This window comes from Phocoena sinus, chromosome 15 (genome assembly GCF_008692025.1).
Source record: "Phocoena sinus isolate mPhoSin1 chromosome 15, mPhoSin1.pri, whole genome shotgun sequence".
In the NCBI taxonomy this organism is placed as follows: Eukaryota; Metazoa; Chordata; class Mammalia; order Artiodactyla; family Phocoenidae; genus Phocoena; species Phocoena sinus.
This window is the reverse complement of record NC_045777.1, coordinates 64,727,822-64,935,461: the sequence shown is the minus strand read 5'-3', so window position 1 is coordinate 64,935,461 and position 207,640 is coordinate 64,727,822. Positions and strand designations below refer to the sequence as shown.

The 207,640-nt window shown below is 44.5% G+C and overlaps 5 protein-coding genes and 1 pseudogene across 13 annotated transcripts; 4 read left to right on the top strand and 2 right to left on the bottom strand.

Annotated features, from left to right (window-relative positions):
* Nucleotides 1–1,182: 1,182 nt before the first annotated feature.
* GDE1 (glycerophosphodiester phosphodiesterase 1) lies at nucleotides 1,183–23,603 on the top strand. Of its 4 annotated transcripts, XM_032605914.1 has the most exons (7): nucleotides 1,183–1,595; nucleotides 4,186–4,294; nucleotides 8,346–8,517; nucleotides 10,338–10,443; nucleotides 12,705–12,797; nucleotides 21,178–21,389; nucleotides 22,976–23,603. In XM_032605914.1, the coding sequence occupies exons 1-7, from the start codon at nucleotides 1,335–1,337 to the stop codon at nucleotides 23,121–23,123; spliced, it is 1,101 nt and encodes a 366-aa protein (XP_032461805.1). In that variant the 5' UTR covers nucleotides 1,183–1,334; the 3' UTR covers nucleotides 23,124–23,603. The 4 variants fall into 4 exon arrangements, with proteins under 4 accessions (XP_032461805.1, XP_032461807.1, XP_032461806.1 ...); XM_032605915.1 differs by lacking the exon at nucleotides 4,186–4,294 and having other exon boundaries at nucleotides 1,185–1,595; nucleotides 8,342–8,517; XM_032605917.1 differs by lacking the exon at nucleotides 4,186–4,294 and having other exon boundaries at nucleotides 1,502–1,595.
* Nucleotides 23,604–26,876: 3,273 nt separating this feature from the next.
* TMC5 (transmembrane channel like 5) lies at nucleotides 26,877–79,313 on the bottom strand. 2 transcript variants are annotated; one of them, XR_004345875.1, is made up of 22 exons: nucleotides 79,179–79,313; nucleotides 68,568–69,414; nucleotides 66,423–66,595; nucleotides 62,786–62,875; nucleotides 58,328–58,427; nucleotides 56,103–56,190; nucleotides 55,408–55,656; nucleotides 53,083–53,234; nucleotides 51,028–51,172; nucleotides 49,981–50,136; nucleotides 47,318–47,469; nucleotides 43,063–43,141; nucleotides 41,997–42,094; nucleotides 40,273–40,368; nucleotides 36,470–36,545; nucleotides 36,159–36,292; nucleotides 33,420–33,593; nucleotides 32,937–33,015; nucleotides 31,641–31,745; nucleotides 29,971–30,013; nucleotides 29,107–29,246; nucleotides 26,877–28,707 (listed from the first exon to the last, which is right to left on the bottom strand). XR_004345875.1 is itself a non-coding variant. In XM_032605913.1 (21 exons), the coding sequence occupies exons 2-21, from the start codon at nucleotides 69,350–69,352 to the stop codon at nucleotides 29,200–29,202; spliced, it is 3,021 nt and encodes a 1,006-aa protein (XP_032461804.1). In that variant the 5' UTR covers nucleotides 69,353–69,414; nucleotides 79,179–79,313; the 3' UTR covers nucleotides 28,771–29,199. The 2 variants fall into 2 exon arrangements, 1 of the variants encoding a protein (XP_032461804.1); XM_032605913.1 differs by lacking the exon at nucleotides 26,877–28,707 and having other exon boundaries at nucleotides 28,771–29,246.
* Nucleotides 79,314–97,123: 17,810 nt separating this feature from the next.
* TMC7 (transmembrane channel like 7) lies at nucleotides 97,124–148,100 on the top strand. 2 transcript variants are annotated; one of them, XM_032606335.1, is made up of 16 exons: nucleotides 97,124–97,289; nucleotides 112,596–112,839; nucleotides 113,693–113,841; nucleotides 117,477–117,644; nucleotides 121,210–121,292; nucleotides 124,843–124,988; nucleotides 128,537–128,684; nucleotides 129,710–129,883; nucleotides 131,125–131,282; nucleotides 135,116–135,233; nucleotides 135,538–135,635; nucleotides 137,294–137,480; nucleotides 139,416–139,546; nucleotides 142,398–142,553; nucleotides 145,084–145,162; nucleotides 146,022–148,100. In XM_032606335.1, the coding sequence occupies exons 1-16, from the start codon at nucleotides 97,223–97,225 to the stop codon at nucleotides 146,094–146,096; spliced, it is 2,181 nt and encodes a 726-aa protein (XP_032462226.1). In that variant the 5' UTR covers nucleotides 97,124–97,222; the 3' UTR covers nucleotides 146,097–148,100. The 2 variants fall into 2 exon arrangements, with proteins under 2 accessions (XP_032462226.1, XP_032462227.1); XM_032606336.1 differs by lacking the exon at nucleotides 139,416–139,546.
* On the bottom strand, nucleotides 132,643–133,335 carry LOC116740599 (annotated as a pseudogene).
* A 5,381-nt stretch (nucleotides 148,101–153,481) lies between the features above and the next one.
* Nucleotides 153,482–169,041, top strand: COQ7 (coenzyme Q7, hydroxylase). Of its 4 annotated transcripts, XR_004345917.1 has the most exons (8): nucleotides 153,482–153,629; nucleotides 159,316–159,494; nucleotides 160,648–160,762; nucleotides 161,632–161,771; nucleotides 162,412–162,480; nucleotides 162,913–162,991; nucleotides 167,976–168,079; nucleotides 168,514–169,041. XR_004345917.1 is itself a non-coding variant. In XM_032606339.1 (7 exons), the coding sequence occupies exons 1-6, from the start codon at nucleotides 153,557–153,559 to the stop codon at nucleotides 162,988–162,990; spliced, it is 654 nt and encodes a 217-aa protein (XP_032462230.1). In that variant the 5' UTR covers nucleotides 153,482–153,556; the 3' UTR covers nucleotide 162,991; nucleotides 168,514–169,039. The 4 variants fall into 4 exon arrangements, 3 of the variants coding, with proteins under 3 accessions (XP_032462230.1, XP_032462231.1, XP_032462228.1); XM_032606339.1 differs by lacking the exon at nucleotides 167,976–168,079 and having other exon boundaries at nucleotides 168,514–169,039; XM_032606340.1 differs by lacking the exon at nucleotides 168,514–169,041 and having other exon boundaries at nucleotides 167,976–168,149.
* Nucleotides 169,042–189,682: 20,641 nt separating this feature from the next.
* On the top strand, nucleotides 189,683–196,115 carry ITPRIPL2 (ITPRIP like 2). The gene has a single exon (XM_032603800.1). The coding sequence runs from the start codon at nucleotides 189,869–189,871 to the stop codon at nucleotides 191,465–191,467; it is 1,599 nt and encodes a 532-aa protein (XP_032459691.1). The 5' UTR covers nucleotides 189,683–189,868; the 3' UTR covers nucleotides 191,468–196,115.
* The last annotated feature ends 11,525 nt before the right edge of the window (nucleotides 196,116–207,640 follow it).

The window sequence follows — 207,640 nt, the reverse complement described above, 5'->3', positions numbered from 1 at the left end:
ACAGGAGCAGATGTCACTGTTAACGATTTTAGTGCTTTCCTAGATATGAGGAGATGCAAGAATTGGGCTCATAAAATCTTCCGAGAATATCTAACTATCTCCCTGAACTCCTTGCAGGGTGTGTTGAAGGTCAGTGACTGCAGTGGCTAGTAACTTAATCCTTGTAGAGGCAGATGGCAACTGCCAATTTTTTGTGGGCATTTCCAAAATATGATTTAGCAGCTAGCCACTTCCCACTTCCTAAATTGGCTTTACTTTCTGCCTCTCTTACTGACCCTCTTTCCCGTGCCTATTTTTTCATATGTAAAATAAAATTTTCAAAAGTGCCTATCACAAGGTCGGTTGCGAGGAACAACTGAGATAATTCTTGCAGTGCCTAGTACAGAAGCCCCATCATTAGCCCTGAGTAGGAGGAGAAGGTTAGAAGGAGTTAGCAGTGGAAAATTCATGGCATAAAACTGGGGTGTCATGATGTCAGCCCTGAGTCTGCCATTTCATTGACTCCGCTCAAGTCCTTTGACTTCTCCTGGCCTCAGTTTATTACCTATAAAATGAGGGCATTATTAAAATCCCTTTCAACTTTATAATCCGATTATGCCTCCTTTGCTATGTTCTTTCATTCCCTCAGAATCTGAAAAAATCCTTCTAAAGTCGACTGAATTCAGTTTCCTGAGGTAATACCCAACCGAGCCTGTTGTGAGAATAACACACAAAGCAGTTGCAGCCATGGAACCTGGAACGTGGTTATGTGCTCTATAAATGTTAACTGTACTTTCTAACACTATTATTTTGCCCCACGAGAATGTAAGCCCCATGAGAGCAGGGATCCTGTCGGTCCTGTTCACTTGCTATTGTCCTGAGCATCCGGACTGCTGCTCGCATACCTTCAATTGAATTAATAAATAGTGTAAGCGTCCTGCCCCTTCAAAGTTTCCTTGACGACAAAATGGAGTCATTAAGATCCTTTCCAGTCTTACGACCTTAAGACTGCTGTCATATCCCTCGCCTTGCTTCTAGAGTTTGAAAGCCCCGGAGGAAATCCGGACCACAGAATAACGCAAGACGTACTTTGGAACTCCAGCCGGGAGCTCGGACCAGCCTCCCCGTTGCCTTGGCAGCTGCTACGCCCCGAGCTCTGGAGATCCTCGGCCCTGATTGGCTGGACCTCGGGCTCCTTCTACGGAAGTAGTCGCTGCCGCCATTGTGCGGCGCTCATCCACTCGAAGGGTGTCAGCTGCGGCCCGCGCTTCGGGCTGTCGTCGTAGTTTCTTGGTTTCCTGTCCGCGGAGCCCGGCGGGACCGGGACTCCCGTCCGTGCCGGTGCGGGCGCCGGCATGTGGCTATGGGAGGAACAGGGGGGCCTCATGGGCCCGTTCTCCTTCCTGATGATGGTGCTGCTGCTGGTGACGCGCAGTCCCTTCAATGCCTGCCTCTTCACCGGCAGCCTCTACCTCCTGCTGCGCCTCTTCAGCTTTGAGCCGGTGCCCTCCCGCAGGGCCATGCAGGTGCTCAAGCCCCGGGACCGCGTCTCCGCCATCGCCCACCGCGGCGGCGGCCACGACGCGCCCGAGAACACGCTGGCGGCCATTCGGCAGGTGAGTCCTACACTCCTCCTGCCCTTGCGCGCCTCCTGGAAGCTTGGACTTGTGCCTGTCCTTCCGAAGGTTCCCCAGCTTTTTCATGATAGCCTTACCACTTCCCCATTTGTCCACAAGGAATACATTCAGGTGGCCCTGGATCCCTCTGAATTACGGAAAATCTCCAGACTTCAAGTGTTAATAGAACACTGCAAATACTTAACGTATTTGCTATGTGCCAGGTACTGAGGATGGTCATGAACAAGACAGAAACGGTACCTGCTTTCACAGAGCTTGCATTGGAGTAGGGGAGACAGGTCTTAAGTAAATAAATACATACATAAGGTACTTTAAGAAAGCGATGAGTGCAATGAAGAAATAGGGTTACCGAATAAGGAATGTCGGGAGGGTCATTTTAGACAGAAATCCTGTCTAAGTCCGAAGAAGTGACCTTTGAACTGAGACCGGGATTATGAGGAGCCCGCCATGGATCTGGGGGAAAAGTGCTCCAGGAAAAGGGAACAGCAAGTGCAAAGGTCCTGAGGTGGGAATGATGTTGGAATCCTCATGTAACAGAATAGACAGTATATGGCCTGACTTCAAGGGACAAAACAAAGGCTGGTGTGTGAATGAAGTAGGAAATGTGGCCAGGTTAAGTAGAGCCTTGGTCAGTCGTTAGCTAACATACTCTAAACGGATCACCTTCACAGCGGCTGTCTTTACTTGTCCTCCAAATTATCCAAATCATCTCCTTATCACCTTTCCCCGTGGTAAGACAACACTAGCAAGGGGACTCCTGATAATTTCTGCCTCCCCTTTCCACAGGGAGCTCTCGGCAGTCTCCGGACTTCATCATAATAACAGCTTGCATAGTAAGAGAGCTTTGCAGTTGTCTAGGCACTTTTGCATATGTGGAAATATATCTGATCCTCTCATTTCTCTGAAACGTTATTTTAACATTAAGTGGGTAGGAAAACTGGCTCAAACACACACAGCTCCTTTTCGAATTCAGCCTTCTGATTCCAAGTCCCAGTGCCCTTTGTCATAGATTAGAATATGTTCCAGGATGTAAAATTTGAACTGAATGTCCTTTCTTTGTCCAGCTAGGGACAGACAGTATTGTGTAATGAACAAGTTACTTAAGCGCTCTGTGTCCCAGTCAGAGTCACGGGTAGGATGTAGCAAGCAAGGCACCCTAGGGTACCGCTCCTCACTCTAGTCCCAGCTCTGACCTTAAGTTTCCTCATCTGTAAAATGGGAATGATGTTAATATCCACCTAATCGGTTGTGATTCAATGAAATAGGCTACCTCACATTAAATGAGAAAGTATGTATGCAAAATACACATATACATATAATGTGTCATATCCTGTTGTGTTGCAAGGGAATTATAGCTGAACTCCATTCATGTCTTGTATGTTTAGGTTGAACATGTCTTTTTTTTTTTTTTTTTTGCGGTACGCGGGCCTCTCACTGTTGTGGCCTCTCCCGTTGCAGAGCACAGGCTCCGGACGCGCAGGCTCAGCGGCCATGGCTTACGGGCCCAGTCGCTCCACGGCATGTGGGATCTTCCCGGACCGGGGCATGAACCCGTGTCCCCTGCATCGGCAGGCAGACTCTCAACCACTGCGCCACTAGGGAAGCCCTGAACATGTCTTTAATATATGTAATTATGATAAATAACATTGCGCCAAGCTGATTCCTGGTTTTAAGAGGAAATGAGATGTAATTTAGCTTGTTCAAATACAAGGTCATTACCAATGAACGTTTTAGCCGTGACAGAATTTAGCTGCAGAAGACAAGGTCACGTCCTCCCTCTTGACTTCAAAAGAAATATGTAGTTTACTTCCTTCAAAGTTTGTTTTTTGTCCTGTTCTTTTTCACTTTGCTTGTTTGCAGCTCATAATTTATATTCTTAAACATTCTATTATGTAAAAAGTCAGGGAAGACATTCTGACAGTGGTAGAATTTCTGGTAGATTATGGAATAGATAGAGAAGGAAAAACTTGAGAGCGGTGAAATGAATGCATTCCAAAAACAGAGTCACGATTATAAACAGTGACAGAAGCATGAAATCAAACCCACAGTCCACTCCACAGAGGGGCCACAGTGCAGCCTTAAAAGTATAATTCAGATTATATCATGCCCATATTTAAAACCCTCCAGTGTTTTTTCTATTGCAGTTAGGTAAAATCAAAACACCTTTCCATTTTGGACCTTTCTCAAAGCCCCAACTCCCTCTGTTTAAACCACCTTGGGTGTTTGTTAATGATGCTTTTGCCTTCATGTAATAGAGAATCTAACTTAAAATATTTCAAACAATAAGGGGACTATCTCACATAGCAAGAGGTGTGTGTGGGAGAGGTGACTTCCAGGATGGTTTATTCCGCTGTTCAATTTGTGATTGTGGAGGACACCGTTTCTGCTGATCTATCTGCTCTGCCACCTGCAGCATATTTACTAGCCCTCATTGTAGTTGCCAGGTGGCCATTGCAGCCCCAGGACTCACATTCTTACATATCAGCATCCAGCCTCAAGAAAAGGCTCTACTCCCTCTTCCATAAGTCTTTCCCAGAAGTCAGTCAATCTCTCCCACTCTCTCTGACAGACGCACACGGAGGGGTTGGGAATAGTCCACTTACAGCAGAGGAGAAAGCTGAACACTGGAGAAAGAACAGCTCTCTACCAGCAGGGAAGAAGAAAGGAAATAGATCTGGGTAGGCTATCAGTACTTTGTGGCTCCTTCCTACCTTGTGGCCTTTGTATTATATTTGCCATTTCTTCTACTTAGAAAACTCTTCCCCTGGATCTTTGTACTGTTGACTCCCTTTTATCACTAAGGTCTCAGCTCAAATGTCATATTCTTAAAGAGGCCTTCCCTGATTGCCTTGTTTAGTGACCCCCCACCTGACTTAACTTTCACATTACCCTCTATTTTCTTTTTCAAACATTTATCACTATCATAATACATGTAACATGTGTATAGTCTGTTTCTCCCCAGTAAAGTGTAAGATCCATGTTCCTTTTCTTTCTTGCTCACCACTCTCTCCTCACTGCTTAGAACAGTGCCTGATACATAGTAGACACTCAATAAATATTTGTTGGAAGAATTGTGATGTACAAATAAGCAATAAACCCATCAGAAAAGATATTCAACATTATCAGCCATCAGAAAAATGCAGTTCAAAACCACAGTGAAAGACCACTTAATACCCACTAGGACAGCTGTAATCAAAAAGACAGACAGAAGTATTGGTGAGATTATGCAGCAGTTGGAACCTTCATGCACTGATGATGGGAAACTAGTCTGTCAGTTCCTCAAAAGGTTAAATATAGGACTTCCCTGGTAGTGCAGTGGTTAAGAATCCACCTGCCAATGCAGGAGACACGGGTTCAAGCCCTGGTCCGGGAAGATTGCGGAGCAACTAAGCCCATGCGCCACAACTACTGAGCCTGTGCTGTAGAGCCCGTGAGCCACAACTACTGAAGCCCACCCGTCTAGAGCCAGTGTTCCACAACAAGAGAAGCCACTGCAATGAGAAGCCCGTGCACCGCAACTAGAGAAAGCCCACATGCAGCAATGAGGACCCAACACAGCCAATAATTAATTAATTAATTAATTTTTTAGAAAACAGTTAAAGATAGAATTACCATCTGAAGCAGCAATTTCACTCCTAGGTATATACTCAAAAGAATTGAAAACATGCATCATGCAAAAACTTGAACAGGATTGTTCATAGCATTATTCATAATAGCCAAAAAGTGGAAACAACAGAAATGTCCATCAGCTGTTGAAAGGATAAATAAAATGTGATATAGCCACACAATGGAATATTATTTAGCAAGAAAAATGAATGAAGTCCCCATACATGTTATAACATGAATGAACCTTGAAAACAGTATGCTAAGTAAAAGAAGCTAGTCACAGAAGACTGCATATTATATAATTCTATTAAATAAAATGTCTCGAATAGGCAAAGCCATAGAGAAAGAAGTAGATTAGTAGTTGCCAGGGACTGGGAGGGTTGGAGAGAGAAGTGGGGACTGACTGCTAATGGGTATGGGGTTTCTTTTTGGGGTGATGAAGATGTTCAGAAAGCGATTGTAGTGATGGTTGCACAACTGCAAATATGCTGAAAACCATTGAATTGTACACTTTAAATGGATGAATTTTATGGTATGTGAATAGTATGTCAAAAGCCATATAAGTATAATGACTTTATTAAAGCAGATACTTTTTAAATCAACTTTGTCAAAGTATAATTTACATACAATAAAAGATACATTTTCAGTATACAGTTTGATGAGTTTTGATAAATATTTACACCTGGGTAGCCACCACCTCAATCCATTTCCATCACCCTAGAATGTTCCTTTGTGTTCTCTTTGGAGTCAACCCCTACTCCTGCCTCTGCCCCAAGGCAATCATTGATCTGATTTCTCTAACTATACTACCCTATACTATTCTATTACTAAACTATTAGTATAGTTTCAAACTAACATCTTAAGTAAAATTTTAATAAATTACAGTATTTATGTAGACTAGTTTATGTGAAGTGTGTATGTTTAGAAGAAAAATACTATTATAAGAAACTTCTTGAAATAAGAGTATGAAGTATATACTAATATGTGAATCAGATTCAGGGGTTTATCTTTTTGCCTCTACGTAAAAGTATTGGGAAAGAAAGTTGAATGCAGTCATTAGAAGATCTGGTCTAAGAAGCTCTAGTATGGTGATTCTTTTATAGAACTTTTGTTTTTGGCCTTAATAAACTACACAGAAAAGACAAATAAATGAACTCATTACCTTTAGTATTCTTGCTAAAATACAGTGTCTCACCATTGTTATTTTTTGTTTTGTAGCCAAGTAACAATGGCCCTAATGGATAAAAGTATAATTGAACTGAATTACTAGCATCAAGGAATAAGGTTAACATTTGTATTACAGTGAGAGAGATGCACTGTGAATACTGGAAATGTGATCTTGTTTTATGTTATACAATATATAACCCATGTTGACTTATCAGTGCATTATTAAACTTAGAAAAGATATACCTTTTAATCTTATAAAAAGATGTACCTTTTAATCAGTGTAGATGTAAGCATTACATCTTATGTAATGACTTTTTCACAGAGGCATAAGTGTTTTTCTAGTCATAATAGCTTATATTGAGTGCCACCTCTGAGCCAGGCACCAAGCTTGGTGATTTACACACATTATTTCTAAATCCTCACAACTCTTAAGATCATTAAAGAAGTATCATCATAAAAATGATGAAATGGAGGCAAGAGTAATATTTGTAATTAGATGACATAGCCAGTTAGTGATGGAATTGGAATTTTTAGAGGGGGAAATCTTGGTCATATACGTGAAAATCAAACTTTGAAGCCTAGAAGAAAACAGTTGTTTATAAGTGGAGGTAAGAAAGGATTTAAATAAGATAGACAAATCTCCACCTATGAAGGACATAATTAATAAATTTGACTATTTTACAGTTAAAAACGTGTTAACAAAGCACAATAACAATGGCTAATGTTTATCGAATGCTTACTATGCCCTAGTACAGTGCCGTATGTTGTTTATGGGTACTTAAGTGTGTAGTAAATATATAAAGACCTGTAAGGGAATGATATAGAAATTATGCACGTCCACTTGGCAGTTGCCTCTGGAGAAGAAGGGGGGAGGATTTTAGCTATATCTGTAGTGTGATAGTAAAGTCATGTGGTTAAGAGTGTAGCCTCTACCACGTCCTAGTTTGTGTAACCCAGAGCAAGTTTCTTAATCTCTCTCAGTTTCCTCATCTGAAAATGAGAATGTTAATAGTACTTCCTGAAGGGTTGTGAGGATCAAATGAGTTAATACATTTACAGCAGTTAGAATAGTGCCTGACAGATACAAAAGGCTCAATAAATAATAGAGCTATTGTTTTAGGGCAGCAAGAGATTGAAGCAAATATGGCAAAATGTTAACATCCGTTAAGTCTTTTTTTTTTGCTGTATACTACTATGTATGTTTGCAATGTATGTTTGCATAATTTAAAAAAAAATTAAAGTCTTTAAAGTCTTGATCATAATGAGTGTTTCACGTCTTCATTGTGACAAAGAAGCCAAGGAAGCAAATGTTGGATAGTGTGTCTCAGAGGAGCATGGCCCCTCAAACTTTATGTTCATGTTCTCTTTTTAGATAAATTCTTGTGCGCCTTATCAGGCTTACCAACTTGTTGGCCAACAGCCAGTGCTGCTCACATAAACAAAATCTAGCGTCCTCTAGAAGCAGTCTTGGTTTTTCTGCTCTAGAGAATGGAATTAAACCAGCAAAAACCTGACTCATCCTGTCTATGCCAAGGTAGTGCAATATCCAACTAATCAACAAACACAGGGGAATCATCAGAGATACTGCACCAAAGAGAGTGTAGGTAAACAGTGAAATGTGACTAAATATTTGTAATTGTAAGCCATTAATGGTCTGTATAGTTAAAGCAACCAGAGAAAACAAATTCCAGAAGTCTCCCCATCTGCCACTCTGAGAGTGAGAAAAGTGGGGAAATTGAAGTTTTTAAGGAATCCATAAGTGTGGACACTGAAGTAAGGTTAACATCCATGAAAAAGAGAAATAGGTTGGGTTGCTCTTTGGTATAGGAAGGGAATAGAATCAGTAAGAGAAACTGTCTACTTAGCCAGACCTGTTGGTCATCTTTAGTGTTTAGATTGCAAAATGATATCTGTGGCCACTTGACATTAATATCGTTGGTGTTTTTGTTAAGGCAGCTAAGAATGGAGCAACAGGCGTGGAGTTGGACCTTGAGTTTACTTCTGATGGGATTCCTGTCTTAATGCATGATAGCACAGTAGATAGGACAACTGATGGCACCGGTCGGTTGTGTGATTTGACATTTGAACAAATTAGGAAGCTTAATCCTGCAGCAAATCACAGATTAAGGTAAGTGGTGTATTGTCACCTAAACATATCTTTCAACTTGTGTTGGAGATCACAGAAAGACACTGGCACCTTCTAATTACATCTTCTGCTCCAGAAGAGTTGTTTTGTTGTGTTTTGTTTTCAGCTGTATACAGGTTTCCCAAGTAATGGGCAGGTGCCAGGAACAACAGAAAGATGGCATGAATGCTTTTCAGCTTTTCCCACTGAGGCCAAATTTGGCTTCAGAATTATTCTCAAGACGATACTCTAACGTGACAATTACTTTGTACTGTCATATAAATTTATATATGTATATGTGGTGTGTGTGTGTATGTTATATCAGAGCTAATCGTATAAGATGTTCCAGAAGAAAAGGGTTCTATGATCAAATAAGATCCAACACTATACTTTAGATATTCCCCTTGGGGATAAACAGTTCACGTCAATCAATTCTTGCCTTTAACTTAGTGTTTCTAAAATGTATATGACCACAGAACCCATGCCCTTCCCACCATTAACAACTATAAACACCTTGGAATTGGTATCTGGGTAATATACTTTGGAATGTGGTTATTTAAATCCCTCTCCTCTTGTCTTTGTAATACCGAAAAATGTGTTCTTACTGTAATTCATGTCGTATCAATTCTCTGGTCAATTTATTTGACCCAGTGATTAAACTGTAGTCCTCCCTAAAAGATGATTCAGACTTTATTTTCCTAGGACCTGAAAGAAATTAAAAGTCAGCCAAAGGAAGTCATACTTTAGAAAGAATATTGATAACGCTTGAAAGTTCTGAGTCCAAGCTGCTGGAATTGCTCTCTGCTGTTACAGACATTTCATTGCTCAGCTGTAGGCAAGGGGAAGGCTGGTTTTAATATTACAGTGACACTGTAGCTAATACGATTTCAATTTCAAAGTCAACACTTAATGCAAACAAGCTTAGGGTCAGCGTCACCCTTAAAATACTCTAAGAAGGCATGGTATTGGAGCCAATATACCATCTTAATGTCTTTAACCCAAGCAGTCTTTGTTCCATAGTTGAAAGGTTGCATTTTCTTTGCTTAAATACCAAATGATTGGCTTGTGTTTAGAGACTATGTTGTTGGAAAAGAAGGGAAAATTTCTGTCAGTGGGGTAAAATGCTCATCCTGAGAGGGGAGCATGGCAACTAAGACTAGCCGGAGGAATAGCAAATTCATGTCTCTGATTCCCGGGGAATAGTTACTGAATAGAGTGGCTGGCAGAATTTGCTGTACTATTTATCTTTATCTTTTTTAAAACCAATATCTTACAGTTGAATTAATACCGTTGAATTAGCATAAGTTAAATCATGTAGAGTGAAATTTTGTTATTTGAGAAAAGCTGATTTCTTATGTGTCAGGCACTTAACTTTCCTTTTCTTTTTCAGAAACTTATGTATTAGAAAATTATTTATTTTAACCAGTTTCACTTAAATGCACAACCGTACAGTTAACAGATGTATATACAGCTAGGAATTTCTCCTGCATAAGGTTCTATTAGGGAAAGTACAATCCTGAGTCTCTGAGTTCTCCAAAGATGGCATATCCTCTGCCCTTTAGTGAGTAGAGTTACTAATTATATTATAAAGCCAGTGACTGCCTAAAAAATAAATGATTTTTGTTGTTGCTGTTCTGTGGCCAAGAATATCTTTAATTTGGTTTAAAAACATATTATCCTTGGACTTTGGTATGGTTGGAGAAAGGAAGTTGGGGAAACACTCTTTTCCTTTGGTTGGGAGACATTTTTCAAATGTCTGTTTTACTAAACTTTTATCTTTTCCTTGTTCCTACAATGTACTATTCCTTTTCCCTCTCTTATAGGAATGATTTCCCTGATGAAAAGATTCCTACCCTGAGAGAAGCTGTTGCAGAGTGCCTAAACCGTAACCTCACAATCTTCTTTGATGTCAAAGGCCATGCAAATATGGTACAGTTTATACCATAGACTGCACTTTGGAAAAGACAGCTTTATTTAAGTGCTAGTTTGTTCCAAAATTAGCTATATATTTTATTTTTTATATTCTTAAATTATTTTTACATATTACATTTGCTTAATGGAAGTTTACAGTGCAAAAATCCACATCTTCAAGGAAACAGTAAATTATGGAACCTTTTTAAACCTTTTAACCTTGGATGGAACCATTTAACAATCCCCAATATTCGACAACTAGCACAAAATAGAAGAGTCAGGTTTCTTTTATTTGCATGAAGCATTTACAAAAGATATTAAATGAACAGTAAAGAGGCACTTCTTTTTTTTTTTTTTTTTTTCCAGTACGCGGGCCTCTCACTGTTGTGACCTCTCCCGTTGTGGAGCACAGGCGCCGGACGCGCAGGCTTAGCGGCCATGGCTCACGGGCCCAGCCGCTCCGCAGCACATGGGATCTTCCCAGACCGGGGCACGAACCCGTGTCCCCTGCGTCGGCAGGCAGACTGTCAACCACTGCGCCACCAGGGAAACCCAAGGAACAAGATTTTTAATGAGCACCTCGGGTTTTATTGATGATAACGGCCCATGTTTGGGAACCCTGATAGGTCCTACATTTCACCCATGGTGTACTGACCTTCATGATTATTTTCTTAGAATAAAGAGGGGTGAGGGAGGAGAAGAAATTTTTTTTTTTTTCCAGCTATTTGAGCTTTCTGGTTGGGTGCTTACAGATGGTTTGGGCAGCATTGGGCAGAACATAGTGATCTAATTCACCAAAATGGGAGCATAGGGACTTCACTGGTGGCACAGTGGTTAGGAATCCACCTATCAATGCAGGGGACACGGGTTCGAGCTCTAGTCTAAGAAGATCCCACATGCCACGGGACAACTAAGCCCATGTGCCACAACTACTGAGCCTGCGCTCTAGAGCCCGTGAGCCACAACTACTGAGCCTGCATGCCACAACTACTGAAGCCCGCACGCCTAGAGCCCATGCTCTGCAACAAAGAGAAGCCACCGCAATGAGAATCCCATGCACTGCAATGAAGAGTAGCTCCCACTTGCCGCAACTAGAGAAAGCCCGCACACAGCAACGAAAACCCAACGCAGCCCCAAAAATTAACTAATTAATTAATTTAAAAAATGGGAGTATAAAGGAACAAGTGTTGGCATTAAATTGGAGACGGTAGATAACAGGAGCCAAGATCCCGGGCTTTGGAGATTGTGATTAAACTCTCACCTACTACAGTGTAACCTTAACCTTGATAAGCTTCTGTTTCCTTATGGGCAAAATGGGAACAATGTAAGAAATGACCACATAGGGTTGTTATGAGAATCAGATAAAGAATGTAGGTGAAGCATCACACATGGTGCATGTTAGTTCACAACAAGAAAACGACTTCGGCTCTATAGCTCATACTCTGTGATATTAGTGAAGGGAAGCATGAGATGAATAATTTCTATGTTCTTTTTTATTTTGGGGACTGCATTTAGTTGCTTATATTTGGTTATAGGTTATGTGTGACTTTCCAAAAATTAGGGGTATTTCAAGAATTATGATGTAGCAACATGACATTCCACCTAGCGTCTGGTCATCTCTGTTGTTGGCTGCTACTGTTGCTCAGTGGCCAAATCTGTGAATTCACTAGAGGTTACAAACTATCAGTATTTTAATTCTACCACTTCTTCATTTGGTAGCGGGTCTGCTGCAAAAAGAAACTTCCGCTTTTCTTGGGAAGAGTTGGGAGACTCTTCCCAGTTTCTCCCTTGTCCCATTGCTTCTCCCTCCCTGTTGATGATGGATGACGTTTCCTCTTAGTCGCCTAGACTGAGAAAATCTACCCTCTCTAGTTTGTAGACTGGTTGACTCCCACTTCAGCTAGGAAAGGCAGAGAGATAGAGTTGTGGGTATAAAAGGACCTATCGTAGTGGCTAAACTAGAGTATAAGGAAAAGATTTAAAAATTTTGCTTCCAACCTCCACTGGCCTGTAGTCTGCCATACTTTTCCAAAGTATGACAAAAGGAGGTGAGCCTCTCAACAAAATAGGAAAGCAGCAGTACCCCAGCTTCTTCCTTATCTGCTGATTTGAGTTTAAAATGCATCCTAGTGGATAAAGCAACCTACCAAAACTCCTTTTCACATCCCCATATATTAGTAAACTTCTGATTTACTTAATAGAGTTGTACTTATATATATAGTAGTTACTGGTTGGGACTACATTTTAATAGATTTTAAATACATGAATCTCTTTTACAGGCTACTGATGCTCTAAAGAAAGTATATATGGAGTTTCCTCAACTATACAATAATAGTATTGTCTGCTCTTTCTTGCCAGAAGTTATCTATAAGGTAAAATTCTGGATTTTTGTTGTATATAATATTATGTTAGTTGGTGGTAATAATAGCAGTGGGCTAAATAAGCATAAGATAGATGCCCGTTAAACTGAACTGAATTAAGAAACTTCTCTTTTTTTTTGAATTTTATTATTATTTTTTATACAGCTGGTTCTTATTAGTTATCTATTTTATACATATTAGTGTATAGACGTCAATCCCAGTCTCCCAATTCATCCCACCACCCCCACCCCCCACCCCACCCCCTTTCCCCCCTTGGTGTCCATACGTTCTCTACATCTGTGAAGAGACTCCTCTTTTAAATTAACAAAAATGCAGGAAGGGGAAAGTACTCGTACGCCGTTTTAAAATACCATGATTCCTTTTTAGCCCTTTCTTTCATGTTGTTTATGGGCTCATTCAGATTACTTTGGAAACATTCTCAGAACAGAATGAATTATATATTTCTGTGTCTCACTAAGTAACAGCAGAATATACCTTTTTTAAAAAATAAGTCTTATAGAGAATTTAAAATATGCATAATTTGAAATATGCAAATACATAGATACTACACAGCAAGCCCTCCTTTAACCATAATCCAGCTTGTTTCATCCATAACCCCATTTATCCCCAGAGTTATTTTTTTTAATAGATCTTTATTGGAATATAATTGCTTCACAATACTGTGTTAGTTTCTGTTGCACAACAAAGCGAATCAGCCATATGCACACATATGTCCACATATCCCCTCCCTTTTGAGCCTCCCTCCATCCTCCCTATCCCACCCCTCTAGGTCATCTCAAAACAACAAGGCAATCTCCCTGTGCTATGCTGCTGCTTCCCACCACCCAACTATTTTACATTCAGTAGTGTATATATGTCAATGCTACTCTCACTTCACCCCAGCTTTGCCCTCCCACCGCATGTCCTCAAGTCCATTCTCTACGTCTACCTCTTTATTTCTGCCCTGCAACTAGGTTAATCAGTACCTTTTTTTTTTAACTCCATTTATGTGCATTGGCATACAGTATTTGTTTTTCTCTTTCTGATTTATTCACTCTGTACGACAGACTCTAGGTCCATCCACCTCACTACAAATAACTCAATTTCGTTTCTTTTTTATGGCTGAGTAATATTCCATTGTATATATGTGCCACATCTTCTTTATCCATTCATCTGTCGATGGACATTTAGGTTGGTTACATGTCCTGGCTATTGTAAACAGTGCTGCAATGAACATTGTGGTACATGTCTCTTTTTGAATTATGGTTTTCTCAGGGTATATGCCCAGTAGTGGGATTGCTGGGTCATATGGTAGTTCTATTTTTAGTTTTTTAAGGAACCTCCATACTGTTTTCCATGGTGGTTGTATCAATTTACATTCCCACCAACAGTGCAGGAGGGTTCCCTTTTCACCACACCCTTTCCAGCATTTTTTGTTTCTAGATTTTTTGATGATGGCCATTCTGACCAGCATGAGGTGATACCTCATTGTAGCTGTGATTTGCATTTCTCTAATAATTAGTGATGTTGAGCATCTTTTCATGTGCCTCTTGGCCATCTGTATGTCTTCCTTGGTGAAATGTCTATTTAGGTCTTCCGCCCATTTTTTAACTGGATTGTTTGCTATTTTGATATTGAGCTCCATAAACTGTTTGTATATTTTGGAGATTAATCCTTTGTCTATTGTTTCATTTGCAAATATTTCCTCCCATTCTGAGGGTTGTCTTTTGTCTTGTTTATGGTTTCCTTTGCTGTGCAAAAGCTTTTAAGTTTAATTAAGTCCCATTTGTTTATTTTTGTTTTTATTTCTGTTTAGGAGGTGGATCAAAAAAGATCTTGCTGTGGTTTATGTCAAAGAGTGTTTTTCGTATGTTTTCCTCTAAGAGTTTTATAGTGTCTGGTCTTACATTTAAGTCTTTAATCCATTTTGAGTTTACTTTTGTGTATGGTGTTAGGGAATGTTCTAACTTCATTCTTTTCCATGTAGCTGTCCAGTTTTCCCAGCACCACATATTGAAGAGGCTGTCTTTTCTCCATTGTATATTCTTGCCTCCTTTGTCATAAATTAGGTGCCCATGTGTGCGTGGGTTTATCTCTGGGCATTCTGTCTTGTACCATTGATCTATATTTCTGTTTTTGAGCCAGTACCGTACTGTCTTGATTACTGTAGGTTTGTGGTATAGTTTGAAGTCGGGGAACCTGATTCCTCCAACTCCGTTTTTCTTTCTCAAGATTGCTTTGGCTATTAGGCTATTCCTTTGGCTATTTGTCTTTTGTGTTTCCATACGAATTGTAAAATTTTTTGTTCTAATTCGTGAAGAATGCCATTGGTAGTTTGATGGGGATTGCATTGAATCTGTAGATTGCTTTGGATAGTATAGTCATTTTCACAATATTGATTCTTCCAATCCAAGAACATGGTATATTTTTCCATCTGATTATGTCATCTTTGATTTCTTTCATTAGTGTTTTATAATTTTCTGAGTACAAGTCTTGCCTCCTTAGGCAGGTTTATTCCTAGGTATTTTATTCTTTTTGTTGCAATGGTAAATAGAAATGTCTACTTAATTTCTCTTTCTGATTTTTCATTGTTGGTGTATAGAAATGCCAGAGATTTCTGTGCATTAATTTTGTATCCTGAAACCTTACCAAATTCATTGATTAGTTCTAGTAGTTTTTTGGTGGCATCTTTAGGATTTTCTATGTACAGTATCATGTCATTGGCACACAGTGACAGTTTTACTTCTTCTTTTCCAATTTGTATTCCTTTTATTTCTTTTTCTTCTCTGATTGCTGTGGCTAGGACTTCCAAAACTATGTTGAATAAGCGTGGCAAGAGTGGACATCCTTGTCTTGTTCCTGATCTCAGTGATAATGCTTTCAGTTTTTCACCATTGAGTGTGATGCTTGCTGTGGGTTTGTCATATATGGCCTTTATTATGTTGAGGTAGGTTCCCTCTGCCCATTTTCTGGAGAGTTTTTATCATAAATGGGTGTTGAATTTTGTCAAAAGCTTTTTCTGCATCTATTGAGATGATCATATGGTTTTTGTTCCTTATTTGTTAATGTGGTGTACCACATTGATTGATTTGCATATACTGAAGAATCCTTGCATCCCTGGGATAAGTCCCACTCCATCATGGTGTATGATCCTTTTAATGTGTTGTTGGATTCTGTTTGCTAGTACTTTGTTCATGATATTTGCATCTATGTTCATCAGTGATATTGGGCTATAATAATCTTTTTGTGTGATGTCTTTTTCTGGTTTTGGTATCAGGGTGATGGTGGCTTCGTTGAATGAATTTGGGAGTGTTTCTCCCTCTGCAATTTTTTGGAAGTGTTTGAGAAGGATTGGTGTTAGCTCTTCTCTAAATGTTTTATAGAATTCACTTGTGAAGCCATCTGGTCCTGGACTTTTGTTTGTTGGAAGATTTTTAATTATGGTTTCAATTTCATTACTTGTGATAGTTCTGTTTATATTTTCTAATTCCTCCTGGTTCAGTCTTGGAAGGTTATACCTTTCCAAGAATTTGTCCATTTCTTCGTGGATGTCCATTTTGTTGGTGTATAGTTGTTTGTAGTAGTCTCTTATAATCCTTTGTATTTCTGCAGTGTCAGTTGTGATTTCTCCTTTTCCATTTCTAATTTTATTGATTTGCGTCCTCTCCCTTTTTTTCTTGATGAGTCTGGCTAAGGGTTTATCAATTTTGTTTATCTTCTCAAAGAACCAGCTCTTAGTTTTATTGATCTTTGCTATTGTTTTCTTCATTTCTATTTCATTTATTTCTGCTCTGATCTTTATGATTTCTTTCCTTCTACCGACTTTGGGTTTTCTTTGTTCTTCTTTCTCTAGTTGTTTTAAGTGTAGGGTTAGATTGTTTATTTGAGATTTTTCTTTTTTCTTGAGGTGAGATTGAATTGCTATAAACTACCGTCTTAGAACTGCTTTTGCTGCATCCCGTAGGTTTTGGGTTGTCATGTTTTCATTGTCATTTGTTTCTATGTATCTTTTTATTTCTTCTTTGATTTCTTCAGTGATCTCTTGGTTATTTAGTAGTGCACTGTTTAACCTCTATGTATTTGTGTTTTTTACAGTTTTTTTCCTGTAATTGATTTCCAATCTCATAACGTTGTGGTCAGAAAAGATACTTGATACGATTTCAATTTTCTTAAATTTTCCAAGGCTTGATTTATGATCCAAGATGTGATCTGTCCTGGAGAATGTTCCATGTGCACTTGAGAAGAAAGTGTATTCTGCCACTTTTGGGTGGAATGTTCTATAAATATCAATTAGATCTATCTGGTCTATTGTTTCATTTAAAGTTTGTGTTTCCTTATTTATTTTCCGTTTGGATGATCGGTCCATTGGTGTAAGTGGGGTGTTAAAGACCCCCACTATTATTGTGTTACTTTCTATTTCTCCTTTCATGGTTGTTAGCATTTGCCTTATATATTGAGGTGCTCCTATGCATAAACATTTATAATTGTTATATCTTCTTGGATCGATCCCTTGATCATTATGTGGTGTCCCTCCTTATCTCTTGTAACAGTCTTTATATCTTAAAGTCTGTTTTATCTGATACGAGAATTGCTACTCCAGCTTTCTTTTGATTTCCATCTGCATGGGATATCTTTTTCCATACCTTCACTTTCAGTCTGTATGTGTCCCTAGGTCTGAAGTGGGTCTCTTGTAGACAGGATATATATGGATCTTGTTTTTGTATCCGTTCAGCCAGTCTGTGTCTTTTGGTTGGGGTATTTAATCCATTTACATTCAAGGTTGTTATCGATATGTATGTTCCTATTACCATTTTCTTAATTATTTTGGGTTTGTTTTTGTGGTCTTCTTCTGTTGTGTTTCCTGCCTAGAGAAGTTACTTTAGCATTTGTTGTAAAGCTGGTTTGGTGGTGCTGAATTCTCTTAGCTTTTGCTTGTCTGAAAAGCTTTTGACTTCTCCATCGAATCTGAATGAGATCCTTGCTAGGTAGAGTAACCTTGGTTGTAGGTTTTTCTCTGTCATCACTTTAAGTATATCCTGCCACTCCCTTCTGGCCTGCAGAGTTTCTGTTGAAAAATCAGCTGATAACCTTAAGGGGATTCCTTTGTATGTTATTCTTTGTTTTTCCCTTGCTGCTTTTTATATTTTTTCTTTGAGTTTAATTTTTGTTAGTTTGATTAATGTCTTGGTGTGCTTTTCCTAGGGTTTATCCTGTATGGGACTCTGTGCTTCCTGGACTTGGGTGACTATTTCCTTTCCCATATTAGGGAAGTTTTCGACTATAATCTGTTCAAATATTTTCTCAGACCATTTCTTTTTCTCTTCTTCTTCTGGGACCCCTGTAATTCAAATTTGGTGCGTTTAGTGTTGTCCCAGAGGTCTCTGAGATTGTCTTCGATTCTTTTCATTCTTTTTTTTTTATTCTGCTCCTTGGCAGTTATTTCCACCATTTTGTCTTCCAGCTCACTTATTCGTTCTTCTGCCTCAGTTATTCTGTTATTGATTCCTTCTAGTGTATTTTTCATTTCTGTTATTATGTTGTTCATCTCTGTTTGTTTGTTCTTTAGTTCTTCTAGATCTTTGTTAAACATTTCTTGTATTTTCTCAATCTGTGCCTTCATTCTGAGATTCTGGATCATCTTTACTATCATTGAAATTACTCTGAATTCTTTTTCTGGTAGATTGCCTATTTTCTCTTCATTTATTTGGTCTCATAGGTTTTTACCTTGCTCCTTCATGACACATTTTTTTGACATCTCTCTTTTTTTTTTTTAATGAGTGGGATTGTGTTCCTGTCTTACTGGTTGTTTGGCCTGAGGCTTCCAGCACTGGAGTTTGTAGGCTATTGGGTAGAGTTGGGTGTTGGTGCTGGGATGAGGAACTCTGTTAGACCTCACTCTGATGAATATTCCCTGGAGTCTGAGGTTCTCTGTTAGTCCGGTGGTTCGGACTCGGAGCTCCCACTGCAGGAGCTTCAGCCCAACCCCGGGCTCGTGAACCAAGATCCCGTGAGCCGCGTGGGGTGGCAAAAAAGAGAGAGAGAACAGTAACAAAGTAAAAAATAAAATTAGACTAGGAAACTACCAGATATGTTAGAAAGAATATAAAAATTAAAATATAGATGAATCAACAACTGGAAGGTACATCAGTACCACAATACTAAAAAAGAGGAGGAGGGAAAATTTTAAAAAGGGGGCTGGGGGGAAGGCCTTGGCTGTGGGGGGCAGGGCCTAAGCAAGGGCGAGGTTTGGGCGGTGGGCAGGGCCTGTGCTCAGGACCCACAGGGCTGGAAAAGGCCGTGGGGGGTGGGGCTTAGGCTCAAGGAACAGAAGGGGCCCAGGCGAGTCCCCTACCCCTGGTCTCAGAGGGCGGGGGATCTCACCTGGAAACCCAGCAGGCTTCCTGGGCTCGAGTGGGTGGGGCCCTCCTCTCCTCTCCTGCTCCTCTGGTCTGGGAGGGCCCCTCCCACCTGTCTCTCCTGATCTCCCTGACCTCCCTCCTATGCCCCCAAGGACCCATGCGGTCTGGAGGGGGCTTTGGAGGGCAGGGGATCAGCGTGGGAGCCCAGCAGGCTCCTCAGGCCCGAGTGGGCCGGTCAGTCACCCTCCAGTCCTCTCCCCTCCTCCTGGAGGACCCCTCCTGCCTACCTCTCCTGATCTCCCCAGCCTCAGGGGCGCAGATCCTGTCTGTCCTCCACTTCTCCTCCCCTCTCAGTCCCCGTACATCCTACTGGTTCACTGTGGGGTTCCTTCCGTCTCCTTGGGCGTCAGAGTTCCCCACCAGCAGCCGGCAGGCACCCTCGTTGTGGGGAGAAGCTAACTCCGCATCTTCCCACACTGCTGTCTTGACTCCGCCTCCTCCCCAGGGTTATTTTGAAGCAGATTCCAGATATCATATCATCTTATCCATGAAAATTACATTAAGTATCTTTAAAAAGTGATTCCTTTTTTTTTTTTTAACATAACCACAATACCATTATCCCATCTAAAACCACTAACAAGAAGTCCTTAAGATCATCAAATATCCAGTGTATAAATCCCCCTTGCATGTATTTATTGAAGAAATTAGGTTGTTTTGTTGTCTGGATTTTGCTAATTATGCCATGGTACAATTTAACACATTCATCTCCTCTGTATATTTCCTATGAATTGGTAGAGCTGAAGGCTTTATCAGGTTAGGTTCAGTTATTCGTGGCAAGGTAATTCCTTAGGCAAGGGTCTTCTTCCATCAGGGGGCGCATAATGCTGGGTTGTCTCGTCACGTTGTCAGCAGCTGTTACTGATGCCAGTGGCCGGCTCTGGCAGTTTACTAGGGGTTTTATTTTTATTTTTAATATTTATTTATTTATTTATCCATTTATTTATTTCGCTGCGCCGGGTCTTAGTTGCAGCACACCGGATCTTTAGTTACAGCATGTGGGATTGAGTTTCCTGACCAGGGATCGAACCCGGGCCCCCTGCATTGGGAATGTGGAGTCTTAGCCACTGGACCACCAGGGAAGTCCCTCCTAGGGGTTTCAAAGTGTCAATATTTTAAGTCTGTCATTTCTTGTTCATGTATTACCTAGAGGGAATACTTCTATAAAGAGGATCTCATATACTGTTTAGCTATCCAATAGGCAAATAAATGCTTAATCCTGTCCTTTATTTACCAGTTTCCAAAATAATGAGTTGGTTCTTCAACAGTGACCAACACAGCATGTATTTAAAATTTTGCAGTAAGGGTGGAGCCTACTGGGATATAAACTGTCATTGAGATGAATAGTGTCCTGGGGCTTCTAGACGTTTGGATCAGTGTTTCCCAAACTTCCTTGACCAGAGGCCTTTAAAATGTGTGATCCCTTTTCCAGAGGACCATAGAGCACAGACTAAGAGAATTCCATCCATATCGCGCATTTGTCCGTTGCTCTGTCCTTGTCCCTGCCCCCACTTCTCTCCCTTCTCACCCCATTTCCCCGCCCCCCACAACTTTTTTCAGCCATCTTCTCTAAAAAGGATCAAAAACTAACCAGCCCATCTTGAAATGATCATGGTTCCATCTTCACTGTGTTCTAATTATCTCTGGCCATAATTTAAATCAATATCCAATTGAAAGTTACTCTTTGTGACATTATTAAAATTTGACCCTGACGTTACAGTGTTCTCATTTTAAAGATAGTATTGCAGTTCTTTTAGGATTGTGGAGGAAGTGTTCTCATTTATACTATATATTAAATGCTTTACATTCAACACATTATTTTCTCAAAGGGTTTATGATGGAGTATTTATTTAGTAGACATGGGGGGCAGCATACCTCCTTGTACAGACTGAGTACATTGGCTAAATCTAACGAACAAATGAGAAGTATTGGCCTTAAGATATGATAATTGCTTTATTTTCCAAAATTCCTTTCAGATGAGACAAGCAGATCAGAATGTAGTAACAGCTTTAATTCACAGACCTTGGAGCCTTAGCCATACAGGAGATGGGAAACCACGCTTCGCTACTTTCTGGAAACAGTCCATGTTTGTGGCATTGGACATTTTGCTCGATTGGAGTATGCATAATATCTTGTGGTACTTGTGTGGAATTTCAGCTTTCCTCATACAAAAGGATTTTGTATCTCCGTAAGTTGGAAGATTTTTTTTATCTTCTGATACATTTCCTGAATGTTCTTCTTGAAAAGGGAGGATTAACAGTGGACACCTGGATTGGTTCCCACCCACGAAGCCCACCATGCCTTTATTAAGTTGAAATGCCACTAGCTTCTTAGGTGGGAAGAGTTTAGGCATATTTCACTGTTTCCAAAACAAGTTGATCAAATATTCTTAGGTTTTAGTGCATTTTAAAGAAAAAATAAACGTGCCAAACTATGACGTCAGAGACAGAGAGATTGTATTTCCTTGTGATTGGCTCCCTTTAAAAACCAACATAGGGGGCTTCCCTGGTGGCGCAGTGGTTGAGAATCTGCCTGCCAATGCAGGGGACACGGGTTCGAGCCCTGGTCTGGGAAGATCCCACATGCCACGGAGCGACTGGGCCCGTGAGCCACAACTACTGAGCCTGTGTGTCTGGAGCCTGTGCTCCGCAACAAGAGAGGCCACGACAGTGAGAGGCCCGTGCACGGCGATGAAGAGTGGCCCCCGCTCGCCGCAACTAGAGAAAGCCCTCGCACAGAAACGAAGACCCTACACAGCCAAAAATATAAATAAATAAATTAATTAATTTAAAAAAAAAAAAAAAACCAACATAGGATCTAGGGCAGAACCACAATGAAGAGGTCTTGGGGGCACCTACCTCATCCATCCCAACTTCCCTTCTGCTCCCCTATATATTACAGGCTCTACTCCATTGCTCCCAGGAAACTTCCATTCCCTAACCTGCTAGCAATCTCTGAATCTTTATTTTGGCAATTTTATAGCTGTGTATTTCAGGTGGTTACAGTTGTAAGTTTCATATTATTTCAGGCATGTGTGCATTCAGTTCAATAAATATTGGTTGTATGCCTGCAGTATTGCAAGGTACTGTATTAAGAAGCTGAAGATGCTGTGGTAAAGAAAGAAAGCCACAGTCTGCCCTCATGGAGTTTATAGTCAAGTGGAAGAGATAAATGCTAATCAAGTTAAGATCCAATAAACATAAAATTAGAGCTAAGATAAATGCTGTGTAAGAGAGAACAGTGCACATATGCTGTTTAATTTGTCCTAGTCAAGGGAGTCAGGGAAAACATCCCCAAGGAAGTAACAGCTGAGCTAAGATCTGAAGGGTGCGTAGGAAATGAAGGGATTGGGGCTGGAGGTCCAAGTCAGAGGGGACACACGTGCAAAAGTGCTGTGGCAGGAAGGAGCCTGGTTCTTTCAAGGAACTGCAGGAAAAATCAGTACACACACAGAGTACAGCACAGAAAAGAACGGGGGAGTATGGTGTAAGATGAGGCCAAAGAGACAGGTGGGACTAGGCTAGGTACAGCCTCTGGTAGGGGTTCGGGGTGGGGGGGTCTTCAGCAAGTGGCTGAAGTGTTGAAAGCCGCAGCGGCGTGGTGGAGGTGCTCATGCTGGGTTTGGAACACCCTCTGGCTGCAGTGCAGAGGCCAGTTAAGAGGCTCCTTCTGGGGGCTGTTAGTACTCAGCGAACACCATATTTAGTGACCGTTGTAGATTCCTGAGACTAATTGGCATTATTCTAACAAGGTTGGTTTTTCCTCTTTCTCCAGGGACTACTTGAAGAAGTGGTCAGCTAAAGGCATTCAGGTTGTTGCTTGGACTGTTAATACTTTTGATGAAAAAAGTTACTATGAATCCCATCTTGGTTCCAGCTATATCACCGACAGCATGTTGGAAGACTGCACACCTCACTTCTAGACTTTTCCCCCAGGGAGGAAGCACGGGTAGAGAAACTGCCTGCTGGCCTCATGGAGGAATATCAGCACACCCCAGCCCTTGCGGGATCAGCTGGCTCCCACAAGCAGTAGTCGGTGACTGGGTATTTACCTGAACCAAAGCAAAACCCAGTGTTGCCGCCATGCTCCATGAAATGCCTGAGTTCAAAACCGATGCTCTTGAAAGTCTGGGTCTGCAGAAAGGCACAACACTCTTACCCCAACCTGAGGCACGCACTGAAGCCCGGTGAAGATAAGCACAGATTGAATCGTGCGCTTTGGGGGTGCAGATGCAAATGCACGGGAAATGCATGATCACTCAGAGTTGACGTTTTAAAACTTGACACACTTACATAACTTATTTAAAATATTTGTATCCAGCTATGTTATCAATGTACTGTAGACATCAAACTTGTGACCATACTAATAAAATCATTAAAAGGAGCACTAAGGGAAAACCATGTACCAAGCATCATATCCTAAGACATAAAGAATTTAAGGGAGCTGCTGTTTCCAATCCAGTGGCGAGGGCCCCTGGTGAGACATTGGTGTGAAGCAAAGAAAATGGTAAGGAGGTCTTAATATCAGTCTGAGGAATTGTTTATGGTATCTAGAAATAAGAGCTACAAACCACTAGGGGGCAGAGTTGTACCCTTTCAAGCTGCTCTACAGCAGATGATCACAGACAGAACTAGAAGAAACTTCCGGGAACATCTAGGCTTAGCCTCATTTTACAAATGAGAAAACAAATCTGGAAGGGAAGGGTCTTCCCAGAAATGACAGCTGTGACGTAGAGCCTGATCTCATGATAAAATTTCTTGTTTACTATTTACCAGGAACTTCAGTGGTTTAACATGCGTTATTTTAATTAACCCTCACAAAAATCTTATAGAGATATTAATCTCTTTTTACTGATAAGGAAACCGAGGTACTGCAAGGTTAAAGTCACTTACCCAAGGTCTCAAATTCCTTGGTGTAACTGGTATTCAAGTCCAGGTCAGTCGGTTCAGAGAACCACTCACCTTGTCTGCCTTTATAACGTAGAGCCCTTGATTCCCAGCTCTGCTCTTTCCCATGTGAGCTTCCAGGGGTCTTATTGTGAACTTAAGTGGCATCATTTAAAATGAAGTTGAGTCTTCAGAAAATTGCAAAGCTTGCTGTCTCCTCTAGCTGCCCCACACCCCCACCATTCAGCCCTATCTGGCCTTGATCACAGGCCCACAGCTTAGTCATGACTTCCCTCCTGAATCCTCATGGGTCACTGAGCTCGGCCACCAGCCCACACAGCTGGATGGTGGTGAGAAGCAGACTGAATTTTGCTATAGTTGGTGTTGGCAGGAGGACAATAAATGAGGCTTGGGATGTTTACAAATGAATTTTCTTGAATTTTAAAATTAACAGCAGAACAGAGATTCAGTGAATGGAACAGGTATCTAAACTGCATGACTTCCATGCCACGTTATGACTAGAGTGACAAGAGGAAGAGAAAGGGACCAAAGAAAACATCTGAATTCCCCCTTTGGTTTACGTGCAGAGGCTACACAGCAACTGACAGGGAAGAAATTCTCTTGGGGGTAGCACAGAGTTCACAACATCCCTTCTGTGGTGTGAAGACCTTTTGAGAGCCAGAAGTTCTCTGTCTCTTGACCTTTGTCCCAAATCTGTATTGCACTTGACTCAGCCAGGCCCAATTAAGGATTGAGATCCTGTGCTAAGGTGGTCGTGGGCCTTGAAGAATGGAGAATTCAGATGAAGAAAGAAGGTGTTAATTACTTACTTGGAAGGTTTAGTAAAGGGGTTAAAAACAGGATTTTATTTTTTTGGCTGCTTTGGGTCTTCTTTGCTGCGCGCGGGCTTTCTCTAGTTGTGGTGAGCTGGGGCTACTCGGCTACTCTTCGTTGCAGTGCATAGGCTTCTCATTGTGGCGGCTTCTCGTTGTGGAGCACGGATTTCAGTAGTTGCAGCACACAGGCTCAGTAGTTGTGGCTCACGGGCTTAGTTGTTGCGCGGCATGTGGGATCTTCCCGGACCAGGGCTTGAACCCATGTCCCCTGCATTGGCAGGAGGATTCTTAACCACTGCGCCGCCAGGGAAGTCCCAACAACAGGATTTGACATCAGAAAAAGTTAAATCTGAATTCCTAATTTCTAGCTCTAAGACCTTGGGCAAGTCATATAGCTAGTGTCTTGAATTCATCTCTAAAATAGGGGCAGTATTAGTACCACGGCAGGGGTAGTTGTGATTAAAGGAAAGAGTACATGTAAAATGCTTGTTAGTAACTAAGATTTATGGACTGCCTACCATGTACTGGACGCTGTTTCAAATGCTTTCTATGTGTTTACTCTGCTACAACACCATGAGGTCAAGGTACCATTATAATTCCATTTTACTGGAAAGTTCCTTGAGGAACCTGCATATAGACCTAGAGTGAGGTAAAGATTGGGGAGTGAAATGATTCAGCAGCATCAGCAAATGAGCCATCCAAAGATAGCGTTCTTTCCAAGAAAGTCAATAGGGATAAAAATCACATCCTCTGCTGTCCATCGGACTGCCCCTGTGTTCTCAGAATGGTGGAGACAGATAACCTGGAAGGGCTACCTGCAAAGGCTTGAGAAACCCACTGCTTACTTCATTAAACGATACTCATTTTCTTATCTGGAGATGAGCGTGCAATCTTGTCCTGACAAGAATTTCACTAAGACATGAATACTCTTTATTAGACAAGAATCTCTAAATGACACCATTTCCTGAAGTGGGACTAATGCTTCAACAGGACAGTCAACCACAGCTTTGAGGACAAGGCAAGGTGGACGTTAATGAAGTGTTCCAGACGTCCACTCAAACCTTAGCATGGAGTGACGGTTACTGTGGGGCAAAGTTACTTGACTTCTTTGATCAAAAATACTGAAGATTAATGACCTGTGTGTTCTTTTATCAAACTTTAAATTACGCTCAAAATCTGACAGCTGGACACCAAGTGTTAAGAAGAGGATGGAGATCAGCTGGGCAGAGGGTTCTCAAAGAATGTTGTCCTTTGAGGCTGAAAGGGGTTCCTGGGCCCAATTCTAGTGTGTCCTGTGTGTGGAGGCTTCCTCACATCAACAACAAGCAATTCTCAGTCGCAGGCAGCATCCTTCAGAATCCAGCTCAGTTCTGACACTATCTACCCAGAGATAGACTCAGATTCCATGGGTAAAGGGCTCAGTCCCAGACGACCATCCTCCAGATGCCAGCTGCAAGCACAGGTTGTTACCCTCAATTGTGACTGACTGGCTATAAATCAGATATTCCCAAAATCCCCTCCTCAGGTTTGATTAATTTGCCAGAACAGCTCACAGAACTCAGGAAAACCCATTCACTCACTAGATCACCGATTTATTATGGGAGGCTATTAAAAGGATACAAATCCGCAGCCTAATGAAGACATACATTGGGCAAGTTCCTACGCGAAGGAGCTGTCCTCCCGGAGCTTGGGGCCAGGCATGGGGGCACACAGAAGTGTCAGAAGTGTTCTGTTTCCCCCACATGGAAGCTCTCCAAAAAGAAGGGCAAAAAGCTGTCCTTTTGTTTTTTGTTCTTTGGGTTTTTTTTTTTTTTGCGGTACGCAGGCCTCTTACTGTTGTGGCCTCTCCCGTTGCGGAGCACAGGCTCCAGACGCGCAGGCTCAGCGGCCATGGCTCACGGGCCCAGCCGCTCCACGGCATGTGGGATCTTCCCGGACCGGGGCACGAACCCGTGTCCCCTGCAACGGCAGGCGGACTCTCAACCACTGTGCCACCAGGGAAGCTTCCCTAGAAATGTTTGATGCAATATTCTTAGCTCACTATTTGCATGTTCAGTAGGTGCCTCAGGTGACTTTTATGGTCAAGCAAGTTCAGAAAGCACTACTCTAGATTCTAGCTCCGTTGTTCTCAGCCCTGGCTTCCCACTGAAACCATCTGAGCTTTCAGGGAAAACTATGGATTCCTGATTTAGTTGGTCTAGAGTGGGCAGGGCCTGGGTCTGGCTGTTCAGACAGCTCCCTGTGTGATCCTGGGTGCAGCGAGCAATGAGAGCCCTGCTGCCTGATGAGAGGTCCTGATGGGACTGGGGGTGAGTTTCCCCTATTACGGGCTGAACTGTGTTGACCCAAAATTCATATGGTGAAGTCCAGACCTCCAGTACCTCAGAATGTAACCATATTTGGAGATAAGTCCTTTAAAGATGTGAGTTAGTTAAAATGAAGCCATTAGGTTGGGTCCTAATCCAATCTGTCTTGGACAGATTTGGAAATTTGGACACAAAGGTACACCAGGATGTGTGCACCAAGGAGAGACCATGTGAGGACACAGCGAGAAGGTGGCCATCTACAGGCCAAGGAGAGAGGCCTCAGAATGAAACCAAAGCTGTGGACACCAACTGTGGACACCTTGATCTTAGACTTCCCACCTCTGGAACTGTGAAAAAATGAATTTGTGTTGTTTAAGCCTCCAGTCTGTGCTATGGGTTATGGCAGCTCTAGCAAACTAATATATCCCCTATATCTCAAGACTAAGGATGTGAGGATGTTACACACATCCAAATGTGTATGTGAGACCTACAGACTAGATCTTTCTACTGTGTCTGCTCCTCCAGGAGAAGCAGGGGCTACACTGAAGTAAAGATAAGAGGTGAATGGAGAAGCAGTCCGGATATAAGCCCTGAGCATATGGGAAGTGAGCAAAAATGATGCTTCCAGAGGGAGTTCACATTTCAGTGCACAAGCACAGATAGCATTAGGATAACACAGAGGGGAAAAAAAATCCCTTCAAATATCAATTCCACAGACTGCCTTCACTGACCCCACAGACAAGTTAAGTCTCCCATCGTCCCTTGGGCTTCTCCTTCATGGCACCTGCTATAAGTAATTACTGTTTAATTATTAAGTTCCTGCCAAAAGTGATCTGCTAGACAGTATATGAGAGTGGAGGCTGTGTCTTGACTTGTGCACCATCTTGTTCCCCACCACTTGGTACATATTTGTTGAACGAAGGGATGAACGAAGAAGCACTTCTAGCAACCACTAGCAAAGATGGTACCAAAAGAACTGAATTCAGCTGATGAATGAATTAGTGAGCAAATAAGTCAATGAAGAAGTGAACCAATGACTGAGCACTGACTGGATGTTTGTGCTTTAAATTCGTCTTAAATGTTTTCTAAATTCAGTTCCCATTAGATTTCACGATAGTGATTACTCGAGGAGATTTCTCCTCCCGAGTAATTTGGTAATTGCACTTTTCTGCTGGACTCTTCTGTTTTAAGTAGAGTCAGGTGCCTTGTGAATCATTTAGGAAATCTGCAAAAAAATGCTTAATACATGTATGTGTGCATATGTACACACACACACATACACATACATATTCAATATATATATTCCACACATCACCACCAATTTCATGTTCGGCTCGACGTAAGACTCTGATGATCATGTATAAAACCTCACAGGGGTAGAGTCCCAGTCCACACGTGCCCACCCCAGTCCAATCGAAAAGACTCATGTACTCAATGTGCAGTAAAGTTCATAGACGAGCCCTCCGGTTGTTTTTCACCTTTGGGGAAAATGGGGATGTTTTTAGTGCAAAGTCATGAACAAATGCACGTTCCACAATTCAGAGGCTTCACATCCCTGATTGAGGGTCACATTTTTATTCAGACTGGACCACTTGTCTTAGCACCAGTCTCCAAACCTTTGCCAGGTCTGGGAGTTCTGGGAGCGGAGATTTCTAAGGCTCAATCATTCATATGCGTATCTCTTAAACTACAACTCTTCCCAGGTTTTTGTGAACTGGTTCAAATATTACAACAATCTTTACTGGAAAATCTCAAATATTTTGTCTGGAAAAATCAGCAATTCAGGTGTAAAAACAACAGCAGGGAGTGCCCAATTTTACTTCTGTATTTACATTGTAGTCAGTTTCCACTCCTGGCTACAGGCTTGAATTTCCCACCTGGGAATCTCCTAAAGGCCCAGGTGTCATGGAGGAAGCTGCTCCATCTTCATCTTTCCTTATTTGGTTGGTGTCTGGGTACCGCAATGATTATCAGGCCTTTGGATTATCTTCTTGAACTGATCGCCTAAATCGCAGGTCTGGGTTTGATACAGAAGAAGGGAAGTTAGCACAGAGGCACACTGCCCCATATCTCCAAGGGAAAAACCAAATTAGCTTTCAAGATCCCGCAGCTTCTCAGGCCTTCCTTGCCTCCCCCTTTTAAATTTCTTCAATTCTCTCCCTTGAACTCCCATCATTGGATGCTGTCAGTGAATGCTATTCCAAAAAGATGAATGGGTTTATTTGTTTCCTCCCCAACATTCATTCCCCTCCTGGCATCAGCCACAGGTTTTCTTTGGAAAGCCACCCTTCTCCACTCTCTCGGTCCCCGTGGTCTGTATGTTTGTACCACCTGTATCTAGAGATGAGGTCTGCGACTCAGATCTGGCCAATGAAATCATCACAGTCTCTTGGCCACAGCAATTGTTTCAGATCCAATGAAAGACAATAAGAATCTGGATCTCTTTCACACTAGACTTGAATCTGAGAAGATACAAGAAGCTAAGAAAGCTGTCTTGTAATTATCGGGAGATAACATGGAAAAGAACTGAACAGAAAGAAACCAGGTTCTGATGACATACTGTGAGACCCTGCTTCTGGCCACACCTAAAGCAAGAATTATTGTTGAGTTTTGGCTAAAGCCAATTTGGGCCAGTTCTTGCAATTGAACGAGTGACTGATACAGGAGCAGTTCTGACCCTCTGTCTTGGGACCTATCATCTGGATGAATTAGGCCTTACTCAGTGCCAGTCGGGTACTCACCTCGAGAAGCACCATGCTCTCTGACACGCAGAGGACCAGATTGCTAAAAAAGAAGAAAACGAAATCTCATCACCGGAAGAGAGTGTACACCTCAGATCCTGCTGCATCAGTGGTGAGACTCGTGAGCCCTCACCATTTTAATATTAACAGGTGACAGATTAAGACCAAGATTCAGCCATAGAAATATCAAACATGTTTTGTTTCAATTTTTATGGGCAGTGATTCCATTCATTTAATCATTCATTTCACAGATATTTACTGAGCATTTACAATATATACCAGGTAATATATTAGGAGCTGCAAAGGTACACTCATAATCCCTGCCTTCAAAGGATTTAGAGCTGGGCCTCTAGATCCCTTACCTATGTTGTGCTGATGGTATTAATTTGAACAGGCAGTAAACGACATGGCAGTCTCTTCTGACAAGATCATAACTTCTAAAACTAGTAGCATTTGAATTAATGTGGGTTTACTGTTTATCCACATTTTCTAGGACACCAAGGAAGCCAGCACAGGCTTTGGTATTAGAGCAGGATTCCAGGCATCTCTTGTTAAGAATGAAATTGGTAAAAATCTTTTTAAGAGCATGATATGGCAATATCTGTTAACATTATCATGTGCATGCCTATGGCAGATAAAACACTCACATAAAACAATTATAATAAAAAAATGTTTCATTACACATTTTTTTTTGTTTGTTTGTTTGTTTGTTTGTTTTGCGGTACGCGGGCCTCTCACTGTTGTGGCCTCTCCCGTTGCGGAGCACAGGCTCCGGACGCGCAGGCTCAGCGGCCATGGCTCACGGGCCCAGCCGCTCCGCGGCATGTGGGATCTTCCCGTACCGGGGCACGAACCCGTGTCCCCTGCATCGGCAGGCGAACTCTCAACCACTGCGCCACCAGGGAAGCCCACACATCGTTTTTAGTATTAAAAAAAACCAAACTGTAAACAACCCAAATGTCCAAGTAGGTACAGACTGAAACAATGTCTGAGATATAGTATTAAGCGGGGAGAGGGGGAGTTATGTGTAAAATATAACCCCTTTTTTGTAATAAATAAATAAACAAGAATGTTAGTAGATGCATGCTTGTTTGCAGATGCCTGGGGGAAAGATCTGGAAGAATATACACTGAAGCATTAACCTAGTGGGGTGAGATTTCAAGCCATTTTTCATCTCAGTGGGATATATTTCTGTTTGGTTGGGTTATGGAAAAGATGCAGGCAAGCCCCACGAGGGTAGAGCCAAACTGTGGTACCATGATAACCCCAGAACCTAGAATGGGGCCAGGCATAGACATGGTGAATGCATATTATTTATTTATTTTTGTGTGTGTGTGGTACGCGGGCCTCTCACTGTTGTGGCCTCTCCCACTGCGGAGCACAGGCTCCAGACGTGCAGGCTCAGCGGCCATGGCTCATGGGCCCAGCCACTCTGCGGCATGTGGGATCTTCCCGGACCGGGGCACGAACCCGTGTCCCCTGCATCAGCAGGCGGACTCTCAACCACCGCGCCACCAGGGAAGCCTGCGTATTATTTTTTTTAATAAAAAATACAGAAATGTTAAAACACAGAAAGTGAAGTGCCCTGATGTGATTCTAGTTTCCTGATGCACTTTTCCCAGGAGGGCAAATCTGTGTCACAGGGATCCCAAGGCGGCTTCCAGCCTCACCTCCACGTCTCTCCTTTCTGGCGTAGACAAGGTGGGGCTTGCGCTCTTCTCCATATCCTGCAGCTTGATCAACTTTTCTATCAGGAACATTTTGTCTTTGCCCTCCTGCCAATAAGGAAAACAAAAACAAAAACATGGAGGATGAATGATGGTGTGGGGTTGGGAAGTAAATGATAGAAAGGTTGATTTTTAGGCAGGTAGGGTCCTGGACATTGGCTTCACCACCAGGGAAGCCCAGCTTTAATTTTAAAATAGAGGTTAAAGAAATAAATGTGCTCAGGACTTCCGTGGTGGCGCAGTGGTTAAGAATCTGCCTGCCAATGCAGGGACACAGGTTCAAGCCCTGGTCCAGGAAGATTCCACATGCCGCGGAGCCACTAAGCCCGTGCGCCACAACTACTGAAGCCTGCACGCCTACAGCCCTTGCTCCCCAGCAAGAGAAGCCACCACAATGAGAAGCCCGTGCGCAATGAAGAGTAGCCCCCGCTCGCTGCAATTAGAGAAAAACCCACTCGCAGCAATGAAGACCCAACGCAGCCAAAAATAAATAAATTAAATAAATTAAAACTTGCTAAAAAACAAGAAAAAAGAAATAAATGTGCTAAACACCACCGCAGGGTTACAAATCAGATATATCCAGAATGTGGGAATGACTACAAGACAAAAGACCTGGTTTCTCCGACAATAAATGGCAAGAGAAGCAGGAAATGTGAACAGCTACAGATTGAAAGAAACGTAAACGACACATCAACCAAATGCAACATGTGACACTTTTTCAGATTTTGACTTGAGTAATCCTGCTGTAAAAAGGCAATGCGGGCTTCCCTTGGTGGCGCAGTGGTTGAGAGTCCACCTGCCAATGCAGGGGACACGGGTTCGTGCCCCAGTCCGGGAGTACCGCAAAAAAAAAAAAAAAAAAAAAAAAAGACACTTAATGGGACAGTTGGGGAAATTTGACCATTGACTGACTATAAGATGATAGTAAGGAATTATTAAATTTTCTTTTACGTGTGATGATTGGTACTGTGGTTATGTTTTTTAAAAGGGTGTATCAGGCATATAGAAGAGTCTACAGATAAAATGATATAAAGGCTAGGACTTTGCTTGAAAATAATCGAGATTTACAGCAAAGAGATAGTGTAGAGGACATAAGAGTATGCAAAGGTTAATGGTTGTCAGGGCTAGGTGGTGGGAAGGTTCATTGTACTATTCTCTATTTTGGACTGTGCTTGAAAATTTCCATTACAAAATGTTAAAAAGGAGGGGAGAATAACAAAGGGATCCAATGGGACTTACGTTAATGATCTGTTCATGGAGCAGTCCGATCATAATCTTCCTTCCCTCTGTGATCTGCCAGTAAAGGTAAGTGATGATTCTGGAAGAGAAGAAAAGAAAGAATGGCAGGGCTTCTCTGGTGGCGCAGTGGTTGGGAGTCTGCCTGCCGATGCGGGGGACACGGGTTCGTGCCCCGGTCCAGGGGGATCCCGCGTGCCGCGGAGTGGCTGGGCCCGTGAGCCATGGCCACCGGAGCCTGTGCTCCGCAATGGGAGAGGCCACAACAGTGAGAGGCCCGCGTACCTCAAAAAAAAAACAGACCCCCCCCAAAATGATAAGAAGATATTAAATAACTTTTAGAAAAATTCAAGGGCAGAGTCGGGATGACCCAGAACACTGAGCCCCACTGTAGTCTTTGCCTTCCCACCAAACAGCCCTCGGCTGCCCACATGACGTGTAGATGAGGTATTTCCCCCCCCTAGTTTTCCAAGGGCCCCCAATTACAATACAATGAGGGTGAGGATGAAGAAGAAGTGCACGCTGCCGACGAGGTTCTGGTAGATCCAAACAACCCACAGGTAGCTGCGACTTTGACTCAGGGTGTCAATCCACCTGTAGATGGACTCAATGAAGAAGGGCAGACCTCGAAACGGGCCACAGTCAGCTGAAGGTTTCAATCTGATAAAAAAAAAAAGGGACAGAGAAGCATCTCTAGTGCCAGACTCAGGTATAGTTTATTCTAGAATAGCCCAGTCGTTTCTGGGCTCTGAACATGGAACCAGCAATTCTTACCTGCTCCACCCACATCCCCCTGCAAAGGAAACCCTGTCGCTCATAGCCCCAACTGGTGTGTTTTGTTTTCATGACCTGCACTCCAAGGACCAGCTCTTGGACAGGGGTATCACCTGATCCAACCGTAACCAATCCAAAGACCAGGCAGAGGCCTCAGTGGTATCCTGGCACAAAGAAATGAACTGGGACGATCAGACTCTCTTCCTTAGGAACTTGAACTAAGAAATACAAAGATGGGAGGCTGTAATCTAGGGAAGCTGGAGTTGTGGTAATAATGGCCACATGAAGTCAGTTGTTGTGAACAAGCAGAAACTAGAAGGCAACAAGGAACTGGTCAGGAAGACAGAAAAGAGAGTAAACACGGCGAGAGAGTCAAGGACATCACAGAACAGAGGAGCCTGCCCTGAAGCTGCTGAGACCCTCATGGTTCCAGTTCCGCGAGTATCCTAAAAATCAACTCCCTTGTTGTGTGTTCGGTTGCTCATTCATTCTACAAAGGTTTACTGCCCTTGTACTGAGGCAGGAGATAGATGGGCTCCAGGTTAGACATTTACAAGCCAGTTTCCTTTCTGTACTTCCAGATAGAAATAACAACAGGAACAGGGTGAATAGCTGGACTTTGTCTCCAGTGGACACTTTAACAGTAATGGCAGGGGCAGAGAGGAGCTGAGTCCTGCCCAGATAAAGAGAACACGTATTTCTGATTCTTGAGGTCACGGAGACCTCCCTGACTACATATGCACAGAAAGACTCCTTGGGGTTAAAAAGGAGGGGACTCCACCCCATAATAGGTGATGCCAAGCCTCCCACAGGCCTCTGCGCTGGAATCCATCTTGGCTAAAAGTTGTGCAAGAACTGCTCTATATAAATGACCTAACCGCCTCTTTACTGCATTCCTCCTCATTAGGGAGGACACCCACACCCTTTTCTCTCCAGGTGTGTATCTCTGCCTTGCTTTTGTCTTAAATTTAAAAAACTGTTTCCCTGTGTGCTCTCCCACTTGCTGTGCTGTGTCTCTAATAATAAACTTTGTACCTGTTTTTACAGTTTTTGCCTCCTTGAAATATTGTTGCTTTCAAACGGGGCAAGAGCCAGGGGAACTTTGCTTCTAGCCTCTAGCCCTCGCTGGTCTAGCAGCTAGGATTCCTGGTTTTCAGCCAGGCTACCCAGGTTCAAGTCCTGGGCAGGGAACAAAGATCCTGCTTCAAGCCAACGCTCACTGCTGTCTCCTCGAGATCAGTACCAGGCTCTGTGCTAGATACTAAGCCCTGGAGAGTCCGCAGGAAACAAGATAGACATGATACCTGCCCTCCCAGGTTCTAGTGGGAAAGATGGTCAAGCAATGAGTATGCAATTAAACAAAGATTCAGAGGCATTTCTGACACGAACTAGGGAACGAACAAAGGAAACCACCCTGAGAGAGAGAGAGAGGAGGGGGGTGCTGACAGAAGACGAGGATGGTGGTGAAAGTCAGGTCTTCAAGAGGACTTTTGAGATGAGGGTGGAAGGAAGGCCGCCAAGCAAAGGGACTGGGGAGAGCACTTCAAAGATGTAACCCCATCCCATGTGAGGAGAGGCTCCCAGGGTCCCAGGAACAGACTGAGAGCCTTGAGGCTGGAGTAGGATGGAGCCATGGGGGTGAGGTTGGAGAGGTAAGAGGGAGCCTGACCAGACAGGGCCTTTCGGTTCATTAGAGGAAGTTCTGTTCTGCATGTGGAGAGCTGCCTTCTCCCCAGCTGGGAAGCTGCAAAATTTGAAGGAAGTAAGGAAGCTGTGCCGTCAAGACTGGGCACCTGGCGGGTGGTGACCCAACTTGGATATATTGCCTCCCTTGGTTGTAGCATCTGTTGGTTACCAAGGCAACTTGGGTTAAACACTGAATGAAGCATGTCTTTTTATTCTGACCTGTGACATCTGGGGCCTTACTGATCCTGCAGAGACTGCCTTTCCCAGGGCTAGCCTACAAAGCATGCCTTTCATATGCAAACCTGAGCCCCCATCCCACCTCCACCTCCTCCCTGAGCCCCCATCCCACCTCCACCTCCTCTCTCAAGCGCTCACACTCTGGGCCCTGTTCCTCTGCCCCCATCACCCCAGGGTCACATACCAGCCAACTCCAGAGGGTCCCTATACCCCAGAGCCTGCTGAGATTATTCAAACTCACCCCTCCTAAGCATGTTAACCCTGCCTTTCCCTTTCCTCCCCACCGAAACCACAATAAAGACTTTTGACCACGTTGACTGCTCTCTCCCTCTGCCTCTGATGGACCCTGGTGCCTCCCCATGTGACCCAACCATGGTGTGATGTGCCCCCTCCCTTTGGGGTCTGTGAGTATAACAAATTATTTTTTCAGTGGCAGTCGTCTCCTGATCTGCTGGCCTCACCATACCTGAAGAATGATAAAACCTATATGGTAAAATACGCACCCACCCCAAGGTTGCCAACTCCTACCTCCAGATGGTGATGGCCAGGGTGCACAGGACCCCGGTGAAGGACGGGAAAAACAGCAAAAAGATGAAGACAGTCATCATTTGTGAGGCCCGCCAGGCTTTGCTCAGAGGCTGGAAATTCATCATCAGGCTGATCTGAAGAAAGAGAAGCAGTCACCTCCCTTCTGTAGCCGGAGAAGCGGGCCAGAGGGACCCCAACTAGACACCAGCTCCCTGACACCTTTCCCAGCAGCCCCCACACCCAATTCCAGCCACCACCGGGTCACATGGGACTGAGAAAAGCCGAATGGATCCACCTTCAGACTGACTCACATTTTTGACGTAAAACATGATGAAAAGAGTCATCATTTGGATAAAGGGCAGCAGAGGGCAGAAGAAGGTTCCAATCCTATGAGAGAAAGGGGATGAGTGTCAGAGGTCAGGGGAGACACAGGGAATCTGTGCGGAGGGCAGGGAAAGAGGGTGTTATGGGCTGAGTTCTGTCCCTCCGAAACTCATATGTTGAAGTCCTAACCCAGTACCTCAGAATGCTACTGTATTTGGAGATAAGGCCTTTAAGGAGATAATTAAGGTAAAATGAGGCCACTAACCTCATGTGGGCCCTAACAGACTCATACAGAGGGAAGAAGACCAGGTGAGGACACAGGGAGAAGGCACCATCTACAGGCCAAGGACAGAGGCCTCAGACGAAACCAACCCTACCAACACCTTGATCTTGGATTTCGAGCCTCCAGAATTGTGAGAAAATAAATGTGTGTGGTTTAAGCCACCCGGTCTGTGGCACTTTGTTGTAGCCACCCTAGAAAACTCATACAGAGGGAGCCTGATTCCAACACAGCAAAGTAGGCAAGTCCCACCATACACAGTATCCACAGCTCTGGAAAAGAGATTTTGCAGAGAACGCTACCCACACAGCCATCAATTAAACCACCAGAGGCCTTCAGCCAGCCCTAATCCAGGTGTCCCACATGTGGGACATGAATTCCTCCTCCCCCTTTGGCATTCAAGAAGGCCTGAGGTCCTGCAGGGACAGGCATTAAACGGCATCGAGTTACTTAGCTCTCCCCAGTGCTTCTGAGGCCAAAAGAAAAAAAATCTCAGTTTGGTGCTAGAATGTCCTTAAGTCCTAACACTTGCCAACCTCCATTTCTTTAAAAAAAGAAGCAGCCTTTAGACTGAGAGCCTTGACAGACAGCAGCATCTAGCTAGAATTTTTTTTTTTTTTTTGCGGTACGTGGGCCTCTCACTGTCGTGGCCTCTCCCGTTGCGAAGCACAGGCTCCAGACGCGCAGGCTCAGCAGCCATGGCTCACAGGCCCAGCTGCTCCGCGGCCTGTGGGATCTTCCCGGACCGGGGCACGAACCCGTGTCCCCTGTATCGGCAGGTGGACTCTCAACCACTGCGCCACCAGGGAAGCCCTAGCTAGAATTTAATGACTTCTTGTGATGGGATTGATTTTATTTTTCAAATTACTTGCAATTTCTGTCAAATGATATGATTTTCCATTGATGATGATAAAGACTCATTAAAAATATATTTAAATTTTTAAAAGGCAAACAATTTAAAAGATAATATTAAGTCAAAAACAGTACAGGTGATAGATAGATATGCCCCAAAAATAGGCAGGCTGGTGTACAAAAGACTAAAATTTGGGAAACATTTTCCTCACCTCATTTTCTACCATCATCCCTAACATACACTCAATTTCTGTCACTCTATTATCTTCTTTTAAAGCTCATCATCAAAGGCAATATTCTCCTAAAACCCACAGAGATTAAATCTATAATTGCCACGGAGAAAGGAAAAGATATGTGTGTTTCCGATTGTGCTTATTTATGATTTATTAACAAAAACCTTAAAGGCCCAGAATAACGAGCATCTCATTGTAAGCTTTCCCGCCTCGAAGCTAACACTTCCCTTGGGAATCTCTGTCAAATGGTCAATAGTATGAGGGCTCAGCCTCTAGGATTCAAAAACCTGGATACTGAATCAGATGACTTACCCGCATTACTTATTAAACAACAAAAAATTTGAGTGCTCATAAGTACCATACAATCCAGCGATTCCACTTCTGTGTATATATCAAAAAGGATTGAAAACAGGGTCTCAAAGATATATTTGTACACCCATATTCATAGTAGAATTATTCACAATAACTAAAAAGCATAAGTAACCCTGGTGTCCACTGGCAGATGAATGGATTAACAAAATGTGGTACATACACGCAATGGAGTATTAGTCAACCTTCCAAAGGAAGGAAATTCTAACTAACACATGCTGTATGGATGAATCTGGAGGACATTATGCTAAGTGAAATAAACGAGTCACAAAAAGATACATTCTATGTGAGTCCACTTATATGAAGTATCTGGACTAGTCAAACTCAAAGAAACAGAAAGTAGAGTGCTGGTTGCCAGGGGCTGGAGGGGAGAGGGAATGGGGAGTTGTTGTTTAATGGGTACAGAGTTTCAATTTTGCAAGGTGAAAAAGTTCTAGAGATTGGTTACACAGCAATGTGAATGTACTCAACACTACTGAACTGTACACTTACCAGTGGTTAAGACGGTAAATTTTATGTTATGTGTTTTTTACAACAATTTTTTAAAAAGATCCCTTAAGGATAACAACAGCCATGTAATATCCCTACTTATAAACATTTCTGAATCAGTTACTCGCTAAGCACTTAATGCATACATCTTCTCATTTAATCCTTACCAAAACCCCGTGAAGTAGGTACGAGCATCGCCCCCATTTACAGATTAGAAAACCAAGGTTTAGAGAGAGTTTATGTTATTTGCCCAACGGCATCCTGTTCATTGAGATAATGTGAGTAAAAGGCCTTTGTAAACTGCCCAGTTGCCAGTGGGTGACCTGGCAGTGTTGCAAATGCAGCACCTAAACTACACAAAGAAAAAGTCCTCACCACCTCCAAAAATAAATTCACTGACATTAGTGAGTTATTTGCAGATAGCCAAATCACCCGGGGCAACTTTAAAGAGCTGGAAAATAAAGCACTTTACAGTTGTATGGCACATTGGAGATTGCAAAGCAGTTTTCTTGTATCATCTGATTTAATCCTCAACACAATTCAAAGGTAGCTATTATTATGTGCATTTGACAGAGGAGGAGACTGAGGCTCAGAGAAGCTCAGTGACCTCAATGAGTAGAAGAGCCAGCCCCAGAGTCCAAGTTTGTTCAACTCCAAATCCCCTACTTTCAGATTAGCAACCCCCCAAAAGATGGAACCTGGCAACGTAATATGTCATGCAGAATTCTGGCATTAGCTACATCATGTTAAAATAAATAAATAAAAATAGTCACTGGCTATTGGTTTGAGTTTCTAGGTGAGCTTGTCAAAAATTTGATGCAACTAGCTGGCTATCCTCAAAACACACATGCATGCTCACACACACACGCGCACACACACATGCACACGCACGCATGCACAATTGCCGAAATTGAGGTGGCAAACCCCAAAGGCTCCAGAGGTCCCACCAGGCCCCCACCACCAGGGAGTGAAGCAGATCAAGTGTAAGGCAACTTTCTCTGCCTTTATTTTCCCAGTTCTGTTGAGATATCAATACAAAGTAAAGTTTTCTACCATAAAAAAACTGACAGCATAAGGGCAACAAGAAATGGCAAATCAATACTGGGGAGACAATAGTTCAAGGTGGGTCTGCAGCAAACTGGAACCACTCACCCCAGCTCAAGGCCCAGCCAATTGTTACCATAATGGGAGATGATCTAGATCTTTCCTTTTTTGGCGAGAAGTCAAAAATTTTAAATTTTATGTGAAATCCCCTGATTCTTAAATACTAGTGGTTAATTCAAATTTTTAGAAAAAGCACTGCATCGGACAAGAAAAACACACTTGCAGGCTGGATACGGCCCAGAGCCCTCCAGGTTAGGAATCCCTGCTCTATGTCGATTCTTGGCTGAAGTCCTCATAAAGGAAAAGAACAGTCTGGGACATGAATTCATGGTTCTCAGACTGGCTGGATTTGGTATCACCTATGCAGCTTTGAAAAACCACAGATTCTGGGCATTGCCACCAAAACACCTAGTCCACAGTCGGGCTGGAACCACTGGGCAAGCCAAAGATTGTCAAAACTTACCACACCAGAGTTTGTGAGTAGATCAGTTCTAGGACATTCCTGGCAATGTCAAACTCCTGTAGGCCAAGACTTGTGATAAGCCGCATCCCAATGATTCTGTGAAAATGTAATGAGTTTAGTACCCAAACCATCAACTCCCTCTTTCAAAAGATTCCTCACAATCGAAAAAGGAGGACAAATCCTCACCAGTTTGGAATAAAGTCATAAGTTCCCTTGCAAATTTCTGAAAATTCCAAGTATGAGCATGTTTTTGAAGAAATAATTGAGGGAAAATGGAATTAACACAATGCATTCGAATGGAGGTACTGCTAAAGTGGTTCAAAAAAAATTCTAGAGGGGCTTCCCTGGTGGTGCAGTGGTTGAGAGTCCGCCTGCTGATGCACGGGACACGGGTTCGTGCCCCGGTCCGGGAAGATCCCACATGCCACGGAGCGGCTGGGCCCGTGAGCCATGGCCGCTGAGGCTGCGTGTCCGGAGCCTCTGCTCCGCAAGGGGAGAGGCCACAACAGTGAGAGGCCTGCGTACCGCAAAAAAAAAAAAAAAAAAAAAATTCTAGAGAACATTATTCAAATTATCCCAACTACTGTTTAAATAGATAATTAATTATGAATTTAAATAGGCATTATTTAAATAAGATAATTATTTAAATTATCCCAACTATTATCTCGTTTATACCACCTTTTGCTTGTTAAACTTTTTTTTTCAGGGACCAAACTCAGCACTCTCAACCCAAATAAACAAAAATTTTCAGCTTTCAGTTACTGCTATTGAGTTAATGGTGTTTCCCTGTTTTCTAAGTCCACAAGGAGGAACCTACGTCCCCATTTATTCTGAAAAAACGTGAGACCACCTTGATTTTTTTTTCTTACGGAGGAATTGCCAGTAAAAAACTGTTGTAAAAAATAAACAAAACAACAACAACAACAAAAAAACTTCTCACCTTTATGTCCAGACCCTGGACAGAGGCTGAACTAAAAGTGAGTTTGGGCAAACTGAGTGAGGAAATTTGGCTTTCAACCTACCCCCTGAGGAAGGAATCAGTATTGTGCCATGCCATCTTATCACTAGGGCAACTTGCAAAAATAAGTAAATGTCTATTAGGAATGAGATGCTCATAATATTATTATAAAATAAATGAATAAATAAGAGGACCACACATGGGCCAATGATGACATTGCCCTAATCCTGCACACCTGGAGTCTAAAATAAAAATTCGTGCATTAATTAAATTCAATGAAAGCAATGAGATAAATCTATAGGTACAGGCATGGAAAGATGACAAGGCATACTGACAGAATTAGTAAGAGCAAACTCCATGGCGATTTTGCAGTGTGACCCCATTTTTGTCTTTGAAAATTATATAGTATACACACACACAAAGCAGTGCATAGACAAATCTGGAGGAATATACATAGACTAGAATATTAAAATGGTCTATTGTGGATAAGATTTCAAATGACTCTCTGTTTCTGTGTTTAATTTCTAGAACTTTCTCAGGAGATTGCATAGGGCCAATTGAACTAAATGAACTTTGACAACAGGACTGTCAGGTCAAGATGAAATTTCAGTTAATTCAGAAGAAAACAATATTTCAAAGGACAATAGGCAGACTTAGAACAACATACACTTAGAGTACAGATGGGACCCACACTTCATGCTCAGCCAGGACTATGGCTCTGGTTACAATGTCAGATATAATTACTCGGAGACAAACAAATATTTACCTCCTCAGGAACTCCCCCAGTAAGGAATCAGTTAAAGAGAACACAAAATCCATGAGAAGGAGCCGGTAGATTTCTTGGCCAATGAGGGTTTCCCAACACTGGAAGGCAAACAAGATTTGGGATGTGGGAGGAGGCTCTTGTCTCCACTTAGTTCCCATCTGTTCCTGGCCCCCTGTGCTCATAAGAATGTGGCTGGTGGCTTAGTTTGACCGAGTTTTTGTGTGCCCAGAAAAGCAGACCCACTCTCAACAGAAATGCACCTTTAAGGTGAATTTGTTTTCAAGAATGTTTATTCTCTTCCTGTGCTCCTTCTTCCCCCATTAAGGCTTGCCCTCCTCAGGTACCCAAACTTTCCCTTCTCACTAGCTCTCCCCTTTAACACTTTTCTTCTTTGTTCTATGCCCTCTGGATCCCATTTCTTTTTTTTTTTGTGGTACGCGGGCCTCTCACTGCTGTGGTCTCTCCAGACGCACAGGCTCAGCGGCCATGGCCCACGGGCCCAGCCGCTCCGCGGCATGTGGGATCTTCCCGGACCGGGGCACGAACCCACGTCCCCTGCATTAGCAGGCAGACTCTCAATCACTGCGCCACCAGGGAAGCCCTGGATCCCGTTTCTTAACCAAGGAGAGCAGGAGGTGTCAATGGCTAATAATGCCTCCACTCCTTCTGCTTATTAACCTTATGAAAAATCAATTAATATCTTCTTGATTAAGAAAGTGGCCTAGAGGTTTAGCAGACTAGCACAAATGGGAAGGTTGAATTAATCAGCTTATGAAACTGGTGGTTAGCTACCTCTGTAGGAAGTCAGTACTATGAGCTGATGGATTGGGAGCTTTTAGATTTGGCTGAATGAGGAAAGTTTCAGGTGTACAGCCCAAGGATGGATGGAAGGATGGATGGAAGAACTGATGGATGATTAGATGAATAGATGGATAAGTAGATGGACAGATGGATGGAAAAATAACATGATATCTGCTCTAATATCATAAGCAGAAGCTCTTGAGAAACTCACTTCCTCCCTGGCGGTCAAAGGCAAGCTTAAGGCAAAACAGCATGGAAATCTCACCTCTTCACCAGCCAGGGCCACAATGTTGAGCCAATAGTAACAAAGAATTCCAACGATTGATAATTTCAGAAGGATGTTTCTAAAAAACAGAAGCGAAAACAACTACCATTACCCTCCACAGCAGTCATCAGTGCTGTTTGCCAATATTTCCTTTGGGGCATACAGTAGGATGGAAATTTCTGCCCCCCTGTGGTTGAGTGGGGCTATATGGCTAGATCTGGCAAATGAGTTGTGAGCAGAAATGATGTATGTCATTTTGTGTCGCTTCTAGACTAGAGCATTTAAATGCCAGTGGGACTCTTCAAGACTCACTGTCTTCCCTCTGGAATGACAATCAGAAGTATTTGAGATGGTTGCTGCAATCTCAGCCTGGACCCCTGAGTGACTAACATGAGCAGAAATCCCCTGCCAATCCACAATGGGCATGTAGCATGGACAAGAAATAAACATTTGTATTCTAGACCACTGAAGGCTCGAGGTGGGGGATATTTGTTACCACAGTTTCACCTCATTTATTCTGACTGATACACCTTCTTTTAGGTATCTCCAAACTACATGATTTCATTTCTCACTGTAATAGTAGTACATATACATACTATTCATCAGGTGCTACCATGGACAGTAAACATGCTAAGCACTTTATCAAATCATCCCTCTTAATCTTTACAACTCTATCATCAGGTAGATGGTATTTTATGCCTATCTTACCAATGAGGAAACTGAAAGGCAGAGAGATGAAATAACTTCTATGAGATCACACTGTTTAGGGGGATGGCAAAGGTTCAAACCGAGGACCATCTGATTTAACAGCCTGAGGTCTTAAACCCAGTCACTTTGCCTAAATCAATACCTTCTGGTTTTAAAAAGTCTTCAGCCTTGGTGTGTCAAGAATCATGCACCACTAGACCAGTGATTCTCAAAGTGTGGTCCCCAGACCAGCAGTAGCATCTGTAAACTTGTTAGAAAGGCACACTTTCTGGCCCCAACCCGGATCTGCTGAATCAGAAACTCTGGGGTTGGGGCCCAGCAATCCCTCCAGGTAATTCAGGTGCATGCTAAAAGTAGAGAACCATTGCGCTAGACAACATTGTGAAGAAAGGGACAGGATCTGTCTTTTCAACTCCAGATCCCAAACCTCTTACCCAGTGCTTAGCCTAGAGTAGACCCTCAACAGCTACTGGATTAACACCTTAGTATACAGTGATACTGTGATTTATAATAAGAAATATGTGTTTGGTCTTCTTTCCCTTTTCTGGCACTGAGCTCCTAAAGCCGTTGGAATTTTCTAAATGAGGAGAGCTATCAAGGTGCCTTTTGTTATATTAATGAAGTGACTGTTGGGAAGCCCCTAGGTCTATTAAGTTTAGGGGCTGGTTGCCATGACAACCAATCTTGTGATTAGAAGGTCTGAACTCAGCTTTCCTATCTCAGACTCCAGGGAGGGGAGAGGGGCTGGAGATTGAGTTCAACAACCAGTGGCCAATCATTTAATCAATCACGTCTATGTAATGAAGCTTCCATAAAAACCCAAAAGGAGGGGGTTCAGAGAACTTCCGGATTGGTGACAGGACAATATTTGGAGAGAGTGGAAATCTCTGAGAGGACAAGGAATCGCCGCACCCCTTCCCCAAACCTTGCCCTACATATCTCTTCTACCTGGCTGTCCCTGAGTTATATTTTTTTATAATAAAGCAGTAATCTAGTAAGTAAAGTGTTTCTCTGAATTATGTGGGCCGCTCTAGCAAACTAATCAAACCTGAGGAGAAGTTCGTTGGAACCTCCGATCTCTAGCTAGTCGCTCAGAAGCCCGGGTGACAACATGGATTTGCGACTGGCATCTGAAGTAGGGGTGGGGGCTGTCTTGTGGGACTGAGCCCTTACCTTGTGGGATCTGACGCTATCTCCAGGTAGATAGTGTCAGAGTTGAATTAAATTATAGGACACCAACTGATAGTGGAGAATGGCTTAGTGATGTGGGAAAGCCCCACACATCAGAATGGGTGTCAGAACTTTATATATATTTACTGCAGTATAACTCCAGGTTAAACTAGAAAACACACTCTTCTAAGCCAAGAGAAGCTTATCATAGGTCAGAATGATTGTCTATTTCTGAGCTTTCTCATTTTCTCTGCGTGTAGAGAAGATCTTAAATATTTTATGAAGCAATACATGGGGCTAATATATATTAAAAGAGAATGAATCGCCGTTGGGATCAGAAAAATGCAAATTAGATAAAGGGATTAGATCAGAATGACACACTGAGCATACATGCCTACCACCTCTCTATCCAAATTCCATTGAAACGATAGAAAAGTTAAAAGCTAAAAGACCCATAAAGCAGAGGAAAACAAGTCACCAAGGACAGACCAGAAATACAGAGGAATTTATGGAAAATAGAAAGCAGAAATAAAAATATGAAAAGATTAAAGAAAGATTAAAATATCAAAAGGGGTTGGAGAAAACCCCAGTTTAAAACAAATTTGGCAGAGGACTTCCTCGGAGCTTGTGGTAGTTCTGAGGATGCCCGGAGCTTAGAGACAGAAGATACGAAGTGTCTGGAAAGGGCAGCTGGGTGATTATTTGACCATGCCAGATGTCAGAAAACCTCAAAGCAACACCTGCAGACCTCAGAAGAGGTAGTTAGAATACAGTCTTTGGCCCATTCAAACCCACATTCAAGTAGAAAGGCAAAATAAAGGACATGTGGGAACGTGGAAGTACTTAGAAGGCTGACCATCCTGATATCTACTCTAAAATGATGTCTTATCGTCTGTTATAAAACGAGGAAGTTGTAAGTAGGATACATTTAACAAACACTGGTGAGCAAAGAAGCCAGTCAAACTTAATGTGTATGTCCAAAAAATTTGTTTTATGCCCCTGAATTGTACGTTTAAAATGGTTTCTTTAACCACACACACAAAATCCCAATTGTTTCTAACCGTTGAAAGGAGGCACCCAGACGTGTAGGGTGGGTAGAAGTGAAGGCTTTCTCAGAGTTTTTTCTTCAGGAGAATAATACATATATAGATTAACTCTAAACATTAATCTTAGAAGTCAGCCAACTTTTTCTGTGAAAGGCCAGACAGTAAATATTTTTGACCCTGCAGGCCATACAGTCTGTGTCCCAACTCTGCAGTTGTAGCAGGAAAGCAGCCATAGATAATATGTCACCACTGGACATGGCTGCACTCCAGTAAGACTTTATTTATGAAAATGGGAGGCAGGCTGGGACTGCAGGCTGTAGTTTGCTAACTGCTGATCTAAAACATATATGTGTATATATGTGTATGCGTGTGTTAAAATATGCTTGTTACAAATTTAAGGGTAACAGAAATGTTTAAGATCTGTATGAAGAAACTATAAACATAGACATAAGCATAGATATGCTATTCCAGGAGCAAGGAATGGCCAGTGCAAAGGTCCTGAGGTGGGTAGGCAGTTTGGCCTGTTTGTGAACAATCAGAAGGTGAGTAAGGCTGGGGGCACTGAGGAAGAAGGGGAGGAAGCAGAAAATGAAGTTGGAGAGCTGGCCAGGAGCCAGATCTCAGAGGCCACGGTAAGATAATGGCTCTGGAATTGATCAGTAAAGAAAGTCAGTCTGCATGTACAGCCTTATCATTATAAACACCACCGTAACCAGGAACTGGTCAGGGCACTAGCCAGGAAGAAGCAATAAGGACACAATTTGGGTAGTTTTATACTCTGTTTATCAAAACTCTGGGGTCACCTCTAGCACATACAGTGCCTTTGTGGGAATCACAAAAAGCCACCCCTTCCCAGCCAATGAATTGCCAAAAAGCAACCCCTCCACTTCCATTTGGGTGGCTGAACTACAAAAATGCACCTGTCCCTCCCGGATGATTCAGTGGGTGGGTACTCAGCCTCACAGTTCCCTCACATGGGAACACTGGATGACATCAGTCCCCACACAACGCCTTAGCCAAGAACATTTGTGCAGTGCACAACCTGCCCACCTGTACATCTCATAACTGAGAACTATGTTAATCCTCAGGCTGGGAGCAATTGGGAAAGATAAGCTATTACTCTGAGCAAAAGGCATATGTACTCGATAACTGTATTTCCTCAGGGTCCTTTGGACTTCATGGCTATTAACCCATACCATAAAAACACACTTTATTCTTGAAATTCTTTCTGGAAAACAGAACTTTGATACTTGAGTGTAACCCTTTCTAGCTTCCATCCATTTCCCTCCATAAAAATGGAAGCTGGTGTGGGGAGTGATAGCCACACTTACCGGATCAGGAGGCTGTAGACTTCATGCCTTGGCATCTCATAGCGCTCCACCAGCCTGAACATGGAGTAGAAGCGAGGCATGACCAGGTTGATGCAGGACACAACGAAAGGCAGTAACAGTACCGCCCCGGGGTTCCTGTGGTTCTCCAGGAACTACAGGGGATGGAGGGAGAGAATCAAGATGCCAACTGTACACTGGACCCCTCTCTGCCTGACTCAGAAGACCTTCCCACTCCCACCGTCACGATGGGAAAACCGCAGAAGTAGATCCTCTGAGGTTAGCTATTATGGTACCATTTATCCAGCACTTACCCTGGGCCGAGAATTACCCACATGACGCTTTAATTCCCACTACAGCCCAGCAGGTGGGTGTTAATAGACTTAACTGATGGACAACCTGAGGCTCAGAGAGGTGAAGATACTTGCCCAGGGTCACCCAGCTAGGAAGTGGCAGATTCGAACCCTGGTCTATCAGACTCAGGGACCTGAGCTCCAACAGCCAATCTGTGACTTTACTTTCCTTACCAAGAGGTTTGGAAGAATGAGAATGTGCTCCTGGCCTTTGGAGCAAAAGCTTGAGTCACTGAAGCTACCACACAAGGGAATTTCTCCTCCCCTCTCCTGCATGCCCTTGTTCATTTCACCAGGCTTCGCTTGTCCTCAGGTGCTGAATTAGGGGCAAGGGGAGCCTCTGCTAGCACCTGCTGCACATTTGTATGAGGGTCAGAGGGGTGCCCCTGCCTTCAAGTGTTTGGCTGGAGGGAAGCCTGGGCTGCCCCTCTGCCAGACGCCCTTGGGGTAAGGGATTCCAGTGGATTTATTTGATGTCTGACAATTTCCCATTCCCCACCCCCAGGCCTGACTCTGCCTCTATCTACCTCTGGATGGTTTTGAAAGCACCTCACGTAATTCTGGCAGTATCTTTGGAGCCAGAGTAACCTAGGGTCAAATGCTGCCCCCCTCCCCATGCTTATAAGCGGCAAGGTTTCGAACCAGATGCGTAGCTTCTCTGAGCCTCTGTCCCAGTCTGCATGATAGGGAGATTATCACGTAACCCACAGAGACACTGTAAGAATTAAGTGAGACCAAATAAGGGAACGTCTAGCCGCAGGGCTGCTAAACGACACAGCTGGGGGCACCATTCACGAGAAGCTGTAGCTGCCAGTGAATGCGACCCCTGGAGCTGTGCAGAGGGTTGATCCTGCCTGGCACAGGCAGATGTTCAAACAATGGGAATGATTCCACTTCTACCTCCTCTCCTCCTTAGATGCCCTCCTTCACTTCAGGTGAGTGTGAAGAAAACCTTCCAGGTCAAGGAGAAACTCAGAAGTCTCCTTTATACCTACAACTGCCCTGTCACAGCTTCCACCCTAGGTAGGCAGTGCCAGACCCCACAGGACTGTGATTCAATTTTGTCTCGTTCAGAGCAATCCTTAATATGGTTAATGACAAAGCCTTAGGTTTATATAATCTCACACCCATTTTCTTGCTGGTTCCTTCAGTTTTTCATCCATTGGGTTGAGCACCTACTATGTACCAGGTATTGGGCCAGGTGCCTGGCTATTCTTTTGAAGAAACAGATGCATAAACAAACATTTTCAATGCTGCATGTGACCGGCGCACAGGGAAAGACTGCAGAGTCAGGCACACCTAACTCAATCTAGTAAAGGTAGTTATGTTGAGAAAAGACTTCCTGGAGGAAGTGTCACTCACACTGAGGTCTAGAGGAAGAAAAGGCAGATGAAGGGAAGTGGGGGAGGGCAGTGCAGGATGAATGTTTCCCATCCAGAGATGAGGAAAAGCATGGTATGTTCAGGGAACTATGGACACACCATTTAGTGTTGCTGGTGTGAGATACGGGTGGCTGTGGGGTGTTGAGGCTAGAGATGTGGGCAGGGGTCACATCACAAAAGATCTATCACTCATGCCATGGAGGATAGATTTTATATTTAGAGTAATGGGAAGCCATTAAAGAAAGTGACACAATCAGACCAACCTGCACCACAATTCTAGGGGTTGGCAAAATGGGCTAAAATTAGCCCCATTTCCCAGAAGACTGAAATCTACAGAAAAACAGTACTTTGTCCACCCAGCCAATTAGTCTCAGAGTTCATATCATTAAAAAAAAAGAAAAAAGAAAAAGCTAACATTCCTTCAATCACCCACGGTATCAGGCACTAAGTAGACTCTCCACGTAACTTTTCTCTAGTTCTGACCACACACCTACAAAGTAGGTATTCCCAGTTTACAGGTAAGGAATCCGGGGCTTGGAAAGAGTAAATCACTTGCCAGATTCCATCGGTTCACAATACTTATTGAGTGTCTACTCGGTGCCAGGGGCTATGAGAGACATTAGGGATATAATAATAAAGGAGGAAACCAGAACCAGGCCTGCGGCCAAAGTTCCCATCTCTCCACTAGCTCAGCTTCCCACTCTGAGGTGTGCACACACGTCACCTGGGGATGTTCTTATGATGCAGATCATGGGTCAAGGGAGGGACCCAGGATTCTGCATTTTTTCGCAAACTTCCCGCTGGTGCCAATGCTGCTGGCCACGACCCCAGTTTGAGTGGTGGGCTCTCCCCTCCCCTCCCTCTCCTGCATCCCGTCCCTTCACCTGCTTCTCTGTGCTCTGGACCCTGGAGTTTCTGCCTCTCTGGTTACCTCTAAGTTGTTCTCAGCCAGGTAATAAACGGCTACACAGCAGGCAATGGTCACTCCAATAGAGACAACCCAGGCTGCCAGGTGGGCAGAGAAGCGAATCAACTGCTGATTGAGTGTTAACTTGACATTCTCCCGACGGATTTCTGACAGGTTCTCCTGTAAACACAAGGAAGTCAAGTTCACCCGCAGACCCCCTCCATTGTCAGCAAAGATTCCCCCCCAGGTCTTGCTGCCCCTAGTGACACAAACCCATCCCAGATCCACAGGAAAGAGGGGGAAAGTTCACAATGAACTTGGATTAGGAGACCTGTGGGAAAATCTCTAACAGGCAAGACCCCCATCACTTCATTAAATACATTTTCCATCTCAGAGAAACAGAGATTGGGACCATGATCTTGGGAAAATACATTGAGGCCACAGAACGTCCTTGAAGAATAAGGCTGTGTGTCTACACCAGGGAACCCTCTTGTCAAAGCCCCTTCGTTTATAAATTCTGCTTGCTCTTTTTTTTTTTCGATATTTTTTTCTATGGACTGGGGTTTGTCAACCTTAGCGCTATTGCCATTCAGAGTTTGATAATTCTGTGACAGGGAGCCTGTCCTGTGCACTGCTGAATGTTGAGCAACATCCCTGGCCTCTACTCACGAGGTGCCAGGAGTATACCCTCCCTGGCTGCAACAACCAAAAAAGCCTCCAGACATTGCCATGTGTCCCCAGGGCAAAACCACCCCGAGTTGAAAACCACTGGATAAAACTTTAAACCCGGAACTGTGAGGTCGAGAAGTATTTACATTTAGACCTTTGTTATAAATTGTTAAACTGCCCTCCCGCAAGCTTATATCAGTAACAAAGACACCACGTTGTGTGAAAATGTCCATTTCCCTACACCGTCACCAGCCCTGGGCATTTAAAATAGTTTTAGGGTTTTTTTGCCAACATCATGGAGAATAAAAAATAATTCATTAGTACTTTAAGAAAAGTTACAGACATATTGAAGGAGGAAAGATGACTGGCCATGGGAAGGGGTGTAAAGCTAGCTTGCCTTACCCTTATCTCAGTGCTTAGATTCTTCTGTTTCAGCTTCACAGCGCTTTTATGAGTGACAGTGAAATCCCAGCAAAAGATGAGTTTAGCAATCCCTCTGGAGTAAATGTGTGGGTTAATGAAGTTGTTCCGGAAATACCTGGCCATGCTAGGGAAGGCAGGAACCAAAATACCCAGAGGTTATTAGGACAGGCATTGGGGGTGCAGGGAGTATAGGAAAGAAGAGTCCCATCATTAATGGTGAAAGGCAACATGGAAGAGTTAGCCCCAAGTTCTTCTGGAACAGGGCAACAGCAAACAGAGTAGTCAGGAGTGCTGGCTTTGGGATCTGACTTTGTAATCCTAGATTGCCAACTGGGGGATTTTGTCATTTTAACTGTTCTGACCCTCAGCTTCCACCTCCATATAATGGGGAGAATAATAGTTCACACCTCACAGAGTTATTATGGGGGTTGTATTAGCTTCTGCTATAACAAATTGCCCCAAACTTACTGGCTTAAAACAGCACTTATTGGGCTTCCCTGGTGGCGCAGTGGTTGAGAGTACGCCTGCCGATGCGGGGGACACGGGTTCGTGCCCCGGTCCGGGAAGATCCCACATGCCGCGGAGCGGCTGGGCCCGTGAGCCATGGCTGCTGAGCCTGCGTGTCCGGAGCCTGTTGCTCCGCAACGGAAGAGGCCACAACAGTGAAAGGCTCACGTACCGCAAAAAAAAAAAAAAAACAAAAAAAACAGCACTTATTCATTCTTACTGGAGGTCAGAAATCAGAAAATGGGTCTAAAATCAAGGTATTGGCAGAGTTGTATTCCTTCTGGAGACTTTAAGGGAGAATATGTTTCCCTGCCTTTTTCCAGCATCTAGAGGCTGCCTACATTCCCTGGCTTGTGGCGCCTTCATCTTCAAAGCCAGAAGAGTAGCATATTCCACTTTCTCTCTGACTTTGACCCTCCTTCCTCCCACTTTCAAGGACTTTGGGATTACATTAGCCCGTTTTAAGATTCTTAATTTCATCAATCAAAATCCCTTTTGCCAGATAAGGTAACATATTCACAGGTTCTGGGGATTAGGACATGGACATCTTTGAAAGGGGGAGCATTACTCAGCCCACCACAAGTCAATGTAGCCCTTAGGGCAGTACACACACGATAAAGGCAGCTGTTATTATCATGGAGATGTCAGTAGGATTCAGTGAAATCCGGCCCAGGAAGCACTTAGCGCTAAGCCTGGCATGTAAAAAATGCTGAGTAAAATGGACACTACCTTTCCAAAAGTTGCCACCACCGAGTACTAACAGCTTGAGAAACAGAAACACCTCCTAGTTTGATAGGACAAAAGCAATCTTGTTTTATTTTGGATTATTGTGCTGGCAGTGAGGTTGTTATGGGATGAATTGTATCCTCTAAAAATTAATATGTGGACGTACTAACCCCTAGTACCTGAGAAATTGACTGTATTTGGAGATAGGGTCTTTACAGAGGTAATTAAGTTAAAGTGAGATCATTCAGGTGAGCCCTAATCCAGTATGGCTAGTGCCCTTATAAGAAGGGCAAATTAGGACTCAGATATGCACCAAGGGCGGATCACGTGAGGACACAGTGAGAAGGCAGCTGTCTGCAAGCCAAGGAGAGAGGCCCAGGAGAAACCAACCCTGCTGACACCTTGAACTTGGACTTCTAGCCTCCAGAATTTGAGAAGAAAAATTTTTGTTGTTTAAGCCCCCCGGTCTGTGGTACTTTGTTTCAAAGACCTAGTAAACAATAGGTTTAAGAGATTGAACATCTGTACCTCCTCTTTGACAATTGTCAATTGACAACGGTCAGTCAAAACTACCTGAGTCATTGCATCCTTATTTTCAGACTGACCAATTTCTTTAAAAGCACATGAAAACTTCTCTTCCTCTATCCAAACTTATACTTTATGTTCTAGGACAAGGAATGATAAGACAGCAATAGAAAGTTGAAATTTCAGAGAAACTGTTTCTCCAGTAACTTTTGAGTCTCTTGAATTTTGTCTAAATCTAAAAACAGCTTAGAATCAGAAAATGCAGACATTCTATACCTGAAGAGCAAACTGAAAAAGCAGACAACCAAGCATGCTCCGACTGTGAAGATGTAGGCCAACTGCATGTTGTAGGAGGTCCCACTACTCCCATTCTGGTTTTCAGTATTGGTGTAAAAGCCGTAGTACATCACTGTGTCCCTAAAATAACCCTGAAAAGGACAATAAACCACAGGTCAGGTGGATCTCTTGAAAAAACAATGAATGACTATGGTCTGCACAGTTGACCTCTTCCATATGCAAGAAGCCTGCACTGGTCAGTGTAGACATTTTGTTTGCCAGGAAAGAGGCACCCAAGGCCACTGAGAACCTAGACGTCTTATCACTAGGCTCTCAGAGGTGGAAAGGAATCTCAAACCAACATAACTTTACAATGGAGGGACCCAGCGATCACCACCCAGACCCAGTGACCAAGCCAAGCATGATGAAAAGCAGGCCAGCCAGCCATTATGTGCCTCTGTCCTCTAACAAGTATTATGGTCAAACAGGTTTAAAACGAAACAAATCAAGCCTTTAGGTCTAAATTTCAATTTACAGGAAATAAGGAGTCTGTATAAATTAGAGGAACAAATTAGAGACGCGGAGGAAACAATTTGACAATTGCAGAAGGTAGAACGTTGGAATCTGCATGACAACTGGCCTGGTTTCTGCAATAAGCCCATGTCAAGAAAAAAGGAGGAAGGGACTGAGGATATCATTCTAGATTAATAAAGACTTCAGAGAAAAACAACTGAACGCAAAGAGAGTGTGGTCTTTGCCTGGATCCTCGTCTGAACAAAAAGCTATGAAAGACATTTGGGGGACAACTGGGAAAATATGAATATGGTCTGGATTTTAGATGATATTAACTTTTAATATTGCTAGGTGTGATAATGTATATGCCTGCAGGAAAATGTCCTTATTGTCCAGAGATGCATGTTGAAGAAATTCAGCTGATGTCTGTGATTTACTGTAAAATACTTCAAAAAACAAATTTGGGAAAATGGTAGCAATTTAAAATCTACGTAGTGGGTCTTTAGGTGTTTATTTTACTACTCTTTATTTTCCTGTATGTTTGAAATTTTTCATAATAAAATATTTCATATATACAAACATACACAATAATGAGAAAAAAGTGAAGGATAAATTGACACAATAATTCCATTTGAATGTGTCTATCCCAAGGAAAAAAAAGTTTAACAGAAAAAGAAAAAAGAAAGGCGAATGGAGGAACCTTACTGTGAATGCTCTACTACAAGAGTAGGCAAACTCTTTCTGTAAAGAGCTAGATAGTAAATATCTTGGGCTTGGCCAGCCCATAACTGCTCACCTCTGCTATTGTAGCAGGAAAGCAGCATAGACACGGAAACAAATGGTTGTGGCTGTGTTCCAAAAGGACTTAACCGAAAAGACACCGAAATTTGAATTTCATATAAATTTTATGTTTCACAAAATGTTATCTTTCTTTTCATTTTTTTCCAACCATTTAAAAACATGGAAACCAATCTTATTTTGCAGGCTATACAGATTTGGTTCTTGGGCTGTAGTTTGTCTATCCACAGAATCTCAGTGGCAGAAATCGCTTCTAGAAGGTAAACTCACAAGGCAGGGGCTATGTGCTTCAGTAGGCAGCTGGGTAGATATACCGTGGTTGTTAATAAAAAGAATAATACGGATGTATATCCATGCTCAAGATTCATAGTAACGCAAAAAAAAAAAAAAAAAGTTGCAAAGCAAGATTTGTAGTATCTCATCTTCTTTTATTTAAAAAAAAAGTTTAACTGTCTATCTACCTATGTATCTATGTATCTATGACTGTACAGAAAGAAAAATGGTGGACAGAGGTACACTCCAAACTGAGTTAGACAAAAGAAGGAGGATAAAATAGACTTTCTCTTAGTTTGCTCTCTTCTATACTAGGAATTTTTTTTTTAAGGAGGACTGTATTTTGTAGAAAGAAAAAAAAGAAAGAAAAGGTAGATCTGTGAACATCAATATGAGATGTCCACCACATATTAGGTGGAAGAAAGCAAGTCGTAGGCAGTCTATAGGAATAATTCATCTTTTGTTAAAAAAAAAGATGCATATGTCCATGCACAATGTGTCCATTTGTGTGCAGAGAAGAGGATTCTGAACAACAAAAACTGTTAACATGTTCACCTCAGGAGACAGAAATTCTACTAGGCTGTGTATATGTTACTTTGGGGGAAAAAAAGAAATTATTTTAAACACCCTCTTTCCCCATCAGTTGACTCCCAGGCAAAATGAGAGGGCTGGAAGGGTGACGGGCAGACCTGTCCCTGCGTCTCCAAGGTGTGAACTCTGGGCAGGGGATGGTGCACTTACAGCCCCGGTTAAAAATTCCAGTCCAGTGAATTGGAGGTGGTTCTTCTCGGCCATGGTTAACTGAGGGATTATGATGAAGCTGAAGGTCACAGTGAACAAGAAAATGTTGAATTTCAAAAGCCACCTCAGAAAGTTGAAATAGGAGAGGACGCTGGTGCCGAACTTGCCCCCGATGACCTTGAGCGTCTTCTGCCACAGGCTGATGGAATTGAACAGTTCCGACAGACTGTTCTTGGATCTCCGGTATGCCTGCGGGTAGACACAACGTGCGCGGCTGGACCGTCCCTCAACAAATATCTACTGAGCAGGCCCCATAATAGCGACAATGGCCACTGTTTCTAGAGCAGTATGATGTGCCAGGCGCCACGCTCAACGCATTTGCAAACGGTATCTCATTTAATCCGCAGGACCACCCCCTAAGGTGAGTGCTATTATTTATTACCTTCCCAGGTTTGCTATTGAAGGTGACACTCACAGTGGCTAAGTTGCCCAGATAACTCAGCAACCTCTTAGGCCTTCCCATGCCTGCCTGTTTTCCCCACACCTAGACTGACCCAGTTTCTAAGTCTTTCAAGGAAACAACCGTGAACTTTGGCTCCTCCTCCCTGTGGGTCCCTTCTCATCCTTACTCTCCCACCTCCCTGGTTTCACCCTACTCTGTGCCCATTTACTGACCGCGGTAAGGACCGATTTACCAATGAAATGGAATTCAGACACTGAGCACAGCCGTTGAACTCCAGGATACGACGGGGCTGCTTACTTTTCTCTTTGTCAACCATTTTCCTGTGGGAAAGAGCAGAAGAAAGTGAGAGACACCAACGTTGTTTTGCATTCATTCCCCAAATATTTCCTGAGCGCCTGAGATGTGCCAGGCATGGTCCCAGGGGGTGAGGTAGAGACGGATTTCCCTGGCTCATGGAGCAGACATCCTAGTTGGAAGAGAAAGAAAATAAACAATAAATATAAAAACAGAGTGGGTAAATGATATAGGATAATAGGAGGTGAGTTGTACTATGGGAAAGAAAATCGAAAAACAGAGTAAGGACGTGGGAAATGCTGCGGTGAAGACCGTGGTACAATTTGAATAGTACAAAGTGTTTGCGCCAAGTCTTGAAGGAGAAGAGGGGTTAGTCTATGGATAAGGGAGTGTCTGAATATGGGGAACAGCCAGTGCAAAGCCCCAAGGAGTCCAGGACAGCTGGAATGGAATGAGTGGGGGAAGGGGGAAGGGTGTGAGTGATAACCGTAGGTAGGTGGGTGAGGTCCTATAAGTCAGTGGTTCTCAACCTAGGAGATTTTGCCCCCAAGGGACATTTGGGTAAGTCTGGAGACTTTTGGGGTTGTCAAATTGGGGGTAGGGAGGGGGCACTGACATCTAGTGGGTAGAGACCAGGGATGCTGCTATACACCCCACAGTGAACAGGACAGCCTCCCACAGCAGAGAATGATCCAGACCCAAATGTCAGGTTGAAAATCCTGCTGTAAAGTCTTTCGGGCCATACAAGGCCCACGCTCTGTGATGGAGGAGGCCATGCAGAGTTTGAAACGGAAGAGTGTTTTCAAAAAGATCCAGCCTCAGTTTTCTCTTTAATTCTCCATGAACTCATGGCATCTCCTTTGCTCTGCCCCCTTCCTGGCTCTCTTTTGTCCACCCCAGAGGTCCATCACCACATCACCATCTTCCAAGGCTCAGCTCACAGATGCCCCCTGCTTTGCCCAAGGGAACTATCTCTCTCCTTCTAATCCTTCCCCTGCAAACTCCTTCCACCTTGATTTGGCCTGATATTCTTTCTGTCATTTATAAGTTACTTGTTGACCAATCTATCTCCCTTGTCAGACTCGGAACCTCAGAACAATTGCGTCATTGAATTATTTATTAGCAATTGCATCCACTCTACTAGTTTCTGCCAACTGCTACAAATGGCAAAAAGAAAAAGGCTGAGGAATGGTAAATGTAAGATGGGCTGAAGGCTTAAAGAGCCCTCGCTCTTGTTTTTGAATTCCTGGTCTTGGAAAGCTTCTGAGGTTTTGTTTGTTTGGGTTTTGTGCTCCCCGACCCCGGCGCCTTGTGGCTTGCAGGATCTTAGCTCCCTGACAAGGGACTGAACCTGGGTCGAAGCAGTGAAACCACCTGACTCCTAACCACTGGACCACCAGGGAACTCCCTCCCCTCACCACCCCCCCACCTTTTTTTTTTAAACAGTAGTTTGAGATTTACAGAGAAGTTACAAAAAGAGAACAGAAAATTCCCATCTACTACTCACCATTTCCCCCCTTTAATATCTTACATTTCCATGGTAGGTCTGTCACAACTAAGAAACCAACACTGGTGTCTAACTTTTACCTAAACTCCAGACTACTCCGATTTTACTAGTTTTTTCACAGGTGTCCATTGTCTATTCCAGGACCCATGCAGGAAACCACATTGCATTAATTGTCATGTCTCTTTAGAACACTTCAGCCTGCAACCGTTTCTCAGACTTCCCTTCTTTTTGATGACCTTGACAGTTTTGAGGAATACTCCTCAGGTACTTTGAAGAATGTCCCTCGATTGGGGTTTGCCTGATTATTTTGTCTGGGTAGACCAGGGTTGCTGGTTTTAGGAGAGAGTACCACAGAGGGGAACTCCTTCTGGTCACATGACTTTCCCTGGGAATGTTAACCTTGACCACCTGGTATTATTAGCCTGACTTCACCCCTGGGAAGCTACTTCCCCCTTTGCATGCTCTGCGCTCAGGAAGAAGGTCACTAAGCACAGCCCACACTCCAGGCAACCAACACAGACTGTGTGGAATTCTTTGGTAGGGAGATTGTCTCTTCTCTTGCATTTATTTATTTCTTATCTTTCCAACATGGGACAAAAGTAGAAGATTGAGGTTTCCATGAAATCTGGGCAAGAAGAACAGCTTTTGGTCCACACCTAAGGTTCCTTTTCTCTTCCATGGTCCTTGGTTGATTCCTGATGGCTTTAATTCTGTCTCTAGATGTCATGGGTATCAGAGATGCGATTAACTTTTGTCCTGCAGAAAAAAAAATGGAGTTTAATTTTTTTCTCCTTTAACAGAATAATAGCATTTGAAAATATGGTGCTGAAGATAGAGCATGTTTTTATAAGAGCACAAAGAAAGAAGAATGTATGTACTCAGTGATCCCCAAAGCCACAAATAAAAACAAGAAGACGGCACGTACGCGTGTGAAATCTCGAAGCCAAAGCAAATGATAGTTTGCACGCAATTCTAATTCAGTGCTTTCCTTTTTCCCATGACAAGGAACAGTCAGCAAAACTGATGAGACCCAGAATGTTCGGTCGGCCTGGCTCTCCTCCCTCTGTAATTTCCCGCATGGCTTTCTCTTGCCCCCTGCACTCCAGGCCCAAGCATCTTCTTGACTTTTCTGGACTATTGTCTTGTGTTCCTCCATCCGCTGGAAGATAAGGACTCCCCTCTCCTCTCCCAAGAACTCAAATTCCCACTTTGCGTCAGCGTGGCAGATACTGTTGGTCATCTATCCCGCAGTCAGCTCTCCTTTTTGACAGAATCCCAGTCTGGTTCAGAAATCTACGGCCCTGTCTCCCATGGCCCTGGGCTTCTGCAGGGTGGGACCCATCTCCAGGCACAGGGGACAGATCCCAGTGAATCCAAGCCTATCTTGATGGTCCCAGCCCCCTTGCAGGTGACCTGTTCAGGCCCAGGCATGTGACACGTTGGCCAATGTTCTGTGAGGGGTGGTCTGCTGAGGAGTTTCTTGGGAAAGGGTTCTTCCCTCTCAAAAAACAAGACTCAAAATACATGGAAGACCCTTCTTGCTCTGGGTGGTGTTGTGTCTGCGTGTGACACCTGGCACTGCTGCCCCGCCTCCAATAGCAGTGGAGGGGCAGCTGGGGGGCCCGCCGGGGCGGTGGCCGGGAGCGGGCTGGCTCCTGGCCCTGTTAGGGAGCTGCTCGGAACTCCTCGTTTCAGTGACATAGCTGAGGTGGAGGGAGAGTGCCCAGAAGAGGGCCACCAAATCACTCGGCTGAAGGCGAGGAATTTGAGTGTCTCCTGAGAGGGAAGTGGGAGTAGACAGAAAGGAAGAAAGGCGAAGGAGGGAAGAGGAAAAAACCTGGTTTCACGGCGGACTTGACAGAAGAGGCATCCCTTGTTGCCAAATCCAGAGTGGAGAGCGATACCACCAAAGCAGGACAGGATGGTGGTTAAGGTGTCAGGCTTGGGAATCAGGCAGACCTGCATTTGACCCCAGATCTGCCACATCATTTAACTTCCCTGAGCCTCAGGGTCCTCATCAAGCAAATGGAAATGACAGGCATGCCTGTCTCACGGGTGTGGAGCATGGCAAGTAAATAAAACTAAACTCGATGGATAACAAAAAGGCAGAACGCTGGGCACATGAAACGAGCTTGATCAAGGTAAATTCCTTCTTTGGTATCAGACATTCTCAAAGTGACCCCTTCCGCGGTCCCGAGCATCCTCAGGTCATCTACCTAACCTTCACCCTCCTCGAAGTCTTAAAACCAAAACCCCGTGGGCAACTTGGAAGGTGCTGTTCCCGTTCTAACTCCTCTGCCCCAGGGTCTCACTACCTTGGATGTTCTCATGTGAAGTACAAGGGGCGTCTCAGCCCATGCTTTCTGAGCTATGAAGGGTCTGGGAAAACGATTCATTCACAGGTGTTGAAAACCATAAGAACTGCTTGCCCTTTTTGTCATTCCAATTGCTGAAAATCTGAGAGTCTGTCACATCAATGTCAGAAATGGAGGAGACCAAACTAAAGCTTGAGTTCACCAGTGTCTTTTCTGGAACAATCTGACTTGAAGATGGATGGCTTTGGACCCCAGATGGGACATTCTCAACCTCAACGATGATTTCATTCACTTGGTCACCAGACAGCATCTCTGGCTTCCTCCAAGCCTTACTCTCCACCAGGGTGGGCTTCCCAAGACCTCATACAGCAGTCACACTGGCATTGTGGGGAACCTCCAGGAAAAGTGATGACAACCACAGAGAGCCTCCCCCTCCATTCACAATTTTGTTTTGTTTTGTCTTGTATTGTTTTGTTTTGCGGTACGTGGGCCTCTCACTGTTGTGGCCCCTCCCGTTGCGGAGCACAGGCTCCGGATGCGCAGGCTCAGCGGCCATGGCTCACGGGCCCAGCCGCTCCGCGGCAGGTGGGATCTTCCCGCACCAGGGCACGAACCCGTGTCCCCTGCATTGGCAGGCGGACTCTCAACCACCGTGCCACCAGGGAAGCCCTAGAGTATGTTATTTAATTTCCACAATCACCCTACAAAATAAGTACTATAATAAACCCCATTTTATAAGAAAACTGAGGCCCCAAAAGGTAATTTGCCTAAGGTCACAAAACCAGCAAGTAGCAGAGCTAGGGATCAAACCAGCTACTGTCTGGTCCCAAAGCAGGCCCAAAGCAGGGCCTTTTAATCACTTCACCCTGGTCCTCCCTTGTAACAAGATGCTGTGGTATCACTCATTCATTCATTCATTCATAAATGAATGAATGTTTATGAGTACCTACTAGGTGCCAGGCACTTCCTAGATGTGGGCATGATACATCAAAGTGACAGTCTATCAGGAGACTGTCCACCAATTAATTATAAATGATTTGAGAATCAGAACTGGTGCAAAGCAAAATGGTGCAGAAAGCCAGGTTCATCTCTGGGTCCTCTATTTCTTTACTTCTCTCTGCCTCCTGGGGACTCCACCCAGAGGCCCTAAACTTCATGCTGGCCAGAGAGAGCATCTTAGGAGGTTTAAAGGCATTTCTTTTTCCCCAGTAGTTAAAGCCATTCCCTGCTCTCATGGGAACCAAATGGAGAGCATGACTGTTTATATCCCCATGGTTTTCTCTCCCAAGTAGCAACACCTACCCCTTGAAAGATACAGGCCTCCTTGAGAAGGCTCTTAGAGAATGAGGCTACAGGATATCATCCACCCTAGGGGGTCAGAAGGTGAGGGATGGTTTTAAGTCATGGGGCCCCACAACTTGCGTTGCTGCTTAGAGGACGTCTTCGGTTTATTCCTCATTTTTCACAAGTTTGCCTTTAACTTCCAGTATTCCCTGGCTTTCTCCTCTAATGCTTTTTATTTCTCAGTCTCTGCCTCTGCTCAGACCTTCACCACAGCACACAGTGATCCTTATAGCACTTTCTAACTGATCTCAAAGCCTTCTCCAAAAAAAAAAAAAAAAGCCTTCTCCAATCTGATTACTCCTACCCTCCACTGTCATAATAATTCTCTGATTATTCAGAAAAATTTGGCTCCAGGCACTGCCACCTCACCAGCACATGTATTAGGCACGGGATGGACATGTGACCCAGCCTTCTTTCCTATGTAAAAATGATTGGTTCATGTGTAGGTATGTGTCTCAAATGGGGCTGGAGAGAGTCTCCTGAGCACTGACTCACAGGCCTAGAAAGAAAGGAAGACTTCCCATGACATTGCTGAGCTGTGTGTGTGTCTAGGCCTGCTGCTGTCATGCTCCCTGGCCTGCAGGGAAAGCCTGACTGGTTGAGATGAATGAGGTGAAACTTAAAGAGAAGCTGCATCAAGCAAAGATGCAAAATAGATGGAGAAAAAGAATCCAGGTGGCCCTGAGCCCCTGGCTTCAGACTCAGAGGCCCTGGTTCCTGTGACTCATACAACAAATATCTCTGAGCACCTACTATGTGCCAGGCACTGTCCTAGGTGCTGGAAGGTAATTCTACCTTCAATTCTTTGTTTCCCCATATCCTTCCCACCACACAAGCCTTGGGCCTGGGTGGGTTGGGTTTCTGTCACTTGCAATGGGAAGAGTCCTAGTGAAGACACCCTGATATCCAAAAGAGAAAAAATTGCATGTTTAAAAGAAAACCCGGGCTTCCCTGGTGGCGCAGTGGTTAAGAAGCTGCCTGCCAATGCAGGGGACATGGGTTCGAGCCCTGGTCCGGGGAGATCCCACGTGTCGCGGAGCAACTAAGCCCGTGCGCCACAACTACTGAACCTGCGCTCTAGAGCCTGCGAGCCACAACTCTGAAGCCCACGTGCCACAACTCTGAAGCCCACGTGCCACAGCTACTGAAGCCTGCGTTACTAGAGCCCGTGCTCCGCAGCAAGTGAGGCCACCACAATGAGAAGCCCGCACACTGCAACGACGAGCAGCCTCCGCTCTCCGCAACTAGAGAAAGCCTGCGTGCAGCAGCGAAGACACAACGCAGCCAAAAATAAATAAATAAATAAATTAAATAAAACCCCGTTATGATAAATTAAGGAAGTACTGCATCAGTTACCACACCAGAAGCTAAGAGGAAATAGCAATGTCCGCATTGCCTTGAACACATTCCTTCTTTAGGGTTGATATTTTTGGTCACTGTCCATTTAAGCCTTACCTTGGGGTGACTTGTGCCAGTCTTGTCCAGACAAGGGTGGGTCTCCATAAGCTTGGCTGAGGCCATTGTCACCCACATAAGCAGGGTTCACTGGAATGAAGAGACAAGAGACAATTAATCCTACCACACTAGATGTTACTGAGCACACAGTGGTCAGTAAGACTTGTTAATGGGTCACAAATCAGAGTTCGAAAAATACTTGTCTGGAGGGGGAGGGATGAATAGATGGAGCTCAGAGGGTTTTCGGACAGTGAAAATACTCTGTGTGATACCATAATGATAGCTACGTGTCATTATATATTGGTCCAAACCCATAGAATGCACAACCCAAGGTGAACCCATTGTAAACTATGGATTTTGGGTGATAATGATGTATTAATGTAGGTTCAATTGTAACAAATGTCCCACTCTGGTGGGGGACTCTGATAACGGGGGAGGCTATGCACATGTGGGGCAAGGGATATGTGGGAAATCTCTGTTACCTTTCCCTCAATTTTACAGTGAACCTAAAACTTCTGTAAAAAACTAAGTCTTCTAAAAATTGAGTTAAAAAAAAAAAGCTTTTCTAGGTGATTACAAAGCTTCCTTCTAGTTCTAGCATTTTATGATGACACATGAATAAATTTGAAATTCAGCATGATTTTCTTAGAGACAGAGTCCACTTTCAGCATCTACATGACCGTGTCACATTTCAGTATATTTTTATTCAACTCATGGTAAACAATGAAGGCTAAACTCCTCAACAGAGAAAATGGATCACATTTTGATGGAGATGTACAAAATTATACTGCAGGAGGTTCTGGAACTTCTTGCCAAGGATCAGTTCCTGGCTTTGCTGCTTACTACCTGTGTGCTCTCTGGCATGTTACTTAACGTCTCTGAGCTTCAGAGTCTGTAAATCAGGGATAATAATAAGACCTTTGCATAGGATTGTTGGGGAAATTGAATCAGTTAATACATGTAAAGTGCTTAAAATAATCCTGGAACATAGCAAATTCTTAATATATATTAACTATTGTGGTAAATTAATTGTTTTTCAGCAAATATTACACTTCCTCCACCTTGGGAACCTCCATTGAAGTTGGGCTTGCTCATGTGACTTGCTTTAACCAGTGGAACATGGTAGAAGTGACAGTTTGCTAGTTCCAAGTCAAGGACTCAGAGACATTGTTTGTTTCTGCTTCCAGCTTATGCCATGGGAAGAAAATGACCCAGGTTAGCTCACTGGGTCAAGAAGGACCCTAGACCTAAATAGAATCTGTGACCTCAAATCAGGCACAGCCAAACCCAGCCTGGTTCAGTCAAACTCCAAGCAAACCCACAGATGTGTGGGTGAGAAATAAATGATGCTTATCATACAACATTGGGTTTTGGAGTTGTTTGTTATGAAGCATTCCTGTGGCAATAGCCAACTGATACATCCCTTACAGTTGTTGCTATTAATTCAGTTAGCATCGCTCAAGCACCAGCTGTATGCTAGGCACTAGGAAAATCACACAGAGCCTTGGAGGATACATGGATGAAATGGGTTCTCCTTAAGAAGTGCATAGTCTAACAGGATGGCACAGCACTGGACAAGTGAATGCCGGCACAACGACCTTGGTCCTACAAGGAGCCCAGAGAAGGAAGCCACACTTTACATGACCACTTTTTAAAATAGCTTTCTAATTCCAGTGTTCTATGGAGCTTGGTGGTCAGGAATCTGCATTTGCCCTGATCCTACCCAGAAGTAATGCAGGGTCAGGGAGACTAGATTCTGATACTGGCTCTTTTGATTTAGTAGCTGGGTGACCTTGGACACGTTCCTCTCTGAGCCTCAGTTTTCCCCTCTGTAACATGGAGAGCTGTAGTGTCTGTCTGAAAGGTAGCCGCAGATGAAAGAAGACTGTAAAAGTAAAGTGCTTGGCAGGGTTTCCAGGACATGGGAAGCACTCAAAACCTGCTGGGCATTATTAGCTCTGCTTGCATCGGGGTGGGGCAGTATTTCTCAATCTTTATTTTGTCATTACTGGCCACCTAAGTAACCTTTTTAGACATTTCTTCCTTATTGCCCTCTCCCATGATATTTTCATACCACAGATATACGTATAACTATATACATATACTGTACGCATATCTGCTTTTTTTTTTTTTTTTTTTTTTTTTTTTGCGGTACGCGGGCCTCTCACTGTTGTGGCCTCTCCCGCTGCGGAGCACAGGCTCTGGACACACAGGCTCAGCGGCCATGGCTCACGGGCCCAGCCGCTCCGCGGCATGTGGGATCTTCCCGGACCGGGGCACGAACCCGTGTCCCCTGCATCGGCAGGCGGACTCTCAACCACTGCGCCACCAGGGAAGCCCGCATATCTGCTTTATACATTAAAAAAAGAAGGTTTTGGGCTTCCCTGGTGGCGCAGTGGTTGAGAGTCCGCCTGCCGGTGCAGGGGACACGGGTTCGTGCCCCGGTCCGCGAAGATCCCACATGCCGCGGAGCTGCTGGGCCTGCGCGTCCGGAGCCTGTGCTCCGCAACGGGAGAGGCCACCACAGTGAGAGGCCCACGTACAGCAAAAATAATAATAAAAATAAATTAAAAAAAAAAAAAAAAAAAAGAAGGTTTTTTTGTGGCCTTTCAATAAATTTTCACCCCTTGGAATTGATATGCCCCACTGAGAATGCCTGGCATAAAGGTTCGGAATGGCCCAAGTTAATGCTGTCTATGCAAATGTGTAAGAGTCCGCGTTTTTCCTTAGTGCGTGGCGATGCATCCCACCCCCTCCTCCCTGCCTTCTTCAATCCCTTCCCCACCCACCCCCTCAGGGCTGAGCAGTCTTCCAACTGCACCAACCAACACTTGGGTCCCTCACTCTGTTCATGACTGAACACTCCTTTTTCCAGTTCTCATGGGCTCTGAATTCCTATAATATGGACTTGTGCCATGAGCTGGCTTCTTCTATCAGACAACAAGTCCCTTTTTCCTTCTGGAAGATGAGAACTGGTAGAATCTCCTTTACCTCCTAGAGCTAAACCTTCACACACAGCAGATTCTGAGAACGACGTGATTTTTCACGTATTGTCAGTCTGTTTGCTAATTTTCTTTAGTCTTGATGTGCTGGTGTCACCTACTCACTTAGCCTTTACGAACCGTGAGAACAGAGCTACTTCTAACTCCCTGTGCCCGCATTAGGTTCCAAAGGTACAAGTGCTGACCATCTGAACACCTGCAGGATGTGCTGAACTAAAGCTGGACACTGGCAGCCACACATACTGAATCTAGTCCACCAGTGGATTTGTCCAGCTCAGGGATTTTATTGATTTATTCAAAAAATTATTTTGGAGCATGTAAAAACCCAGATTTCTGGCTTCTTTAGAAAAATCTGAGGATCTGGCCACACTAAGTCCATCTTCCCACATCACGGGGATGGACTGAACCTGACCATCAGTTGCCCCACACAGGCACAACCGCTGCCCAACCTGCTTTGATAATTGATGACACTGCTTGTCTTCTCTAGACCCTGAATGTTCAACCCTTGTAAGGTGGGTGTTTGAAGGAGAAGGAATAAACCAATTCTTCTCCTGCTGATCTTTAATGATTGGTCCCAAGCCCACTGAATTTTACTTTCTTCCCAGGATATGATTCTCTTCTTAACAAATGCTTACCATAGCCATTGCCAGGAGCACCTGGCACAGAGGGGCTGTACGGATTTGCCATCTCCCTGGATTCCATTTCAATGCTTTCAGGATAATCTCCATCCTCTCTCCCAAGGATGCCCAAGGGGCTGACACCCTCACGGTGAAATGAGGGCTGGACTGAAGACGCTCTGCTGAGCATCCTGAAATCCAAAAATGATGGATTAATAGTCATCCAATAGCATAGTAAGGATAGTCATCCATCCATCCATCCATCAATTCATTCATCCCACAAACGCTGACTGAAGGCCAACCGTGTATTAGGCATGGGCAATGGGGTGAGAATACAAAGTTAAAGACGTGGGTTGTCTACCCTCAAGGAACTCTCAATACATTCTGGCCCAGCTTATTAACCACAGCCATAAGCAATTATAATACAAGTAGCAACTGATGAATATAAGAAGACAGGCCCAAGGAGTTCAGAGGAAAGAGAAGAGAATTTGGGCTGGGAGTCTGAAGGGAAATCTACATGGAAAAGAGACATCTGAGCTGGGATTGGAAGGATAAATTAATACATAGTTAGGAGGAGGGCATTCCAAGGATGAAGAACAGCACAAATAAACATGTGAGACCAGAAAGGGTTGAATATATAAAAGGAATGCTATGAAAATCAATTAACCTGGAGCAATGATTCTCAATTTGATGTATATACCTATTCCCAGGCCTCACCCCAGACAACTAAATAGAATCTCTGAAAGTCGGACCCAGGCATTTGTATGATTTTTAAGTCTCCCCAGGTAATCAGATAATTCTAATCATCAGCCAAGGTCCAGAACCACTGACCTAGAGTACAGGGTTCAGGTAGAGAGAGGATAGCAGAGGTGGGAGGAGGTCAGTCAGGCTGGGCTTTGGCTGGCGTCTTACGTTAGCTCAGCGCATCCTCACTCTTCAATGTTCTCACAAGTGAAGGGGTGTAGTCTTTCTCCCAAAGGTTATGAAGGACAATGGAAGATGAGAAACAAGGGAGTGACAAGGTCAAAGGTATATTTTTAATGATGAGCCAGGCAGCGGGGGAGAAGACCAAGGAGGACGCTTTGACATGGTCCTATTAATCCGCCTATTTAGGTTGTATTTAGCATTATTCCTGTAGGCATTTGACCTCCCTGTGCACCCAAATCCCATATCCTTGTTCCTAGAGGTAAATAAAAGCCATTCGTCTTTGTTGAATTCATAAATATTACTAGTAGAAATAGTACATACAAAATAAAACTTGTATTGGTTGAAATTTCACATGGTAAATTTGTTATAGGTTAAGAATAACCTGAAAAATAAATAAAGAATCACATCTTGTTGGCAACGTGAACATTAAGAAATTTAACCCAGGAAAAATGTAGTTTGGCAAAACTGTCACCCAAGACTAACACTCGACGACCCAAACCGTACCTGGTAAAATTTGTCAATGACCACAATTGATGGAAGATTAAAATCTTTTTGACAAAACTTAGATCTATCACATCTGAACCAGGAAAAATTGGACTTAAAATTAAAAAAAAAACCTCCTTAGAGGCGAAAACGAATTAATAAAACTTGATGAAAACAACAATGCAAAAGATCAATGAGCCAGATCTACTCTAAACATGAAAAGTGATCAATTCTGACAATAATTTCAGTAAAATAAAGATGAAAGTGGAAAAAAATCAGGAGCGGCTCAATCATCTTGTATAAAAAAACTGAGGAGTTGAATGGATTTCATGGAGTTAGACCTTCAGAAGACTTTCTTGATTAAAATGCCTTCCTGTTGATATAATTCTAGTTAAAATGTTTGGGTTCATAAACATTATCTTAATCCTAACCTCATTGGCGAAGTAGCAGTGTCAAAACACTGGGGATCTAAACGTCTTGCAGGGATTAGACAGGAAGAAATAGGAGACTGGGAAGGAGGTTATTTGAGCAAAAAGTCGTGAAAGATTATGTTCAGGTAAGGGCTTGAAGCCTCAGGCTGAGAGTCCAAGGACCGGGTCCGGTATACAGGTAGGCATGAAAGTTTCACCATAAATTCATGTCATGGAAATAATCATACGTGTCCTTATCCCACACATTGCCAACCAAGTTCAATTGACTGAATGATCTAGCCTTCATCCTCCATCCCCAGGGGAGGGAGGTTCCGGCACTTACTCCCTGGTCATTTCCGGGTTCTCTGAAGAGCCATAATCAGGAGGATTCTCAGCACCTGGGTAATCAGGCTCCCCCCAGAACTTTGTAGAGCTCCAATAGTCCTGAGCGCCGGGATAGTCTGGTTCCCCAAAGAAGTTTGGAGAGCTAGATTGATTCTCAGCATCTGGATAATCAGGCGCTCCCAGAGTGTCTATGTATGGACTGATTCTGGAACCAGCACGTTCTGGATTCCTTCTGGAGTCTGGATGGTTGGAATTGGCTCTGGGGCCAGCATAGTTAGAATTGCCCTGAGCTCCAGCGTAGTCTGGCTCCCCCAAGGAGTCAAGATAATCTGGATTTGCTCTGGAGCCTGCGTAGTTTCCACTGCCTCTGGAACCTGCCAGATCAGGATTCCGTTGAGATTCAGAGGAGTCTGGCTCCCTGGATGAGCCTGGGCGATATGGATTGCTCCAAGATCCAGGATAGTCTGGCTCTGCCAAAGATTTGGGATTGCCTGGACTTCTGGAACCTGCGGAGTATGGGTTGCTCCTGGTGCCAGGGTAGTACGGATTCCTCCGAGATCCAGGATTATCTGGTTCTGCCAGAGACCCAGGATAGTCTGGACTTGTTCTGGAGTCTGCAGAGTATGGGTTGCTCCTGGTGCTGGGGTCATCTGAGTTGTTCGGAGGACCTGGCGAATCTGGATAATCTTGAGTTTTTAAATACCCCTGAGTATGGTTCCGAGACCCATAATAGTCAGGGTAATCTGGATCCTCCTCATAAGCATTATTCCTGTAGGGAGACATGTTTACCCTGGAGTATTAAAAGGTTCCTGCCTCTGCAGTTATTCAGGGATCTCTTTCTTTATCTGAAAAACAAAAAGGAAGGAAAGGTCAGAATTCTTTTCCCTTTCTTCCCTGCAAAGATTGATGGTTATTTTCCAGTACCTGTTCTTTTTTCTCTCATAGTTGGGTACACAGCTGCCCAAAATAAAGACTATGTTTCCCAGCCTCCTGTGCATCTAGGTACAGCCATGAGAGTGGTCAACGAGATGTGAGCAGAAGTGATATACACAACTTCCAGGTTGTGCTGTTAAAGGGAAGGGGTGTTCCTCCCTTTCTCAATCTTCTCGCTTCCCGTGAACTGGACTGTGGAAATGATGGGGCGCTTCTTGGCCATGTACACAGGCAGCGCCCACCCTAGGGAGAGCAGCAGAACAGCCTGGGCTGTTGATGATTTCACAGATCAGTGCCCAATATCAGCTTGGGCTTTTATGTAAAGAAAGAAATAAACCATTATCTTGTGTAAACCACAGTTTTTTGGATCTGATACTTTTGGCCAAAGTTATATCCTGACCAATACCTTCTGCTGGGGAGGGGAGCAATGAACCAAAGGATTGGAAGAAACAAGGACTTATTGAGCACTTTGATTGCCCTTGTTCTTGGGTTCAAAGCATAAATTACGATGAGCGCACAAAGGAAGAATGGTTAATGGTAACTAGAGGGCTTGGGTAAGGAGACAAGCACTACCATCCCCTCCAGTTTGAAAATATGGTTTTATGAGTTCTATGAGCTGTAATCTATAGACACAGCATACTTTCAAATCAGAAGTGATGGGGTTTTAATTTCTAAGTGAACTGACTATCTGTTGTTTTTACTTGCCTTTTACCCATTTCGCCTTCTTTTGGCATCAATGCCCTGATTTTCCTCTGGGCATCTGCTCACGGGTCTGGGAGATTCAGGAAAGGCTGATTGCATTCCTGACTCCAAGGATGGTCACATGACCAGGTCTGGCCAATCAGTGTCCACCATACCCCTGGCCACAGGGTTTGGTTCAGGAATGGGCACATAACCCAAGTCAGTCTTCCAGGACCTTGACGGACTAACTGGGAAAGACATGCTCTTATTTCACTAAGTTGCTTTGGAGATAGAATATAAGCCTGGAACTTCCGGTGTAGTGTCAGTCAGAATAGCAAAGAAAATAAGTAGGGGAGAAAATTTAAAGAAAGAATTAATAGGATTAGTGGACTGACCTGATATGGGAAGGATGAGAGCTAAGGAAAAGAAAAGATAAAAAACAGCTCCACAGTTTCAGCCAGCATGATTAGATAAACGGCGATGCTTTTGAAAGAAGGAAGTAGACCATTTTTAAAGTTCAGCCAATGTTTACAGGTTTATCTCTATGTTAACAAAAAGGGTTAGACTTTCTGTTGAGTAATCGGAGCTAAAGAATTAACCTTCTGCCGTGCCTTATAGCCTTAGAATGTTTATTTGCCAACTCATTTCCATACTTCTCAGTATAGCTGAAGTCAGTTTTTCATTATTTTGTCCCTACCCAACATCCACTTCCCTCTTTTGTGGCAACATTTTCCTCTCAATCCATGTCAGCCAGGTGTAGACGTGTGATCCAATCAGAATTATTTGCTTCTTGGCCACAGTGATTGGGTCGGAGCCAGTGAGACTCAATTCTGGGAGTTTTGTCAGAAATGTTGAAAGAGAGAAGTTCTCTTTTGGCTGGACTTGGAGTTAGGAAGTTATAAGCCTGAAGCAGCCAGAGGTCACCAGGGGAGAAAGCCTGCCTGAGAGTGGTACCAACAGGGAACAGAACAGAACCAAGAGATAAACAGAAAGAAGGATCAAATGTTATGACACTGTTTAAGCACCTGAATCCAGCCATGCCTGAAGGCAGCCAGCCACTGGATACTTGAGTCTTCACATTCCCTTTTTGACTTAAGTCGGTTTGAGTTGGTTTTCTGTCATACACAAATGAAAGAGAATTTCAACTAATATGCTGAGGGTTTTTTTTTTTTTTTTTTTTTTTTGCGTTACGCGGGCCTCTCACTGTTGTGGCCTCTCCCGTTACAGAGCACAGGCTCTGGATGTGCAGGCTCAGCGGCCACGGCTCACGGGCCCAGCCGCTCCGCAGCATGTGGGATCTTCCCGGACTGGGGCACTAACCCGTGTCCCCTGCATTGGCAGGCGTACTCTCAACCACTGCTCCACCAGGGAAGCCCTCCCTCACTTTTTAATTTACTTATTTAACTACTGACATATCTTGAACAATCAATGAAGATTGCTCAAGCAGAAAAGGAAATAGGGGCAGAGGTTTTTCCCCTACTTAAGATAGAAAATAAAAACAACACAATTCTGATTCATGTAAAAAGAAGCCTTCTTTGCAGAAAGAAAAACAATAAACAAGATGAATAAAAGGAGGCAAGACTTGGTATAAAGACAGACAAACAGGCCAACGGAACAGAGTAGAGAGTCCAGAAATTAACCCTTGCATATAGGGTCAAATGATTTTCAACAAGGAAGCCAAAACCATTCTACAAGGAAAGGACAGCCTTTTCAACAAATGGTGTTGGGAAAACTGGGTATCTACATGGCAGAGAATGAAGTTGGACTCCTACCTTATACCATATACAAAAAGTAACTCAAAATGGGTCAAAAAGACCCAAAGCTAAGACCTAAAACTATAAAACTCTTAGAAGAAAACAGGGGGAAAGATTCATGACCTTGGATTGGCAATGATTTCTTGATTCGACACCAAAAGCACAGGCAACCAAAGTAAAAACAGACAAATTGGACTACATCCAAAAAAAAATGTTTTTTTTGACTACATCAAAATTTAAAACTTCTGTGCATCAAAGGAGATTCGGAAGAGTGAGGAGACAACCTGTGGAATGGGAGCAAATCATTGCAAATCATATATCTGATTAGGAATTGATATCCAGAATACATGAAGAACTACAACTCAACAACACACAAATACAAATAACCAGATTTAAAAATAGGTAAAGGACCTGCACAGCCATTTCTCCAGGAGATATACAGATACCCAACAAGTAGACGAAAAGATGCTCAACATCATTAATCATACAAAACCACAATGAGATATCACCTCATATCCACTAGGACGGCCACTATCCAGAAAAAGCAGAAAATAGCATGTGCTGGTGAAGATGTGGAGAAACTGCAACCCTGCACACTGTTGGTAGGAATGCAAAATGGAGCGGCTGCCATGGAAAACAGTATGGCAGCTCCTCAAAAAATTAAAAATAGAACTACCGTGTGATTCAGCAGTCCCACTTCTGAGTATATCTCCGAAAGAATTAAAGCAGGGTCTCAAAGAGATATATGTACACCCATATTCATAGCAGCATTATTCACAAGAGCCGAAAGTGGGAGCAAGCCGTGTCCATCAATAGATGAATGGATAAACAAAATGGGGTACAGCCACACAATGGAATATTATTCGGCCTTAAAAAGGAGAGAAATTCTGACACCTGCTACAACATGGATGAAGCTTAAGAATATTATGCCAAGTGAAATAGGCGAGTCACAAAAAGACAAATATTGTATGATTTATTCCAGTTATATGAGACATCTAGAGTAGCCAAACAGAAAGCGGAGTGGTGGTTGCCAAGGGCCGAGGGGAGACGGAAATGGGGATTTGTTAGTTGTTGCTTAATGGGTGTAGAGTTTCAGTTTTGCAAGATGAAGAAGTTCTAGGACTGGTTGTATAACAACGTGAATGTACTTACACTACTGAACTGTACACTTAAAAGTGGTTAAGATGGTAAATTTAATGTCACGTATTTTACCACAATTTTTTAAAAGAATTGTAAATAAAACAAACAAAGAAAGGAGACAGAATTTTTCCAAATCACAGTCATTTCAAAATGAAAACCAGATTTTAAAAGGAGTAAAACACTAAAGCACTGTGTCTGGGGACAAGGGGAAGAGTAAAAACTGGAATAAGCTGACTGTGTGAATGTTTTTCTTCCTAATCCCCAAGTAAGCTACAGAAGCTGTAAAACAAATCAAAATTAGCTACAGTAAAAGTGTATTGAATTTTTGAACTGTGCCACTTACTTAAAGCCTCAAAACTAGCACAATAAAATCATTAAACGTTCAACATAATATTCATCAAAGCAATAAAAGGAAATTGAAAAACCGACAGCCCTAAATGCACTTCCAATCATACCTGCACTTGACAAAGAACAATGACAAATGTGATACTTTCAATCTACCTCCTCTACCAGGGTGCCAAGGAGCAAAGGAGAAGCAAAACCTAGCAGGGTAAAGGAAATCGAAGATGATTCCCTCGTTTATCCAGAGGAATGCACCTCCCAGGGGCTCCAGAAAAACTAGACCACAGGGCACAGTTTAAAAAAAAGACTCAATAATTCCCCCACCTCCATCCCAACCGTCTGAAAAGTATTCCATGAACTGGCCCCTGCCTGCCTCTCCCCTTGTCCATCATTCTCTGAATCCTGTTGACTGTGCTTCTGTGAAGAACCAGATGATAAATGTTTTGAGCTTTGCAGGCCATATGGTCTCTGTAGCAACTACTCAACTCTGCCATTGTGGCACAAAAGTAGCCCAAGACAACACAAAATTGTTGTTCCAATTTATGGACACCAAAATCTGAATTGTTTCACATGCCATGAACTATTATTCTTCTTTTGATTTTTTTGTATAATTTAAAACTACAAAAACCATTCTCAGTTGGAGGGGTTGCATTTGAACTGCGGAGCGAATTTTGCCAAGCCCTGTACTAAACACGCTGGCCTGTCCTGGGTCATGACCTTTGTACATGCTGTTCCCTCTGCCTAGAATGCTTTTCCCTCCACTCTTGGCCTGGCTAACTCCTCATTCTTAAGGTGTCAGCTTAAATGCTGCTTTCACAGAGAGGCTCCCTTTATTTCACCCCATCCATATAGTTTTCCTTGAGTCTCTCTCATAGCATCCTGCCCCTTTTCCCACAGGACTTACCAATTTGTAATTATGTATTAATTTTATGCACTTATTGTTCAAAATGTGTCTTCTACTAGACTGAAAGTTCTGTGAGGGCAGGAGTTGTTCTGTTTTGCTCACTATATCCCCAGGATCTAGTACCATGCCTGGCACACAGGAGATACTCAATATTTGTTGAATGAATGAGTGAATGTTGTCTCACAAAGTTCTCATTTATCTCACACATTGCCTGGAGCCTATCTTGGTGGTAGCTACCCTCAGCCAGTGGGAGAGGAAACAAATCTAACTGTGATCCGCTGGGCCACCCTGGGGGGGTGGGGAGTGGGGAAGCTTTCGCTCAGAGCAGCACTTCTTATGCCTAGCTCCATCATTTTGGGCCCAAACACATCCCATTTAGAAATTGACGGTTTCGGATCTGCGCAGGCATTCTTTTTGTGTGTGTGTGTGGGGGGGGGGTGGGGGGCGGTGCCCGTGCTGCACAGCACATGGGATCTTAGTTCCCCGATCAGGGATGGAACCAGCACCCCCTGCGGTGGAAGCGAGAAGTCTTAACCACTGGACCGCCAAGGAAGTCCCAGCGCGGGGATTCTTGAAAAGATAAATTCCCTCGTGGAAAATAACGAGAAATCTCCCAGCGATAGTTCCTTCCTTTTTATTTCCTGTTCAGTAATTCACGTTAACAACCATGTCATCTCAGTTAGTGCTAATCGTTCTTCAACACCTCTCTGAATTGGCCAGTCTCTTTTTCAACCAGGAGAGAGCAACACTCCAGGCTCAGAACCTTCATGAGGCCACAACTTATGACTAGAATTTAACAATTTCATTTTAAAATTAACTTACAGTAAAATATTTGGGGGATATAGCTCTATGAATTTGAACACTTGCATAACCACCACCACAATCAGGATACAGACAGTTCCATCACCCCCAAAACTCCCCTGTGCCCCTCCCTGTAATCACCCCTCCTCCCATCCTTAGTCTAACAAGGATCTGTTCTCCATCTCTTTAGTTTTGCCTTTTTCCAAATGTCATATATATGGAATCACACAAAATGTAGCCCTTCGAGACTGGCTTCTTTCATAATCCAGTTAGAATTTAATAACATGGTTTGGTTTTCCCTGTATGTATATATGTCTATAAATGTATAGTCACTATAAGCAAGTGATAGAAGTTTTCCATTTATAATAATGTTTCCTTTTAAAATAAATCTTTTAGGTTAAAAAGAACAGATAAATAATAGTATTCACGGTAAGAAAAAGGGCAACAATTATGAAGGTGGAATGCAAATGACTAAATTTGGGGAAACAATGGACATTATACACTAATATAATTACATACTCTCTCCGTCCCCCCAACAAACGCACGAAATGCCAGTTGTAATTCTAAGAATTCCTGAAAGGGAAGGAAAAGATATTTAGAAAGAAGACAGCACTCATTCCCAGGCATCTCATTTGAGCCAAGCCCTCATAATTGCAGTTCTAGAAGCTTTGATTCCTTTCAGGCACCTGATCTTGGAAAGGCAATTCCCACACGAACAACCAAGGCCACCACACGTCTGGGAGCCGTTGCCCAGGCATCAGGCCATGCGCTCACACACATCCATGTTTCAGCAGAGACGTAGATTTTGTTTGCTCACAATTGCTTTGTTGTTCTTTCTGGGCTGGTCATGTTAGCTTAACGATTACTTTGGCTGTCATCATGGAAGCCACTGTAAACAAATGCTTTAGAATCCTTTTTTCTGTGGGGAAAGCTCAGAACAAGGAAATAAAGACAAGGAAATCAGTCTCTTTAAAGCATGTGAGGGCAAAACCTTCAATCACCCAATCACTTTAACAACATCTTCCCAGAACTAAACATTCGTTAGCACGCGTCCCATGAGGCTTCTCGGAGACCGTTTCTGCCTTTGACTCAGGCACATTCAATGCCACACATTGGATCCCTCAGAAAATAAGGTCTGGTTTGTTATGAATAGAAGGGGAAATATAAATATAACAAAATGGGTACATTTTGTCTTTTTTCATGTTTTCCCTTCAACAAGGAATTTACTAAATTTTCAAGACACAATGTCCGAGGAGCGATCATCATATTTTATGAATGACAAAAGAATATAAGATTTTTAGCTTGCTAAGCACATGAGGAAGTGTCAAAGACTAGAAAATAAACGTGCATTTTAATCTTACGAAGGGCATCACCTTGACGTGGCAAAAATCTATCCAGAGAATGGTCTAATGGGCTGCATTTAGCAGTGAGGTAGCCGATGCCTCTTATGACACAAAATGAAGATGAGTTCTAATATATTTTTAAAATAAGACTTGGGAAACTTGGGAGGATAGATTTGGCAAATGTCACCAATTAATCTCCATGAGGAAATTTCAAGAAAAAGAGTGGGATGATTTTACATACTTTTTAAAATAAAGTTATTTATTTATTTTTGGCTGCGTTGGGTTTTTGTTGCTGCGCGTGGGCTTTCTCTGGTTGCGGTGAGCGGGGGCTACTCTTTGTCGCAGTGCGTGGGCTTCTCACTGCAGTGGCTTCTCTTGTTGCGGAGCATGGGTTCTAGGTGCGCGGGCTTCAGTAATTGCGGCACATAGGTTCTAGAGCGCAGGCTCAGTAGTTGTGGCACACGGGCTTAGTTGTTCTGCGGCATGTGGGATCTTCCCGGGCCAGGGCTCCAACCCATGTCCAATGCATTGGCAGGCGGATTCTTAACCACTGTGCCACCAGGGAAGTCCCTAGATCAATAATATTTTAATGCAATATTTATTATTTATTTTTTTGGTGGTACGCGGGCCTCTAACTGTTGTGGCCTCTCCCGTTGCGGAGCACAGGCTCCGGACGTGCAGGCTCAGCGGCCATGGCTCACGGGCCCAGCCGCTCCGCGGCATGTGGGACCTTCCCGGACCTGGGCACGAACCCGTGTCCCCTGCATCGGCAGGCGGACTCTCAACCACTGCGCCACCAGGGAAGCCCTAATGCAATATTTTTTAAAGTAAAAATGCAAAAATCCATGATGAACCAAATATCAACATTTTCAATAAAGACAGGTTGGGATTACTAACTTGTCCTCTAGCTCCAGTCTGGCTCAGCTCCATACTGCCTGGCAGGCAGGACCCCGAAATCTAGGTGTTCCTTAAGTCACATACTGCCAGGTACCATCATCTCACCCCAGGAGTGACAGTTTTGGGGGCAAAGAAAACCATCTTCCTGGAGATCACTGCCTCTCTCCTCTCATTTTTTAAAAAATAACTTTATTTATTTATATTTATTTTTGGCTGCGTTGGGTTTTTCTTTGCTGTGCGCGGGTTTTTCTCTAGTTGCAGCGACGGGGACTACTCTTCGTTGCGGTGCACGGGCTTCTCATTGCGGTAGCTTTTCTTGTTGCAGAGCATGGGCTCTAGGCGCGTGGGCTTCAGTAGTTGTGGTGCAAGGGCTCAGTAGTTGTGGCACGGGGCTTAGTTGTGCTGCGGTATGTGGGATCCTCCCAGACCAGGGATCGAACCCGTGGCCCCTGCATTGGCAGGCGGATTACAAACCACTGCGTCACCAGGGAAGTCCCTCTCCTCTCATTTTAAGGCCTTTCCTCTGATCAGACAATTTGTAAGTCTCTACTACAGGAGAAAATTCTGCCTGTCCTTTGGAAATCCACTATTTTGCATTTATTGGGGATGCAAATACAGGAAATGTTGGTAGCAGTAACTATGGTCCCCAGTTCTTCCTGTGAATTATAGAAATAGGACTTTCTTCTCTTTTATTAAATGCCACCCCACCCAGATTCAAATGCCATAGAAAGTGGAACTTGTTTGTTTGGGCTTGCAAAAACCCGGAAATCTTACCCAGTCTCTTATTTCTTTCCCTACGAATAGAGTGTCTTTCCTAGAAATGACCCTGTCTAATGATTAGCATTTCATCAGCATGAGTTTGTCTCTGGGAACATTGAACCTTAGGCTGCTGGAAATAACCTAAGCAGTAATATAGTCCAATCTCCTGTTACTCCATTCCAGGAGCTCTTGTCAAACGTGATACATCATGTGATTACCTCACCCAGCCTCTGAGGAGAGGACTCTTCCTGGCAAAATAGGACTCTAAACCCTACCGCTTGACATCCAAGCTCCTTTTCCCCTTTTCAGTGCAGAAGGAATCTAGTCAAACAACAACAGTAACTAATGATAAGCATAAAGACAGCACCATTTGTTGAGAGCTTAACTGAGCACCAGGCACCAGCTATACCCTTCACATGCATTAGCAATTGAATCCCCAAGCAAATTTATGGACAGGTATTATTATCTCTACTTTATGATGATTACATTGAGGCCCAGAGAGGGTAAGTAATTTGTCCAAGGTCACACAGTTAAACAGACAGAATGGAATTCAAACTCTTCCCTGTCTGCCTGAACTTTAATCATCATCATCATCATCATTGCTATCAGAGGAAGAAGAGAAGGATGAGGAGGAAGAGGAGGATGAGATAACGTTTACTGAGTGCTGACAGTGCACCATATTTTCTGATTACCCCTGATAGCCTCTCGTGGGTCTGGGAGCTCTTAGCACACTACTTATCCTACAGACAAGCAATCTGAAGCCAGAAAGGTCCAACTCACCCAGAGTCTCACGGTGAGGACCTGGGAAGCCCAGATTCCAGCTCAAACAGACAGCTCTAGAGCCTTCTCTTATGGCTAACACTCATTTGCCTCCCACTTCCCCAGAGTCATTCTTTCCTCTAACAAATATTTATTGTGCATTTATTCTGTACATAGCATCTGGTGCTAAGCAACAGGACAGCCCCAGTTTGGGCCTCCTCCCACGACTCATTCCCTAGGGTTCCCCATCATTTGTGTGAGCCCCCCCAACACTCCTTCAAAGCGTCCTCTCTTACCTGCTTCCCATCCTGTAGGAATGCACTGGCATTTCCTCTCCACTCTGCAGAGACAATGGGTCCTCTTTTCTTACTAAGCCATAAGGCTCATCTTTTTCTGCCTTAAACACAGCCCTGCTTGCTCTCTTGGTCATGCCTCTGGGCTCCCAAGGAGGGGATGTTTACCAGCTCGTGGCAATTTTATGCCACCCTGGTTATCATCTCTCCCCCTGTCTGCCAATGAATAACTGGGTCTCACCCATTAAATGCAGATCAGTCCTTGACCCACAACTTCATGGCTGCACCATGGCCTCTTTGTGCTGGGTTTGGGGGGGAAAAAAGCCCTAACTCAGGGCTCACATCGTTTATTTATTTATTGCCGAACCTCAGCCCCACCCTCTCATCAATGTTCTTTCAGCATTAGTGTAATAAAAAGATCAAAGTTCTTGCTAAAGGTTATCTTACTTCTTGGACAACATAAGGAAGTTAGTAAGGTTGGGTTTTTCCCCCCACCCCAGAGAGCTTAGCTTTTCATTTTTACAACATAGCCATTCTGGACTGAATGCTCCACTAGACACCCTCAGACACCCGCCACTTTGTCCTGCAGATTCAGCCCCTCGGGCGATATTCAGACTTTACAGGTTTAACTGCATAATTATGATGGCCTGTCTTGCAGGGACAAAGGATAGTGTGGAACCAGCCCACACTCAAGGCTGACTTGAATCAAATCCTGACTCCAGCACTTTATGATTCTACCCCCCTGAACCAAGTCTATCCCTCTGAATCTCAATTTCCCCCGTCTTACCTGAAAAATGGGGACAATATACTCAACCTCCTGAAAAGTGCTGGTTAGACCTGAATGGGTTAACCTCTGAGAAAGGTTGGACCATTTTAATGGTCAGGTTATTAACGGCTACCTAAGGTTCGCTAATCCTCCAGGAAACGGTCATGTCTAGGAGCGAGAGTATTCATATGGAAAAAAAGACAGAAGTAGATGATCCAGGGCTGGAATTTTTACAAATGCCAAAACAAACAAGTTTCCTATGGCATCTGACTCTGGATGGATAGCATTTAAAAGAAAAAAAAAACTTTCCTATTCTATAATTCACATGAAGAATTGGGGGACCATAGTTACTGGTCCCAACATTTGATGTGTTATTAATGGGCCCCCAATAAATACAAAATAGCGGCTCTCCAAAGGCAAGGAAACTCTTTTCCTGTTTATTTTATTTAAAAAAAATTTTTGGCTGTGTTGGGTCTTCGTTGCTGCACAAGGGCTTTCTCTAGTTGTGGTGAGCAGGGCCTACTCTTTGTTGCAGAGGCGCATGGGCTTCAGTAGTTGCGGCACGTGGGCTCAGTAGTTGTGGCTCACGGACTCTAGAGCGCAGGCTCATTAGTTGTGGCTCACAGGCTTAGTTGCTCCGCGGCATGTGGGATCTTCCCGGATCAGGGATCGAACCTGTATCCCCTACATTGGCAGGTGGATCCTTAACTGCTGTGCCACCAGGGAAGTCCATTTTCTCCTGTTTAGACAGAGACTTGCTTTACAAATTGTCTGATCGAGGAAAAAGAGAGGAGATAGGTGGTGATCCCCAGGAAGACGTCACTCCTGGGGCGAGATGACAGTACCTGGCAGCATGTGACTCAGGGGTCCTGCCTGCCAGGCAGTAGGGAGCTGATCCAAGTTGGAGTCCAAGGCAAAAGGACAGATGAGTAATTCTTTTGTAAGTATAAGTCAGGGTGTCTCAATCCCAGCACTATGGACATTTGGGTCAGATCATTCTCTGTCGTGGGGTCTTTTCTGGGTATTGTAGGATGTTTAGCAGCTTCCCTGGCTTCTATTCAGTGAATGCCAGTAGGACACTCATCACTACCCCCGCAAGCTGAGAATGAGTAAATGTCCCCGGGGGGCAAAACTGCCCCTGGTTGAGAGACGCTACTGTGAAGGCTGTGATGCTGCATGGATTGGGGATGGCATCTCCCAATTCCCCACTGCATAAGACAAGGAAAGGAGTGTCTCATCATCTTCCTCTAATAAACTTTTCTCCTCCTCAGTTTCCCCACTTCTAGAAACTCTACCATATTTTTACATCTTGTGGTTTATAAGACATATATTCTGCCCTACAAAATGTAATTATATGTTTCTTGCTTTGTCTGCAGGCAGACTGTAAATTGACACTCGTGGTTGCTTCTGGAGTGAGGAACTGGGTGGCTGGGGATAGATATGGAGGGAGAGATTTTTCAATATTTGCTTAGATGTCTTTTGGATTTTATACCGTGTGGAAGTACAACATTCATAAAACATATTAAAATTTGCAAATTTTCTGCTGTGAATGGCACACGATTTGTAAGGTACGATCCCATTTTTTTTAAGACCAGTAAAAATGACCTATATGAATTTAGCATATGCAGTGGGAGGGAGAGAAACCTAGAGAAACGTACATGAAACTCTGAACAATGATTATCACTAGGGGATGAAATCACAGAGAGTTTCTCACCTCCTATGCAAATATTTTCAGGGGGCATAAATTTTTAAAATTATGTATTTTTTGTTATGTATTACATTTGTTATCAGATAAAACGACAGGAAGAGTAAAAGAAAAAGAACTATTTCCAAAGCCTCTAGGAAACACCTAGAGTTTTGTAAGAGAGAGAGAGGGAGAACCTTCTGGAAGGAGCAGATACTGGGACCCAAGCCACAGGAAGCAGGGATTCCAGAAAGAGGCAGATGAGGGAATTGGACATGGAAAGAGGAGGCATGAATTAAGATGATGGCAGTGGAAATGGAAATAAATGGGCAGTTTTGAGAAGAAAGGATAGCTCTGTGTCATCAGGCTGTTTATTAATCTCCCTCAGTTTCCTTGGCTATAAAATGGAGACAATTATAACTATATAAGTAACTAATGTTTATTATTACATTGTTCTTATCATCATATATATGTTGATTATATTTAATCCTCATGGCAGCCCTGTGAGTTATGTATATTACAATCATCCCATTTTACGGATGAATCATTTGAAGTACAGAGAGGTTAAGTAACTTTGCCCAAGTTCACAGAGCTAGGAAGTGGCAGAGGTAGGACTGGAACCCAGGCAATCTGGCTTTGGAGCCCAGGTTCCATAGATGACCAGAGCTGGGGCTTAGCACAATGCCTGGCACAGAACAAGCGGAACAAATGTTAACGACTCATTATACCAGAAGGCTAAGATCCCTACCCCCACCAAGTGCACACATCAAAGGATGGAGTTCCCCAAGCAGACAGCACGGTGCTCTTCCCGTCATATGCCAGCTTTACTGTCCCCAGAAACTGCCCTGAAGCACCTAAGGGTCGCACTTGTCCTATCAGAATACAAAAACTCTTCAAGGATTTGACAGGTGGAGATCCCAGAATGAGACTCTCTACATGAGAAGGGGTTTGAGGAAAGGACACTTTAGTTAATCCTCCTTGGAGAGTTTTACCTGCACATCAACAGATCCTAAGGCAAGGAATAGAAAAGAGCATCACACATTCATAATACGAACAAGGGCTGCCATTTATCATGTGCCAGACACTGTGCCAAATGCTTTCGAGACAGTTCTGATTATCCTTCTAACAACACTTGTGAGCTCCTATTATTGTGCCCATTCCACAGATGAGGGAACTGAGGCTCGCAGAGCGATTTGCCGAAGTCCCAGAGCTGGGAATTACTTTCAAGATGATATCTGAATGCAGGTCTAATTAGAATAACCACCACATAATTGTTCTTGCTTCCTGAAATCCTCCTCCCAAAAGCCCATCTGCTGCAATGGGTAATCAACTGAAGCAGAGAGGACTCAGGGCCTCCTCTGAATAACAGAAGGGTAGCAGGTCCTCAAGACAGCCTCCTTGTACACTAGATGGAGACCAGGATGTCAAGTGACGACCCTCCCTCTGCACTGAGCATGGGGGCTTCTCAGGAATATTCCAGAGGGCAAACAGGGGCCTGGTTCTGTGGACTGCACAGAAGGCAGGAAAGCTCCTTGGTCACCTCCTCCCCGCTTCCCCCACTTCCCCTCTCCATAATCAGACACGCCTGCTGTGCCATCCCCTCCACTTTCTAGTGGGCAGACATAGCATTTACTGTAGCCGAGGTTTATTGAGTACCTGCTAAGTGTCAGGCACTGCTCTGAGAGCTTTATCTTTATTTAAACCAGACAAAAGCTATATGGGGTAGGTACTGTCACTATCCCTATTTTATGAATAAGGAAACTGAGACACAGAAGAGTTAAATAACTTGCCACACTACCCCTATTGGAAAGTGATGGTAGCTGGATCGGGCATCAGAACTACACAGACTTTATGATCAAACAGACCTGGATTCAAATATTGACTCCTCTACCAGCCACCGGTGTGACATCTCCCAAGTTACCTAACCTCTCTGAACCTCAGTCTCCTCGTCAGTAGTACGGGAGTAGCAAGGATTGTTGTAAAGGATAAAAAGAAATATGTGTTCCTTACTCATTTGACAAATATTTATTTAGCATCTACTATGTGCCAGGCACTAGGGATGTATCTGCAAACAAAACAGGGGGAAAAAAATCCTACACTTGTGGCATGCACACTTTAGCAGGGAGGCACTTACATATTAGCTCAGTTAATCCTCACAATAACCCCAAAGGTTAGGCACTATCAATATTATACCCGGGCTTCCCTGGTGGCGCAGTGATTGAGAGCCCGCCTACCAATGCAGGGGACGTGGGTTCGAGCCCTGGTCCGGGAAGATCCCACATGCCGTGGAGCAACTAGGCCCGTGTACCACAACTACTGAGCCCAAGTGCTACAGTTACTGAAGCTCGCATGCCTAGAGCCCGTGCTCCGCAACAAGAGAAGCCACTGCAGTGAGAGGCCCGCGCAACGCAAAGAAGAGTAGCCCCCCACTCGCCGTAACTAGAGAAAGCTTGCGTGCAGCAACGAAGACCCAACTCAGCCAAAAATAAATAAATTTTTAAAAATATTATACCCACTTCCCAGATAGGGAGAAGGGGTCTCAGAAGCAGTTTATCCCCACCCCTTCTTCATCCTTCTAGGAAGTAGCAGAACCTGGATTAGACGTTAAAGTCCAGTCTCTGGAGTTCGACTTCCTGGTTTCAAATCCAGCTATTTCCATCTAATTGCTGTGGGCAAGTTACTAAATCCGTCTGAGCCCGAATCTCCTCATGGGAAAATGGGACCAGGAGACCCTATCTCACGAGATTATCCCAAGGGGAAATAAACCAAGTCTAACATTTAGGAAGCACTTCTTGGGTTCCCAGCACACAAAAGGCTCACAGAAACCCTAGGAGGGACGTCCTATTTTTAACAGAGTTGGAAACTGGCTCTCAGAGAGGGTAAGTAATTTAACTAAAGGCGCACAGCGCATAAACGGTGTGATTCCACAGCCCGCTCTCTGACCCCCATCGCGGCGCGAAGAGAAGCTCTCCGGTCCGGCAAGGTTGAGTGAGCGCCAGATAACTGGATGCGATTATCCTTTCCTTCCTTCAGCTGCAGGGGAGGGCTGCCCGAGGTGGCAGCTGGCGCGCACCCCTGGGAAACTTTCCTAGCGCGGAGGTCCGCGCGCGGCTGCCTGGAGCTGGAGCCACTGTCTCGATACCCCCACCCCCCGATTCCCGCCCCCGAATGGTTCTCCCCCCCATTTCTTGCTCGCTCCCCACTCCCCGCCAAGGCTGCCACCCGGGGCCACCCTGCTGCAGACCCGCGTTGGGGACACGCCCCGCTGGGGCGCCTTGTTCTGCCCATCGACCCCCTCTCGGAGTCAGCGAGGGGGCTCCTCCACGTGGCCCAACTCGGCGGATACCTGGCAAGGCAGCCCCAGGGCCCGCCCCGCGTCCTGGCGAGGCCACCTCACCTCCCACCGAAGTTCGCGTCCCCTGCGCCTGGCACTCCGGCCGCCGCCCGGTTGGCTCACCCGCGAGGAGCGTCGGCGACACTGGGCCTGGCAGCAGGTAGACTGCGCGTCCCTGCACCCGCGCTGGACTTCCTGCCTGGAGGGCCGATTGCTTTCTTTGTGGAATCGAGCCAGGTTCTTGCGAGTGCTGAGTTGGCACACCTGTTGGCATCCGAGACCTCTATTCATTAACCTCGAGTCTGCATTCATTCTTTGCTTCCATTGATCAAACCATACAGAGCGCCCACCAGATGCTGCACAACGGCTTGGGTGCTGCGGGCACCCAGGGGACCCGGAGGGCGCGCGGACTAGGGCTGCGCTCTCCAGAACGTTGGCCACTAGCCATGTGTGGTTATTGAGGGCTTGAAATTGTGGCTCCAAAGACTGAGATGTGTTTAACAATTAGGACCAAAAAGAGTTTTTAAAAAAAACTCATTAACAAGTGTTAAATTGAATGTTAAAATGATAATATTTTGGATATAGTTTTTAAAATGAAATTATTATTAATCTCACCTGTTTCTCCTTTTCTAAAACACAGTTACTAGAACATTTATGCGGTATGATGTGTCTCCTTTCATATTTCTATTGGGTGGTGCTGACCTTGGGCAGGAACCCATAGGGTGTTCCCAAATAACCTCTCCCAGTTCTCCGTTCTAGAATTTATTCAGCCTTTTCTTATTTCCTCCGGGAAACAGTTGGGGAAAACCTACTGTGTACCAAGCACGAAGCTTGTGTTTGTTCACAAACTCGGGAGCTTCCCGGGTGAAATCCGAAACTGGTCCTGGTACACAGAGGGCAAGAAGAGGCCAGAGAAACAAGCAGATCACTCCAGATTGGTAGGTGGCAAGTCTAACAAGAAAGAGAACCTACCTACGAGGCTCGTCTTGGGTGCTGCAAGATCTCCGCCAGGAACCTCTGATGAATGCCCAGTACCCAGGATAGAGCCTGGCATGTCATAGGAATTTGGTATTCACTGAATGAACACAGTCACTGGAGCTGAGAGTGAGACAGGAGAAGGAAATAAACCAGCCCACAAATTCAATGAGGACCCTGCAGCCCATGGCTGTTTCCTCACCGTCATCATCTTCAATTCTGTCAGCATGCCCCTTACATGTGTGTACATCGCTTTACAGTTTGCAAAGCACTTTCACACCCTTTATCACATTTGATACCTACACAACCCCATGAGAGGGATATTAGGGGACTGAAGAGTCACACTACCCCCAGGCCCCAGTTTCTTTTTTTCTTTATTTTTAGTTGATGTATAGTTGCTGTACAATATTACATAAGTTACAGGTGTACAATAGAGTGATTCACAATTTTTAAAGGTTATACTTCATTTATAGTTATTATAAAATATTGGCTATATTCCCCGTGTTGTACAATAGATCCTTGAGGCTTATTTTATACCTAATAGTTTGTACCTCTTGCCCCCCTACCCCTATCTTTCCCCTCATCACTCCCCTCTCACCACTTCCCTCTCTCCACTGGTAACCACTAGTTTGTTCTCTACATCTGTGAGTCTTCTTCTGTATTATATTCACTAGCTTGTTGTATTTTTTAGGTTCCACATATAAGTGATATCATACAGTATTTGTCTTTCTCTGTCTGACTTACTTCACTTAGCATAATGCCCTCCAAGTCTATCCACGTTGCCGCCAATGGCAAAATTTCATTCTTTTTTATGGCTGAGTAGTATTCCATTGGGTGTATATGTGTATATATATCTCACATCTTTATCCATTATCTGTTGATGGACACTTAGGTTGCTTCTATATCTTGGCAATTATAAATAATGCTGCTATGAACACTGGGGTACATGTATCTTTTCAAATTAGTGTTTTTGCTTTTGAGATATATACCCAGGAGTGGAATTGTCCAGACCCCAATTTCTGATGGAAAAATAAATAAAACCAGGGGATTTGCCCAGGACCAATTTACTGTGGTAAAAGAACTATAATTCAACTACATCTTCTGACTCTGATAAAGGTGTCTTTATCTCAAGCAGAAATGCTGTGTGTGCAGTGGTTAGACATGCAAGCTATGGAGTTTGGATAGAAAAGACTTTGAAACTTGCCTCCACCACTCCCTAGCTGTATGACATTGGGAAAGTCGCTAACCCTCTCTGTGCCTCCATTTTCTCAATCGTCAAATGGGCTAATAATAGTACCTACCTCACAGGGTTGTTCTGCGGGTTGAACTGAGATGAGATCTGGAATGTTACCATTAGCCAGTTTTTTTAAAATGTAAGCATGTTACTTTTTTGAGTTGCCCCCAACTGTGCCCAGATTTCTTCAGCTAACCTGATGGGGAGGGACTGGAAAGTATGACACCATCTATTTTAAAGGTGGTGAAACTAAGGCTTCTGGTCACAAAAGGGATTTGACTCAATGCTTTGGGAAGAGTAGCTGTGAAACTTCCATAGGAACCAGAAGGCAGGCTCCCCAGGGGCAAAGCAGAGCCGTTGCCACCCCCTGGAGCACACATTATATCCAAGACATGATTTTATTCTGCCATCTCCCGAGAGGATGGTGTTTACACACTGCAAGGATGCTTGCAAATGAATACAAACGTAGCCCCGGAGCCTCCAGAAGCAGGGACTGCGCTCAGCCCAAAGGCTGCGATCCGCTCACACCCGCTCACCTGCGCCCCCTTGTGGGAAGTCCCTGCAGTCTGTCCAGAAGGTGCTGCGTCCGGAAAGGGAACCAATCTATATACTAAGTACCTCGGGCTGGGAGCCCACCCGGCACTTGACGTCATGTATGACCTCATTTAACGTCTCCATGAGGTAGCTTTACAAATATGGAGACTGAGGGATAGAAAGTAATACAAATAAAGAAAAACGAAACTTGCCCAAAGACACACCACTATCAAACATCAGAGCCAGCGTCCGACTCCTTGGAGCTTGCAGACTTTCCCCAATTTCGCATTGTAGCCTTGAAATGGAGTCAAGCCAAGTGACTTATTTGGGGGTCAAACTTTATCGCAATTCCATTATTCCATCCCACATGGAATCACAAATTACGAAAATATCCCCTCAACACCTAGGAAAAAATCCCCCAATGATCAAGCCCTGGGGAGTAGGATGGGACTGGAGGCCGACTGACTTCTAAGTGCACTGACATAACAGGCATGATTCCCAAGATAAACTGTTCCACCAGTTTCTAAACCACTGGCTTACATATACACTAGAATCCCATTTATTAAATATCAGCATAACATGTCTGTAAGTTAAGGTAAAGTGGTCAGAAGAACATAAGCTTAAAAGTGGTTACTGCTGGAGAGGGAAATAGAATAGAGTATTAAGAGGGATGTTAGTTTTTATTCTTGTTTCTGTGTCATTGGAAACAAGCATATTTATACATATTTCTGAAAAGTTGAACAAGCATTATTATTTTCATAAATTCAAAAGACAATTAAAATTATTTTAAAAGGCAATATTAAGCTGAAAATCCACGTGATTCTGAGGGGCATCCTGGATTAAAGATAAAAAATTATCTTAAAAATGGTAATGAGGGAACTTCCCTGGTGGTCCAGTGGGTAAGACTCTGCGCTCCCAATGCAGGGGGCCCGGGCTGGATCCCTGGTTGGGGAACTAGATCCCGCAGGCATGCCACAACTAAGACCCAGCGCAGCCTAAATAAATATTTTTTAAAAATTTAAAATTAAAAAAAAAAAATTTTAATGGTAATGAAACGTAGCAGGACCCTATGGTCCTTGCCCCCCATGTCCCCATTCTGCCTTTTGTCTGTGGAAAAACTTTAGCCAAAGAATAAGCTTAATCAGGGAAGTGAGAAAATGCAGAAGCAAAGAAAAGCAATCATACAGGACAAAACAATAATAGTTTGGTCAATAAGCAAAGTCATGGACCTTTAGTTCCTTCTCAAGGGCTTTAGATAATATTCTGAGCCTTACCCTGTGAGCTGTCCTGTAGATACTGGAACCTCCACCGGGTAGAAGAAGTTAACTTGACCAGTCCATGATGACCAGACTGTAGCCATGACATAAGCTGCCATGATTCTGAGAATTGGCCTCAAAGAAATGGGAACAAACCGACCCTGGAACTGAAGATTAATTGTACCTAGAACAATCAAGATGACGCTGGTCAGACCACCGAGGACCAATTTCAAGATGGCTGTCAGAGCTGGCTGTGCTCTTTCTGCATGGAGCCCCCTCCCTCCATCTATAAAAGCTCTTGCCCACTGATTCTCAGCAAGGGGGAGTCAGCCTTTGGACAGGAGTCCACCTTCTCCCCCAAACCCCCGGTTGCCAGCATCCAAAACAAAGCAAACTTTCCTTTCCACCAACCTTGCCTCTTTATTGGGTTTTGAGTGGGGAGCAGCTGGACCCACTTTCGGTTACAATAACAGTGAAGTAGCTGAAGAAAGTGAAACTGCTTCCCTCTGGGCCAATAATAACAAAAGGTAACATTTATGAGCCCTTACAGTATACAGAGCGTTGGTCTGGAATCCTTTCCGTGTGGTAATGCATTTAGTCCCCGCGACAACCCTGTGAGGTAGGTGCTGTGATAGCCAGCCTCCACGATGGCCATCAATGATCCTGCGGTGCTCACGTCCCTGTGTGTTCTCCTCCAGCTCTGAACAGGGCCGATTTATGAGACCAGTAAAATGTCGTGGAAATGACAGTATGTTACCTCAGTGGCGAAGTCATAAGAGACCTTTTATTCTCTCTTGTATCACCCGCTCTGGGAGAAGCCAGCTAGCATGTCGTAAGGACACTCAAGCAGCCCTATAGAGAGGCCCACCTGGGGAGGAACTGCATTTATTTTCAAGCCTCTTTATTATCCTTTAATCTTTAATTTGTCCGATTTGTGTTCATTCAAGACATTGGCATTTTGTTGTTGTTGTTGTTGTTGTTTTGCCGTACGTGGGCCTCTCACTGCTGTGGCCTCTCCCGTTGTGGAGCACAGGCTCCGGACGCGCAGGCTCAGTGGCCATGGCTCATGGGCCCAGCCGCTCCGCGGCATGTGGGATCTTCCCAGACCGGGGCACGAACCCGCATCCCCTGCATCGGCAGGCGGACTCTAAACCACTGTGCCACCAGGGAAGCCCCACACATACATTTTTACTAAAATAGGATTATATCCTATATATTCTTTATATTTTTTGTATTCTGTTTCAATTTTTTTTCACTTTAACAAATGTGAAAATTTTTTTCATGTCATTATGTGAGTTCTTTTAAAACATCGTTGTTAAGGATTAGTTAGCATTCCATTCAATGGATAATTTATCCAACTGACCTCTTATTGTTGGACATTCTTTTTTTGTTGGTTTGTTTTATACACACACACACACACACACACACACACACATATTGGCTGCACCGTGTGGTTTTGGGTTCTTAGTTCTCCAACCAGATATTGAACCTGGGCCCTTGGCATTGAAAGCACAGAGTCCTAACCACTGGACTGCCAGGGAATTCCTTGTTTTATATTTGAAATAGGATCATCAAAAACACACAGTGGTTGACTATGTGCACTCTGGGTTCAGACTTCCTGAGATCCACGCTCAACTCTGTCACTTCTCTACAGAACCTTGGAGAGGATATTTAACTCTCTGGAGCTCATTTTTCTCATCTGTGAAATGGGGTTATGGTAGTCCCTACCTCACTGGACTATTGTAAGGATTAAATGGATTAATCCACATAAAGTACATACAATGGTGTCCAGCCTTCAGAAAGTAGTCACTCAATGTGGCTTCACTGTCATCATTGCCACCATCATTAGTTTCACTGTAACTCTTTGTGCCTATGTGTTACATTTTCCTAAGGTAAATTCCTAAAAATAAAGTGACCAGGCTAACAGATAGGATTTTTTTTTAATTAATTAATTAATTATTTTTTTGGCTGCTTTGGGTCCTTGTTGCTACACGCGAGCTTTCTCTAGTTGCGGCGAGTGGGGGGGCTACTCCTTGTTGCGGTGCGCGGGCTTCTTACTGCGGTGGCTTCTCTTTGCTGTGGAGCACAGGTTCCAGGCACGCGGGCTCAGTAATTGTGGCTCACAGGCTCTAGAGCACAGGCTCAGTAGCTGTGGTGCATGGGCTTAGTTGCTCCGTGGCATGTGGGATCTTCCTGGACCAGGGCTCGAACCCGTGTCCCCTGCACTGGCAGGCGGATTCTCAACCACTGAGCCATCAGGGAAGTCCCCAGATAGGATTTTTGATATTCTATGATAATCTGATCAGCAATGGAGATTCATTATTATAATTCTTACAAGCTAGTGAGTTGACTTTTCCTGCAGGGACCCGTGTGAGTGATCTGTGTGTCCTGGAGACACATGAGATCATGTTCTTCCACGTTAGCCTGGCATCTGTCTTATTAGACACGGATGTTCATGAACAGCACCAAGGTTGTTCACTCTGGAATTCTACATTCACCACCCCAGAATGTCTTCAAGATCCCACAGGAAGGAAAAGAAGGAGCAATGCAAATGGTAGTGGGATTGTGGAAGCTCTGTTCCCAGCATGTCCTAGAGACAGTGACCTCAGACGAAAGCACAGTCAGCGTGAGAGAGCCTGCAGCCCAGGGAAACTTCTCTGCTCCATGCCAGGATTTCCCATCTCTTCTAGGAGAAGGAGGTGAGGTAAGTGAAAAGAGGAGTCAAGGCAGAACTGGTTTAATGCAATCACCCCTCTTTTATGAACATTTGTATTATTTGTTATTGAAGAAGAGCTAGAGCAGACAATGTTGGCTGGACCACCCAGTAGTCATTCCTAACCCTATTCTATAAGCTAGAGAACCAGATCCTCACTTCCCCAACCCTCCTAGCAGCTAAGGGTGGTCATAATGCCAAATTCTGCTGGCTTTGTCTTTTATCCCTCTTTAGTACCTTCAACATGGATGTAATGTCTGGAGATGTGGCAGCCATCTTGCGGCCATGAAGACAAAAAGCCAACATGCTATGGATGGCAAAGCGGAAAGACAGAACCTAAGTCCTTGATGGCATTGATGAGCTGCCAAACTCATCTTGAGATATCTTACTAAATAAATAAAAATGCCCTTAAGGGTTAAGCTGGGCATTCTGTTACTTACAAATGAAAGCATTCCTGATACAAGCGCCTTAGAATAATTTACACCCATTTTTATTTTTTTATTAAAAAAATTTTTTTGCAATTACTGAACACTCTTTTCTTACAAAGAAGAAAAAAACAAATCCCTGACTCAAACCTGTGCAACAACACTTCAAAACTTACTGCTCTGTTCCGGCCTCTCTTAGAGGAAGACACCTGGTAGGACCAAGGCTTAGCAACCCACAGAAAATGCTTCCCTCTTCTGTCCATGGTAATACTTGCACCCACAGCTGTCTCCTCCTCATGAGGTGATATATGTGGGAAAATTCTACAGTCCTGCATGAAAAGGTCTCCCAAACTTGATTTAAAATGAGGCTGGTGTCACACTTAATAACAGATTTGGAAATTACTCAGAAAAGTACAGGTAGAGAGACAGAGCAACAACGAAGATCTGCTGGCTCCACCAGCTACCGCCGGTCATTTTCTGCCACCTGTACTGGTGGAAAGCTGGGACATAGTGTGAGAAGGAACAAGCAGACTCAGAGACGAGCCAAAATGAGAAAAGGGGAGAGAGAACCATCTTCCTGGTTTCCCTCCAGTCCTCGGTTTCCATCCTTTCTGAGGCTCAGCTGTGTCTTACCCAGCATCCTTCTAATAAATTCTCATTACCCCTTAAGAGAATCAGACTGGGTTATCGCTGCTGACAAATAAAAGAGCTGTGATCTTTACAATCAGCAGGTGTCAGAACTTTGGTGTAAGTCAGGGAACATGTCAGAAGGTGAGGAAAATATTTTGCTAAAGGCTTTTTTTAGGCAAATCAGCCAAATGAGTAAAGAAAAGCAAACAAACCAACAGCAAACTCAAACTCTCCATGAAAATTCAGAGTAGCAAAGGCATTGGCTAATTCTCTGGCTATAAATGAACTAAAATGATGAGCTTTATTTGCACGCATCTCTGGTATATAAAATGCCCTCTTTTTTGTCCCATTTTGCAACCCCATAGTTATGTCTTACACAGCCACAGCTACTATATTAATATTTATTTAGACATTTGCAGTTTACAAAGCATTTCTGTTGTAGATCACTTGTGGAATGACAGGTATTGGGGGTGGAAAGAAGGGGAAAGGCAATAGGATGCACCGGGACAACCTACATTAAGAACGTGGTCAATGGGGCCAGGAATTTACTCTTTTTTTTTTGGCTGCATTGGGTCTTTGTTGTTGTGCGCAGGCTTTCTCTAGTTGTGGTGAGTGGGGGCTACTCTTTGTTGCAGTGCACAGGCTCCTCAATGCAGTGGCTTCTCTTGTTGTAGAGCTCGGGATCTAGGTACGTGGGCTTCAGTAGTTGCGGCGCGCAGGCTTCAGTAGTTGCGGCGTGTGGGCTCAGTAGCTGTAGCTCACCGGCTCTAGAGCGCAGGCTCAGTAGTTGTGGCACATGGGTTTGTTGCTCAGCGGCATGTGGGACCTTCCCTGACCAGGGATCAAACCCGTGTTCCCTGCATTGGCAGGCAGAGTTTTAACCGCTGCACCACCAGGGAAGTCCTTTACTCTTTATTTAAGTCAAATACAATACATCAGACTCTCCCTCCCAGGATCTGGGAATTGTGACTCAGACCTCTAATCAGTCTTGTCAGAGTTTTTATCAACTTGGGGCTGCAATGTGGCCATATTTTGCCATGTGAAGGGAGAAGCGGACAAAATCAGGGGCAAGTGTGAGGTGCAGGCTCTGGGAAGAGGGAAACAGCAAACATGAACTCGTAGGCAGGAACAGATACGTGTGTTCAGATAGGAGGAGAAAGGAAGCCAGCCACAGTGGTGATGGTAGGAGATGGGGCTGGACAGATCCCCCAAAGCCTGCTCCACACATGATAAGGAGAGCGAGGGTGTATTCTAAGTGGCAAGAGGAAACCAGAGGAGGAGGGGATGTTTAGCAGGAAAATTACAAGATCAATTTCCTTTCTGAGAAGTTGGTTCAGCTGGTGGACAAGGTTTGGACAAGGCAGGGAGACAGTCAGGAGGCAGTCCTCGCCTTGGCAGAGGTGGTGGTGCTTTGGGTTAGGTGATCGCTGGTGGCGAAGGAGAGCAGAGGGCTGATTCCACCCTGTCCCTCTGCACCCTGGTTCTTTTTTCTCTGAAATGGGGATTGAAGGTTCCTACTGTCTTCTTAGGGATGATGAAAGTTAAACGAGGTAATGCATGATATGGATTTGGTACCGAGTAAGTCCTCAGTAAGTGACAGCTATTATTATTATCCTAATAATAAAAGAGAGACCCCACCATAGCTTTCCTCATACTGTATTCTAGTGTGGGAAACAGACAAATCAAGTAGTAAAAATAAAGTGCTAGGACAGATAAAGCTGATAGGGGGCGCTGTGGAAAGACATGCGCCTCCCCTTGAAATAAAGCTATACCTAAATGGAATCAAGAATTCCGTGTTTGATTCTGCTTTCTGTCCTACTTGCCATCCTTCTGTCTGAATTTCTGTTTGTCCGCTACCAGCCTTCTTCCCCCTTCTATTTCCTTCCAACAGGAGATTTTTGAGACCTCTTCCCAAAGAACTACCCTATTTCTATTCCTGTAAAATCAGTCATCTCCTGGGAGGAAGGAGTTTCCTTCAGGTTCTGGCTCATTCCCCTGCCCCAGAGAGAGCCCGAGGCCTCTCCTGGCTTGGGATGCAGACCAAGCCAGGGCCAGGTGCCAGGTGCCGGGTGAGACCAGTAGGAAGGAGATGAGCATTGGCAGGCTCCATCCATCTCCTTCCAGATCTGTGGGCTGGGATCAGGGCTGGGAGGTGGCCTCTGGTGAGGAAGGGAAGAGGGAGGCACTGTCTCACGACAGAAATAGCCATCATTTCTCGACACTGCTTTGTGCCACAGACTTTAGAGGTAATTTTTTAAAACTTCAAGCATATATAGGTAATATAGCTGTGCAATACAGAAGAAAAGGATTATCAGTAAATACCCCCAACTTGTCCTGAAATTTACTATGCATTTCCAAGCACATACATATTCTTGTATTTTCTTTAACCCAAATGGGTACTTACCTAATACACTTCTTCTGCACCTTGCTTTTTTCACTTAAGTGTATATTTCCACACATAGAACTTTCTATATGTCTCCATATACAGCTATTTGATCGCTGGATGTATGTGTCAAAATGTATTCAACCAGCCTTGTATCTATATTGATTTAGGCCGCTTCTTTCTTTGCTAGTATAAGACAACATTGCAAGGAATAGCCTCATAGAAATGTCATTGCTTGTCTTGCAGAATTTTAAAATTTTATGTAGTTTGAATAAATGAACAAAACCAAACCCAAAACAAAACAAAAACACTTTTTTACAAAGCACTTTCATGGTTTTATTTTTTACATTTATATCTTTGGATTTTCTTTTGTGTGAGGTTGGCATCAGATTAGGTTTGTTTGGTTTTTTTTCCCCCAGATGCTCTGCCAGGCACTTCAGGGGATTATTCTCACTACAACCCTTTCTACAGGTGAGAAAACAGAGGCTCAGAGAGGTTGAGTCACATGGCCAAGCTCAATAAAAATACTTTTACTACAATAAAAAATATTTTTAATACAATAAAAATAGCATTTATTTTGATCCAGGCAATTACTTCTTAAAAAAAATTAACTTTCTATCTTGGAATAGTTTTAGAGTTACAGAAAAATTTGAGAATATCACAGAGAATTTCCATACACCTTAAGACTCAATAGTTTTAGAGTTACAGAAAAATTTGAGAATATCACAGAGAATTTCCATACACCTTAGACTCAGTTTCTGTGATTATTACTATCTTACATCAGTAGTAGATGAGCCAATATTGACACAGTATTATTATCTAAAGTCCATACTTTATTCGGATTTGCTTAGTTGTTACTTTTCCTGTTCCACATTCCCACCCTGATGACCATATTACACTTAAGTGGTCATTTAAGTGGTCATGTCCCCTTAGGCTCCTCTTCACTGTGACAGTTTCTGACTTTCCCTGTTTCTGATGACCTTGACAGTCTTGTGTAGCTATTCAGGTCTTCTGTAGGACGTCCCTTGACTGGGGTTTATCTGATGTTTTTCTTATGATTTGGCTATGGGTTTGGGGGAGAAAGACCCACACAGGTAGAGTGTCATTCCCATCACATCATATCAAGGGTGCATACATACCATCAACATGACATCACTGTTGATGTCGACCTGGATCATCTGTCTGAGCAAGTGTTTGTCAAGTATTATTCAGGTAGTTACTTGCCGTGCCCCGCCCTCCCTTTCCTCACTGTCCGCTTCAGAGGGAAGTCACTGTGTGCAGCCCGCACTTAAAGACTGGGGAGTCAGGCTCCACCTCCTTGAAGTAGCCGTATAAATTATTTAGAATTTTTCTGCATAGGCGATTTATCTACACTTCCCATTTATTTAATTTGGAAGTTACTTGTATACAAATGTATATACAATTACATTTCTTTAATTATTTGGCACTTACTTATATTTGCTAATTCCTTTTCATTCTATCTTTTAAGCTGTACCTGGATAGAGGCAGAGATGAAACGTGGATAAGGTGCAAATTTTAAAAGACAAACACGGCACGTAGTGAAAAACCCTCCCTCGTACCGTTCTCATCCAGGCCTCCCAACTCCCCACTCGAGAGATATCTTATACATTTACAAACATGTACAAATATATTCCCCCCCCCTCTTTTTTTTTCCTTTTGGTACGCAATGGTAACTTACTAGATACACTTGTTCGCCGTCTTGGTTATTTTTACTACACTTTTTAAAATCTGGGAGGTCTCTCCTCCTCGCGGCCGCTGGACGGAGCTGTCCCGGGTCACTCCGACTCTCCAGCCGCGTCTCATGGGTCCCGGACGCGGCGGAGCCGCACCCTCCCACTGCCTCCTGGCTGCACCTCGCCTCCCAGCGCAGGGCTGCTCTGGTGGTCCGGCGGCGGCGGGCGTGGGAAGGGCCGCTGGGGCGCCCCGCCCCCGCCTCTGTGACGTCGGCCCTGGAATCTGGAATCCCGGCTCCGGGAGGGAAGGCCGGGAGGCGGCGGCGGCGGTGGCGGCGGCGGCGGCGGCGGCGGCCGGAGCGGCTCTGCGGCGGTTGGAGCGGGTCTCCGGAGGCACTTCGGGGGCGCGCGGCGCGGCCATGAGCGGGTCCAGTGCCGGTGCGCTCCCGCCCGGCAGGCCCAGCAGGCAGGCCTTCATCCACCAAGGTAGGGCGGCGCGGACCCGGCTCCAGGCGGCCGGCGGCTGCAAGCGGCCGCGAGGTGCTGGGAGCTCGGCGCGGGCCCGGCCCCCTCCCCACCTCCCGGCTTGGGGGAAAGCGGATCTTTCTTATTGCTGGTCTCCCGCCTCCAACCCATCCTCACCCAATTCAGAGAGCCCATGCCCTACCAAAAGGAGCACTAGAATGGGAGTCTCGACAGTGGTGAGTTTGTCTTCCCAAAGCTGGTCGAGGGATCCCGGGCAAGTCTCAAAATAATCTTAGATGTTAAATGAAAAGATTGTGAGATCCCTGTCAGCCCTAACATTCTGATACCAGGTGCCTGCCTCCCAAACATACGAGGCTTTACAATTAGATGGACTTAGAACTGAATTCTGCCTCGGCTGTTTATTGCTGTGTGATCTTTGGTAAGTGACTTGCCCTCTCTGAACCTTAGGGTCTTCAGCAGTAAAATGGGAATAAGATGTTGGTGGGATTAGTTGAGAGAAAAATGTGTGAAGTGCCTAGCACAATGCTTGATACAGGAAAGGCACTATCAGTGGTAGCCAGCCAAGTATATGCTTTTTCCTTTTTTTACTGGGTAAAACTTAAGAGTGAAGTGTACAGCTCTGTGAATTTTAACATAAATGTGTACAACCGCTACTCAGTCAAGATAGAAAAGTTGCCAGTACCCAGGCAGGCTTCCTTGCAGCATTCATATCTTATATTTGCCCTTAAGAAAACACAAGACCCCACTGTGAGGTTTTGTGTGTGTGTGTGTGTGTGTGTGTGTGTGTGGACAATGCTTCCAATACCTAGTACCTTGGCTTCAACTTCCCCACTGTGAGTTTTATCTGCAGCGTTTTTTCTATTTCAATTTGAGAATAGAGATTTTGTTACAAGGATCTACAGTAAAGCATGAGTGTAGATTTGGGCATTGGGCCCCTCTGATCGGATTGATCTCAACATCTAGAAGAAGAAAAAGAGAAAAACATCTAGAGACACTCAAACTCTGGGAACTTGCTCGGGAATCAGAAAAAAGACTGGGTTTGATGCTAATTATTTTCTAATGCAGTATTAATAGTGCTGGCATCAGCTCAATTTCAGCCTTTCAGTAATAGCTATTCAAGTATTTTCCACATGATTTTTTATCTTTCTCTTATTTTATCACAGTTCATCACATTTAAGATGCCAACCCTGGTTTCCCATACAGAAGGCAAGGAGATTCCTCTTCCTTGGATCTTTGCTGGGTGTTCAAGGGAATCTCTAAGCATCTTTTTATGAGTATTGTAACTAGCGCCTCTAATCAAAAGGTTCTCCGTGTCCCTTGGACAGATGATATTTTATGACCTTGTACCCACCAGCATGAGTGGAAGGCTCAGAAGGGACTGTGTTTATAACTTTGCAGCAGTTTGTAAACCATGACACACTGTATGAGCATCTTGGGAGGACAGCTGGAGGGTGTCAGGAGACACAGGGCGTGTAGTTTACAGAAATGGGAAATGTGTATCCTTCTTAATGATAAAACAGATCACAACATTTGCCTTCTTTTTTTTTTTCTTTTCCATGATGGTTTATTACAGGATATTGAATATAGTTCCCTGTGCTATACAGTAGGACCTTGTTGTTTATTCATTCTGTATATAATGGTTTTCATCTGCTAGTCCCTAACTCCCAATCCATCCCTCCTTCAAACCCCTTTCCCCTTGGCAACCACAAGTCTGTTCTCTGTATCTGTGAATCTGTTTCTGTTTCGCAGGTAAGTTCACTTGTGTCATATTTTAGATTCCACAGGTAAGTGACAGCGTATGGTATTTGTCTTTCTCTTTCTGACTTACTTCACTTAGTGTGATAATCTCAAGGTCCATACATGTTGCTGCAAATAGCACTATTTCATTCGTTTTTATGGCTGAGTAGACAATAATTGCCTTCTTAATTAAAACTTTTCAGTGGCTTCCCACTGCTCTGAGAACAAGCTCCAGGCCTCCAACAAGGCCAGCAAGGACCCCAGCCCACCTCTGCAGGCTCTCATCACCTACAGCCTTACCTTAGCCCATGCTGCTCCAGCTACACTGACTGCCTTCTCATTCCTTCCTCCAACATATCAAGGTCATTTCTGCCTCAGGGCCTTTGCATCTGCTGTTCTCATTGCCTGGAGTGCATTTCTCTTTGATCTTCATATGGCAGCCTCTTTCTGCTCCTGTCAGGTCTCTGCTCAAATGTCACTTCAGAGAGGCAGACCTCTGGAGTCATCTTGTTTGGAGAAGTGCCCCCATATCTCTTACCCTGACCTTGCTTATTCCTTCAAAGCACTTAGCACCATCTGAAGTCATGTGGTTTGATCATTTCCTGGTTTATTAGCTATCTCTCCTTCTAGAATGTGGGTGCCATGAAAATCAGGGGCTTTTTCTTGTTCCCCTAGGACCTAGAACAGTGTCTGGCACGTGGTAGGTACTAAACCTGTGATGAATGAATGGATGATGGAGTATACCCACAGCCATGCTGGCAGCTATAGTGTAGGGGTTTCAAGTCTAGACTCTGGATTCTCAAATGCAAATCCTCTTTTTCCCATTCACTGGTTTTGTCTTTGGGAAAGGCAGTTAAGTGCCTGGTGCCTCAGTTTCCTTATGTATTAAATAACGAAAGTACCTACTTCAGGAGGTCATTATGAGGATTCAGATAATTTATATAAATAACTTACTTATATAAATAAACTCATAACTTACTTATATAAATAAGTAAATGCTTAAGTTAGTTATCTGTGCCTTGGAACAAATTATCCCAAAATTTAGAGGCTTAGAACCCACTTACCTCAAGGTTTCTGTGGGTCAGGAATTGGAGAGTGACCTATCTAGGCTTTTCTGGCTCAGTCTGTCTTACAAAATTACAGTCATGGTGTCGGCCAGCCATGCAGTCATTCAAAGGCTTGCCTGGAGCTGGAGGATCCCTTCCAAGATGACTCGCTCACATGGATGGCGAGTTGACACTGGCTGTTGACAGGAAGCCTCACTTCCTTTCCATGTGGACTTCCCAGAGGGCTGCTTAAGTGTCCTCGAGACATGGTGGCTGGCTTCTCTCAGAGCAGATGATCCAAGAGAGAGCAAGGCGGAAGCTGTAGTGTCTTTTATGAGCTGGTCTTAGAAATCACACTGTGTAGTTTTTATTGTTCACATGGGTCAGCCCTGTTCAGTGTGGATGGGGCCTGTATAGAGGCGTGAATATTAGGAGGGGAGGGTCACAGGGGGCCATCCTGGGGAGTGGCCGCCATGGCCCATGTAAGTGTTAACTGTTGTTATGATGTCTCTGCCCTCCTACTAGATGGTAAGCTCCAGCAGGGCAGGGCCTGGGCCTGTTTGGCCCACCATGGCATCCCCCTGCTTAGCCCAGTGCTTGGTGTATAGAAGGCCTTCAATAAACACTAGTTGAAAGGATGCCCTTAGTGATTTGGTCCCCATCTTAGCTCCCATCTCCACACACACACCCCACCCCCGCCTGACGGTTCCCATGCTACCTTTTGAGCCTGAGAAGCTTCTGCTGTTCCCTCTACCATGAGGCTATTACTTTACTTCCTTTTAAGGCATACTATTTTTCTCATCTTTCAGTCTGGTGTCACTTCCTCCTGGAAGCCTTCCCTGACTACCTCCCCTCCCACAGGCTAGACTGTGTCTCGTCTGTACCCACAGAGCCCGCTAGCCTCACCCTGTCAAAGTATCCCTTGAACTGTATTCTCACTTCTCTTGAGTTGTATCATTTTTAAGAGCAGGGATTTTGGAATTAAGCAGACCCAGGTTCGGACACCGACTTGGCCTCTTATAAGCTGTGTAGCCTTGAGCAAGTTACTGCCTTTTCTGAGCTTCCGTTTCCTCATCTATAAAGTGGAGATTCTGATAGGAGTGAAAGCCGGAGGACCGCCTTGTTCCAGGGCCTCTCCACCTGCTCCCAACCCCTCCCAGGCCCCAGCGCTTCCCTCCAGGTCTTTGCAGCCTCTGTTCCCTCTAGCCGGCACACCCTTCCCCCTGCTCTTCCCAGGGCCAGCTCCTCACACTTCTGCTCTCAGCTGGAATGTCCCCTCCTCCCAAGAGGCAACGCCTCCCCCCCCCCACCCCCGACCATGAGGCATTTTGCCCTCTTCCAGGGCTTTTTGCCCCTCAGCCCCATTGTACCTGGCATGTTCTGGGTTTATTGAATGGAGTGACTCTGCGTGGTTTTTTCCCTTTGTCAAATATTTACCATATTCCAGTCTGTCAGTACTTCATACCAGTCAGTAAATGTATGTGTACAGTATGGGTAGTATAACTACATGCTCATTGCTGGCAGGAGTCCGGCTAGCATGCATGCAGTGACTTTTTTGGGGCGGAGATCGAGGCATAATTCACATAACAAAATCAACCATTTTAAAGTGTACAGCATTTAATGCATTCACAATATGGTACAACCATCACCTCTACCTAGTTCCAAAATATTTTCACATACCCCCATCTGCTAGGGTCGCTGAAAGGATTTAATGAGATAAGCATGTCAAGAATCTAGCACCTTGTGGGCAGGTGCTGTGCACTTGAATGGTAGCTCTTGGTATTACTATGATTTTGATTATTAGGGCCTTTTCTAGCCCCAGTATTATCAGGTTTGATGACTGCATGTGCTCTGTGCCTATACTCTCTGGAGGTATCTGTTAGATACTTATGTAGTTAAACAACTATTCCGTGGGCTATTTTAGTCTGACCGATTTTAGGAAATTTGAAGACAAGTAACCGTTTGACCTGCAGTGTTGTTTTTTTACTTTATCTGCTAAGTCCATTCATCCAGATTACTCATCAAAGGTGTCCTGGGTGGGAGGGCTGTTGTGCAGGCCTGGACACAGGCCACAGTGAGCCAGCCTTCTGACCTGAGTTATTTTTTTCCCCTCTGTCTGGAAGAGGCCGAGCTCTGTCTGCCCAGCAGTTCAGGACCGGATTAGGCCCAAAGGCCAGAGGCCGTGAGTGGCTTTTTTTGTTTGTTTTTTTCTTCAGGAAGTGAAGAATTTAAGGGATAAAAGGGGGAAATGACTTTTCAGTGTTGTTAACTTTGTTGCAATCTGGCTGCTTTTTAAAGGAGCATTGTTTGGCTGTGGGACCACCCAGCCCTTCTGTGTTTTCCCACTCCCACCAGGAGAAGGTGGGGAACTGATCCTGGGCCAAAAGCATGCACCAGGCGAGGGACCTAGGGACGAAAGAGGCAGGCAAGGGACGTGCTTTCACGAAGCTTCTAGTCCACCAGGGGAGACCCTAAACAGGTGGAGGGAAATGGGTCAGAGACAGCTAAGCATAGGTGCTGAGAAGGAGATAAGCAGGTGATGAGATAGAGAGGGGGAGCGGCCCGCCTGGACAGCTCTCCCAGGAGGGGACCGCTGAGCCGAGGCCCAAGGATGTAGAGGAGCCAGCGCAGGTGAATGGGAAGCCCCGGTGGGAAGAGTGTTCGGAGGGGCTGCAGGAAGAGCAAAGGGCAGAGGTGGGAAGGGCCTCCATGTATCTGAGGAGGCCTTGGGCTGGAGCTTGGAGAGGAGATGGGACGAGGTCAGCTAGCAGGAGCCGGTCCCTGAGGGTCAGTAGGCTCCATCAGCAATTTGATTTGGGACTCAAGTGGGTAACTTTCTTTAATTCCTCAGAGCAACTCAGCGTAGTAGGTGTTATTTGCCCATTTTATCCCCCTGGAAACTGAGGCCCTGAGATGTTACTTGACAAGCTGCTGCAACAGAAGGATGTTAGTGTTGTGAATAGAGCTACCGTGTCCGTGTATTAATTTGACATGTTTTTTGAGTCCCTGTTACGTGCCAGCCCCATGCTAATCACTAGGGGTGTAAGAGTGAGTAAGACATGCTGAGGTCATTGCCCTCATGGTTCAGACCTTAACTTGACCTTGGAAAAAGGTCCTGTCTTCTCTGAACTTTCCATATTGCAAAATAAGGGTCATACATAAGAAGGGCCCATCCGGAGGATCACAGGAGATAGCTAGGTAAAGGATTTGACATCATCATGGCACACGGTAAATGCTCAGTAAAGGCGAATTTTTGGTTATTGTCACTTCCAGGAAAGTTGGAAGTTTTTTTTGGAGAGGTCCTAGCCAAGGAAGATAAACACTCCACATAGGGAGTAGCTTGGTCCTTAGCAAGAGGACACCCCCTCCTCCCCCTTGCCACTGCAGATTTAAATCTTCATGTACATTAAGTTCATCAATTAAATAATCAGAGTCCTGGCTTCAAGTAGGTAGCACGGTGTGCCAGGCACTGCCCTAAGCCAGGGGTCTGCAAACTACAACCCATGGGCCAAATCTGGGCCACCACGTATTTTTATAAATTTTCATTAGGAAACAGTCATGCATTATGGCTGCTTTCCTACTGCAATGGCAGGTTGAAGAGTTGTGACAGAGACCGTGTGGTAAATAGTATTTACTATCTGGCTCTTTACAGAAAAGATTTGCTGCCCTCTTTTTTAAGCATTTGACCTACAGTAGCCATCTAATAGCCTTAGGATGGCTGTGCGAGGTGGGAACTACTACCCCTATTTTACAGGTGGGAAAACTGAGGCACAGAATGGTCAAGAAACTTGCCAGGTCACACGGGTAGCAAGTGGAACCGGGGTTAGGATCCAGGCAGCGGGCTTTGGAGCCAGTGCTCTTAACCACGTGTCATGTCACCTCCTCAGACAGACAGAATCACTGTCACAGCTCCATGGACAGTCCACCGGATGCTCCACTGGCTTAGAAACCAGGAGGCCTGGGTTCTGGGCTCAGCAGGGATCTGATTGCTCAGTTAGTCACTGCTCCTGACAGCTGTTTGCTTGTCTGGTCGTAAAGCCTTGGGACCCAGTCATTCCCCAGGCCCCACCCAGGTGCCAGGTGGTGTGACTCATGCAGGTCCCCCCAGCCCTGCAATTCTGCAGTCTGGCAGATGGAGGAGGCTCCCAAGGCCCTGGCTCCTCCCCTCTCAGACTAGGTTCTGGGTTCCTGTGAAAAAGGCCCCTCTCTGTTGTCCAGTACAGTAGCCACTAGCCACATGTGGCTGTAAGATGTAAATCGAATAAAGTCTGATAAAATTAAAAATTCATTTCCTTAGTCTTACCAGCCACATTTCAGTAACCCAGTAGCCACAAGTGGCTAGTGGTCACCATGTTAAATAGTACAATTCTAGAACATTTCCATCACTGCAGGATGGTGCCCCCTGACACATGATGCCCTGCCGTGGGCTGTAGCCATGCCGACCTGTGTAGCTCAAGGACAGAAATTGCCACATGGCTGCCCAGAGAGATCCTGTTAAATCTGAGTCAGATTGTTCTCTGCTGAGAACCCCCCTTGGTTCCCACCTTACCCAAGTAAGGTAACAACATGGCCCACAGGCCCCACGTGGCCTGGCCTGTTTCTCCCCGACCTCCTACCCTGCTGACTCTCCTTCAGCCACACGGGCCTTCTTGTTCCTCGAACTGACCGGGCACAGTCCTGCCTCAGGGCCTTTGCACTTGCTCTTCTCTGTCTCTACCTTGTTCATCTCTATCTTCTATTGGATGCTCTTCCTCCAGATAACCACATGGCTCTTTCCCTCCCTCCCTTCAGGCTTTGCTCAAATACACCCCTGCTTTATTTTTCTCCAGACATCTATCACCATTTGAAATATATTGTTCTTACTTGTCTATTGTCTGTCTCCTCCAGAGGAAGGGGGAGTTTGTGTGTTGTATTCAAGGCTGCGTCCCAGTCCTAGAACAGTGCATGGCACGTAGCAGTTGCTCAGTAAATCTTTTCAAGTGAATGAGTGAATGAATGGATGGGTGGTTGGGTGGTCCTGCCAGGAGTAGGGCCTTGATGAGTCCCCTGGCCTCAGAGGTTTTTGAGCACCTGGTAGAAATGTCATAGAAGCTTTAACCAGATCCCCTGCACTGGGAGCTCCTTGGTTAAGACCCTTTGGCAGCTGTGAGCACAAATTATTCAGGTGCCCCAGCTCCAGTTAGCATCCAAAATCAAAACAATGTCACACACACAGACATGAGTGGAAAGAAGTCTGAGAAGCTCTGAAATCGATGTCTACATTGTCTTCTTGGTAATGTCAAACTGGGTGTACATGCATGTGTCTAATAGGGCTGCCTTGTTTAAAGTACCTGAAGTAGAAAGGCTGTAATATACAGTCAACATCCCAATCAATATTTTTTTGCCAGCTTTTTCAATTGTGAAATAAAAAGTCACCCCTAAAGAAAAGAATAATATTAAATGCTTAAATTCCTTACATCTTCTTCTCATTTTTTTGTGCCCCTCTTTTGCTGGTGTGCTAAACATATACTTTGGTCCACCTGGTGGGTGAGCCAATGTTGCCTGTATCCTCAGCACCAAATTCATTTATTCACAATTCATTCATGCATGCGTTCATTCACTTAACAGGTTTTTATTAAGCATCCGCCATGTGTCAGGCTCTGTCTTACAGCCTGAGGACTCCGTGGTGAAGGAGAGAGATGGGGTCCCTTTCCTCATGGAGGTCACAGTCTAATGGGGATGGGAGAGGGTCAGAGTCAATACGCAGGTAAACACATAGGGAGGAGGATGGGCTAATGACAGGGATGCAGTGGGCTGGGCACTTGGGAGATAAGTGCTGGTTGGACGAGGCGGGGGGAAACTCTTCGAGGCGGGAAGCAAGTCTGTAAACCTTCATCGTCTCCAGAGCCCCTGCCCCCAGCCCAGAGTCCCACACAAAGAGGGACTCCATGCAAGGTATCAAACAGAACTCATTGCCACAGCAGCTGGCCGGTTGCCTGGACCAGATGACCCAGAAGGTCCCTTCTTCCCCAGAGTTTCCATGATTCTGTGACTGGGAAGAAAAACCCTGAAGTGAAGCCAGCACCAAATACGGTCAGGCTAGGTTCTTGGCAAGCCCCTGAGGGAGGCTGGTGGTGGTTTTGGTGCCATTTAGGTCACAGTTGGCCTGTGCCCACATTCTGGGAATGTTTGTGCTCGTTGGTAGGATTTGGTGTCCTGTGGAAAGAGCTGCCAAGAAAGTTGGGACCTAAGGATGCTCTCCAGATGTGCCTGCCTCTGCCCATTCATTCATCCATTCGTTCATTCTCCAGATGGAGAGGTTTCTGTGAGCAAGGCACCGCTCTAAGCCTCAGAGAGACTAACTTTGTCCTTAACCTGGAAGAACAGCAGATACCAGAAGAAGTAGTTACCCCTGCCCCTGTCCCCATATCTCCTGTAATAATTACCCAGTCATCCTGCCACCTAAGTAACCTCCTGCTTGCTGAAATCTGACTCCAGTGGCCAACAGATTCTAGGCCTTCCTAGATGGAGGCAGCCCAGTATCTGAGACGTGCTCCAACCTCCCATGCAAGTGGTCATCAAGCAGCCTACACACCACAGGCTTAAATGATCAACTCAGGAGAACGTCCGACAGTAACTCTAGTGAGCCATTCTTATCCTCTCAGGATGAGAAAACCAAGGCTAGGAGAGGTGATGCCACCTGCCTTTCTAAGAATCGGTAGAACCAGGAGTCTGTCTTGACATCAAAGCCTCGGGCAAGCCACCATCCCTCCAGACCTCAGGTTCCCTGTTGAAAAGCCAGGGCAGCAAAGCCTTCCCTGCAGGGTGGTGTGAGAAATTCGGTGATGTCATGCTTTGAAAAGTGTGTGGTCCTATATGCAAAGGGTTGGAAGTGTACCAGCTACAAAAATAATGGTGCTTGTGTTCAAGGGTATAGTTGTGATTTTTTTTTTTAACTTGAAAATGGAGAACTTCCCAAGGATGTCTGAAAAGGAAAAAGCATTCCTCTTCAGTGATGGCCATTTTGAAAATAGAGTTTTCCATCAGAGGCTGTTGCTGGGAAATGTGAATAGGAGGTATCCTTCCTGTGGTGCGGCTGCAAGAACAATCAGATGATTAGTTCGCGTGGCATTTTATTGTTTACAAAGCACTTGCAAATCCATGGCCCACCGAGTGGTCTCAGTAAAGACTACAGCGTTGGCCATTTGACAGACCTGTGATAGGTTCCTAGTTCCAGCACTTCCTAGCTGTGTGAGTGGGCAAAGCACCTAACCTCTCCGAGCCTCACTTTCTTCATCTGTAAAATGGGATAATTCTGTTCAATGGGTAGCTCAGAGAATTGAGTGTGGTGATGCGTATCGTGTACTTCAAATAGCCTGGCGCAAGGTATGCTCCCAGATTCCCAGCCAGTATTATTTATGTTGTTGGTACATTTGTCCTCATGATCACTCTGCTGAGGTCATGGTATTATATCCACCGTTCCTGAGATGAGAAACATGTGACTCAGAGGCGGTCTTTGTTTCTCCTGGGGTGGCCTGGCTAGTGGGTGACAAGCCAACCCGTCTCCAGCTCCGGCCCTGGATCCCACAGTTGCTGAATATTCAGTGGGTCAGTGCCGCTCCATATTCAAAGGCCTTTGTTCTGGTTCATAACAGCCCTTTGTTGCTGGCCAGAGGGAGGAGCCGGTGGGCTTCGAGCCTCTAGCCTTCAGCCTCCACCCCAACCCCGGACCCCCATGTTTGCTTAGAGAGCCATGTTACTAATGGAAGTGTGTCATGTCCTTGGGGGGGTGCTGGGGCCAGGAGTGAAGGTTGAGCCGGGTTTGTCGGCTTGCACTTGGTGACTGGCAGGGCTCCAGACGCGTGTCCGTGTCATCAGCAGTGGGACAGCTGTTCTGCTATGTGAACTTGCCCATCGGAGAGGCAAGGATAACAGTCCTGCACCATCAGACTCCAACTCGGATCAAGGCCTTGGCCGGTCCCCTCCCCCCAGCGCTCCCTCGCTGTTAGCTATAAGTACATTTACAGAGCCCACTGCGTGCAGGGCTGTGCTCAGTGTTTCTGCCTGCATGATCGCCTTTGATTCTCACAAGCTGGCACTCCTGTGATGGATCTCTTCCTTAGCCCTGATCACAGAGTGATCCTTTGAAACGTGCTCAGATCACGACATGCTTTGGCCCAGAGCCCCGGGTGGCTGCCCGTCTGCCACATTGAAGGGTCATAGCACAGCCCACAGAGTCTGACCTGGTTTGTCCTGGCCACCTCTCTGATCCCTGCTTTCCATTCTTCCTGTCCCAGCTCCCTATTGTCGCTTAATAGATTGCTCCAAATGTGATGGCTTAAGCCATTTTATTGTTTCTGCTGATTCTGTGCATCAGGAAATGAGCAGGCTACAGAGGAGACAGTTTGCTCAGCTCTGTGTCCTATCTGCTGGGTCTGAGCATCCAGTGGCCTTTTCATCCCCATGGTGGGGCCTGGCGAGGATGACCAGGGTGGCTGGGGACCGGCTGCAACGGCCTGCTGGGGTCATAAGCCGGGACCTTGATTCTTACTGTCAGCCAGTTCCTTGGTTGTCCTCCTTGGAGCCTTGGGGCCTCTTTCTCTCCACGTGGTTGTGTCAGCAGCATCGCTGGACTTCTAACACAGCAGCCCCAGGCTCCCAGCAGCACAAAGTAGAAGCTTCCTGGCCCTTTTAAGGCTTGGATCTGGAACTGGCAGAGTCTCAGTTCTCTCACGACCTTTGGTTAAAAACAAGTCATGGGTCCAGCCCGGATTCAAGAGGAGGAGACCACAGAGGGCTGGTGTGGCTCTTTGGGGGCCACGAACAAAAGAGCCTTCGAGGCTCCTATTCATTCACTCTTCCCCACTCACCTAGGCCTCCATGTTCTTCTTCAAGCATTCTGTGCATGCCCCTGCCTCAGGGCCTTTGCACTTGCTGTTTCCGTCTCCCAGGATGCCCTTCCCCAAATATCCACAGGGCTCACACACCCCCTCTATTTAGCCTCAGTGCCATGTGAGTAGGGTATTTACTTTGTTCACGGTAGTATCCCTAGCTCCAGATCTGACACATGATAGGTATATTTGGTGAATGAATGAGTTTTTGAGATGAGGAAACTGAAGCTCAGAGAGGTTAAGTAATTTCCCCAAAGACACACAGCTAGTAATCGACAGACCCCAGATTCAAACCCAAGCAAGCTTTGTTCCCTGGAGGGGTAATTGCTTAGGTTATCACAGCTGCCTCCTACCTCCTCCTTCCATGTCCTGTCTCCACTCAGGATGGTCTTCCCAAACTAAAATCGGATCAGGTATAAAATACATCCTGAAAGTGGCATTCGTTCCTCACCTTCAACAGAAAGCTCTCCCTCCTTGGACCTCTGCACAAGGCACAGCAAAACTTGGCCTCCAGCTGTGGTCTGATGTAGCAGAGTGAATATTCTTTTTTTTTATTTTTATTGAAGTATAGTTAATAGAGATTCTTGAGTCGGCAGACCTGGCTCTGTTTCCAATGCCCCCACCCCCAGGCTCTCTAAGCTCGGGCAAGTTACGAATGTCATCCACTCATCCATCTATCCAATAAGTATTTATTGAACTACTCTGAGCCAGGGATGCTGCTGGGTTCTGGGTTGCAATGGTGAGGAAATCTTCACAGTCCCTGCCCTCCGAGAACTTACAGTCCACTGGGTAAGACAGACATACTCACATGGTCACGCAAAGAAATATAAGGTTATAGATTGTGATAAGTGCTGTGAAGGACTTACTGTGTGGGGGAAAATGTGTAACAAGACACCTACAGGGCTCCCCTGGTGGCGCAGTGGTTGAGAGTCCGCCTGCCGATGCAGGGGACACGGGTTCGTGACCTGGTCAGGGAAGATCGCACATGCCACGGAGCAGCTGGGCCCGTGAGCCATGGCCGCTGAGCCTGCGCGTCCGGAGCCTGTGCTCCGCAACGGGAGAGGCCACAACAGTGAGAGGCCCGCGTACCGCAAAAAAACAAACAAACAAAAGACACCTACAATAATAGTGCAGTGAGGCAGGGTTGGTTTCCTTGAGGAAGTGGCATTCAAATAGGAGCTAAGAAGTTCACTCCAGGCAGAGGGAACAGCATACGCAAAGGCTCTGGGGAGGAGGGAACACAGGCCCATTTTAGTATATGAAGGATCCTAAGAAATGTAGGTTGGAGGTCAGAGAGCCCGAGGAGCTGGAGAGGCGGGCAGGAGTCAGATCAAGCGGGACTTCGAGGGCTTGGGCAAGGGGTTGGAGAACCCATGAATGACTTTATTTTCTCATCTGTAAAATGGGGATGATCATAGTACCCACCTCAGTACGTGTGAGCATCTGTGGTCAGTTGGGCAACAGCTGGCTGTAGGCTGGCCTGGGATGGTCTCGGTTGGGGTGATCATCCCTGCTCTACCTGATCTCATCCTCCAGCAGGTTAGCTTGGGCTTGTTCACAAAGCAGCAGCTGGTGTCCAAAGAACAGCAGAAGCTGGCAAGGCCTCCTGAGGCTAGGCTTAGAACCGGCACAGCATCACTTCTGTTGCATTCTGTTGGTCCAAGCAGATCATAAGGCCAGCCCACATCCCATGAGTGGTCATGAAGCTCTTAACAGAGTGCCTGGTGCAAAGGAAGTGCTCCGTAAACGCCATTATTATTATTGTCGTTGATGATGTTGTTATCGCTATGCATTTGCAAAGCAGTTCATGCTTTTCAGAGCTTTATCCCGTACAGTGGATTCCCTACACTGTATGAGGATAGTTGGGGCAAATGTCACTAGCCCTATTTGCCAAATGAAAAACAGAGGTTAGATTACTCAAAGCCACACGCCTAGCAAGTGGCCGCAGCCAAACACTAGAATGCAGGTATCATGTAACTTAAAACACATCTGTCTGTCTGATGATGATGATGATATCAGCCAACACTTTTTAATGGAAAATTTGCTGTGTGTTAACTGTGCTTTTCAATGTGGTAGTCCCTAGCCTCAAGGTGGCTGTTGAACTGAATATTGATTGAAATGTGGCTAGTTCAAATTGAGTGTTGCTCTGTGTGTAAAACACACACTGGATTTTGAAGACTCTGTGTGAGATAAAAGAATGTAAACTATCTCATTAATAATTTTTTATTTTGATTATGTGTTGAGATAATATTTTGGCTGTGTTGGGTTCAATAAAATATTAAAATTAATTTCACCAGTTTTTTTACTTTTTGATTTGGCTACTAGAAAATTTAATATTATATATGTGGCTTGCGTTTGTGATTTGTATCGTGTTTCTACTGGACAGCACTGTGCTAGACTCTATGCTAAGTGCTTTCATTTATTTTCTCATTTAATCTTCACAGCAATTCTCTGAGGCTAAATACTGTTATTGTCCCCAATTTTAATAGTTTATTTACTTTGTACATCTATTAAAACCTGGAACCTGAGAAAACAAAACATTTTACAGTAATGTGATAATCTAGGTTTTGCAGCAATAAAATTGTCTTTGTCACTTAAATTCAGTAATATATGATTTGTAAATAAGAGACGTATCTGTTTACTAGTTTCATTAAGAATCCTTTATTGCTCTGGTATAACTGTACAAAACTTTTGTCTATAACATATGGCATAGATTAAATATTAGGAACACTGGGTATCATTTATGTATTGTTATTATCCCCAATTTAAGGGTAAGAAAACTGAGACTGAGAGAGGTTAAATAACTTGCCCAAGGTGATATGGCCAGTAATGGGTAGAACTGGGATTTGACCTCAGTCAGTATTAACTTCGTCACTAAGATGCCTGAAGTAAGGATTAGGAGTTCTTGGTCTATAATGGCTGAATTTATTATGTGACTCAAACAAGCATTGTTATTCTTTGTCAAGTCCATATCTAAACAAAATAACTACCTACCTCTAAACCTCTCAGGAGTTCATGGAACCAAAAAGGGCTCAATTCTTCTAGCTATTGAAGACATTTAAGGAAGTCAAAATTTTAGACCTTTTATGTAAAATCAAGTTTATTATGACTACTGAATTCTAGAGTCATGAAATAATCTGTGTGCCTTCCTAAGCAGGTGACATTGCCAAGGAAAGTCTTAAGGAATAAGGAAGAGTTAATTTTTTTAAGTGCTTGAAAATTCTCTTAGTCCAAACTAGAATAAGAGTGATAACTTATCATGGCCTAATAATGATTATAATGTCTACCTCAGTCCTGGGTTTTGGCATATGGGGAAAGCTAAATGTAAGGTTCTTTGACCAAGTACATCAGCTCATTTTACCCCCTTAAAAGAAACTACTTACTCTGGTAAGATAGACATGAACTGGCAAGAACAAAACAAAACAAAACAAAACACATCTGCTGAAAGTGAACCCTTTTGCAGATGATTTCATTGTCCTGAGCACCATCCTGGTAAATGAAATAATTAAGATACAAATACTTTGGTCAGTGGCCCAGGCTCCTGACTGTGAGGTTTAGTTAGGGTCTCTGAGATCTAAGTCTTCTACATAAGTTTTGGGTTTTGGTCCCCAAGTTCACTGGGGTGAATGGTGGTTTTCTTCTTTCTTACCCAGAGAGCCTCTCTTTGGACTCCAGTTGCTTTTCTTCTCCACCTGTGACTTTCCTTCAAGAATTGCCAAGCTACCGGTCTATTGCTCGCAAGAGGACGACCATCCTTTCCCGGGACAAGCAAAGTGGCACTTTGCTGAAGCCAACAGACTCTTACAGCTCCCAGTTGGAGGGAGAAATCACTGAAAACCTTGACAACCAATCCATTCGGAAATACGCACTGAACATCTCTGAGAAGCGGAGACTAAGGTTTGTCCAGCAGCCATCTGGAAGGCATATGGTGTATGTTTTGGGAAGAGGTGCTTTTTATGCATGGAATGCATTTCCTGAAGAGTTCACATAATTAAAAGTTTATTACTTAGGATAAGCTAAGCTGCTGTGACAAAGATACCCACACAGGTAAAATCTCAGTGTATTAGAAGTTTATTTCTTGCTCCCATAAATGTCCTGGGTTGAGGTCAAGGGGGAACTTTGCAGTCACTCAGGGACTCAGGCTGCTTCCATCTTGTGGCTCTGCAACCCCCAAAGCCTCATCGTTGTCTGTAGTCACTCTGTTCCCCTTCCCCCCAGCACCTGCCAACCATTAATCTACTCTCTGTCTCTATAGATTTGCCATTCTGGACATTTCATATACATGGAATCATCCATGTGTCTGACTTCTTTCACTTAACGTCATGTTTTCAAGGTTCATGTAAGTTGTAGAATGTATCAGTACTTCCTTCCTTTTTGTGGCTGAATAATATTCTACTGTGTGGATATAGCACAGTTTATTTATCCTTTGATGGAGATTTGGGTTGTTGACACATTTTGCCTATTGTGATTAACGCTGCGTTGCACATCTGTGTACAAGTTTTTGTTTGAGACCCTGTTTTCAATTCTTTTGGAGTATCTACCTACGAGTGGAATTGCCGGGTCATATGGTAATTCTGCGTTTAACTTTCTGAGGAACTGCTGAACTTCTTCCTAGTGGCCACACCATTTTCCATTCCCACCAGGAGTGCATGAGGGCTCCAGGTTTTCCGCATCCTCTCGGCTGGGGTTTTATTTGGTGCTGAGGTTGATGACCCTGCCTTGTCATTGTCATGCTTGTTTCTCAATGCAGGGACATTCAGGAGACCCAAATGAAGTACTTATCTGAGTGGGACCAGTGGAAACGGTGTAGCAGCAAGTCTTGGGAGAGGTTCGTAGAGAAGGCTCGCGAGATGACAGCCCACCTGGAGCTGTGGCGGAAGGACATTCGCAGCATAGAAGGTACCACACCCCACACTGCACGTGTTCCTCGTAGAAGTCTCCTGCGCCCGAGGAAAGGACAGCTTTGTTTTCACTCACCCCCCAGCTGAAACGTAGCATTTCCTTCCGTGATGAATGTGAGCAACTAGCCACAGTTAGGATTAATAGAGCCTGTGTCTTCGTCACCAGGAACATCACAGATGTCTTCCTGTCCCTTCCAGTTGTTGCAGTTGTCTGGGAATAGCATCTACGCTCATCCCGACTTTGAAATTACAGCAGTGATTAGATCTGCCACTAGATCTTGTTATTTAATATGTTAATGAAAATGCTCGTGTATTAATCTATCACGAATTTAGTTTATACAATAATGTTTTGATCATCATATGACCACGTGTATTTTGTGCGTTTAAAAATGTTATTCCAAGATGGGGCTCGATAAGCCTCATCAGACTGACAAAGACACCCATAGCCCTGAAAATATTAATAATCCTACTTTCCCGTAATGGTGAGAATTGGGATGAAGTACAGGCACACCTAGGAGATATTGAGGGTTTGGTTCCAGACTACCGCAATAAAGCGAGTCACACGAATTTTTTGGTTTCCCAGTGCGTATAAAAGTTGTGTTTGCACGATACTGTAGTCTATTAAGTGTGCAATAGCATTATGTCTAAAAAATAGTGTACACACCTTAATTAAAAAGTACTTTATTGCTAAAAAATGCTAACCATCCTCTGAGCCTTCGTGAGTTGTAATCTTTTTGCTGGTGGAGGGTTTGAAGTATTGCGAGAATTACCAAAATGCGGCACAGAGACAGGAAGTGAGCAAATGCTCTGGAAAAATGGTGCTGATGGACTTGCTTGATGCAGGGTTGCCACAAACCTTCAATGTATGAAAAACAAAATATCTGTAAAGCGCAATAAAGCAAAGCACAATAAAAGGTATGCCTGTCATAACAAAATCCATAGACTGGTTGACTTAAAGAATAGAAATTTATTTTCTTACAGTCCTGGAGACTGGAAGTTTGATATCCGGCCACCTTGTCACTCTGTCCTCAAATGACCTCCTCTTTGTGTGTGCTTAGGGAGAGAGAGCATGCTTTGTTGCTTTTTCTTCTAAGGGCACTAACCCATCATGAGGGCCCCACTCTCCTGACCTTACCTTAACCATGTTACCTCCCCAAGGCCTGTCTCCAGATACCATCACACTGAGGGTTTGAGTTCCAACATATAAATTTGCAGGGGGTGGGGGGAACAATATACAATTCAGTCCACAGCAGGTATACAAAAATTGGAAGTTATGACAAAATGTAAAATCAGAAAAAAAAATTAAACATTTGGGTGGCATAACTGAGCCAGGGGGAAAATACCTTTTAGGATCACCTGGTTTCTACTAGAAAGCAAAACAATTTACAAGCTTCTCCTCAAAACTGCTGAAATGGAAATTTTGTGATGTTTGTAAAGAACATGGCAGGATATGTGAAAAAATTTATTGCCCCCATTATTACTATTTTAAAACCAATAAAATACCAGTGGTAATCTATTCAATGAACTTTTTTAGTTGTTTTATTGGGAGAATGTAAACTTATTTCCAGAGGGGGATTCATTAGAAACTTAGAACTTCAACCATCCACTTTAGAAGTTTAAGTGAACATCGTCTTTGGAGCAAAAACTAATAAAAGCTAACCTTTATTGAGCCTTCACTGTGAACTGGGCATTGTGTTCAACATTTTACTCATATGATCTCAGTTGATCCTCACAAGAACCCATTTTCCACATAGGCATTTATCATTTGCATGGTTCAGAGAGATTAAAATACTTGCCCAAGTTCATTGGCTAGAACAAGGCAGACCCAGAATTTGAACCCAGGCAGTCAAGCTTCAGAACCCAAGGTTTTAGCCACCATGCCCAGATTCCTCTCTTGTTAAGTGGTGGCTTTTATGGAGACTTTCATTCATAAAGTGGCTTATGTGTTGGAAGGTAGTTTCTCCCCATGGAACTGGGCCCTTGATTTTCTCTTCAGTGACTCCAGTCCTGTGATTTCTTGGCTGACTAGGTACTCATCTGGCAGGAAGTGAAGGATTGATAGTTAAGCTCCTTACCTCTGTCAAGGAGAGAAGAAAAGATTGTGGGTCACACATCTTCAGTCTCAGAATATAAGTTCTATGCCCGCACCAAGAACAAGCAGACATCCTTATTCTTTGAGTGCTTTCTGTCTGTCTTTAGTAATTTAATCATTGTTTGGTGGAAGGTTTGTTTTCTATTTGAAAAATCAATGAATGTAATTCACTGCCTTAACAGAATAAAGGACAAAAATTATATGATTAACCCAACTGATGCAGAAAAAGCATTGGTAAAATTCAGTTCTCATTCTCAGCAAATAAGAAATAGATGGGAACCTTCTTTTTGTTTTTTGTTTTTTTTTTTGACCACACTGTGTGGCTTGTGGGATCTTAGTTCCCCAACCAGGGATTGAACCCAGGTCACCACAATGTGAAAGAGCTAAGTCCTAACCACTGGACCACCAGGGAATTCCCAGGAGCTTTCTTAATCTGGGAAAAAATATCTATAAACATTGTATAGCACACATCATACTTAATGGTGAAATATTGAAAGCTTTTCTTCTAAGATTGAGAATGAGGAAAAGACTTCTAATTATCACAGATTCTCTTCAGCATTGTCCTGGAAGTCCTAGCCAATGTACAATGATGGGAAAAAAAGGGTCAATGACCAGAAAGGAATAAATAAGTTGTCTCTTTTTTTTTGCAGATGACATGATTTATTTGTAGAAAACAAAAAAGACAAACTATTAGAACTGAGGTAAATTTGGCAAGGTTGCTAGATATAAGATCTATATATAAAACCAACTGTATTTCTATATACCAGCAACAAACATTTAAAAAATAAGTTATACAGTAGTATCATTGCACCTAGGAATACATCTAAAGAACTATGTGAAATAATTCTGCACAGAAAACTATAAAATATTGTTGAGAGAAATTAAAGAACCTAAATATACCATGTTCATGGATCAGAGACTCAATATCGTAAAGATGTCACTTGTTCTCAAACTGACCTATATATTCCATGTAATCCCAGTCAGAATCTCAGCACATTTTGCACATGCATGCATGTGTGTATGTGTGAAAATGAATATGCTGATTCTAAAATTTATATAGAAATGCAGAGGACCAAGGATGCCTGAGGAAGAAGAAAGCCTAAAGACTTAGAGCACCATATATCAAGTATTATTGTATCTGCAATAATGAGACAGTTCTGGTATTGGTGCAAAGATAGACAAATAGACCCATAGAACAGAAGAGAGAATTCAGAAACAGGTCCATAAATATATAGTCAATTACAAAAGCACTATTGCAATTAACTAGGGAAAGGATAGCCTTTTCAATAAATGGTGCTGAGTCCATTAGATATTCCTATGAGAAAATATTGAGCCCTCTCTCACACCATCTCACATTATTGATTTAAGAGTGATTGTAGATTTACATGTGAAAGTTTAAACTTAAGAGACTTGAAATTATTCTTCCTCCCTCCCCCACTAAGAGCCTCCAATTTCAGTTCAGCCCTCTGTGGCTGATTGAACCTGCAGTGGGTACTGTATCAATACTCCTGGTCAGTGATGTCTGGATTTCTTTTTTCCAGGGAAATTCGGCACTGGAATTCAGTCCTACTTCTCCTTCTTACGGTTTCTGGTATTGCTGAATTTGGTGATATTTCTGATCATCTTTATGCTGGTTTTGCTCCCAGTCTTGCTCACCAGATACAAGATCACCAACAGCAGCTTTGTGCTCATTCCATCCAAAGGCGCGGGTGAGTGTAAGGCCTCCTGGTTTGCCATGAGGAGTGTTCTTTTCATTGTGTACCTAGCTACAATGCTTCTTTCTCTAGCAATCTTTATAATCTAAGTCTTGGGTGACTGTATGAGTCAGGATAGGCTAGGTTATGCTGCAGAAACAAATGACCCCATAACTCAACGCCCAGTAACCACAAACGTTTCTTTCTTGCTCACACTGTATGTCCATCAGTGTTTGGTGGTGGCTTTGTTCCATGTTGTCTTCACTCTGGAGCCCAAGCTGAGGGAGCAGCCTCTGTCTGCACCATTGACAGTCACGATGGCCAAAGGAAAAAGAGCCATGGCAAACACGTGCTGGCTTCTAATGCTTCTGCCTGGAGATGACACACATCCTTTTCGCCACACCTTACTAGCCAGTGCAAGTCACTCGCCACTCCTGGGTTCAGCAAGGCGTTTGGGAGAAGCAGTGGGGGGTGGGGAAGTGGACTATTTAGTAAACATAATACAGTCGACTCCAGTGACTTTATTTCAAGCTTTTATTTCAAGGCTTTTATCTCCGATAATGGTGGTGCTCAGGCTGCTGTTTATTAAACATCAGTCATCTGCCAGACGCTATGGCATGACCTGTGTTTTCTTACTGAATTCTCAGTGTAAGTCAGGTCTGGGCATCCTGTTTTTTCAAATGGGGATAATTTCTGTCATTCCAGAGATGTTTATTTACCACCCTCTAGTACCAGGCTCTGTGCTAGGAGCTGGAAGTGGAGACCTCCTGCTTCTATCACATGACTCCTTTCCCCAGAAGAACGCCCCGTCTGCAGTCACTTCTGTGGCTCTAAACATTCCTCCTCATCATATTTGTTTTTGTTTTAATTCTATTACACTTAAAAATCAAATAAGAATAACGTGGAAACGCTGACTTTGAGTGCCTACTGCATGCCCGATGCTGCATTCTCATTTTCTAATATGTCCATGTCACAGATAAATATCTCCTGCTGCTGTGTGAAAACCCTGGGTTCGGTTTCAAGGCCCAGCTCTGTTAGTTGATTAGATTTTGTGAGCCTCATTTTCCTTATCCGTAGAATGAAGGTGATGATTTAACTAGTGAGACAATTGTTTCATTATTCAAATAATGTTGTACTACACTATTTAATACTTAGCTCATTAAAAGATAATAAATACTTATTATTTAAAGTATAAATAATTGAAAACAATAGTATAAATTCTATATTACTTAATACAGAAAACTTAAGTATAAGTAATGATTAAGCAATACTCATAATTTTTAAATGAATATTAAATAAGATAATAGAGTGCTTTGCCCATGGAACGTGCTCAATAAATGCAGCTTTTTTTTCTTTTTTTTAGTATTATTTCTTTCTAGAAGAACTGAATGCTATTCTGTCTCACTAGACACCACTGCCTGTTCACTTCTCCCTTTGGCCATGAGCAGGGCCTTGGGTGGAGGGAGGCCACGCTCTTGGAGGAAATGAAGCTGGACTCTGAGCGTGGACACCACGCATCTCTTCTTTCTCCTTATTATTTCCTCTGACTGCATCGTCCTCCTGCACATGCTTTTTTTTTTTTGACTTACCTAGTAAACTTTGTCCCTTAAGGTAAGGGTCAGATGTCCCTTTCTTCCTCTTCTCACTTCCCTTCTCCATTCCTTCAACAAGTGTTTATTGAGCACCTGCTGTGTGCTGGGCCCTGAGCCAGGCCCTGGGGCTACAGCAGGGACCGCCACAGGGTACTGCACTATAGCAGAGGATGGACGTTAGGAAGGGACCACACGAAGAGGTATATAAGCTATGAATTTGCCTCTGGGGGAGGGGAAAGGATAAGGTGCTGAGAGGTCAGACACCAGGACACTGGAGGCTGAGGGGTGCCCCAAGCCCTCTGTGAAGGCAGGGATATGTCAGGCGAGCCCAGGAGGACAAGGAGAAGGCAGCTTTTGGAGAGCTCGGGGAAGCTTCTTCATGCAGAGGAACAGCATCTGCAAAGGTTCAAAGCTGGGAATAACTCAGCATATTAGGGAAATGAAAAGCCGGGTGTGGCTGGTGGACACGTTCCTGGAAAGGGCCAGATAGTCAATATTTTAGGCTTGGCAGGCCATATGGTCTCTGTTGCAACTATTCAGTACTGCCGTTGTGGCACAAAAGTGACCACGGAGAAACGTCCCAAATGGGCATAGCTGTGTTTCGATAACACGGTATTAACAAGAAAAGGCAGCTGGCCAGATTTGGCACAAGGGCCATAGTTTGCCGACATCTAGGCTTGAGGACAGTGAGTGAGGAGCAGAGTGGCAGCTGTCTCTTTCCATCTTCCTGACTCTGCTCCAAATAGTGACTGTCTCCCTCCTCTTTGCCTCTAATACTGTGTTCATACAACCATTTGAGCACCTTATATACACCTAACTCCTATCGTTTCTACCACTTGATGGTGAGCTTTTCAAAGGCAGGAACTATTTCTTACTCATCATTTTATCTCCAGCATGTACCTGGTGCATAGTAATTAAGAAGTGTTTGTTGAATGAATGAGTGTACACACACGTTAGAATTATAAAATGGCAGAGCTGGAACTGGCCTTGGAGGAACTGGTTCAACTCTCTTATTTTAACAAAGGGGAAACTAAAGTCCAGAGAAGGGGTGGTACATTGGATTATTTTCCCCAGTTTGTCACTCCCTGTAATTGTAACTTTGCAAAGCTTCCCACTGTGAGCAGAGAATACTTTCTGCCCCCATTGATATTGCTCTTGGCCATGTGACTTCTTTTGTGTAGTGGAGTATTAGTTTGAAATGGCTTTATGTGGTTGGCCTGCCTTATGAGAAGAGCCATGAGGAGAGCATCCCTCCCAGGTAACCACTGCCTCTCCAGTCTGGTCCCAGAGTGAAATCATGTAGAGCAGACCTCAGCCCAACTGGGAGCCTGGTGTCCATCCTGGCTTAGCCTGAATCAGCTGAGTGAACACAAACTGTAGATCCATGAAGGAGAAAATAAACGTTTGGAGGTTAAATCATTTGAGACTTTAAGGTTGTTACACAGCAATAGCTGACTGATACAGAGGAGGTGAATTAGTTGTTCAAGCATAATGTAGTGTCACTAAAATTGCTGTTCAAAAATTTTCTTGGTCAATTATATGTAGGTAAACATATGTTTTTTTTTAAGTGAAACTGCTTGTTAATTTACACACATGTAGAGATCTTTTAAAACTGGATGTGCTTAAAATGGAATAATAATTATATCGACCACATCTTCCAAAACATGTGCAAACATGAACCCCAAAACGTAAAATACCAATACAATCAGAAAGCCTGTGCTGTTAGTAGACCCATATACGAAACGTATAGAAAAAACACATATCCCCAGGTATTTAGAGAATAGTGAAAGGGGAAAATGGTACTGTACTTGGTGCACTGGCGTTTAGATTGCAAATAGAGAATCACAGATTCACAAACATATCCATATATAATTGTATATGACATCTAAATGTATATACATATACAAGCATATATACACAAATTATGATAGACAAGTTATAGAGACTGAAGCTATTTCCACTGATGTTCTTGTTTCTGTTTTTTACAGATATTCAATGCACAGTGTATCCAATAAGTAGTTCTGGACTCATTTACTTTTACAGTTATATCATAGACTTGCTTTCTGGCACTGTAAGTATTTAACATAATTCTGGATTTGGACCCTCAATACTGAAATAGGTTAATTTAAAGACCAGGTTCCTGAATGTCTGCAGTGAGAATCAAAAACGAGTGTTGACACAAGTACCAGTGAAAGAAAACAGGATTTGCAGTGACCTTATCGGCAAGGATAATGTTCATCCACCCCTGCTAAGATATACAGGAAATATATTTTGTCACTTTCAGCCCTTGGCCTTTTCCTGATTCCTGCCACCTTCATATTGACCTGCAACAAGATCTGAGTTCCCCTGTAGAAAGAAGTTTCCGCGAAAATAAACCCAGATAGAATTTATTTAACTTCTCTGACATTGAAAGACCTTAACATATTGTAATCCTAGACCACCTGGATGAAAGCTGTGACTCCTCTTCCCAGCAGTTACACACGCAGGTGTGCGTGGTACACATGTGCATACATGCCCTTACATGTGCACATACACACACCGCACTTGTGCACACACATACGCTGTCCCTGAAATCCCTTAAAAGTCTATTAATCCCAGGTTAACCTGCTGCTCTAAAGTAGAATTAATCTCATCCTTCCTATGGTAGTTCCAAAAGTTTTTAATTCTTCTTTATTCTAAAAAATGTTTTTGTGTGTGTGCTTTCATTTTTTTTATCCCACTTTTTTTTAGCAAATAAGATTGCAGCTATGAAAAGTGGTGTCTCTGCCTTCTAGACTAGGGTTTCTCAACCTTGGACCCAACACTCCTTTGCTGTGGGCCTGTTCTGTGCACTGGAGGGTGTTTACAGCATCCCTGGCCTCCATCCACTAGACGCCAGTAGCAGCCCCACTGCTGTGACAAGCAAACATGTCTCCAGACATGCCAGATGTTTCCTGGGGGACAAAATTATCCCAGGTTGAGAACCCCTCCTTTAGATGTTTTAAAAAATACAAGTATATAAAAATATCTTTCTGAAAGTTACCGGTATTAAAATGCCATGCTGTTGAACATTTCTGAATCGATAAATAGAAAGCATTGAATTTGTCCACTGCATTTGGTTTTGAAAAAGTGGATTTTACATCTCTGATCTCATGTTTTCCTCAGAACAACTGAGAGGAATCGTCAGGTGGGTGTTAAAATGTCCACTATACAAATGAGAAAACTGAAGCTTGCAAACTATGCAAGGAGGAAAGAAAGCCAGTGACTCACCCAAGGTCACATGCTAGTGAGATCAAATCCCAGAACTGCTGTTAGCCCCATTTCTTTAGGTCACATCCCATGAGAGAAGTTCCTTGTTGTAGGTCACCACACACCATGATCTTCTTCGTTATAGGAAAGATTTCACAGGAGACTTAGATGCACTTGATCGTAAATGTTCAATAAACTGTGCATGATAAAAAACAGCCCTGCCCCAAAGAATGAATTTTCTACAGTGATAAAAATGTTCTGGATCTGTACTGTGAAATTCGACAGCCACTAACTCTTAAGCACTTGAAATGTGGCTAATGTGACCAAGAAACTGAATTTTAATTAAATTTTATTGTTGTTAATTTCAACTTATTTGTTTTCAATATGTGTTTTTAAAACCATTCTACATGCATTACAGAATGGCCATCATGTACATTCCCTGTAATATCACTGTTCTCACCCACGCAAGCAAGTAGCAGCCTTACACATATTTTTCATGTGTTTTTAAACACTTCTGTTCATGTTTATAGAATGAACAAAACAGCCACTCGCTGAACAGGGTTTTCTATGTAGCAAGCAAATACCACTTCAGCATATTTCTTACAAGTGTTTTTAAACATTTCTATATGTATTACAAAATGACTGTCACATCCATTCGTGGAAATAGCAGGGTTCTGTTCTCCGTGTGCGTTGCAAGTCTGTAGCAGTCTTACGACTTCTCTCTCACACTGAATTTTAAAAACTTTTCTACACACATTACAGAATCGACATCCCATGCATTGACTAAAATAAAAGTATTCTGAACATATTGAGCAAGTAGCACTTTTACAACCATCTTTTTTCCTGTTTTTAAAATCTTCACTAATGCATTACAGTATGCGTATCACATTTATTCACTGAAAAACAGTCCTCAACATAGCAAGTAAGTAGCATTCTTACATCTTTTACATGTGTGTTTTTTTTTAATTGAGATGTGATTGACATATAACACTGTATACATTTGAGGATGTACATGTTGGTTTGATACCTTTATATATTGTAATATGATTACTATAGTAGTTTTAGTTAATAACCTTTATCATGTCACATATAAATTTTAATTATAGGCCCAAGAGGGAGCTGGCCAGAGAGATTAAGCAGTGGCTTGTCTTTGGTGAAAACAATTGAGGCAAGCTCATGATCGTATCAGAGAAATTATTTTCCAGGCCCAGTGGACCTTTGTCCTGTAATGTAACTTTATTATGTAGGAGAGATTGATGACAGTCCTGACACCAACCTGGGGCAATAAAAACGTGTTTTGTACAGTTTTATGGCCTGTGTGCCCCAGCTTCAGGAGGGTTAAAGAAAAGATGGAGTCTTCTGTTTCTACATGTTTGTTTTTCTATTAAAAATTTACTTAAGTACTCAGTATAAGAATACATGGTTATCATAAAAATATAAGACTTATAGAGTAAAAAATAAAATTACCTCTTCCCAGAGACCACCAATCCTTTAACACCATGGTTCATATCTTTCTCAACCTTTCTTGTGCACTTATATGGACTTCTTTTTTTTTTTTTTCTTTGCGGTACGCGGGCCTCTCACTGCTGTGGCCTCTCCCGTTGCAGAGCACAGGCTCCAGACGCGCAGGCTCAGCGGCCATGGCTCACGGGCCCAGCCGCTCCGCGGCATGTGGGACAGAGGGCACTGCTGCGCCACCAGGGAAGCCCCCGCTGTGTATTTTTAATGCTCAGGCTTTATCTGTGCTTTATTCCCCAAACTCTAGTTGGGCACCCCATATATCTCTGGATTTTTTTTTAATTGGTCTAAATTATTTTTTAAATTAATTTTTTTAAATTGAAGTATAGTTGATTTACAGTGCTGTGTTAATTACTGCTGTAGGGCAAAGTGATTCAGCTATATATACACACACACACGTATATGCCCTTTTTTAATATTCTTTTCCATTATGGTTTTTCATAGGATATTGAATATAGTTCTCTGTGCTATACAGTAGGACCTTGTTGTTTATCTATTCTATATGTAATAGTTTGCATCTGCTAACCCAGCCTTCCACTCCGTCCCTCTCCCAACCTCCTCCTCCTTGGCAACCACCAGTCTGTTCTCTATGTCCACGACTCTATTTCTGTTTCATAAATAGGTTCATTTGTGTCATATTTTAGATGTCACATATGTGATATCATGTGGTATTTATCTTTCTCTGTCTGACTTCACTTAGCATGGTAATCTCTAGTTGCATCCATGTTGCTGCAAATCTGGAATTTTTCCAGTCTCTGGGGAATTCAGGGATGAACAGTGACACTGGAATGTGAGTTCCTTGAGGCAGAGACTGGCTTCCTGGTTCCCTGCAGTCAACTCACTAATCTGACCTCCTGCCCTTGGCTTTGTTCCAGGGTTTCTTGGAGGACACCTGCCTCTTTTATGGACATTACACCATTGACGGGGTGAAATTTCAGAACTTCATCTATGATCTGCCTCTGGCTTATGTGTTAAGCACAGTTGCCTACCTGGCCCTGAGCCTTCTTTGGATAGTGAAGAGGTAAAGTTTATCTTATCATTGTGTTCTCTTTGAATTATTCTTGATGGCTGGAGTCTCGTGGAGGTCCGTGGACTCCAAGAGCCATTGCCCAAAGGATGAGCGGAGTGCAGGGCTGAGCTTTGTGGAAAAAGGTTTGTGAGTGTGTTGGAGGCTGTGGACACCTGGAGGATGGAGGCAGCATCTGGGAGCTGGAGTAGCAGCCCAGAGTCTTCAGTCAATCATCAGTGAACACATTTGCCAGTACCATTCTGCCGACCTTATCTTTTTTTTTTTTAAATCTATCAAGCCTAAGCCCTTTATTTTTTAAAATTTATTATTTATTTATTTATTTATATTTGGCTGCGCTGGGTCTTAGTTGCTGTGCACAGGCTTTCTCTAGTTGCGACGAGTGGGGACTACTCTGTTGCGGTGCGTGGGCTCTAGGTGCGTGGGGTTCAGTAGTTGTGGCACGTGGGCTCAGTAGTTGTGGCTCGTGGACTCTAGAGCACAGGCTCAGTAGTTGTGGCACACGGGCCCAGCTGCTCCGCGTCATGTGGGATCTTCCCGGACCAGGGCTCGAACCCGTGTCCCCTGCATAGGCAAGCGGACTCTCAACCACTGTGCCACCAGGGAAGTCCCACCAACCTTATCTTTGATCCAGTATGTATGCTAACCAGGTCTCTACTGGGTTGCGAGTGGCAGAAACCCAGCTCTGACTAACTGGGCTAAAGGGGAATTGAGTGGCTGAGAGAACCAAGGAAGGGAGGAAACTCCAAATTACAGGAAGGACAAGGATATAGGAATGGATTCAAAACAACCCAAAGCAAGGGCTCCTGCATCTCTGATTCTTCTGGTGGCAGCTTCCTTATGTGTACTCCCAGGGTCACAGGCTCAGAAATCCTTTGAAGAGACTTGCTGGCTCTGCTTCATTCAGGTACCCAATTCTGACCCTTCAGTTGTGGCCAGTGGGTTAGGGTCATATGAGAACGTGGCATTTCACGTGGTAGGCAGGCATTCTAGTGGGAGGTGCCAATTCCCAAGAAAAGTGAGAATTATTAATTACTTTAAATTACTTTAACAAACAACTATCCCCAAAAGTACAGTGGCCCAACACGATAGAAGTTGTATATCTTTCTCCCATGAAGTTCTTAGTGGGCCGCAGGTTAGTGTGGAAGACTCCTTCTCAGTCCTGCTGGGACTCAAGGTGACTGAAGCTCAGCCATCATCAGCAGGCTTTCTAAGCTGTTCCTCTTGAGGGCTGGAAGGGAAAACCACCTTGGAGGAGTATCACGTGGTAAGTGTTTCTGGGCTCAGCCTGAGAGCGATGAACGTCACTCACATTCCATCAGCTATAGCTTAGTTACATGACCACGGCTCACCGAAAGGGAGGCTGGGAAATGTTGTCCTTGGCTGGCAGCCGCTTCCCAGCACTAGCGCTATACTATGAAAGGAGAACCACCCATTCCTGATGGACGGCTTACTGTCTCCGCCCCAAGGGGAATGCTTGGATGGGCACCTCTCTTACCCACTTCATTGTGCCTGTGAGAGCCGGGCAGTGCTTATAAGCCATGGGGCTGTGAAGCTCCTTATCACAGGTGTAGAAGAGACCAGGGTTTTGGTGTCTGAGTCTGTCCTCCATGGAGACCAGGGTTCACCACCACAGAGAAAACCCCAGAGCCCAGCTGGGCACTCGTATCCTGAGTCAGGATCTGTGAGATGAAAATGAACTGGTGTGTGTCCATCCCCCACAGAAACGGGCAGCATACTGGCAAAGAGGAGCAGTGGCTCATTTTGAGGGCTGAGAGATGCTTGGTAAAGAAATGTTGGTTGATTGGGGTTCTGGCTTTGCTGTTGTGTGCTCACGGCAAGGGCAGATCCAAGTTTTATGGACCGGCAGTGTAGACCGTATGGAGGGGCCGTCTGTAAGACAAAGAACATGAAAGTATCTTTTGTAAATGATAAAAAATCAAAACAAGACCATAGGAACACATTGCTAGAGGCGCTCTGGGGGCCTTGGAAGGGGCCCTGAAGAAGAAGCTTTACCAGCTGAACAGTGAAGCCGCCTCCGGGTCCTGCTCAAGCTTCTGCACCTCCGGGCCTTGACTGCTTCGTGGGGAAGCCTGCAGGGAGGGTGGCTGTGAAGTAATGGGGAGCGGCCTACCCGGGGAGGAGGAAGCGCTACAGGGTGGCAATGGGGGTGGACTTAGGGGTCGAGAGACCAAGGTTCAAATGTGGCTTCACCTCGGTGAACCTCATTTTCTTTGTCTGTGAAATGCACACACCTAGAAGGGTTGTTGGGAGGATTAACTGAAACATTGTACTAGCCCCAGTTCTGCCACTAGCTCTTTGGATCTAGGGAAATACTTTTTCCCTTCTCTAGATCTTAGCTTTCTCACCTGTAAAATGGAGGTTTGGTCTAAATCAGACCATTCAATTGGGGTGGGACCTCAGAATCACCATGGAGCTTTATAAATAGCATATTCCTGGACGCCCCCCCCCCCCCATGAGACCTACTGAATTAAAAATCTCAGGATATGAAATCACCCAGGAGTCTGCATTTTGGAAAAGCACCCCAGCTGGTTCTGACATAAATTCTTTGCTGTGAACCTTTGGCAGAACAACTGATTGCTATAATTCCTTTCATTTCTATTGTCTTCACAACTGAGTAGCAAATCCTAAAAATACCCTGGTTTGTCTACAGAGTGTGTGGTATTTGACGTTTTTATGCCAAGTGCCAGAGTGTATTTTTTTCCAGGAAAGCATTTGGATGAGTAATGATTATGAACTTGTGCAACAGGGTGACATCTGACCAAAACAGGTGCTCGCTAAATATTTGGTTATTTTACTATTTAAGTCATTTATTCATGCATGTATCCATGTATCCAGTATCCATGGATAGTGGCCATATTTATATCCAGGCATTCTGGATATAAAGGTGGGAAGACAGCCAGGGTACCTGCTCTCAAGGAGTTTAAAATTTAGTCAGGGTAAGGGGCTACAAGCAGTAAACACATAAATGAGGTGATTGGAGATTAGGTTATTGCTGTGAAGGAAATTAAAGAGACTGACTTGAAGCAGGAGTCACAACTTTAGATGGGATGGTGGGGAATCTGTGGAGGGGATACTTGAGTGAAACCTGAGGGATAAGAAGGAGGCAGCCATGGGAAGAGGAGAGGGCAGAGGGAACTGCAAGTGCAAAGACCCTGAGGCTGGAGGAGAGGTTTGTGTGTTTATGGATAGGAAAAAAGCCTTTGTCATTGCAGCAGAGTGGCCCTATGGGAGGAAAGATGGCGCCATGCAGGGTCACGCAGGACCTCTAGGGTGTATTAAAAGAGTTTGGATTTTATTCCAGCTGTGAAAGAAGCCATTGAATGGATGAAAGGAAGTGATTTTCAACAATGAGATGCCTGGTTAGCTGCCACATATTTAGAACGATCCAAAACTTGATCAAGCATGTCAAAATGGGTGGAAGATGCAGCTATGTGTAACTTGTAAATTTTAGACAAAGCATATCCATGGGCCTGTATTTTGTTGGTCTTATAAGAACGATAAACGTGTTTTGGGGTCAGGTCGGTGGAAGGGTTCAAAAGTAATCTGATCCGGAGCGAGGAGCACTTCCAGAGTTACTGCAACAAGATCTTTGCGGGCTGGGACTTCTGCATCACCAGCCGCAGCGTGGCGGACCTGAAGCACAGCAGCCTGCGCTACGAGCTCCGAGTGAGTGCCACTCAGGTTTCTCTCGGCGGGAGGTGGGGTTACAGCTTGCAAAGGAGCTGGTGGGGGCCAGGCTGTCCCCAGTGCTTAGCTGTGTAGCCCCTATGTAGTTTTCAAGAGCTTTCTGCAGAGAACCACTTCCTGGGGTTGATCACCTTAGCCCCAAGCATGAAGCTGGTGAACTGGGGCTGGGAAAAGAGGTGGTATCTTCCCTTCTCCCCCATCACCTTGTACTATTTTTTGTTTTTGTTTTAATTTAGAAAACTTATTTTAATCCTAGTTGAAGGGAACTGTTATTCTTTTTTTTTTTTTTTAATTTTACTGGAGTATAGTTGATTTACCATATTGTGTTACTTTCAGGTGTGTGGCGAAGTGATTCAGTTATACATATACATATATTCATTCTTTTTTAGATTCTTTTCTCATACAGGTTATCACAGAATATTGAGTAGAGTTCCCTGTCCTATACAGTAGGTCCTTGTTGGTTTGTACGGTTATTTTTCTGCTTGATGAGAACCTGTCATAAACATCTCTTAAACCAGAAGAAATAGGACTAAGAATGCTATGATAATAAGGTGGAGTGGAGAGAATATGAAAAAGCGGAATTTCCAAATTAATCAGGAGAAAAGGAGTAACAAATAGCATCTTGATCAAACCTACTGAAAAGAGGAGGAGACAATGATATCAAAAGTTTAATGAAGTGAGATGGAAGGAATCAAATGAAGTGTATTATTTGTTTAAAGAAATAACATATAGGTAATAGTAACATATAGGTAATGTCCTGAATAGGTTATAGTTCTGTTTTCACATTTATTGTGGAGTCTAATTTCAATCTTAAATAGAAGGTCTGCCTTCATTTAGGAGACATGGAAACTGGTTGGGCTTGGTCCAGGAGGGTATCCCTGGGGGAGATGAATATTTAGGAAACTTTAAAGATCGAGAGGGAGAGTATGACGGTGAGTCACAGTTTCCACCCCTAAATATCCCTTCATCGCAGTGCTCACAAATGAGCTTTCTTTTGTTCTCAGGCAGATCTGGAGGAAGAAAGAATACGGCAGAAAATAGCAGAAAGGACCTCAGAAGAAACGATACGGATTTACTCTTTGAGACTGTTTTTGAACTGTATCGTGCTGGCCGTTTTAGCGGCATGCTTTTATGCAATCTATAGAGCGACTATATTCTCTCAAGAACACATGAAAAAAGTAAGTGCTCCGTGAAAGTCAAGTTAACTTTTAGTCCCGTTGGACGTTATGTATGCTAAGTGTATTGCAAACCTCTCAGGTGGATACTATCGTCATTCTGTTTTACATATGGGGATATAAGTTTGGCTGATATGACAGAGAACCTAAAATCAGAGTGACTAGTTTCCACTTTCAATAGAAAAACAAAAAGCATCCAAAATAGAGTGTTGGGGGTACCTCCTCCTCCTGGAGTTTACAATGTTCAAATCCAGGCTGGACTGCCTGGATCTAACCCCCAACTGCACAGCTTACTATCTGGGGCCTCAGTTTACCTAAAATAACAGTGGTTTTAAAAATCCAAGTTGGGGACTTCCCTGGCAGTCCAGTGGTTGAGATTCCATGCTTCTACTGCAGAGGGCACGGATTCAATCCCTGGCTGGGGTATTAAGATCCTGTGTCCTGCAGCACAGCCGAAACAAATTAAAAAAAAAAATAAATAAAAATCCAGGTTGGTCTAGTGGCTCTGCTTCATGAAATCAATCATCAGGGGCCCAAGTTCCTTCCATCTTGTAGCTCTGCCATCCTTAGAATGTGGTCTTCTTCTGTATGGCACCGGGTAGCTCACCACATTCACATTCTAGCCAATGGGAAGGAAGTGAAGGAGATGAGAGCACACCCCTTCCCTTCAAGGGCAGGACCTGGAGGTTGCACTTAACACTTCCTCTTATATCCCTTTGGCCGGAATTTAGTCAGAGAGCCATTTACCTAGGAAGACAGTCAAATTACCTAGGAAATTTAGTTTTATCTCAGATAGCCATATATGTGACTAAACAATCTGTTATTATGAAAGGAGGAGAGAATGGCTGTTCCAAGTCAATTAGTTCAGCCTTGAAAATGCTTTCAGTTGCCCATTGATACAGAATACATGGATTTTTTATATTTCACCTTAATAAATCCAGTAGAGCTCAGTTTTCTTCTAGTATGGTACTAGATCATGGTTCCTCCGTTTGAACACCCAAGGAAGGAGATGGCTTAGTTTTAGGTGCCATGTTGAATGAAACAAATGTTTTGTTTTGTTTGCTAAACATGTTTGGGTTTTTCTTCTCCCTTATAGTTCTAATGAAATATAATTGACATACAATACTGTATAAGTTTAAGGTGTTCAGCATATGACTTGACATACATACAGTTGAGTTCTTTTAAGGTCAGTTCATTTGTGATGCAAATTATTATACTCCTGACCAGTTCTGTTATCTTCATAGGAAATTGACAAGATGGTTTTTGGAGAGAACCTCCTGATATTGTACCTGCCTTCTATTGTGATCACGCTGGCCAATTTTATCACCCCAATAATCTTTGCCAAGATCATCCACTATGAGGATTATTCCCCAGGCTTTGAGATCCGGCTGACAATCCTTAGGTAATGCCTAGACATGCCAAGCACGTCACCACTTGTCCCCTCCCCTGCCCACGGCAGACATTGCTAATCCATTGTGGTACCGTTCCCTGCTGAGCCAAGAATCCTCTTCAGCCTTCAGACAGCCCCCATGAATGAATCAGAGTTTGCATATGCAGGGAAATCTCTTTGACTTGAGCGTCTATATTTTTTTCATGTATTAGCACATCGACAGCTGAGGGCATAGGGTGGGGCCCTTGGAAGAAATGTTGCTCTTAAGATGTTAGAAAGACAAGTGTATACCAGCAGGAGAGTGAGGAAGTGAGAGAGAGAAGGGAAGGCACCTTATAAAGGGTATGTTATTTGGCAAGTTGCAACTGGGGCTCAGTCCTATGGGACAACTCTGGGAGTTTTGCGTGGAAAACATCTTAGACTTTTCCTATGCAGGAGTGTTTGTCCTCCAGCAAGTATTTGGCCTCCCCTGCCTAAGGGTGGCTGGCTCCCAGGGGCATTAACTCCCACACACTTCTACCCCACTAGGCCCATGCATGGCCTTGGGATGAGAGTTACAGTAGGAACCTGAGACTTTTGCTGGAGTGAGTGCTGAGAAAAATGTGGCCCAGTCACTGACTGTGTGTGCTACCATTGACTCTTTTATTTTGGGTTGACAGTTTATTAAATACACTACATTTGTACCTTATTCTGTAGTTTTTTAAGTCATTAACACATGGACTTAGTAAAAATGTACTTTATAGAAAACCATCTGCAAAACTAAAATAAAAATGCACATTTTGCTCACATCTTAGATAAACTGCTGAAAATGTTAGGAATTATTTTATTGAAGGTGATCATGAAACATGAGGTGGCTTGAGTTTATTAAATCTGACACCAGACCATGACTTCAATAGTGTTAATGTTGAAATGTGGATGCAAAAATGTCTATTAACTAAACTGTTTAATCTAACAGTGTTTGAGAAACAGGACAAAATAAAGTATTATTTTTCCTTTACAGACACGTCTCTAAATCCAATTCCTATACACTTCTTTCTCTCCCATTCATAGAATTAGCTCTGCAGATTGATGAGGCAAAAAAAAATTCCTTAAATAAAACCGAAACAAACTAGATCCTATTTACAAAACACGAAAAGGGAGAATTTTAAGTGGGTGTTATGGCAAAACTGGTTAAAACTATATACAGTCAAGTGACAGAATATACCTTTACTTCTGCAAATATAAGTCTTTCCCCACCTCCTTTCTGGGAGAAATACATTTTCAGGGCATGGACTGTAAAACGGCATACAATGCAAAGACAGAAACAAAGAAGTTTGCAAATTCTTTTTATTTCCAGCTGTTGAAACAGTATTTTTGAGAGCTGGGGTTACCTCTAGCGGTGAAACCAGAGCCAGCTATTAAGGAGGCAGAATGCTACAGTAATTGAATACATGACCATTTCTCTTTTAGCACGTTCTTTGTTCTCCTCTTCCAGAAGTTGTAGACGTCTGTTTAGTTTGATTATCTTTCATCTTAATGAAGCTGCATCTACAACAGTCATGTCATCTGAGGTTCCTTCAATCGTTGTATCTGTATTTGAAATGCCGTACATGGAGTCAGTCCTGACCAGCTGTCCGTTTAGGCGAACAGTATTTTCACTCATAGAGCGCTCTCTTTTTAGCCTGCCAACTGCATGGATTTCTTCATTTTGAAGGGTTGGAGGAGGTCTTTCTAAATCCAGAAAATCTAGTGGTCTTTCACTTAGCGGAAGCACACGAGGTGGTGTTTTTAGTGCCAGAGGTTTGAAGGGAGTTGACTGTATAAGGTCAGCATCTGCTGGTCTCGAAAATGGAATGTCTTCATTATTTCCTGCTACAACGATTCTCTCTGGAACCTGCATAGTCACACTAACATTTGAAACTCCTTCTTGGAATCCTTGTTCCAGGTCAGCATTTGGTGGTGCTACCTTTAATTTTTCCGAGCCCCTCATTCTCTGACTAATAATACCTTTGGTGTATTCCATTTCATACTGAGCTCGACTGATTTCCGCCATCTCAGCAGCAGTGGGAGAAGGAAATGCTGCCCCACTCACTAAATGTGTCCCAACTACTGCTTGCTTTTCGGCATTATCTGCTTCTGTGCTTCATATTAAATCCTTTCACTTGCTTCAATATGCACGTGCTGGATTTAGAGCCACGCTTGTCCCCCTGGGCCCGCTGGAGGGTCCCCGGCGAGGACTGCTGCCCGCCGGCTCCCGGGGCCCTCGCGTGGGCGCTGTCAGAGGCCGTGGGCCAAGCTCATGGAGGCGCGCGGGCAAATCACCGGCCTGAGAGGCCCGCAGCGAGCTACCACTGACTCTTTATAATTTGTTGTAATGTCTCTTCTCATACTAAACAAATATTCAGTTTCCTAAAAAAATAATATAAAAAATAAAGAAATGGCAGGTGTAAAGCTGGGCCCAGGGAGTTAACACACATGAGTTAAGGAGGACCAGGTAGGGAGTGTGTGACACTGGAATGTTTTCTGTCTGCTTCTCAAATGCCTCAGATGGCATTTGCATCTTTGTTTAAACAAATCTTTTTATTTTGGAAATTTTCAAACAGGACGGTATAATGAACCCCCATGTGTACCCATCACTTAGTTTCAACTATTTACCAACGTTTTGCTAGTCTTGTTTCATGCGGTCCCCCCCCCACTCTGCTGGATTATTTTCAGCAAATCTCAGGCAACATGTCATTTCACCTGTAAACAGCTCAGTATATCTCTAAGTGACAAGAACTTTTCTTTTTAAACATAATCGTCCTCACACCTCACAGAATTAAGTCAGTCCCCTGATAGAGTTGCAGAGGGCTTTCTATGGTTGGTTTATTCAAACCAAGACCCAAAGAAAGACATCATGCTGTGTTGGGTTGTTATGTCTCTTAAGTCCCCTTTATTCTTTCAAGAATTCCCCCATTGTATTATGTTGTTGATTTGTGGGAGAAGCTGAGGTGTTTGTCCTATAGAATGTTCTCTACTTTGGATTTAGTTCATTGCCTCATCATGGTGTCTTTTGTTTTCCTGTATCCCTCCTCAAATGTGGATTGAGACTTTTTATTAGATTCCGTTTCAGTTTTTAGTTATGGAAACCTCTTCGGTGGTGATAGGTACTCACGTCCGCCCCGAGGGAGGCACAGCATGTCAGGTGGATGGTGTGGGTTTGCTCCCCTACCCACACACTTTTTAACGTTTCTGTATCATTTCTTTTTTTTATTACAAACCAAACAATAGATGAAGCATCTTTAAAAAAAAAAAAAAAATGCGCCCTCTGCCCTCCTCTTTTGAATCTATTTTCCCCCAGCAGCCCTCATCTTCACAGTTCCTGTTGTTCATGCCAACATTCACACATTTTGTTTTCTTTTAAAAATAGGATTGTATCTACGTGAAACTCTGCAGTGTATTTTTTTCACTTCTCAGTATATCAGCCATCTCTCAAAGCTGATACTTAGAAGATTCAATTAGTTCTTTCCAGGAATTGTTCTCAGCGTGGCTACGTCATCTTGGATTCAGGAGTTCCCAACTTTCTGATCTGTTTTTTTCTCTGCCATTTAAAAATTATTGTGGTAAAATACATATAACATGAAATTTACCATCTTAGTCACTTTTAAGTGTACAATTCAGTGGCGTTAAGTACATGCTCAGTGTTGTGCCACCATTGCCACTGTTTGGTTCCAGAATTTGCTCATCATCCCAAACAGAAACTCTGTGCCCATTTGTAGGTTTGCTGTTAAGAAAGGCAGCTTCTCTGTACCCCAGCCCTGTTCCAAGGGGCCCGCCTGCCCTGAGCCCTTCTCTTCCCATCCTCTCTCCTACCCTCTTCCCTGCAGGTGTGTTTTTATGCGGCTGGCCACCATCTGTGTGTTGGTGTTCACTCTGGACTCCAAGATTACATCCTGCGATAACTACCCATGTGAGCTCTGTGGCTACAACCAGAAACTCTACCCGGTGAGGCTTCGGGGATGGGCATCCTTCTCGGTGGGTCATTTGGGGGTGGTAGCATTAGGGTTGAGAGAACAGCCCATGAAGCCAAGGGTTTGAATCCCAGTTGATCCCCATTCTTGCTGTGTAGCAGGGTCTGGCACACCAGGCACTTCTAATTCTAAGGGCGTGAAAACCAAAGTCTGTGCTGGAGCTCAGAGGAGCATCCGCTGATGGCTTCCAGAGGCAGCAGGATCGGGGGCTGGAAATGGCATTGGGAGAACCTGGCTTTTTCTGCTCCAAGTCAGGCTCATTTCTCTCTGGGTTTCAGTGCTGGGAGACCCAAGTTGGGCAGGAAATGTACAAGCTGATGATCTTTGACCTCATCATCATCTTGGCTGTGACACTTTTTGTGGATTTTCCTAGAAAGTAAGTGTGAGGGGTACCCCTCTTATCTCCCCCTACCCCCTCACCCTTTCCCTCATCCCCACCACAGGTTCCCATCACAGCTGCTCTTCACAAAGTGCTGGATGATTCCGCATCCTGGGAACCACTGACAGCCATTGGTGACTTTGAAAAAGCTCCAGGCCATCACCTCCCCCTGGTCCATGATGTGCCCCATTGAAAGGCAGCACGAAGCAGAAACGGTGCTGCTTTCCGCAGGGCTGCCGTGGGGTGACGTCTTGCCAGCCCCTCCGGGCTGCAGTGGATGCCACATTTCCTAGTCTGGGTTCAAGACCCAGCACTGCCGCTTCCTAGTCATGTGGCTGAGGGCAAGTTATTTAAGCTCTGTGCCTGTTTTCCTACCTGTGAGATGGGAATAGTAGCAGTGCCCACCTCATAGCACCGTTGTGAGGATCAAATGACAAAATGCAGATAAAAGTACTAAGAACACTCCACGCCACAGAACTCAACAAAACATTAACTGTCACCATCAGGATTGTCATTACTATGCTGTCATTAAAAAAAAAAAAATTATTCTCAGCATCTCGTTGAACCTTAAGTGAAACCCTGTTCACTTAGTCACTTTTTTACCCACATGTACAAATTCTCCTGGTATATGCCAGAAGTCCAGAAAGCCCTTAAAAGTCAACATTAAAAAAGAAACTGTCCTTTTAAAAAATTACACAAATATGATGTGAATATGTGCCTATTAAAGTTTTTTAATATTTAAACTTAAATAAATACAGAAATCCGGGGAATAGTGAGAATTGTCTTTTGTTACCTTACTCCTACTTCCCAGTCCCACCCCAGTCCACGGAGGTGACCATTGTTAACACTTTGGGGTAGATCCAGCAGTCCTTAAAACTAAAAACACACATTTGTATAAATACATGTGTAAGTAAACACAGAGTCTTGCTGGAAGTGTTCTTTTTTACCCCACAGATGGGATCATGGTACATCCACATGGGTCCGCATCTTGCTTTTTCTCCCTCATACAAACAAACTACCATGAACAACTTTCCCTGTCAAGGCACGTGGATTTTCCTCTCTCGCTTTAAGGACTGTACGTTATTCCACTGTACCCATGGCTTCTGATTTGTCGATGCAGCCCCTACTGATGGGCATTTAGGTTGTGTCCAGTAGTTTTGCTAATATGTGGTAATGCTACAGTGAACAACTATGTGTGTTTATCTCAGGCCCCTGGTCCTAGGGTTTTTGTAGAAAGCTTCTAGGATTCCAGGGAGTAGCATGCAGGGTGGTAGGGTCCTCATAAGCCATTTTCTGTGTGGAAGCACAGTAGCTCAATACTTTTTGGGTTGAGTGGCAAACTAGAGCACAGAGACTGCCCGTGTCATTTACTGTCAACTACAGTGCAGTGAAGTAGGCTGTGTTATAATCCCCTCACATTCCAGATGAGAAGAATGAGCCTTATCTAACGTTATTTGGCTGATAAGCTGTAGATCTGAGACTTGGGCCCTGGTGTTAATGATTCCAGAGTTCACTGTATTCTGCATCTTCTAGACATATGACTAACCAGTTTCCATGAGAAGTATGTGTGGAAACAGCCCTAATTTTGTGGATGTGGTTCTGTGGCCTTGGCTGACACTGTAGTCCAGGTGATAAATGGTCCTGTTTGTTTCCAGGATCCTGGTGACCTACTGTTCCTCTTGGAAGCTCTTTCAGTGCTGGGGACAGCAGGAGTTTGCTATCCCTGATAATGTTCTAGGGATCGTTTATGGGCAAACCATTTGCTGGATTGGAGCCTTCTTCTCACCCCTTCTTCCTGCAGTTGCAACCTTGAAGTTCATTATCATCTTTTACGTGAAAGAGGTAAGGAGAGGTAGGGTTGAGGGGTCAGTAACTGAGACCATCCTTGACCTTGCGAGACATTCGGCACACATGCTTGGAGCCCACCCACATCCCATTAGATGTATCAAAATTGCATCCCTTATTTGATACATATTTTTATTCTGGAAAAAAGACTTTGAATGGATTTTCACGTTTTTGTCATTTTGAGAGTTTGTTAGGAATGATTTTGCTCCTGTGATTTTAAAAAATGTTTTTTGTATGTAACTAAGAGTTGCGTTGCAGTTGATCAGTCAGTTGACAGTGGTTCATTTTGGTGACGTTTAACAAAAGGTTTATTAACTAAAGTTTTGTAGTTTTCTGTTTGGATTTTGGAGCTGGTGCATTTATTTTCAGTTCTCAATTATTTGTGTAGCTCCTCAAACAGCTCACAGGCCCTAGGCATTGTACCTGAACTAAGTGCTTAATGGGTGAAGTAGCTCTATAGAGGACTAACTTATCTGGGCTTATTAACCAAACTTTTTCTTTATTGTAGAGGCAATATATGCTCACTATTAAACATTTAAACAATACAGATAGGTATTCCATCCCTTCTTCCAGAGGTAGCCTCTGTTAATAACCCCTGACATTATTACCACCTACTATGCCAAGCCCTGAGGATTCATAAATGGGAGTAGTAATAATAGTAGTAATAACAATGACAACGATACACCCTTTCAAGTAGGCACTGCTAGGAACCATATTTTATAACTTAGGAAGCTGAAGTTTAGAGAGGTTAAGTAACTGGTCCAAGCTCACACAGCTTATAAATGACTCCTGGGATTTGAACCCAGGTTTACCTCACTCCAGAGCCTAAGCTCTTAATCCAGTAGGCAGGGCCTTGAATTGGGTCATACTTTCTACCTGGGTGTTTTGGCCTTTGAAGAATGTTCTGATGCTTTCATTTGGAAACTGAAATTGGCTGAAGTCACCAAGGGAGAGATGGATGCGAGAAAGCTCAGAAGAACTTGTTCTTCTTCCAGAAAATATGTTAGGCAGTGGTTTCCTAGCGTGTAGCCCAGTAAAGACAGTGTAGGGATAATGGAATGGGTCACAGGCACTGGACTGAGTTCTGACACCCCAGTCTGACTGGTCACCTGCCCCCAGACACCCTAACAGGACACCAAGTGTCCCTGGTGCTCGGTGCCTTCGGCTCACAAGATGTTCCAGCTGCTGCAGTCACAGGAACTTGATGCCCCTTCCCGAGGTTGTAGCTTTCTAGAATGTTAAGGAGGAATTGGATGCCTGTTACTGTACCCCTCTCCCCGTCCCCACCTGGTTTCTCCTTCAAGTCTTTTTTCCCTCAATGGAAATATTTATTTTTAATATACAGGAAAAATACATATGCTTGTAAAATTCAAGCAAATATCTCCTGTTTTGGTGTGTATATATTTAGTACCTATTTAAACCCCTGTAGAGAATAAATACTTTTCGAATTCTTTCAAATCATCACATTGTACGCTCTTAAGTATCTTACCATTTTATTTGTCAATTATACCTCAGTACAGCTAAAAAAAGAAAGAAATTTACAGTAAAATGTTTAAAAAAATACTAAAAAAAAACTTAAACAAGATCATACAGTACAGAGTTTTGGAATCTGCGCTTTTCATTTCACAGTGCCGTGTAGGATATAAAGCTTTTCTAAGGGCTATGTGATTTCCCATTGTGTAGATGCACTTTAACCTTTAAGGAACCCCTTGGGTAGCTACTTAGGTTGCTTTCAGTTATTCCCTGTTATTAACAACTGTAGCAGTAAATATCCATATACTTATTTTTTGACCCATTTTTAAAATCTTGGTCTGTACTGCTGACTACTCTAGAAAGATTATACCGATTTACATTCTATAATACATGACTGTGCTCATTTATCCTCAGGGAAGCTGTGCTCTTAATTTTTCCTCTTTCTTCCTCTCCCCTTAGATAAGTCTTCTTTATACCTGCAAACCCTCTCCGAGGCAGTTCAGAGCATCTAATTCTAATTTCTTCTTCCTGTTGGTGTTACTGATTGGGCTGTGCTTGGCAATAATACCTCTGACAATCAGCATTGCACGGTAAATATGACTTTGTCTTCTAGAACATTCCCTCCTTGACATGTCCGTCTTTTATGTTAAAGGCTTCATTGCATCCTTTATTGGCTTTCCTCATAGTACTCCACCCGCAGAGGTCAGTAAGTCACTCCTGGCTCAGCCAGGCCCACCTTTGTTTCGGAATATCTTGGGTCACTTCTGAACTTGGGCTTGCAGGGTTCTCACTGTGTTTGAGAGTGTCGGTTGGCTCTATTCTACCCAGATCCCTTTTCCTAGTATCTCTCTTCTAGTCCCCTTTGGGATTGTTTCTTTGTTTCTGATTATGAAGTTAATACATGGTCACTGAGAAGACTTGGAGTGTCTTCTATTGCCAAGCACTGTGCTAGCTGCTAGGGGTATAAAGACAATTCAGACATGGCACAAGGAATGTAGTGTCTAGTGTGGAATTTGGAAAAAGCAGAAATGCTCAGTCCTGAGGATGGGAAGTTGAGGGTTCAAATCCCAGTGATGCCACCCCCTAGTGTTCTAACCATTTATACCAGAGGCTGGAAAGAGAGTAAATGATTTAGGTTTTCTGGGCCATATGGTTTCTATAGCAACTGTTCAGCTCAACTGTTTACATATCATCTATGTTGCAGCCATAGATGATATATAAACTAACAGGCATGACTGTGTTCCAGTAAAACTTCATTTATAAAAATTAGGCTTGGGACTTCCCTGGTGGTGTGGTGGGTAAGACTCTGCGTGCCCAATGCAGGGGGCCCAGGTGCAATCCCTGGTCAGGGAACTAGATCCCACATGCATGCCTCAGCTAAGGAGCCCACATGTGGCAACAAAGACCAGGTGCAACTAAATAAATATGAAAAAAAAAAACAAAAATAGGCTGTGGGCCAGATTTGACCTGTGGGCTATAGTTTGCCAACCCTTGACTTACAGTCTCATGGAATTCCATTTCTTCATCTTTATTTTATTTTATCTTATTTTTTTCCATTTCTTAATCTTTAAATGAAAAGTCTAGAACTTTGAGAGGCCCGCGTACCGAAAAAAAAAAAGTATAAAGGAGTATATGGCGGAAGTTCATTCTCCAATTCTATTTCCTAACTACTTAGTTTCTGTCTAAGACAGTCATATCTGTATGTGTTTGTCTCTCTCTCAGTGGTTCTTTATTCTGTTGTATGAATGGATCATAAATTGTTCATCCATTTCCTTAAACAACATTTAGGTTGTTTCCAGGAATCTATTTTTATTCCTAAAATAGAGCTGCAGTGGAAAATTTCCTACTCAGAACTTTATGATAAGAATGTAGGCAATTCCTGTAAGCCTTAATTTAATTTTTTCCATTGTAATTTTATTTTTCCCTGCTTTTTATTTTGAAAAATTTTAATCTATAGAAAAGTTGAAGAAAGCAACAATGAAAATTTATATACCCTTTACCTGGCTGTCCCAGCTGTTAACATTCTGCTACATTTGTTTTCTCTCTGTATATACATACGTTTTTTGTGTGTGTGATGATGAACCGTTTGAAATTAAGCTGTAGGCATCATGACATTTCATTCCTAAATACTTGAACATGCAGTTCCTAAAAATAAGGACATTCTCCCTTCTATATATCCACAATAACATTATCACACCTAAGAAAATTAATGCCAATATCATATTCTTGCCATTTTCAAATTTCTCCAGTCCCAAGATAGTCTTTTATAGCTTTATTTTTTAAATGAAGATCTTTCAAGTTTTGCTCATTACTTTCGGTTGCGATGTCTCCTTAGTCTTTGATTCTTCAAACAGTTTCCTCACCACTAAATTAAGAGACTGAAGGGCAGACTCCCCACATTCTGGAGTTGTCTGATTGCTTTCTCACAGTGTCATTTAACTTGACCTTCTTCTTCTTATTTTAATTTCTGGTGCTCAATTTATTGTTGTTCTAAAATATCACCAGAGTCGCTATCTTCAAGTAACAGGTTCTTTTTTCTTTTTGAAGTATAGTTGATTTACAATGTTATGTTAGTTTCAGGTGTACAGCAAAGTGATCCAGCCGTATATATATGGCTTTTTCTTTTTCACATTCTTTTCCCTTTTAGGTTATTACAAAATATTGAGTATAGTTCCCTGTGCTATACAGTAGGTCTTTGTTGGTTATCTGTTTTACATATAGTAGTGTGTATCCCAAACTCCTAATTTATCCCTACCCGCCGGCCTTCGCCTTTGGTAACCATAAGTTAATTTTCTATGTCTGTGGGTCTATTTCTGTATTGTAAATAAGTTCATTTGTATCTTTTTTTTTAGATTCCACATATAAGCGATATCATATGATATTTGTCTTTCTCTGTCCGGCTTACTTCACTTAGTATGATCATCTCTAGGTCCATCCATGTTGCTGCATATCGCATTATTTCATTCTTTTTTATGGCTGAGTAATATTCCATTGTGTGTGTGTGTGTGTGTGTGTGTGTGTGTGTGTGTGTGTGTGTGTGTGCGCGCGCTTCCTATCCATTCATCTGTTGATGTATACTTAGATTGCTTCCACATCCTGGCTACTGTAAATAGTACTGCTATGAACATGGGTGTGCATGTATCTTTTTGAATTAGAGTTTACTCCAGGTATATGCCCAGGAGTGGGATTGCAGGATCATATGGTAACTCTTATTTTTAAACTTGACCTTCTGTCCTGAATTTCCTATAAACTGGAAGTCAGGTCTAGAGACTTGATGAGATTTCAGGGTAAGCATTTTTGACCAGAATATTCCAGAAGGCCCATGAGGTCAGGCGGATCCTCGTGGGTCACTGTTAACAAAGCTTTGTGGGTACGCAGAGGAGGGATGCTCAGCCTGTGCTGCAGGCCTGGCCCTGAGCCCCGTGCTCTGTGTCCTGGTAGCATCCCTTCCTCCAAAGCCTGTGGGCCCTTCACCAACTTCAACACCACCTGGGAGGTGGTCCCCAAGATGGTGAGCACCTTCCCCAGCTCGCTGCAGTCTCTGGTCCATGGCATCACGTCGGAAGCCTTTGCAGTGCCTTTCTTCATGATCCTCTGGTGAGTGAGAACCACCTGGGTTCTGCGGGTATTTTCCACTGTGGCTGGTGGGCTCCTCTCCGCTGGAAAATGGAGCTCACCCGCACCTCTTGATATGGTACCAAACCTCTCTGAGCCACACTTTTCCATCTCTAAGATGTCAAAATAATACCAGTAGTAATTCTTTCAGAGGGTCACTGAGCAGGTTCAGGGAGATCCCACTTGTAATGGGGATCTGTACTTAGCCAGAAGCCTGAGTTATAAAGTATAACCCAATAAATGTTGCCTATTGTTATATTACTGATTATTCACAAAATTAGTTGCTCTTTGGAAAAGGAACTGATAACTGGGCTGAGAGAAGAGCACCAGACTAGAAGCATGCACTTGAACCCTGGCTCTACCACTTACAAGCTGTGTGGCCTCAGGTCATCACATACCCTCTCTGAGCCTCGATTTCCTCACCTGGAAAATGGGAATAAGAATGGCACATACCTCATAGGGCTGTGAGAAGAAGGACACGTGGTGAAGTGCTTAGCAGAGGACCTGGCCTTTAGTGAAGGCTCGATAAATGACAAGTGTTGGGTGCAGGGGCGACGAGGGTTTTTGTGCAGTGATTCACTTTGAGTGTAATTCTAATCACAAATACCTGTTGAGGACTTACTTTGTACTAGGCATTGTTCTAATTATAGCCCATTCTCATTATTCACAAATTCCATATTATTTTTCTGTATTGCATATGTGCTTACTAGCTAAAATATTTTTGTAACCCCAAAATCAGTACTAATGGTGTTTTTTTTGATTATTTGTAGATATTCATAGAGTAGCAAAAAATTTGAGTTGCCTGATGCACAATGTCCCAGTGCATTTGGGCCGCTGTAGTGAAATATCATAGACTGGGTGGCTAAACAACAGAAATTTATTTCTTACGGCTCTGGAGGCTGGAAGTCCAAGATCAAAGTGCCAACATGGTCGGATGAAGATCCTCTTCCTGCTTACAGACTTCTTGTATTCTCATATGGCAGGAGGGACTAGGACGCTCTCTGGAGTCCCTTTTATAAGGGCACTAATCCCATTTGTGAGGACTCCTCATGACCTAATCACCTCCCAAAGGCCCCACGTTCTAATATCATCACCTTGGGATAAGGACTTCACAACATATGAATTTGAGGGGGACACAAATATTCAAACCATAGCTCAGACTGTAACTTAAGTGTCCTTTTTGTGATCCATTTAGTGCGATGTTTCTTGCATTTTGTGCTTTTGGTTGGTGATTTCACTGTTCACGCGTAGAGCTGAAGTGCCGTCTAGGGTTCCTAAGTGCAAGAAGGCTGGGATGGGTTTTATGAAGAAAACGTGTGTTAGATAAGCTTCATTCAGGCACATGTCATGGTGCTGTTGGCTGTGAGTTCAGTGATATTAAATAAGGTGTCTTGAAACAGAAACAGGGTTAGGTATTAATAACCTTCTCTCTCAAGAAACATAAAACACAGTATTGATCAGTTGACAAAAATGTTGTGACCAGGGGCATAAAGGAACCTATTCTGTATTTCCCCCCGGGGCACTGTTTCAGTGTTCCTGGAGACTATAGAACAGAAGAGAAGTACCACAAATCACTGGAATTGATTGTAGCTTACGTGTATTAACTCATGCAATCATCACAGTTATCCTACGATATAGATATTATTAGAGGAAAACCCCACCATAATGCAAGAAAGGGGTTAAAAAATGCATTTGTTAAAGGCAGGATACCTTTGATATTCATAAAATGATGTGCGGTTGCAGCCAGTTAGCCTGGAATTGCAAGGATCCCAGAGTCCAGCGGTTCCATCCTAATCGATTCACCCCAGCTGTGGTTTGGCTGGCACCATCTGGTGGTGGTTACCTGATCTGGCTTCCACATCTTTAGGGGTCATTCTTGTCCTTGGCCATGAGGACTTCCAGAAGAGAAGACTGACATCACTGATTCCCGTGGCCCTCAGCCCTCTCTGGGGAGACTGGACAGGCAGCCACCTCCCCTGCACAGAAAACAGGAACCAGTTGCCAGTCGCTTTTATTCAAAATTGTATTATCTTAGGCTTGTTATCACTGGATTTTCCTCTATTATCCCCATTTTATAGATGAGGAAACTGAGGCCAGGGAGGTTCCACAGTGATCATCCGCAGCCAGTTCTTTCTGTGCTGAGCTGACCTTCTGGCCCGTCTCCTCCTCTCTCCCCTCTCATGTGTGTGCCAGGGGAGCCTCAGCAGCTTTTAATATTAACTCTAGAAAGCAAGGCAGGAATCAATCTCTGCTACCACTGCCCAAACCCCTCTGGCTGTTTCATTTTTTCTTTTCTTTTCTTTTTGTTGGAGTATAGTTGGTTTACAATGTTGTGCTAGTTTCAGATGTATACCTCTGGTTGTTTCTGATGCCCTCTGCTTGGGAGACGTGAGGGTTTTCTTTCTTTTTTTCTAACAAAAGTAAAACTGTTCCAGGCAAAGTGTGTCGGGTTGTTTTCCAGTGGCCTTCAGATGGTACAAACTCCCTAGTGACCTCTCGCTTTTTGTTGCAGTCTCGTTATGTTCTACTTCATCGCCCTAGCAGGAGCGCACAAACGGGTGGTCGTCCAGCTCCGAGAGCAGCTGTCCCTGGTAAGGAAGCACCGGTCCCAGGGGCAAGGCTGGGACATTTACCCAGGACACTGAAAGGAATGGGGAACTCTTCCCAGGGAGAGGGTGGGATTTCCCATCACCACTCCCCCAGAACCCTGCCTTCAGGCTCGGCCTCCTCCAGCCCCATTCATTCCCTGACTCATCCATTCCCTCAACATTTGTATCCTCATACTGTGCTGGGATACACAGGTGAAGAAGAGAGACAAGGCTGCTTAGTAGTTAAAGAAAAGAGATAAATTCTAATTGCGATAACTGGTATGAAGATGATACAGAGAGGTAGTTAGAGTGGCGGGTAGACCGTCTGCTGCTGAGATGGTGGCCACGGAAGGCCTCTTTGGAGGCGGCGATGGTGGAGCTGAGACTTGAATGATGAGAGGAGCCAATTATGGGAGGTCTTGGGCATGAGAGTAACAGGCAGAGGAGGGTACATTGAGGAGTGAGCCGGGCACTCCCGGGCCCAGGGGGAAGGGCGGTGTGGCTGGAGGGTGCAGGATGATGGGGAGAGGCAAGGCGATGCTAGAGTCACAGCATAGCTGGGGTCACAACATCACCTGAGGGCTCTGCTGGGAAGTTTGGGTTTAATTCTGAGTGTGATGGGAAGCCATTGGAGGGTGGTAAGTCAAAGTCTGATGTTCATTTTTAAAGGAACATTTTTACAAGGCCACTTTGTGGACCAGGGGCTGGGGAGGGAGGAAGAGTGAAAGAGGCAATTTGGAGGTCATTGCCATGGTCCAGTGGTTATTACCTACCAAGTCTGATAGGTAATTTCTTAGGTCGAAATAATGGTATTTGTTTCCAAATATATTGAATGTGCTCTTGAACCCGTCTGTGTTTTTAGGAAAGTCGTGACAAGCGTTATCTAATCCAGAAACTAACAGAAGCCCAGAGGGATATGAGGAACCGGCTAGACTGACGGGGAGGTGCTGCAGCGTGGGGTTTACAGGCTGGCCTGGTGACCTGCCAGCCTACACCATCTACCTGAGATTTTAGCAGAAATTTTTAAATATATTTTTCTGGAATTTGGGCCTTTCCTGCAAGTGGCTCCATACGTGCAGCTCCAGTGCCTGTGTTTACATAACCCAGCCCCTGTTTAATGCTTTAGGGACTTAGAAAAGTAGGTTTGTCTGAGGCCCAGCAGCTCAGGCTCAACCAAAACACTGAAGCCATTGAAGGTTTTCAACCAAAATTGCTGAGAGACCATTTATAGTTTTACAAGCTTATTTGTATTGTCTCTTAAAGTTAACTGTAGAGGTCATCTATCCATGAGCCTGGGTTAGTTCTGTGGAGCCAGGTTCTGGGGGTTTAGGCTGAGAAGTGTTCTTTAAGAAGTAGTGACTCTCTAGGATGGTTCTGTAGACTTAGAATGGAGACTCGATTTTTTTGAAATGGAGAAACCCTTGAATTGTGATGTTTGGACCAGATGGTAGGAGCATGAAGAGGATGGTTATGTAATTTCAGCTACATGAGAAGATGTAATATGAGAATAATATTATAGGAGAGAAAAGCCCTTCCTGCTGTGTGAATGAGCAAGGCCCCGAGTGCCCTTGATTGAGCCCTATGAGGAGGGGAACAGCGGCAGGATGGCAGCCTGGATTTCGTAGCTTCCTGGGCATTTTGCCACAGCTTTGTTACTCAGGGCAAACTGCCTTTAAGGGCCTGGATATCCACAAAACTTCCGTCCCTCTAGTCCTGGGTTTGGGGACTTGGCAGAGTGCCATCCAGATGGAGAGGCAAAGTTTGTCTCTCAGTCTTCCAAAAGCCGTTTCCCTTCCTGCACTGAGGTCTCTCGATGACACTTCATGGTTCGGAACCAGGCTGGAAAGGACCGTTGAGTCTTTGAGTGTTTTGGCATGTGAGTTGCAGCATCAGGTCAGCCTGTGCCGGTGTACCAAACTAGACTGAATGCTGGCGTCTTAAATGTACGTATTCATATTTGTAAGGGCTGTTGTTTCTCTTGTGCTTAAAATTTTTAATTTTATTTTACAAAACACGCAGAGTATCTCTTCGGATTTCCGTTACCGTAAAAACCGTCTGCGATAAATACCTCATCACTGAAACTGATAGCTTTAAACCTTTTAATATAAGCCTAGATTATGGTTTAATGTAAACAGTTTTCATTCTAATACCTTCAGAATCTTTTTCAAAGTACTGTAGTTTTGTAACGACCGTGTGTACCTTCCTGCTATGGTTTTCCTTCCTTTCACTGGCTCTAAACCTTTCCTGGGGGTAGCCTGGAATTTGAAGGTGGGTGCAGGCTTCAGAAAGCTGCTGCTGTGAAGTATATTTCCCCCCCTCCCCCCATTACTCAAAAATGATTGACTCCTTGCTCTGAGAAGCAAAACAAGCTCACCATAGTTAACATATTTCTGTGTACTTGTCCCTTTGCCAAAGTTTTTTTTTTTCTGCTCTTCTACAGGTAGTATTAACACGGGATATTTTTATACCTATAAAACTGATGAGGTTTTCTTTTCTTATCTTGTTAAGGTTCATGAATTTTTAAGTCTAATAACCAGTATCATGGAATTTTGAGCAAATGGAAGTTCATTCCATCCTCACTTTTAAAAAATTCTAAATTGTTGGCATTTTTGCCTAGAGAATTTATATGTATAACATTCTTGCCTTCACCGTGCTTCTGAAAACAGTCAAGTTTTCTGTGTGTGTGTGTGTGTGTGTGTGTGTGTGTGTGTGTGTGTGTGTGATGGAAGCTCTGTTTTCTTTCCCTATGATTATACTGAAATATGCTAATATATTCGTTTTAGTTAAATGCTGCTGATTTGCATACTTCTTACTTGAATGTTTTTATATATTTTGATAACTTTAATAACTGCAGGTGATGTCTGTATAATTGTTAAAGCGCAGCTCTCGCTAACAAATGTGCATTACAACTACTGATTAAACTATGTCTTGAAGGTTTTAAAATGTGATTCTGTGTATTTGAATTCTTGGAGGCGTCTTGTTAGCGGTCAAGTGATCATGAAAGCTGTAACAGTTTGTAAAGTTGCTCTTTACCTTTTCCTAGAATCAGAAGAAAGAAGGGTTTAATTACAGAAAATCATCAAATGAGTGCTTTTAAGACTTGCTTTTAAGCCAAGGAGGGATATGTGTGTGTGTGTGTGTGTGTGTGTGTGTGTGTGTGTGTGTTTTAAACTTAAAAGACATAAAGTTATTTCAAGACTCCCCATCCCACCTCCCAGAGGGAAACACTGCTAATAATGCTTATTTTATTCTCCCAGAAAATTATATATTCAAGCAGATATGTATCTGGAGTTGGATGTGTGATATTTATTTATGAGCTTTTCCATTTTTTCTCCTTAATAACATCTTGAAGATCTTTATATGGAGAGTAGCTACTCATTCTTTTTAATGACTACATGGTATTCTTCCACTGTGTCAGTGTATGCTTTCATAATCATTCACCAATACTGGATACTTAGTTTTCAGTCACTCCCTCCTCCCATCCCCCTGCCCCGGACTCCACACACACCTCATTACAAGTACTCGGAGCTGGAATTTTGAAAGTACATGCAAACATTTCTCTTTTCTCTGTTCTATCCCATTGGCTTCAGTTTCTTGTTCTTTATCAGGGTGGCCTTGCACTTTCTTGCAATCACAGAATATTCTAATTCCAGCAAAGAGAAGAATCCAGTTTGGCAAGTCTTTAGTTTGCATTAACTCTTAAGTTAGCAAAGTAAGTTCTTGCAGCTACATATCTGATTGTAGATACCCACCTGAGTAAGTATTGGAGAAGAAAGGAATTAATTTCCTGGGATGGCACTCCAAGGTCTGATCCCTAGGAAGATAGAACTTCTGAATGTGTCTTCTTTATATAGGGTGTTGCTTTATTAGTAAATTCCATTTGGTGTATTGTCTTTCCAATGCATGGGATGTGCTCAGGACATAGAATGGCTTTGTACTTTGTGTAATTTTGTACAGGTGTCTTTACCACTGTGAGATAAAGATCCCTTATCTTTAAAATGGAAAAATAGGGCTTCCCTGGTGGCGCAGTGGTTGAGAGTCCGCCTGCTGATGCAGGGGACATGGGTTCGTGCCCCGGTGTGGGAAGATCCCACATGCCGCGGAGCGGCTGGGCCCGTGAGCCATGGCCGCTGAGCCTGCGCGTCTGGAGCCTGTGCTCCGCAACGGGAGAGGCCACAACAGTGAGAGGCCCGCGTACCGCAAAAAAAAAAAGAAAGGAAAAATAATATAGACATTCACTTCTATTTTTGAGGATTGAATTAGAGAATAATAAGCCTTTTCTTTATGAAATTTTGTATTCTCATTACAAAAATACTTGTTTATTATAGAAAATAAAGGGAACGTTGAAAGCTACAGAGAAAGCAAAAGTAAAAATCAGGTATGAGCAATATGTGTGGACATCCACTGTTAGTCTTGGCAAATTCCCTTTAAGGTAGAAAGAACAGAGTGAGGGAGGGAGGATGAAAAGAAGAGAAAGAAAAAAATTGGTATTCTCATTTCTTTTTCATAAGTGTTTTCTCATTTTATCCAAAGTTCTTTATAAGCATTTCAGTAGGTTACATAACATCATACAGATGGATCACAATTTTTTTTTTAAGTTTTTGGCCGCACCCCACGGCATGTGGGATCTTAGTTCCCCGACCAGGGATCGAACCCACACCTCCTGCATTGGAAGGCAGAGTCTTACCACTGGGCCACTGGGGAAGTCCCCACATTTTTTTTTAACATTCCCTTGCTGCTTAACATTTTGTTTTCAAATGTCCCTGATAATAAATGAGACACACAAATCTTTGTCAATATATGTATATATTTTTCTTTTGAGACAGAGACCTGGAAATGGGATTACAGCCAAGATTTTAAGGCTTTTGAGAGCTAGATTTATACTCAGGAGCTTTACATGAGAATGTTACAACACCCTCACTTTCACCAACTATTTGGATTTAAAAAGGTATATAATAGTCAATCATAATTTTAAATTATTGCAGTGTGTTAATTTGAAAACAATTAGCAACATTATTTTTACAATGGCAGTGTATCTTAAATATTTTATAGTAACGGGTAATTGAAACACAAAAGACCCCGAATAGCCAAAGCAATCTTTTTATTTATTTATTTATTTATTTATGGCTGCGTTGGGCCTTCGTTGCTGTGCGTGGGCTTTCTCTAGTTGTGGTGAGTGGCGGCTACTCTTTGCTGCAGTGCGCGGGCTTCTCATTGCGTTGGCTTCTTGTTGTGGAGCACAGGCTCTAGGCGTGTGGGCTTCAGTAGTTGCAGCGCGCGGGCTCAGTAGTTGTGGCTCGCAGGCTCTAGAGCGCAGGCTCAGTAGTTGTGGCGCACGGGCTTAGTTGCTTCGTGGCATGTGAGATCTTCCGAGATCAGGGCTTGAACCCATGTCCCCTGCATTGGTAGGAGGATTCTTAACCGCTGCGCCACCAGGGAAGCCCATAGCCAAAGAAATCTTGAGAAAGAAAAATGGAGTTGGAGGAATCAGGGTCCCCGACTTCAAACTATACTACAAAGCTACAGTAATCAAGACTGTATGGTGCTGGCACAAATACAGAAATATAGATCAATGGTACAGGATAGAAAGCCCAGAGATAAACCCACACACATATGGTCACCTAATTTATGACAAAGGAGGCAAGAACATACAATGGAGCAAAGATAGCCTCTTCAGTAAGTGGTGCTGGGAATATAGGACAGCTACATGTAAAAGAATGAAATTAGAACACTCCCTAACAGCATACACAAAGATAAACTCAAAATGGATTAAAGACCTAAATGTAAGACAGGACACTGTAAAATTCTTAGAGGAAAACATAGGAAAAACACTCTTTGACATAAACCACAGCAAGATCTTTTTTGAACCACCTCCTCGAGTAATGAAAATAAAAATAAACAAATGGGACCTAACAAAACTTAAAAGCTTTTGCACAGCAAAGGAAACCATAAACAAGATGAAAAGACAACCCTCAGAATGGGAGAAAATATTTGCAAATGAAACAACGGACAAAGGATTAATCTCCAAAATATACAAACAGCTCATGGAGCTCAATATCAAAACAAACAATCCAATTAAAAAATGGGCGGAAGACCTAAAGAGACATTTCACCAAAAAAGACATACAGATGGCCAAAAGGCACATGAAAAGATGCTCAACATCACTAATCATTAGAGAAATGCAAATCAAAACTATAATGAAGTATCACCTCACACCAGTCAGAATGGCCATTATCAAAAAATCTAGAAATAGGGCTTCCCTGGTGGCGCAGTGGTTAAGAATCCGCCTGCCAATGCAGGGGACACGGGTTCGAGCCCTGGTCCGGGAAGATCCCACATGCCGCAGGGCAACTGGGCCCATGAGCCACAACTACTGAGCCTGCGTGTCTGGAGCCTGGGCTCCGCAACGAGAGGCCGCGACAGTGAGAGGCCCGCGCACCGCGATGAAGAGTGGGCCCTGCTCGCCACAACTAGAGAAAGCCCTCGCACAGAAACGAAGACCCAACACAGCCAAAAATAAATAAATAAAAATTTATATTTTAAAAAAATCTAGAAATAATAAATACTAGAGAGGGTGTGGTGAAAAGGGAACTTTCCTTCACTGTTGGTGGGGATGTATGTTGATACAACCACTATGGAGAACAGTATGGAGGTTCCTTAAAAAACTAAAAATAGAACTACCATATGACCCAGCAATCCCACTATTGAGCATGTACCCTGAGAAAACCATAAATCCAAAAGAGACAGGTACCACAATGTTCACTGCAGCACTATTTACAATAGCCAGGACATGGAAGTAATCTAAGTGTCCATCAACAGATGAATGGATAAAGATGTGGCACATATATTACTCAGCCATAAAAAGAAACAAAATTGAGTTATTTGTAGTGAGGTAGATGGACCTAGAGTCTGTCATACAGAGTGAAGTAAGTTAGAAAGAAAAACAAATACCGTATACTAACGCATATGTATGGAATTAAAAAAAAAGGTAGTGATGAACCTAGTGGCAGGGCAGGAATAAAGACGCAGGAATAAAGACGCATAGAGAATGGACTGGAGGACGGGGGGGGGGGGGCTGGGGGAGGGGGAAGCTGGGGTGAAGTGAGAGTAGCGTCGACACATATACACTTCCAAACGTAAGATAGCTAGTGGGAAGCAGCTGCATAGCACAGGGAGATCAGCTCAGTGATTTGCGACGATCTAGAGGGGTGGAATAGGGAGGGTGGGAGGGAGGGGATATGGGGATATATGTATGCATATGGCTGATTCACTTTGTCGTACAACAGAAACTAACACAGCATTGTGAAGCAATTATACTCTAATAAAGAGGTATATATATATATATATATATATATATATATATATATATGTATAATCCAAGGGTGTAAAGTAAAAAAATGAAAGCCCCCTTCTCACTATCCCAACCCCTTGAAGTTGCCATTATTAAACGTTTTGCTGTACATCCTTTCAGGTATGCACCTTTGATTTTTTGCCCTCATATACATTACACATTCGAAAAATTATTTCTGTTCCATAGATTCCTAGAAGTAGGATTGTTGTATCAGTGGATATGCATTTTTTTAAGTGTCCAAAATTTTTTTTCTTAAGACTATTTTTTACAGCAATTTTAGGTTCACAGCAAAATTGAGGAAGGTACAGAGATTTCCCATATACCCCCTGCCTCCACACATGCACCGACTCCCCCACCAGAGTGATACATTTGTTAAAATTGATGAGTCTACATTGTCAGATTGGATATAGACTTAAAAGTAAGAAATAATTTGTTGCTAAACCTTCCCTTCCCAACCCTTCCCTTAAGAAACCAATTTGCGCCAATGTACGTTCTCACTAACAGAAAAGTGGAAATAATAATAGCAATAATAAATGTTCTCCGTAGAAAAACTAAAAATAGAGAAAAGGAGTAGGAAGAAATTTAGTATGTCAACCCCAATACCTAGAGATAACACTAATGACCATGTGGTGAATTTCAGAATGTAATTTCTACTATTTTAAAGTGGTTACAAATAGAGAAAAATCTCCTATATTGGTAAAGCATAAAACACAATGGCTATGCCAGTAAACAATTCCTTCATGGTCCTCCTTCCCAGGAACTGAGTAGAGTAATCTTTACCCCGTCGGGATCTTTGAAAGAACAATTTAGCATTCTCATCTCCATGGCAACCCTTTACCCGGTCGGTCTGAGTGATTGATAGTGATCGCATCCAATAGAATCTTTTCATTTGACGTTTCCAACCAATCGAGTGGAAGCAGGTGGCCCAGGGCGTTTCCACCGAGGCAAGAGCGGGTCTTATCTGCCTTACGTCGGCCGTGCGTCATCAGTCTGCGCCAAGGGCACGGTTGCTCTGTTCAAGAAGTGGTTCCCCTGTTGCCGCGGCAATGAGCTACACCCGGGCGGCTGCGGCTTGCTGTCTGTGGCAGCTGCGCACGGGCGCCCCGAGGTCCCTCTCAGGTAAAGGGGGAGCATTACCGTGGCCCCGCCCCGTGCCGGCGAGCCAGGGAATTTTCTCCTGAGGCTTGGGTCGGAGAGGTCACGGGGAAGACGTTCACTACGTCACAGGGCTGCGACGGAGCGCGACTGAGCGGCTGGAAAAGCGGGGCTAAGCCAGTAGTGCGCCGCGGGTCCGCCGGGCGGGAAGTGGGGTGGTTTTCCGCAGTGACCGTCTGGAGTGCCGGTTCCGGGTCGGCGCATTGAGGATGACCTAATTGCGCACCTGTTACGTGACGTCACTGCAGGTGTGGTCGGCGTTCCGGACTGAGGACAGTTGGCGACCTTAAAAATTTAGTGTCCTGGGGACGGGGGGGGGGGTGGGGGGTGTCCTCCTCGTAGCCTTTGCTCAGGGCCTCGTAGGTAGTCCTACGACCAGCAGCGTCCGCTTGCCCCCGACACCTCCACCCCTCACCCCGGAGCTTGTTAGAAACGCGGATTCTCAGGTCCCTCCCCTGACCTACTGGATCGCTATGTCAGTATTTTAACAAGACCTTCGAATGATTCGTGTGCATTTGCAAGTTTGAGAGGCACCAGGGTATTGGAAGGAGTATCGAATTGGGAGTAGGGAGACTTAGGCCTGGATCCTGGCTCCTCCTTTCCTCATTTCATCCGAGGTGCCTCAGAAAATTGTGAGGTCATTTTCTCAAAGTTAAATCATTCGTGTACCACCTTGACGACTTTTGCCTTATAGCAATACCACTTGTATTTTGATTACTAAAGGTTTTTTTTTTTTCCCTAAACCGTGTCCCATTTTAAATTAAGTAATTTCACGGAAACTAGATCCTTATGGTAAACAGAAAACCAGTATCGCCTGTCCCAAGAAAAGTAATCATAAAAAATAAATACGCTGAAAACAAGAAGTTATTGTGTTAGATACTGTTGCCTACCAAGGCTTGAACCCAAGATCATCTTTCTTTCTGGTAAGAAAGGGAGGTTAGCAAGTGTTAGGAAGATGTTTAAGATGTGTCAGCTGTAAACTGAGACCATCTCCTTGATGAAGACAAAAAAATTGGAAGAGAATAACTCTTGCTGAAAAACATGGGTGTTATTTAATGCATGTTCATAGCCACTTAAGGTCTTCCTATAAACCACATGAAACCTCCTAGGTACCATCATAGGTATGTGTTTCACATTTTGGGAAAACATGAATATAAAATGATGCATTTGAGAGCTTCTAGCTCTGGGCCTCAATTTTATATATTATTTCTCAGTTTTATTTTAAAGTGTGTGACAGTGCAGGCAAAACTCAGAGGACTGTTGAACATGATTTTTAATGCTCCTTAGTTGAGCCAATACCAGAATAAGAATCATTCTTTTTCATTTAAAGAGTTACTTTGCTTCCTGTATCTCATTTTACCTTCATGATAACTCATTAAGAAAGGTTTTATTATTGCATGTTTTCCCTTAAAAAGGAAATAACCTGATCATTCCCAATTTTATATGTAAGAAATGGCAATTCTGAATTGTCTAAGGTCTGTGTTAGAGACAGGATATGTATTTTCTGGCTCTAGCTCTGTGCCCCATCTGTGATCCATACTGTAGAAATATGTTGCTAAATCTTCCCTTCCCAACCCTCCCCTTAAGAAACCAATTTGCACCAATGTACGTTCTCACTAACAGTAAAGTGGAAATAATAATAGCAATAATGTTCTCTGTAGAAAAACTAAAAATAGAGAAAAGGAGTAGGAAGAAATTTAGTATGTCAACCCCAATATCTAGAGATAACACTAATGACCATGTGGTGAATTTCAGAATGTAATTTCTACTATTTTAAAGTGGTTACAAATAGAGAAAAATCTCCTATATTGGTAAAGGAGATTTTTATAAATAATGTTTTGCCCATCTGTGATCCATACTGTACTTTTTTTTTCCTTTTCCATTATGGTTTATTATAGGATATTGAATATAGTTCCTTGTGCTATATAGTAGGACCTTGTTGTTTAATATAGTAGTTTGTATCTGCTAATCCCAAACTCCTAATTTATCCCGCCCCCACCCCCTTTCCCCTTTGGTCACCATAAGTTTGTTTTCTATGTCTGTGAGTCTGTTTCTTAAGTTCATGTTAATTTCTTAATAATTTCACATTTTAGATTCCACATATAAGTGATATCATATGGTATTTGTCTTTCTCTGTCTTACATCACTTAGTATGATAATCTCTAGGTCCATCCATGTTGCTACAGATGGCATTATTTCACTCTTTTATGGCTGAAGAGTATTCCATTGTGTGTGTGTGTGTGTGTGTGTGTGTGTGTGTGTGTGTGTATAGGTCTTTATCCATTCATCTGTCGATGGGCATTTAGGTTGCTTCCATGTCTTGGCTGTTGTAAATAGTGCTGCTGTGAACATTGGGGTGCATGTATCTTTTCGAATTAGAGTTTTGTCCAGATATATGCCCAGGAGTGGGATTGCTGGATCATATGGCAACTCTGTTTTTAGTTTTTTGAGGAACCTCCATATTGTTCTCCATAGTGGCCGCACCAGTTAGGGTTCCCTTTTCTCCACACCCTCTCCAGCATTTGTTATTTGTAGACTTTTTTTTTTTTTTTTTTTTTTTGTGGTACGCGGGCCTCTCACTGTTGTGGCCGCTCCCATTGCGGAGCACAGGCTCCGGACGCACAGGCTCAGCAGCCATGGTTCACAGGCCTAGCCGCTCCGCGGCATGTGGGATCTTCCCGGACCGGGGCACGAACCCGTGTCCCCTGCATCGGCAGGCGGACTCTCAACCACTGCGCCACCAGGGAAGCCCATTTGTAGACTTTTTAATGGCCATTCTGACGGGTGTAAGGTGGTATCTCATTGTAGTTTTGATTTGAATTTTTCTAATTAGCAATGTTGAGCACCTTTTCATGTGTCTGTTGGCCATCTGTTTGTCTTCTTTGGAGAAGTGTCTAAGACTTCCGCCCATTTTTTGATTGGGTTGTTTGTTTTTTTGTTATTGAGCTGTATGAACTGTTTGTTATTTTGGAAATTAAGCCCTTGTGGGTTGCATTGTTTGCAAATATTTTCTCCCAGTCCGTAGGTTGTCTTTTCATTTTGTTTATGGTTTCCTTTGCTGTGCAAAAGCTTATAAGTTTGATTAGGTCCCATTGTTTATTTTTGCTTTTATTTCTATTGCCTTGGGAGGCTGGCCTAAGAAAACATTGGTGTGATTTATGTCTGAGAATGTTTTGCCTATGTTCTCTTCTAGGAGTTTTATGGTGTCATGTCTTAATATGTAAGTTTTTAAGCCAGTTTGAGTTGGTTTTTGTGTATGGTGTGAGGGTGTGTTCTAACTGCATTGATTTACATTTGGCTGTCCAGCTTTCCCAACACCACTTGCTGAAGAGACTGTCTTTTCTCCATTGTATATTAATTGGCAAAGATTAATTGGCCATAGGTGTGTGGGTTTATTTCTGGGCTCTCTATTCTATTCCATTGATCCATATGTCTATTTTTGTGCCAGTACCACACTGTTTTGATTACTGTAGCCTTGTAATATTGTCTGAAGTCTGGGAGGGTTATGCCACCAGCTTTGTCCTTTATCCTCAGGATTGCTTTGGCAATTCTGGGTCGTTTATGGTTCCATATAAATTTTAGGATTATTCGTTCTAGTTCTGTGAAAATGGCCGTGGGTAATTTGATAGGGATCACATTAAGTCTGTAGATTGTTCTGGGTAGTTTGGCCATTTAAATAATATTAATTTTTCCAATCCAGGAGTGTCCATCCCATACTTTTTAAAGAGACCTTGCAAAGATTATGAAAAGATAGAAATAGTAAATATTACAATACCCCACCCTCCACACATACTCCCAAAAAGCATTTATTAGGTGCCTGAATCTGGAAGAGTGTTGCAGTGCTAGGGAAAATTCAAGTATGTTTTTAATAGAAATATAATTCTCCCCATCAGAAGTCAGATGTGCGTTTGAACTCACCCTCATCCTGTGCACTCAGCCCCTTGCTATTTCTCAGTAAGTGGTTTCTTAAAAATGAGTATTGAGGGATTTCCCAATGGTCCAATGGTTAGGACTTGGCGCTTTCACTACCGAGGGCCTGGGTTCAATCCCTGGTCGGGGAACTAAGATCCCGCAAGCCATGGGGAGCGGCCAAAAAAAAGAGTATTGAGTTGTCTTTAAAGTTCTTTCCCATTAACACGTTTCTGGATGGGAGTAACAAAATAAAAGAACAAGCAAACAAGATTACTTTAAAAAATAGAGTCATCTCATCGTTTTCAATTTTAATTGGGCCCCATCTTTCTATAAGGAGGCCAGACCAATGGAAGCACCAGTCCTTGGACTTGGAGGCAAAAACTTGAGACAGGTTACCTTGACTTTGTCAAATGTCTCAAATTAGTCTCCACATAAAAACATGGCCACGGACCACAGTAACCCACTGTCTGATGGCACAGATCTGAGTGGTACCTTACACCTGGCAGAACTTGGACTCCATCCAGTTTCTTGAGTCAAATATGCTCGGTGAGATGGAGCAGGTTATATGTGGAAGACTGGATCACAGCTGGGTCACCATGCTTCGGACCCCTAATATCCACTGCTCTTTTGTTTAGTCATTTAAAATCCCCTGCCTGAAAAGTTCAAATGCAGAACTCCCTCATATTTCATCAGGCCTACCCCATCACTGTGTCCAAAGCACTCAAGCCTTTTTTAATGGAAAAACAAACAAACTATAGATGTATCCAAAACGAAACTTTCTGCACATTGTGTGGGTGTTCAAGTTAGCCTAAATGAAAAGAAGTATCTATTAAACACACAGTAGTCATACATAAGAGCCTTGAAACACATCTCAAGATGATATCAATACAGGTCAAAGTTCACATTCCAAACTAAATGGTCTCTCTGAGTCTCTATCTCCATATCTTCAAAATGAGTTGATAATACCTTATACATCTAAACATGTTACAAAACTCTTCTCTTAGGGGATAGAACTTGGGGAATGCCCTAATGTAAGCCTCAGAGATTACAGTCAAGGTGTTACTGTTTGGAGATTTTTTTAAAAGACAAAATCTAATCTATCCTGAAGAATTTATATTTTGAAAGCAAGAAGAGTTCAGTTGAATTAAGTACCATAATGAGATGAAACCTAAGCTCCAAGGCTAAATTCTCAAAGTCAGATGCCCACGGGTGCGGATATTTTTAGGAGAAATTAAATCTACAGTTTGTAACCTTGGCTGCAGAGAGGATTTGTGCACAGAACTTTTCAAAAACATCTGTGTCCCCCTCCCAGAGATCAACTGGGGAGGAGCATCCGTGCTTTTGAGAGCTCCCTAGGGGTTCTGTACAGCCAGGGTTGGGAGCAGAGCAAGCCGGCACGAGTGAGTGGACTGGAGAACCATGCCCATCTAGAGGCAGCTACCACGTTAACTGCCTGGTGAGAAGACAGGATCAGTATTTCTAGATCATCATACACTTAGATTGAAGCCAGAGTCCAGATCTTCAGTTAAAATCTTCTATGTTTTAAATATTGGTAACTAATTTACTTCAAAAAACAAAACAAAAACCATTGCAGATTAAACAGAATACACCCGTGGGCGTACCCCACCTATGGGGAGCTTATTTGTGACCTTTGCTCTAAGGTGCCTCTTTTTCTGTCTATGAAGGAAACAACTCAGTTTTACCCGAGAGTAATGGAGAGTAAACACTTGCGTTGCAGCTTATGGAAGAAGAATCAGTGTCAGATTTTGCAGTTCGGGAGTGACCTTAGACAATATCAGTCGGGCAGCTGTGGATCGAATAATCCGGGTGGATCATGCAGGTGAATATGGAGCGAACCGCATCTACGCAGGGCAGATGGCCATCCTGGGTCGGACGAGCATCGGGCCGGTCATTCAGGTGGGCGCCTCTTTATCTGAGTAATGAATCGCATTGGGTCATGCCTTCTCAAGGGAGATACTGTTGTCCCCAGGCAAGCAAGAATTGGTTGTGCAGGTGGGGATGGAGGAGTAAGAAGCATATTATTATTTATTTATCAAGCACATACATTTAGTACATAAACACATACAGTACATCTGTAGTATTAAAATATCTTGGTGGGGGGCGGTGCGGGGGATAGAAAAGGGCTGAGAGTCAGCGTTAAGTAAAAGCGCCAGTTGTGAGACGTGGTCCCGCCCATAGTGGAGGCCAGTGGAGATATTTTATATTGAGAGGCAGACGGTCGGGCCTGGGCTTTATAGTCACACAGACTATAAAGGTTCACATTCCAGCTGTCTCCCGGTGTGACCTGGGGGAAGTCACATGACCTCTCCATTTCCATATCTGCAAAATGAGCTGTTAACACCTCATGAGGTTTTGGTGAAGAATAAATGAGCTGGTGTAGAGCTGGCTAATACCATGCCTGGCATGTAATAGACACTTAGCACATGTTAAATTGCCTGCTCTGAGCCCTTGGGCAAGTTACTTAACCTCTCTGTGCCTCACTTTCTTCGTCTGTAAAATGAGGATAATAAGTTTGTCCTTCACAAAGCAGTTGTGCAGATTAAGTTAATTACGTATGTAAAGCTATTTGACAGTACTTGGCTATAGGACATACTCTTAAGTGTTAGCTCTTATAATCATTCTCCCTTTTTTCTTTGATGTAAATGATACATTTCTGGCTCTCTGAAAGGAGCTTATATAAAATGTAATATTCTGCCCTTCTGATTTTGAAATGGGCTAAACATCTCATTTCTTTTGGGTGCGCACTCTTGTCCTTGAATAGGCGCGTTGTGGGTCGGAGGAGCTTCTTCTGGCACCATGGTTCGGGGTCGGCTTCTCTGGAATTAAGATTACAGATGCATCTTTTGGTTTGCTGTCACTCTCTTCTCCGTAGCCTGATGTTTAGGGTTTTTCTTCGACAATTCAAGGGGAATGGGAGAAATAGCAGTTCTCATCATTTTGCCCGTTTTGCTTCCTTTACCACACATGGACAGGGCATTAGTTTCCTTGGTATATAGCAGGTGGTCTCTGTGGAATTGCTTGCATGTCTTTGTTTTTATGTTTCTTACAGAAAATGTGGGATCAAGAAAAGGACCACTTGAAAAAGTTCAATGAGTTGATGGTTGCATTCAGGGTGCGGCCAACCATTCTGATGCCCTTTTGGAATGTGCTGGGCTTTGCACTGGGTATGTGTCTGTCCAGAAGAGCCTGTGTGAGCTTAGGGATCTGGGGTGATTGAATCATTAAATAACCACTTCTGCAATTCTTGCTGTGTCCTCTTACAACCTTTTAATTTACTTAATATTTTTCTGAAGTTAAATTGACTTTTTTTGGCTTACATTTATTTAAGATAGAATCTTAAAATCAGAACTTTTATAAATAGAAGGTACAGTGAAAATAAATACAACAGAGAGGAAAAAAGCTAGAGCAATTCAATTGTAGCCAGATGGTGTTCCTTGATGAAGGTTCTAAACCTGAGATCTGCTCACTCTTAAAAAGGGAGAGTCAGGGAATTCCCTGATGGTCCAGTGGTTAGGACTCGGCGCTTTCACTGCCTGGGTTCAATCCCTGGTCGGGGAACTAAGATCCCGCAAGCCACGAGGCACGGCCAAAAAAAGAAGGGTGGCGGGGGGAATCAGTGGTATAGCGGAACCCAAAACACACTCACCCTCAGTGAAGACTCACTCCTGCCATAATCGGAAGGTTTGAAAAAGCATTGAAAAAAGAACATTCTTACTATGTGATTCAGGGTTTAACACTGTGATCTGGTACCACCTAAAACTGTGGTTTTCTAGGGGGGCAAGTTGCTCCTGAGGATGCTTGGCAACATCTAAAGACATTTTTGGTTGTCACAACTGGGGATGCCACTGGCACCTAGTGGGTAAAGGCCAAGGGTGCTGTTAAACAGCCCACAGTGTTCAGGACATTCCCCCACAACAAGGAATTATCCAGCCCCAGAGTCCAGGGTGCCCAGGTGACAAACCCTGACCTCAGCTGATCTCCATCCCCAGTGGTATCAGCCCCATCCTTTGCCTTCTGGGTCTGACAATTCCAGGTGCGGGAACTGCCCTGCTTGGGAAGGAGGGCGCAATGGCCTGCACAGTTGCTGTGGAAGAGTCCATAGCACACCACTACAACAACCAGATCAGGATGCTGATGGAGAAGGAGCCTGAAAAGTATGAAGAGCTTCTTCAGGTATTTGACTCGCTCTGGAAGGGGCTGCTGGGGGGGAAGGGCAGATATGCAGTTTGGTAAGAGGAACAAAATAGAGTGTTAGGGAATTGTGATGCCTCGGAAACCTAGGGCAGCACCTCATTTTAAAAGCAAGCAAACTGAGGCAGCTGAAGCCGAATGCCCTGTCACGTGCTTGGGCAGAGCTAGGACTGAAACCCGTGTTTCCTGAGCCCAGACCTGTATTCTCTCTGCTTCCGGATCATTGATAGATTCTGAGCAAATGCCATGAGTACAAACCCTTCAGATTAAATAAATAAATATCCTCAGAAATTTTCTACAGCAAATAAGGGAACTGTTTAATTTTTTTGAAGCTAAGTCAGTGGCCAACCACCTGTTTCTGTAAATAAAGTTTTGTTGGAACACAGCTGCACCCATCTGTCTACATGTCCATGGCTGCTGTCCCCTCTACGATGGAAGAGTTGAGTTGTTGTGACAGGGACCTTACAGCCCCAAAAGCTTGAAGTACTGACTCTGGCCCTTTGTAGGAAAAGTTTGCCTACCTGTGTCTTAGATGATAATATGAGGCTTTAGTCTCCAAAATAAGTCAGAACAGCAGGGAGCTGGTAGGCTGACTTGCTTCCATTTCTTTTTCCTTAATCAGGTGATAAGGAAATTTCGGGATGAAGAGCTTGAGCACCATGACATAGGCCTCGAACACGACGCAGAACTGGTGGGGACCCCCCTTTACTGTTTGCTTGTGGTGACCTTATTTGGAAGGATGAGGGATGGGAAGGTTTCTGTTCCCAGAAAGATACAAAGTGGCTGTCAGACAAAGAGAACCAATACATTGCTTGACAGAAAGCCAGCAAATGCCTTCCTCCCAACTGGGAATCTTATTTCTTGCTTCTCTTCCTTATCCTTTGACCCAGCACTTTCTCCCTCTCAGGTGAGAAACCAGTTGGGTCAAACGTTTTGGATGCAGCAGAGGCATTCCAATCTTTTGAATAGGTTTTTTTTTTTCCCAATTAAAATAAATTGTTTCTTAGATCTCATTACTTATCCAGAGAAGTCCCAACCCTGCCATGCCGGGCCTGTACCTTACAACTGAAGGTGAACATAGAGCAGGTTTCTTTGCTTTGCTTATTGTTGTTGTTTTTAACAGGCTCCAGCGTACGCTGTTCTGAAGAGTGTTATCCAGGCTGGATGCAGCGTGGCAATATATTTATCAGAAAGACTGTAAAGTATGTCCACTGTTCCTTGTGTATAAACGATGATAGTAATTTAACAAGTGACAATAGCAGAAAAGGAAACGTACAGTTACTGTTCTGTGAATTTGTTAATAAACTGCGAGAGGTTTTTTTGTTAATAAAATTCTCCAGTGTTGATTTTTTTTTTTTTTTTGCGGTATGTGGGCCTCTCACCGTTGTGGCCTTTCCCGTTGTGGAGCACGGGCTCCGAACGCGCAGGCCCAGCGGCCATGGCTCACGGCCCCAGCCGCTCCGCAGCATGTGGGATCTTCCTGGACTGGGGCACGAACCCATGTCCCCTGCATTGGCAGGTGGACTCTCAACCACTGCGCCACCAGGGAAGCCCCTCCAGTGTTGATTTTTCTCTGTGCTGCTTTATGGCCATAAGGCTGACAGTTCACCAGGTGCATTCAGATTATAGCAAAACAAGCTGGTCCTTGTTTGGTCTGTAGTTAATTTTTTCATAAAGCATTAAGAATGAATCATTAAGAAAGTAACAGAAATCTTCAAGAGAAAAAAAAAAGAGTTTACTGGTAACACAAAGTAATTTAAAACACAATGATGTTTAAGATTGACCAAGCAAGACTGCTGAGCCCATCAGGTAAGCGGAAGACTGACTGACATTGGTTTTTTTTTTTAACATCTTTATTGGGGTATAATTGCTTTACAATGGTGTGTTAGTTTCTGCTTTATAACAAAGTGAATCAGTTATACATATACACATGTTCCCATATCTCTTCCCCCCTGCCCCGCGTCTCCCTCCCTCCCACCCTCCCCATCCCACCCCTCCATGCAGTCACAAAGCACCAAGCTGATATCCCTGTGCCATGCGGCTGCTTCCCACTAGCTATCTACCTTACGTTTGGTAGTGTATATATGTCCATGACTCTCTCTCGCCCTGTCACAGCTCACCCTTCCCCCTCCCCATATCCTCAAGTCCGTTCTCCAGTAGGTCTGTGTCTTTATTCCTGTCTTACCCCTAGGTTCTTCATGACATTTTTTTTTCTTAAATTCCATATATATGTGTTAGCATACGGTATTTGTCTTTTTCTTTCTGACTTACTTCACTCTGTATGACAGACTCTAGGTCTATCCACCTCATTACAAATAGCTCAATTTCGTTTCTTTTTATGGCTGAGTAATATTCCATTGTATATATGTGCCACATCATCTTTATCCATTCATCCGATGATGGACACTCAGGTTGTTTCCATCTCCGGGCTATTGTAAATAGAGCTGCAGTGAACATTTTGGTACATGACTCTTTTTGAATTTTGGTTTTCTCAGGGTATATGCCCAGTAGTGGGATTGCTGGGTCATATGGTAGTTCTATTTGTAGTTTTTTAAGGAACCTCCATACTGTTCTCCATAGTGGCTGAACCAATTCACATTCCCACCAACAGTGCAAGAGTGTTCCCTTTTCTCCACACCCTCTCCAGCATTTATTGTTTCTAGATTTTTTGATGATGGCCATTCTGACTGGTGTGAGATGATATCTCATTGTAGTTTTGATTTGCATTTCTCTAATGATTAATGATGTTGAGCATCCTTTCATGTGTTTGTTGGCAGTCTGTGTATCTTCTTTGGAGAATTGTCTATTTAGGTCTTCTGCCCATTTTTGGATTGGGTTGTTTGTTTTTATGTTATTGAGCTGCATGAGCTGCTTGTAAATTTTGGAGATTAATCCTTTGTCGACTGACATTGTTTTTATTGTGAATTGTGGGTTTAGAGCAGGTTACTTCCATCAGAGAATATACTAAATTGTGGATTATTTGTGAAGTTGAATCATAATCATTTCCTTTAGGTCTGTTCCCAAAAGAATGGGCCAAAACAGACTATAACTTTCATACTTTGTTGAAATCTTCTATGATTTTCAGATTGTTAAATTTATGAAAAAACCTAGATCAGTGGTATTCTTTTCTCTGACTGCACATTAGAATGTCCTGAAGAGCATTTTAGAATTTTTCAGGTTGTGAAGAAAAAATTCTGACTGAATTAGCGTGGGGCCCAGGATCAGAATGGTTTCGAAAGCTCCCAGGCGATTCTGTGGTGGGTCAGGGCTGGGGACCCCTGGACTAGATTGTCAGCTTCTCGTGGAGAAGAATCACGTCACTGGGTCTTTGTCTCCCACCCAGCGCCCTGTGTTTAATCAGTACCTCGTGATGGGCCGACTCGCCGCAGTGGGTCCTGTTTTGAAGGACTGTGACACCGGGATAGTGTGGACTAGTCCTCTACAACCTCTTTTTTCCTAGACAGAACATGAATTTAATCTTATGGGATCAAGTGAATCAATCTTCCGATAATAATTAAACATGGGAGGGAAGCGCTGAAGACAACTGAATTCCCAACTCTTGTGCTAGGTTACAAACAGATGTCTGTAGTATAGTTAGTGTAGTTGGTTAACAACTGAAAAGCCAAGTTTCCTACTCAGTTATTGCCTGTATCTCCATTATGTTATAAATGTGCATTTTATGTCTTTCCCGTAAAGACTATGAGTTTATTGAGGGCTAAACATCTTTTCCGGTTCCTGGTACATAGTAGGTACCCATTTAAAGGGAGGGAGGGACAAAACGTACATAAGTAGCTACCAAACTGGTAGGAAAATGGCCTCCATGGCTGTTCCTCTTCTCCTCTGGATCTCAGCGCCAGAGTTTCCCAGAGTGTGGTCCCTGGCTCTGTTCTGTCCATCATCTTTTTCTTGGTATCTCATCCTGCCTGTGGCTGACTCCTTCACAGTTGTATCTCCAGTCCAGGTTTCTCATTTTCAAATATCCATCTGCCTACAAGATCCCTCCACTTGGAAGTCAAGAGAATCCCAAGCTCCACACACCCCAAGCTGAGCTCCCTGCCTCCCCTCCCCCAGTCCTGCTTCCCCAGTGGCCTTCCCATCACAGGGAACGGCAACTCCATCCTTCGGGTCCTCAGGCCAAAAGCTCTACAGTCACCTTTGACACCTGCCTCTATTACAGTCCCATCAACCAGGACGTTCTTCAGGTTCTACCACATCCTCTTCACTGTCTCAACTGCTGCCACTCAGGTCCCTCCCACCCCATCTCTTACCTAGATTATTTTAGAAGCACTCTAACTGTTCTTCTTACCCTTGTCCTCCCACAATCCATTCTCAGCCCAGCAGCCGGAATGACCCTTTGAACCGTAAGTCAGGTCACAATGCTGCTCAGCTTAGACCCTCCCAGTGGCTTTCCCCAGTTACCACAGAATAAAAGTCACAGTCCCTAAAATGGTTTACGAGACCTACGTGATCTGGCCTTCTCTGACCAGTTCCCCTTCCTCAATCTGCTCTGGTCACGCCGGCCCCCTTCCTATTCCTTGAAATGCCAAGGCATGCTTCGGCCTTGTGGCCTTTGCAGTGGCTGTTCCCTCTGCCTGGAATCCTTTCCCCCAGATATCTGCATGGTCAAATCCCTCACTAACTCCTAATATTTTGTTCAAATGTCACTTTTGAAAGGACCCCTTTTTCAAAATTGCAGACCCCACCCCGCCACATGCCTCATCCCCCTTACTCTGCTCTGCTCTGCACTTTTCCCCCACAGCACTTACTGCCTTCTAGCATATTATATAATGTACTTGCTATGTTTTTTTGTCTGTTTCTCCCCACAAGAATGTAAGCTCTGTAGGGCAGAAGTCTCTGTTTTAATCACTGACACATAATGGGCACTCAATAACTAGTTGTTGATGGGATTGAATGAAGAAATTGCTCTCCCTTACTAGAAGTCATCTTTAGATAACTAGTAATTCAGAACTACTCCTCTGTGCATGTCAGCAAAATTCAGTGGAGATTGATTGAGAAGATGCTGAGCTGGGCCCCTGGCCCCCTGGTCTGTACAAATTGTTTTGCTATAAAACAGAATCTTTCAGCTGGGTGGTGGGGCCGGGGGTTGGGGGGAAATGCTACCAGGAAACCAAAGGAAGGCCATTCTCTACGTTTCCTGCTGATGATTTCAAAATTAGAGGCTGGAGTTTTGCATGTGAATCCACATGCAAAAGAATGACTTTAGAGCTGTACTTCACAGCATATAGAAAAATTAACTCAGAATGGACCACGAAAGCTCTTACACGAAAACATAAGGGTAAATCTTTGTGACCTTGGATTAGGCACCAGTTCTCTAGATACGACACCAAAAGCACAGGCAATGAAAGAAAAAAATAAAGTGGACTTCATCAAAATAAAAACTTTTGTTTTTGGAAGAACACTATCATGAAAGTGAGAAGACCACCAACAGAACAAGAGAGGATATTTGCAAATCATATATCTGATAAGGGATTTATATCTAGAATATATAAAGAACTCTTACAACTCAACAATAAGACAGATAGTCTAATTAAAAACAGGCAAATGGACATGTCTCCAAAGAAGATACACAAATGGCCAATAAGCATTTGAAAAACATGCTCAACATCATTACAGAAAACCACAATGAGATACCACTTTACACCCACTAGGATGGCTACAGTCAAAAAGATGGAAAGAAACAAGTGTCGGTGAGGACGTGGGGAAACTGGAGCTCTCATACACTGCTGATGGGAATGTAAAATGGTGCAGCCCCTTTGGAAAATAGTCCGGCGCTTCCTCAGTTAGTTACACATAGAATTACCATGGTACAGTTAACTCCTCTCCTAGGTATAAACTCAAAAGAAATGAAAATGTGTTCAAATAGGTAGTGGTACATGAATATTCACAGTAACATTGTTCATAATAGCCAGAAAGTAGAAACAACCCAAATGTCCATTAGCTGATGAATCAATAAACTAAATGTGGTATATTCATACGATGGAATATTCATCCATAAGAAGGAAGGAAGTACTGATACATGCTGTAACATGAGTATATGCTGAGTATATCAGCATGTACTGATACGTGCTGTAACACTGAGGAATATTATTCATCCATAAGAAGGAAGGGAGTACTGATACATGCTGTAACGTTGAGGAACTTTAAAAACGTGATGTTTGGTTACAGGGTTTCAGTATGGAAGGTGAAAATAGTTCTGGAGATGGATGGTGGCCATAGTTACGCAACAATGTGAATGTGCTTAATGCCACTGAACTCTACACATGAAAATGGTAAGACAGTAAATGTTATGTATATTTTACAGTAATAATTTTTTAAAAACATGCTAAGTGAAGGGAGCTGGACACAAAAGGCCATATATTGTATGAGTCCATTTATATGAAATGTCCAGAACAGGCAAATCCAGAGACAGAAAATAAACTAGTGGTGGCCTAGGACTTCAAGAGATGGGGGGAATGGGGAGGAGCTGCTAATGGATTTTGGGTTTCTTTTTGGGGTGTTGAATGTTCTAGAATTAGATGGTGGTGATGGACCTGTGAATATACTAAAAACCACTGGAACGTAGGCTTTTAAATGGTGAATTTTATGGTATGAATGGTATGGATGATAGCAATAAAAAAAATACAGGATTTGTAGTTTCATGCTATATTTGAAAGGAAATTCAGTCCAGGCTGTTGAATGGGGAAACAATTTCTTTAACGTACAGCCTTCAAGCCAGCAGAGCATGTGGAAGCCTTGATCTTCTGAGGTGCTGGTGCTGTTTCTTACCTTCCTGTATCAAAGCTCATTTTGTAAGTATTGCAGTCAGGAGTCTTAGTCCTGTGAAGGGACTTTGTTCAACCCTTATTAAAAGCCCAGATTTGCTGCTGTTTGCTTGGCATCCCCTTCAGAATTGATGTCTGATGTTTTATGCTTCTGAAATCTTCTAGAACAAGGCCAGAGAGATTTTCTGAATCCCTCTTTGATTGTTTTTAATTCCATTACAGCTTGTCCTCGTGTATTAACAAGGTAATCTTGTCTTTCTCTTACTTTACTGCTCTGATCTTTCAGAGGAAATGTGATTTTAAAATGGGACACCATCCAGAGATCATGCCAGGATGACAAAGGATATTATTCATGCAAGCAGTGCAATTCCAAAGAAGTGATCTGAGCTATAGTTCTTTGCATGTTTTTGATTCCCTCTCTACTCAGAAGTGGTCCACAGGGCTTCCCTGGTGGTGCAGTGGTTAAGAATCCACCTGCCGGGCTTCCCTGGTGGCGCAGTGGTTGGGAGTCCGCCTGCCGATGCAGGGGACGCGGGTTTGTGCCCCGGTCTGGGAGGATCCCGCATGCCGCGGAGCGGCTGGGCCTGTGGGCCATGGCCGCTGGGCCTGCGCGTCTGGAGCCTGTGCTCCACAACGGGAGAGGCCGCAGCGGTGAGAGGCCCGTGTACCGCAAAAAAAAAAAAAAAAAAAAAAAAAAATCCACCTGCCAATGCAGGGGACACGGGTTCGAGCCCTGGTCCGGGAAGATGCCGCAGAGCAACGAAGCCCGTGCACCACAGCTGCTGAGCCTGTGCTCTAGAGCCCAGGAGCCACAACTACTGAGCCCACGTGCCACAACTACTGAAGCCCACATGCCTAGAGCCCGTGCTCTGCAACAAGAGAAGCCACTACAATGAGAAGCCCATGCACTGCAACGAAGAGCAGCCCCGACCCGCCGCAACTAGAGAAAGCCCACGCATAGCAACGAAGGCCCAACGCAGCCAAAATTAAATTAAAAAATAGAAGTGGCCCACAGACCAATAGCAGTGGTATCACCTGGGAGCATGTTAGAAATGCAGAATTTGGGGCTTCACCCCAAACCTACCTAATCAGAATCTGCATTTTAACAAGATGTGGTAGTTTTAAAGTATGTCCACACGTTCCTTGATATTCCTCTGTTTGGTGGAGCCTAACTCCCCTTATCTTGAGTGTGGGCTGTCCTTAGTGACTTGTTTATAACAAACCATGAGGCAGAGATGGTGGAGTGCAACCTCCAAGGCAGCTAAGTCATGAAAGACCTCTCTCTAGGATCTCCTCCTTGGGGAAGCCAGAGTTGCCGTGAGGTGAGAACACTCAAGCAGTTAATCTGTGGAGAGGGTCACATGGCCAAGAACTGAGGCCCCCTGCCAACGATCATGTTGCACAACATCTCAGAAGTGAATCCTCAGCCTTGGTCAAGACTTCAGATGACATAACTGCAGCCAACATCCAGCCTGTAACCTGTGAAGACCCAGAGCCAGACCCACCCAGCTGAGTCTCTCCTGAACTCCTGACTCCCAGCAACTATGTTAGATGATAAATGTTCATTGTTTTCAACTGCTGGGTTTTGAGGTGAATTGTTATACAGAAATAACCAATACACAACACTTCCAGGTGATTTGGAAGCACATTACAGTTTGAGAAGCACCGAACTAGACCATGAACTCCAGGAAGGTAGAGACCACTTAGGCATTTCCTTATCTTTAGGGCTTGGTACAGTGCCTGACACTCAGTGAATTTTTGTTGGGCTAAATACAAGGTTAAATTGCCCTGTATTTTTAAAAATTAAAACTATTTTTGTAATAAATAGTGGATGTATGCACATGGTGAAATATTCCAAGAGTTAAAGGGTATTTACAGTGACAAGCATATCTCCGTTTGTTGATTACCAGGAAACTGTGACCACTTGCCTTACCTTGTGATTAACTATTAGCAATCTGCCACATTCCCTTTTCCCCCTCACTTCCAAAAGTAACACTTGCTTCAAAAACAATATAAACTAAAACAAAACAAAACCCAAAAACCAACAATATAAACTGCCTGTACATTAAAAAGAAAAGAAAAAAGCACCCCTTTCAAACTTATTCCCTAAAAGTAACCACTATTAATAGTCACTGTGTTCATTTCCAGACTCAAAAAGTCTATCCATACGTATACAGTTTTGGGTTTGTATTGTTCCCCAAACGGAGTAATACTGGGCATCTTGCCTTGACACGTGCGTTTTCCACTTCGTGACCGATATTGGCCACCTTTTCAAGTCAGCCCCTGCGGATTCACCTCGCCCCGCCGGCTGGCTGCTGCCTTGCCTCAGGGCCACCTGCGTCACGCGGCCCTGCGCCAGCGCTACCCACAGGCCCACCTGCACTGCCCTACAGCTGCACCCGGCGGCTCCCACACTGCCCCACCCAGCACTGCTCTCCCGACCCCCGCGCCGCACAGGAGGAAACGCTAGGTGCTGGAGAGGCTAGAACTTAACCACGAAGTCCCTCCGCCTCTTACGTACTCTCGACCCCCAGCGATGGGCATTTGGGGTTATTAACACAGAACTGGGGGACCTCTAATGCTTCAGGGACCACCTCTGAACACAGTCTCAATGGAGTTTCCAGAGGAGGGACCCCTTGGGGTCTTTAACCTTTCTGGAGATCCCAGACTTCTTTGACCATATAATAAAAGCTCTGGACCGTCACCCCTGGGCATCCTTAAGGTCTCTTGATCCGGGTGATTTGGGGAGAAGAAAACGTGACCTTTCCCAACCGCGAGGAACAAAAGAAACCTTTCCTCAAAATCGCTCTCTCTGGCTCTGCAGGAGCACAAAGCACTTTTCTACTGAATATGTTTTCAAAGGTTTAAAAGGCTCCTTTTGCCTTCGGGGACGTGCTTCCTCCCACTCCCGTTACCGAAATGGCAGCCCGGCAGGGCTGTGACTGAACCCCACGGGCCTTCGATCCGGATCCTGTAGGTAGATCTGCTCCCGGGCGCGCCAAGGTTGAGGAAGGTCTCGTGCTTTCCGGCGCCCGCCCGCCGCTATCACCAGAGGGCGCCCTCGCGCCGGCATTCCGAGTCCGCGGCCGGCCGCCGACCCGCCAGGCCCTGCCAGACGTCACGGGGACACGCCCGGCGGGCGAGACCAGGTCATTGCTAGGAGTGCTGATAATCCGGCCTCCGGATCTCCGCTGTAGGACGGGAGTGGAACGTCTCGTTCACACACTGCGAGATGCGGCGGGCTCACCTGGCTGCTCCTGTCTGCGCGGGCCCACTGACTTTAGCGTCCTTAACAGGGAGGACGCAATTTCTTTTTCAGAAAAGGGAGAGGAAAACACAGGGGAGGTCGATTAGTCTCCCTCTAGGGGTACCACACGATGAAACCGGCTTCAAGCGTCAAGCAGTGTCCGAGGAGTCTCACCGAATGTTTATTCATTAGGTCGTGCTGCTCCCTGGACATACGCCTTCCTCCCACCCACGTGCTCAACGCTTTGCCTGATGAAGGCTATTTGCCCTTCTAAACCCCCAGCTCATAGGGGAAGTCATCCCACACCGCATCTCCCATCCCCCACCCCTCAGCTTCTTGCATTTGTATTGCATCCCGTCATTACCTGCTTTCCTACCATCTCTCCAAGCCGGCAGCGAGCTTCTCAAAGTCAAGGGCTGTCCCCACACCTGGAGCTTAGCAGGCCCTCAGCTGACGTTTGATAAACCAATCTACGCTAAAAAATCACGTGGACTCATAGAATGGAGCAAAAGTAATTACAAGTAGTAACATGATCCTCCTGATCTCAGTATGAGCACACCTAGAAACTTCCGGACGTAAGTATGAAGTGGGGAGGGAGGGTCAACCTTGTGAGTGCCCTTCAGTCCTCTTGTCCATCTGCACCCCAAAGCCTGGCAAACACTTAACACATGACCATGTCTCTACTCTTGTCCTTTGAAACGCTTTTTATTCATTGCTGCTGTGGTTTTTGTTTATTTGTTTGTTTTATTTATTTATTTTTGGCTGCGTTGGGTCTTCATTGCTGCACGCGGGCTTTCTCTAGTTGCGGCGAGCAGGGGCTACTCTTTGTTTTGGTGCGCGGGCCTCTCATTGCGGTGGCTTCTCTCGTTGTGGAGCACGGGCTCTAGAAGCGTGGGATTCAGTAGTTGTGGCGCGCGTGCTCAGTAGCTGTGGCTCATGGGCTCTAGAGCGCAGGCTCAGTAGTTGTGGCACACGGGCTCTAGGCACGTGGGATTCAGTAGTTGTGGTGCGTGGGCTCAGTAGTTGTGGCTTGTGGACTCAGTAGTTGTGGCTCGTGGGCTCTAGAGCACAGGCTCAGTAGTTGTGGCACACGGGCTTAGTTGCTCCGTGGCATGTGGGATCTTCCTGGACCGGGGATCGAACCCTTGTCCCCTGCATCAGCAGGCAGATTCTTAACCACTGCGCCACCAGGGAAGCCCTGTGTTTTGTTTTTTGAGAGTTTCTTTTCATGATGCTTTCTTCCTTTTTTTGTTAACCTCAGCATTTCCAAGGTTATACAGAATTTCATACTGCTTCCTCCTGGAGTTCCTACTGGGCATGCACATCGGAATAAACTCTTGAGATTTAAAAAAATCTACAGATGCTCCCGCTCCACTCAGTCCTAGTGAAGCAGAAGCTTCTGGGCGGGGCCTAAGGTAGGAATATAATTTTAAAACGCATACAGCGGCTCTGATGTGCAGCCATGGTTAAGAATCAACGGTATAATTCCACAAGGACTTTATTTTAAGCCTGCCTCCAAATGGATGCCTTTCCCCTGCTTTACATCCTATTTTTCTGGGCTGATTTAAGATTTCCACGCTGCACCACTTCTCCGGCACTGCCTTCTGCTAAGATGTGACTTGTAGTTCCAGTTTTCTCCAGCCCATTCAGTGCCATGACAGCTGGAAACATATTCCAGACCAAGTTGTCTTCATCAGGTGGGAGCAGTGGTGAACAGCAGTGCTCCCTGTACTGCTGGGTGAGCAGCCTTTGTGCGGTATTTTCCATGCCTAACTTCCAACTGGCTTTACTGAAACAATAAAAAAAAACTGCGTGGAGATGCCACCTGTTGCACTTACTTCCTGTATGTGTGCTTAAATAAGACAACATGGGCATTAAAAAGAATAATTATCTCAGTCATCTGGATGCTTTAAGGTAGCATATTATTCTAAGTACTGTGGAATAAAGGAATTTTAGGACATGAAATTCACACTCCTTTTTTTATATTATTTAGAAGAGACACAACACAACATCTCACCTTTGCTTTAATAGGAAGTTGTTAGTTCCGCTAAATGAAAAATCCATAGGGTGTTCTTCAGGTATGGTTTGATCCAGGAGCTCAAACCAAACACTTGGCTTCTCTCTCTTCTCTCTTTTCTTTCCACAGGGTTGATATTAGGCTCATGGTGGCCGCCAAGGCCCTCTTCAAGTATGGCCACATAATTATTGTTATGCAGCGTTTCCATACATCACCTCCTAACACTCCTCCATCCAAAAGAAGGATGAGGGTCTTTTCCTCTAGCTTCTGCAGAAGAAAGAGAAAATTTTGTCTTCCCAGAATCCAAAATACAGCCCTCCTCCACCTCTAGCTTCATTTTCCTCCAATTGGATCACATTCCTGGCCCTCAACCTGGCCTGGAGGATTGAGACTAATCTCATTGGCCATGCCTGGTTACATGGTTGCTCCTGAAGTGGGTGGAGTGGGGACAACTCCACCCAAGCCACATGGGTCAAGAGTGGGGTAAGGTGGTTCCCCCAAAGGAAGCCAGAGTCCTCTTACCAGAAGGGAGAACAGATGTCGGGCAGATCAAAAGGCCTGATATCCCCTGAGCCCAGGAAGTCGTGATGGGACAAGACTTGAGTGGATGCAAGTGGGGCAGTGGGTTCCAGATGGGCTGGAAGGCTGAGACCAGGGGGGACATTACTGTAGCCTCCCCTGATGTTGGATGACGACCTGGGTGGGGACTCTGGGTTGACAGGCAGCATAACAAGATGGTCTACACCACCTGGGTCTGAATTCTTGCTCTGCCACTTACCAGGTGTTACCTAACCTCTCTGTGCCTTAATTTCCCCACTTGTAAAAAGATGGCACCAGGGGTGTCATGGATGAACCCGAAAACAATAAGCCAAGTGGAAGGAGCCGATCGCAAAGGCCACATAACGTATGACCCACTTACGTGAAATGTCCAGAACAGGCACATCTATAGAGACAGAGGGTAGATTAGTGATTGCCTGGGGCTGGGAGGAGTGGGGGGCGGGTAATGAAAATGTTCTAAAACTGACCCTGGTGATAGTTGCACAACTGTGAATATACCAACAGCCATTGAACTGTACACTTTATATCTGTGAATTCTGTGGTATGTGAATTAAACCATGGAGGTTTTTAAAGGTAGTATGTGTCAAGTGCTTTGAGCAGTGCCCGGCACTTCGGACTTCCCCAGGTCCTTGGAGCTTCACCATCTTGAGTTCTGAATAACCCCATCATTCACCTCCCTTCCGTTACCCCTTACTGCGTGTCCCTCTCTCTCCTGCCAGGATACTGACTGCATAGAAAGCTCCTCTCCAGAAGAAGAGCTGGACTTGTTGGCTAATCGGAAAGGACTCCTGCTGGTCAATTTTATGTGTCCACTTGATTGGGTCTCGGGGTGCCCAGACCTTTGGTCAAACATGATTCTGGGTGTTTCTGTGAGGGTGTTTTTTTGTTGAGATTAACATTTGACTCCGTGGACTGAGTGAAGCAGGTGCCCTCCCCAAGGTGGGTGAGCCTCATCCAATCAGCTGAAGGCCTGAATAGAACAAAAGGCTGACTCTCCTGAGTGAAGACTCCCCCTGCCTGGCTGCTGAGCTGGGACAATAAGCTTTTCCTGCCTTTGGACTCGAATGGAAAACACTGGACCTTCTTGGGTCTGAAGCCACCAACTTCTACACGGGAACCACACCATCGGCTCTCCCAGGTCTCTGACTTGCTGACTGCAGATCCTGGCCCTTGTCAGCCTCCCTCATCACATGAGTCTCTTCCTTTCTCTCAACACTTCCTCTTGGTTCTCCTTCTCTGGAGAACCCTGACTAACACAGAACCTAAAAGAAAGATGAGTCAATGATGAGTTTCAGGCTGAATGACTAGGAAAACAATCAGAATGTGGGACAGAAATACGGGAATCAAATCAAGGAAGTGACTGGTTTGGGGGGGTCTTTTTCCTTCACAAATATGTACTTAACATCTGCCCTGTGCCAGATAAAGTGCCAGTTGTGGGAGATTAAAAGATCTACCAGTTGCCTAAACTAGAGGCCAAATCCATCCTTGCCTCTGTCTTTAGCCTCACCCTCAACGTGGAATAATTCTTAAGATCTATAATTTCATCCCCTTGAATTTCTCTCAACTGCATTTCCTTGGCAGGTAGAAAGGGCTCTCAGTGAAATCACCATCCCCCACCCTTTAAGAGCCACAACATTTAGTAATGATTTCACTTAAATTTCAGGAGGACCATGGAAATACTTGAGGTATTTGAAGAGTTACTATATGTGAAATTAAGAAATAGAAAGTTATTGGTATTCATCAAAGTAAAGGGACATAAAGCATATTTTGCAATTCCAAGCTGCTTAAGGTGATAAGGATGTTACTGTGTTAAGTGTTTGCTGGGGGGATGAGATATTGTCCAAAGGAAAATTATCTGCAAATTTTCAATTTAATGCCATCAATTAAAGCCCAGCCTAAAGTATAGGAAAGATGGGAGGGGGAGAGAGGAGAAAAAGACACCCGTCCTGGGTGGCAGCTAAGGCTGAGAGCCCGTCGTCCTGAGAGTCACTTCATGCCTCTTACTTTATTCCCATCTGAGGGAAGGGGACCTTAAGAAAGCCACACGAAGGGGCTTCCCTGGTGGTGCAGTAGTTAAGAATCCACCTGCTAACGCAGGGGACACATGTTCAAGCCCTAGTCCAGGAAGATCCCACATGCTGCAGAGCAACTAAGCCCGTGCGCCACAACTACTGAGCCCACGTGCCACAACTACTAAAGCCCGCGCGCCTAGAGCCCGAGCTCCGCAACAGAAGAAGCCACCGCAATGAGAAGCCCGCACACCACGACGAAGAGTAGCCCCTGCTCGCTGCAACTAGAGAAAGGCCACGCGCAGCAACGAAGACCCAATGCAGCCAAAAATAAATAAATAAAGTAAATTTATTTTTTTAAAAAGAAAGAAAGCCACATGAAGAAGGGACAGTGTGGACCACTGTCAGACTGAGCTGGGGAGGAGGTTTGGGCAGGCTGCTCCGGAGATCATTGGCGATACCGGCGCTCAGAGACTTAGAAGTCACATCTACATCTGTGATGGGTTCACACGGGTCAGATGAAGAGAGTCAGACCCTGGAGCGAGAGCATTCCAAGTTGCAATTGACCAAAATGCCCCAAAGGCTGAGAGTTATTACTACAGTTGCAGAGAAAGTGAGCAACATGCTCCCCGTTCTTTACAGTGTGGGGATGCAATGGGGGAGGGTCCAACGTCAGCAGAGGCGGTGAAACACACGAATTGGCAAAGATACCCTTGAAATAGTTTCTTAAATTCCTGGAATATACAGCATGGTTCTGCCTCCATACACCTAGCTTATTTTTTCCAAGGCTGGAACCCATCACTGTATTTCTCTGGTTGAGCACTGTAAGGGGTTGTTTCTTGGGACCGTGTTGAAGGGAAATGGCAAGCTTTAAATATGTTACCCCCAGCAGGTGGGAATGGGATAGGGTGAGGGGACAGCAGATTTCCACCTTCTGTCTTACACTCACCGAGAAGGAGGCATGTGCTCCAGACCCAAGGGTAGATGGGCGGGTCCCCTGCAAAAGTCACATAAATGAAAAGTGCTCTGACTGTATTCCAGACCTTAACAGTTTCCATTCACTTGCATATATTCTAACTTCGTTTCTAAGTATGGGGTTGGCCAAAAAAGTTCATTTGGGGTTTTCCGTAAGACGTCAACAGAAAAACCCGAACAAATTCTTGGGCCAACCCAATACTTTCTTTTGAACCACCTTAGAGGTACAAATGGCCAAATTTTAAACATTGTGGGGTTCGGTTTAGGGATGGGGCTTCTCTGTTCGACTCATAGGGAAACTGTAAATGGTAGAGATTTGGATCCCCATGAAGAGATTAAGATACCACAAAAAAAGTGACCAATATTGAAAACCAGGCACCTTTTCCAGGTCAGATGTTTCCACCAGATCCGCTCATCATTACATTAGTATGTTACAACACTCTTAGCATCTTTTCTGAAAATCCCTGCAGTCTTGGCAGTCCCGGGCTCCTCTCTGCTGTGTTTCTTTTCGGAGTCTCTTTTACTCCTCATCTAACAGAGATGCAAATCGCCAGTGACCCTCCTTTGGGTGTCAAAACACACAGGGTCCTCTTGGCTTTTGAGGCGCAACACACAGCAATGCTTTCTCTCCTTGTGGGAAAGACATCCCAAGTGAAATGTAAGGAGTGTGTGTTACACTGGGGCATCCTGGCCAGGCTGCCATTCTGCTCTTGCCGGTTGGAATGCCTTGATGACTATGTCCTCAAACAGATGATCACAGGACGTCTCTACGGGGCCGACCACAGAGCAGCCCATGGGTTCAGTAATGACTACTTGCATCTTGGTGCAGGCTTTTCTTCTCCCCAACCCTTCAGATTTCACAGGCCTGTAAAATGAATTCAACAAATATTTATTCAGTGAGTGACTCTAGTGCCAGGCATTGGGAAAATAATGGGGCATGAAACAGATAAAAGCCCTGCCCACATTCGAGTGGCCTAGGATTGCCAACTTTTCATTTTTCTGTTAGCATTTCAAGAAAGAAACCATGGGCTTCCCTGGTGGTGCAGTGGTTAGGGATCTGTCCTGCCAATGCAGGGGACATGGGTTCAAGCCCTGGTCTGGGAAGATCCCACATGCCGTGGAGCAGCAAAGCCCGTGTGCCACAACTACTGAGCCCGTGTGCCACAACTACTGAATCCCGTGCTCCACAACAAAAGAAGCCACCGCAGTGAGAAGTCCGTGCACCACAACAAAGAGTAGCCCCCGCTAACTGCAACCAGAAAAAGCCCGTGTGCAGCAACGAAGACCCAACGCAGCCAAAAAATAATAAATAAAATAAATAAATTTATAAAAAGAAACAAACCACCTTCCCATGAATATCATTACTATCAATTTCTCCTTAGAAGAAAATGGTTACTTTAACATGCAACAGAGTGGAAGGATGTGCTCTTAACAGACAAACTTTTAAAATGAGTATATTAGAACCATATCATATGTAAGTTTAAGTTGTTGATGAAAAAATTTAATCAGTCGTTCTAAGAAAGAAATGGAAAATTTTATTAGAACCAAATTGAGGACTGTAAGCCGGGAACAGGCTCTCAAAAAGCTGAGAACTGTTCCCTTGGTTAGAGGTCAAAGCACAATTATATAAGTTTTTGAGACAGAGAGCTGTACCTTAAATGGCGTATTATTGACAGTTTCATAATTTAGCAGTAGCAGAATAGTGGGTCTTGGGTCATCATGACCCCTTACAAGATTAAGAAGGAATGTTATCTCCTAAGGAATTGCCTTGTTGATGCTGGGAGAATGCTGCTCTGTATGGCTGAACAGGTATTTCTACCAATGGGGAGGTTTGGTTGATGCCTAGTGCAGATAAATAGCGCATGGTAGAGGGGAGAGAGGAGGCCAAAAGGGCAGAGAAAAAGTTTTCATGTTTAAATTTTTCTTGTCTTGCCATAAAATATGAATTTTAGTTCACAGCTACATAAACATGCTTTGGGGTGTGGAGAGAGTTCTTTAAATAGCATGGACAACCTCGTTCATCACTTTACTTCAAGCTGGGTGGCTAAAGATATATACTATTCCTACAATTTGGCCCGTGAACTCAAACCAGCTCCTTCATCAGGGGCTCAACTGCTGAAACTTTGGTTTCAATGCTGGAGAAAACTCTGACTGTGATGGCCAATGGGAGGCAGAATATCACTTTCCACAATAGCAACTTCCTAAAAGATTTTCAAATGTATTTTTTTCTCTCAACATTATATAAAAAACGTTTTTCAAATATACAGAGAAACCGAAAGAATTGTACAGAGAACATCGATACACCCACCTCTTAAATTCTACCATGAATGTTTAACTCGATTGTTTTCTCTCGTCTGTCCATCCATCCCTCTCTCCACCCATCAATCAGTCCATCTTATTTTCTGATACATTTCAAAGGCAATTGCTGAGGCCGTACACTTCAGCATGCATATCCCTCATTAGAATCCAATATGTGTTTGTAATTTTTTTGAGGTAAAATTTAGATACGGTGAAATGCCTGAGTTTGGAGTGCACCACTCAATGAGTTTTGACAAATGTGTGATCCGAACCCCTATGCCGATCTATCATGGGTAATTTGAACTAAATTAGATTTTGTTTTGCTATGTGCTGCCTTTGAAATGTCCCTACCCTGCGAGACGAGACTCCCGCTGGGAACCGAACTTTATGAAAAATGCCTTTCACGTGTCTTATTTTGCTCTGTTGCCCCAGACCCTGGAAAACATCACCAGATGCCCATTTGGAAAGAACTGACTACAGGCAGTTTGTACGGCGGTTAAAAATATCAGTACAGGAAGCGTGGGTTTGAATCCCAGCTCGGCCACTTTCTGGCGCTCTGACCTCACGCAAAGTATGTATCCTGCGTCTAGGCCTCAGTTTCCCCAGCTACACAATGGGTAAAGATAGGCCTCCCTCATAAGGTTGTTCTGTGTGGTGAGGGCTGAATGGGTTACATCATGTAAAGTGCCTGATTAGAACATTGCCTGCTGAGTGGGGAACACTCAGGAGAGGCTGACCCTTATCACCAGCTCTAACAGCAGGAGGCAGAGATGAGGGGCACATTAACTTTGTGCCTGCTGAAGCCGGTGATTTTATGTTCCACTCAGTTCTGAGTCTCTTTGGGCCCGCTGGCCCTCCAGCCAGAAATGTAATGACTGTCAAAATTCTCACCATGACATCACCAGGCAATGTCTGTGGGAAGTCTGTGTCCATAAAATGACTCAAACCAGAGGAACTGAGCACGTGGGAGATAGGGTTCTTACTCTCTAATTGTGTTGGATTTATAACGTAAATCCCACGGCCTTGAATTTAATATCGCACCATTTTATTGGCACCAAATTGCATTACAGACCCATTAGCTCTCTCCTAGCCCTTCGTCTCTGCCAGACGGAAGCTTCCCTTTGACGGATGTCGGTTTCATTATTCATGACTCTTTTATAAACAGTGGCTTTGAAAATGGAGATCAGGAAAGAACATTTTCTAGTGAAACGCTCTTTATCAGTATGGGACTACTATGCTGGACTCCTAAAATAGATTCAGTTTCTTTACTCAGTCAGTCATTTAACAATTAGCACTGAGCATGTGCTGGACAGATGTAGCACCTGCTCACAAAAAAACCCTCAGGATATATTTAGAAATACAAACACGTAATTAATAATCACATGAATAATGCATCACAATTAGGATGGAGCCCATAGAGCAGATAATGTTGTTTGCCTGCTATGGCAAAGGCTGATGACTGCCTCCTAACATTTATTCTCTTTCTTTTCCATAGTAATAAAACACTTATTTTTAGCAGGATGCTTGCTATCTAGGATAACGACTACATTTCCCAGCCTCCTTTGCTGTTATATGTGGCCATGTACAATGCTGGAACCAATTTCAATGTGTGGAGAGTTTTTTTTCCCATACCTCCAAGCAATTTTCAGGCACCAGCTGGGTGTCCTACAATTCAACTCAATTCTGACATTATCTGCCTGGAGATAGTGCCGTATCCGACAGGTTAAGGACTCAGTTTCCTCACCATGCCCCGCATTCAGATGCCAATTGCAAGTCCAGGTTGTCACCCGTGCTTCTGACTAACCAGTTATAGATCAGAGGTTCCAACAACCCCCATCCCCACCTTGGGTTCAATTAATCTGCTAGAGCGACTCACAGAACTCAGAGAAACATTTTACTCGCTAGAATCAGTTTACTATAAAAAGCTATAACTCAGGGACAGCCAGATGGAAGGGATGCACAGGGCAATGTGTGTGGGACAGAGCACGGAGCTTCCATGTCCTCTCCAAGAGCTCCATGCTCTCTGCACCTCCATGTGTTCATCAACTGGAAGTTCTCCAAACCCCATCATTTTGGGTTTTTATGGAGACCTCATTACATACATAGACACGATTGATTAAATCATTGGCCATTGGTGGTTGAACTCAATCCCCAGCCCGTCTCCTCTCCCTGGAGGTCGGGGGGTGGGACTGAAAGTTCCAACCCTCTAATCATGAGGTTGGTTCTAGCAACAAGCTCCCACCCTCAGGTGCTTCCAAAAGTCACCTCCCTAACAAAACAAGACACCTTTGCTGCTCTCATCACTTAGGAAATTCCAAGGGTTTTAGGAGCTCTGTGCCAGGAACAAGGATGAAGACCAAATATGTATTTTTTATTATAAGTCACAATATCACGCGTGCGACTAAGTCCTGGCCAATGTAATGTGCAAAAGCAGAACGTGCAATTTTATGTCATACTCTTAAAAGGAAGAGAACGCCCCTTCTTTGTCCGTTTACTCCTTCCCGTGGGCTGGAACGCAGGGGCTGGTGTACCATCTTGCAGTATCAACGTTAGGGCACCACCTAGGCATAGTGGATCGAGTTGGAGGGAGCCTGGGCTCCTGACTCTGTGGCTGTTTCATGAGAGAAAAACTGCTCTTTTGTTTCAGGCGCTGGAATGTCAGGTTTCTGTAACAACAGCAGGACTGCTATCCTAATTAACACATCTACCCATCACCTAGTCCCCTTCTTCCTTATTAAAAGAACCCCAGATTTATTCAAGTGTCAACTCTTAACAAAGGTGACTGTACCCCTAGCTCAGAGGTAAATCCTCATTAATATAAACCAATCAGGGCAATCCATTTCTCTTGCCAGTGACCGGTTTGGGCCTGGACAAGATGCAATTCTAGGCCATGAAAATTGCCAAAAGTTCTGCTGGGGAATTTCTGTGAACTATTTCCTTGTTCTAAAATAGAGATCCCAGGGAGATAACCACCTCTATAAAGTACCAGGCAGGGTGTTAGGTCCATCTTCTGATGGATGTATCTGAATGTGATGCTTGGAACTGTGGCAGTCATTCTGTAACCAGGAGGAGAGCTAGTCTGTAGATGGTAGAGCAGAAAGATGGAAGGAATCTGATGGCATGGTTGAGTCATTAAACTAAGCAAGCCTGGAGCCACTCACCTCCAGACTTTCAGTTTGTGAGGCTGTAACATGTCCTTGTCAATTAAATCAGCTGAACTGGGGGCGTCTTCTATGAACCATAACCAAGAGCATTTTAACCAGACAGCCTGGTACACGAGGCTGTGACCAGCTCTCCAGTCTCATCTCTCAACATTTTTCTCCTAAGCCCCAAACTTCAGACTTAACTGGAATCGAAACCGTGCTTTGATTTCTCCAGGATTCCACACATGAAGGGACTTCTGCACAGTTGGCTTTCTCAATCCCTTTATCAGGCAATAATCAATTCATCCTCTAAAATCAGCTTAGCAGACACTTTCCCCAGGGACCCTTCTTACCAGACCCAGTTTCCCCAGATCCATTCAGCCCCATCTGCATATGCGGGCCTTGGCCTTTCTTCTTGCCCAGAACAGCCCTAGCCAGGACTCACTCCGTTCTCACAGCTGGAAAGAGCCGGTTCCTGTCACAGCCACTGACCAAGGACTTCCTTTGCATGGTGCCGACTGAGAAGGAGAGACTGCCCGCAGGTGCTCAGACTGGGCCACACCCACAGAGACCCCGGCTGCTCTAGCAGCCCCATGACACAGTGGAGAAGTGTGGTCAGTTAGTGCCCCGTGGGCATACTTTGACAGATGAGGGACTGGAGATGGGAAGGAGACATCCCTTCAATTGTCTGCCCTTTTCCTCCCTAACTATTTAGAGGTAAAGAGGCTCTGTGCAGCCTCTTGGGTGACTGGGGAACCAGTTGTGTTTGCAGCAATGCGTGGCCAGCTCTGTACACAACGTACTGTATGTGTTCCCCTTCCTTCCCTGCTTCACTCCCCCTCTGCTCTCACTCTTGCTGCCCTGGGCCTGCACCCCCAATAACACATTCATACGCAAGCTGTACTCTTAGATTCTCTTTTCCAGGGAACCGGGCTAAAAATCCTCCCCAACCCTGAGTCTGGGTTGCAGGGAAGAGACACATTCATATGATCTCAGAGCCCAGCGGGGATTATTATCAGGTTCCACAGGAACTGAGGCAGCTGCTCATCAAACAGGAGGGGGCCTGGAATTTTCTCTGGGCACCGGCAGCTGTAGTGCCCCAGTATTAACTCTGACACTCACCATTCTCAGGTCAGCTGCTTACTCTCCTGGCTTCTTCCTACTCTCCCCTGACCTGCAATGGTTTCTGTTTCCTCCAGGCCTCTGCCTATTCCATCCTTCTGCTTATATATGGCTTCGGCTTAATTCTGAACTCTGCTTCCTCACGGCTTCTGCGTCCCATTCAGACTTTCCAAGACAGAAGATAGGTTTGAGTCACTTGGTCACTGTCAAGTACTGGATGGCACTGTTGGCAGAGCTGGGTGTCAGGCCCCCTTGTTACTGGCATTCACCAAAGTGACTGATGGGCACATCTCTCTGAAGAGAGGATAGACCCGTGTGGGTATTCTGAGTTGCATGACATAGCCGTGCAATGGTCAAGCACAGCAGAACACACAGGAAAGTTTAAAAAAACGGCAACAGATCATTTATCACAGATACTTTCAGAACCACTGGGAAAACTGCAGGAAAGGGCTCTGAGCCCAACTTCCAGAATAGATTCCTAAGCCGCACAGCAGAACCGGGTCACTAAGGGAGCTGCTGCCTCTGGCCCCACTGCTGCCTGTGGAAGGCTTGTTGGAAGAAGGCTGGAATGGCTGTTCAGTGAATGCCACAGTGTCCATTCACAAACACCAGACTTCGTAACAACATTGACGTCCTGTTCACCCAGCTCTCACATGCTCCTCGAGCATTTGCACATTTTGTTTCCATTACCTGGAATGGCCTCCCTGAATTTCTGCTGGTCAAAATCTCCTCCCTTCCCTCCTCCCTTCCTTCCTTCCTCCCTCCCTCCCTTCCTTCCTTCCTCCCATAAAGCTCTATAAAGTAGCAGGCATGATGTTGGCTGATGGGGATACCAAGATGAATATGTCCCTGCCCCCAAGAATCTCATCACTTGGTTAGGGAGCTAGAGACAAACATAAATTAACCTGCCTTCCCAGAATGCGCTCTTTCTGTCCTATACGGGCACACCCCGGAGAGACCGCAGGTTCAGTTCCAGAACACTGTAATAAAGTGAATATCGCAATAAAGTGAGTCACACGAATATTTTTTTATCTCCCAGTGCATATAGACATTATGTTTAAACGATACAGTAGTCTATTAAGTATGCAACGGCATTATGTCTAAAAAAACAATGTACATACCTAAATTTAGAAATATTTTATTGCTAAGAAATGCTAATCACCATCTGAGCCTTCAGTGAGTCAAAGAAGTAACATCAAAGATCACGGGTCAGGGCTTCCCTGGTGGCGCAGTGGTTGAGAGTCCGCCTGCCGGTGCGGGGAACGCGGGTTCGTGCCCCGGTCCGGGAAGATCCCACATGCCGCGGAGCGGCTGGGCCCGTGAGCCATGGCCGCTGAGCCCGCGCGTCTGGAGCCTGTGCTCTGCAACAGGAGAGGCCACAACATTGAGAGGCCCGCGTACCGCGCAAAAAAAAAAAAAAAAAAAAAAAAAAAAAAGATCACAGATCACCATAACAAATATAATAATAATAAAGGTTTAGGGACTTCCCTGGTGGCACAGTGGTTAAGAATCTGCCTGCCAACGCAAGGGAACATGGGTTCAAGCCCTAGTCCGGGAAGATCTCAAATGATGCAGAGAAACTAAGCCCGTGTGCCACAACTACTAAGCTTGTGCTCTAGAGCCCATGAGCCACAATTACTGAGCCCATGAGCCACAACTACTGAAGCCCGTGCACCTAGAGCCCGTGCTCCACAACAAGAGAAGCCACCACAATGAGAAGCCCGCGCACAGCAACGAAGAGTGGCCCCTGCTCACCACAACTAGAGAAAGCCCGGGCACAGCAATGAAGACCCAACACAGCCAGAAATAAATAAATAAACTTTAAAAAACTTGAAATATTGTGATAATTACCAAAATGTGACAGAAGTGAGCAAATGCTGTTGGAAAAAATGGTGCCGACAGACTTGCTCACAGGGTGACCACAAACCTTCAGTTTGTTATAAATGCAATACCCATGAAGCACAGTAAAGTGAAGTGCCATAAGACGAGATGTGCCTGTAAAACTCTTTACAATGTGAAAGGGAGTGAAGCAGAGGGGTTCAGAGTCCAGCCCTGGAGTCAGCCTTGCCAGCTGTGTGACTCTGAGTAAGTTTCTTGCTCTCTCTGCCTCACTTTGCCCGTATGTAGAATGGCATTGACAGCAGCACCTCCCTCACTGGACTGGTTCTGAGCATTTCAGGAGACACCACAGGGGAAGAGCTGCGTCCAGGAGGCACACGGTATTTATCAAAGGGCTCCTGGGACTCACGCCTCAAGCATCTTTGCACAGACATTTCCACAAGCATTTTCACTGCGTAACTAATTGGTCATGAGGCAATTTTGCTGTAAAGGATAAAATAACTGGATGACAGTTTGGTTTGACAATTTGCTTTCAATTGGTTGACAGTTTGGTTTTATTTCTCCACTGACATAGAACTCTCATTTTAATATTCCATCAATCTCAGCCCTCATGATGGTTTGTACAGTGATGAGTAGACGTGGCGGTCTTAAAATAGAGGATGATGACAACTACATACGTGAACTTGATAGAAAATATGATGATAAAAGTTACTGGAAGTGTGAAGTAAGACAGTATGCCAGAGCACATACTGTACCAGAAAATGATAACATATCAGTTTGCAGATCCTTCAGTGATTTGAAGGCACAGAGTTGAACCTACACCTTTCATAGAACTTTGGAACGTCTATCAGTAGACATGTGACAACCTGCCAAAAACAAACAGTTTTCCCAACTCGATACAAAGCTCAGGTGCAAATATGCATCCCGGTATTTGGAAGCTGATGCCCCTCTTAAGGATGGAAGAAATTTTAGAGAAAAAGAAAAAGTGCAAAGCTGAATGGGGAGATGAGTCAAAAGCAAAATCTCTCTAAAATACTATAAACAAAAGACTTGAAAGACAATTGCTTAGGTAAAACTTACAAAATAAAATCAATTATCTGTGCAGTATTGCCATAAATTGACACACATTTTAAATGTACTCAATATTTTTGCATTTTGCAATAAAGTCTTTTTAATTTTGTTATTCATTTCTCATGTTTCATTATGTCCTTTTTAATGTCCCTCTTTTGGTTTTCATTATTTTATCTTTTATAGCAACATTGCCTTAAGGCCAATTAGTTATGTGATGAGAATGTTTGCAGTGGAAATACCAGACATGCTATCAAGCACACTGTCCCTTCCCATCCTTCAAAGCCTGATCAGATGTTCCCTCCCAGGAGCCTTCCCTGGGCCTCCCATGGGAAATGTTACCACCTCGTTCCCTTTTCCCCTCATCAATTTTGCCATTCTTCCTCCACAGGACACACCTCCGGGATATCAGAAATGTTGGGAGGGGTGTGTATATACATTTGCTGAGCTGTTAAAAAAACCCAGGAGTGGCCTTTGTCAACTATTAAACATTAAAGGAGATTTTTAATGAAATAATGATCAAAAGTCAATGAAACAGTGGCAGTTTTCTGACTCCATCCACACTGTGTGGTGTTTTAGTCCATAAGTGCAGAGCCCCCTCTTTTCCGTCACATCCCCCTCTGCCTGGCACATGGTATGTTGGGTAATAAATTAATGAATAAATGAATTTGTACTTGCTCTGAAACATACAGTAGATTTTTCCAAGAGCAAAGTTCTGAGGTCTGTACCTTGAACTCTCTGGAGGAAATGAGCTACGGAAACTGATTACAGGCAGAAAAGATAGTAACGGTAATACAGTACATCATTTACTGAGGGTGGCTCCCCAAAAATATTTGCCCACATCCTAACCCCTGAAACCTGTGAATATGAACTTAATTTGGGGGAAAAAAAGGGCTTCAACATATGAATTTTGAGGGGACACATTTCAGTCCACACACCACCCTAGGCCAGGCTAATCAGTGCATTCTCTTACTTGGTCACTTTTAGAGTAGGACCCAACGTTATCCCTAGGCATGACATTTGCTACAACTCTCAGGCAACCGAAGCTCTCTTTTCCTCTTCATTGAGGAAAACATAAGGCTAGAGCAGCCAGGGGCCTATGGAGAGAGCCTCGCAGAGAGCGCAGCCCACTGAGAAGAAAGCAGAGCTAAGAAGTGGATTGAGCGTACCTAGATCCAGCCATACTGAAGCAGGAGCCCCATGGACGTCTCAGTTAATACGACAATAAAATGCTTTCTAAGCTGTGTTTCCGTCACCTGCAACCCAAAGAATCCTAACTAATAGACCGTGATCTCACAGCTAATAGTAGTGGGAATGGGGATCTGAAAGCATTTCTGCTCAGCTCTGAGAGGCTTTCCTGGGAGTAATCTTGGTGCTTAAGCCAGGAGCATCCTCTGAGTCCTGATTCCCAGATGGCATGTGGGTTCTGACATTTTTAATCTATTTACCCTTGCTCTCCGGGAGCAAGGAAGGTGCAAGAAGTGTAAATAAGTACAGTTAATTGTTTAAGTAAATTCGGATAATTAAATAAATGCCGATCATTTCAGGGAGCGCTGCCTGTTATGAAACAAAACAAAGCTTCCTGGACGGAGGTCCCAGGGTAGGTCCTGACAAAGGACACTTAGCAGTTGAGGAAGGGACTCCCCAGTCCCCTTCCCTGAGTCCTGCCTCCCAGCTTCTCTGGAGACAGGTGTTCAAGGCACAGCTCTGCTAAAGCTGTGTGACTTTGGGCAAGGGGTGAACCTGCCTGCACCTCAGTTTCCTCATCTGAAAAATGGGGAAAGTAATAGTGTCCCTTTCATAGGATGAACTGGGGAGCGAATGTGTAAGGTGATCAGCACAGTACTGGCACACAGTATGACCTTTGTAAAGGCTGTGATTATTACTTCAAGGCTGGATCCTCCTCATCCAGGTCTCAGACCAACTGTGGGTCTCAGACCCACAGAGAGCCTCAGGCTTCCACAGGGCAGCCCCTACCTTCACATTCCCTCAAACAGTTTTGCTTCTTTCAGGGCATTTTCTGCTGTGGATCCCTTGTCTTTCGGTTTCCTTTTCTCGAAAGGCAGTAAGCCTTACGGAGGGCACAAGCCTTGTCTATTTTGTCAACTGCTATTTCGCCAGCACCTGGTCTCGCGCCTGGCACATAGTAGGTGCTCAGTAGATACTGGTTTGAATGAAGGACTGCGGCACCCTGGCAAGGGCAGCTTCCGTTCCAGGGCCTGCCACGCCACCAACACCACGCCACCACGACTTGCTGGGGGAGCGGGGGATGGACGGTTCCGTCGTGCGCTCTTTTTCCCTCCTTTCAACTTCCCAGTGTAACTTTGTGTGAATACAACTGCAGAAGCTCCCTGGACAAGGCTACCGCCCCGCAATCAGAGCCTTCCTGGTTCTGCCTTCGGGGAGGGAGGATAGGGGTGGCCTGCGGGAGGCCAGTTGCCAGCGCGTCCTTTAGTCCCTCCCGCCGCCTCGCGTCGCTTTAAGGCGGAGGCCCGGGAGGGGGCCGACCCCGCCCGCCCGCTCGCCTCGCGGCTCCAGACTTCGGCATTTCCTCCCTGCTAGCTGGCGCGGCCTCGCCTCCCCTCGGAAGAGGAAACTCCCGTGGCCGAGTAACGGGAACAAGAGCGGAGGGGAGCAGCGGGGGACTCCGGAGACCGACGGCGCCGGGAGGGCGGCCCGAGGTAGGAGGCGAGCGCAGCGGGACCAGAAGCTGGCCGAAGGCGGCGCGCCGGGGAGCGGGGCGGGGAGGGCCGCCGGGCCGGACGCAGCGCGCAGTCGGCACGGGGCGCGGCTAGGAGCCGGAGCGTGCAGGGCGGGCCGCTGCTGGAAGGAGCGCTTGAGCTGGGAGAGGAGGCCGAGCTGGAGGGCTGCTTTCCCCGGCCCTGCGACGGGGTCGCCGCCGCGGAGGCGAAGGGAACCGGGACAGCGGGGCTGCCCGGGCGCTGCGCGCATGCTGGGCCTGGGACGCCGCCGGGGCTCGCGCCCTGGGCTGCTCGGCCGCCGTTGCCCCGGGCGTCCGGCATGTCGGTGCACTACACCCTGAATCTGCGCGTCTTCTGGCCCCTGGTGACTGGCCTGTGCACCGCCCTCGTGTGCCTCTACCATGTCCTGCGGGGAAGCGGGGACGCCCGGACCGAGCCCCCCGAAGGCGCGGACGGCGGCTTCCCGCTGCTCAAGGTGGCCGTCCTGCTGCTCCTCGGCTACATCCTCCTGCGCTGTCGCCACGCTGTCCGGCAGCGCTTCCTGCCGGGGTCTCCCCGCCTGGGGGGCCACTCCGCCTTCTCTCCTAGACACTTAGGGGAGCCCAGCCTCGACATCTTGCTGGAGAGTTATTACGAGCACGAGGTGCGCCTGTCGCCGCACGTGCTGGGCCACAGCAAAGCACACGTGAGCCGGATCGTGGGCGAGCTGGTCCGGGCTGGCCGCGCCCGAGGGTCCCCAGGCCCCATCCCCGGGGGAGCGCTGGCCTTGGCCTTTCGCGGAGATTTCATCCAGGTAGGCAGTGCCTACGAGCAGCATAAAATCCGCCGGCCCGACGGCTTCGACGTGCTGGTGCCGCTGCGCCTCCCTCCCCTGGTGGCGCTGGAGCCGCGGAGCCTGGGCGCGGAGCCCGCGCTGGCCCCAGCCTTCCACGGCTGCTTCGTGTGCGCACTGAAGGCGCCGCCAGGGGCTTCCGGGGGCCACTGGCTCCGGGACTCCAAAGCCTTCGCCGACGGCTTCTGCGTGGATGTGCGCGGGCGGCGCCATCTCTCGGCTACGCTGGTACTGCGCTGGTTTCAGTCGCACCTGCAGCGCTCCCTGGCCACCGTGCGCTACAGCCTGGAGGGGCGTTGTCGGGTCAGCCTGACCCCAGGCGGCCTGGAGCAGCCCCCTACCCTACACGTCCTCCCCTGCCGCACCGATTACGGCTGCTGCCGCCTTTCCATGGCCGTGCGTCTCATCCCTGCCGTCCACTTGGGCGACAGCGTCTTCTTGGTGGCCCCACCACCGCCACCCTCACCCGTCGGGCCCCTGTCGGAGCTCCCGGGAGGCCTGCGCGCCGATGCACTGTGGGGTGTGAACACGGCGCGCCAGGAGCAGAAGCTGCTGAGCTGGCTGCAGGAAAGGGCCCCTCCAGGTGCCTGCTACCTCAAGTGCCTGCAGTTGCTGAAAGCTCTGCGAGACCTGGGCGCCCGCGGGCTGGACCCGACGGCCGCCACCCAGTGGGGACGCATCCTATCCTCATACGTGCTCAAGACAGTGCTGCTGGCGGCGCTGCTACGCCAGGGGGCTCCCGCGCAAGGCTGGGACGAGGCGCACCTGGGCGAGCGCTTGGAAGAGCTAGTACAGTTCCTCAGGGATTGCCTGCTGCGACGCCGTACACTCTTCCACTGCCTCCTGGGCCCTGGAGGGGCGGCCGCCGAGGTGGGCCCACTGCCCAAGGTACTGCGTGAAGCCACCCCGGTTGACCTCCTGGCCACTTTCGACCGGCAGGCCCGGGAACTCGCAGCGGCACGGTTGCTGTCCACGTGGCGAAGGCTGCCCCAGCTTCTCCGGGCCTATGGGGGTCCCCGCTACCTTGCCAGGTGTCCCCCACCCCGGAATCAGCGCCCCCAGGGGTTCCCTGAAGATGAACCATAAACCCTGCCAGAGCCCCAGCCTGGCCTGGTGCTCCTGAAGCCTCACCCACCAGGTGGGGGTGGGGATGGCAGTGAAGCCAGTTTAAGGCAAGGAAGATGACCTGCAGAAGGTGTTGGAACATTCAGAGGATGACATTTGGTGGCTTCAGCATCACCGCCTGGCTCCACAATCCAGATAGCTGTGGCATCTTTTTCACGCCCACCAGAGTGTCCTGGGCAAGCTACGGAAAGACGTTCAACGTTAGCAGCTAAGAGTTGGTCCAAATGTTGGTTTGTGTGGAATGATTCTGTAGAAGGATCCAGCTTTTAGGGAGGATCAGTAAAGGAAGGGATTGTGGGTTGTTTAGACAGATCTCTCTGGCCCCCAAATTTAAAGAAGCTAATGTTTTCTGACACAGCTACTTGGTAGGTCCTGGGTTCCTGATTGTCTTTTTAAAAATCTGAATCTTTATCTACAACTGGAATTGTAGTTCTATTCTAGAGGCTTATGTTCTGAAGAACATACTTTCCACTGTTCAAATTGGTATTAATGTATTTTTTAAAGGCCCATCACAGGTGTGTGACAGGATTATGAAGAATTAAGTCACAGGTGTTGAAAGGCAGTCAGGAGTTGGTTAGTGAAACTTCCAGAGCAAATAGCACTTTATTTTGATCAGTTCTTTCATTTTGTGGTAATCGCTAGTGCCAAGTGTGGCATCTGAAAGGGAGGCCAGTTACATTGACTATTAAGAAAGGTGCAGTCTTGAGGAGCAGGCTTGCTCAGCATCCCTCTAGGCACGCGCTGGGATGTGCACCAGTCAGCGCTGATTCATTGAGCCCCTGCTGTGAGCCAGTCACAGTGCAGAGTGGCAACAGGATACGTGCTTCAGACAACACTGGTGAGGGCATGAAACATGTTGGGTCTCGAAAAAGATGTATTGATATTTCACTCTTTGCCTAGCAAGATGTCTCACCAGGGCTTGCTGCTGGCTGGAGACAGAAACCTTTTTTTTTGTTTGTTTTAAGTCTTTTTGCCAAACCCCTTTGCATGGAGATTTCTTTCTGAGTTTAATGAGATAATGAAGAGGCAATGCCTGCTTTCAGCCAATGCTCAGTGATCCTCCGTGGTTGGGAAGTTTTGCTCTCATTGCCCAAGCGGCCTTTAATTGGCCCGAAGCCCACCTTTGAGGAGTGGTTGATTCAGCACAGGTCTTGCAATGCATTTCACTTAGAGTTCAGTTATCTTGGGCTCTGTGCTTGAGGATCAGTTATTTCCCAATCAGCTGACAGAGGAGAAAGACAGCAGAGGAGGGCAAGTTAGGGGGAGATGGAGGGAGACAACCTTTGTCAGCTGTCTGTTCTTTCTTCTCTCTGGGCATAAATATCACCAGGCTGGGTGTATTTTGCAGGTAGCGCATTCTGAAATCCCTCACCGTCCTCCCACATTTCTAACAGCTCTCAAGTTGCATCAGTCGACATAAAACTCAGTTGAAGTTTAGAATGGTCCATCACCTGCTGAATAGAAAATGCAGCCGATCCCAGTGATATACTTTGGGATTTTTATAGCTTTGGGATTTTTTTTTTTTAACAGAGACTCTTAAAGGTAAAACTTGGAAGACAGAAGTAGCCACATGAATTGGGCCATTGTTTAATTTCTGAGCTATTTTGAGGGAACTCTTTAAACTTTCTTTCTTTAGGGGACCTACTTGGCCACTGTGGGGAAATCGTTGTGAATAAATGATTTATAGGGAATCCTTCTCATCAGAGCTACAGAGATTTCTTATGTCCTTTGCAACCTTGGGCTGTAAGAGAAACAGTCGCAAATGTTGTGCTGTGTCTTTGAGGTTGTTTGGGGACATTTCCCCTCGATACCACAGAGTCATTCCTAGTTTCTGAGGTCAGTGTTAGGTCATAAGGTACTGCATTTAGCACAGGAATCAGTCTACCGACTTCCTGCGAAGATATAAACTGCACAGTGTTTTTTAAAATAATTTTTAAAATAAATTCCAAGAGTAGGTAGATCTTTATATAAATACATATATTTATAATGTTTCCATACTCAGCTACAATTTCCCCTGTAGTTGGAGTGGGGGAAAGCGAGGCTATTAGAGGGATTATAAAGCTTTAAAAGCTGAATTTTCCAAATATTTCTAGCTGAGTTGATAGGTTCCTCTTTTATCTGAATAGCATTTTGAAGTTTGAATCTGGTAACATACAGTTCTTGTAGTTTCTTTGTGGGTTTTTTTTTTTTTTCAGGTTAATTACCCAAAGCCTCATCCATCCTCAAGGTTTTTAAATTTTATTTTTTTTAATTAATGGGGCATTGTGTTTGTGAATTTTTAAAATAGTAATGTTTTATTTAAATGCCATGCTGAGCAATTGTTCTCTGTACATGGTAACCAAAAACGTAGAGATTTCGATCAATTTTGATCAATGTTTAGTAATCCAAAACATGTACTGTGTACAAATAAAATAATATGGCATATTAGTCAGGTGTGATGGTTGCCCAAGGCACTTAAATTAAGCTCAATTCTGTATTTTATTAGGGCTCCATCACGTCCTTGATTGAAATATATACATTTTTGGTGTATACTTGGTACTGGAGATTCATATACTGCAAATATTCTCATACAAGAAAGCTCAGAATTGTGCGTGCTTTTAAAAAAAGATTAACTGTCCAGCCAGTGTCCGAAGAAAGTGTTTGGAGAGATGACTCAGCCATTTTGCCTAAAGACACCCTTCAGTAACTCCCACTGACCAGTCTTGGGAGTCATCCCGGAATGCTCGTGGGCTGAGAGGAGGAGACTGTGTTTTTGCAAAATGAAACTGAAGCTAAAAGGGAAAATGTGAGCAAACCAAGAGAAATCCGAAGATTTCAGGAAGGAGGACTTAAGATGGACGTGAAACGAAGAGCTGGGCAGAAGGGGAGATGGGGTGGAAATCACACGAGGGTGCGAGAGAGGTCTGGGTTAGGAAACACATTTTCTAGATATGTGCTACTTCAAACCAGGGGTCGCAAACTCAGCAGCCTGCAGAAGCAAGTTAGGGAGGTACATAAGAGAAGGGTTGGGTGGTGATGGGGGCTGTGCCGTCTTCAGGGGCCACATGGCTCATCTCCATGCGGGGAAAAGGGTAGGGTGGGGCTGGAAATGGAAAAACAAAAAAAAATGAAACTTTCTGATTTTTAAACAGCATAATTTAAAAATATCCAAAACACAAGTGGGCCAAAAAACACATTTGCTTGAGCCTGGGGGCCACCAGTTTGCGACCCCTGCCTTAGACGGTAACCCCTCAAGTATGTATAAGGTTATATTTATTGTTATGGATATGATGTTGTTATACATGGTGGTGGGGCATGATATTTCAAGTCTGCTTTATCGCTCAGAGCTAAGCTTTATTGTAGAAACAAAACCCCCAAATTAACACGGCCACAGATAACACTTAACTCACAATTCCCGGAAGGATTCTCCACCCTGGACCCGTAGGAGTCAGATGGGACATCAGACCACTAGGGGCCAGCTCTTGGCATTTCCTTCCTGGTGAGTTGGGGCCAAACTCCTTGGCTCTGTCGGAGTCCGCAGGTGAGCAATCAGGAAGGATTGCAGAGTAACTTGTTTTCTTCTTTATTTGTATTTTATTTTTATTTTTAAATTAATTATTATTTTTTTTAGTAGTTTCCTAGCCTTTGCAATGATGGTTGGTGGCCGTGAACACCGGCAAAGTAGTGCTGGGTCTCCCAGCCAAGCTTCTTAGGCTTGTTACCAGCCCCAGTGCCAAGAGCACTGTTCTGATCATATGTTTCTATCCCTTTCTGACTCCGTGGCTCCCACCAAAACTGACATCCTAGCCTTCTGAAGGAATGAAACTAATAGCCTTCCAAAGTGTCTCCTTTAACCTCATGGAGTAAGTCACCTTTTCCGTAAAATGTGGCTTTTGACCGTGACGATGACTTATCGTATCCACGTGGAGGAAGGTTATTACCTCCCTGCCCAGTGGTGGGAAAAATGAACCTGGTGAACATTCCCAGTATCCCTCGGGAAGGAAAAGAGTTCAGTGTTATCATTGTGGCATTTGTTAGTTTTTATAAAAAATTGCATGTCTGTTTCTTAGACACTACTGTTTATTTTTTCTGTACCTACATAGCACACGATTTGGTGGGGATGAAGCAAGTATAAGTTGGGAGAGGACGAAGATGTATGTGAACATCAGTACAGAGAGAACAGACTAAAACATGCAGCTAAATTATATGTAATCTGGTTTTAGAAGTATCAGATATTCAGGAATATTTTTAGCACCCTTTGCTTAAAAAAAAAAAATGCCTTGATTCAGTCACTTGACTTGAAAACATTCCTCTTATTTTACTGTTATTTTTAGTGTGGATTTGGACCCCAAACTGTGTATTATGATGCAGTCTATTGGCTGTGGTCATAGTGTATGTTTTGTTCCAATAACAGAGACCAAAGAGGTAATCAGCTATGGTTCAGCTGCTACAGTTGTGTGATTAAAAGGCGTTCTAATCACACCAGATTTCCATGGCCCAAATAGTCGAGGCCGGCCATTTGTTTTCTATTTCAGGTTGGAGTAAATTTGCACTTTTAATCATATGGGTCATTTGGGGACCTTGTTCTTTCATACTTTGCTTTATTAATAAAGGAACTTGTAGAAACCTGTGAACTGAACATCAGATGTGGGGAGGGTTGTCGTCTTCCTGGAGGCTACACTGGCTTGTGATCCCTTACACAGGCCCACCTGCTTTCAGTGAGTGGGTGTATGGGACTTTTTTCCACACAGCAAAGTTGGGATCGTTGTACAGAATTGGCACCGTACACAGGTGGGAAAGGATGCCAGTTCATGGCTCTGTAGGCACCCGGGGGCCTGCCTTCAGGTCTTTTTCTGATCGAGAACATTCTGGCCCTGCCCCTCTTCTGTCACCCACCTCCACCCCCTCCACCCTCGGCTCTCACACACCAGCCCAAACACAACTCAGGTCTTGGCCTGTGGCTAATTTATAGCTCAAGAATTTTGCCCAGAAATCTCTTAGGCCCCCAGGTCCTCTCCAAATGGTAAACATTTGCTAATACGAAAACCCACCAGGCTTCATGAGAGATGGAATCTTGGAGGCCACTCTTCAAAGCCTTGGAGCCAGGTGGAAGTTTGGGGACACCTGCAGCCACTGGCTGGCTAAACTGCTTGTGGAGAGCACTCTCCCAGGGGAAAGGTGTGGTGGGTTGTGTTTTGTTTCGTTTTCAACAATTAGTTCTTGAGTGGCTACTGTCCCCAGGCATTGAGGACACACAGAGGCAACCACAGATACGGCCTCTCATGAGCCCACAAACTGCTGTGAGAGGGCAGGCAGTTAAAGAAGTCATTTCTGTGCAGTGTGGTGGGTGCTAGGTGGCGGAGGGGTCTGGAAGCGCAGAAGAGGGGAACCTCAATGCAGTCGGGGGTTTCAGGGAGGGCTGCTCGGAGGAAGTGTCACAGTTGAGATCCAGAGATAGGAGTTTGCTGCGTGAAGGGAGCTGTGCTGGAGAGGAATGCATCGGACACAGAGGTGACAGGAGCAGTCAGTTTGGCTGGAAAGTAGGGGTGGACGGGAGCGAGGAGGCTCCAGGGGCAAAGGATGAGGTGGGAGAGGTAGGAAGGCACCAGGGCACAGGGGTTCTGGAAGCCAAAGCTTCTCAAACTCGAATGTGCAAACCACTTGGGCGTCTCGTCCGAACGCAAGTTCTGATCCCGCAGGTCTGGATGTGACCTGAGAGCCCGCCTTCCTAATAGATGATGGCAATGCCACTGATGCAGGGGCCACTCTTTGATCACAAGTTTGTAGACCACACTGAAAGTCTGGACTGGTCCCCAAGATACTGGCAGTCCACCTTAGGAAGGAATGACAACGTCACATTTGAGTTTGGCCCACTCTGGCTGCAAGGTGGAGAATGGGTTGAGCAGGGGGTGGCAATTCATCTATTTTTGTAAATAAAGTTTTATGGGAACACAGCCACACACATCCATTTACGTACTGCTCTGGCTGCTCTCTGCCTCCATTAGCAGGGTTGAGGAATTGCAAAACAACACTGAAAAGAATTACTGTCTGGCCTTTTACGGAAAAGTTGGCTGGACTTAATCAGACTGGAAATCATCAGAGGCTGCAGTGGTCCAGGCCCAGGCAGGGGAGTGGGGACAGAGACACAAGTTACTCTGGAGACAGACCAGTGTCATGTTAGGGCCAGCACTTTAACACCAAGAGGCCTGTCTTCAAGTCTTGCATCCTGCACTTCTCATCTGTGTGTCTCTCTGCAAGTTACCCAATCCTGTCTGGGCCTCAATTCCCTCATCTGTAAAATGGGATTAATAATAGGACCTCCCTCATAGGAGTGAAAGAGATCAAGTTGATTGCGCCTGCAAAGGACTTGCAGTTTTCGGGGTGGAATTTTCATTTAGTCAGTGTCTCCAACCTCTTCCTCTGCTCCCTTTGGGCTCATTCTTCCTCCTCTGCAGGGTGCGTTTCCCTTTTGTCCACCCAACCATCTCTCTGCTACCCAGATTTTGTTTATCTTGCTCCTTGATGCCCATGGTGTTCCCCTGTAGGAAAAGCTCTTACTCTGGGTACCATGTAGCCTGATTACAAAAGTGGCCGCCCCTGTTCTCTAAAGCTTTCTATACCTCTGCCCCTGGCGAAGTGACTTTGCAGTCTCTCCCGTCACGAAGGAAGCCTTTTTACCTACACGTTGAAATTGGAATGGCTTTGTGACTTTCTTTAGTCAGTAGAATGTGGCGGAAGGGACATTGTGCTAGTTCCCGGCCTAGGCCTGTCTGCCTCTGATTGTTCTCTTGGAAGCCTGCTGCCCCCACGTGAATAACTGGCCTTGCTGGAGGATGAGGGACCACGTGATCGTGTCGCCAGAGCTGACAGCCACCTTTGACACATGACCGAGACCATCCCAGACCAGCTCCGTTTCCCCTTCTCCCCCGCAACTGACCAGACAACAGAATGATTGAAACACTTGAACGAGCCTGGCCAAGACCAGCCGAGCCTGGCCCAGATCAGCAGACCCGCCCAGCTGGCCCATAGACTCCAAGCAAAAATGAACACATTGTTTTAAGCCACTGAGTTAGTGGTAGTTTGTAGCTCAGCTGTAGCTAAATGATTTGGAAACTTAAAAAAAAAGAAGAAATCTGGAGGGGCTGCCAGTGGAGTAAATACAGGCAGTCTCGACTTCTGTGCATTTGACTTTCAGACAGCCAGGCTTTGATACAACCCACCTTCCCGCAGTGAATCCAGGTTTCCCTCATCTGCTGAAGCACAGTGTTGGCTGAGTTGTGGCAGTGTTGCCATCTTTTGGGGGGCGTGCTTACACGGCTGTTTGTGTTCCTGCACTTGCCCTTATCTCATAAAAGCAAATGGAAGCTGGAAAATGAAAGTGCTGATTCAGGTGACAACATGCCATAGGTCTCACAGGTAATACAATTGAGACACTGATTCAGCATCTCCTCTTGGCTAAGCTTCAGCTTCAGTCAGGTACTGGCTGGTGTTAAGCTGGTGGGTGTTGTGTTCAACTGTAAAGGAAGAGAACGGCAATGATAAAGGGCATGTGGGAAACTGTATCACTTAGGAAGACATTTGGCCACAACTTGTGAAAACCTAATCTATAGTGACGAATTATTTTTTCTCATCATCCAGAAGCCTGGAGGTAGGCATCCAGCAGTTTAGGGATGAATCAGGGATCCAGGCATCTCTTTGCTCTGTCATTCTGGGCATTTTCACCTTTATCTTCATGCTTGTCCTATCAAGATCCCACAATGGCTACTATAGCCATGGAGAAGAGAAACTGGATTAAGGAATGCAGTAGACTTCCCTTACGTCTCATTGGCCAGAATGGTGTCACATGACCACTCCTAGCTGCAAGGGAAGCTGGAAAGAGAGCCCGCACATGGCACACAGCAGCCCTGAGCAAAATATGAAAAAAGAATGGGTATTAGTGAGTAAATAAGATTCTGCCACAGAAATGCTAGAAACAAATAGCAGAAGATTATGTCACTGAAGTGAGAAGTAATTGGGGAATTTATAATTCCATAATTATATAATTTATACCCATCCTGAGTCCTAGCATATAGTAAATGCTCCATAAATGTTAGGACTGAAGTCCCAGCTCTACCATTCCCTGGCTGTAATCTTTTAGGCAAGTCCGTTAAGTTTTCTGGACATCAATTTCCTCATTTGCAAAATGGGGTTGATGATCCCTCCTTTTATAGGCTAATCGGGAGAATCAAAGAGTAATGCACATGGGATTGAGAAGCACTACCAAACGTTAGTTGCCATATCTTAGGAGTGGTGCCCCAGCATCTTTGGAACAACAGGAAGGTGAATCCGTATCTTAAGGGGTAGGGGTCACCCTCAGGCACTCTGCTCAGAGCCTGCCCATCACCAAACTTCCTTTCCCACAGGACTGTGAGTGAGTTTGCACTTATGAATATTTGTTGTTCATGTTCCCAGGAGGGAGGACATCCAATGAGAGAAACGACCACCCTTGTATCTCTTTCTTTCTTTTGAATTGTGTCATCTTCTAAGACTTCTCCCCACTTCATTTCTCAAATGAAATTTGAGTCCTGGTGGAAAACTCAGGCTAGCAGTTCTCGGTCCTGGCCCTGGCTATACAAGGGGCTTTGTAAAATTATCCATGCTCAGGACTCTACCCTGGCCCAGTGATGTCAGAAACTCTCCAGGTGCAGCCCAGGCATGGATACGGCTCTGTGGACGATTCTAGAATGCAGCCAGTGTTGTGAACCACTGACTTAGGTCAGATGGCCTCTCTGGAACCCTTCAGCAGAGAAACTGGGATCTCCCCACCAGGTGCTGTGGAACCACCAGCTGGTGTGTGTAAGGTTTGCTCTGGGACAGAGACAGGCAGCTGAAGGGTTGGCGGTGGTGGTGTAGGAATAAAACCCTAGGACAGAACTCTTCAGCTGGGGCATACAAGGCAAAATATTGCTAAGCAGGCGCAGGATTCAATCCCACTAGCAGTTCCCTTTTTCTACAACCCCAGGGATATGAAAACATTTTTTTTTGAAATTTTGAATTAAAAAAAATGTCATCAGAGTCACCCTGAAACTTCTCAGCAAAGAAAAGCCTCTATAATAGAAGTGATGGTTCCCTCATTCTTTTTGTCATCTAGCCTGGAGAGGACATACATCATATACAGCCTAAGTTCACAAAATGCTGGCTCTTTTCATGAATATTCAGTGGTTTCTCCCATGCTTTGTCTCAGTGTCTCCCCTCCCCCCACTACCATCTTAGATGCAGTGACTTTAAGCCGGCACTTAAGAAAAATTACAGTCCATCAAGTCACCTTCCAATGAAACCAGGAAAAAAAATACTAGGAATCCCACTGTGTGCCAGACTCAAACTAAGAGCTTTTAAGGACCTTATGTCATCAAAAGATTTTTATCTTTATTGTTTATTTAATCATTGGTCTCCTTGAATTAGGAGCTAAGCCCCTGATGGGCGGCTGTCGATCCTTATCGAAGTGAAACCATTAAAACGTACTTCAACCATGGAGAAAAATGCTTTTGACATTTGGAGATGGGGGGCCCTCAGGGTCTTGCATGGCAAGAAACTGCACTGAAAACACTGCTCCATATTTTAGGCAAAGGATTTGTGATGATTGGTTATTTTTCCTCTGATAAATACCTGATTTTCAAAACACAGTCTAATTAGTAGGAATCTCCACTTTCCAAGCCTTCAAAATGCATTCGGTAGTCCTCACACCAAGACCTGTGAGACCTGTGAGTGGCCAGCCAAGAAGTCTGAGCCCTTCCTACATGTAGCAGAGACTCTTTGGCTACTTCCTTGTAGCCCTTCCTACAAGTAGCAGAGACTCTTTGGCTACTTGCCGAGTATCCCCGAGGAACCCAATATCTCCCAGCACCCCTGCAGTTTGATAGGGCTGACTGACTGGTTCTGACCAGTAGGCAGGGAGCAGAAGGGACTGGTTATGATCCTGCAGAGGCAGTAAAGGCCACACACGAAGATGCCAGCAGCACAAGATGGAACCGAGAACAGCTGCCCTTGCCAGTCACCTGATTCCTACTGGCCTTTGATTGAGTTAGAAATCCACCTGTGTGCTGTTAGGCCTCTGAAACGAAATGTCAGGGTTCTTTGTTTCAGCAGCATAGCCCAGCCTAACCTAACTAATACAAGAGGCTGTTGAAGAGGGCTCCTATCCTAACCCCGTTTTGGAAGACCCTATCGGAAGCCTCTCAAATTCATGTGTTGATTAAAAATGAGGAGATGTTCTTCCCTAGAGCCCCAGAAATGTCCAGATTATGAAGTTTTCCATCTCCATTCACACTCATTCAGTAACTAATCATTGAGTGCCAGGCCCTGTGCTGGCCCTGGGGACAGAGTGGTTAGCAAAACAGACACCATCTCATTTGGCTGCAGCTTTCACTCTGCTGGAGGACGCAGATGCTTAAGCCTGCCAACCAATGCTGAATAACAAATAGAGGTAGAAGCTTTGAAGGAAAGAAACAGGTTTCTATGACACTGTAAATCCAAAAGAGTTTAAGGCAGCCCCGGGGGGGTTAGGGAAGACTTCCTGGAAATCTTGGAGCCCAGCACAGGAACCCATGGGGTCTGTGTCAGAGTGTCACCTTACAGAGCATTTACTGTGTGCAAAGCTCCTTACCAAAGGCTTGATGCACAGTATCTTCATTTGATTGTTGTAACAGTCCTAGGAGGTGGTGCTAATATCATCCCCATTATACAGGTAAGGAAACTGAGGCTCAGCAAGACGAGGCTGAATGCCCAATGCCACTTAGTAAGCAAGTGAGGACAGGGATTTGAACCCACATCTACTGGCTCCCAAGCTAACACTTGATGCATTTCTGGCCCCTGCAAACTGACCCAAGACGGTTAGTCATGCAGGAAGTAGCCCCTCTGGAGTCCCACAGTGGGAGAACAAAACGAAACCAGCAGGCAGATGTTTACGGGTTGCCTAGAAAAGCCCCCCCCCGCCCCCCTCCCACACAGGAGCCTCCCCCCAAGCCCCTCCTTAAAAGCTCTAGAGTTCCTTTTTCATTTTTATGGCCTCCCCTCCCCCTCCAACCAGAGAGCTGACTTCACCGTCCTTCCAGCAGACAGGAAGGCGTGGGTGTCACGCTACAGTAGCCCAGATGCAAACCATGGGACAGGCCAGCTCTCTCCTCTCTTGATTTTCTCTGATGCTTTGCTTTCTCCTCAGAATAGAAGCAGGAACCCCGGGCGGAGGTGCTCTGAAACGTCAGCTGGTATGGGCTAGTTGCTGTGTTTTTACAGAAGGACTAAACAGATTCCACACACATTTCCACTCATCCAGTCACATGCAGACACATGTGTACATGATGCACTCACAGACGTACACACTCTTGAACTCACACACGTGCACCCATAGCTAACACGTCTATAGCATGTACTGTGTCCCAGGCAGTTTTCTAGGTCTGGGCCAACAACTGCCTGTGGGCCAAATCCAGCGGCTGCCTGTTTGTGTAAATAAAGTTTTATTGGAACACAGTCACCCTCATCATTAATGCACTGTCTTAGCTGCTTTTGCACTGCAAAGGCAGCACTAAGTAGTTTCAACAGTGACCATATGGCCCCCAAACCTAAAGTGTTTACTATCTGGCCCTTCACAGGAAAACTTTGCTGACCCCATGTTCTAAGTGCTTAAAAACTCTGTATAGTATCAGTTATCTATTGCTGCATAAACCACCCTAAAATTTAGTGGCTCAAAAATAACCACCACCATTATTATCTCTCATGAGTCTGTGTGTTAATGAGCTCTGCTGGCAGTTCTGTGGAACTGAACTCAGGTCCACAGCACAGCAAAGCCAATCGACTGATACCAGCTTGCAGTGAAGGAAAGTGCAGTGTTTATTGCAGGGCAGCGAGCAAGGAGAATGGGCAGCTTGTGCTCAAAGACCCAAACTTCCTGACAGCTTTTAGGTGAGGGTTTTTTGGGTTTCTTTGTTTTTGTTTTTTTGCGGTACACGGGCCTCTCACTGTTGTGGCCTCTCCCATTGCAGAGCACAGGCCCCAGACGCGCAGGCTCAGCGGCCATGGCTCACGGGCCCAGTCGCTCCGCGGCATGTGGGATCCTCCCGAACTGGGGCACGAACCCATGTCCCCTGTATCGGCAGGCGGACTCTCAGCCGCTGCGCCACCAGGGAAGCCCCTAGGTGAGGGTTTTTAAAGACAACATTAGGGGTGAGGGTTACAGAGTGTGTGATCAGCTTGTGGACTTTCTCCTTATTGGTTGGTAGGGAGGTAACAGGGGGGTGTTTCAGGAATCTCAATCATCAGCCTTCTGGTTCCAACCAGTCTGGGGTCCACATGCTTGTGGTCAGCATGTAGTCACCATCCTTTACCCGGTTGGTGGGGGGTATCTTAGTTTTTGCAGAACAACTCAAAGATATGCATCAGATTGTTATCTATACCCCTTCAGGAGGAAACTAGGAGTCCTGTGACCTTATTGTTCTCACTTCTCTGGTCATTAACTGTTGAGCCTACTCTTTGGAACTCAGGGAAGACCTAGGAGACTAAAGCTTTTTCTACAAACAAGAAGTGGGGACGGCGAGGGGCTTGTACTCAGGAGGGCCCTGAGGGTCCTTCTCAGTTTCAGTTCTGCTCCTTGTGATGCCAACTGGGACCACAGGCCTGTCCAGGAGGGCTCACTCCTGTAGTGGGCAGTTGGTGGTCCTGTGGGCTATGAACTCAGCTGGTGCTGGACTGGTGTGCCTCAGTTTCCCTCCATGTGGCCTCACCATTTGGCTCTAGCTTCTCATGGCTCGGCCACTGGACTCTTCCAGGGGAGGTGTTCCACGTGTGCAAATGCAGAACTGCAGGTCTTGTAAGGCCCAGATTCTATTGGTCAGAACAAACCACAGGTCTAGCGCAGGTTAAAGAGGAAGCGACATGGACTCCACCTATCAATGGCAGGGGTATAAAGAGTTTGTGACCACTTTTAACCTACCACGGTAAGTACTTGTCTTCATTTTAGACATAGGGAAACTGAGACACAGAAAGGTTAAACAACTTGCCCACCAGCACCTAGTTCACCCTCCTGCACACACCCTCATACACACTCACTCACACAAATATGCCTGTGCATTCATAGTCACACATTACCATTACACATATATGTCCATCACATATGTCCACAATTCACATATATACGTACACTTACGTCCTCATATAGACACAGAATCCTCCTGCAAATTCATATATACACACATTCATATTTGCACACAGGCATTCACACATACACACTCCACCGCATACACACACTCCTGGTATATATGCCCTCACAGACACCCCCCCCCAGATATGTAATCACACCTATTCACATGCATGTACACACATATGCCCACACTGTTTCCTCCCTCTCCACTGACCATAGTAATTTCCACCAGTGACTCAGGAGACCTTTTCCTCCCCTCTTTTGCACAGGGTATTGTTCTAATGCCAGAAAACCCTGCTGCCTTAGCACCATTGTGCAAAATCTCTCTCTACCACAGCAAGGCCTATGGGTCCAGGATCCTGGATCCCCAGCCCCACTTGGAATGTCCATAGGACTTGAGACCCAGGCACCTCAAGCTGCTGTTGACATGGAGGAAATCACTGAGACACAGGAAGGCTAAGTATGTTGCCCAGTGTCACACAGCAGAAGCCATCCCCCTGTAGCACACCCTGATCTCCCAGCATGCAGCTGGGTCAGGCACTGGGTGCTCAGTGGTGCCTGATGAATGAATGGGTTGGAAGCACTTCCTCAGTCTTGATTAAAAAAAACCAACCAAAAAAACTTCATTCTTTTAGAGGCAGTTATAGATTCACAACGAAATTGACTGGAAGGTATAGAGATTCTCATGTGCCCACTGTCCCCACTCCCTCCTTATCAACATCCCTCACCAGATGGTACATTTGTTACAACTGATGGACTTACACTGACACATCATCATCACCCAAAGTTTACATCAGGGTTCACTCTTGGGTTGTACCTTCTTTGGATTAGGACAAATGTCTAGTGACCTGTATCCACCGTTCTAGTATAATACAGAGTATGTCCACTGCCCTAAAAGTCCTCTGTGCTCTACTATTCATCACTCTCCCCTCCCCGCAACCCCTGATCTTTTTACTGTCTCCGTAGTTTTGCCTTTTCCAGAATGTCATATAGTTGGAATCATATAGTATGCAGCCTTTTTTCCGATTGGCTTCTTTTACTTAATAACATGCCTTTAAGGTTCCTCCATGTCTTTTCATGGCTTGGTAGCTCATTTCTTTTTAGTGCTGAAAAATATTCTGTCATCTGGATGTACCACAGTTCATTCAACTACTGCAGGACATCTTTGTTGCTTTAGAATTGATTTTTATTACTGGCTGTAAAGAGCAGGTAGAACAGAAATGCTCTTCAAAGCTTATAAGTCAGACACCAAGGGTGTTTTAGAGACACACCAGGTGTAGAGAAGAAATGTCCCCCTTTCCTCCTTCATCTGGTCACCCACTGCATCTATCTTCAGCCCTAGCCAGACATTACAGCCACCTGTGGAGATTAAAAAATATAGCAACTCCTGAGTCCCACCCTCAGAGACTATGAGTCAATTGTTGTGGGCTGGGCCTGAGTGTCAGGATTTTGTTAAAGCTCCCCAGGTAATTGCAGTATAAGCTTGAGAACTATGGGCCCACTGGACTCTGCTGTAGGTAGACAATTGTTCTGGTGGCTCTAGAGTAGGAGTTGAAGGTTGCCCGTCGGAAGTTTAAAACAAGTGGCTCTGGTCCGATAGTACAGCACTGCTTGTTATGTTTATTTCACCTGAATGTGAGGGTCCAGGTGGGACATGCTCTCTTCATCTGTCTGCTCTCAAACGCCATCTCCTACCGCCCGTTGTGGGCAACTTCAGACATTTAGGTACTGGCTTGATACCTGGAGACATTTGGTTTTGCCGCCAGTGGGACCTGGCTTTGGCCAAGGTAACCAACACATCTCAGTTTGCCCAGGGCTTTCAAAGTTTTTTTTTTTTTTTTTTTTTTTTTTTTGTTTGTTTGTTTTGCGTATGCAGGCCTCTCACTGTTGTGGCCTCTCCCGTCGCGGAGCACAGGCTCCGGACGTGCAGGCTCAGCGGCCATGGCTCACGGGCCCAGCCGCTCCGCGGCATGTGGGATCTTCCCGGACCGGGGCACGAACCCGCGTCCCCTGCATCGGCAGGCAGACTCTCAACCACTGCGCCACCAGGGAAGCCCGCTTTCAAAGTTTTATCGCTGAAAGTCCCATGTCCCTGGAACACCCTCGGTCCTGGGCAAACTGAACAGTTATTTACCCTACTTTGGGCCTTCTTACACGAAAGTGAAGACAGACCTCAATCTTAGCTGCACGTTGAAATCACCTGGGGAGTGTTAATAAATACTATTGCCGGGCCTCCAGTATTATACTCCATCATACCCCCAAGTTACTATTACACCCTCTGAGATTCTGATGTCATTGATACAGGAGCAGCCAGGAAACAGGATTTTTTAACGTTCCCCATATGATTCAAACGTGAAGGCAGGGGCAAAGAGCCCTCGGCAAGGTAAGTGAGAATCAGCTCAGAGAGGGACCACTCAGGGAGGCGACATTGGACTGAATTCAGACTTGAGGGAAAGACGTGCCAGGCAGAAGATGCAATGCGGTTTGACTTCAGATCCTTGGGGAAGTCCCTTTGCCTCTCTGAATCTCATTTTCCTCATCCGTAAAATGGGAACCTCTCTCTCAACCAAGCATGCAAGCACGGTATTTGGCACAGAACGTAATTGGGACTCATGAATAATAACAGAGGGGTCATGTATTGGTGCTCATTAGGTGCTTGGCTCTGTGCTAAATAATCCTCAGCCTATGACCCCTTCGAGCCTAAGAGAGCAGTCTGAATTTGAAGGAACCAGAGAGAGACTCCCGGTCTGTTAGGTTATTTTCACAGAGAGCCAGGCCAAGGAGCAAGTGACCCAGATAGGCCGGAAACTGACCCTGGGAATCTAGAAAAGTGCAAACTGGCCCTGGATTGTTTTTTCAAAGTGAAAATAGCTTTCTTGTTTGTTTTTGATCATAGAAATAATATATGCTCGCTGTAAAAATTGCAAATATCACAGAAGCATGTGAGAAAGAAGTAAAGATCTTTGGACACCCCTGTGAGCGAC

Excerpts from the sequence above, each read along its gene's own strand:
- GDE1 (XM_032605914.1), top strand. The coding sequence starts at position 1,335 with ATGTGGCTATGGGAGGAACAGGGGGGCCTCATGGGCCCGTTCTCCTTC. Across the intron at positions 8,518-10,337 it reads GCAGCAAATCACAGATTAAG|GAATGATTTCCCTGATGAAA; the intron begins GTAAGTGGTGTA and ends CCTCTCTTATAG. Across the intron at positions 10,444-12,704 it reads TCAAAGGCCATGCAAATATG|GCTACTGATGCTCTAAAGAA; the intron begins GTACAGTTTATA and ends TCTCTTTTACAG.
- TMC5 (XM_032605913.1), bottom strand. The coding sequence starts at position 69,352 with ATGTCTCCCTACAGGAATAATGCTTATGAGGAGGATCCAGATTACCCT. Across the intron at positions 50,137-51,027 it reads ATCTAAGCACTGAGATAAGG|GAGAACCTGTCAGAAATCCG; the intron begins GTAAGGCAAGCT and ends TTGTGTTTACAG. Across the intron at positions 43,142-47,317 it reads GTCTACAGCCTCCTGATCCG|AAACATCCTTCTGAAATTAT; the intron begins GTAAGTGTGGCT and ends TCTGTTTTTTAG.
- TMC7 (XM_032606335.1), top strand. The coding sequence starts at position 97,223 with ATGAGCGGGTCCAGTGCCGGTGCGCTCCCGCCCGGCAGGCCCAGCAGG. Across the intron at positions 117,645-121,209 it reads CATTCCATCCAAAGGCGCGG|ATATTCAATGCACAGTGTAT; the intron begins GTGAGTGTAAGG and ends TGTTTTTTACAG. Across the intron at positions 135,636-137,293 it reads TTTGTGGATTTTCCTAGAAA|GATCCTGGTGACCTACTGTT; the intron begins GTAAGTGTGAGG and ends GTTTGTTTCCAG.
- COQ7 (XM_032606339.1), top strand. The coding sequence starts at position 153,557 with ATGAGCTACACCCGGGCGGCTGCGGCTTGCTGTCTGTGGCAGCTGCGC. Across the intron at positions 159,495-160,647 it reads GCATCGGGCCGGTCATTCAG|AAAATGTGGGATCAAGAAAA; the intron begins GTGGGCGCCTCT and ends TGTTTCTTACAG. Across the intron at positions 161,772-162,411 it reads AGTATGAAGAGCTTCTTCAG|GTGATAAGGAAATTTCGGGA; the intron begins GTATTTGACTCG and ends TTCCTTAATCAG.
- ITPRIPL2 (XM_032603800.1), top strand. The coding sequence starts at position 189,869 with ATGTCGGTGCACTACACCCTGAATCTGCGCGTCTTCTGGCCCCTGGTG.